Source organism: Triturus cristatus, chromosome 6, assembly GCF_964204655.1.
Source record: "Triturus cristatus chromosome 6, aTriCri1.1, whole genome shotgun sequence".
Lineage (NCBI taxonomy): Eukaryota > Metazoa > Chordata > Amphibia > Caudata > Salamandridae > Triturus > Triturus cristatus.
In genome coordinates this window covers 916,726,081-917,014,438 of record NC_140589.1, presented here as the reverse complement: position 1 = coordinate 917,014,438, position 288,358 = coordinate 916,726,081, and the positions used below count along the sequence as shown (strand labels likewise).

At 43.7% G+C, this 288,358-nt stretch overlaps 1 pseudogene across 1 annotated transcript; it reads left to right on the top strand.

Annotated features, from left to right (window-relative positions):
- Nucleotides 1-24,695: 24,695 nt before the first annotated feature.
- Nucleotides 24,696-26,907, top strand: LOC146820792 (metabotropic glutamate receptor 1 pseudogene; annotated as a pseudogene). The gene is made up of 2 exons (XR_014962859.1): nt 24,696-25,300; nt 25,976-26,907. The product of XR_014962859.1 is annotated as a metabotropic glutamate receptor 1 pseudogene (transcript).
- The last annotated feature ends 261,451 nt before the right edge of the window (nt 26,908-288,358 follow it).

Genomic DNA, 288,358 nt, shown 5'->3' with positions numbered 1-288,358 from the left:
CCCATATAGACACTCATATAGCTATTCACAAAACCATGCAGCCACTTATACAACTACACACAGACACATTCAGACATTCACACAGTTTAGTCACTAGTCTGCAGTAAGATACATTTAATGACTCACTTATAGAGTCAGTTACGCACCTAGAAAATCATCCATTCACACACTTGTACACCCACTCATTCTTCCACAGGCCTTTCACTATAAATATATAAAACATATTTAAACTTTACAGAAACACACAGTCACTGGATGACGTCATCAGTGATGTCATCAGTGATGTCATTTGAGATGTCATCAGTGATGTCATCAGTGATGTCACTGACCATGTCATGAGTGATGTAATATGTGACGTCATTAGCAGTGCATTGCGGGGGCGCAAGTTATAGTTAGCTGAACTAACTATAACAGGGGAATTTCTAGGGTTTTGTATGAGGGAAATGTTCAGCTAACTATAACACCCCTGAAACCTATGTTTTTTTCAGTGAATTTCTAAGGTTTTTTAAATGCCAATTCCTAACTATAACGCCCCTGAAACCTATGGTTTTTTCAGTGAAAAAAAATAATATATATATATATATATATATATATATATATATATATATATATATATATATATATATATATATATATATATATATATATATATATATATATATATATATATTATCTACTGGCGGTCGCCAGTAGATAGTTATAGTTAGGACCGTGTTTCCATAGGAAATCCGCAACATTCTATTTGGAATAACTTTGGTGCAGGTCGACGAATCCTCGCGAAATTTTCAAAACTAATGGGGCGCTACGCTCCGCTCCTACCCTGAAAGTCTCGGGGGGATTCGTCAAGCGGGGGCTGAGAAAAAAGGGGGGTCCCAAAACGCGTTTTCCCCATGCATTTTTCCATAGGACCTTTAGACACAGCCACAGCCCGAACGGCTGAACAGAATTACTTGAAATTTGGCAGAGAGGTAGTCCTCAGGTCAAGGATGTGCCTTTTGTAGGTCTGGTGTAAATCTGTTCAGTAGGTCCTGAGAAAATAGCATTTAAATCAATATATATATCTGTAAGCGCGCTCCGTGCGCTTACCGTAAGCTTACCGTACGTGTACGGTGCCGTGCGCGAGCTCAATTCTGATTGGTGGTTACATGACTATAAACATTCGAATCGGTCGAAATCAGGAAGTGTCGGCCGCCATTTTCTGTCTCTCGCACTGAGAAACAAAGGTGGGGAACGTGAAACGGGGGCAACGAAGAGAGTTGCAGACCCCCTAGTGTTTGTCAGGGGGTCCAAGAAGGACCCAAAAGTACGAAAAATAAATTTAATAATTTTTAAAAAAAATCGCGGGGTACGCGTACGGTAAGATTACCATACGCGCGCGGCAAAAAAAATAAAAAAAATAAAAATAAAGAAATAACAATCACATTTATTAAATAAATTAAAGGACCCACAAGGGAGAAATAAACAAATGTTACTGCATAAAAAAAGGCGAGGCGCGCACGGCATGGACTGCGCAACGTGGGAGCTCGGTGCGCTAAGCGCACCGTGCGCCTCACAGCGCGCGCACGGTGCGCGAAGCGCACCGTGCGCGCAGGGTGTGCGCATAGTGAAAAACCAGAAAAAAATAAAATAAATAAATACATAACTTAGCATTTAAAAAACCGTACAAATTCACTGAAAAAACCATAGGTTTCACACACGTTATAGTTAGGAATTAGCATTTAAAAAACCTTGCAAATTCACTTAAAAAACCATAGGTTTCACACATGTTATAGTTAGCTGTACATTTCACTCGTAAAAAACCAATGAAATTCCACGTTATAGTTAGATCAGGTGACTATAACTTGCGCGACCGCAATCCACAATGTGTAATTTCAGATGTCATCATTGATGTCATGAGTGATGTCACTGACCATGTCATGAGTGATGTACTATGTGACGTCATCAGCAGTTTATTGTGGGCGCGCAAGTTATAGTTACCTGATCTAACTATAACGTGGAATTTCATTGGTTTTTTACGAGTGAAATGTACAGCTAACTATAACATGTGTGAAACCTATGGTTTTTTAAGTGAATATATATATATATATATATTCAGTGAAAAAACCATAGGTTTCACACACGTTATAGTTAGGAATTAGCATTTAAAAAACCTTAGAAATTCAGGGAAAAAACCATAGGTTTCACACATGTTATAGTTAGCTGGACATTTTACTCGTAAAAAACCAATGAAATTGCCCCGTTATAGTTAGTTCAGCTAACTATAACTCGCGCGCCCGCAATGCACTGCTGATGACGTCACATATTACATCACTCATGACATGGTCAGTGACATCACTCATGACATCACTGATGACATCTCAAATGACATCACTGATGACATCACTGATGACATCATCCAGTGAATGTGTGTTATTCTGAAAATTACATATGTTTTATATATGTATATCTCAAGGTCGATGGAAGAATAAATGGGTATATAAGTGTCTAAATGGATGATTTGTTTTTGAAAAATTGATTGTGTAACTGACTGATTAAGTGTATCTCTCACTTTGTGTATAAGTGGCTGCATGGGTTGGTGAGTAGCTACATGGGTGTCTATATAGGTTATTAGTTGTTTTTTTGAGTATCAGTCTGAGTGTCTGTATGGTACGGTGGGGGGTATTACGTAGTGCATAGATGCATGAATGAGTGACTCACTGTTTGTATGTGTTGAAGACAGCATGTGTGCAGGACTGTATGGGTGGATGAGTGTGTGTATGGGTGTGTTAGTGAGTGAATGACTGTCTCAATAGTGTCTTCAGGAGTAACTACATATGTTTTAAACTAGTATATGTGAGTATTGGTGTATATATGTGAGTATATATGAGAGGGAGAGATTGAAAGAGTTCCTGTATGAATAAGTATGTGTTTCTATAAGTGATTGTTTAAAAGACTAAGTATGTGTAAGTTTCCGTAGAAGTAAGTATGGTGGTGTGTGTATTACTGTATATGCAAGTAAATGTATGTTTTATTCTTTATTAGCATGAGTGACTATGTGTGTGAGTAACTCTATGGATGAGTGGCATTGTGTAACAGGATGTATAGATGTATGAGTACATATGATGAGTGAGTACATGTATGAGTGACTGTATAGGACTGTTGGTGAATGAGTGGATGAGTATGTGGATCTTAGAATTACTGAAGAGGTTGTTGTAACTGGTATTGGTATGTCCATTGTTTTGAAATTTTTAGTCTCTATTTTTGAATGTGTGTATCAAAGCTTATATTAAGGTGAGAGGAGGTCTGCCACTCTATCACAAGGATGATGTCATCAGTGATGTCATCAGTGATGTCATTTGAGATGTCATCAGTGATGTCATGAGTGATGTCACTGACCATGTCATGAGTGATGTAATATGTGACGTCATCAGCAGTGCATTGCGGGCGCGCGAGTTATAGTTAGCTGAACTAACTATAACGGGGCAATTTCATTGGTTTTTTACGAGTAAAATGTCCAGCTAACTATAACATGTGTGAAACCTATGGTTTTTTCCCTGAATTTCTAAGGTTTTTTAAATGCTAATTCCTAACTATAACGTGTGTGAAACCTATGGTTTTTTCACTGAATTTCTAAGGTTTTTTAAATGCTAATTCCTAACTATAACGTGTGTGAAACCTATGGTTTTTTCAGTGAATTTCAAAGGTTTTTTAAATGCTAATTCCTAACTATAACGTGTGTGAAACCCATGGTTTTTTCAGTGAATTTGCAAGGTTTTTTAAATGCTATTTTTTTTTTTTTTTCTTCATTTTTTTCAAACATATTTTTAATTTAATTTTTTACCTTTTATAAAGACTATGCTTAATTTTTTAAAATCATTAAATATTTATTTTAAATAAATTTTTTAAAATAAACAAGTAAAATTTATTTCCAGATTTTTTTTTTTTTTTTTTTTTTTTTTTTTTTATAGTACGCGTACCGTAAGCTCACGGTAAGCGTACGGTTTACGCAACGTCCGTAAACTATCTACGCTGCTTGCGTATAGTTACGTACTTTGCGTAGCCGCGCGTACTGCGCGTGGGACGCGTGCGCGCTTACGCAACACGCGCACGTTACGCGGAAGTGCCGGGAAATGACTGTTATGCGCATGCGCGCAAGCGCGTGTCTTTTTTACGCGCACGCGTACTTTTTGCCGTAAGCGCACCGTAAGCGTACCGTAAGCGTACGGTTGGTCATGTGATCATGAAACACAACTTTTGATTGGTTGAAACTACTTTCAGTTCTAGAACTCTCCTACACCACACCCATTCCCCTCATTTCTGCTTGTGATCCCTTGGGAGAAGGAGCTGGTTTGTCTTTGGGATACGATGGCAGAACAGCAGAGCTCTTCTGAGAGTGAGGCTAGCACCAGCAGCACTGTCTTGAGGCAGAGAGCGAGGAAAGTAAAACCTTCTTATGTTTGGGATTATTTTACTTTTCCAGAAGGCCAGCAAAAGGTGAATGCACCTTTAGTTACTTGCAAGCTGTGTAAGCGTGTACTTTCTAGAGGTAAACCTGACAAGAAGTATTCCTTTGGGAATCACACCATGATGAGGCACCTCAAGGATGTACACAAAAGGACACATGCACATCTTTTTGGAGGTAACTCTTCAGAAAGACGAGCCAGTACATCCACAGCAGCTCAGCCTGGACCATCACCTGCAGAGCTTACTCCTTCTTCTGCAGCTCAGGTGAGCCCTTCATCTGTGGGGGGAGAATCTCCTTTTGCTGGCCCTCTGGAAATGAACCCTCGATTTCGGAAGGTTGATATTCATTGCACATTTTGTAAAGCTCTAATTTGTTATAGGGAGACCAGTGTTTCCCTAGTGAATAACAAAATAGATCAGCACATTTGTAGCTTTGAATGATTTTCCCATGGTTCCTTTCCTCTGTCCCTGCATGAACACAACGGTTCTTTTAAGAGCCAACCTTATCTTTCATCTTTTTTTTACATTTTTTTTTAAAAACTTTTTTTTTTTTTTTTTACCGTACGCGTACGGTAAGCGTACCTTTTTTTTTATTTTTAAAAAAAAACACTAAAAATCATTTATCACATTACAAGGTCCTTGAGAGACTACAATTATTACTATTGACTTACCTTACTTACTCAAAAAAATATTTATTCATTTGTTTTTTTAAAAAATAGTTTTTAAAATGGTTGTAGTTTACGAAAATTTTCTATATCGATCTGAAAAAAAAGAAAAAAGTATTAATATTTTTAAACCATTTTATAATACAGTACACATATTTACATTTTAAATTTCTGCCTATAATTCTTCTATGCACACAGAGTCATGTTTTCACATTAGTGCCAAAACGAAATTTCTTTGCCAATTTGAAAGCACACTTACTGCTCTTTTTTTTTCGGGCCAAGTGAAAATCTCTTTTTACACTTTGAAATCACTTTTACAGACTGACACATTCTGAAACCTTTTTTTTAAATTTATTTAAATGCACATGTCCAAGCTGTTTTTTTTTCAGACCACCACCGTGTGTATTCTCTGTGACTGCCTACACTCCAGCAGGGGCAACCAGCCTTAGTGATGCTGAATGTATTTGCATTACAGACTTAAACCTGAAAACCCCACTCGCTTCTAATTACTGTGCATGACTATACATGGCAAGCACATGGGTGTGTGCTAAGCCTCTGCTTCTTCCCCCAAAAATTCGCTCCTCTTTTCCATCTACTGCAACTGTGAAATCACCAGAGCAAGACGCAATAAATTTCTGCCTATAATTCTTCTATGCACACAGAGTCATGTTTTCACTTTATTGCCAAAACGAAATTTCTTTGCCAATTTGAAAGCACACTTACTGCTCTTTTTTTTTTGGGCCAAGTGAAAATCTCTTTTTACACTTTGAAATCACTTTTACAGACTGACACATTCTGAAACCTTTTTTTTAAATTTATTTAAATGCACATGTCCAAGCTGTTTTTTTTTCAGACCACCACCGTGTGTATTCTCTGTGACTGCCTACACTCCAGCAGGGGCAACCAGCCTTAGTGATGCTGAATGTATTTGCATTACAGACTTAAACCTGAAAACCCCACTCGCTTCTAATTACTGTGCATGACTATACATGGCAAGCACATGGGTGTGTGCTAAGCCTCTGCTTCTTCCCCCAAAAAATCGCTCCTCTTTTCCATCTACTGCAACTGTGAAATCACCAGAGCAAGACGCAATAAATTTCTGCCTATAATTCTTCTATGCACACAGAGTCATGTTTTCACATTAGTGCCAAAACGAAATTTCTTTGCCAATTTGAAAGCACACTTACTGCTCTTTTTTTTTTGGGCCAAGTGAAAATCTCTTTTTACACTTTGAAATCACTTTTACAGACTGACACATTCTGAAACCTTTTTTTTAAATTTATTTAAATGCACATGTCCAAGCTGTTTTTTTTTCAGACCACCACCGTGTGTATTCTCTGTGACTGCCTACACTCCAGCAGGGGCAACCAGCCTTAGTGATGCTGAATGTATTTGCATTACAGACTTAAACCTGAAAACCCCACTCGCTTCTAATTACTGTGCATGACTATACATGGCAAGCACATGGGTGTGTGCTAAGCCTCTGCTTCTTCCCCCAAAAATTCGCTCCTCCTTTCCATCTACTGCAACTGTGAAATCACCAGAGCAAGACGCAATAAATTTCTGCCTATAATTCTTCTATGCACACAGAGTCATGTTTTCACATAAGTGCCAAAACGAAATTTCTTTGCCAATTTGAAAGCACACTTACTGCTCTTTTTTTTTTGGGCCAAGTGAAAATCTCTTTTTACACTTTGAAATCACTTTTACAGACTGACACATTCTGAAACCTTTTTTTTAAATTTATTTAAATGCACATGTCCAAGCTGTTTTTTTTTCAGACCACCACCGTGTGTATTCTCTGTGACTGCCTACACTCCAGCAGGAGCAACCAGCCTTAGTGATGCTGAATGTATTTGCATTACAGACTTAAACCTGAAAACCCCACTCGCTTCTAATTACTGTGCATGACTATACATGGCAAGCACATGGGTGTGTGCTAAGCCTCTGCTTCTTCCCCCAAAAATTCGCTCCTCTTTTCCATCTACTGCAACTGTGAAATCACCAGAGCAAGACGCAATAAATTTCTGCCTATAATTCTTCTATGGACACAGAGTCATGTTTTCACATTAGTGCCAAAACGAAATTTCTTTGCCAATTTGAAAGCACACTTACTGCTCTTTTTTTTTTGGGCCAAGTAAAAATCTCTTTTTACACTTTGAAATCACTTTTACAGACTGACACATTCTGAAACCTTTTTTTTAAATTTATTTAAATGCACATGTCCAAGCTGTTTTTTTTTCAGACCACCACCGTGTGTATTCTCTGTGACTGCCTACACTCCAGCAGGGGCAACCAGCCTTAGTGATGCTGAATGTATTTGCATTACAGACTTAAACCTGAAAACCCCACTCGCTTCTAATTACTGTGCATGACTATACATGGCAAGCACGTGGGTGTGTGCTAAGCCTCTGCTTCTTCCCCCAAAAAATCGCTCCTCTTTTCCATCTACTGCAACTGTGAAATCACCAGAGCAAGACGCAATAAATTTCTGCCTATAATTCTTCTATGCACACAGAGTCATGTTTTCACATTAGTGCCAAAACGAAATTTCTTTGCCAATTTGAAAGCACACTTACTGCTCTTTTTTTTTTGGGCCAAGTAAAAATCTCTTTTTACACTTTGAAATCACTTTTACAGACTGACACATTCTGAAACCTTTTTTTTAAATTTATTTAAATGCACATGTCCAAGCTGTTTTTTTTTCAGACCACCACCGTGTGTATTCTCTGTGACTGCCTACACTCCAGCAGGGGCAACCAGCCTTAGTGATGCTGAATGTATTTGCATTACAGACTTAAACCCGAAAACCCCACTCGCTTCTAATTACTGTGCATGACTATACATGGCAAGCACATGGGTGTGTGCTAACCCTCTGCTTCTTCCCCCAAAAATTCGCTCCTCTTTTCCATCTACTGCAACTGTGAAATCACCAGAGCAAGACGCAATAAATTTCTGCCTATAATTCTTCTATGGACACAGAGTCATGTTTTCACATTAGTCCCAAAACGAAATTTCTTTGCCAATTTGAAAGCACACTTACTGCTCTTTTTTTTTCGGGCCAAGTGAAAATCTCTTTTACAGACTGACACATTATGAATCCACCATGTGTAACTACAACAAAAACAATTCCCATTTCTATTATTCATTTCTTAAGTTACCACATACATCCCCTCTCAAACTGTAAACTCACCTTTAAATTTAGTTAGTTGTGAAAGAAATGTGTCACTCAAACAGCAGATTATCAGAGCCAGGATCTCTGTTCTGTACACCTCTCTCCTCTCAGCAGAACCAGATAATGGCAAACTTTCCCTCTATTTTTCCACACATATACATGTAAGTTTCAAATCTCAGTGCTTCCCCCTTTTTTTCAAATGTAATGACACATTTCTATTGGTTGAAAACCAACCCTTTTCCAAAAGTACCCTGCCCCCAACTTGACTTCTGCCTAGTACCCTTCCCCCAACTTGACTTCTGCCTGCTACCATAGCAACAGCTCATGGAACACTGCTGTGTGCAGTTAGGTCAGAAGTTCGACACACAATGTTTCAATTCCACAGAGCAAGAGTGCTTGACTTTTCAATCCTAACTGCAAATCCATAGTACTGTTCTTTGGTTACACATTTTTTTGTACCAATACAAAACATGCTTCTATTAATTTTCACATACAGCCTAGTTTTTTTTCTAGAATGGTATGAAACAGCCAATCAGTTCTTTTTGTTTTGTAAAAAATATGTATGCCTCCATTTCCAAACTGTCTTTATTTTCATATTGCCATTCTACTGAAAGACACCTCCTGAGTGCATCCAGTTCTCCTTTGAAGATGTTCACAGTGTGGATTGTAGGGCACAGCTATGTCTTCTGGAGTGAAAAGTTTGCAGAGAAAACAGATATGGTGAGAGACCTTGCTTTGCCAAATGTAGACATTAAATGGATTGGTCAGAGAGGGTTAAAGTGGCACCAATTGATGCCATTGGTGAAATCCTTCATGCAAATCCAACACCCTGACCTCATAATAGTGCACTGTGGTGGCAATGACCTAGGCACTTTGACTGGGGTAGGTCTGGAAATGCTTATGAAGGACACCTTTGCACAACTGTTTACACTTTTCCCTAAAACTGCCTTTGTGTTTTCCAACATATGCCAAAGGCAAAAATGGAACTGGTCCAATCATTTCTGTCCACAGATTGACAAAGCAAGAAAGCACGTCAACAAATCTGTTTCTGCTTTCCTCCGTGACTATGGTATGGGTGCCATTTACCACAACAACTTGCGTTACGACATGCAAGACATTTATAGAGGAGATGGTGTGCACTTCAATGATGAAGGGAACAGAGTCTTCCTCTTGAACCTTAGACTCTGCATCGGTACTTACTTGTAAGTACCACTAAAAAAATGACTCCATAAACACAACAGCTCTTTTTAGAGCTCCCTAATTTCTAAACTCTTAAATCTGATTTTCATTTATTTATTTTTATTTTTTTTACCGTACGCTTACCGTGAGCTTACCGTACGCGTACCCCGTGATTTTTTTTAAAATCAATAAATGTTTTTTTTGTACTTTTCTGTCCTTCTTTGACCCCCTTACAATTGTTAGGGGGTCTGTAACTCTCCTCATTGCCCCCTTTCTTTGTTTTCACTCTTTTTTTTCAGAGTGAAATACACAAAATGGCGGCCGCCGCTTCCTGGTTTCGGCCGATTCGAATGTTTACTAAGATCTAAGAGCCAATCAGAATCGCGCTCGCGCACGCCACCGTACGCTTACCGTAAGCGTACGGTAAGCGTACCGTAAGCTGGCTCAGATATATATATTGATTTAAAGGCTATTTTCTCAGAATCTACTGAACAGATTTACACCAAACCTACAAAAGGCACTTCCTTGACCTAGGGACTACCTCTCTGCCAAATTTCTAGTAATTCTGTTCAGCCGTTCGGGCTGTAGGTCGTTCTAAAGGTCCTATGGAAAAATGCATGGGAAAAACGCGTTTTGGGACCCCCCTTTTATCTCAGCCCCCGCTTGACGGATCCCCCCGAGACTTTCAGGGTAGGAGCGGAGCGTAGCGCCCCACCTATTTTGAGAAATTCGCGAGGATTCGTCGACCGGCGCCAAAGTTATTCAAAATAGAATGTTGAGGTTTTCCTATGGAAACGTGGTCCTAACTATAACTACCTACTGGCGACCGCCAGTAGGTAATATATATATATATATATATATATATATATATATATATATATATATATATACATATTTCCTGGCTCTGGGATTATGGGCACTTTACCACATCTAGCCAGTGCTAAAGTTCATATACTCTGTACTCTAAACATTGTAAATGTAAATTGGCTTGTTCACAATAGGCATATGTAATTTACTTATACTGCCCTAGTAAAGTGCACTAAATGTGCCCAGGGTCTGTGAATTAAATGCTACTAGTGAGACAGCAGCACTAATTGCGCCACCCACTCATTAGCCCTTAAAATATAGCTCAGGCCTGCCACTGCAGAGCCAGTGTGTGCTGTTTTAAAATGCAATTTCGACCTGGGAAGTTAACATACTGGCCAGGCCTCAACCCTTCCCTTTTATTACATATAAGTCACTCCTAAGGTAGGCCCTAAGCAGCCCTGTGGGCTAGGGTGCAGTGTATTTAAAAGGTAGGACATGTACTTTTGAGTTTTACCTATATCTCGAATAGGTTAAAATTGAGATTGCCTTAAAAAATCTTTTATGTGTAATTTTCACTTGGGAAAAGATAGAGATTCGGAATATGGTGTCTCTGGACGCAAAACTTAAAAACACAACTAATGGTGAATTCGGATTTTAAATTGTAAGTCTGAAAATGACACTTTTAGAAATTTGGCCTTCTCTTGCTTTAAACATTCTGTGCCTCTGCCTGCCTCTGAATACATGTCTGGGTTGGGTTACAGCTGGGCTTTGTGCAGTACCGCTAGACAGTCTAGGAGTTGAAGTGTGCCATGCATATTCTGATGGCCAATCACCAGGCTGATGGTTCTCCCTGAGCTAGAGTGAGAGGGAGGGGCTGACACTTGCAATTGAATAAGGCTGTGCCTGCCCCGCACAAAGAGCTGCATACTCCCCTGTAGTGCGTCTAGAGCCAGGGAAGTAAGGGCAGGGACCTTGTGAGGTTTAAAGGTCTCTTTGATGTCTCCCTCATTTCAAAGGTACATTTGCATATACGTTCCAGACCCCTGACACCCCCAAACTAGTTCACATTTGGGTCCTGAAGAGACTCTATGAAGAAGAGTAGCTGTGTTGCCTGGAGGGACTGCAACTTTGCTAATTGCTTTGCTGTGTTGGCCTGCTGTTTGCAGTGCTTCCAGGAGTGACTGACACTGTGCAACTTGCTCTGATGTGTTGGCCTGCTGCCTCGTGCAGGGAGAAAGGAATAAACCTGCTCTCTACAACCTTTAAACCAAAGTAGTTCCAAGGGCTTGCTGGCCTTCCCCACTGTTTTCGAAGTCACAGGTCCATCAAAGACTTCACTTGCATCTACAAAGCAGTGAATGCCTATTAGGACCAGCAATTTCTATTCTACTGACCAGAGTGTGCCCCCAAGTTGCTGGTGAGCTCTGCGCTCCATGCTTTGCTGCACCAAGGGCATGTACTTCAATTCTGAGCTTCTTTGCAACCTGCATGCACAACTTTTTTCTGTGCTGCCTGAAGGCGGCGACTCTGCTGCTGAAGAGGCACCACAGCACTAAGGAAAGCCCCTTGCAGCACGGTCCACAGCCCTCATGTTGCGTGGTTGACAAGAGCTTTCTCCGGGCCAATGCATCAGCTGAACTAACACTACACAATGACGTTGACAAAACGTCTGTAGTTCTGAGGGAGATTGCTGCAGTTGGTTGCCGTATACCATTAGACTGCTGAGGACGATGCAGCACAGCTGTCATTGCAACTCGTTCCCTCAGGGGAAACTTCTAAGAACATGGGTCCCAAACCCCGAGGCTGTCACCCCCGCAGCTTCAGAGTAAAGGTACTGTGAATGACTGTAGCCGCACTGTGCTCTCGCATGCAGTTGAATTTGCAAATTCACAGTTGCGAGGGATCGAGTGAGGCCTCTCGTGTTAGCAATGAGATTTAACCATTTGTTACAACTGGAACCATCCCAAGGACTTTTGGAGAACTGCTTTTCCCACTCCAATCCTGAGGAAATCCATTTGTTTATCCCCGACTGGGATCGTTGTCATTTCACGAAGATTACCGTAAAGCCACTAATAAACATAAATGCATTTTACCTGCATTTAGCAAAAGGGATGGATTATTACTATTTTGGTCTTGTTTTTTTAAGTAAAGGGAGTACTATTTTTCTAAAATGGAATGGAGTCTTTTTGTGGAGTTTTCACTGTGTTACTGTAATTAAAGCAAATACTGTGCACATGGCCTTTTAAGTTAAGCCTGACAACTCTGTGCCAAGCTACCAAAGCATGAGCACAAGTTAATTTATGTTGTGTATCTGACTTACTAGAATTGTGGCCTCTACTTGGACAGGGTGCAAACCACTGCCAACCTGAGACCCCATTTCTTACACTCTATAAATTACATCCTACGTCCCAAACAATAAAACTAAATATTTAAATTGTATCATAAAATATTCTTAAACATAGAATTGCAACAGGTATTCACCTCAGGAAGTTATACTCTTAGTATATCTAGTTATCTGTTTATTGTTTTGGAATAGCACATCATTAACTGTGGGCTTGTTATGAGTTTAGCAGACAGGGTACTCCACCACAAACGTGGTGGGATTCCCTGTTCATCAAACCGTTAGTCTGCCCGCTCTATTTTGAGTCAGGTGGACAATCAGCTTTTTGATGGCGGAGCACCCACTTGCTCCACTGTTGGAAACCGTACACTGACAGGCTGAGGACTATGTGTCATTGATGTAAGAAGATCAGACCACCCGCTGTATTTAGAGTGGACCACCAGTAAAATCCTAACAATCACACACAGAAAAAAAACTAATTTGCCCTCCCAGGGAGTCCGGGTCATTAGTATTTTGGTTTTCACAAATGAACTCCCGCTTTGGGAGGTTGTTTTTTAAAAATAAAAAATTGGTGAGCAGCCACCTGAAGCATGGTGGGTGGCTGTTATCTAAACTTTCTGTGCTTTCTCATGTGATGGCATGGCTGCAGCTCTTGTGAAGGCCAGAAATTTCTACAGGAGCTGCTGTGGTTGCAAAATATGGGAGGCGGTACTCTGTCAGGGGGAGAGAGGTAGTTTGCCTTTGTCGGGATAGAGGACCAGCCACCCACCCAACTTTAAATCAGGTCCTGTGTGATTACAAGCTTCAGTATAGCTTTCTAAGCCTAAAAGATGTGTGGCTCCAAGTGTGAGAGAAAAGTATTGCATTGCAAAAGGCAGTGTGCTGTTCAGTAGGAAATTCCAAAATAGTAACTACAAACCACAAAATCATAATTGTATGATCTTCCATTATCCATCACACCACCAGATGTAAGATAATTCAGTGTGCTCTAGTGGATGATGCTAAATGCTGCTAATGGCACCCACTCTCCAAAACCTTCTTTCACGAGAAGCACATCCCACAATGCAAATCAACTTTTCAACATTCCTCAGTTTGCGTGCCAGCCTATTTCTCGTTGTCGATCCATCCATTTATCCATACATCCACCCCATCCCCCCTTCCATCTCTTCCATCCAGAGATCATCAAATCAATCCATCAACTCAAATTTCATACGAATGGCAATTCACTAAAACCCATGCATACATCTGTTCATCCATTGGTCCATCCACTCAGATTCCAGCCAGCCAACAATCCACCATATCCCACCCACCCACACCCCATCAGTCCATCTACTATGTAGAAGACTCAATTAAATCCAAACATGTATTACGCATATATCCTACTAAAGGAGATCAGAAAAGGAAACATGGATTCATAGATATCTTCACTTATCTGACGGCATCTAGACTGCCATGTTAGCACATACTACATGCTTCCTTCTTGTTGGGTGACTGACTGGGTAAATAAAGACAACCTACAGCAGCAGAGTAAGCTGTGTAACTGGGGAAATGCACCACTAAATGCACCTCGACCTCCTGCCCCCCTGCGCGCACCACCCACGTGTCCTCCTGGAACCTAGCCCATGTTGCACCTGCTTCTAGATGGTAATCGACCAAAATATAGAATCCAAAATATAGACAGGACAGAAAATCGACTCTAAAATATAGATAGCACAGAATATCGAATTACCAAAATATAGATAGGACAGAATATCGAAATTGGGGTATGAAATATCGATTTCCATAATATCGAATTTAAAAATATAGATTTCCATGATATCGAAAAAAAAATTAGTGTTATGTATGGTAGTATATGTGTTAAAATTATGTATTATTTTTGTAATTTAATTTTTGCGTAATTTAATTCCGTAGCGGGTTGTGGGTTTATAGGGGAATAGAGTGGGAAGTAATTTAATTATTGTAAATTAAATAATATTTTTTATGATAATTAATTGATTGATAATTATTAATTGTTAAATATTTTTTATTCATTGGTAATTAATTTGTATTAATTGATTAATTGATAATTATGTTAATTGTATTTTTTATTATTAGGAGCGGGTTGTGGGTTTATAGGGGAATTGGGTGGGAAGTAATTTAATTGTAATAAAGTAAATATTAATTTTTATTTATGTGTATTGATAATTAATTGATAATTAATGATTAATTGGTAATTAATTTTTATTCATTGCTAAATATTTTTTATTAATTGATAATGTTAATTGTATTTTTTATTATTGGGAGTGGGTTGTGGGTTTATAGGGGAATTGGGTGGGAAGTAAATTAATTGTAATAAAGTCAATATTAATTTTTATGTATATGTATTGACAATTAATTGATAATCAATTATTACTTGGTAATACATTTTTATTAATTGGTAATTATTTTTAATTATTGTTTATTGGTATTGATAATTAATGTAATCTTATTTTAATATTAAATCATTACTTTCCCTACTGTTGCACTCTCAAGAGTGGGAATAGTAATGTTTACCCTCCCGCTATGCAACGCATTCCCTACTGTTGCACTCACTAGAGTGGGAAAAGTAATTTTTACCCTCCTGCTATCCAACGCTCTCCCTACTGTTGCACTCTTTGGAGTGGGAATAGCAATTTTTACCCCTACGCTATCCAACGTTTTCCCTACTGTTGCACTCTTTGGAGTGGGAATAGTAATTTTTACCCCTACGCTATCCAACGCTTTCCCTACTGTTGCACTCACTGGAGTGGGAATAGTAATTTTTACCTTCCCGCTATAAAAACGCTTTCCCTACTGTTGCACTCTCTGGAGTGGAAATAGTAATTTTTACCCAACCGCTATCCAACGCTTTCCCTACTGTTGCACTCTTTGGAGTGGGAATAGTAATTTTTACCCTCCCGCTATCCAATGCTTTCCCTACTGTTGCACTCACTGGAGTGGGAATAGTAATTTTTACCCCTACGCTATCCAACGTTTTCCCTACTGTTGCAGTCACTGGAGTGGGAATAGTAATTTTTACCCCTACGCTATCCAACGCTTTCCCTACTGTTGCACTCACTGGAGTGGGAATAGTAATTTTTACCTTCCCGCTATCCAACACTTTCCCTACTGTTGCACTCTCTGGAGTGGGAATAGTAGTTTTTACGCTCTCACTATCCAACAAAATGCCTTCTTTTTTTTACATTACATTTATTATTTTTACATTTTAAGCTTTTTCATATTATTTTAAGTATGTTTTATTTAATTGTTTTTAATATTTAATTACTTTCATATTATTTTTAATACATTTTAAAAATTTGATATTTTAGATAGGGATTCTATATTCTGTACTTCTATATTTTGGAGTCGATATTTTGGGCATTCTATATTATGTCCCTCGATATTTAGTCACTGAACCCTTCTAGATAACTGCACAGGCCTTTGGAGCCCCTGTGTAGGAGACACTGCAAGCTGGGTTACTGCTGCAGGTGCGTCTCTTGCATAATGCCCCAGATATGGCTTGTCTGCCGGGCTGACCGAGATATCCCACTCCCATGCAGGGAGCACACTGCAGGGCATATGTACAAGCCTCTATCACAACCACAGCGTCACTTTTTATGATGTTGTAGTAGCGATAGGGGCTTTGCCTTATTTACAAGGCAGGGTTAAGCTACTTAGGTGCCGATTCCGATCCGTTAAAAATATTCCCCGTACGAATCGTATCCGGATTTTTTTTACGTACGAATCGTACAAGTCCCGTACAAACTGGCAAGTACGATTCGTATGTAAAAAAATCCATACGAATCGCATTGGGAAAATTCTCCAACACGTCCTCGGGTCGGAAAAAGTGTCCGACACGTCCCCGGACAGTTTTACGTATGAGTCGGGAAACTGAAGTCCGAGCGCGCAAGTACGATCCGTCCCGTCCGTCCAAATGCACAACCGTATGGAAAAAACACCGTATGGTGCGAACTCCCATAGCAACCATGGAGACGTCCAAACATGTGTCCGCATACGCGCCGTACCCCCAGCCCACCCCCGTAGGTACGCGCCGTACCCCCAGCCCACCCCCGTAGGTACGGAGCGTACCCCCAGCCCACCCCCGTAGGTACGGTGCAGACCCCCACGGGGGTGGGGGTCTGCACCATACCTATGGGGGTGGGGGTCCGTACCGTACCTACGGGGGTGGGGGTCCGCACCGTACCTACGGGGGTGGGGGTACACTCCGTACCTATGGGGGTGGGGGTCCGCACCGTACCTACGGGGGTGGGGGTCCGCACCGTACCTACGGGGGTGGGGGTCCGCACCGTACCTATGGGGGTGGGGGTCCGCACCGTACCTACGGGGTTGGGGGTCCGCACCGTACCTACGTGGGTGGGGGTACGCTCTGTACCTACGGGGATGGGGGTCCGCACCATACCTACGGGGGTGGGGGTCCACCCCGTACCTACAGGGGTGGGGGTCCGCACCGTACCTATGGGGGTGGGGGTCCGCATCATACCTACGGGGGTGGGGGTACGCTCCATACCTATGGGGGTGGGGGTCCGCACCGTACCTACGGGGGGTGGGGGTCCGCACCATACCTACGGGGGTGGGGGTCTGCACCGTACCTACGGGGGTGGGGGTATATTCCGTACCTACGGGGGTGGGGGTCCGCACCATACCTATGGGGGTCGGGGTCCGCACCGTACCTACGGGGGTGGGGGTCCGCACCGTACCTACGGGAGTGGGGGTACACTCCGTACCTACGGGGGTGGGGGTCCGCACTGTACCTACGGGGGTGGGCTGGGGGTACGGCGCGTACCTACGGGGGTGGGCTGGGGGTACGCTCCGGACGTACGGGGGGCTGGGGGTACGGTGCGGACATGTAGGGATGGTGCGTACCGGGCCCCCTTTTTGTCGTGCATCGCGGCGTACTTAGCTTTTCCGGCACTTTTTGGGTCCCGTAAAAATTTTGCCGTGCGATGTGCTGTGGGTACGAATCGTACTTCCTGATCCGTAAAACGCTGCCTGACTCCGTGTGAATGTCGCGTACGCGGTGTCCCGGATCCGATTTGTATGTATTTTTTTGCCGGTCGGTGTTTTTTACGATTCGTACGGAAATGGTGTTTCCGTACGAATCGTACTTGCATGTTAGTAAGGTATTTTTCCCGGGTATGAGTTGGACTGAGAAAACGCTCCGTCCGACGATTCGTACCCGGTTTTTCCAGGATCGGAATCGGCCCCTTAATGTGGCTTAACGCTGCCTTGTAAATAAGGCCCTTTTCCCTCTATGCTTAGCGTGAAAGGGGTGGTGAGTGGGTGGTGCGGTGGGCGTTCCACTGCAACACCCATTGATTTTGATGCTGCCCCTTATTTACAAGGGCAGTGTTAGACTTGGTACCATTGGCTTGAGTCTCCTTTCCACTTTTTGCTATTGCCTCATCTGTTTTTGTTGGTATAGATGCTTTGGGGACTTTGCCACTGCTGTTCAGGGCCAAAGTGCAAGTGCTCCCTATTGTAAAGTGATGTAATGGATTAGTGATTCCATGATTGGTTATTTGATTTACTTGTCAGACCCTAGTACAGTGCACCATGTGTGCCCAGGGCCTGTAATTCAAATGCTGCTGGTGGGCTTGCAGCACTGATTGTGCCATTCACAGAAGCAACTTGTAAAATGTGGCTCAGGCCTGCCATTGCAGAGCCTGTGTGCAGTCTGGGACTGCCATGTCGTCTTGACAAGTGCGCACACTTGCCAGTCCCTAAACCTTCCCTTTTCTGCATATTAGTCACCCCTAAGGTAGGCCCAAGTTACCCCTGTGGGCAGGGTGCATTGTTTGTGAGGTAGGACATGCTCTGATGTCTGTAGCATGTCTTGATTGTGAACTACTGCCAATTTCCTGTTTCACTATTGTAAGGCTATCTGTTCCCATAGGCCAGAATGGGCAGTTAGTTTATAACATCTTATAAATATAACTGACCCAGGGAACAAGATAGGAAAATAAAGTTTAGTAAGCCTGAACACAGAATGTTAAAGTGCATCTTTTAATGTGTGTGATTTTAATATTCTGTGTTTGAAAATACCACTTTTAGAGAGTAGGTATTTTCTTGCCTAAATATCCAGTGTGCTTCTGCTAGGTTTATGTATTGCATGTCTGGCTTGTTAGTGACAGGAGCTGGGAGAGGGCTGTGGCTCCAGCAGTCTTATGAGTCAGGCCTGGGCTGAATAGGACCTGCATTGAATAGAGAGTAGGGCGATGAGATTTCCTTTCACTTGCCTGAGCCTTAATAGAATAATGAGTAGGGGAAGGAGATTTCCTTTCAGCTACCTGGGCCAGGTCTGCTTTCAATAATGCTGTCTCCACCTCCTGCCAGGAAGGTGCACCAGAGAGGACAGAACTGGTTTTGGCTGGGTGCAGACACTCTCTGCCTTCAGAGACAAAGGATTTGTGTATAAAAAAGGGGGACCCAGACCCCAGAACTTTAGATCACTTCTGGGAAATCAAGAGGAACCTTTACCAAGGAGAAGAAACTGGAGAAGCTGAAGGAGGATTACTGCCCCTGTGCTGTTTGCTGTCTGGGGTTGGCCTGCTATGGTTGCCATGGAAAGGAGAAAAGGACTTTGTTGTTTGCTTTGCCATCTTGAGGAAGATCTCCAAGTGCTTGAACTGAGCTTGCCTCCTGTCTGAAGTCTCAGGGAAACAAAGACTTCACCATCAGCTCCCCCTGCATTTCCTTGCTGGGAATTCTAACCTACATAGAGGTGCCTGCAGCTGTTTAGGACCTCTAGAGACTGTTTGTCGCTACCAGCTGGAAGCACGATACAATGACGAATAAGCGTGTCGCATCCGCACTGACACCCAACGCATCGCTGAGCCACGGGAAGAAGCATGCCGCATCTACACCGAGTCCCGACACATCACTGTTAGACCTGGCACCTTGGCGTGAGTCTCCCTTCCACTTTTTATCGCTGTGCCTCATGTGTTTTCCTGGTGTTAGCTGCTCAGAGCACTGTGCCACTGCCAACCAGTGCCACAGTGCAAGTGCTCCCTATTGTAAAATGTATATGTTGGTTGGATTCCATGATTGGCTTATTTGGTTTACTGTCAGACCCCAGTAAAGTGCACCAGGAGTGCCCAGGGCTTGTAAATACAAATGCTGCTGGTGGGCTTGCAGCACTGGTTGTGCCACCCACAGAAGTGGCCTAGGAAAATGTGTCTAAGGTCTGCCATTGCAGAACCTGCGTGCAGTCTGGTACTGTCATGCTGACTGGGCAAGTGCACCCACTTCCCAGTCCCTAAACCTTCCCTTAAATTCATATTAGTCACCCCTATGGTAGGCCCAAGGGCAGGGTGCATTGTAAGCATAAGGTAGGACAAGCCCTGATGTGTGTGGCCTGTCGTAATAGTGAATTACAGCCATTTTCCTTTTTCACTATTGCAAGGCTACCTGTTCCCATAGGCCAGAATGGGCTGTTAGAATTGTTACATCCTATGATCCTAACAGACCCAGGGAACATGGTAGAAATTCGAGTTTAGTATGCCTGAACTCAGAATAATAAAATACATATTTTAGTAAAGTTTATTTTAATATTCTGTGTTTGCAAATACCACTTTTAGAAAGTTGGTATTTGCTTGCCTAACCATTTCAGCCCGCCTCTGCTATGATCTGTATCTGCCTGTCTGGTTTGTGTGAGTGACAGGGCTGGGGAAACCCAGAGGGGCAGGGCTCGGTAGCCTGGTGGTGAATAGAGAGATTGACATCCAGATGGGTGGGAGGAGTGCACCTGGACTCTGAATAGGGCTGTGCTCTGCCACCACAATGCTGGCTCCACCTCCTGTAGAGCGGCTGATGTCTCTGCCCTGCACCTTGAATAGAAAGTCAGAGTCCTGTCAACAAAGTGGTCAGGAACTGGTTTGGACTGGGCAAAGGCCCCTCTACGCCAGAGGAACAAAGGAATTAGGGGTATAAGTATTGGGACCCTGCTCCCAAGAAAGTAGATTCTGCTTAACAAGAAGAACCTCTGCCTGAGGAGAAGGAACTGCGAAAGCTGTAAGGAGGAGTACTGTCCCTGACCTGGGGGATTGGCCTGCAGTGGTTGCCTTGCTGCTGAAGGAGAGGAGAAAGACTGCAAAGACTTTATTTCCACTTGTGCTTAAAAAGATCTCCAAGGGCTTGGAATAGAGCTTGCCTCCTGCTGAAGTCTCAGGAACAACAGACTTCACCCCCCAGCTCCCCAAAGTTCTTTGGAAGTGCCTGCTGCTGTTGTTTGGCCTTCTGAGGGACTGCGTGTCGTAAGGAGCTGGAAGCGCGACTCAAGAAGGAGAAGTGTGCCGCCGTCGGAGCTGTTGTCGTTGCATCTCGTAAAGTGTGTCGCCGCTGCAGCATCGCATCGCATCGAGTGGAAGCGCCTCGCATCATCCAAGAAGTGTCACGCAACACCGAAGAAGCGTGTCGCCATCGCAGCCATCGTAGCTGACGCATCGCACCGCATCAAGAGAAGAGTCTCGCATCGAGGAAGAAGCGTGTCGGGTGTCGCCATCGTAGCTGTCGCATTGCACCGCATCAAGAAAAGCGCCTCGCATCCACGGAGAAGCGTGCCGCCGTCGGAGCTGCTGTCATCGCATCGTGTAAAGGGGTGTCGCCGCTGCAGCATCGCATCAAGCGGAAGCGTTTTGCAAACGTCGGAAAAGAGTGCCGCTGCCAAAGCCGCTGTCGTCGCATCGCGTAAAGGGTGACGCCGCTGTAGCTGACGCATCGAGTCGAGTCTTCTCGCAACATCGGAGAAGCGTAACGCATCTGGAAGATCTTCACGTCTTTATTTCTTTGCACCAAAAACTTCATTGCATCAACATCGTTGCAACACTTTCGTTGCCCTGCGTGTCGCATCTAAAAGGTACATTGACTTAAAGTGTCGCATTTAAGAACTTAAGAGAACTAAGCAAACTTCTACCAACTAAAGTAACAGTATTGTGTATTTTGTCGTTTAATGGTCTTGTGGTAACTCTATATAAAGAATCCTTATTTTTAGTATAAAACCTGTGTGGTGTCCATTTGTAGTGTTGTCACTTGGTTACTGTATATGTTCACAAACGCTTAACCTATAACGCTCTGAGATAAGCCTTGTCTGCTCGCGCCAAGCTACCTAGAGGGTGAGCAGGGGTTATTTTAGGAGTGTAACCCCTTACCCTGACTAGAGGAAAGGTTCCCTGCTTGTCACAAGTACCTACCTGTGCCAACCAGAGAACCCGGATTCTAACAATCACCGAGAACATTGTCGCAGCGCCTGCTGTGCGGCTGCAAAAATACACTCATCGGAAGAGATCGTCGCATTGCAAGGAGCCGCATTTTGTTGCATCGCACCGGAGCGCCGCATCGCATCGAGGCGCCATCTTGTTGCATCGCAACCGGAATGCAGTAAGAAACCGACACATCGCCTCCTCTCTGGTAAGGAACAGACACATCACCTCCCCCGCGCTGCAGTAGGAAACCAATGCATCGCCTCCCCCAAAGCAAGGAACTGACGCATCACCTTTCCTGCGACCCTTTTGTTTGTTTTGTGTGATGCATCTAAGGTACTTTTTGTTGGAAATAACCCTGGGTGTAGTTCGCGTAGTAGCACTACACTACGCTACGCGAAGTGCACATCGCTCTATGCAAGCTACGCGTAGCTACACGAGCTGCGTAGTGCGGTAGGGAAAAGGCTGTTCGCACTGATTGCACAGTGCTGGATGCTTGTCCGCACTGTGCAATCATAGCAAACGGCATCTTGCACAGTGCAAGCGGCCGTTTCCTGCTGCTCGAGTAGATTTGTACTCGAGCTGCAGTTTTCTCAATGCGGACTGTTAGTTTCTCATCGCGAGCGGTCGCGAGCATACGCGACCACTCGCAATGAGAAACCTGACCTCTCCGCATTGAGAATCTCACCGGGAGGTTTATTTAACACGCTCGCGATCGGCAACTTGATGTTGCTGATCGCGAACGAGGAAAAAGTCTCGCCAGGATGTCATTTTGCTCGCTCGCAGGTCACCGACTTGACGTTGAGGACAGCGAGCAAGCAAAAAATGCCCGCTACTCTACGTGTTTTTGCACTGTGCTACGTGCAATTCACGTAGCGCATAGTTGCGCAAACTACACAAACAACGCGCGCGTAGCGTAATCCTATGCCCAGGGTTAGTTGCAAAAGTGTCGCATTTACAACTTGCATTGAACTGAACTATTTCTACCATTTTACCTATTTTAGTACTGTATTGTGGATTTTTGTCATTTGGTCTTGTTTAGATAAAGATTACTTATTTTGCTAAACTGGTGTGGTGTCCATTTGTAGTGTTTAACTGTGTTACTGTATGTGTTCACAAATGCTTTACACACTGCCTCTGAGATAAGCCTGTCTGCTCGTGCCATGTTACCAAGGGGTGAGCAGGGGTTATTTTAGGGGTGTATCCCCCTTTCCCTGACTAGAAGCAAGGGTCCCTATTTGCAGTGACGGCCCGTGTAGGGCGTTTTACCGGGGCGGTGACGTGGCGCAGAGGAGGGGCAGGGTGGGGGGTTGCAAAATGCGGCAAACGGCCGATTGCAGGTAAGTTACGAAAAAAATTAATAAAACGAGTTTCGTTGTGCGCGCTGCATCGCCAAATGCAATGCAGCGCACGCAACAAAATTTGTTTTATTAATTTTTTTCGTAACTTACCTGCAATCGGCCGTTTGCCGCATTTTGCAACCCCCCACCCTGCCCCTCCTCTGCGCCACGTCACCGCACCGGTAAAACGCCCTACACGGGCCGTCACTGCCTATTTGGACAAAGGTGCAAACCATTGCCAACTACAAACCCTCAGTTCTAACAGGCAGCGTAAATACAAGGCAGCGCCAAAATTAAGACCAGGGAAAACCTGGTCTAAAGTTGGTGAAACGAGGAGAAATGCTTTATTTCTCCTCGTTTTTGCTTTTTCCATGTGTACTGTCTTGTGCAGCACACACTGAAAAAGCAAAAAAACCTTGGATTATTTATGTTCCTTCCTTCCTACACATAAACAGCTTAAAAGAAAAATGCCATTTTGTGACTTCCATGTTTATTGCATTAAGCAGCACACATAGAAGTGACAAAATGGCTTTTATAGATTGTTTATTGTTACAGACGTGCAGTTGGCCGTAGCACCAGGACAGGGGGAAACGCAAGGCTGCACCATATATTTGTAAATATGGTGCAGCCTTTCATTTCTGAAGTGGCGGAGTGAGGCGTAAAGCCATGGCTCACTCCGCCACTTCCATGTACATATGCCCCTGCGTTTGCTGGTTAGTGTACATGGAAAACGGGTGCATTCTCTGTTGCTCCCCCAAAGCACTTGGCTGTACTCGCTGACCCGCCCTTGCGCCCAATCCTAGAGGCGTCCTATGCCGTGGAACAGACTCTTCGTTTGTGAACAGGCGAAGAGAAACGCGGGGCTGAAAAAGAAGAAACAGAGCTGCCTGTGCGGCAAACCACGGCTGAGTGTGTGGGTAGTGTGTGCGGGTGTTTACTGGCAAGTGGGCGCGAGTTGAAGAAAGAGAGACAGGAAGGAAGAAAACGAGATAGAGCGGGATGGACAACGAGAGAGACAGCGAGCAAGGGATATTGAGTCAGGAGGGCACAGAGAGACAGGGACCGCAACGCTAGAGACTGTGAGATACAGACAAAAAGAAACAAGGAAAGCTTGTAAAATAGATGGAGATGAACTGATTAAAGCAGAGAAAGCCAAACATAAATAGAGCGCTAGGATAGACCGAGGGAAACAGAAAGGCGGGAGCCAAAGAGACACTGAGAGACAGCTCAAAACAAGAGAGTCACAAAGACTGGGCGGTAGAGTCAAACGGGGAAGCGGACGCACGGGGGTTTAAAGAGGGGTGTGGAACAGGTAAACACATGGAATGAGAGTGGAGAGAAGCGCTAAGAAGGAAGAAAGGGGGCGAGCGAGAGATGAAGAGACAAACGGAGACCTAGAGGCAACGAGTGATAGGGGGACGTAGAGCGGCAGAGGAGAGTGAGAGAAGGCCAGCAGGAAGAGCATCGGTTGTGGAGCCAGAGGAAGGCAGAAAGAAAGAGAAAGAGGCGAGGTAGAGCAACAGAGGGCGAGCGAGAGAGGCAGAGGCGAGATGGAAAGAAAGCGAGGAGGGAGAGGGTGAAAGAAGGCGAGTGATAAAGGGACAGAGAGGAAGAGAGAGAGAGCCCTCCGCCCACTGCGTGAGTGTCATTTGAAGTTTAGGAGGTGTGCCCGGTTTTCTTGTCACTGGCTACGTGCCCCTACTGGTCCTGGGGTTGGAGAAAGCGGGAATCCCCCAGTGCGCTCGCCGCGGTGCTGAGAGCCGTTCACGCCGGCGGGTGGTGTTGCTGGTGCTGCTGGGCTGGGAGGTAGGGAGGCTGCTGCGGTGCGGACGGTCGGCGCCTTGGCAGCCTCTGAGCTGTCCATGGTGCTGAGAGCTGTATCTGTAACCAGAGAGGCAGGTGCACGGGGCAGCCGGCGAGGAGACATCTCGAGACGGCGAACACCACGCTTTGGCATCAGTGCGCTATCCAAGGTCGCTGATCACAGATGGAACACTCGATCAACAGCGTGGCACCGGCTTAAAGACCAGCACCAGCACACCCAGCGCCAACACACAACCAGGACATCCCTCTCGAACAGCAGCGTCAGAAACTTCAAATCGTCAGCGCCCAAATCCACTTTGGCGAGCCCAAAAGTATGTATGGAAACGTAGGCATGCCATGAAAGCCGACCAGTACTTTGCTTGGTTTCCTTAGTAACGAATTTATATTTTCTCTGCTTCAATATCTGTCTAGTGTTACATTGCATTTCCGTAAAAACTGGCGTAATCGTGCCAAAAAGTGTGTATGTCTTTAAAGTCTTGTTCGTTCTTTGCCCGCATGGGTACTGTTATGAGCGGGCATATTTTGTGATAGTTTTAATAATGGATGAGGTATAATTGCATGTGTATTACTTGACGCGTTATTTTTATTCGACCATATTTCCACGCCAACCACATTCTTGCGGTTTCTGGGTTTAGGTATGTCAATATAATGTTGTTGGGAAATATTCTTTCAAGGTATACGGCGCACGAAACTTTTTTACGGTCCCGATACATTTTCACTAAATGTAACCGATTTGTTTTGCATGCTACTAAGAATGTGACAGAACTTTTTGTGAACACAAACTGATAAAACAATGACACAGTGTGCATTTGTCACCCAATGTAACTGCCTGTGGCTTTCTTTTGACATCCCTCTGTGATGAAAACAAATGTTGACGCTGACGGGTAGAAAATGGGCTGGGAAATTCTGCCTCTGACAGTGACCTCCGAGTCCTGACACAGTTCCATCTAATCATAGTTATTCATGTCTTCCTCTTTTGTCAATAGGAAACCAACTCCTGGAGTGGAGGCTGTCTGGACGCCAAGGGTCTTCTCCTCCGAAAACAGCTGCTCCGAGGTTTATTCTGGGAAGGACCGCGTGCATTGAAGACATGTGTCGGCAGAGCTCCGCGAGCTGCCCGGCCTGCCTCTGGATGACCATATGCAACAAACTGCTGGGGATCCTGTTGGTCACCGTGCCGGTGATCTTAATCAAAGAGGAGATCCTGCCTCGGCAGGTGGGTCGACGGATCTTCATGTCAATGGGTTCCGCTCCGCGCTCGGTCGCCAGGATGGACGGCGACGTCATTATCGGAGCCCTCTTCTCTGTGCACCATCAGCCCACGGCCGAGAGAGTGCCCGAGCGCAAGTGCGGAGAGGTACGGGAGCAGTACGGCATCCAGCGGGTGGAGGCCATGTTCCACACCCTGGACACGATCAACGCAGACCCGACGCTCCTGCCCAACATCAGCCTGGGCACGGAGATCCGCGACTCTTGCTGGCACTCGTCCGTGGCCCTGGAGCAAAGCATCGAATTCATCCGCGACTCGCTGATTTCCCTGCGGGACGACAAGGACGGGGTCCCGCGCTGTCCGGAGAGCGGGACTTCCCACGGCCCAACCAAGAAGCCTATTGCGGGCGTCATCGGCCCCGGCTCGAGCTCCGTGGCCATCCAGGTGCAGAACCTGCTGCAACTTTTTGACATCCCACAGATCGCCTACTCAGCCACCAGCATTGACCTTAGCGACAAAACACTCTACAAGTACTTCATGCGGGTCGTGCCCTCTGACATCCTGCAGGCCAGGGCCATGTTGGACATCGTCAAGAGGTACAACTGGACCTATGTGTCTGCAGTACACACTGACGGTAAGTTCAAGGCCAAGCAGTCAGCAATGCAAATCTATTACATTCTTATGAGTGCCAGGCAACGAAAGCGCTAATGCATGCAAAGTACACTGCTTCGTTCTGCCTACACCCTTAACAACTGTAGAGCCGCCAATCAACGCTGCCTCAAACACCACCCTTTGAGAAAGGGAAAAGGCTGGCTGTGAATGACAGCGTGCCCACACTATCTCACGTCAGCTGTAAGCAGTTCATCCCTCCTGTTTTTACCTGGCACGCGCAGTTTTGATAGATCTTTTTAAAATTCAAGCACAAAACTGCAGAAACACAAATTCAGGACAGGATGGCGTGCTTGCTTCCTAGGAAGAACAGCCCGAGATCACTGGAATGAGTTCCCTGAGGGGAAATAACTCTTTCCAGCAATTTGTCCCTATTGGTTCCTGTATGAAGGAGATGCCAATTAGTGAAAAACAAACCTGCAGTCCCTGCAGGTTACAGTCTGGTACATGCCCTGATTCTAATATCCATCTGTGCCGACAGTAACCTCAAAATGAAAACAAAACACGCGCATCGGTCTCCTGCTTTCTCATTTTTGTGTATTATATGCCAGCAAGTCAACTGCATCTCTTTACTGGGAACAATGAAACTTTTGACTGTTTGTAAATTACAGTTGGGTGGATTCGTTTTTTGTATTTTAAATACAGTTCAATTCTCCCTTTGAATATTTGTTGATGATAAATATGCTTTATTTGATGTACACTATGGACTCTATTAGCACACACACACTAGCTTCATCTGATGTGCCATAGGAGTGGGCTGGACCAAATTACTCAGCAGGTTTGTCTAAATTATGTGGAAAGAAAAGGCAAATTATGCCACATAATGCGGCTCCCATTGTGATAATATTAATTCACGATTTTGTCATATTTAAACTTCGCAACAGTGCATGTGCCTAGTTTTGACCTCAAAAGTACAGCTTAATGTAAATGTAAATTGATACTTGTATAGCGCACTACTCACCCGCAAGGGTCTCAAGGCGCTTGTACGAATACCGCCGTGGAACCCATCCTGGCTTTCCCTGTGAGGCGTCCACTCCTGGGCACCCCCAAGGTGGAGGCCAGGCATCCTTAGCGTTGTGGGGGCCGTTGTGGAGATTAAGCAAGCTATTGCCCAGAGTTGCAGAGTGGGACTCCATGATTGGAATAGGCACCGAGGCAAGAATTATCAGGTCCGTGGAATTTTTGAGCCGAGGCGGGGAATTGAACCCTGGTCCCGGGCTAGACCTCTGCATCAGGGTCTGCCGCTCTAATCATTGAGCCACACTTCTACACCCATATACTGCAATAAGCAACAGAAAGGTGATGAGTCAACCTTTGGGAACAGCCTTCCACTGCGCAGCAGCACGTGTCACTGCATTTTTAGTAACTTTTGATCTGTTTGAGCTAGAAACATTTTTTGTTGACACCGGCAGACTATAGATCAGATGATGGATAATGTGGCAAACCTATGAATTATGTGGAAAACGCTGCCGTCGCAAAATCACATACTTCTAGGAACCCTACTTGAAACCTAGCATGCAGTAAGGACCACGTGCATTCGAACAACCTTGACATCTACAAATATTTCCGTGTTAAAATTTAAAATCCACCTGTTGATTTTTCCTAGATCATTATCCTGTAAGGAATACTGGGGTACCTGCATGAGGAATCATGTAAAATTATAATAAGTTTGCCCACACAGATTGGTTGGTGCCTGTTCCCCAAATCCCTAGAGTGACAATAAGCTGTATTGAATGGTCTGATTTGTTCAAGACTTTTTTGACGGAGTCATTTTCTATGGCACCAAATCAAATGAACTGCCTCTATTCATATGGCACTTTATACCTTGGCGTAGTTGTCTAAGCGCTCCATTGCAATGCAAAATAGGGGAGTTTTTTAAGGTATGTGTAATCTACAGTTTGTTTCTAGAAATTATGACAGTACAAGCCTGAGCGGTCTTTGCTCCGTGCAAAGATTGTGCTGAACTCTAAGTTTAGCACAGTTTGCAACTTTATCTGCAGTCTTTCACCAGTGGGCACAACATGTGAAATTGAAGTTTTTTTTCTTATTATATAGCCCAGAGCACCAATGAGTTACTCCTGTCCACATGATCTCAGATATGACAGGTATAGGAATGGGGACTCATGGAGGGAATGTGAAATGACCAGGATCCCACACCCTGTTACATGCCTATTTGTTTTGAATGGACAGGGTTGCAAAGGGAATTATTCGGAATAGAGGTTCAGTCACTGATATTACTCATAGACTTGATTGTTTTTTTTAGTTGGCTTGAATCACATAGCCTCCGACTACAGAACTTTAGTCTGATTTTTGGAATTGTATTTATTCATTTATTATAGATATTTACATTTATTGGGTTTAGCCACATTGGCAGCAGGCGACGCTTTGCACTACCGACAGCTGAGCAGCGAACTAGAGTAACACCAGATGAAAGAAAAGTGGAACCTGAATATTAATGAGCAACACAATGAAACGCGTTCTATGCAAATTCACGCCCATGTAAATTCATTTATGCACATTTTAATTTTGCATGTCATTTCTGATTCTCTGAAAAATTGATTGGGTTATAATGTTCCATTGCTCGACCGTCCCAGCCTAAATGTACACTATATGGACCCTAAATGAACAACAACACGCTCCAAAATGCGTACACAGCTATATTACAACTTTAGGTGGTTGGCACATCAAATGGTGATTAAAAACATGACGGGGGGCACGTGCATGACGCTCGTTGTCTAACAGCTCCCTCAGGCACACAAGGTCATCTCTTCTACCAGGCTATATATGATCGTCGCTATGTTACAGAGTTGTGCCAAGCTACAGACTGTGCAACCAAGCAACCTAGTTCAAAATGGTGGATGCACATGACTACAATTATGTGGCCATGAACTAATTGCTTAATCGGTCTGTTCTTCAGTTTCCCTCTGATTGAAAAAAGAGCATTCAGTGTTGAGCTTCATACATAAGATCTGTGCGTGTGGACACACATGACCAAAATTATGTGGCCATGGACTAATTGCTTTATCTGTCTGTTCGTGAGTTTCCCTGTGTTTGAAAAAGGGCATTCAATGTTGAGCTTGATATATAAACTCTATGCATGCATACATTTGCCCAGCCTGCCCATATCCACTTCACATAGCATGCCAAGGAACAAGAGGAGACTGCATGACATTTACCACCATCACCAGATACCGTCAACGAACACAAAGGAGCCTCTTATACATTTGGGCGGTAAATCCAGGCGAGACTCCACCAGTAGAGTTTCCTCAAAATAGTTTCTCTACAGTGGAGGAAATGTCATCATCCAGCTCAGCTCCAAAAATTGGAGGCTTTTTACTCGTCAAACAATTTTAACGAAGGCCTTGCAGACTTATCCCCCTGAATGAAAATGAGGAGCAGGCCAGAATTCACCCATGTTTCCATTGCGTGGCCATTGGAGCGCCCTCTCGGTTTGAGAAGGGGCCGCTCTGTTTTCGGAATACTTTCTGAATGACATATGGCTGCCTCACATCAACCAGTTTAAAAAGAAACACCCTGCAAGTAATTTACACTTTGTCGCCCAGGGGTGCGATGCAAGCCCCTGCAGCCCCTCAAGGCAGGGGACGCCTATCCCTCGTGGAGTCAGCATGGGGCCTATATATGTCTGTGGGGCTTAGGGTCCGCTCACCACGTTATGCGGGGATGGAGGGGCATCCATTTATGTTTCCTCGCTGTCCTCGTCGACGTCTATTGGTCCCAGTCTATCGGGATAAGTTACTGAGGCATTGCAGGCAAGCATCTGATTTGTGCCTCAGTAATAGTTCAGCTCAAGTTATAGCAAGGGCTGGGAAGTTTGTTAATATTATTTTAACTGCACTGCATACAGCTCAGCACTAAGAAATAGACATAGAAAATGAGATGGGTTTAAGGGGGTTAAATCATATCTCCTTGCAGGGTTTAACAACGCACTTTCAGAAATAGCCTATTAAGAGCCGCTGAATCAATCTCAGGTTCTATTTTATATTGCTATTGTACAAATGAACTTTGGTGAAAGTTAGCTATCGGTATCTGTAATAAGCATTGGGACATTATGTCATTGCTTTCTGCACTACACACTTTCCTTTTGACGCTAAACGGCTAATTGTGATATATTGTCATCCACCTGAAATGCTGTTTTGGAATTGTCATTTATCTCGTACTGTTTGATTTTATAATGGTGTATTCAACTTTTAATCTTTAATTTTATTAAGTACCAATATGATGTTTGTATGTTACGGTTTTAATTAACTGTATAATAAAAGAGAGAGCTGTCCTCGCGTCGTTTGCTGTCATCCCAGGAATTAGTGATGGCATGACTGTGATAGGTAACCAAGATAGCGCTGCAAATTTAGCTTTGAGGCCTCTTCAATAGTTGCACAGTAATGATGGGTTGGTGACTACAACCCCGAAATGGAATGTTTCTGTGTGTGTAATCCTCCCATTTTCAGTTAATTAAGAGTTCTTGGCCCAGAACTGGCAGTACCACTAGAGGTGCTAGAGCACACCATTCTGCATATTGTCACGGCACCAGGGCGTTTATCAGGCGTGCCTTTCACCTGCTTTTTGGCAGGTGGCACTTAGATAAGTTATTGCGGTACCTGGTGGTTTTGGGCGCAGTAAAACCTACCAGCTTGTAATTCCAATCCAGCCAAACACTGGAGTTTTCTGCCGGAATGGAATTCCCAGCCAACTCAAACCTTGGCGTTACTGTGGAAATGCATGCCTTAACTGTTTTCTGGGGTAAAGTTGGAAAGTTAGAAGTAGCTGATAGCTAGTCCTAGACGCAATGTATTTGCCTTGAAGTGGAAGTGCTATGACAGTTTGTAATGCTGCCATACCTCTTTACTACAGATAGCAATAGCCTGTTAAATGGTGGAAGGGTGCTTATTGCTAGGAGTCCTAAAACCGCAATTTTGCGGCCACAGTGTTTTCTGTATACTTATTGACTTGCCACATTTGCCACATAATCCATCCTCTTTCGTATAATTTGCAAGTTCTAGGAACAAAAATTGTTTCTAACTCACATTGATCAAAAGTTACTAAAAAACAGCAAAACACTTGTCACCACATGGGGGCAGGCATTTTGTCACACAGAGGAACGTCACTTTGTAGTTACTGATTAATTATTAATTTATTTTTGTTAGTGAGGTAAAACATTTGCGCATGCAGTGTGCTTGTTTAGACGACAAACAGTGAAGCAAAACAGCGTCATAACGTGCTGCATGATACCGCATAATTTACCTTTTGTTGCCGCATGATTTGGTCAACTTTGCCACATAATTTGCCCCTCCCATGTCACATAAATTCAGTGTAGGGGCTTATTGAACATTTGTCATATGTTTGTGCACCACCCCCCTCCTCTAGATGAAGTCCCTCTACCGGTAATGGTTTCTGAATTAAACCCAGCGTCTTCTCAACCTCCATAGTTTAAAAAATATTTTGAACAAGTCAGGGAACGAGTTTTAACTGGAACAGGAACATAACTGGGCACACCTGACTTTTCACATGCCAGATATATCGCATAACTCGCTGTGTTTGACATAACTTTTCCACAGTACAGGCGGCACGTGTAAGACGCTAAGATTAGTAACCTCCAGGGGACCGTGGGGATTTGAAAATATTGCCGCAGCCTGAAGCCTGTACCTCCCAGTCTTGTGAGCACGCAGTACATGTTTGTTTGTGACTTCCGGATTCCTGGTGTGGCTGACTTTGGCAGGCTAAAATGGTCGTGTGCATTGTGAGAACAACTGGACCTCTGCTGACACTGCACAGATGTGCATTGAACTGGGAGTCAACTGTAGCGCTTGCCAAAAGCGCCGACAGTGTCTTGTTCATCGTCCAAGACATGGCTGAAAGAAATGATGGTGGCCTGAGGCCGGTGACATTTAATTTCGACGAGCAGCCAGCCTGGCACCGGTACAGGCAGGCACTTTTCGATTTATTGGGCAGGTGCATGAGGTACAAACTTCCACCGAGCACCGAGGTCAACGCCGCGCAAATTTGACGCCCGAGGCGAAATGATGGCACGTGCTGGCTGCAGTTACCTTCATAATTTTTATTCGAGGTTGTGTGCTGGTGTTTGCATGTATTCCTTGCTCATGTGGTTGTATGCAAACCCCTCTATTGAAATGTTGTCACATTTATGTCTTGTGTCACGCTTACCGGCTTGTTTTGGCTCCCCTTCCCTAAGAAACCAATCGCCTTGTTCTGCTGACTTCCGCGTTGCACTATTGACTACCGCGCTCGCGCTGTCTCTGGAATCTGCCTCACAGCTGCAACCGGAGCTGAGAGGAGTCGGGGTAGTGGAAGGGGGAGGGGGCAAGAACGAGGGAAGCGGAAGGAGGGAGCTCAGAATAAATAGAGAAGAGAGGATGAATGAATAAATAAAGGAAGAGGCTAGAGAGAGAAAAGGAAAGAAGGGTAGTGAAAAGGAAAGCGAGTCGGAGTAAAAATGTAATTCTCTACATATTCACTCTTATGCTCACAGCCACACGGAAAGACGCACACACGCACCCACACGCCATGCATGTTCATATGTGAGCGGCAGCCCAAAAAGCAAACTACCAGCTAAACGCATTGCTTTGCTTAGAGGTTACAGACAACTCCAAACCGACTAACAGTTGTCGGTAGGAGACTCAGGCTGGCAACTAGAGCCAAATTTCGGGGGGGGGGGGGGGGGGGGGAGGGCTGGACAAATATTTCGGGGGGGGGGGGGCTAATTCTTCCAGCCATAGGCAGAGTGGCTCTAAGCAGTGGTGAAAACACAACAAAAGCCTCATTAACAAGTAAATGGTCTTTAAAAGACCTGTGAAGTACTCGGGTGCAGCTGCAATTAGACGGACACCAGCCCGCGAAGCTGTCTCAGCCCGGGCAGACACACGAGGGGGTGGGGGGTGGGGGGGCTGAAGCCCCGTGAGCCCAATGGTTGTTGCGCGCCTGGTAGGAGTGAACCTACCAAGATGGCCTTGTTATTCCAGCTACAAATGATTGAAATCATTTTTCTGTTTTAGTGCGTGGAACCCTCAACCACCATAGGTAACATGCTTCCCTCCCTCCCCATGGGTAGCACCATGTTCGAAGGTGGGCCCAGCTTAAAAAGTCAACATACCCAGTGACTAGTCAATATATTGCACATATTGTTCTTTCCCTCCAAACAGCATGCGACTAGAGGGATGTGTTTTCCATCTTACTGCTTGGGGCTAACTGCTTTATGGAATAGGGTAAGACAGGTGACCACATGTTGACCACAAAATGTTATAATGATGACAATACCTATTTGTGTTAACTGTGTTTTCAATGTTAAGTGTTCCCCAATTGGTATCCTTAATAACAGTGTGTATAGTGTAGTAATTGTTTATTTCTGGCATGGCCCATAAAACACATCAAATCCATGCAGCAAAGATACATTTTAGATACTTTAAGAAGTTGAGAAATATAAAAACATAAGACAACAAGGTGTAAATGCCTTACATAAAAGCAGGTAAAAAACAGTACATCGAATTAAAAAGAAGTATCCATAATCACAGTGTGTATAATTATTTTTGACTAACAATTTATCTCACTCTACATCACAAACTACTTATATATAAATAGAATTTGGCATGTAGAAGGGATGAAGAAGGCCTATGACCCGTGATGGACTTCATCTATAGGCAAAACATGTTGACACATTTTGATTGATATGGGCAGAATTGCGATTCTCAACAAAATAGGTTTTTAACGTTATCAAAGACCTTCATGATATAAATTCAATTGAGTAGTTCATTAGATCACTTTAATTGCTGTCTAGCACAAGGGGTCCCAATGTACAATATCACTTCTCCCCAAGAATGTTCTCCCTTTTCGGTTGAATTCACCCTGAAAAATGATGCTAGCCAGGGTGGAAGAGGAAACCCTATGAGGAAGCATACTACCATCGGTGGGTGTGGGGTTTCGATGTCCTAAAACAGAAAACCTGTTTCAGTAATTTATAGAATAGCTTGTTTTTCGGACCGTCGCACAGGTGTCTGAAAAACACCTGTACCTCCATTAACTTCAAGTTTGCTGACGCTAATCGACTTAGAGAGGCAAGGTTGGGAACATTAGCACACCCTAATTATAATCTCTTACATTGTGTTGTCAATCAATATTTACCTTTTGTTGAAACAGTTATAGCTTAAACCACTCCAGATGAATTTATAAACCAAGGCTTTTGTAAAAGTGCTGGTCTAGGCAACCGACATGAGGAAAAATGCAATTATGCGATGAGAGTTAAGGGTGCCCTTGTTGCTTTTTGGGATTTAGTGGGCATTTGCTTGTTTTGTAGCAATGTCTGTGAGCAGGGCCGGACTGAGAACCGAAACCAACCCTGGCAATCTGCTCGGCCGGCCCCTGCTGGGGAGGAGGGGGGGGTGTAGTGTGCGGCCGAGCTGTTTGTTAGGGATTCGCACGATTTTGTTACAGGGGGCTGATATTGTTGGCCCTCAGTAACAAATACGGCCCCCAGGGGCCCAAAACCGGCCCCCATCCTGGCGGCTCACCGGTAAAATGCAATGCCCAGTACAGACAGTTCGACCCTGGCTGTGAATTCACATTGATGAGAACATTGGTTTGTTGAGGGCTCCAGTGAAGACAGTGGAGTAGCTAATGGCTGGTATAAGCCAGAAGCTCCAACATTCCAATGCTTGTCTAAATTTTCTAATTTAGGGCATTCTACTCTTAGTGAGTGGAATGTTCTAATAGACTTATAGCCCTAAAGCCTCAGGCTATACCAGTTGTTAAATGACTGGAACCCGAGTTATAGGCCCTCGCCTGAGTCTTGGGCCTATAACTCGGTTTCCAGGCATTTAACAACCAGTATAGACCTCAGCAGCAGGCTATAAAGCTATATTAAAACCATCCCAGTGCCTTCACTTGGATGTCTGCTGCCTGTACTTCAGGAATGTAAAAAGCTTCTTCAAAAATCTGTGAATCAAGACAGCAGGAAATAGATGACACGCCTGTACCTGTCAGCCGCTGATTTATTAAAGTGTGCCTCATGTAATATCCCTTCTGCTGGAATTTAATTAAAAAAAAATGCCTGGTTTCCTTAAGGTGGCATGCACGACGCCATGTGACTTTGAGTCCCTAGACACTGGTGACTCTGAGTCTCTGGATGCGTGCCTTCAGTGTTGTAAAACACGTGGGAATACTGTTAGATCAGACACAAAACGCAGCTTTCTCTTGTGCAATAATTTTTGGCTAGACTCTTGAAAGATAAAACTAAGTTTTTTTTGCAACATTAACTAAAATAATCGTCATTAAATATCCACGTGTGGTCTTCAAGAATGCATTATATCGGTGCTTTTGCGAGTTTTAATTTCATTAATTATTTCCAAAATCTCAACACATAAAGGTAAGCATTGTAATAATTCCCAAAATAGGAACAACAATAATAATAGCAACAGTAACAAGATGCTATTAATTTACTACAAAACATAGTAATAACACGAATAGTTATAACCTTAACTACAATCATAATAGTAATCATGTAGCACCCAGAACCACTGTGTTTGCCCTTTCGAAGCGCTGTAATAATACATGAAAATATTACTCTTTTTTTTTTTTACTTGAGTGGCACTGGTTGCCATGCCGATATATGAACTCATGACCTGCTGAGCACACAGATGCCAACGATGAGCATTTAACTGCCTGAATCTTTTTAGCGCGCAGCTTCATGCCGATGGCTTCGCAGTCCTTTTTAAATTTCCGTTCAGACTGGGTTGTTTTGATATCCAGACGATATCGACCAGTAGGAATGCCCATCCTTGGGATGAGCTAAAGCAGCACTGCAGTGGAAGGAGATGGCTTTTAATCAGTGGTGGCTGGAAGTGAACAGAGTGGCGGGGCGAGGGAATGGGGCAGGGGAACAATAAAACCCTACTTACCTTCACACAGCTCACCGTCTTTTCTCAGCTTCAGTCCCACCATCTCTCCTCATCTTTGGTCCCGGAAGCACACAGGCCCCCCAAGCTATCCACAACACTGCATTGCAGTGCTGTGATTGGTCTGAGCGCCATGGTTCGGCACTCAGATGGGGACTGGGAGCCTGTGCGCATGTTCCCCAACCAGGCTGTGTATTACAGCTTGGTGGGGAAAATGCAAAGTGTGCATGACTGTTTGGCCTGCCCAAGACGGTCAGCCAAACAGTCATGCGCACTTAGAGTGGGCCCACCACTCCTCCCCCCGTGAACCCAGCCGTGCCCTAACCTAGCTCCTTAGCGGAGAAAAATAACATGATAATGGATGTTATTATCATTTCATTTTTCCTTATTCCTGCTCTGAGATAAGTGGGGCGATGCTCCCCCGCCTTAGTCCCTGCTTTTAATGTGGCAGATAAGAAGGACACTGCTGTTCCTCTTGGTTTATTGGAAACCTGCTTTCCTTCTGCTTCCTGCTTTTACTAGAAATGTAACCTTGTTTATGGTCTGACTTAATTTTCCAGAAAAGTGTCTCTTGGATTTAATTAACCTATTGAACATTTTATGTGGTTTCTCATTCGTGTAGTCCTACATTTTCCAGCACCATCCACTTTCCCCTACTTGCTCCAATTAAGTTATGTTCTTGGATTCACTAACCACAGTGTTTTAAATATAGTTAAATCTTTCTACTGCTCAGTTGTCCAATATCGACTGTCATTTACAATTCTGTCCCAGACCAGTGGTTTCAGCGGTGATTTCTGGAAACTCACTGGATGGAAATGGAAAGACGGGGTTCTTTGGAGGTCAAGAAAATAACACCGAATTCTGATCATGTGTTATTAGGCTAGCTGTCTATCTAACTTCAGCATCTTGGGAACTCTGTAATATCAAAATATGTCTTCTGGATATCACTGTAAAAAGACTTTTGGATATTCATGTTACCGACTGCTTTGTGGCATAGAAAGAGGGAAAGAAGTGAATTGTTTTCCTATATGGGTCAGGTGGAACAAAGGTCTTTGTTACCTCTCCAATCTGCAGTGTCACTGAGAGATTTTTTCCTTCTGCGTAGAATAGTTTATTAGTCAATTAAAACCATGAACATGATTAAACCTACAGTTCAACAAAGTTAAAAAGATGCATACAAGAAAGACCAAAAAAACTGTCACACACCTACTACAGTCATTGGGCATTGTATTGCCTATCCTTCCCTATTTTAACTTTCCTTTCAAAATATATTTAAAAAAGATGTGAAATACAAATGTTAAGTGGATCAAAACCACTGATCAGGGGCTGATCTTTTCCCTAACGTGGAAAGTGCAAAATTGCCATGAGGGATGCTGGAGTTTACATAAATAGATCGCTATAGATCATTAAAGTGCTTATATCCTGAACTGAGGCGAGTATAGCCGCTATACTAGATGGACCATGGCTTTTCCCCCTGTAAAAGTGCAGGTGTGCAAAACTAAGGCGTCGTTAAAATGCCAAGTTAAACGGATTGTTACCTAAGCATAGCGGGATAGGGAACAACTATTATGGCGGTCCCTAGCAGCCCGTCCTTAGAGATTGCCTAGTCATGTAAAGTTTACCTTAAAAACTTTGCATTTGTCACGTCCTAGAATCTAATTTTTAAACGGATCTGCACCTCCCCCCTTAGCGCCTTGAGACCCTCACGGGTGAATAGTGCGCTTACAACACCCTGATTGATTGATACTTTTAGGAGCCCCTCCACATTACTCAGCGCTCAACCTATATGCTTTTTTAAAATGTTCAAGAACTGAGTTAGTCTAATGTTCAGCATTATGCTACTTGGGTCCATAGACTCCACCAGTGCAGACCTACATGACCTAATTCCCCGGTCAAGGAATTCCCATCTTAATAAAGATCTTCGTTGGTCCATCAATGCAGGACAAATGCAAACAATGTGAAGCAGAGTCTCGTCCCCTGATGGCATAAGCGGCAGGTTCGATCACTTAAACCAACCATCCTCCATTTTGGCAAGAAGTCTAACGTTGGTATTTCTCCAAATCTTAAGGCAAAAAATGACTGTTTGATCTTCCGGTGGAAAGGTGCTGTCAACAGGGGTGATTCTCTTAAAATGGAATATGATTTCAGCACCAGCCTTCCATGACGGCATCTAGACAGGCTTTCCTTATCTGCCATCCAGCTTTGCAGTTGGTTGATTTATTTACAGATTTCTTGAAAGTTTGCCCAGTGATATTAAAGTTCCATAGGTCACCCAGTTCGAGCACCCTAATGCTATTTTCAAGATATTTCATGTGAAGGCCATTTCCCCGTTGTAAGTTGATTTTGGTGCAGACTAAGTTAGCCAAGGTGTTTTCAGCTGCTGTACGCAGGTTATACCAAAGCTTTACAAACGCCACCGGCTTAGCAAGTCTCTGCTTTGTGAGAAGAAATTCTAACCAGAGCTGTGCAGACGAGGCCGGCCTGAGGAGCCTAAAGATTTGTTTATAGACTCTTATCAACAGTTTGTCTATCAGAAGAGCCTTGTCACCCAACATTATCTCTGATCCATATGTGGGAGTTGGCATCAATTTGGCTTTCATAACTATTCCCATTGGCTTCAGATCATGGCCTCGAATGGATCTAGCCAGGGACGAGAAGCCATAATTAATGGCCTGTGCTTTCGCCCTTATCGCCTTCTTCTGGGAAACAAAGGAGCCGTTTGCGTCTATTTTCACTCCTAAGTATATGTAGAGTTTAACCTCATCAATTCTCTTTCCCTTAATAAGCCATTTTTGATCTTTCTTAGGGGCATGATTACATACCATCACACTTGTTTTCGTAAGATTTATTTCCATGCCATTCTTTTCGGAGTAAGTCTCAAGGGAATTGAGCAGACTTTGAAGGCCTATACGAGTGTTTCTAAACAGAACTAGATCGTCAGCATAAATGATATGAGACATTTGCTGTCCTCCAATGCTCTGTGCATGAGAAATTTGCTCATCAAGCTCTGTAGAGAGATCAGCCAAAAATAAATTAAAAAGAAGGGGGGCTAGGACCCAGCCCGGTTTCATGCCAGTTGTTTGCACCTTTTTGGATACGATGAACCATCTCCAATTTTGATCTTGACCCATGTGTTCGAGTATACCAGCCCAATCGCTCGTAAGATGTTGGGAGGGATACCCCATTGCTGAAGTCTGACACATAGTTTGTTCCGAGGGACACAATCAAAAGCCACCTTAAAATCAACAAAGCACATTTAAAGAGGTGTCCCAGTTGCTTTTGCTCTGTTTGTAATTAGGCTCAGGGTCATGAGATTGGTTAGAGTGCCTTGGCCCCTTAGATAGCCAGTTGGATTTAGGGGGAGTCTTCCATTGTCATGTGATCAAGATTCCAAATCATGCAATAACAACGATAAAAAGTATTTTAGCTCAACATCCATCAAGGCTATTAGTCTATAGTTACTGGGTGAGCATGCCAAGCCTTTTTTGAAAATAGAATGGAATATTGAGCCCCTCCAGCTGTCAGGAATAACGTCATTTTCCAGAATGAAGTTAAACATTGACGCTAGGAAGCCGACCCATTGTGGAATGAGATGTTTAAACAATGCTTGAGGTAGCCCATTCGGCCAGGGGCATAGTCTGCCCGGGACTTTTTGATAACCGTCTCTACCTCAATCGCTGTAATTATCTGGTATACCACAGTGGGTTTATTGGGACGGTAGGGGCTAGTTGTAAGAGTGAAACCGCTCTTGTAGTGTGACTTTAAATAACGAACCCATACCACCTCAGTAATAATAGCGATATTTGAAGCTGTGGGGCCTTTCTCGTTCCTGTTTATCATCCACCAGAATCTTTTTGAGTCATGAGTTTTAGAGGCGTGTGGTAACTGGCCCCATAATATTTCTTGTTTGGATTGTTTATACGTCCAGATCTCTTTTTTAGTCGCTGTCTCTCATTGCTGAGTTGTTGTAATAGGTCCGGATCTCCTGGGTAGTGACGTGATTGCCGGAAAAGTTTGCCTGTTTCCTTTCTTTTTTTCCAAATATGGGGGGGCATAATTCATGATTTTTAATAGTCAAGTCAAGATCCATTTTTATGGCTGTTCTCGCTGTGGCTTTTAGTCATATTGTTGGCTAGAATTTCCCATAACACTATTGGATTGGGACCCATTTGGACTAAGACCTGTAGACTTAAGACTGCTTCCTCTGCTATGGAGTTGATAGAACAGGTGGTCGACTTCAGGTGATCTTCTTAGCGAGTTTCCCCCAACAATGTGCGAACTACCTCGAGTTTGGACAGGGATGCGTTAACCATGATGACCTGAAGATTGTGATCGCTCTCCACTCAATGCTATATTCTATATTCGCGAACCTGGTTGTAAAGGGTCAATGAAACGAGCATGCAATCTATAATTGAAACCGCATTGCCCAGGACCCTTGAACAAGCAGGTGGAATGTCAGATAGTTTTCATACATTTAGTGCCAGCAGACCCAATACTTTGCAGGCCTTTATGAGCTCTTCTCCAGATTAATCCCAATGCATTTTTGGTGGCATTGCTTGCTCGGGGAGAGGGCCAACTGCGTCAGTATGTTCCTCCGAGGGACAGTGAAATAGGTTGAGGTTGAAGTCTCCAGAGACTAGCCAATGTGAATTATTATGACTGTCTTTCAGCTGAGATAGATGACCTACCAATCTTTTGGATGATGGCACTTTTTGCTTTGGATTGATGTATAAGTTGATAAAGATAATCGGATCTTTAGAGTTTACTGTGTAGGAATAATCCCAGGTCTTGTACATGGAAGTAGGTTGCACAGTTTGTCCAAAAAAGCAAGAGGTGTGCCATATGTTCTTATGCAGTCACATATTCTGATAAGAATACTTGGGACTTATTATATGAAAAGTTCATAGTGTTGGACCTTTTATTGTTCCACATCGGAATATTCTAAAATTAAAAATAATTGTTTTTTTGTCTTATCTAAATCTTTGTTGTGTATTCCCACTCCAAAATGTAAATTTTCACTGTATGTGAGTGTGTTTTGCTGACAGTTGAGAAGAATTTGCAAAATATCAACGAGTGCATGTATGTACGTAACTTATGTGAAGCTTACCTAGATACAGAGCAATGGAGCATATAGGTGGGCGAACGTAGGCAGGTTCAAGACTGGCGCATGTAAGGCCATCTCCAGCCCAGCTCTGCGAACCACATTTAAAGGTAAGCCACTGACAAGTCAGGTCACTGTCATTTCTGCCCCCCCCCCATATGCAGCTTTGTGACAAAAAAATAAAAAGTAGTGTTGCACAAATTAAAGGAGAGGTCTTAGTTCTCAACCCTTTGATCTATATCTTTTTTTACATGTCACCTATTGAGTGATATATATATATATATATTATCTACTGGCGGTCGCCAGTAGATAGGTATAGTTAGGACCGAATTTCCATAGGAAATCTGAAAATTCTATTTTGAATAACTTTGGCGCCGGTTGACGAATCCTCGCGAAATTTTCAAAACTAATGGGGCGCTCCGCTTAGCTCCTACCCTGAAAGTCTCGGGGTGATTCGTCAAGCGGGGGCTGAGAATAAAGGGGGGTCCCAAAACGCGTTTTCCCCATGCATTTTCCCATAGGACCTTTAGTCGAAGGTACAGCACGAACGGCTGAACAGAATTACTTGAAATTTGTCAAAGAGGTAGTCCTCAGGTCAGGGATGTGCCTTTTGCATATAGGGTGTCAATCTGTTCAGTAGTTCCTCAGAAAATTGCAGTTAAAAGCACATAAATATCTATAAGCGCGCACCGTGCACGCACCGTGCGCGCTCGGTGCGCGCACCATAACGTGCGCGAGCGTAATTCTGATTGGTGGTTACATGTCAGTCAACATTCGAATCGGTCGAAATCAGGAAGTGTCGGCCACCATTTTGTGTGTTTTGTGTGTGACAGTGAAAAAGAAAGGTGGAGAACGTGAAAAGGGGGCAGGGTAGAGAGTTCCTGACCCCCTAGCCTTTGTCAGGGGGTCCCTGAAGGACCCCGAAAGGTGAAAAAAACATTTTTTTTTGTTTCAAAAAATCGCGGGGTGCGCGCACGGTGAAAAACCTTAAAAAAAAAAAAAAACATTTTAAACGAGCCATTCCATATTACAGGATGCAATCAATCTATAACTATATACATAGGTAGCTTATTGTAAAATAAATATATAAAACATATAATAAAACATACATAACTTAGCATTTAAAAAACCTTGCAAATTCACTTAAAAAACCATAGGTTTCACGCATGTTATAGTTAGCTGGACATTTCACTCGTAAAAAACCATTGAAATTCCCCCGTTATAGTTAGTTCAGGTAACTATAACTCGCGCGACCGCCACTCTATCACAAGGATGATGTCATCAGTGATGTCATGAGTGATGCCACTGACCATGTCATGAGTGATGTAATATGTGAAGTCATGAGCAGTGGATTGCGGGCGCGCGAGTTATAGTTATCTGAACTAACTATAACGGGGGAATTTCAATGGTTTTTTACGAGTGAAATGTCCAGCTAACTATAACATGTGTGAAACCTATGGTTTTTTAAGTGAATATATATATATATATATATATATATATATATATATATATATATATGTACGCTCCCGAACTTGCACCAGCAGGCCAGGTCACTCGCAGGCGGGTGCTATAGCGTGGCGGTGCCCCACGTAAATATACAGCTCCCAAAACTCCCTTACTTTTCAGATAGAGTTAAGCACTCACTGGAGGGGTTGCATATCGGATTTTCTTTATTTCAGCAGAAAAGTCGAACAGCAAGACAGACGCGTTTCGAAATAATCTTCATCAGTGTCTCGTCAACAAGACCGCGCGCAAACATTAAATAGAATTGCGTCATGTTTGGCGCGACAGCATAATCAAAACAAATGATGGCAGTAATCCCACGCTATCTCATTTTGAGTGGGGCGGCCATCTTTGAGTGATGTACTCTATGCACAACAATATGTGAATAAAACGTAAATCTAAACCCTCGGGGAGCCATTGCAGGAAAAATTATCGAACACTCAATGATTCATTCGGTATTTCTCTTGTGTACAATCTAGATGTGTCACAATCCTCAAAATTAGGAAATCAATACAGTTCATCACAATATGTATATTGCAACGATGGCCTCCAAATGTGAGGAAATTAATATACACATAACCGTAACTAAATGTATAATTCTATTACTATGTGACACACAACCAACATAACGCCATATATTGGCTATTCCTCTGCATATATATGCAAAACATGTTTCGGACATGGCTCCATATTCCACAAAATCAATATCACAGTGCCATCTATGATATGAGGGAACAGAGGTTAAACAGTCAGTAGGAGAGAGGTAAGAGGAAAAGTGCGAGAGAGACAAGAAACAGAGAAGTGAAAGAAGTGGCCCTGGAAAAGGCTTAAATAAAGTGTATGAGAGGGGAATAGAACACATTGAGAGTTTCACGAATTTTCAAAATTCAACAGTGTCACAGAAACTACGAAATTCAAAGAGTTTCTGATACTTCTACCAACCATGTAATGGCCCAACATCCACACTCACTTGCATATTCCAAATTTAACATAGTTTGTATTGATAGTATGGATGCTACCAAATACATCCATATGACCTTAATAGCATCTCCAAGACGGTCTGCAGCTTATTTATCTACCCAGGTGTACATTCAATTCTTCCCCACTATTGAGACCGTGGGGTGCCTTCGTATGCAAGTCTATAATGTAGCGGGACTCTAATCTTCGCAATCTTTGGACCCTATCACCCCCCCTGATATTGACGGGCACATGGTCCAGACCAAAATACTGTAAAAGCTCCCTATTGCTGTGATGATTAAGATCAAAGTGCCTGGCTACAGGGTGATTGGTGTCTTTCTTATTGATTGCGCGCTGATGTTCTAAAATGCGCATTTTGACGCTGTTGATTGTACTGCCAATGTATTTGAGCCCACATGGGCATGTTAGGCAATATACTACATGGGTGGTAGAGCAGGTGATAAATTTGTCTATGTGTCTTGGTTTACCCACCCCTGGAATGCTGTATGTAAATACTCTTTTACAATTTTTACAGGCCCTGCACTTTCCACAAGGGAAAAATCCTTGCAGTGCTTTAAGCGTGCCTGTGGGTTGCGTCAGTGGTGATAAATGGCTCTGCACCAATTTGTCTCGAAGTGATCTGGATTTCCGAAAAGTGATCATTGGAACTTTAGGGATGTCCTTACCGATAACTGTGTCAGTTTGGAGGATATGCCAACTTTTTCTAAATATCCTCCTTAATCTGTTGGCATCATCCGAGAAAGTAGTTATTAAACGGAATTTGCCTTCTTGATCATCTGAGTATCTGTTGACTGACTTTTTGTATACTAGTAATTCCTTTCTAGGTATTTTTCTGACTTTATTAAGTGTTGAGACCAATTCCTCATAATTGTAGCCCCTAACCTGGAACCTTTTTATGCTCTGAGTTGCTGCTTTTTCAAAGTCGGCTTCTCTAGAACAATTTCGTTTAAGGCGGAGAAGCTCGCCTTACGGGATGCTGTGGATAAGTTTTGGTGGATGATTACTGTGGGCGTGCAAAATAGAGTTGCCCGCAGTGGATTTCCTATACAGCTCAGTCTCAAGGACTCCGTCCCTGACAGACACCTTAAGATCCAGATAGTTAACTGTTACGGGACTCATTTCATATGTGAACCTAAGATTCAATTCGTTGTTATTGAGGTCGCATATGAAATCCTGGGCCTGTTCCGGCGACCCTCTCCATACAAGGAAAAGGTCGTCGATGTACCTGTGCCACGCTACCACAGAGTTGGTCCATTTACGCATCTGATTGCTTAGGGCGACCTGCTCCTCCCACCAGCCTACGAAAAGATTCGCATAGCTGGGGGCGAAGCAGGTCCCCATGGCAGTCCCTGATAGCTGTCTATAAAGTTGTTCTTGAAACAAAAAAATGTTGTTTGACAGGCAAAATTGAATAAATTCAATTAACATTGTGTTATGTTCAGAGAATTTCAGTGGCCTTTTTCCAAGAAAATGGGCTACCGCCTCTAGCCCTTTGCCGTGTTCTATGCATGTGTACAGGCTGGTTATGTCCAGGGCAATTAATTGATAAGTGGGTTCCCACTTGATCTTGTTGATCTGCAAAATAAAATCCGTAGTGTCCTTGACATACGACTTTAGCTGTAATACCAGTGGAAAGAGAAAGGAATCAATGTACACGGACATATTCTCGGTAAGGCTTCCTTTGGAGGAGACAATGGGCCTTCCAGGTGGATCATTTGTGTTTTTATGGATTTTTGGCAGTTGGTAAAATGTTGGTATTGTTGGATCTGGGTTGCGTAAGAAGAGAAATTCGTTTGTTCCCAACATGCCTCTGTTACGCCATCTCTCTAATAAATTGTGATATTGTAAAATGCTTAAGTTGTATTGCTCAATGTTAGTTGCCTCATACAGTCTTTCATCATTCAGTTGACGGTAGGTTTCACGACAATATTGGTCTCTCGTTAATAATACGATGTTGCCTCCTTTGTCGGAGGGTTTGCAGACTATTTGTTCATCCTTAGATAAGTCCTTCAAAATGGACCTTTGTTCCTCAGTGAGGTTGGTGCCTCGATTTCTTCTACTGGCAACCTTAGTTCTAAATTGTAGAAGGTCCTGTAGGACAGCATCCGAGAATGCGTCAATCGCATCATAGGGCATTTGTGGGATGAAGACAGAGGGGAACTTAAAGGTGGTAGCCGGTGTCTCTTGTTCTATGCCCACCCGAATTGCTCTTGCCGCCAGGTCATCAGTTTGAGTGGTGGCAATTTCTTCTTCGTTCCGTAAAGCCTCCAACATCTCAAGCATATCGAGATCATCAGTTGTTAGCAAATCAGTTGCTTTTAGTTGTCCTTGCTGTTTAAGTCGTCTAGCTTCCGTCATTGTTGGTTTTAATTTGAAGAACTTGTGAAGCTTCATTTTGCGTGTGAACTTGAATAGGTCAATACGCGTTTGCGTGTACTCCATATGATTGTTAGGGCAGAATGATAATCCCAATTTCAGAGCGGACTCTTCAGCAGTTGTCAGCACTCTAGGTGTCAAATTGACGATGGTAAGATCATCCGTGTCATTTACCATCTCCTGCCCCTGTTGTTCCGAGACCCTCGTGTCATAGATTTGCCCCTTCCTCTTCCTCTTGCCCTTCCAGCCGCTCCTTCTGGTCGGTCTTCGCTTTCGGGTGGTTTGCTCTTGCCACCTCTGAGCCAAGATTGGCGTATAAGATTGAACTCCTGGTGAAAAGGAGTCTTTGCTGGATCACTGACGGGGGCCAATGTTTCATCTCCAGAGAGTTCACTTTCTGTGATCTCTGATTCGGAGGTCTCGATTCTGGTTGCTGGTTCTGGAGGTTGCTTCCTATTCAATGCTCTATGGGGTTCGTCGAATTTTTTCGCGAAGGTGAGAATCCTCCCCTGTAGGTAGTCTCGTTCATCACGAGCAAACTTCTCTTGTTTGCGTTGTCTGATTACTAGTTCATATTTTTGTAATCGTTTTTTCATTTCCTCCCTTAGGGCTTCTTGCGTACTCACGTCAGCGTCCTTGGAGAAGTCCTTCTCGAGGATGGCTATCTCAGCCAGAGCTTTGTTTCTGTCACTCCACGCGAATTTGACCAAGATGGCCAACATTCCTTTGCATGACGCTGCCGTGTACTCTGCCCATTCCTCCAGAAGTTTGGGGTCCGGGTTCTCATAGGCAGGTACGGTATATATCCGTAACCCTCTTGGTACCCTGTCTACATCCATATAGTTCTGGAGTGAGGTGGCCTCCCACCATTTCCTGATTTCTCTCTCACACAGTCTTTCAAGTTTGTTGTACTGTGTACGTAGGGTAATTCGAGTACTGGACCCACTCGGTGTTTCATCGGATCCGGTAGTGCTTCTATCCGCAGTTTTTTTAAAAATATCACGTGCTGCTTCGTGGCGGTCTGCTTCGTCAAACATGTTCGTTACATCTGCCTTGGGCAAAGCGTTTGCTTCCCCTACCGATACAACCCCTCCAAACGCCTTATCCCGTGTCAATGTTATTCGTAAAGATCTCAAAAGGCTTGCAATGTATGTAGATAAATGTCACGGCTTACCGGGTTCGTTGTTGTCAGAACGATCCTCGGACAATGCGCAGACTTCGATCTCAGTTGAGTCTCCGATGGTATTCAATATATTAGCGTTGCGGGGATGGTGCCCTGGATAATATGTACGCTCCCGAACTTGCACCAGCAGGCCAGGTCACTCGCAGGCGGGTGCTATAGCGTGGCGGTGCCCCACGTAAATATACAGCTCCCAAAACTCCCTTACTTTTCAGATAGAGTTAAGCACTCACTGGAGGGGTTGAATATCGGATTTTCTTTATTTCAGCAGAAAAGTCGAACAGCAAGACAGACGCGTTTCGAAATAATCTTCATCAGTGTCTCGTCAACAAGACCGCGCGCAAACATTAAATAGAATTGCGTCATGTTTGGCGCGACAGCATAATCAAAACAAATGATGGCACGCTATCTCATTTTGAGTGGGGCGGCCATCTTTGAGTGATGTACTCTATGCACAACAATATATATATATATATATCAGCATGTTCTCGCAAATCCAGATGAATCTCTCCAACAAAGGCGAGTGAAGACCCATATATTGTGCAGAATTATTTGTTTATTTGTCACCAGATATGTCCATGACGCGTTTCGGCTGACCAGGCAGCCTTGATCACATCATATATATATATATCAGCCATTTTTAATAGCTTGTTTCAAGCTTGTGTCTTAGAGCTATACCATATGACTTCCCCAACTCTAGCTCAGCTCTCCCTATGAATTTGGTGGCTTGCCCATCTCCAACAAGTTCTTAATGTGAGCCGGTGGGGTGCTTACTTTTGATCCTCAAATTATGACCCAGAGCAAGAGAAATAAGAGGAGGAAAGGAGAAAGGAAGAGGATGTGGAAATAGGAAAACAGCGACAAAGAGAAAGCCGAGAAGACAAAAGAACCTGCAAGAGTAAGATAAGGAGACAGTAAGATAAGTGTGGAAAGTGGAAGAAAGAGACATTAGGGGGAATCAAAACTAGGCAGGTTGGATTTATGCCAACGCTGGCATCTGGCACCACAAGTGGTGCAGTCCTAAGAAAAACTTCAGGTCCCTACACATATTTTTTTTTTACGAATTAAAGCACTGATATCAGAAAACTGTTCACGATAGGTGTTTTGCAATGGATGATATAGATGAACAGGAGGTGAGGGAGTGCACTTTCACGAATAAGGCCATGGATTAGAGCAGATATAGTCAAAGTACGGCCCAGGGACCGCATGCGGCCCTCCTGACCTTTATATGCAGCACCCTGAGGGCAACAGCAGCACTGGGCTGCTGTTTACTGAACTCAGCACTAACATTGAAACAATGTTAAATAAACTGTAAGCATTTATTTAGAGATTCATTTCAGTTAAAGAAAGGAAGTAACTAGAGTGTACTGTACCCCAGGTTGTCTAGTTTTACATTGTGCAATTCAGTTCAGGCCCTAGATGTACATTATTTGCTTCCCCTACACCCACTTTACACTACCACCCCCTTCCACCACACTGTTTGCATTAGTGTGGCCCTCGGTCACACCAAAGACCAAACTTTTTAGCCCCCGGTAAAATGTATGCGTGTACCCATGGGTTTGAGTGTACAAGTGAGTGTGGTATCATTAGTCAAGTACAGATAGATGATGCGCACAAACAACATATCCATAATCGAGGGCATTTCCACACACGTACCCAGTGTTCAAGAGAGAAACTTAAAGTAACACCAAGTGCAACCTATTTCCAGTAAGAGTCAAATTGCTGTGCAGATTCCCCTGGTTGCAATCCTATTCGCTCATTAAATTCCTCCATGCTAGTGACGCCATCTGTCAAGGAGACGAAAAATATTACAACTCATAAAAATTGTGCATTTTCCCTTCTGGATCTACTGCTCTTGCTTTGTTCGCAACTTCTTTTGCAACTGCTATTAGAGAATTTGCGTTAATCAAGATGAGGACAACTCCAATGGCTGTCTTGTTCCCTTTGTCACCTGCAAAGCGCCCTTGAAACATCATGGACAATTGATGGTCATCGATTGCTTGACCAAAATTTGTATCTGAAAGTAGCATATCCCTACTTCCAATGTAATTTCATGGTATCTGACATTGTTTGATAGAGAACAAGTCATGGTCTCCATCAATTTCCTGTTACGCCGGGAAAGGGACACAGAAAGGAGTGAAGAAACCTAACTTACTTTGATGTGGCTGTCCAATCAATGCATATTGGTGCACACAGCACTAGATGCTTGTGCTGAGTAACAGACCTGCACTTTCAGACTCCTGGCTTAAGCTTCAAAACATCATCAATTTGCACCCGTGGGTTTGCTACCTCACATGGGTGCAGATTTATCTTTTCTTTTTTAATTCAGAAAGGTTTCCGAGAGATTGCCTGGAAAACTGCAACAACTGCAGGTTTTGAGAGAACTCTTGGAGGGGCTTTGTGAGTTTCATTATTCTGAGCATGGGAAGACAGTTCTGCATGCATAAGGATTTGAATGTATAAATATGTAGTGTAAAACTGCATGTGGAATAAGTGTAATTTCACTTTTACGTTGTCCATGAGAGAAGACGTTTCATTTTGCAAAATCCGCTCCTCTACATCCTCACCAATTTTGGGGATTTCTTTTCCCATGCCGCCATGGCAAGGATTTTAAACTTATCGCTGACAGCAACTGCCTGTGGATGAGCTGCTGGTTGGATTTTGTATGGAACTGGAAAAGGCTTCCATGAACAAGATGATACAGAAAAATCTGGCATCTGTTATTTCTGCTTGGGATATTGGAAAGGGTGCATAAGCTTGTGATGGTCATGATTGGTGTGATCTTGTTTTACTGGACTCTCGGAGAGTAGTACTGTAGCTTTAGGACGAACTCCCAACTTCTTGTGATAGTGAAAAAATTGGCTTTTGGGAGTTGTATGTGAATTTGAGACTGAGGTTTGAGATGCCTTCTCCTCGGCTGACATTACCCATTGTGCTGATTATATAATGCATGGCCTGGGCTTCAAGGAGCAGGGCTGTCGGACATTGAGGTAGGAGATGGAGGGACAGAGAGACATGGCCCGAGAAAGGCGGAGAGAAGTGAGATTTGAGGGGTGAATTCTGTGCTGTGTGCTAGCCTTCTGGGAGTTTGTTTCAATGTACATTAGAACATTGGAATGTGGAGCACTCCATTGTAGACAATGGAGTGCTCCGTGCTTCTACGGGCCGGTAAAGGCCCGCAGAGCAACATTCCAATGTTTTACAAAAGCCTCTCGAAGCTCGAGGGGATTTAAATCCCCTCGAGCCTAGAGAAGCCTTTGTTTAATTTATTAGAACATTCTGCCCTCTAGTGGCAGAATGTTTTAATAGCCTTATAGCCCTTCGTAGCAGGGCTATACCGCTATTAAAGTCCCGCTGCTTTTGTTAAAGTCCCTCGCCTTCGGCTCGGGCCTTTAACGCTGCAGCGGGCCTTTAATAGCCGGTATAGCCCGCTACGGCGGGCTATAAGGCTATATTGCGGCACTCATAATTCTGTCACACACAGTCTGTAGAAGGGGAAGTGGTGAATAGTGAAACGGGCAGGCACTCACAGGTACTAAGTACCTGCACTTGCTGAATTTTAATGGAAGAGGAGCAGCACTTATCAGTGGGAATTTAATACTTTTGATGGGCACATACCAGCACTTCTTAGTAGAACACAAGTACTCTGGGGCAAAGAGTACCTGCAATTCTTTAATTCCAAGTCAACCACTAGGTGAGATCAGAAATGGACCAGAGAAAAGCGGTTGACCAATCCTGCAGTCTAATGAAGTTATTTTGGTAGTGAACATGTATAGCTCCTTGCATTTGTCAAATCTTTCTTCTGCATAGGGATCCGATCAAATTCACAGACAAAAGTGTGGGAACCATTTTTATTTTAAGGTACTTTCTAACTTAAAGAAGGGATAAACTTAAAGTCAATAAAAAGACTATCCTATGCAGTAGAGACCATACCAGAGAAATACTCGACTTTGTTTTATTTTAAATAGGCCTATTTCCAAAAGCATGAGATCCTAGTGGCGTAGCAAGCAGGGGGGAGGGGGGTGAGGGTGATCCGCACTGGGTTTTGGTGGTGGAGGCCACCCCTGCTCTTCCATGCATTTGCCGTGGGGTGCAATCGCGGAAATATTGCCACGCCAGCACCCTCCCCCTCGCTCTTCCGTGCGGCGGCAAAGTGGCTAGCTACGCCACTGTTAGATCCACGCTTAAGGATGACCTCAATCTGGTAGAACTCTTTACTTTATGTGCCAAGTAGGTAGACGATTTCAAACTGACACCCTGGAGAATTGAATCCAACCTCCAGGGGCCGCCAGTGGACCACTTGTGGGTCGGGAATTTTGAAATGTAATTAATAAAGAAGGACCAAAGAGTAAACTCTTGGGCTCCGTGGGATTTCACAATATGTGAAACTTTGTCATTTCAGTGTTTAATTTTTATTAATTTGTGTTATAATTATTGCAGTTTGTGTTTGCATTTCCTTATCAAATCTCAGTTGGATCCCTAATCCTGCCACTCTTCACAGAAAAGGCAACATAAAGCTTTTCCGTCAGCCTGCGCGTGATTGATGGGTTCCCAGGACATTGTGCAGGAACTCAAAGGTCACATTTGCATAAACTACAGAGAGAACCATATATATTGATTAACCTTTTCCCTATTGTAATGTGTGTTCCTGGTAAGGCCTGGGGGGCACATGCTCTGCCTGCCCCACCCCCATACACTTTTACACATGGTCCCCCAATGAACAGCAGCAGCGGGCTGTTCTTTACATGGCAGGCAAACATTTATTCAGGTATTAACTGAAGTAATGGGAAAGAAGCACTAAAGGTGTCATGCACCACTCATCTCTAGAGTGACTTTAATGTTTAAAGACATCGTGCAACAAACGTAAAAATATGATAATGTATCTCCAAAATTTAAAAAAGTGCATGCATTTAATATATCACTTTATTAGAAGTGGTGGTTTTCAAACGTTGACATAGAAACAGTCATGCTGTTCCTCAATGCCCTTAGTGAACCAAGAGGAAAGTGAGTCTTATGTGCAACCTCTATGTGGTCTAGGTTGGTATTATAGATGGAAAAATATTAAAGTGGATTCTGTGAAACATAAGACCAGATTTTGTGCAGTGTAGAACCCAAACTTGTGTATTTCAAGGCGCTCTTGTGTGATACTGAAGAATAAAGGGGTGAGGTGAAATAAAGCCATTGCCTAGGATCACACAGTTTGATCAAGTGGGGAATCCAGGGCTAGTCCCAGGTTTTAGGGTTTCACATTGTGCAATTAAGCCACTAGTTGGGTACCCCTAGTTGGGTCTCCCTCATGTTGTACATCAAAAGGAAATGGTTTGTCTTTAACTCTTGGCTCATGATGTTAAAGTGTGGGAGCAGACAGGAGCCACATGATGGCTCAACTCATTTTGGGTTTCTGGATCCAAGAGAACCTTGAGCTGAGGCAGAGCCAGGCATGCAGTTTGAACTTGGCTTAAGCCTCTATCACAAAATGGCAAATAAGGGGGCATAGCAAGGACATGATTTGATCATGATCAAATAGTTTGGTGAAACAGAAGTACCAATGCCACAGTGCAGGACTCCTTGTTTCAGGATCTTCAACTTTCCCACTGCACCACATTTTCGTGAGTGGACTATGAGACTGGGTGTTCCCTGACCCATGTGTAAAATCAAATGATTGATGGATTAAAGTCTTTTCTTATAACATGCATACTAGCACACTTTAGTTTTACTTAAGTTCTTCTGACATCTGTAAAAACAAAAAGAGCAGAGAAAAGTGATTGCCAAGAGCACACCGTTTCTCACAATGGCAGGCTGAGATTTATAAAACCCATTGCCCAGATTTACTGACATTGTGCATCATGGTTGTGCCACTTTTTGGGGGAGCCATGGCACAAAATATTAGTCGAGATTTATTCATCCACTTGCGAGGCTTTGTAAAAAAAACGTTACGCTGCATCAGGTAGGCATTACATGGGTGGAGCATGGGTATTCCCATGCATCTACCCATGTATTTTGATGCAAATTTTGATTTACAAAAGGCAGTAACCCTGGGTTTGAGCCAAAATGCATATTACCCGAGCCTGTTTCTAAGGGTTCCTAATCTTAACAGATAAAAGACGAAAGGAATAAGGAGATTGTGAGGACTACTGTTCTATTTTATTCAATTTCAAAAATCATGTGATCGCAAGCATAGAAGGCTTACTCCAGGGGGCAGCAATGTATTATCAAATCTAAGTTCGAGGGCAGAGTGGGATGAAACCTTCAAAATAGCTCAGTGACTCAGCTCACACAATATGAATGCTTTGCTCCCTTTCTGTCCAGCTTCCACCCCCCCACCCCCAGCATATCCTCACCCTGCTAGCATCAATGCGGCCCTTGGTCAAACTTTGTGGCTCCTGGGAAAATGTTTTGAGTACCCTTGCAATAGAGGGAGCACACAGAAGATAAACATATTTGAATGCCAAGCGGAGATAATCAATCAATTATTTAATGTTAAGTACCCCCTGAGTATGAGTATGAATCTTTAGGTGACACTTTCACATGAAGCAGATGACCTGTAGTCTGTTCATGACTGGGCCTGAACTAGGTAGGACTTTTGTCAAGTCTGCTGGAACTGTCAGCATCAGGATTCGCAAAGAGGTTCGGGCTGATTGTCTAGCAGTGGCCCTTAACCTATAGACTGTTGACCCAATTTAAGGGGTCCGCAACTGCTTCAAAATTAAATTATATTAACAGGTGATTAACGAATCTATAAACAAAGAAGAAAAATATAAAATTTAAAAATTTAAAACATTCTGTAAATGTGGAGTAATTTGAAATGGAGGCAAAATCTCACCTTGATATCTTCAAATTAATTCATGAAAGCAGTGCAAGATCGTCAAACAGAATATTATGAATGATAGGTGGCCTCAGTTAAATTATGAAACTTCTTTTATTTTTATAGTTGTGAAATAAATATAATATTTCAACATTTTTGTATTTTTCTATTTAAAAGCATAGAAATGTCACTTTCATCAGGAAAATAATAGTAGAAATCTGAATCCCTGAAGATGCCTTCTGCATTTCAGAACATTGTGAGTAGTCTTGGTCCTCAAGAAAGTCGTTACCCTAGACGTACAGTACAGGGCGTTACCTACATTGGCCTTGCATCTGGAGCTCGTTGGAGAAATGCTTAGGGCTATTTCAGCACACTTTCCCCATGCTTGAGACGCGCTATCAACTAACCACGTTTGCGAGGTTCTGCTCTCGTTAAGTGCTATCTTTAACAATATTTTTACCAAGGCTGCAGCCCAGGGCACGGCCGCATCCAAAGGATTTTTGACCGTAAATCCTACATACTTCAGGCTTTAAAACCTCAAGCGCCTAGAGGTTATTCAGCTTGCTGTGCGTGCGCTCTGAAAAGTCAACACCCACCAACTAATGGTAAGATACTTCCTCCTAAGAGAACTCGCCCCCAAAGACATCTGGATCCGGATGACATTGAAAGTGTTGCTGTGGTCCCACTGGGCTATGGTAGAGCAACCCTGGGATGAATATTGGACAATATTTTACAAAGGGTCCCATGAACACAATTGGGGTTTGTGCCCGCACATTGTGTCCACAGGGCTTTTATTGGTATTACAGAAGGGACCTCAGATGCTTGTGAGACCCTGTCTGTAATATGGATGGCACTAGCGCAAAATGTATATTTTTATTACAGCATTAAATTATTACAAGTTTACTGGCTTGGCTTGTACACTGCACTTGGGAGTACATTCAAACTATTAGCGTGGCCTCAGATCCTCGTTAATTGCCCACCATAAGTTGCCCCCCGTTATATGAGATGAGCGTTTTGCTATTGCCCCAGCCGCGCAGCAATGCGGTTTCCACTCTGCCTCCCCTCGTCCAGTGTTTGTGTACCCCCTAGTTTATGTCATTCTACAAACTGCGCGATCTCTACAGGGTCTGAAAACTTTCAATGGACTAACTGAAAATATGTTTCGGGAGCGCTTTAATAGGGTGTGTGTGTTTTATAAACCACAATAATGAAGCAGAGAGGCATGTGTTTGTGCAAGGTAGAGCAAATGTCATAGATTTCATTAACCCCTTGCATGCGCATGACGGAACCACGCCGTCATGAGCCACGGGCGGCGTGTGCTCATGACGACGTGGTTCCGTCATGCTGTGGCCGCTCCGCCCACGCGTCGCTGATTCCCCGCCTGTGCGGGCGAAATAAAGAGTGGGCGGAGTCGTGATGGAACCACGCCGTCATGAGCACAGCTCGCCCGTGAGTCATGACGGCGTGGTTCCGTCACGAGCATGGCGGCGCCGCGCTCACCCCGCACCCCCCCAGCGCCGCGGCGAATGGGTTTAGAAGTTTCTTAAAATATCTGCATTGGATTGTTGAACCGGTCAATAGTTTATCTTTGTTAGGTCTGTTGGGTTAACAAACCTCAAGATCGAGGTTCGAGGTGCAAGGCTGACTTTGGCCCTGCATATCCCTGACTCCCATGAGCCTTTGCAGAAACAATTCCCTGATTGTTCCTGTCCTGTAACTACACAGATTTTGAATTGGTTGTTGTGGAATGACCTCCTCAGACTGATAGTGCTGCGGCTAGAGCTAAGTTTAGACTTTTTGACCATGTGAACTTTTTATCATGGCTACACCGTATGGAGTAGATTATAACAACGCAGATTCAATTCGCAAAGCTATTTTTGGTCAAAGACACGTGGGGTATCGGCTGCTCAGTCAGTATATCTGCGCACCTCCAGGTGGGATTGTGCGTGAACCACTTTCTGTAGCTGTCGCTTAGTGTTCATGACTTTGTGTGCTTGCGCGCATGGAATACTGTGTGCCTATCACGTTATATGCTGGTCACTCGGTGTATCTTTGACTTCAGTAAGCGTGGGTGTGTATGTGGTTGCAGACACTATTAGCTTTATATGTGCATGCGTGTGTGTTTCCGTGTAAACGCGAGAGGGCCTGCCCGTCAGCCCCCTTGTATGTCTTTTACCGTAAGAGACCAAGTTTATGTCACTTCGTAGATCTGTTTCACTGTGTTTATCTAGCATTGCGTGTGAAACTGTATGTCTGTGCCACCTCATGTCTGTGCCCTGACTGTGTTTGCGAGACTGTTTCCTATCACTCTTTTTGTTTGCCATAACCTCGTTATCTATCACTGTCCATAGTACTGGCTGCTTGTGTGACAGATTGTGAGAAGGCTTGTGTGTGTTTTTATTTATTAGTGGTGGGCGAGCCATTAAATTAACAGGGGGAGCCGAACCAGTGCCAAGCCAAGGCTCTGGCTCCGTTAAAGCCCATGCACGAGCCGAGCCCTGAAAATGTTTGCCATGTAAATCATACAACACACATTAAATAAAATGTGATAATGCCTCTTCAAAATTCAACAAGCATCTGCAATGCAATAGGTCTCGCATTTGCATGAGTTTAAGCTATTGGCATTGTAAATGACAATGCCTTTTATTTATGTGTTTTAAAAACCTGCAAGCGCTGCGTAAACACGCACTTTGTACTTATAGTCGTTACATACGAGAAGCAAGGCTGGCAGTAACTGCACCTCTTTTACTGCCAGCCTTGCTTCTTGAAAGCAAGGACTATAAGTACGCTTGCAGGTTTTAAAACATATAGATAAAAGGCAATGTCTTGTACAATGCCAATAGCACAAAGCAACATATCAAACCAGAACGCGAACTTCCCCATTTAATATACCGGCCCTGGGCACCAGGCTGGGGACGAAATAATATGCTTATCATTCACTTTTATATACGTAAAGGTAGATTAGCAGGTAACGCTTAAGCTGTAAACGTGTTTGCTTAGAGCACACATTTACAGCAAAATACTGGTTCAAGATCAGGGATCTTTTATCTCCTTGTAAATAGCGGCTCACTAAAAGCTATTTCGACACTCTGCACGTTTAATAGCATATGCTATTATTACTACTCTCAACTGTACTGGTTTTATCACCGTGAAGAGGATAGTAATCTGAGTGAGCCCAAAGAGATTAAGTGATTTTCCCACAATCACAGAATATTCAGCATATCCTAGGACTCAACCTGCTTCTCAGTTCCAAAGTCGGCAGCTCTGGGAGTGTGGCATGTATTAATTACTAACTTATCTAACTTATCAGAAGATGAGGGCTTACCTCTATTGTATACAGTATTGGGCTTTCAACCCAGCCATTGCTTGGCACTTTGTTGGAATCTCTGTCATTCTGCTTTACTTCATCCGAAATAGCCACCAGAGCCCATGCGTCACTTCCATTCCTTTGTCTGGCACAGGGACAAGGCACAGATTCATTACATTTAATTGTTCTCCATTCGCTCGTGCCTTTATTAAAGTGCTCTTCAATTGAAGTGCTATTTTTTTTACACGTGTTGCTGCATTCCTCTCCCACCCACCACTTTCCATGGTGCTGACCGCTTCACCCCCACCCCAACGGTCTTGCTTATTTTGTTTTCATTGGGATAGTTGCACCGCACACAATTTCACAACTAACAATTCCAATCCAACCCACAATTCCACTTCATACCACATACATCCACTCCACACCAAACTGCAAAGAAAAGCACATTGCCAGTTACAACGCCAATAGCTCTAACTCTCACAAATGCGAGACCTATTGCATTGCAAATGCTTGTTATTATTGAAATTGCTTAGCCCGATGTCCCTGGATTCCAATAATGACTCAGGTTGGGGGGCCACTGGATTCCAATAATGATTTAATGTTTTCCCTTGATCCCAGTAATGATTAAGTGGGTGTCCTCAGAAGTTAAAAGGTTAAGAACCAATGCTCTGGTGCACAAGGAGTGGCTGACCCCTACTCCTGTTTTTTCCTGTAGGACATTTGTACACTTTCGAGATCAGCCCTGACTATTCTAATTTATTTATAATGCTGTACCAACATGAATAACCGGTGGTGGACACTTGTCTGTAACTGTGTAGACAAAATTGTGATATCATGCATTTTCATTTCTGAGACACAGTTTGAAACCGTAGGAAATGCACCTATCATTGTAAAGTCCAAAAGGCCACCACACCAAGGTTATCACAGAATAACCTTTAACCTTCTTAGCTATTTACCTTTTGAATTGAATCAAAGCTGCTGTGATTAGGCTGACATTTTTTAATCACATTATTTCACTGAATAGTGACTGGTTAGCGAGTGAACTTGTCAGGTGATCTTCCAGGGTTGTTGGTTTAGAAAGTTGGGAGAGCAGTTCTGCATTATAACTAGGGGGCATATGTATCAAAATCTCCATTTGCGAATCTCAAATAGCGATTTTTTGAGAATCGCTATTTGAGAATTGCAAAACGGGATGTATTTAAAAATTCGCACATATTTTGCGAATTCTTAATATTCCTTAATTGCGATTAGCAAATTGGGAAATCGCAATTAAGGAATACCTTCCCATTCATTCCTATGGGCCAGGAGGCCCATAGCAATGAATGGGAAGTCATTCTCAAATTGCGAATCGCAATTTGCTAATCGCAAATTGAGAATAATTTCAAAGGTGCAAGGGTGTCATGATGACACCCTGATGCACCCCTGAAATTAGCATGTGTGCATATGTGCGCCACATGGCACTTTGAAAAATGCCAAAAAGTGCATTTTTCAAAGAAATCGCATATTACCACCAACTTGAAGTTGGTGGTAATTTGCGATTTCTTAAGGAGAAATCGCACAACTTGGGTGCGTGTTACATAGCATTTAAGGAATCGCAATTTGCGATTCCTTAAATGCTTACGGAAAATTAAGAAATCGCAAAATTAGCGATTTCTTAATAATGCGATGCTAAAATGGCTCATACATCTCATTTTGGAATTTTGTATTCACAAACGCTGTTTTTTTGCGAATCGCAGCATTTGCGAATACAAAATCGTTTGATACATATGCCCCCTGGGTCCTTATTATGAGTTTGGCGGGCCAATTGACCCTATCCTGTGGTAGCGGTCCATGGACCACCAGACAGTTGGTCCATCCACCCAACGCAATAGGACTGTGGTGGTTGGACCACGGCAGGACTGCTGCTGCCACCAGGGATCCACGATCCCTCTCGGTGGTCCAGTGATCTGAGGCCCCTAATATGCTGGTGGTGCCGCTGTGATACCGCCAAGCCAAGCCTAATAGGAGTTTCCTCACTGCCACAATTTTTAATAACAGTGTAATTAAAAGTGTGGCAGTGAGAAAACAAAGGGAGCCCTACAGGGACCCAGTTGCCTCTACACCATGAGGTGCATGCAGGGGGGCACATGTTGTACCTCCTGGTGTGCATGCACCCCCTGTTCCTGCCGGGCATGGACATGCCAGTCCATGTCTGGCAGGAACTGCCACTGAAGTTACTTTTGTGGAGCCTTTTTCAGAGGCACTGCATTGGGACTGCCAAAGAACTGCCCGCCAGAGAAATAATAAGTTGTACTCCGGTTGGCGGTCTTTAATGGCTTTGGCGGTCTCGGAGCGAGTCGGCAGCGTGGCAGCCCACCTCTGAGACTGCCAAAGTCATAATAAGGCCCCAGGTCATCTCTGTCTCAGCCTTTACTTCACTGCATAAAGCCCTTATTTATACCCAGCCTATAACTCCTAACAGGGCACCCTCCTTTCACTGCGTCATTGACCTCCCAGGCATCAACTCTGCCAATCAGCTCTCTGCTCGACACTTCTGCATATATATCATTTTCTTCACTTTGAAATCGATTTGGGACCAGAGGTCTTTGTGAGCTGAACTTTTACTTTTACAATGAAATATGCTTTTCTTTTTAAAAATGTTTTTACAAGTTCGCGGTTTTGTATTTGAAGTTGAAGCACACTTCATTTTTTCGTTTTCCCTCTGAAGTGTTTATATCTCATCTCTTACCGCGCTTACCATCTGTTAGAACAGTGCTTGATGTGCTGCTTCCACACGCTCGAGTCTATGTGTGGAGGAAATGAGAGAGAGAGAGAGATGGAGAGGGGTTTCTACCTACTGAGATAATAACCACTTCACTGCAATCTTCCCTGTCTAAAAGACACCTATTTTTAAATTCAATTGAGGAGTGAAATAAATCTCAAGTAAGTGAAGCCGAGACACTAGGGGGCATATTTACAAGGTCTGAATCTCCGCTTTTGTGGCTTAAAAATTCAAAAAAGCAGAGATAAAACTATTTAATTTACAAGAGGGTGCTAACATGCCTAATCGGATGTTAGCACCCTTTTTCCCAACGCCTCCCTTTGCATCTCTAATGAGATGCAAAGTGGGCGTCACTGGGCGTACCCCGGATGGACTACCTTGCAAATATCGCTGATGTTCACATCGCAATATTTACAAGGCAGCCCACAGGATTATAGCATGTTAGTTTTTGGAGAAAACCGCAGTTTTCTCCATAAACTAACGTCTGCTAAAATGCAGACTTACCTATCCCTGACATTGGGGTGGATTATGCTGTAGCGTATCAGCAAGGTTATCGCCATTTTGCAGGGAACATCGCTGGAAAACCAGCCATGGTCCCTGCAAAACGGCGATTTCCCCGCTATCTCTAGAATTGTTATCACCTTGGAGTAACGCGTTGTTAATGTGTTACCTGGGTGAGAAATTCCAGAGATATACGGCGATAAATAACAAGCACGCTTTGCATTTATTTATCGCCGTCCTTGTAGATATGCCCCCAGAATACTTACTTCAGTATTATAAAAAAGCTCATGGACATATTGGGCTCTGTTACGAGATGCCTTGAGTGGTACACTATAGAGAATAACACCCTGGGCATCTACAAGTTTTATGGTGTCTGTGGGCCAATAATTATCCTCAAACTCCAGACCTGAAAATTGGGGGGAGGGGGGGAGAGGTGTCATCGAGACTGGAACTTTCGGTGTAGCTCAGGGTTGGATTGGGATCAAAAATAGACCCAGCACCCGAAAAAAAAGTGGCGCACATTTGCAATTGTGTCTTTTCACAAAACACTGCTTCAGTGTTTTAAGTATTATAAAACGAAGGAGGGGGGTTTCTCTAAAAGAGGCATGTTTTCTTAACTTAACAGAGATAAAAAAAAGACTAATGTTGCCAGGACTCTTTGAGCACGGATTAGTTCACAATGGTGAACCACACCTAAATATAAGTGAGACCACTTCTGGTCAGACCCCATGCTCAATCCGCATATACTAATGGGCCCAGCAAGAGACTGGGAATGGCACCTCCGCCCTGTTGGTAGAAGGGAGGTAATAGAGGCACATTTGCCTCCGGAAAGGCCGCTCAGGCGCCCAATGGGACGCTGGCGCCATCTGAACAGCATAGACACAGCCTGAATCGGCAACCACACTGGCCAAAAAAACGGCCCTCAGCTGTAACTCAGATACCGTCCCAGGGCCCGCCATTCCAATCCGACCATGGTGTAGCTGCCTGCGCTGCTACCAGCTGCTATGTCCGATCCCCGCAGCCTACATATTTCAGCATGTCGAAAGCTGGAGAAGCTCCACCCAACTAAAAGGAAAAGAATACCTTTCCTCCCGCCGTGCACCAGCCCATTCATGCTGCTCACAAGCAAGAGAAAAAGCCCTCGTATTATTTATTACTTGCTCAAAGTTCCCAAATCACTGACAGAAAAAATGTGGGGCCATAATATCAAGGAACGGCGATAACATTATCGCCGCTTTAGCGGCAGGAAACTGCCGCTAAAGCTGCGATAATGGGCTTGATAATATGCCCTTGTGAATTCCCATAGAATTCAGGTTCACACCAGAACCTGGGCTTCTATGGGAGTTCACAAGGGCATATTATCAAGCCCATTATCGCCGCTTTAGCGGCAGTTTCCTGCCACTAAAGCGGCGATAATGTTATCGCTGTTCCTTGATAATATGGCCCACGGAATTGGTCCCGGTATTCCAGATTCCTAAAGTTACTCCACATTCCGAAGGGAACAACGTGTTACCTTATGTAGAGATAACCCTTGGGTTTGGTAAATTCTGGCCCCGGAATGTCCCAGTAATCAGTGCCTGCTAGCCCTGGCGAAAATGTTCGTGGTGATATAATTTGTATTGGTTGAAGCAAAACAATTAGAGAATTGAGCTATTGCTGTTAGTGATCAAATCTTCTCTAAGTGCCTTAATGTCCATGTTTCTATTTGTCTTCATGAAATGGGTGCTCCACTGTGATTTTACTGGACTTTCTTGCATAGCTGATTCCAGAAGTGTAAAACTAGCAAATAAAATTGCTATGTTTAAGTACATTCGCAGCAGAGTTTGCTGTTGAATACGTTATTAAATCAGGAAATCACCCATCGTGAAAAATAGCCTGTTTCTGAATTAAACATCATTTATGCTTCCTGTTTTGTAATATGCTGTTTCTCGCATTCAGCAAATGTCTCTCTTTGGCATGTCCACCGCTGATTTTAAGAAAGGGGATTGGTAAAACACCTGCATTACAAGTAGTGTAGAGTTGTTTTGGGTGGTTTAATCACATGATTTTTAGTAGGCAAATCACTCTGCACAATCAGAAGTAATACTGGATGTAATATTACATGGCCGTATTATATCACATTCGGAATTACCACTTGTTTTTATGCTCACCAACTCCACCTTTTACTAGAGTCAAGGAAAGATAGTAAAATGTTGCCTAATGAACACCCCCCAAGGTTCTCTGTATGGTGATCACCTCTGAGAAAATGTAATACTTGGTTTTCCCTAAATGAAGTTCTACAAAACCCATGTTCGATTGGACGAAAGGCCATTGGAGGTTCTAATCACTTGAATCCCATAAGTCAAATGTAGTCCAGGCAAGTTCTCTGAGAGTAAGGAGACTTTAGAAACCCTCGCTAATTGTCTCCTCTGGAACCAAGTTCCATAGTAACTATCATGCAATGCCACCACACGGTTGGGACTCGATCTGGAATTCATCCTGCTCAATTGCTTTGGATGCAATTTATTCCTGAAAAGAAATCAGTCCGGAGTATTCTATCCAACTAAAATTATTTTTTTCCCTGGAGTTTTATGTAGTGCGAACTCGACCCAAAAGTATCAGAGTGCTGTACATGAGCACCAGTTGCATTACAGACAGACATATTAATTTTGTTAGGCACAGAGAGATTAAGGGGGAAAGGTTTAAAAAATAAATACATTTCCCTTACCTGATAGCCGCGTCTCTCCTCCGTTTCTCCCACATTGTCTCTCCTCCGCTCCTCAACCAGGAAGCACCCAGGCTCCCCAGAGCCAATCAAAATGCTGCAATGCAGCGTTGTGATTGGTCTGAGTGCCGTGATTCTGCGCTCAGGCACGGAATGGGACCCTGGGCATGTACAGCCTGGGTGGAGAACATGCAAAGTCCGCATGACAGTTTGGCCAGGTCAAGGCGGCCGACCAAACTGTGATGTGCACTTCGAGGTGCAGGAGCCACTCCTCCTCCCCCATCACAGGAGCCTCGCCCGCCCCGCCTGAACCTGGCGAATACTAAAAATAAAATTATAATAACTTTTGTTATTATTATTTTATTTTACACTGCTCCGTGAGCAGTGAGGCAACGCTCCTCCGCCTTAGTTGAGAAGCCGCCACTCTTTGAGAGGTTCTTTCCATTGAATCTTTCACGAATTAGCAAAGAGTTACCCTACTACTTAGAATAATTTGAGTCAATGAGCCAATGTTATTCTTGCCTGCCTTCCTCTATTCATGTTTTATTTTTCTTATTACCCGGTCATTATTTTAAAGGGGCTGTCATTTTTAAACCAACACACATGGCGGACATGACATTATTCCACTATTGAGTTATTCCCTGTCTGGATTCCACCGCTTTTTTTTTTTTAACAGTACTGACTTACATTCTTTTATTATCTGTGTCCCTCCCTTCTAAAGTGAATAGTAACGTTAATTCTTCTACCACAAACATAGCAGCTTTGTTACTTTAAAGAATCCACTTTTATTCCCAGTGAGATCCCTTGGAGACCAACCGGGGATTGAATTCTGGCCACAGGAGTCCATCCACTAATAATAATCATCACAGAGATGCTTACGGAGCCCACCATGCCTGTGCATATATGGTTACATAAAAGGTATTATTGAGAAGGATGTGTTTATACCAGTAAAAGCAATGACATGTACTCCACAAGATGATAAGTACAGGGAGGCAGATTTATGTTCCCTGGTGCATCCCTGCAAATCAGCATGGATGCGCCAGGGAAGATGCGTCATGAAAGTTTACCCTTGCGCCACAATAGATGTGCCGCATTTACAATGCAGCGCGTCGTGGCACAAGGATAAACAGATGCGTGACGCATCTGATGGCGAAAGGTTGGCGCATTGCTGGAGTTGCGTCGCAAAAGCGACGCAGCTCCAGCAAGGCTTGGGGATGCCCTATCGTTACAATGCTGCGTCAATCCTTACGCCTGCTTCAAGCAGGCACAGGGTTTTGACGCAGCATGGCCGGAAAAGTGACTGAGTGAAATCTTGTAGATTTCACTCAGCCACTTTTCGGAGGCGTTCCTGCGCCGGAACGCCCCCCCCTGTGCAGGTACGCCCACATGTGGCGCAAGCTTTACAACGTGACGCATATCCCTAGATGCGTCACGTTGTAAATGGGGCGCAACATGGCACAGGGTTTACGCCGCCGCTGGGTCACAAAAGTGGCGCAACGGCGGCGTAAAAGTGGCGCAAGTCCGTTATAAATCTGCCCCAATGTCTCCAATGAACCCAGGTCCTGAATCTACACTTTCGGCTGCATGTCCTTCCAGCAATTTACCTGGAACATTCAATTTCATCTCATCATATTATCTACTTGTATTCAGTCTCTAAAAGAGAACCCACACAAAAAATCTAAAGTCGCAAACGCACACTGAGCAACACAATTAGACAAAAGACTGGGAATTTCAGAGGTACATCCATAAAAAGTACTGAGAAAAACAAAAATGTCTGGCTAAGACAAAGAGCTTCTTCATTGATTGGCAAGTTGTTATGTGTGATGGGGTGGAAAAGTAAACAAGTGGATATGGATTTCAACAGTTGGCTGGATAAGTGAATTGATGAACAAATGACCAACGGAGTGCATTGCTAATTAGTGCGTGCGTTGACGGCTGGATGAATGGGTTGATGAACAAATGGATGAGGCAGACAGGTTCCCTAATCCTTCAGGTGAATGTCCTAGACTGCTGAAGTGGTCATAAAATGGCAAAATGTACCACCATTATGTCAATGCAATCATTACATCAGAACTGATACTGTTTTGAAATGTATTTTTTTTTTTTTTTTTTTTTTTTAAACCTTTATTACAAATTTCAAAAAATATACAGACACGGGCCTACAACCTCCAGGCCGGCCGCCAACAAATTACATAATCATAACCACACTAATACAAGCAACAACAATAAATAACCAAGTTGCAGAGTAGTGTCACTGGCGGCGTTGAGAGGTCGCAACATCACATATAGCGGTTTCATTTTAAGTGATGAAGAACAAACAAACAACGAACAAACCCACAATGCAGCAAAATTCGAAGTGGCAAAAGGTGCTCATCACAGCAGGGAGGGATCCATAGAAGGACAGTAACAGGAGGGGGGAAGGAGGGTAGGTGGCAGAGACAAAATTATCACAGTAGAACAGGATCGCAGGAATGTGCAGACTAAGGGGACAAGGCATCATCCAGGTCCCGCGTGAGGGGTGGGGTGCAAATTCCTCCGCGATAGGAGTTCCAGGGACCCCACACCGTTTTCCATTTCCCAGGCTTGCCTCTCGCCACATACACCGTCTTCTCTCGAAACATGCACCAGTCCATATTTTCCTTCCAGGCCAAGACCGTGGGTGGCCTCTGGGAGCCCCACAACCGTGCAATGTCACGCTTGGCCACCATATATCCCAGTGTCACCCACCACAGTTGCGCCACCGTATAATCATTTGGTTCCCATACATTCAACAGCCACCTCCTCGCCTCTGGGAGCAACGCAACATGCGTGACTGCCTGCAACACAGCATGCACACCACGCCAGAACCGAGTCACCTCCGGACACTCCCACAGAACATGGAGAAAAGTCCCCGCCATACCACACCCACGCTTACACATCTCATCCACCGCATAACCCATACGCATCAGGCCAGGTCCCGTGACATACACTCTATGAAGTATCTTAAGCTGGACGAAGCGAAGTCGGGCCGGTATGGCCACCTCTTTCGGGGAGGCCACCGCCGACACCCAATCCTTGTCATCCAGCTCCAGTCCATCAGCAACCCAAGCATCCCGAAGGGCAGTTAACAGCACCGATCGGTCGTTAATGAGCTTCTTGTAGATCAAGGAGATAGTGCTATCCGGCACGTACCCGTCAAGCACTCTATCTTCCAATGGGGAACACACCGGGATAGACGCAACCTCCGGGAATACGGAACGCAACGCGTGCCGAATCTGTACATATCGGAGTACTCCCTATCGTGCAAGTGGTACTCAGCTTTCAGCGCATCAAACGTTTTAAATCCCTCTTTCGTCCAGAGATCACCCACTCTACTGATGCCGATCATGTCCCACTTCTCGAAGCCTTTCGTCGACCACAAACCACCCAACCGCTCGGAGGCATATAATGGCGTCGCCCGGGTCAGCCGATCCCTCCACCCCATCGCCGCGCTCGCCGCATGCCACACCCGGACCGCAACCCGAGTCGGGCCTGTCAAGCGCGCGTCAATCGACCTGGAATAGAGCGCCCGATTATAGTCGCCGCCCGGCAATAACAGTTTGTCCATCTCAAAGGCCGGGTTGAGGGCCGGCCCGTAAAGCCCGTGATTTATCGCCGCCAACTGGGAGGCCCAATAATACCGTTTGATGTCAGGGAGGGCAACCCCCCCGTCATACCACGGGAGCGTTAGCTTGGCGAGAGCAATTTGCGGCCTCCCATCCCAGAACAATCGGCGCTGGAGACCCTCAACCTCCCGAAAAAAACTAGCAGGCACGACATCCATCGTGTTTTGTAAGGCATATAAAAACCGCGGTAGCGACATCATTTTAAACAGCGCCGCCCGGCCAAGCGGCGAGAGCGGCAACTGCCGCCAACGCGCCACATCCGTCTTCAGACGCCGGAGAGGGGGAAGTAGATTCTGCGTATACCGGGCCACAGGATCCAGAGTGACAAAAATACCCAGATACTTAAAACCCTGCTGGGCAACCTGAATAGGGCAACCCAGCGGAAGGATGGGGGCCTCCCCAGAGAGGACATAGACGCAGGACTTAGACCAGTTGATGACCAACCCGGAGTTACAGCCGAAGGAGCGCAGTACATCCACTAACACAATCAGCGATTCACGGGGGGATGCGAGGTACAAAAGAATATCGTCCGCATAAAGAGAAACATGATCCTCATATTCAGGAGTCCATCGGAGTCCACGAATCGAAGGGTGCCATCGCAACCATTCCGCCAGGGGCTCCATGGAGAGTGCAAAGAGGAGAGGCGATAACGGACAACCCTGACGCGTGCCCCTGCCCAGTTCAAAGGGAGCCGACACCCTACCGTTTACCACTACCTGAGCCAATGGTCTGCAATACAACAATTTCACCCAACCAATGAATCCCGGGCCAAACCCAAACTTTTCCAGCGTTGCCCAAATATACGGCCACTCCAGCGTATCAAACGCCATAGTCGCGTCCAAGGACGCCAAAATGGCCGGCTCACGAATAAAGGGAACCCTCGCTAGCACCCCATGCAAACGCCGCAGATTAAGTGCAGTATTATGATGGGGATGAAGCCGGACTGATCCTGATGTATCAGATCACAGACCACACTAGCCAAGCGGGTAGCCAACACCTTGGCGAGGATTTTGGGTTCCGCATTCAGAAGCGATATGGGCCTATAGGACGTGACCTGGTCCCGCGGCTTCCCCTCTTTATGAATAACCACAATGGTAGCAAGGCGTTGGTCCAGCGGGAGGGAGCCCTCTGCACGGGCCGCGATAAACATATCGCGAAGATGAGGCGCTAGCGTGTCCGGACGCAGCTTATACAGTTCGATGGGGAGGCCATTAGGACCCATGGCCTTGCCGGAGGCAACTGACCGTATGGCCAGGGCGATCTCCTCAGACGTCGGAGGCGCGTCCATCAACAATTTATCATCGTCCGAAAGGGACGGCAACACAATGTCCCTGAGCATAATGCGGGAATCCTCCTCCGGGCGATCGGAGACCGGGGAGTACACCCCGCGGAAATACTCCGCAAAGCAGTCAACAATTTCTACGGGATCTGTAACACACACACCATCCACTCTCTCAACCTGCGGCACCACACGACTCGCTCTCTCCTTTTTATCCAGCCACGCGATCAGCTTCCCAGCCTTGTCACCCATGTCATACAAACGCCCCTGTTGCTCCCTACTCATACTCTTGGCAGCTTCAGTGACCAGAGCCTTGTAATCCGCTTGCTTGAGGCCAAGAACATGCAGTTTGTCTTCCGTAACACAACCATCCAATTCACCCTCCAGCACAGAGATCTCGGACTCAATACGAACCACCTCCTCCCGCTCGCACCTCTTGGAATTGGAGATGAGGGACAGGGCCTCTCCTCGAAGCACCGTTTTAAAAGCCTCCCATAGGGAGACAGCAGATGACACCGATCCCACATTGTCTTTGAAGTATCGCTCAAGAGATTTAATCAGGGCTGCACGAATAGTGGGATTACGCAGGTACCAGGAGTTAATCGGGACCACCCTCCCCTCCGCACCCAGGACAATATCAAAGTGTAACAAAAGGGGGGAGTGATCTGAAATTCCCCGGGCAAGATGGCGCACCTCCCCGATACTCCCCGCCTGGGCCGATGGCATTAGAACATAATCAAGTCTCGAAAGGCTACCATGGGCCCCCAAGTGGAAAGTGTACTGTGTCTGTGCAGGATGTTTTAGCCTCCAGCAATCCACTAAACCCAGGGTGTCCAAAAGGCCAGCTAACCAGGTTTGGGCCCGGGGGAGGTCCCGCGGAGGGTAACGATCCTCGGCCCCTGAAACCACTGCATTAAAGTCCCCTCCCACCACTAGTACCCCCTCCGGCAGCCCGAGGAGAAAGCGCCCCAGGTCCGCAAAAGTAGTCGTCTGCAAACCCGGCGGGACATATACAGATACCAACACAAGCACTTTACCCTCCCATCTGCCCACAAGTGCCGTGTAGCGCCCCCTGTCATCATGGAGCACCTAATCATCCTCCAATGGAAGAGAGGTTCTAACCAGTATGCCTACACCCCTCGAGCCAGAAGTGAATCCCGAGTGAGCCAAGAGGCGAAAGCCCCGCCTATTCATGGCACGGAAGGAATTACCAATGAGGTGTGTTTCCTGCAGGAACACAATGTCTGGAGAGATCCGTTTTAAAAACTGCAGGACCACCCCACGCTTTATCCTGTCCCCCAATCCGTTGACATTCCAAGAAAGAAGTCTCAGTCCCCTACCCCCCATCACAGCCAGCACCAATCAGCCCCCCCCGGAGAGCACATGGATCATAGAACAACAATACTCCTGCCTTGCGATACAAACAAACAAAACCCAACCCCAACCCAACCTACCAAGTAAAACTCCCCCCTCCCTGCACCCCTGCGTGAGCCCAAACAGCCCCCCCAACTTGCAGTGTGCCTGTCGCCCTCGCATAAACTAAACTACAAAAGAGACCCCCGGAGGAGGAAAGAGAACCCCCTTTAGACTCACCACTACCTCCAGGCAGGGGGGGAGAAAAGGAGAATATTCAAGTAGACCCTGAGCCCAATAAAAAGGTGGCGCCATCAAAGGTTAGTATCAAGGTCAATACACTAGGCCCGGTCCGGTGGGCACTCGCCACCCGCGGCCCCTGTCCCCCCTCGATCAAGTGTCCCCGGCAAAGTGTCCAGCCAATCTCCCACCGTCTCCGGACGGTCAAAGAAATGAGAGCGGCCCTCGAACTCCACCCGCAGTTTGTCCGGGAAGAGCATGGCGTACTTTAAGTTCATCTGGCGGAGCCGCCGTTTAACGCCCATGAATCCCAGTCTCTGTTTCTGGACCGCCTGTGTAAAGTCCGGATAGAAATTCACCTCGGTGTTCTCGAGATGAGCGGCCCTTGCACTCTAGAAGCCTGCAGGATCGCATCTCTGTCCCGAAAGTTAAAAATACGGGCAATGAGAGGCCGCGGGGGAGCCCCGACCTTTGGCTTGCCACCAGGAACCCTGTGGGCCCTTTCCACCGCAAAAAAGTTGCTCAATCCCCTAGGCTTCAGTCGGTTGGAGATCAAATCCTCCACATAGAGATCCACAGCCGAATCCTCCAACCCCTCAGGCACTCCGATAAGGCGAACATTATTCCGCCGGGCCCTACTCTCGGAGTCCTCCAGTCGCCGTTCAACGAGAGTACTGGCCTGCTGGAGCCGACGCATCTCCGTTTGGAGAGCAGCCACATCAACCGTCAGACTCGACGCGGTAAGGGCCAAAGAATCAACCCTCTCATTTGTTTTCGAGAGATCGGCCCTTACGAGGTTGACATCAATCAGGACCGCGTCGAGTTTTTGCGACAAGATGTCGAGCTGGTGGCCCACCGCGGCCTTCACCTCCGCTATGGCGCCCATGATATCCTGCAGGGTCAGGTCCGATGGTAAATCCGGGGCATCTGCAGATCGCTCCGGAGACTTATGCGACCCGCCAGGAGACCCCCTCGGCAAGGTATAGCGGTCCATTACGTTAGCCTGGGTAGGGGCCCCGCACCGGGTCGACTTGGCCTTCAGCCTCTCTCCGTCCTGCTTCGTCGCCATCCCACTGCAGGCTGCGCCCCAAGAGTCAGAAGCGGCGGGCAAACCGTCAATCACGAAGGCCCCAGCGGTCGCCTCCGAAAGATAGACCGGGTCCCGGCAGCATAGGCAGTGTCCCCAGCAGGCCAACCACCACACCTCGCGGAAGCGCCTAAGCTGCGAAAGCGAGGAAGGCGAGCAGGCTTGAAAGCGAAAGTGTGGGGTACGCGCCCCTCCAGGTCCGTCGTGCCGTTGTTGTTCACTTTGCCACCGGGTCACCACTCAACTCGAGTCCGGGGTCAGAAGTGAAGCGGGCCGCAAACTTCAAGCGATGCCCACCACCGTTCCCAGGGTCCAATTCAAAGACGGAAAACAGGCACCACCTCGGCTCAGTGTCACCAACAAAGTCCCCTCAACCAAATCAGGAGAAAGACAGGATAGATGTAGGAGGTCGCGGAGGTCCTCGGGAGCCTCGCACCTACGCGGCCATCTTGGTTGCGCGCTAAGCTCCTCCTCTGTTTTGAAATGTATTACATACTGCATGGCACTGTCCTGTACGGTTTTGCATTGCATAGTATTGCATTGCATAATAATATTACATTATAATAATAATAATAATACTGATATTTGTAGAGCGCGAACAGCTACCTCACAAGGAGGTGTCCCGGCGCTATAGACCGCTGGGGAACCCGTCCTGGCTATCCCTGTGAGATGGTCCCTTTCTGGGTATCTCCAAGGTGAAACCAGGCATCCCCAGCGTCTGTGGGGGGCCGTTGTAGAGATGAGGCAAGCTTAATGCCCAGAGTTGCTGAGTGTGTTCCTGGTTAGAGTAGGTACCGAGGCGAGAATTATCGAATCCGTTTTGACCCTGATCCACGACCCTGCCGCATCGGGAATTGAACCCTGGTCCCTGGCCAATTCTCTGCTTACGGGTCTGCCGCCTCTAACCAGTGAGCCACACCTCTCTATGTAATATGTAATATTATAATTATGTAATATTTCTGCATTATACAGAATTTTGCATTTTATAGCCCAGCATTGCATAACGTTGTATTGTACAGTACGTTGCAACGTATAGTATTGCAATTGCTGGGGAATATTACATTATGTAGAATGCCTACATTATATAGAATTTTGAATTGGATAGTCTTAAACAGGGGACATCCACGCCCTATAGGAATTGTCCCATGTGGTGTTTGATTGATCAGATGCGCAATAGGTGCCTTTGGTCACATTCACCTCGAGACCAAAATGTTCCCCCCATCCTCACCCCATGTTTTACTGAGAAGACAGCATTACTAAGTAGAACATGAAACACTGTTGTAAGGACCGAGAAAACTTTCAGGAGGCGAAATCGTGGGCAGATGTAGAGCTCCCAGACAAACTACGTGCTGTGTCAGATGAGAAAGGCAGGCAGAATTGATTGATATCTATAAGAAATTAGGTTATTAGTTGGGGGGGGGAAATCCTATTCAAGCAACAACAACAGTTCTCCTAGCGGGAAACCAAAGAAGTCCCTACATTAACCTGTGCGCAACCCTCTGGTAGCTTGGCACAAAAGCAGTCAAGCTTAATTTAAAATCACTGTGTAGTGTACTTATGTAGTACACAAACAGTGACAAAGTGCAAACAACACAAGAAAAATCTCAAACCAATTTAGCAAAAATATAATTTTTTTATAAATGAAATGACACCAAAATGAATTAAACCCAACCAGCAGGCTGTGCCTGAGGAGGAGTCATCATCACGATGGAGCTGCTGGACAAAGTCTAGGTGAAGCCGTTGACAATGGCGCGAAAAAGCTATGAGCTGGAAAAGCTGGATTTTGTGGTCATTGATGAGAAGCCGGTCGCTTTCGAACCCGGTTAAGATTTTTAGAAGTCAAAAACCTCCAGTGGGATAAAGCTGTAGGTTGTACCTGAACAGGGATGTCACGGGGAGGTCCCACAAAACAGGATTTGCTGCTGCAAAGAAAGTAGCTGGGGCTACTGCAATGTCAGGCTGGCCGGTGATGCCCTTGGAAGAATTGGCTGGCAGGTAGGTTCCGGTCTTCTGTCGGTTCTTCTGGTGAAAAATGTTCTTAGTCCCAAATTTTAGGGTTAGGTAGGAGCTGCACAGTTAACACTACTTCCAGGAGTCTATACCCAGAGAGGGCACCACTTATGGGCTTGGGACTCACCCCAGCAGATGGCAGGTTCGAGGCCTCAGGAGCTTGTTATGTCCCTGTAGCTCACAGAGGAGGCCAGCCAACTAGCTCTTAGAGTCACTTCTGCCAGTCTTAAGTTCAAGGAGATTGTCTATTTCTCCTTCAAGCAGGAGGATCCTTTGGCGGTAGCAGCAGGGTAGTCCTATGGGGGTCAAGGCAGTCCTTCTGAATTCTTCCACAGGTCTGGAAGGCTGCTGAAGAGATGTCCTGAAGTTCCAATATTTATGCCTGGTTCCAGCCTTTGAAGCGGGGAGTGTAGGGATTCCTTATACTACATCCCTATCTGTTCTGGAAAGTTCTTCCCCTGCTAAGGCTCCAAGAAGACTGGGGTGAAAAAAGGCCAGTGTCAGGGTTGTTTGTGTGTGCTGGAGGCAAGCTAGTTGAAGTTCAAGTATAGCTGCCAACAGTTCTGCCCCAGCCACCCTGACAGGATGGTCCATACTGCCCACATCTAATCCTCTATTCTCTCACTGTCTGGGAGGAGTAAGCAAAGCCTAACATCAGGGCCATTCAAAGGAATGTGACCCAGGACACTGGCACAAGGCACAAATGGCTAGGGCAAGAAAAATGGCAACTTCCTAAAAGTAAAAGACACTCAATTGATGGACGTTATGCAGAACAAATCAAAACATTCACCCCCAGTCAAGAGACCTGGGTTAAATCCATCATTCTTTTACTCACCATGCCACACAGTTTAGACCTGGCCATATGCAAATCAGTCTTGACCCTGTGCCTCGTGGGAACAGTCCAGCCTGAACTGCCAAGCCAGGTCCTCCCTGGACCGGAAACAAGCATCCTAGGACCAGTTTCGGGGTTTCACCCCTCATCAGCCAGGATAGCTAGAATCCAGTGGCACAGTAAGCCCGAGACCCATGTCTGGGCATACCCGGCGCACTTTGGGCGAGAAATCAAAAGACACTCAATTGATAAATAAACTGGTATTTTCAGAATTAGGAATTCAAACTTGACTTTACTATTAAAAAGGAATTTAAGTTACATCTCATTTGCATCTAAACATTAAATTTCTATCTGCTCCCAATCAAGAGCTAGTAGTAATTATATGTAATAACGCAACCCAATGTAAGTCTGCGAGAGTGGTAGGGCTTACAGTAGTGAAAAACACATTTAGGAGTTTTCACTAGCAGAACATGTAAAACTTAAACCGAATGTCCTGCTTCTTAAATGCAATGCACTCTACCCCATGGGCCTTTAGGATCTACCTAAGAGGTGACATGCATGTATTAAAAAGGAAGGTTTAGGCCTGACAAAAGATTTGTTTTGCCAGGTCTAAATGGCAGTTTAAAACTGCTCTACAGGGTGGAGTGGCAGGCCTGAGCTATGTTTTACAGTGCTATTTTAGTGGGTGGCACAATGAGTGCAACAGGCCCTCTAGTAGCATTTCATTAACAGGCCCTGGGTACATTTAGTACCATATACTATGGACGTTTAAGTAAATTAAATGTACCAATCCGGTGTATGCCAATTTTGACAGGTTTTAGAGACTGGTTGGCAGTGGTAAAGTACATGGAGTCCTAATGCCAACAAAAACAGGAGGGATGAAGTCAACATTTTCAAGGGAATACCACAAAAAGATGACAGGTGTAACAAAATTCATTACTGAAGCACTGTACAAGAAAAGAGAAATACATCAGTTTATATGACCATCTCAGTAGGTGCTATACATTTTTTTTATAAACCATCCTAGATGCTGTACCAAAGAGAGTGATCAACCTGTATTTTGCAATGCTTTTTCCATCTTCTTTTCAAAGCTGGAGCATAATTTGATAATATAAGAGTATTGAAGGTTTCAGCATCAATGGTTCAGAGGAGTGATGAGCAGTGGCTAATTTGCGAGAAAAAAAGAGCAGCAGCCAAAGTGTTTATTAGGAGGCTGCCACCAGCACTGCAAAATGCTGAGTTTGCGCAATACTAAACCTGCCTTTGCTTGATTCCACCACATACATCTTTCTTTCACCACCCTCTCTTCCTGTCTCTTTATTGCATTCTTGTAGGTTCTTTTTCATCTGTGCCTTCTTGCTTTGTAACTGTTTCATTATTTCCCTTCTTTCTCCATTAGTCACTCTTTTTCTTAATTTCACTTCCTTCTTCTGCCCTTTTCTACCTTTGTCTCACTCTGGGTCAAAGTCTGATGGTAAAAAATAAGCTGGGTACCAAAAATTAGTTTGGTTGCCCACCACATGTAAACACTAGCACAAATTAAGCCCTGGGGAGCAGTTAGTAAAAATGGAAATAGGTTTGGACAGTGGTCATTATGGTCTTCAGCAAGCAAGCAGGATATGGTACTGCCTGAAACCTCAAAGGGATAGGTTTGGGAAATGGTTCTAGCAAGATTATGTAATGGCGGTGCCATACTAAACTTAGAGCATCTGTCAGAAGTGGGGTAACCCAGAAAATAGGTTTACGCTGTGCAAGTCGTTTATCCAGGAAGAAGTTGGTCAAGCTGGGACAAGGTATATTAGAGAGGTGTGTGAAAAAAACACTATACACTATATAGCTTGTGTAACATTTTGAACAGCAAGGATGTTCACTAGTGTTGGCAGCATAACATGTTTTTCTGAGAAGAAAGCATTAATAAGTAGCCAAAGAAACTGTTGGGCCTGGTCCTTTATGCTGGGTCACCACCAAACGTTTCCCCTTCCTCCTCCCCTTTTCTGCTGACCTTGTATTTGTTTGCTCCCTGCTTTAAACATGGTAACATTAATTTATCCATTATTGGCATATTTAATGTACTTATACGTACCTCGTACAGTGGACTACATGTGCCTAGGGCCTATAAATTAATTGCAGAGCCTGTGTGTGCAGTTTTAAACTGCCATGTCGACCTTGCAAGCTAACCCATAGTCAGGCCCAAACATTCCTTTTTAATACATAAGGTAGGTCCTACGCAGCTCCAGGCGCAGGGTGCAGTGTATTTAAAAAGTTGGAAATGTACTTTTAAGTTTTATATATCCAGGTAGTTAAAAACTCTTAAATTCATATTAAAGGCCTATCTCTCCCCTCCCATAAGTTAACATTGGGATTACCTTATTACATTTTATAAGTGTAATTTCCAATTGGGAAAAGATAGTCATTGCGAGTTTGGTGTCTCGGGACTCACATTTTAAAATTACGACTTATGGTAAAGTTGGATTTTAAGTTGCAAGGTTGGAAATGCCACTTTTAGAAAGTTGCCATTCACTTTCTTTAACCAGTCTGTGCCTTCTGCTTGTCTCTGAATACAATTCTGGGATGGGTGACAGCTGGGCCTTCTGTATTACCTCTAGACAGCCACACACAATGGTAACTTAGGTGTGACTTGATGGGCCTTAATGGTTCATTAACTGTCTTGGTGGGAGGCGGAGCTAAGCACATCCCCACTTGCACCTAAATAGGCTGTGCCCTGTCTTCACACAATAGGCCTAATGACCTTGTAAAGTCACGCCAGTCAGCTTGGAGGCAAGTCAGGGAAGGAAAGGAATTCCCTGCACTTCAAAACCACTGTCTAGAAGCTCCTCCCATCATCCAGGACCTGGACACCAAAATATAAATACTGGTCTTCAGTCACCACCACTTCAGTAAACTTCTGGACCTGTGGATACTCTGCCAGGAAGAATGACTGCTGTCCTGCTACAAGGAGTCACACTCTGCTGGACTCCTGCTTTGCTGTGCTGACCTGCTACCTGCTATCCCTTTGCCTGGGAGTGAGAAGGACTGGACCTCCATCTCTACAACTCACAACCCAGAATGACTCAAAGGGCCAGCTGACTGGTCTCCTGTTTTTTGAATTCTAAGGGACTCAAAATACTTCTAACCAACCTTCTCCTGCACCTGGACTCTGCAATCTGTGAGTCTGCCCTGCCAGGTGGTACCATCTCAGTCCTGGACCACTGGAAGTGGGCCTACGGTGCTCTGCCCTCTGTGGTTTTCATCATAACCACCATGAAGCCTCGCAAAGCAACACTGCGCAGACCACACTCCAGGATTTAAAGTACTGTGTTCAGCGGGCCCAAGTGGGTCTCTGTAGCTGGGTCACTCTGCATCGCAGCCTGCCTGACATTGTAACTTTGCCCCGGTCCAGCATAACCTGATGACTGCAGTTGGAGCTTTGCGCTTTTTTATGCGCTATCTTTACCTTACTCTTTAAAATTGCATATCTCAGGATCTACTTTTTTTTGTTTTTTTGTTTTGCGGGGTTTTATATAGCGCAAACTTGACCCAAAGATATTGCGTATCAGAGCACCAGTTGCATTACATGAGGACACATTCATTTTTTGTTAGGCACGGGGAGATTAAGTGATTTGCCCAGAATCACAGGATGTTCAGCGTCATTGCCGAAACCCGAACCCAGTTCCCCAGATTCAAGGACGACCACCCTAGTCGTTGGGCTAACTCCTCTCCCCAACTACTTATTGGATTTTTGTTGTTTTGGTCTTGTTTTATTTATTAAACAACGTTCTATTTTTATATCCATGTGTGGTATCTTTCTGTGTGGTGTTTACACTGTTTTACTGTTTGAAGTGCTGCACAAATACTTAACACACTATCTCCTAGGTTAAGCCTGCTTGCTCTGTACTAAGCAACAAAGGGTGAGCATGGGTTAATTTATGGTGTGTATCTGACTTATCCTGACTAGGATTGCGTTTCCTGATTGGACAGGATGCATACCTCTGCCAACCAGAAAGCCAATTTCTAATCGAAACTCTTTGGTAATTACTAAGGTAGCTTTCAGGAGGTGAAATCTTGGAAAGAATTAGAGTGCTTTCAGTGAGATTCAAGAACATGGAATTTTTGTTTTATGACTAATTATTCCTTTATGTACAAGTCTAGGTAAGATATTTGTGTTTGTTAAGTGCATAGAAGAGCAAAAATTTCTAAAGGTTGCATTAATCTCAGCCACTGGCGATCACATGGAGCTAAGTTTGAGTCCATCATTTTTCACCTAGTATACCTCTCCAGACAAACATGCCATGTGCAAATTAATCTTAGCCTTCTACAAAAGGAATAGTCCAGGCTGAATTGCCAGTCCAGGTGCCCTCCAGATGCAAGATCAAGCAAGCCCAAACCATTTAGACCTACTTATATCTTGTCAGTAATGTATAGCTTGAGTCCTATGGCACAGTGACCACTGGGCATACCGGTTGCACTACAGCAAACAACAAGATAATGGATCTAATGCTTGAATTGATATTGTCCCCAGAGATCACTAGAGCCGCAATCCAGTTTATCAGTTTTCTCCAACTTTGCCACTCTAGATAGGGTCCAGCCATAATCTCCATTAGGAACAGTACAGCTTGAACTGTCAGGTCAGTCTCACTCCAGGAGAGAACGCATGCAACTCCAGGCCATTAGTGTTGCCTGAAAATTAATGTAGACTTCTTTCACAAAGATGAATCATTGAAGTTGGCCATGGTAACGCCAGTCTACAGACAACATGTCTTTGCACGACAAATGAATTAGGCCATAATACAGAGGGCCACTGGAATTATGCTTTTTAGCAGCTGCATCACTTTATGCATGATTATGGATTTGGTGAACTTGCCACAAAATCCATCACCTGCCTCATAATAATTTATTTTTTAGCTCAAATGGATCAAAAGTTACTGAAAATGTGGTGACACGTGCCGTTGCACTATGGAGGCCCCTTTGTCAGGGGTAGCTCCTCTACATTGGTGGAGGAGCATCACCCCACTGGCTCGGAGCCAGCACCTGAAAAATAAAACGATATGCTTCATAATTTTATTTTTCAGTTGCTGGCTGAGCAAGCATGCAGGTGGGAGAGGCAGGGCCATGGGTGGGGCCAGAGGGAGTGCTATATTCATTCTCTAAGTGTGCATGTGTGTTTGGCTGGCTCTCTCAGGCTGGCCGAACACACATGCGCCCTTTGGTTTCTCCAACCCGGCTGCATTGAACTGCTGAGCTGTAGAAACTGCACATTCTCCCTGTTCTGAGCGGAGCGTCTTTTCAGGTGGCTGAGGCTAATCCCTGTGCTGCTCTCAGAGTATGACAGCAGCAAGAGGATTGCACAGGGAGTCTGTGATGTAGTTCAGTGTCTGCTGGGACCCGGAAGACCGATGCGCGAAGCAGGAGGCTTCCGTCAGCTGGAGGTAAGTTTTGCTTTCTTTTTTCAATTACTATTAAGCTCCCTCCCCACAGCACTCCCCCTCCTGTGCTCCCATCCCCTGTACTCCTTCCCCATGCCCATCACGTTTAGTTTATACAGCCACCACTGCCCTTTGTAAAAGTTAACTGGTCCCTGCTCTGCTGCTTATTGCTCTCTCTAATGACATGACAACTTTGCCCAGACAGTGTTAAACTGTGTAAAATTGACAAAATATGTATACTACCTCAAAATGTGCCACATTAAGCTGCATAGTTTGCCTCACCGCCAAATCCAACCTCCACCAGGGAATGAAGGCCGTCGTAGACTGGATGGAGGACAGCCACCTCAAACTGAATACAGACAAAACGGAAATCCTCATCCTCGGGTCCAACCCCTCCGCATGGGACGACTCCTGCTGGCCCACGTCACTGGGGTCCCCCCCGGCCCCCACCGACCCCGCACGCAACCTGGGAGTCATCCTCGACTCGAAACTCTCCATGACCAAACAAGTCAACGCAGTCTCCTCCACCTGTTCAACACCCTCCGCATGCTCCGCAAGATCTACAGATGGATCCCGACAAACACGAGGAAAACAGTCACCCAGGCCCTAGTCAGCAGCAGACTCGGCTATGGAAACGCGCTCTACGCTGGAGGCTCGTCCAAGCTAATCAAAAGACTACAGAGAATCCAGAACACCTCAGCACGCCTGATCCTTGACGTCCCACGCCGTGACCACATCACCCCCCACCTGAGGAACCTGCACTGGCTCTCCGTTGACAAAATAATCTCCTTCAAGCTCCTGATCCACACACACAAGGCACTCCACAAAACCGGCCCAGCCTATCTCAACAGTCGACTATCCTTCTACATACCCAACAGGAAACTCTGCTCCGCTGACCACGCCCACGCCACGGTCCCACGCATCCGGAGAACTACTTCCGGAGGCAGAGCCTTCTCCCATCGAGCCGCCAGGACCTGGAACACCCTCCCCCTCTACCTGCGACAAACCGAAGACCTGCTGACCTTCAGGAGACAACTCAAGACCTGGCTCTTCGACCAATAGTAGCAGCATCCCCCCCCCAGCGCCTTGAAACCCTCACGGGTATGTGGTGTGCTTTACAAATCATTGATTGATTGATTTTTGTACTGTATAATATAGTCAATCATGCCACATAATTTGTTCCTCCCCTGGCGCATAACTCCAGGGGTCTTGACTATACAGTGCCATTGGTTTGGAAAATAAACTATCCAAAGCATATTTCAAATAAATTTGTCCTTGTTTAACGTAACTGTTGCCTATGTAAAGCTCTCCAAATCCTTCCGTTCAAGTTTGCGCTAAGTTCGCGCTATATAAAATCTGCACAAAAAAAAAAAAGGATTGAACTTGGCTAACAGAAACAATGTTTTTGTCACTCACCACATCTATATCCGGGTGGTAGCATTCACCACAAATAAAATATTGGAAATGACGCATTAAAAAAGAATACCCTTTTGTTATATTGCCACACGTTTTTTAAGTAATTGCGTGGGCTGCGCCATACACTTCACACCTGCACCCAGTGACCTATTGATGCATAGTTAAAATTTCCAATGCCGTCAAAGCTTTAGTTATGAAAAATCGGTCCACTAAAATTGCGTCCTATACATCGATAAGCCAATGAAAAATAAGCAGATTTTCTAAAAAAAACACATCTAAGTTGCTGTTGAATCTGCAGAATTTCAACTCTTGTTTTCCAGTACTTTTATTAACCCACATTCTTCATTATTTTTCTACCTACACAAATGCAACTAGTTTATCCTTTTCTCACCACCTCGGCCTGTTTGAGGCTCTCTCTGTTGCGATGCAATTAAAAGCTTAATGTATCAATGTGTTAGTGAGCGAACAGTGCGCAAAGCAAGGTTGTCAGAGGTCAGTGGTGTGAGTCCCTTGAAAAATATTGGCGCTAAAACCCATAAAATATGTGAGCAATGCCACGGTACTGCTGGAAAAGGGCCAGTCAGCTCCCCAGTGCCATTAACACTCATTGCTCCAATGAAGATTTGTGTGTGCTCATGTGCTGAGTCATGAGTTTCCTGAATAATTGTGCGGCACCGTGACGAGCCATTCTGTGAGGGAGAATCGTTATTTTTCTAGCAATCAGATCTCAGGATTAGCAGTGATAAACTGACAGAAGGCTGCTGACCTAATTATATATTTTACCAGGCTGTCTTTTTTAGTTAAATCGTATTTTGTCCTTATTTTCTAATGGTTTGATCGATCATTGCAGGGGTCCACCTCCTGATGGACCTGGCTTAGGTCCTCGGTATGAGTTGGCCAAGAAATTGCCTGAATGTTTCACACCTTCCCAATACAGGTGGTATTAGTAAACCCACGCGAGTGGAAAACCTGGGCCATAACAAATGGAACCCGTCATGTCCTCTGAGGAAGGAAGAATTACAAGGAAATCAGTCCTTCTCAGTCCAAGTCCCTGGTAATTCCCCATGTTCCCTTGGGTTTCCACATGGAGATTTCACCTGCTTTCTTTCTGCATGACAATAAACAGACCTGCAGAAGCACTGCGGGCATCATCATTCCTATAGGGCTGGCTACTGCTGTTCCCATCCTCATTGGATTGACGAGATCACTCGTAATGAGGGCTTAAGTGTCATTGCAGATTGGATGTCTCACCCCTTCCTATAATGAAACCCCATTAAGGCCGATTTATTTTGTTTATTTCCTCGCCTACCATGGGTTTCCTACCTTTCAATGTTAAGGACATCATTATATTTATGGTAATGTCTTAATTTTGATTACGTGTTACTTTTTCACGTGTTTTTTTCCTTTTATTGGCCCAATGTTGGCACCGACTGCTTCCTGCTGCAAAAATGTGGCATTACTTAATTTTTGATGCAGTTATTTCATTGTTTATATATATAAGTTATAGCAAAAACTCACAAAACAACCTGCCACACATTTAAGAATGATTTTTTTACATTGTCCACCCTATTCTGAATCTGTGTTTTAGTATTCTTTCCATCCATTCTGCTGTTTCCATTGACACATTTTTAGGCTCGATCCCTCTCTTAACTTTTAAACTCATAGGGGCATATTATCAAGAACGGCATTAAAATTATCGCCGCTTTAGCGGCAGGAAAGTCCAGCTAAAGTGGCGATAATGGGCTTGATAATATGCCCTTGAGAATTCCAATAGAAGTCCATGTTCACACCAGAATTCACAAGGGCATATTACCAAGCCCATTATCGCCGCTTTAGCGGCAGTTTCCTGCCGCTTAAGCGACAATAATTTTAACGCCGTTCTTGATAATATGCCCCATGATACCACATTGGTTCAATCCACCCATATCATACCAGCAAAGGTAAACTAATTACTTCTTCCTGCTAACTAGCTCTTTGTCATCCGTATCTTGAGCAGGCCACAAGAACCGGATGGTGCAAATGCTGTAGATACTGGCATTTCCCTTTCAAACGTAGCTTCTCTCAATGCAATTCAAGGCCTTACAATACTTGTGTTGTGAAAGCAAATACATTTGTTACCATTGCTCCAGGGCATTAAGTGGGCCGGGTCTTGCCAGTGCTGAGCACCGGCAGTACTAAAAAGCAGGTGTTGAGACGGGCCCTATCGGGCTCTCCATTTTTGCCCTCATCCTCAGGTTGAAAAAAATTATCTTATCTCTGCAGCAGCACCACCCTTCAGTGCCTTTGATGAGCCTTCAAAGAGGCTCGTTATAGTTCCTTCACAGTCTCATCATTTCCGAATTCAAGCATTTTCAATATTCTACACAAGGAAGCCATAGTAATTGATTATTTATTTTATGCAACTAACAACCACTGGCAAAGGCTATAGTCGTGGCTTGTTGTAGGTGGAATGTTACTTGATGTATTATATATCTGGATGCAATGACAGAAGCACCAAATTGCCAGTCAGGTGGCACACTATGCTAAGCATAGATTTTTAGTTGTGTTTTAAGCCACGCCCAAATTACATCGATCATGTCACTTTAAGAGACACCCAAGTTTTGTCATCCCATTTAAAGTCCTGCATACCTCCAATCTTTTATCCTGACTGTGTATCTTTAAAAACAATGGTCCTTGTTTAAAATGTGACCCAGGTAGAGTTGTTCCTGGTTGCAGGACCATACAAAGCTCCTAGTAAGAAACAGTTTAGCACACTTGGATATTTCCTGTATTTGGTGCTTTAACCACGTGGCCGCTAAGCCTTTCACCGGGTGCTAAGCTCTTTTTTGGGTTTAAAGGGTAATTTTTTTACAGCAAGTATCCATGGCAAATTTGTGTCCTTTTTCCAACATCCTGGTGATTATTCGAGTGGCCAACATTTGTACATCCCCATTTTTTACATGGGAAAAAGTGCTGTGCAAAAAGAATATTATTTCTTAAAAGGCCGTCAAAAATGTTTCCTGTGCTAGGATCATCATCTTTCAAGCTTTCAAAACCAAGCACATTTGTATAAAAACAGTTTTTGCATTTTTCTAAGAGGTGTTCATTTTCCTAATTTTTGTGGTTTTAACCAACTTGCAGTTTGCATTGGAAACAGATATGTAACCTATGAGTGTTACCGGGAAGCTATACCATTTTGAAAAGTAGACACAATTCTGAATTAAGCAAAGTTTCATCTGTGTATATCCTTCAAGATTTTCCCAACAAAGAAAATTATTGAAATAAAACAATAATGAAAATAAGTAGGAAAAAATACTTATTTGTTACAACATTTTCATCAGTAATTTATTGTCATGATGGCCAATTGAAAAAGTGATATACCATTATGTCCTTCTAGTCCTGGGGTTTATATAAGGCTTGTAGATTCTCAAAATCCAGGAAACCCTGAGCCAACAACTGAGCTGCAGCTTACAAAGATTTTTCATCGTGTGTTGACCATGAAGCAATTCATATGATAAAATAAAATGTAGGAAGATTCAGTATGAAGGAAACCGATGAATTTCTGAAATGTACACAAGATACTGAGTTTAGAAACTGTTGTTATATATACACATCTCAGTTTGGAGTTGCCTGTACTATCAGAGGGAATTTTACAAAATGCATTTTCTTGCACACTTGCTTTCAGTTGGCAGCCAAAATTCAGAAATACCCAATTGGTAATACCAAATGATGTGATTTTCTATCATTCCACATGTCCCCCAATAAAAACGGTGCCCCATGTGGTGGCAGAGCCTAGTAGCCACATTACAAACTGCTTCAAACCGCAACCTGGAGAAATTACAATAAATGCTTATTTTACAATGTGGATTGCGGTTGAATTTGGTCCATTGCTCAGCCACACCTGAAAGCTACTAGCCCCAGATATTTCTGAAAACTAGACACTCAGGGAAATCCTGGGTGGTGTGACTTGTGTGGATCCCTTGACATTTTTGTTTCCCAAATTCCATGCAAATGTCAAACTCTGGCCAAAACAAACATTTTCCTCACATTTCTGTGAGGGAACATTCCGGAAGCTGCAGGGATCCACAAAATTCCTATCATACAGTGTTGCCACAGATCTCCCTAAAAAAACGGTACCCCACTTATGTGGCTTGGTCTAGCTCCTGTGACACAACACTTCCCAAACGAGATGTGTGTTCGTCCGATTTCACAAATTGAAAATAACCCTTTTTGGCAATGTGAGTAGCTGTGGATTTTGAGCCCTAAGTGGACCTCCATCCAGGTAAATCTACCAAATCCACACATTTCTAAAAACTAGAGGGGAGACCTTGCATGGATCTCATGATACTTTTTCACCTAGAAGCCCTTGTAGAATTCAACCTTTGGCAAAAACACTAATTTTCCTCTCATTTTTGTCAGACAAAGTTCCAGAGTGTGCGAGGATCCCACACATTTTCTGCCATTCAGAGTTCCCAGAATTGGTCTGATAAACATGGTACCCCACACATATGGGTGCGTTTAACACCACAACAAGGTTAGATTAAACCAGAGACCATAGGAAGACCATATAGACTTAACAAGGTCCCTGATTTGATCTGATCTTGTTACAGGCACTAGGCCCAGACACAAAAGTAGGTTAGCATTTTGATATGGGGGCATGGCCCTATGCAAGGGTGGGCAGCCCCCTACCCTTTTTATTGTTTCAATTTAAATTTTCATCCAGGTGACTGGTGGACTACATCTGCCCCGGGGGTGGCAGATTGTGACCAAACACCCTCAACCACCCACCAAGGGGACAGAAAGACCTATTGAACCCATGGTGAGTAGAGCAAAACCCAGGGGGGTGCTCTCTCCCCCAAAATAATCCCAGTTGTCTATGGGTTTGAATTGCTGCTTGAGGATTGCCCTCTAAAAGTGAGCTCTAAGCAGAGATCCACAAGAAAGCTATATTAGAAAGGGGAGGGGTTTCCCTTTCCAACGATACCACCCTGACAGAAATCAGTGCTTGTGGAGTTGGGATATGCTCCAGAGCACCAATTTCAGCTTCACTTCCTTTGCGATTACATTAGCATGCTATGTGCACTGATAGTCGTTGCAGAGAAAAACAAAACAGATTGTGTTTTCTAAATTGGTGGGTTTTTAGTAACTCAGGAAGTGTGGCGCTCTATAAACGTAAGTGTTAGTGAGCTCTATTGTGTATGGTGCAACCAGGTAAGGGGATAATCCCCTATAATCCCTAGAATACATGTAGGGGAACCCTACACAGTTAAATATACAAACAAGTCCTGGGCACACATGAAAATAATTATACAGTGATAATGTATCAACACAGTTCAAGTGGATTCACAAGCAAAGATCAGTAGTCCTGGTGGGTAGAAAGTTTCTTTGTCTTTATTCCATATGTCATTCGAGCAAAAAGAAACCAGCCAACACGTGTGTCATCGCAAATGGAAATTAATTCCACGACTTCTTCAGGGCTGGGAAGGGTACTAAAGGTATTGTCAACAGCTAGTGGTGTGTGTCAATGCATATAGAAGAAGGAACGTTTGGAAACCTGTGGGCTATTTGGATGTCTATCTACCATCATATCTGAAAATGTCTATTAGTACTTTGACTGGATTTAAATGTGAGGATCTTAACAGTCCCAACTAAATCTCCACAAATCTTACTGCCACAGCACTAGATGGAATGTGTTAGACCCCACAGATTCTGGCTGGCTGTGATGCACCGAAGTCAGACAGAATCCACCATCCTAGATAGGATGAGTATGATACACTTGTTCGATAACCTGTGCTCACCAGTGCGTAGCTTGGCACAGAGCAGTCAGGCTTATCCTCAGGGTCAAAGTGTAAAGTATTGGCACAACACCACCCTCACAACACACTGAGTACACTACAAAAAGACTCCACGCTGTATGTATAAAACACTGGTCTCGTATTGCACCCACATCGGAATCAAAGCGACATACACATTGAATATATTCTTTACAGTTATATGCAATTGTCAAATTCTGCCATTAGCAGCAAAATGGCATGAACATGTATGTACTAGTTCTAGGTATTCTCATGCCCCATTATCCCCGCCGCCTCATAAGCAACATAAACACATGTGCATACGTCCCCATAGTGTTCACGATCAAAGCAATCCCTCCCACATCAAAAGTGACAGAAACATATGCAAGCTGTTCAGAGATATTAAAATTTCCAGCCATCACATTAGCAATAAATACAAAATTCCCAATATTGTATACCACTTACAGTTATAATGGTCAAGAAACCACAGGTTTTGACTACGGCTTGTGACCCAACCCCTCAGCCACTCAAAGTACATCAGCCAATGATACACGTTGCACCAGCTGGCGACACTTTGATTAGATTGTCGGGACCACCTATAGTGGAAGGAAACAGTTACTTGATTTTGTCCCTCCAGATCAGTCATTCAGGCACCCAGTGGCACCTTTACGAGTGCGGGATCACTACCCCCTCGTAGGTAAAAGACTTGCCGGGAGCTGTAGCGCTTCCAAACTGGAGAAATGTTTCCCCTCAGGCAGAGGTGTGAGCTTCAGTTGATTTAGTCAGACAGCCGTGGGTACACACAAGGAACAATGAGACCCCCTTGGGTCCAGTCACGATATTCTTCACAACTGAGTACCTTGTGATATGGGTCCAGGGAGATGGAGCCCGCAACCCTGGCTGGAGGTGCGATGTCAGACACTGTCGTCCTTCCAATCTAGAGGTAGGGGACCGTCTAGGCTTCCATCTGGGGTCCTGCAGACTTGGCAAACACCCCCAACACCCCTTGGACACCACATGCCTAGGAGTGCAAACTAGCACAGGCTTCCGGCCGCAAGCACGGGACCCTCAGACTCAGCAGACATCCCCAGCACACCTTGAACTCATTATGTTCCGACACTCAGGTGGGCCACTGATCTTTACGAGCACACTTCTCTGCACAGTGTGATCATGGCGTACATCAGGATGATCTTTCTTCCCACTGACGATCACCTCAACCAGTTTGTGCTGCAACCTGTGCGGTCCTTGTGATCTCAGGGAATGGGGAGATCCTTTCTGTCCCTGGGATCTCATGGACAGGAGGCCAGCCAACTGGCCCTTGGAGAGTGCTTAGTTGACCTGGACCACAGCAGCTGGCAATTAGCTGCAGGCCAGCAACATTCAGGCAAAATCCACCAAGTGATAGTCCCTTTCCTGGAGCATGACAAGCCCCAGGCCACCACAAGTCTGTGGATAATCCAGTTTCCGTCCCTCCTGCCCCACTGGTTCCTCTTGTCAATGTCCCAGCATCGAACCAGTGTAGAATTGTACCAATCCCAAAAACATCTTTAACTCCTAAGGGTAGAGCCCCAGTAGTTATATCCACAATAGGCTTTGAAGATGAGATCATTTCAAAAAGCCACCTTTGAAATGCATGGGCCCTCTCTAAATTTTGGCCCAGCTGCCATCCTACAATGGAAGGCTTGATCAATATCTTTAGTGGGGCCAGGGCCCTGCCCCTTAGAATGCAGGTTCAAATTCCACCCCCTCATACCTGTCCAAGGAAGGCCCCTCAGAGTAAGAGTTTTTGCAATTTCCTTTGAACCCCTAGTTTAAGGCCATCTATCAGGAATGCACAGATGTAGCTGTCCCCACAGCCCCCAGATGTGGATTGGAGACTGGCTGAAAGGCACACAGAGCCACAAGCACAGAGATGCCTACTTTCCCAAAGTGGCATTTCCACATTAGCAATGTCGAATCCATTCACACTACTGGAGAGGAATTGCCATTACTAACTCATCGATATCAAACACTATATTGCTCCTCTTCTGCACATAGGAAATGGCCTTTCTACTGATTCCTCATGTTAATCAATGCAAGAAGCAGGCCCCACCGTACCAAGCACTCCATCCGGTGTCATTCACTACTAGTGCATGTAGCACCCGCGCCCATGCTCTGCCTCTTCCCGACACCGCACCCTGCCCCCAGGGAGTACTCCAATGTAGCGAAAGACATGCAGAAGCTTGGGAAGAAACTTTTTTTAAATGCTAAGCCAAGTAACAGTAACCTGCACACACAGGTCGCACCAGGGCACACCTGTGGCACGTTTGAAGAGCAACCTCAATGGGTGGCACAACCAGTGCTGCAGGCCCACGGAGGAGCATTTGAGATACATGCCCAATTTATATGTGGTACCCTTAGACTAGGGACATACAGCTAACTCAAATCAGCCAATCATGTATACACCAATCACCAGTATGTACAAGCACAGCACTTTGGCACTGAATGGCAGTGTCAAAAGCGTTCAAAGTCCTAAGGCTAGCACATAAATCAGTGGAAAACCAAGAGGGAGAGAAGCAGAAAGTCGGGGGAAAGCACCCTAAAAAGGCCCATTTCCAACAGACTGAATCCAAGTTACATCTTAATCTGTCTTCTTGGCTGTGGCCCCAGTTTATTGAATTCCTGTGCTTCAAGTTATAGGCTGGATCTCTTTTTTGGACAATAGTGTCTCTTTTATAACACTTCTTGCTGTTGAAGTTTCTTCACCCTATTACAACATTGGAGACACATATACTTTAATTTTTCTTTTCACTTAATTCATCTACACCACTTAATTTGTCTACATTTTAACCGCTTGCATGCTCATGACGAGCCCAGCTCATCATGAGGCACAGTGGAGCTGTGCTCATGATGAGCTGGACTCGTCATAACGGCCCGCCCACGCGCAATTGATTCCCCGCCTGTGCGGGAGAATCAATCAGTGGGCGGGGTCATGAGGAGCTCAGCTCGTCATGAGCACAGCTCCACTGTGCCTCATGACGAGCTGGGCTCGTCACGAGCTCCGCGGCGCCGCGCATGGCCCCCCGCACCGTGGGGGAGTTACCCCCACAGCGAAGGGGTTAATTACTTCTATACATTTAGATTCCACTGTTGGTAATTTAAGAATGGGCTGTTCAAAGTTGGTAAGCTTTGATTATGCACGGGCATCTGGCTAGGTTTGTGCTATTCAGCTATTATTCATATTTTAATTTTGGAATTTGTAAAGCGCTAACAATCATTCCCAAAGGGATATCATGGCGCTAAGAGCTACCAAGTACTGCATCAGCAGGACAGAGCTATGGAAAGATGCAGAGAGCATTAGTCTGAAAAAAGCCACGTTTAAAAAGTTTTCCTGAACACCAGATAGTCCTCGGTGCAATGGATATCAAGAGGGAAAGAATTCCAGTGAGTGGCAGCCAAAAAAGTGAAACAGCAACGGCCTGCTCTAGCCTTCTTAATGCTTTTTACTTTGGCTAGGGCCAAGTTAGGTAAACTTAGATTTCTTGAGGATAGATAAAATGTGATTCATGCAGCGCCCTGTGTGCATGACAAAGAAGCTTGAACTGAGCCCTCTTACATGTCAGTAACCAATGCAATGTTTCTAAGCATGCAGGTGCGGAGCCAAATCTGCCTATGGTGCAGATCAGTTTTGCCGCAATATTTTGAATCGTCTAGAGATGTGCAAACCAATAGTCTGCCATACCCATATGTAGGGCGTTTCCATAATCCAAGTGGCTGTCAATCGGTGTCTGGACAACCTTCCAGCGCCAATCGATTGAAATCCAACTAGACACTTTCCTGAGAAGTTTTAGCAGACCAAAGCATTTGCCACAACTACAAAGCCCCTGATCTTGCATCAAAAGAGATTGGTCAATGATAACTCCTACGTTTTTTGCTTTTTTTTCAGGTATCAGAGCTGTGCCAAGCGTGGAGGGCCACCAAGAATTGTCCCAAATACGTTCTGCGCCACCAAACAAAATGATCTTGAATTTTTCTGTATTAAAGTTTAAACAATGCACCATCATTAAGCTGGCCACATCCAGAAGATACCCCTCCAGGTTATTCTGTGTATCTGTCTGCTTGTCACCCAAAGAGATGATCAGCTGGGTGTCAGCAGGATAGGGGCATATATATTGAATACCCACTCTTTAACCAAGGTGGCAAGGGGTGCGACATATACATTAAAAAGCCTACTGATATGCACATGTTTATCTGTAATCCTCAATGCGTTTTGAGCCTTTTGGGATCTTCTTTAGGAAGTGTTGTAGTCTCCCTAATTGTACATTTTCCATTAAATGAAACTACAAAGAAATTAAAAACCTTAAAAAACGTTTCAGAGACCATAGAATATGAGAGGTTGGTTATTTTCAACCTTTCCCTTAATCATAGCTCTTTGTATAAATGTTGCATTTTTGACATAGGTTGCAATCTCACAATTATGCAACATTGTGATTGTAGCACAACTTCACCAGGTCATCTGAAAATCTATTAAAATTCACTCTTTCTTTGAAACAATCTGAATTATTCTTAATTTTGAATGCTCTATTGGACTTACTGTACAGAGGGAGAAGCAAACTTTTTTCTTAGTTTCATGTCCCAGTAGTTTGACATCTTGGCCTTCTTGTATGCAGGGAAGATTTTCTTGTTTTTAACACATCAAAAATGGCACCTGCTTCTGTCAATCTATTTTGAGGAGTCTCCTCTTTCTTATATATTAATTAGAATATTCCCAAAAATGCATCTGTTGCAGTGGCAGCCGGTAAGTTTTGGAGGGAGGGGGCCGGACGGGACACGCACACGCACACATAACACTCACAGCCATGCATTCACACGCACCCACACACACACAAATAGATCCATTCTCAACACTCTTTACCAAACATTCATACATACACGCACGCACCAAACATTAATTTAAAAGAAAAAAACGCTTACCTGCAGCCAGCTCTGCCTCGGAGGTTCGAGGAGGCTTGGGGCTGCTGCCTTCCCTCGGTCAGCCAATGAGGTAAGGCAGCAGTCCCAACATCATCACAGAGTGGGATGGGGTCAGTGAGACTGTTGGCCCCACCCCACTTAGTGATGAAGTGTCACTGATTGACACTCGACCCTGGGCCCTTCAGGGCTTAAAACTGAAGCGCCCAGGTGCGCTGCAATCAGTGACGCTACCCCTCATAACTGAGGGGAGGGCCTTAGGGACCTTTGCTGAGCTGAGGATGTCACGCCCACAGGAGCTGTGACTTCCTCAGCCCAGCAAAGTTCAGCTCAGGCCACCAGGAGCCTGCGCCTTTTGCCCATGTCTGGCTCCTGGCTGCCTGACCTGAAATGAACAGTGTCTGTCAGGCTGACCTTTGTTCAGCATGACAGACACTGTTTGTGAGGGGCAAAAGGTGGAAGGGCGTGGCCCCTCAGCCCCAATGGACTGTACGCGGCTGATTTGTTGTGCAGAGAATTTGAAGGATCAATAGTAAATTTATTAACAATAGCCTGAGTATTCAAAAGCACTGGGAAAAAACACATTGTCGTGCCAGACAAAATCAGCAAATACCCTCATAGTGACCCCAACTGTACAGAATAATAAAATAAACATGGCAACCAGAAATTTAAATGACAATAGAAATTATAGTTAGAACAGTTTGCAGTTCCTTACAGGTGTCGTCTGGTGAATGATGTCAGAGTAGATCTCAAAAATCACAACAAACAAAGCAGCATTCAAGAAGGGCTATTGTTTGTGGTTGTTAGAGATGCAGGACTGGGAGAAGAGCATTGCTTCCCTTCCCTTCACAGGATGGCTCCTTTGAAACGTGCTGTGGGACTGTCAATGAACAGATACCTCAGGATCTCTATTTGAATGGTAGAGTGACTGGAGGTTGTGAGATTATGTGTACTGGATATTTAGTGATTCATTATTTGTGTTTATTCCATTATGTATGAAGGAAGACTTTAAAGGAAGATTTTATTGTACGGAAGTACAGATATTTTGACACCGCAGAATGCACTATATGCATAATTATTATAATTATTTAGCAAGATAAACTATCAAAGATGCTTTTGGATCCAACAGAAAAACATTGAACTTTCCAGTATGCTTATAGTATTTGAAGACAACCAAAAATTAGGTCTAAAAAATGTTTGTGATTCATCAGTTCTGATTATTTCATGCTGATATCAATGTTCATTTAATTTACTGGTTGCATGCTAGAAAACAAAGCATTGGCATTCGGGTTTTGTTCAGAAGTTATAAAATGCATTTCATTTGAATTTTAGCTAATCATATTTTTGCCCAATAAAGCTCTGGGTAAAAAGCATTGTACTATATATAAACATTCAATAAGTGATTTCGTTCCTTTTATCTGTCCTAGAAGCCTAGAAATACTATCATATCTTAAGAAACCTCCTAAAGAACCCCTTAAAAAGTTTGCACATGCTCACATGAGGTATTGATCTGCTCAATGTTGTCAGTTTTACTTGTATGATTTAATGATTATAAGTCACACATGTGAACTACTTGAACATTATGAAAATGTGTGCTTGTGACTGGGTAGGTTTTAAGTCTACTGGTGATTTATTTTGTGTACATTTTGGCCTGAGTAAGGGATGCATAGGTACTCGGATTCCATTTTTATTGGGAGGGTTATGATTTTTGGAACTAACTAAGGCTTTGGAGTAACGCAATGGATAGGCTGGTGAATTTGTTGAAAAAATAACATCTTCCACTGAGCATGAATAATCAGCAGGGACATAACCATTTTCTTTGCTTAACCTCTGGGTTTTAGATTTTTCCCTACCTCCCTGACATTATGTTGGTCTCTGCTTTTTCCTAGTATTTGAAACACTCCTCCTGCATACAGAAAGTACTTTAAAGTGCACTCACTATTTTACTACTACTTGTCTTTAGCTGTAAGCTGTGAGTTTTAGCTTGATTCCATTCAATTTTTCTTTTCCTATTTTCTTTTTTCTTTTATATCACACTCACATTAACATTGAATGCTATAAAGTGCCGGATATACATGGGTAGGAGGAACAGAACTACAGGTTTGCTAAAAAGTGCTTTGATACCAAACATTTGGGAGAATGATGTCTCTTAAGTTATTAACAACATTATCTAATGTTAATTTCTTGGACAAATTACAGTGGAAGAGAATCAATGGAGAAGTTGTGATGGTACAGAGACCTGCGTGTGTACCATTTAAATCTCAGTAGTACATTTGTACACAGTGTTTGTGATGCTGACCTTGTGCATCTGGTCAGGTGGCAAAGGTTAGAAACATATTGTCAGATTTAGTGTTTGGTGGCTAATACTCAGTCTATCAGTGTGGCGGAGGGTATTACGTCTGCCACCACGACAGACTAATATAAGCCACATGTAGAGAACACTGCTGGCCTAGCTGTGATCTCTGTATCTTGAGAGAGACTGCTCTTATGATAGTCCCTGTCAATGTACAAACAGTTGGTGGACTGCTGCCATCGGTTTTGATGCCTGTCCACCAAACTTTAGCAGTTTGTATTGTTTCTCAATAACGAACCCCGAAACTGGGAGCTTGTAATTGAAAAACAAAAAAACTAACGACCCATACAACTAGAAAGTGTTCTCTCTTGTTGTGGGGGCCAATATTAGTTTATTTTGTTTCCTTTCTGACAGTTTTTTTTTCTGAGTGGTGATAGACAGAAAAGAGGAACATCACACAGTCCATACTTTTTAGGGCAGGGAATGTATGCTCTTCCTCCAACAGTCCCTCCTCCACCAAGCCATCAGAGTAAGCTTTCCATCAACAGAACCAATGGGGGCTCCTTTGACAGAAATCTGGTGGTTCTCCCAACCCTTGCTGATAGTCTTCTTCAGGAGGCCTCCAAAAATCCAGTTGCTAAAATCAATGGGTGATAGGGCCACTGCTTAGAAAAGGTTGATTATACCTTGGAAGGAAAGAGAGTATACTACAGGTGGGGTGGAGGTGGACAAACATGTTCTTAGTCACAGCGTTTAGTACAGTGAATGTTATTTCTTTGTTGACGATGCCACCATGGTTTCTCAGTTTGAGGGTCTCGAACTAGAGCTGAGAGAGTCCAAATCATGGTACATGATTCACATTATTTAGAACAAATGTGTAGTGTCTTACTTGTATTACCTCTTAGCAAGTCCAGTTGTCAACCATCCATTGTTATAAGGTGGAGAAAGATATGCATTTCTTCTGTATTGCAAGTCCAGCAGATTTAATGGAAAAAGACACACACTCCTAACACTAAAATGGCCAATTTTCCCTTGCTCAACAACCTTTATAGTCTTTAATCCATATTCTTAACACAGCGAGGCCATTGTGCGAGTTAAATGTATCATTTTCTGTGAGCTCAGATATTTTTGGACTGCATCTCAGAAAAGACTGCCATTTGGATTCCCACATTAGGTGTGAACATTCCACCCACGAGGGAACTTTCTTTTATTATATTTTTCGACACAAAAACACTAAACATCTAGACAGATACAATAGGGAGAGCCAATCAGAAAGCCTGAAAAGACGGATATGCAGGTCAGCGAGGCTTAAAGATCAAACATCACTGCTCCATCCTAGCTTGATGAATGATACTGAATCAGCAGTGTGTACAGAGTGATGCTTTGTATCATCAAAACCCATATCAGAATGATTACCAGTCCTGCTGGTATCACTCTCTGACTGTTAATCACAACGCTGATCATAACTTACACTAGCAGGATTCTCATTGCCATTTTTGGCCAATTTTGACCAATATATTACTTTGTTTTTTTTCCCCAAATGCACAACTTGCCTGTGCTTTTCTATTGTGGCTCTGTTCCAAAACGCAAACAGCATAACAAGATGTCAATCCTTTTTCCTCAGTGCAACCACATCTTGTGACATATGCTTTCCTCTAAGACACTTCTCTGTGCATCACTGCTGCCCTCATCATTCCAGTCCTCTAGTTACCCCACATCCTCAGGACAAGCATCAACTTACTCTAGAATAAACAACGTCTGCATATGGAGAGTTCAATGTTCTTTGATAATGTATTCATAGGCAAACCAAAAACTCATTGGACAGCACATATAATACAGCCAATAGAATTAGGGTGGCTCTTTTATGTCGAGCAGAATTAATACCATTCGTTATTGCTCATGCTTATACTTAAATAGGGTAACATAAAAACATCTCTCTCATGTCTACTATTAAATGGAATATTATATCTAAGCAATAGCTCTCTAGCCATAAACCGGCTTTAATATTTGCAATGAATATTTATGTTAACAAAGCAAATGCCACGCAGCTGCTATAAAATCTCTCCGTTGTCTAAAGTGTCGCTCACACCACAAGATACCTAAGTGGTCAAATTCTGAACACTACACACTTTTTTGTATGCAAGATGGGGCTCATTTATGAGCTCCTGCGTCACTTCTGCACCACCGCTGCGTCACTTTTTGTGACGCACCAGTGGCGTAAAACATGCGCCATGTTGCGCCATATTTACGAAGTGACGCATCTAGGTAGATGCGTCACTTTGTAAACCCCTGCACTACATTATACCTGCGCCAGGTATAATGTATGCAGGGGGGGCGTACCCCCGCAAGAAAGGGTCGTAGGAGTGGCGCTGCTGTATCCATGAGATTTCGCTGCGCCACTTCTAGGACACCAGGACACCTGTTTGGTAATCGTGCGCTATATAAATTACGATAACATAACATAACATAACATAACACCAATGCGTCAAAACCTTACACCTGCCTAATGGCAGGCGTAAGGGTGACGCAGGCCCTTTCACATGGGGCTTGCCCCATGTGAAAGGAACATTGCTGGAGTTGCATCAGGCTTCCGACACAACTCCAGCAATGCGACACTTTTTGCGCCGACAGATACGTCAGTTATACTGACGTATCTGTCCTTTCTTGCGACATGATGCGTCATATTATAAATATGACGCATCATTGGTGTCGCAAGGAGGGCGCACTGAGAAGTGACGCATCGCTGCTTTCACGCAGCGATGCGTCACTTCTCATAAATGAGGCCCGATGTGTATTTGCTTTCCCAGTCTGTGGTAAAAGGGGCATAGTGTCAGAAAATGATGTTCTATCCAGAGCCTCCTTCTTCGAAGAGTTACTGAAATTCACAGGTATATTGTTGTAACAAAAAGTGAAAGGAGGTTGCTGAGCTCAGCCCAGTTTTCCTTGGGCGTGTTGGGCTTGTTTGGGCTCTAGCATCTCCCTTTCTTCCTAAGGACAACATTTGGTTCACCAATTTGTAAAAAATGTAAAAGTGATTGACAGAATGCTCAGTTGAGCATACCTGGAATATTCAGAAAGTCAACACTATTATTCTCTGCTACTCTTGGAAGAGAATCCATCTTTTCTATTGATCTCTAGAATGTATAAGGAATGGCGAGAAATGTGGGGTTAGGTGGTAAATATTGGATACAAAATCCTACATACATCTTCAAGAGTTGAATGGAAATCTAACTGTGGGGCATATTTTCAACGGCCAGCGATAATTATCGCTGGTCGTGCTTAGAGATAATTTTGTTATCGCAGGCTATCTCTGGAATTTATCGCCCTGGTAGCGCATTATTAACAACGCGTTTCTCCAGGGTGATAAAAATTCCAGAGATAGCGAGGTTATCGCCGTTTTGCAGGGAACATCGCTGGTTTTCCAGCAATGTTTCCTGCAAAACGGCGATAACCTTGCTGATATGACCCACAGGTATCAGTGGAATCCACCCCAATGTTAGGGATAGGTAAGTCTGCATTTTAGCAGACATTAGTTTTTGGAGAAAACTGTGGTTTTCTCCAAAAACTAACGTGTGCTAAAATGCTGGGGCAGCCTTGTAAATATCGCGATGTGAACATCAGCGATGTTTGCAAGGTAGTCCATTTGGGGTACGCCCAGTGATGCCCACTTTGCATCTCATTAGAGATGCAAAGGGAGGCGTTGGGAAAAAGGGTGCTAACATGCGATTATGCATGTTAGCACCCTCTTGTAAATAGGGTGATAGTTTTATCTCCGCTTTTTGGGCTTTTTAAGCCAAAAAAGCAGAGATAAAACCCTTGTAAATATGCCCCTGTGTGTGGTCAGCATCGATAAGAAAGGTGTTTTTTTCCAAAACATGCTTGTCGTTCAGGAACACCATAATGCACGCAAGATCCAGCAAATATTGCCTCATCCCACTACAATTTGGCACCAGAATCTGCAAAAGCCAATAATTTGAGTCTCTATATTTGAAACACGATAAAATGTCAGAGGTTAAAAGTGTGTGATTATCATATTAGTAACTTTGGACTCCATTCGCAAAGCCATGAGTGAAAATGTTGCAAATCTTCTTCCCTCAAGAATTCTCTGCCGGTTGGTTTAGAGTCTCAATCAATTAAAGACATACTTTGTAAAATCTACATTTGTGAATTCCCAAGACGCGTTTAATGCACCAAATGTATGCATATTCAATTCCCTCCTGCTGGAAAATTCTGCATGAGTAAATGAGCCGGAAATGTGAACTCGAATGAGAAATGTTTATACATTTTTTATCCTTCCTGTTAAATAAACTCCTTCTCTACATCCACAGAAAATTTGAAGGATTTACTTCTGGTCTTCCACCAAGGAGAGGGACTACTTTGACAGGACTAAATTTGGGTATAGCGCTTACTACCGATATGTGGGGAACTGAAGCACTTGCCTACATGGGTATCACGGTATACCGTGTAGCGTGTGCGGTTGGAAGGATGTTGTCTTTGTTTCTACCCTAAGTGGGAAGTGTTTCCATATCGTGTATGATAAGCATCAACGTGCAGATATTGTGTTATGGGACGCAGCACATAGCAGTGTGGTGGATGATGAAGGGTGAGAGAAAGACGCTTAGTTTTATAGTTTTCAGTATGTTGGTGGCTTTGAGCAGTGCAGGTTCTTTTGTGGTATTTCTTTTTATCATAATATGCCTAGCTGGTTACTGCACTGGGTTGTCCAATCTGAGATTTTGGTTGTAGTTGCGGCCCTCAGGTGGCATGGTTGGCGGGAGAGAGAAGTGTTGTTATGGGCATTGCTAGTTTCATGCCATATCTGACTGTCATTGTGAGATATAAAGAAGAGGTCAGTTTATAGATATTTTTGACCTGCAGTGGTAAACTATATTAAAGTCTTCTGAGTTGTCAAACAGTGTGTGACAGATCTGTTCATTTATTCCATGCATGTTCATTTGGTGATGTCTGTGTTTTTGGCTGTATAGTGCTGATGATGGACGACTCTCATAGCAGACATGTTTTATGTGAACGTGAGCGGTATAAGTTACAATTTACTGCTGACTGTTGCGTATTATAGATTTAGTATTATTTTGGGACACAGCTGTTATATATGCAAGTTCAGAACTATGTATTGCCACAGCGAACCATAGGTCAGCCCTTCTTAACTTGTATACATATTAAAAGCAGGTGGCTGGTTGGGTTGTTTACAATCTGTGGTTTGAAAGCTGAGGATTGTACTTGATGGTGCAACTGTTTTCTGGGCTTTGTTGCCGTGATGTGGGATAGGGCAGTTATCTAGGATATAGCCCTATTTTCAACTTAAGTGAATATGTTCCTTTGTGGTTCTAATGCTGGCAGGTACTGAGTTGTAGAGCTTGGCAGCTTGTACTGAGAAAGCAATGCTTCCTATGGCTTTCCCTTTGTAAGATAGCATGATGATAAGTGGTTCACGCCTTGATTACAGTGTTCTAGTTGGTTTGTATTGCTTGAATTTAAGTTGTAGGTATAGCAGGTCTTTCCCTTTGGAGGATCTGTGGACAATGCAGAGTGCCTTAAGCATTTCCCTTCTACCTGTATGTAGCCAGTGGAGTGGTTGCAGGACTGGAGTCATGCGTTCTCTAGGTTGAAGGCAGGAAAGAAGCTTTGTGGCACCATTTTGGATGAGTTGTGTTTTACGTATGATGAATGGGGGTGCACCAAGGTATAGAAGGTTGACATACTTAAGCTTGGCGATTACAAGTGTGAGAATGGATTACAGTTTATGTTGGAATGCAAGGTTTGTGAATATGGAACTTAGTGTTTTTTATGGAGCACTGCAGTCTCATAGTTTACCACAGCAAGAGTTTACTGTGGAGTAATTAGTTATTGGCATGCTTAAAATGGACGCTGATGATTCTACAGCCTCAATTACGAGTTTTTGTGTAATTGTATCTACTATTTGTGGCACCTGATAAACAATGATACCTTGGTGTTTGTTATTTATTGGATGTAATAAATAATGTCATTTGAGTGTTTTGTGGTGAAAATGAGGCATAACCCATGGATTTTGGTTCTTACTGCACCACAATCTACATGTCCTCTTATCCAGAAGGTATTTTTCACTTGCTAAAGTATGGCAGGTTTCCAACCTGCTCATAATTGTGACATCCCTGCACAGGTGTCAGAATTTTACAAGGCATTCACTGTTGAGGCCTATGTTCATAATGTTCATAATCCCTATCTAATTCTAGAGGGTACCAGGGGTGAAAAGGAAGTTACTTTTATAATGTACATGGCCATGGCATTATTTAATGTGCAATCCACTCTTAAGAATGCTTACTCATACCAAGGACCTCTTTGAAGCTGGCGGCATTGAATACTGATCCATCACTTAAATTTGTTATCCTTCAATATGTCTAGCAACCCTGAACATGTTATTGCCTCAGTGCTTTGAGACCATTTACCACAATAACATAGATAAGGTGACAGAGGAGTTTCTTGTTTTGTTGCAGTCTTTTTACATGCACAGAAATTCCCACAACTGTTTTCACCAGTTGTGTACATATGACTGTAAAATGTGCAACCATTGCCGGATTGGTCTACATTATTTATCATTCTCCTGGCCGCAGTGAGAGTCTGTTTCTGTCTCAATTTCAATTTTTTGGTGAGGAGCGCCATTGATTTGTCAGTGAATGACTGCCTAGTAATGACGATCAATGTTTCATATCGCTATATAGAGCAACAGTTATCCTGACCTCCTATAGCATGCTACCACCCTACCTTTTTAAAAAACAGTCACTGAGGGGCATATTATCAAGGACGGCGTTAAAATTATTTCCGGTTTAGCGGCGGCAGAAAACTGCCGCTAAAGCTGCGATAATGGGCTTGATAATATGCCCTTGTGAACTCCCATAGAAGCCCATGATGACACCAGAACATGGGCTTCTATTGGAATTCTCTGTGGCATATTATCAAGCTCATTATCGCCGCTTTAGCAGCAGTTTTCTGCCCCTAAACCGGCAATAATTTTTAACGCCGTCCTTGATAATATGCCCCTAAATTCCCTCTTTTTGAACGATTTCCACCCTGACTGTCATTGATAAAATCATGGAGCCATGTGTTACATACATCACTATTGCAGGTTTATATGGAAACCAACCAATTGTTCTTAAACTTCTGGTCAAGACTCAATCTGCATTTAGGTACCAAGACCATTATCCTAGATATTGGGTTTGGAGACGGGGACGGGTGACGGAGATTGTTGGATGGGCACAACATGGTAGAACTGCTGACTTTGCCCTGAAGGATAGTAAGTGGCATTTAACACTGTGTACCACAGAATCATGTTTAATTGGCTGGCGTGGCATTTATAGATATTTTGGGCAGGGCGTAATCATTACCTGTCCCTTTGTTTTGTGGAGTACAACAAGTGTTGGCCTCAGCTGCCTGGATTGTTTTCCTTTATTGGGCCCTGCTGATGGGCAGCTATGGTTTTTGATGCTGGCTGTAATTTGATGACATTTCACTCATATGGAAACTGCCTGGAGGTAGGTACTGAGGAGACTGCAAAAGTGCTTTGTATCATGCAACACTAGATACAGGACAACCAGTTGTGTACGAATGGGGACCAAGCTTCTGCTAATCATCTGTGTTGTCCCTCTCACACTCCCATTGCAGTACTCTTTGCAGATTTGTAAAGTTGTTGCTCTTGTGCAGGTAATACGAAATTTGGGTGGTTATTGACACATCCCACAGTATAGGCTTGAATGCTAACAGAGAACCAGCAGTTGGGAGAGAGGATGCTTGGTCAGATATGTCTCTGCAATTGTAAGTATTAGATAACATTAGAGATCAGAAAATGGTCACAATATATTTAGGGATTTACGGATTGCAAAGGTCTTCTCCAAAACTGTGCTTGTGTAATTACATTCAGCAACGGTCATGGGAAGAAACTTTGGGGTGCAAAACTAGGTTTTCTGGAAACCTCCACAGTGCTGCAAAATCTACTTTTAGCACATGAATGATTTTTATTGCTAAAACAATTTTTTTGCAAGAACATTCTTCTGCAAAACCTTTAGCCAGGGAGTTTTTTTTAACCACATATGAAGTTTGGAAAAGGGACATTAATAAATTTACCACCTTGAGAAAGTTGTCACCTTTAATCTCACACACACAATCTCATGACAGATATTACGTTTGGGTTATGGTTTATTCAGAGAAGTAGTATACATTTTTACTTTTTCAATTTTATTTTGTTTTACGATCTACATGGTGCATAGTGGGGTTCGTAGCTCATAGCCGGAAATACACATTACAATCATACATATAACTTACCGTGGTGAGATTATTGAACCAATTAAAAGCATCGAGATTGCATAGCCAACAAAGTTCAGAAGAGCTGCATGGCATTCATTCCTTCTCAAAGCCTAGTGTGATAGATAACACAAAGGCTACTAATGGTCCCCAAGGGGTTGTTGCAGCACTGAACGAGATGTGAAGGAAATATGAACCAATATATTGTGCTTCTGAAATATAATATAAAGAATTGGTTTGGAACGCTGCTTTGCATGCAGCGCGTGCACTCTTTTTCGTGCTTGTTTGCACGCTAGGGGCACAGGGTCCTGAAACTTTTGTGGGACATATAAGTACGTGTAGGTCGTGGGCAAGAAGAATTTTATTTATTTTGTTGAGTTACCTTACAAATGTTCATATTTGAATAAAATATGTAACTGTTCACCAACCTCTGAAAGCTGAAGGCATAAGGCACATTTTATCTTATTGTTTGGTGACCAATTAAAATAAAGCATTTCACACGGAGGCGAGACTGCGCAAAAGGTTTAACAGAAGCATATGGCTCTGTTCCGTTATCACTTTATGTCGCTTCCTCCTGTTAGCCCTTGGTTAACTGAAGCCCTTCCCATGGCGAAGACTGGCCCCCTCTGAAATACAGCACTATTTTCCATGTAAAAGAATAAGGGCCAGATGTACGACCGTTTTTTGCGGCCGCAAACGGGAAATCGGCCTGTTCACGACTGCAAAAAAGGGCCCTGGCATGTACAAACGCTATTTTGCTAATCGGTGACTCGCAAAATAGCGATTGCGACTAAGGGTGGGCGTAGTTCGCGAAGTAGCACTTCGCGAAGCTACGCAAAGTGAAGTTCGCACTACGCGAGCTACGCGTAGCACTTCGCGAACTGCGAAGTAACATGTTCGCACTGTGCAAGATGTTGTTTTCAATGATTGCACAGTGCGGACAAGCAACCGGCACTGTGCAATCATTGAAAATGGCATCTTGCACAGTGCGAGCTGTAGTTTTCTGCTGCTCGAGTAGATTTTTACTCGAGCTGCAGCTTTCTCAACGCGAACTGGTAGTTTCTCATCGCGAGCGGTCGCGAGCATACGCGACCCCTCGCAATGAGAAACCTGACCTTCTCACGTTGGGAATCTCGCCGGGAGGTTTATTTTCCATGCTCGCGATCGCGAACAAGGAAAAAGTCTCGCCAGGATGTCATTTTGCTTGCTCGCGGTCGCCAACTTGACGTTGAGGACCGCGAGCAAGCAAAAAATGACCGCAGCACTACGCAACACTACGCTACGCGTGTTCGCACTGTGCTACGTGCAGTTCGCGTAGCGCGAAGTAGCGCGAACTTCGCAAACTACGCGAGCGTAGCGTAGTGCTTCGCCCAGGCCTAATTGCGACTCTCGCTATAAGGAAGGAGCGTCCCTTCCTAATAGCGAGTCACTATGCAATACAACATTGTTTTGTGACCTCATTTGCAGTTGCAAAACCCTCGCAGTTTAACCAGGACCCTTTCCCCTTTGTGAGTGTGTGTGAGAGTATTTTTAAGAGCAGGCAGTTGTCCCAGCAACAGTGAAAGTAAAACAACATTGTAATGTTGCTCTCTGGGCTTCAACCACCAAGTAGAAGCCCCAATCACTCCATTGTCTACAATGGAGTGCTCAGCATTCCAATGTTCTAATTGTTTTTAGACTACTTTGTCAAAGTATACATTATATGACTGAATTCCTTGACCGTTCTGATTAGGCCAACCTGCTGCTTTAGGAAAGTGCAGTTACACATGTGTACAAGGCAACATGATCAACACAAAAGGACCTGAAAGCTGACTGAGGGACTGGGTTTGAGCCCAATTGCTGATACACATATTGAGGGCTGTCTTACTAAGCATATCGGAGCAGTTAGTTAATTGGCTCCCATGAGAAACGTGGTTTAAAGAAGGAAGTAATTTACTATCAACAGAATCCCAGCCCTTCAGTCACATTGACCATGTGAGTAGGCCTTACATATAGGCTTTAAAGGTAACACACAAATCAATACACTGAATGATATACATAATGACATTGCTTGCTCCACTGCTAATGCATTGAACGAGCAGTACTTTGTGTCCGTATTGCTGGTCATGGACATTTTTGTCTCCATAAGCTGTGTGCATTCCCCAGCACCAGATCTAAACCTAGCAGAATTAGTACAGTGGAACTGATGGTGTCGGCATCACACTTGTCGCTGCACACCTCTGCAAATAAGGGATGCGTAGAGATATGTGCGCACCCTACCCCTGGCTCTGCCCTTGAGTGTACATTTTGCATCATGGCAGCTGTGAACTGAAAAAAATAGCTTGCATCGCATTTTGCCTGTGCATACTGGGTTTGTGAACTGGCTCATTTGCATGAAGCACTTCTCACCCACCCCACCCTGGAGAATGATGACAGATGTTTATGGAGGTATGGGCGATTCTAATATTCCTCTGTGTTATATCCTTCAAAGCTTAAATTGGTCGATTTTCATAAATTCATGGAAACTTGACTAAAGGACCAAGCCAGCAAATCAGTACCTTAATATGAAAGAAAGAAAAGCCTACCAACTTCAAGCAAATTTGTGAAATTGATTTAGCATAAAAAAGCAACTCTGAATATGGGTGCAAAAACTCCTAAAGGCACAGTTACTCAAATGTTGTTTGGTTTGAAAATTCTGGAAAGTGATATTTGAAAGGTTAAACATAGTCACAAATCAACAAATCAAAGGCTTCTCGCTAATGATAGCCCTAGGACAAGACAACCACATGTTCGACATCAGTAAAGGCATAAGGGAGTTCATGTATCAAATCTTGCTAGAGCTAACAGTATTTCAAGGGTATTGAAATGAAAGTACTCCCCAGAGGAAGTCAACTGTTTGCAAAAGCTGAACATCTCTCAGCAGTTTCTTTGGAAAAAATATCTGCATGGGAACTGGCTACTCTGCAGCAATGCAAATTTTTATGGAAATGTTTGATATGAATGAGTAAATTTTATTTGAAACGCTTCGCAGTAATGGCTCATCCTATATGAAATGAGGGTTGCAAGTTATGTGTTCTTTGTGAAAATTAGGATGCAGAGACAGTGGAATATGAATGGCCTTGGATTACAACTAATTAAAAACTATAATTATCTTGGTATTCATATTAACCTTACCTTGAATTGGCAAGAATGTTGACTTAATCAAGAGAAAGCTTACTTCAACGACCGGATGGAGTGCTACTCGTCACTAAAGGCAGGAGAGTGTCCCTGTTATTTAGCGAAGACCTGGCTATAGAGTACAGAAAAATACAAATAACAACCCCCACATTCGAGAAAAAAACACCTCAGGTGTGTTGGACTTTAGTTATTTGGTTGTAGGGTGGAGGAGGGAGGATTAGCACTACCGGACTTGTTGTTTTACTCATGGGCTTTTTTATTGAAGAATGGCAAGATGCTGCTGAATACACCCACATCATCTGAGATAGGGAGGCTACTGGGAGTAATGGCGGGGCAGGAGTCAGGGAGCAATTTTGGCTTCATGTTCAAATATGCTGACCCCAAGTACTTTAAAAAAAAGTCAAGTTAAAGATCTTGAGGGGCTTGGCTGAGACTTGGTATAAGGTTAAAGTTTTGAAAATTCCGTTCAATACTCTAATGGCTCCTATCTGGGACTCTCCTGGTTCACTGGGGTGGACAAAAGACTTTTTGGTTGTGCCTTTGATAGAGGCAGGTTTAACAAGATGGGACCACATAATTCGATATGTTCATCTGATAACTTGGGAAACAAGTAAACTACTATCTGATAGCAAATTGTCCACGTTTAAATATCTGCAAATGCAGAGTTGGTTCCAAGATCCAGGTACGATAATAGGAAAGTCAAACGAGCTTGAAGACAGGCTATTGCATGAGGCAGTACTCAAGAAGGAACTTGCAACAATCTACTGGCTATTGGTGGAGCTGGAAGACGGAGCCTTCATATTGCCAACGGAATTATGGGGAAGACGCTTGCCGGAGCCACCGCTGGAACATCAATGGCAAGTATCTATGTCCATGTTGTTTAAAATAGTTAAACCTGCACACTTGAGAAGAAATCACCTTTTCTCCATTCACAGAGCCTACTGGTCCCCCCAGAGGTTGTCAAAATTTGGGATAGGAGACGAAGTGGCCTGCCCTAAGTGCGGCAGTATGAGAGAAGATGACGTTCACAGGTTTGTGGACTGTCCAGAGATCCAGCCATACTGGAAGGATGTGAGTAGGGCCTTGTCCGGTATGTTGAAGACCGATATTAAGGTAAGCGTCCTGCTTGTTATCTTTGGGTGTGTAGACTCTCTGGCAAAGATTACAAAAAAACAGGCAAGGTTGGTCTTTTACTCTATACTGTTGGCATGAAGGGAAATATGTAGACAGAGTGTAGCTACGGCCCCCCCCACCCAAGTTCGATGACTGGGTACGCTCTGTTAAATATGTTGTCAGGTTGCATACGATGAGGTCCAGAAAGCATGAATTTTGTCTTCCTTTCTTGAATTGGTGTGAGCATCAGACACATGAAGTTCAATGATTAAGCCTTTCTGCCTCGACTGGTGATCTGTCCTCTTGTTTTTCCCCCCTCACTTTATCATGGTGGGGAAATGGAGTGATAGAAAGGGAATCTTGTAGAGGACAGAGTGCCAAATGAAAGATGGCAGTAAAGGGTGAAGATCCCCATCCTCTCTTCTTTCTCTTGACTTCCAGCACATAAGGGCACGGTACTCCATTCAATGGTGCAAGTGGAATGGTGTGATTTAAAGGCAAATGAGGACAAAATAAAAAAAGACAAGCTTTAAAGGAGGTATTACTTAATGGTGTGGGGAACCAGACCATTGCAACAAAATCTAGTGACTGAGTACACTCTCTGACAAACTCTGGGCCCACCTGCCCTAATTAGACATGAATGGGCCCTCGGCTTTCTATTGGTGATGCCCAGTTGACTTAATCAAGAGAAAGCCTACTTCAACGACCGGATGGATTGCTACTCGTCACTTAAGGGAGGAGACTGTGTTATTTAGCGAAGATCTGGCAATAAAGTACACAAAAATACAAATAGCAATCCCCACATTCAGGGAAAAAACACCTCAGGTGTGTTGGACTTTAGTTATTTGGTGGTCAAAAACGAACTCCCTCGTTGGGAGCGGTTTTTGTATATAAAAAAGTTTGGTAGATAGCTGTCAAAACCGATGGTGGACATCCACCAAACATTTGGTAACTTAAGAAGAACCGCCATGATGGTGATTCCTCCTAAGGTACTAACATTACTGCTTGGCCGGCAATGATTTCTAGATTTGATGGGTGGTAGTCTGTCAGGCAGACATAATGCTCTCTGCGAGACTGACTGAAGGACCACCATCCGCCAAACTTTAATTAAGACTCATAGTGTCTATACACAAAAATATCACTGCATTGGAGTTAATAGAATATGATATTTATGTCCCTGGGGTGCAACTAGCTCACCAGGTACCTCCATTAAGCGCCACAGAGCTGCGTTGCTGAGAGGTGTAAAAAGGGGCGTGTCCTCTGAACACCTCTCTGCAACGCAGCTCCCTGGAGCATACTGGAGGTTCCTGGTGGGCTAGTTGGCCAGGGACCCCCAGTATTCAAGGGGAATTAGTTCCCCATCTGCAAACGCACCAGTGGGGGCGTTTGCAGAGTGCTGCAGGGAGGGGGCGGGGCCTCAGGCGCGATGGCGGTCTTTTTTTTATTTTTTATTTTAAGAAGGGGGGCTGTGTGGCCCCCCTTCTTTTCCTATTTTATTGGCCCTGGGGACCACATTCCCCAGGGCCTGACCCCTATTTTTTTTTTTAAATTGGAAGGGGCCGCATGCCCCCCCTCCCGAAGCCATAATTGCCCCGAGGACCCCATCCCCCGGGAAATGGCCAGTTTTTATTTTTAAATTTATTTGGAGGGGTGCTGCGATGTCCCCCTCCTCAGGCCATTTATGGCCCCAGGGACCCCATCCCCCGGGGCCGGCCTTTGTTTTTTTTAAATTTTCTTTTTTTAATTATTGAGGAGGGGGGCACGTGGCCCCCCTCCTGGGCCACTTATGGCCCCAGGGACCCCATCGCCTGGGGCCGGCCCTATCCGTTGGGGACCGTGGGGGGGTCCCCAATCCCCCCATGATCACGCCGGCTCCCCGCGCCCTGTGGGAGCCAGCATTGCTTTTCCACACGGGAAGCTGCTAAGATGCAGCTCCGCGTGTGGAAAAGCAATCGGCTTTGGTTTTTGGAAGAGAGAGCAGATTTCCTGCTCCCTCTTCCAAAAACCAAGGCAGTTTGCTATGGCAGGGTGGGAGCCGCGAGGCTCCCGCCCTGCCATAGCAAACAGCAGTGTCCCAGGGGTAGGCACCTCAGGACACTGCAGGAGCTGGCCCTGGGGGGTGGCAGTCCCCAGAGCCATCACAGGGCTCCAGGAGGGGGGCCGTGCGGCCCACCTTCCTACATGTGCAAAGCCCCGAGGAGGTGGTGGTCCCCGGGGCTTGGGGGTCCGTCACGGACCCCCAAATTTTAATAATTAGAGGCCTGGGGAGGTGGCGGTCCCCGGGGCAAGTGGGGGGGGTTCGAGCCTCCCCCAGACAGGTAGTTAATGTTTTTTTAAAAACAAGCCAGGGGGGTGGCGGTCCCCGGGGCTGCGGGGGCCATGTGCCCCTGCCAATATTTTATAAAAGCCTTTGAGCCCCCCCACCCATTTACTGTTGAAGTCCCCGGTGCAATGTGGGGGATTGGGGCCCCCCCACACTTTTTTTTTCTGCCCCCGGGACCTGGCCCACCAGGGGGCTTTATTTAAACGAATTGCGGGAGCACGCACTTCGTTTTTTTTATTTTCGTGGCTGGATCCGCGGATCCAGCGTGCATCCCGCGATTTCTTTGGGCCCTGGGGGTCCTTGTGAGACCCCCTAAGCAGGCCTAGGGGGTCAGGGTGTTTCTACCCTGCCCCCTTTTCGTGTTTTGCGTGTTTGTTTTTCTCTTTTCTTGTGCCTCGTTTCTACCGAGGCACAAGATGGCTGCCAACACTTCCTGGTTTGGAGTGTTGACAGCCAATTATCATGAAGCTCGTGATCGGGAGGTTGCGCGGATCCTCCGTGCCTATAGATATCAATATTTTTTTAATTTTGACTTTCTTAGCAACTCCTGAACGGATTTACACCATTTAACAAAAAGGGCTCTTTCTGAACCAAGGCCTCCCATTTGCCAAATTTGGTGTCATTCCGTTCAGCAGTTCGGGCTGTAGCCGTGTCTAAAGTTTCCTATGAAAAATTGCATGGAGAAAACATGTTTTGGGACCCCCCTTTTTTCTCAGCCCCCGCTTGCCGAATCGCCCCGAAACTTTCAGGATAGGAGCGGACTAGAGCGGGCCATATGTTTTGAAAATTTTGCGAAGATTCGTCAATCGGCGCCAAAGTTATTGGGAATAGAATGTTGCAATTTTCCTACGGTAACTAGGTCCTAACTATAACTACCTACTGGCGCCCGCCAGTAGGTAACATACATACATACATATATATATATATATATATATATATATATATATATATATATATATATATATATATATATATATATATATATTATCTACTGGCGGTCGCCAGTAGATAGTTATAGTTAGGACCGAGTTTCCATAGGAAATCTCAAAATTCTATTTTGAATAACTTTGGCGCCGATTGACGAATCCTCGCGAAATTTTCAAAACTAATGGGGCGCTCCGCTCCGCTCCTACCCTGAAAGTCTCGGGGTGATTCGTCAAGCGGGGGCCGAGAAAAAGGGGGGGTCCCAGAACGCGTTTTCCCCATGGATTTTTCCATAGGGACTTTAGTCGCAGCTACAGCCCGAACGGCTGAACAGAATTACGTGAAGTTTGGCAGAGAGGTAGCCATAAGGTCCATGAAGTGCCTTTTGCAGGTTTGGTGTAAATCTGTTCAGTATTTCCAGAGAAAATAGCATTTAAATCAATATATATATCTGTACGCGCGCAGCGTGCGCGCTGGGTGCGCGCACCCTGCCTTGCGCGAGCGCAATTCTGATTGGTTGTTAGATCTTAGTAAACATTCGAATCGGTTGAAACCAGGAAGTGTCGGCCGCCATTTTGTCTCTCGCACTCTGAGGGGGTGAAAAACAAATGTGGAGAACGTGAAAAGGGGGCAGGGTGGACAGTTCCTGACCCCCTAGCCGTGGTGAGGGGGTCCCAGAAGGACCCCCAAGGGCCCAAAAAATTTTATTTATTTTTTTCAAAAAATCGCCGAGTGCGCGCACCTGGCGCGCACCACCCAAACGGTAAAAATCCTGCGAAGTTCGCGCAGCGTGCGCGCACTCCGCGATTTTTAGAAAAAAAAAAAAATTTTTTTGGCCCTTGGGGGCGAAGCGCTCCTTGCGCGCACGGCACGAACTGCGTAAAGTGGGCGCGCGGTGCGCGAAGCGCACCGTGCGCGCGCCGTGAAAAAGTTTTGTTTAAAAAAATATATTAATAAATACATAACTTAGCATTTAAAAAACCGTACAAATTCACTGAAAAAACCATAGGTTTCACACACGTTATAGTTAGGAATTAGCAATTAAAAAACCTTGCAAATTCACTTAAAAAACCATAGGTTTCACACATGTTATAGTTAGCTGGGCATTTCCCTCGTAAAAAACCAATTAAATTCCCCCGTTATAGTTAGTGCAGGCAACTATAACTCACGCGACCGCAATCCGCTGCTGATGACGTCAGATATTACATCACTGATGACATATGTGTCTTTCTGAAAAAAAAAAAATGTAATATATGTATAGCTAAAGATGAATGGAAGAAGACATGGGTAAATAAGTGTCTAAATACAGTGATGTAATATCTGACGTCATCAGCAGCGGATTGCGGTCGCGTGAGTTATAGTTGCCTGCACTAACTATAACGGGGGAATTTCATTGGTTTTTTACGAGGGAAATGCCCAGCTAACTATAACATGTGTGAAACCTATGGTTTTTTAAGTGAATTTGCAAGGTTTTTTTTTTGTTGTTTTTTTGTGTTTTTTTTTTAAACCGTTTATTACAGAATCCAAAAGATATACAAAGATGGGCCTACAACCTTCAGGCCGGCCGCTAGCAGACAGAAAGAGCACATAATACAAACAGTAGAACACACGCTGCGGCAGAAGAGAGATCACAGGAGTTGAAAGAAGCGGTGGCAGCCACACCATCCGGACCCCACACAACGGTTTCATTTTTATATAAATAACGAAGAAACAAGTCCACAAGGCAACCCACAATCAAAAACAATAGCATGTGCTCCCCTGGGGGGGACCCTACCGATCCACAGGAATATCAAAGGGGGGGGGATAGGTCGGGACGGAGACAAAGTGAACTCAATGCCCAGAACCAGGAAGACAAGGAGGCTAAGGAGACGGGGCCGGTGACGGATCAGGCATCAGCGGCGGGGTACAGATTCCCCCACGGTAGGCGTTCCAGGGGCCCCACACTTTCACCCATTTCCCAGGCTTACCTCTCGCAACATACACCACCTTTTCCCGAAACATACACCAATCCATGTTGTCCTTCCACGCCGAGACAGTCGGTGACCTCTGGGAACCCCACAATTGCGCAATATCACGCTTAGCCACCATATATCCCAGAGTCACCCACCACGTCTGCGGCACTGAGTAATCGGTTGGCCCCCACACATTCAGGAGACATCTCCTCGCCTCGGGCAGCAGCGGCACATGCGTAACTGCCTGCAAGACCTCGTGCATACCACGCCAGAATCGCGCCACCTCCGGGCATTCCCACAATATATGGAGAAAGGTCCCCAAAGAACCACACCCACGCTTACACAACCCGTCCACAGCATAGCCCATACGCATCAGACTCGGCCCCGTAACATAGACCCTATGGAGTATCTTGAGCTGGACGAAGCGAAGGCGAGCCGGTATGGCCACCTCTTTCGGGGAGGCCAGCGCAGACACCCAGTCCTCGTCATCCAGCTCCAATCCGTCAGCCCCCCACGCCTCACGAAGGCCAGTCAGCAGTCCCGAGCGATCATTGATGAGTTTTTTGTAAATTAATGAAATCGTGGCGTCCGGTACATGCCCATCTAGCACTCTATCCTCCAGAGGGGAGTACTCCGGGATGGAGGCAACGTCCGGAAATATGGAGCACAACGCATGACGGATCTGCATATATCGAAAGTACTCCCTATCCTGCAACTGGAATTCCGTCTGCAGCACATCGAACGTTTTGAATCCCCCCCTCGTCCAGAGATCACCCACCCTGCTGATGCCTATCATGTCCCACTTCTCAAAGCCCTTCGAGGTCCACAGGGAGCCCAGCCGCTCAGATGCGTATAGTGGCGTCGCCCGGGTCAAACGATCCTTCCACCCCATCGCCAAGTTAGCCGCGTGCCACACTCGCACCATGACCCGCGTGGGGCCCGTCAGACGTGCGTCGAGCGAGCTAGAATAAAGCGCCCGATTATAGTCACCACCCGGCAGTAACATTTTATCCATCTCAAAGGCCGGGTTTAGAGCGGGCCCGTAAAGGCCGTGATTTATCGCAGCCAGCTGGGAGGCCCAGTAATATCGCTTGATGTCTGGGAGGGCAACCCCCCCGTCGTACCACGGGAGCGTCAGCTTTGCCAGGGCGATACGCGGTCTACCCTCCCAGAACAGGCGGCGCTGCAAACTCTCCACCTCACGAAAGTAGCGCGCCGGGACAACGTCCATTGTGTTCTGTAAGGCGTACAGGAAACGTGGCAACGACATCATCTTAAACAATGCCGCCCGGCCGAGCGGCGAGAGCGGCAAGCGCCTCCAATGCGCGACATCATCCTTCAGGCGCTGGAGGGGGGGAAGCAAGTTCTGTTTATACCGGGCCTCCGCGTCCAGGGTAATGAAGATACCCAGGTACCTAAATCCCCGCGGGGCAATCTGGATAGGACAACCCCGCGGAAGGATAGGAGCCTCCCCAGAGAGGACATACACACAAGATTTAGCCCAATTGATGACTAGGCCGGAGTTGAGGCCAAATGAGTGCAATACATCAACCAGCACTATCAGCGATTTACGCGGGGAAGCCAGGTACAAAAGAATATCATCAGCGTAAAGAGATACGCGGTCCTCATACTCGGGGGTCCATCGGAGACCACGGATAGAAGGGTGCCACCGCAGCCACTCCGTCAAGGGCTCCAAGGCAAGCGCGAAGAGGAGCGGCGATAACGGGCAGCCCTGCCGCGTGCCCCTGCCCAGCTCAAACGGAGCTGACACTCTACCGTTTAAGGCCACCTGCGCCAGCGGTCCGGAATACAACAATTTCACCCAACCGATGAATCCTGGGCCAAACCCAAACTTCGCCAGCGTCGCCCAAATATATGGCCACTCAAGTGTGTCAAACGCCATAGTGGCGTCCAGGGACGCCAAAATGGCCGGCTCCCGTATGAACGGGACACGCGCGAGCACCCCATGCAAGCGCCGCAGGTTGAGCGCAGTGTTGCGATGAGGGATAAAACCGGACTGATCCTGGTGAATCAGATCGCACACCACGCCAACCAGCCGATTGGCCAACACCTTGGCGAGAATTTTGGGTTCCGCATTCAGCAGTGAAATGGGCCTGTAGGACGTGACCCGGTCCCGCGGCCTCCCCTCCTTGTGAATAACCACGATAGTAGCCAGACGCTGATCTAGCGGGAGGGAACCCGCCGAACGGGCCGCGAGGAACATAGCACGGAGATGCGGCGCCAGCGTATCCGGTCGCAGCTTGTACAATTCGATAGGAAGACCATTAGGACCCATGGCCTTGCCGGAAGCGACCGAACGTATGGCGAGGGCAATTTCCTCAGATGTTGGGGCGGCGTCCAACGACACTCTGTCCTCCTCCGAAAGTGAAGGCAGCGCGATATCCCTGAGCAGGGTATGGGAATCCTCTTCCGAGCGGGAGGACACCGGGGAATACACCCCACGGAAATATTCAGCGAAGCAATCAACAATTTCTCCCGGTTCAGTGACACACACACCATCCAGTTTCTCAATCGACGGGACAACTCGACTCGCTCTCTCCTTTTTATCCAGCCACGCAATCAATTTCCCAGCCTTGTCACCCACATCATACAGTCTCCCCTGTTGCTCTCTACTGAGGCCCCTGGCCGCCTCCGTGACGAGGGCCTTATAGGCCGCCTGCTTGAGTCGGAGAACATGTAACTTGTCATCCGTCACCCCCCATTCTAGATCACCCTCCAACTCGGTTATCTCAGTTTCCACACGGGTCACCTCCTCCCGCTCGCGCTTCCGGGAATGGGAAATAAGGGACAGGGCCTCCCCCCGGAGTACCGTCTTGAACGCCTCCCACAGAGAGACCGCCGATGACACAGACCCCACATTATCGTCAAAATATCGCGTAAGGGATTTAACCAACTCTGCGCGAATGGTGGGGTCACACAGGTACCAGGGATTAATTGGGACCACCCTACCCTCCCCCCTCGGGAGAATGTCGAAGTGCAACAGGAGCAGGGAGTGGTCCGAAATACCCCGCGCCAAATGGCGCACCTCCCCGATCCTCCCCGCATGCGCCGCCGGCACCAGGACATAATCTAGCCTTGAGAGACTGCCATGGGCCCCTGAATGAAAGGTGTACTGTTTCTGTGTAGGGTGTTTCAAACGCCAACAATCCACCAGCCCCAAGGTATCCAAGAGGCCAGACAACCACGCTTGGGCATGGGGGAGATCCCTAGGGGGGTGACGGTCCTCAATTCCGGAAACCACAGCGTTAAAATCCCCCCCAACCACTAGAATCCCCTCCGGAAGGCCAAGGAGGAGGCGCCCCAGATCCGCAAAAGTAGTCGTCTGCAGCCCTGGCGGGACATAGACCGAAACAAAAACAATCACTCTGCCCTCCATTCTACCCACCAGAACCATGTAACGTCCCCTGTCATCATGGAGCACCTCATCAACCTCCAACGGGAGCGAGGTTTTAGCCATAATGCCCACACCCCTTGAACCAGACGTGAAGCCCGAATGGGCCAGAAGGCGGTAGCCCCGTCGATTCATAGCACGAAAGGAGTTGCCAATGAGGTGTGTCTCCTGCAGAAAAACTATATCGGGTGAAATTCGTTTCAGGAACTGCAGGACCACACCCCGTTTTATCCTGTCCCCCAGTCCATTAACATTCCAGGACAATAGACTCAGTCCCCTACCCCCCATCATAGCCGAAAACGATCAATCGTCCCCCCGAGAGCACTTTAGGAATAGCACAACAATACTTTTGCCTTGTGGTACAAATGAACAAAACCCCACCCCACCCCAACCGCCCCAACAAAACTCCCCCCTCCCTGCACCCCTGCATGAGCCCAGACAGCCCCCCCAACTTGCAGTGTGCCTGTCGCCCCTATATAGTTGGAACTAGTTAGACCCCCTAGAGGAGGAAAGAGTACCCCCTCAAGACCCCGCACCGCCTCCAAAGGAGGGAAGACGAGTGCCACAAACAAAAGACCCTAAGCTTGGCCGAAAGTGGCAGCAGCATCCGGAGTGAGCCCCGGCGTCAGTACCTCAGACCCGGTCCGGTGGGCCGTCTCCTCCCGCAGCCCCCCCCCCGCCCTCCCGATCATGACCCCCAGACAAAGTGTCCAGCCAGTCCCCGGCCGTTTCAGGACGGTCAAAAAAGTGAGTGCGACCATCCACCTCCACCCGCAGCCTGGCCGGGAAGAGCATGGCGTATTTTAAGTTCATGCCTCGAAGCCGCCGCTTGACGCCCAGGAAACTCAGTCTCTGCTTCTGGACCGCTTGGGTGAAGTCAGGATAAAAGTTCACCTCCATGTTCTCCAGCTTAATCGGCCCTTGCAGTCTGGAAGCTTGCAGAATCGCATCCCTGTCCCGAAAGTTAAAGATACGGGCAATAAGAGGCCGCGGAGGGGCTCCAACCTTCGGTCTGCCCCCGGGAACTCTATGGGCCCTCTCCACAGCAAAGAATTTACTCAGTCCTCGAGGCTGGAGATGGGTAGTGATCAGGTCCTCCACAAAGAGATCCGCCGCCGACGACTCCTGTCCCTCGGGCACTCCGATGATGCGGATATTATTCCTCCGGGCCCGGCTCTCGGAGTCCTCCAGGCGCCGATCCATGAGCGCACTCGCCTGACGGAGCCGGTGCACCTCCGTTTGAAGGGCCGCCACCTCAGTCGTGAGGCCCGACGCGGTGTGGGCCAGAGAATCGACCCGGTCGTTAGTCTTGGAGAGATCAGCTCTCACAAGGTTGACATCAATGAGGACCGCGTCGATTTTGTGGGCTAAAGTGTCGAACTGCTGGCCCACCGAGGCCTTCATTTCAGCAATGGCGCTCATGACGTCTTGCAGAGACAGATCCGCGGGCAAATCCGGGGCATCCGGGGGGCACTCAGAGGACTTGTGCGATCCGCCGGGAGACCCCTTCGGGAGGGTATAGCGGTCCATGATGTTGGCCTGATGTGCGGCGCCACGTCGGGTTGACTTGGCCTTTAACCGATCCCCATCCTGCTTCGTGGCCATTGTCGCGGGTCTCACACCCGCACCAGCCACGCAGTAAAGAGCAAGCAATCAAGGCCACGAGCTCCGGGGGGCCACCCCAGGACGGCAGAGCGGGCCGCAGCAGGCAGGCAGGCAGGGTCTCCCAGCGAGGCCACCCCAACACAAAGAGCGCCGTGATCCCACTTGCGAAAACGGCAAGGGGGCGCGAAAGTGAAAGTGAAAGTGTGGGGTACGCGACCCGCCAGGCCCAGCCCGCCGTTGTTGTTCACTTTGTCACTGGGTCGCCCCCAAACGCGAATCCGGGGTCAGGAGAGAAGTAGGCCGCAAACTTCAATCAGTGCTCACTCCGGCACCCGAGGTCCGATTCGAAAACGGGTACCACCTCGGCTCAGGCTCACCGACACAGTCCCCTCAACCGATGCAGGATGAAGACAGGATAAACGTAGGAGGTTGCGGAGGTCCTCGGGAGCCTCGCACCTACGCGGCCATCTTGGTTGCGCACTAGGCTCCTCCTCCTTCTGCAAGGTTTTTTAAATGCTAATTCCTAACTATAACGTGTGTGAAACCTATGGTTTTTTCAGTGAATATATATATATATAGACATACATATATATATGTATATATCACTATTCAAGTTTATATTGCAATAGTAATTGTAACTGTTTTATATGGCGCTTACTACGCCTGATGAGGTGCCAAAGCACTCTTCAGCGAGTAGCACGCTACTCTAGAATCATCTAGATAAATTGAGAGAGGTTTAGGGTGAACTGTAAGGTAGTATACAGGAGTCCATTTTTTTTTACAGTAGGAATAAAGTTATAAATATATAGATACATATGTACATAAAGTGTATACATGTGTAAGAAAGATAATTTATCAAGACTTAAGGTGTATTTAATAAACTCAGACTTTTAAGTGATGCTGTACTTTAAGCTAATTTATTTGTGTATGTTTTAAATCCATATACATTTTAAAACTATTTCTCAGTATTTCAGTAGTGAAGCAAACTGTAGATAAAATACTTATGATAATATTTACATATTGTAATAGATAAATAAGACAGAGAACAATAAGCGTCTAATCAAATAACTTATATGAAGACCATGCAGTGACCTATATATTATATCTTAAGCATAGAATAATATATATTTAATCATACGTAATGTGTACATTTGTTAAGCAGACCTGAAGAATATCTGTATATTTACAAAACATAATTATACATATTTATATAAAAAATACAGATATATAGATAGATACATATGATCTAATTAAATGTTTATAAACAAAGGAATATGCTGTACATTTGCGTTTGAGTATGGTGGTTATGTCGGAAAGAGCCAACTTTTGAGTAGTCTTCTGAAGATAAGATAGTTATCTGTGGATCTTATGTTTGGAGGCATTGAATCCCACAGATTGACAGCTTGAACAGAGAAAGATGTGCCACCTATGGCTTATTTCTTGTATGGTTGGATTCTGAGGCAAGGTGCCAATCTGGAGCAGAGGTTCCTTTGCTGAATGTATTTGGTGATTTTATTCCAGATGAAATGCTGTTCTGTTCTATGTATTGCTTTGTGGGTGGGTGGGTTTGTGGATGTGGATTGGTTAAGGTGTGTGCTAGTAAACTGAAAAAAGGGCACCATTTCTGACCCTAGGGCCAACAAGGCCCAAACAGGCTCAAACAGGCAACTGCTCTTGTCTTCTCCGCCATTAGACTTGACACCTGAGCTGCGATTCCCTGAGCCATACGCCTAAATAGCTGTACTGATCAGGTGACACCTTCAGCTAATGGGAACCATAGCCCTAGCCCTAACCAGTCACAATATTAGCCCTAAGCCCTAGGACCAATCGGAGACCAGGCCCTTACACCAAATCACAGCCTGAGCCCTAGCAGCCAATCAGAAATCAAACCCTAAACCCTAAGTCCGATAGAAACCCTAGCTTCAAGAACCAATCAGAACCCCAGACCTATTAGCCAACCAGAACCCTTAGCTCAATAGGAATTCTAGATTTAGGAAACAATCAGAACACAGATGTAATGACCAATAAGGAAACTTATATAAAGGGCATGTGACCTTATGCACAGGGTGATGGCCCGGGGGACAGGGAAGCTGCTCCTGAAGACCTGAATCTTCTTGGAGATAGACAGGCTCAATCCACATTTTTCAGGCCCGGGTTTTAACTCGGCAGGTAAGCCCCAAATCTGAGCCACTTAATATATTACTTTTCACGTACTTAAACATATCACTTTTTTCTAGCCAAAACGAGTGCTACATACCCTTTCCAAATACAGTTTAAACCATAAAGCAGATGAAACAGTCTTTTAAACATACTATGTTTGGCCTCTAAGACTGTACTTTGCCTTTTTTTACCTTAAAAAATCAAAAAGAGGGGTAGCTGGGGGCTTGCTCTGCAGGCCTATCCATCTTACAACGGACACTTGGACACAAATTTAAACAGTCATGGGTGGAAAGAAAGAACAGTTTTCACAACACTGTTTAAACCATTGAGGAGATGAAGCCGTCTTTTAAACACATTCTGCTTTGCCTCTGAGGCTGTACTTTGCCTTTTTTAAATTTAAAATAGAAAAATAGGGTAAGGGAGTGGTGGGCTCGGGACTTACCCCTGCAGGTCTTGGCACAGTACAGGGGAAACTAGAACACAAAATCAAACAAACACTGTTGGGAACAAACAGCAGTTTTCACAGTATAAATTGCACAGAAATCAAGAGTTCTTTTTAAACAGTCATAAGTAGAAAAACAAAAATTTTAAAGTTAAAAAAATTCACAGAACAAGTCTGTGTTCTTATCACATTCTTTGTTGTTTGAACACTGGACTGTTTAGGGCACAGAGAGGCTTGGGCTACAACATGGAGGTGCCTGTATTGGGTTTCCCTGCAAAGACCTTAAAGGGCTTCTGAATGTGTGAGACAATAAGGGCTCAGGGTTGCTTGGGAGCTACAGTGCCAATCAGGAAGGCACAGGCTGATGGCCAGAGGGCAGAGAAGATGCTCCTGAAGACCTGAATCTCCTTGGAGACAGAAAGGCTCAATCCAAACTTTGCAGGTTTAGGTTTTAACCTGCAGGTAAGGCCGAAATCTAAGCCACTTAATATACTGCAGTTGGCACAGTTGAACAAATCACTTTTTACCAGCCAAAACAAAGTGCTGCAAGCCCTTTCCAAAGACAGTTTAAACCATAAAGCAGATGAAGCAGTCTTTGAAACACACTCTGCTTAGCCTCTGAGACTGTACTTTTCCTTTTCAACTTTAAAAATAAAAAAGAAGAATAGGGGGGAGGGGTGGGGGAATGGAAGCTTGCCTCTGCGGCCCGCAGCACAGTACAGGGGAAACTAGGACACAAATTCAAATAGTGACAGGTGGAAATAAACAGCAGTTTTCACAGCACAAATTGAACTGAAACCAAAAGTTCTATTTAAAAAGTCATGATCGGAAAATAGCAATATTCAAGGGTCAAAAATTAAGAGCACAGGTCTGTGTTCTTACCACCTTCTTTGTTGTTTGTTCACTTGGCTGTTTAGGGCACAGAGAGGCTGGGGCTACTAAACGGAGATGCCTGTCTTGGGCTTCTGCAGGTGTGAGAGGAGGAGGGCTCAGGGTTGCTTAGGAACTAGAGGGTTAATCAGGAAGGCACAGACTGGTGGCCTGGGACATGAAAGCTGCTCTTGAATACCTAAATCTACTTTGAGATTCAGACAGGCTCAATCAACACTTTGCAGGTCCAGGTTTTAACCCTGCAGGTAAGGTCCAAATCTAAGCCACTTAATATACTGCTTTTCGTGCACTTAAACAAATCAATTATTTTCTAGTCAAAAACGAGTGCTACATACCCTTTCCAAACACATTTCAAACCCCGAAGCAGATAAAGCAGTCTTTTAAACACACTCTGATTAGCCTCCGAGACTGTACTTTGCCTTTTTTAACTTTAAAAAACAAAAAAGGGGAGGAGCTTGCCCCTGCAGGCCTAAACACAGTACAGGAGAAACTAGGACATACATTCGAACAGTCACAGGTGCAAAAAAAATCTGCAGTTTTCACAACACAGTTTAAACCATTGGAAGCCTGATTGTTGAAGAGCCTGCTCTATCTGCAGATATCTAGGCAAATAGAAGGAATCAATAAAAACTTGGACCTGAAGCCCACTTGGTGTGTTTTCATGGCCCACATCTGATGCAGTCTTTTCAGTGCTGATAGTGAACCAAAAAAGAACCTACCACTGGTAAATAATGAGGGTTTATATAAGTTTGAATAATTGTGACAGGGAAAGTGCATTTTTTATTGCATGAATTGCTCGGAGTAATTCCAGAAATTAACCACATCATGTTAAAAAAAACATGTTTGCCTCGGCAGATGATTCATATAAGCACACCTCCAGCCTGCCTATTTAACCAGCTTTGCGGGAAGATGTGTGCCTTGGATGCGTTTGTGTGTGTGTGTTCTCAGAATGTGAACATAAGACGCTAATAATGTATTGATTTTGTATCACTTTTCCACTATGATTGTTACACAGAAAATAATTATGCATTATGGTTTGATATCAAGAAAAGGATTATTATGTTTAGATCTTGCTACATATTTGTGATATCTGTGTCTTTTTTATTATTTTACAAATAACGAATATAACATTAAGGTAAAGGGTACCTAGTTTTTGTGGAAAATGGTGGGCCATGTTGGTATGCATAATGTGTTGAGGCATGGTAAGGGAACACAGGTTGAGCTACTCTTCTCCTAAAGAAACTATTGAGAGCAAAGTAATTCATTCCAATTGCAAGATATTGGGATATTAGTCGAGGGGGAGGGTACCCACCTCAAATAATAACCATGATCCCTGTCAGGATTAACTACTTTGTTAACCTGAGCTCAAGCCCCTAATAGCTATGGCACAGAGCAAGGCAGACTTAACTCAGAGGCAATGTGTAAAGTATTAATGCAGTACTCAAACAGCAGTAAAGGCAAAACACAACACAAGAAAAATTCCAAACCCGAGAAAAATAGAGTACATTTTTTCATGAATAAAATGACACCAGAAAAAGCAATTGAACCAGTAGCACCGGAGTTATGAATGCAGGTCGCATGCAAGAGCCATGTTTCTCCTGGCTGAAAATGACCTTCAGACGTCGACAGTCCTCGGTTAGAACAAGCAGTGGGCTGATGTCAATGAGAGGGGGCTCGACGCTGAGGTCTGGTGTCGGGTTGGAGCCTCAGCAGAACCATTGATTTTTGTCAAGAAAAGCTCTGGTGGGAGAAGTTTAAGTTTGTGCTCCAGAGGTCTCCAGAGTCAATCAGGTCCTTGTCAACAGCGGCATTGAGGAAAGCGGGCTCTGCACAACGGATTCTCAACGTCAAGCTGAGAATGTAGCAGGAGCTGCGGTGAAGTCCAGACCACTGGTCTGGACTTCACCGCATCCTTCTATGTACCAGGTTTCCAGGAGGAGTACACTATGACAGTAATCAAGGGTCCAGGTCCTTGGGGACAGCACTTGGGGATCAGGACTCACTCCGGCAGAGGCCATTAGCAGGGTCCAGAGCTGGTCCAGTTGCAACTTTGTAGTTGGAAATGCAGAGAAAAGCCATCAAGAAACTTGTTAAGCCCTTGTAGCTCAAACAAGGGAGCAGACTTTTGACAGTCACTTCTGGGGTCCTGTGTACAAGTGGAGCAAGTCCAGTCTTCTCAGGTCTTCAGACAGCAGGACTTTCCTTTTCTGAACCTTCCTCAGGTCCAGCTGTGTTCTGAGGAGGGTACTGGTGATGCAACATTTATGCACAGTGCAGGCCTATGGGCAGGGGAAACTCCTGGCCACTCCACAGCCAATGGTGTTGGAGTTTCCAGGGGTGATTTTACTTGGTTGTGCAGCAATTCTTGTGTGTCTTACTGTAAACAATCCCACAGTGCCCATAACCAACACGAAAGATCCTTTTCTCCCTTGTGCTGAGCTCCTATGCCCTTCCTCAGAGGTGTGGCCAGGGAAATGAACAAATCGTCCTCTGTGGTCACTCTAAACCATTTCTGTGGGCAGCATCTCTCCCACTTAGGCTTGTACCTGACTGGCTATGGGGAAAAAAGAAGGAAGCAGGCCCAAGTGTTATTTATATCTGCCAGCGGTAGGGATTGGCTCCATTGATGTTAATTAAGTTCCTGGACCGAGCCCAGATGGACAGTTTGCCAGATAAACAGAACTCCACTTACACACAAGGCCTTTGTCTCAACTCCAGCAACAAGTTCACACCTCATCAGGGAAGGTATTCAGTTAGTTAGTGAGAGATAGTAATGGGCTCTAGAGGGTTTTAGGCAGGGAAGAGGTAACTTTCGTAAAAGTACCTGTTCTAAAATATTTATTACAAATACGGGTGTATCAATGATTTGGGCTTATAATAAATATTTAAAATTTTCAAAAGATGCCCTGTGTAACTGTTTCCTAAGGGGAGATATCAATATCAAATGTAATATTGAATCCCAATACTCTCATAAGGAACAACCAACCCTGATACAGTGAAAATGGCTTTGAGTGCTTTTTCACTGTAAGCACATGTTTAATAGTAAACCTTTACATGTTCTATTTTCAAATAATATGTGCCATGCCTTTTGCACATGTAAGACAAACTTAGAGGTGACTTGTTCATATTTAACAGGAGATTTAGGCCTGTCAAAAAGGATTAGTTGACAGTTCTAATTTTTTGTTGAAACCGGCACAACAAGGCTACTGGTAGAAGGCTGGCGGTCATGTTAACATTGTCACTACTGTAGATAGTACAATGAGTGCTGCAGTGCAGTCGTGATCTATTACTGCCAGGCCCATGGTATGCTGTGGTCCTATATAATAGGGATTTCTAGATAAGTTAAAGATGGCAATGGGGGATATCCGGCGTTTTACTTTACCACTGGTTAGGAAGTCTATAGCGAACAAAATCAGCCAAAGCAGAAATCTGGAGTGGTAGCATGTAAAAGATGGTCAGAACCTATATTCTACACATTTTACAGATATTCATACATAATTTGTTACCAAACATTAATGGGGGTGCTTGATATTATGGGAATTAGTTATTTATTTGTTGTGCTTTGTTTGAATATGTAACTCTAATGTTGCTTTGTTTATAAACTAGTTATAAAATAATAAGAAATAAAAGTAAGGTTGAACTGAGCTCACTGTATATATGCTTGATGTTTAAACAAGTATAATTCAGCTTCCTCAAAAAAAATGCTTCAAGCCGACAAATTGTTAGAGAAAGAGTATGAATATATTTGCATAATTGTTAAGAACTAATTTATAGGCAGTGTTAGCAAGACAACTGGGGGCATATGTACAAGGCCCTATCACCACCAGAACGTCACTTATATTGACGATGTGGTGGGGATAGGGGCTGCGCCTTAGTTACAAGGCAGCGTTAAGTCACTTAACATGGCTTAACGCTGCCTTGTAAATAAGACCCCCTTTCACGCTATGGTTAGCGTGAAAGGGGTGGGCAGTGGGTGCTTTTGACGTTGCCCCCTATGTACAAGGGTGGCGTACATAGGGGGAAGGGCTAAAATTAAGACCAGTTAAAACCTGGGGGGATATGTACAAGGAAGTGGCGTAGAGAGATGTTAGCCTTCCTGGCTTGATGCCTTTCTCTGCCACTTCTGAAACGCAAGGCTGCAACATATTTACAAGAATGTGGTGCAGCCTTGCGTTTCCCTCTGCGATGGCACTAAGTTTAGCAACTTAGCGCCAACGCAGGCACCCTTGCACCATAGTGCAAGGGTGTCTGCGTGCAGGAGATGATTATTCATGTGTAGGAAGGTGTCCCTTCCTGCACATACACAATCCTAAAATGCCATTCTGTCACTGCCATGTGTGCTGCTTAATGCAGCACACATAAAAGTCCCAAAATGGCATTTTTTTAAAAGGGCTGTTTATGCACAGGAAGGGACACCTTCCTACACATAAACAAACCATGGCATTTTGTGTGCCTCATGTTAAATATTATAAAAAAGAAAATATCACATACCACTAAGAAAATTACATATTGCACTTTATATTTATATCCCAATGCAAAGACAAATAGAACTATGCTATTGCACTATCCCTGGGAATGCAATGAGTGATTTCCCGCGAGTGGCACACTACTCCGAAACCCAAGGTTAGAGTTTTTTAGTTAGATTAGTTGATAGGTTTATTTTTCCCTTCGTGGAGGCTAGTGATGGAAATTGTGTTAATTAATTGCTCATCAAGATAGTTTGAAGCCATAGATTCGTTTTCGGGATTAGTAGAAGGAGCTGTAAATTGGTATTGGAAATGGTGGATATGTGTGCCTATTGGTTGGATGCATAGGATAAAAGAGGGATAAAGAGGTTGAATGGTTTGGAAAGGCATATTTTGGAGTCTATAGTAGTAAGAGAGATTTTGTATGAGTGAGAGACTGAGGATAGAGGCATAGTTTGAAAGAGGTTTAGGATGAGCCAGAGAGTAGAGGTATAGGCAGAGTTGTAAAAGGTTTTCTTTCTGGTGCTGGAAAATATATAAATTACATATCCACAAATAAAAGGTATTTATTCTTAGACATGCTAACATAATACGTGTGGAAAATAATATAGAAGTATAAAATTGTACCATATAAATACCCATATCTACATACATGTATACATATTTACAAACTCAGCATTCATGACCTTAGTACATTTCAGGGACCATATCGCGAAGAGCTGTACTGTCTCAACTCAGAGCTGAGTGCCCCTTTTTATGCTCTTGTAGTGTCTAAAGGTAATACATATAGTGCTGAATGTCTGCGAATTAATTTGAGAAATGAAGGCAGCACAATCAGAAATGGTGAGCAGGTATTGCCTCTGTTTTGACTTGTGCAGTCTAAAGTTCATGCATTAACTCAGAGAATGATGAGATATATGTACGTACTTTCGTTAATTCAAATGCAAAAGAATGATACACAGTTCTGGCCGAGCCAGAGCAGCTCCTCATGATACAACTCCATGGGGCATATTAGCAAGGGCTTGATCACCGCTTTAGCGGCACTTTTTGCCGCTAAAGCGGTGATATTTCTATCGCCCTATCAGCAAGCTGTCGCTAACAGCAGTTAGCGACAGCTTTCAGGCGATAGTGACCAGTTTGGGGCCCGCTTTGCATGTCAGCGATATTTATATGATATGATATTATGAAATAGGCACATATCCTATCCAAGGCACAGTCATTTTATTATTTCAAGGAGCTTTTAGCTGACGTACGTCAGGGCAGGATCATAAACAAGTGTAACAGTGTGGAATAGAGTGGTGCACCCATTTTTAAGTTTAAGACCATGCACTCTGTAAAGTACATACCCCTAACTAGGAAATTCTTCAAATTAGTGGAAATTCTGCATACCGAGAGCTTAGTCACAGGGCAGGGCAACCAGTGTTTCCTCTTTGCAAACCATGCTGTCTGCAGCCCATGTATTAACTCAAATTAAGATTTTTCTAGTTCATTGCATGCCCTGGGGACACTGTATATTATTTAAATGCCCCAGGTTGTTAATAATATGCAAGAAATACGGTTACTGATAAGATCAATGTATAAATAAATTATCTTATTTATTTTAGATTGGATTTTGTTCTGTACTTCCAGAAAAAGTAATAAGGGTTTTGTCATTATGACTCCTGAATACTATGTTGGAACATTTTAGACAAATATAGCAGCAAAACACACCCTGCAGTGCACTCTTGGGGGTGCAGTATTGTTGCAGGTCTGAGTATACAGCAGAACATAAGAAAGCCAGACTCAACTTTCTCCAAACTGTGTGGTATATTTACAAGGGCCTTGTGCCATCAGAACGTCACTTTTTCCAGTGTGGTGTTTAGTCACTTTGCATGGCTTAACGCCGCCTTGTAAATATAGTTCCCTTTCATGCAGGTATCTGAGTGAAAAGGGCATGAATTGCTTTTTGATGCTGCCCCAGATGTACAAGGATCTGTAAATCTGAAGAAGTACCAAAAACTAACGACGAATAGTAGGAGTTATATTGGTGCAACAAGGAGAAATACTTTAATTTCTCCTGCTTTTTGCTCATTCTATGTGTGCTGCATTGTACAGTACACATAGAAAGAGCAAAAGACCTTTAAAGATTGTCTATGTGGAGGAAGGTGTCCCTTCCGGTACATAAACAATCATCCCTGCAACACCGACACCCTTGCCCCATGGTGTCAGGGTGCCTGCATAGCAGAAAATCATCCCTGCAATGAAGGCACCCTTGCAGTATGGTGCAAGGGTGTGTTTATTGGCGCTAGGCAGCTTTTTTTTAGCACCAGCGCAAGGGAAAACACAGAGGTGCAATGCATTCTTGTAAATACGGCACATGCCTGCATTTTTTAAATGATGCAGCGATGCACTACTAAAGTGTGTGCTGTCACGCGCTGCACCATTCCCTTGCAAATATTCACTTGTGTTGCAGTATTCAGCCTCAAAGTACACATATCTTCAACTGTATGTGTGGAGAAGTGTGGCTCACTGGTTAGAGGAGGCAGACCTGGAAGCAGAGGTCAGCCTGGGACCAGGGTTCAATTCCCGGCTCGGCTGGGTCTTGAGTCCATAAATGTCCATGGACTCGATAATTCTCACTCCAGTGCATACTCGACTCATGGGCTCACACTCTGCGACTCTGGGCAATAGCTTGCTTAATCTCCACATGGGCCCCTCGTGGCGGGATGCCTGGCTTTCACCTTGTGGATGCCCTGCTGGGTTATCTCACAGGGGAATACCAGGACGGGTTCCCTAAGCAAGCGCTTAGAGACCGCTTGGTGATTTGCGCTATATAAATTCCTGCACATTTACATTTACATTTATCATGAAAAATAATGTGAAAACACAAACATTTTTTGTGAATAAAGTCTTCTCAATTATGGATGATTGGCTCATAATCATAAACTTTTCCCATAGAATTCACGGTTATTTTGGAAGTAATGTTTCCCCGTCGTATAAAGTTCAATGTTTAATTGTCAATAATCATAAACTTTAATCATTTATTTTCACTCTGAAATATTAGGATTTGTGCTAAGGTCCAGATTTAGAGTTAGGAGTTGGTATAAAATCCTTCTCTGCTCAATCCTTTGGGAATTCCATACTCTTACTGCGGTGAATGAAATTCAGTCTGTGGATTCGACTCGAATTTTAAATATTTTCCATTACCATCTGACTTTTGAAATTATTTTCTTCTATAAATTTAGAGTGACTAGTTTAGACTTCCCAGAATGTCATTAAATTAGGAAAACCTCAGACACCAGACAAAGTATTAATTCCAAAATGAAGATTCAATTAGTTTGAAAAGGAAGAAGCGTATTTACTTAGAGGAGCAAGATGGCTGTCCAGAAAGCCTTGTGTGGCTTTGACTTCCTACCCGAGAGCATGTCATTGTTGGATGAAACCTACTTTATTTTAGTTGTTGGAGAGAAATCACATTGAAAATGTTTTTCTTCACTTAATACTTTTAGGTGGACTTGTCTTGCTCCCTGGAACCAAAGCATGGTCAATATGACATGTATACAAAGAGAATCAGGGGATTGAAAACACCGGCCAGTGACTGTGTAATTTATGACTGCATGCCTTTTCAATTTGTTGATTGGAGAGAAGATTGATACATCTATTTGAAATGAGTCAAGATAAATACTTTTTGACCGAGAATGCTTTTAAGGGTGAATAAGAGTAGAACCCAGACAATTCAGGCATCAGAGTTATGGTCCGAAATAAAGATGTGAATGTTGTATTCTGTATGGGTTGTGTTTCTTTGTAACTGTGATGCTGTTTCATAACAAATGTGATGCTTCATTTAGGAGAATCTGGTTCGTGGATTCTGAGAAGCTGGTAAGGATCAGTGACTTCCCAGAGGCTGTTGTAAGGAGACTAAACAAACCGCTTAATGAGCTCATCTGCTGTGTCCTGTCATCTCAAAAGTAGCAACGAGGATGGGATCCGAACCCATACATGCAAATCACAATGGGTTAGCACAGAGCACACTGATCTTGGCAGGCAGGCAGGCTGGTGCTCCAAGCTCAGGGCATGTGTGTTAGAAAGTTCATAGTATTAATTTCTGGTGAACATTTTAGTCACAGTTTTCTGGCCCAGTCATGATGACACAATCTATACCTGCATCTCCAGCGTTTTACAAGATCCAGGGCTACCATGCATGGGATGGTAGACTGGAAGGCAACATTTGAGACGTATCTTGAGACTATAAGGGGTGAACTATTCTCAAATACAGCTTGGGGGTGGAAGGAAGGAAGGTCCTCAAAACCCTGCCTTAGCCTGTAATGGAGGGAAGAAATGTGGATGCTGAGTCTGATAACGAGAAGGACGATGAATATGAATGTGACCTTAAAATCCTTGGAAGAGAATCATGGCAAGATTATAAGTATTGTTATTGAGAGGCACAAATATTTACCCAAACCCAAATGCAAGAGGAGACAATAGTACAGATGTTGCGGCCCTTAGAAGGCTAGCTATTACATGTAAGTTCAGTGATCTCAGGAACAAAATCAGAAGATATCAATTGAACGAACAACATGAAGATCCAGGAGAAATTTGTTTGGGCTAAAACCCCCCACATTTGATAAAATCAATTTTGTGGCAAGGCATATGGAGAATACCCCTTGATAAGTTATGGAGTTAGGTGGTACAACGACCAAAGGTGATGGGGAAACAGAAAGTGTGTGTGAAGTGAATCCAGTAAAGAAGGTCAGATGAAGAATCAATGATAAGCATTAGAATGGAGTGAACGCTCAAGAGGTTGAAAAAAAGAAAATGTGTTATAGTTGTTGGAGTATAAAGCACACAGCTGAAGCAAGTAAATGCCCCACCAGCAAAGGTAAATGCTTTAAATGGAAAAAGGTGGTACATTTCTCGAGGGTGTGTATGATGTTGGACAACTCAGGTTCCAAGGAAACGGTCAACTGGGTGAATGAACAAGAAACATCTAGGTGCAAGGAAGATGCGAGTTTGAGTGAGGAGAATGAAGTTGAGGTGTTAGTGGTTTGCAGAATGGAGCCACATTCGGCTGATCAGTCAAAGGAGAGGGGTGATGCTTATCACCCCCAAAAATGTGCAGTTATAATGGATGGCAAGGAGGTACATGTTTGGGCAGATTCGGTTTTGCCATTTACCCTCGGAGACAAATCGGTATGGAAAGATTTTAATGCATGAGAGTTATGTCCCACAAATGCAGAGCCTGAGGGGTATTGTGGCAACAGATTGCCAGTGATTGGATATTTTACAGCAGATTTAGAGTTTGATGGGTAAAATCAATGCAGTAGACAAGGGGAGGTCTTTGTTGGGATGGAAGGAGCAACGCGCATTTTAGATGATTTTGAACCCAAACCATCGAAAGCAGGTATTGCTAATGGACTCCCAGGGCAGGAATGAATGGGTGACGATGTTTCCAAATTTGTCTGGAAATGAATTGGGGTGTTTAAGGAAATTTGAATGCCAGATAGTATCAAAGAAAGGAGTGGTGTCAAAAGTACACATGGTGTGGTACATTCCACTTGTCCTGAGAGGATTGTTAAAGGAGGAACTGGAAAGGCTGTGTAAGAAAGGAGTGATCAAGCCTATAGAAGCTTCTCAATGGTCGAATCTAATTGTTGTCGCTAAGAAGCCCAGATGAAACATTCACATGTGTGTTGACCTCAGGGATTTGTATGATTGTATATGGTTGACCACCATTCCCTTACCCGAATAAACGAAATGCTGGCAATTGTGATGGGGAGATGTTTCATTACCCTGGACTTGTCCAGTGCTTACCATCAGGTACAGTTGCATGTAGAATCCAGGCATTTGACGCCCTTCATTACACCCGAGGGGGTGTATCTGTTAATTCACATGCCTTCGGGACTGGCCTAGGCATCAGCAGTGTTCCAAAGGCTAATGCAGGGTGTTTTAAAGGGCTTGTGAAATGTACTGGTGTTCGAGGATGATGTGCTAGTTTGGGGAGAAAACAGAGAACAACATGCTGAGACGTTAAAGAAGGTCTTGCAAAGGTTAGAGAAGGTGGGATTTACCATTGGTCTCGAAAAGTGCAATTTTGGTATGAAGGAGGTGGAGTACTTGGTGGTACTTTGACTCATGAAGGGTTAGACCCAAATTCAGCTTGGTGGAAGTGATTGAAAGGTTCCTCCTCCGCGATATAAGGAACAGTTAAGGTAACTGCTCGGCCATGGGGAATATTAAGCTAAATTTGTGCACCGTTTCACAGAGAGGATTGATGAAACAAGTGTTAATGACGAAAGGTGTGGTCCGTAAAGTGTCAACAGGTATTTGAAGTGGTGACGGATTCTATAGTGATAGCATATGTTTACTTTATCAGAATCCCCTTTCTTTGAAAACCAAAAATTCATTTACTTAAACATTCAACACTGCAAATTCAGGAAATAAATAAATACACTGGTAATTGAATAAATTTTTCCAAAATCATAAGCTTTGGTTTGAGAGGTACATATGACTACTTCATTAAACTAACAAGCTACATTTTGGGGAGAAACAAATCAATACATTGCATTTTCAAACATATATTTAAAGCTGATATTCGAGTTGAAATCATTACTATTGTCTGAGACCCCACACTATAAGATTTGTATACCAGATCGCTGTCTGGACTTACCAGCTCTCTGTGCTCTGAGAGATAGCACTATTAAATGGTGCTTTGTATTCTATTTAGCTCTGCTGTCCAAGGTCCAACATCATGAGGGTTTTGTATTTTTTATTTTTCTATTATATCTTTTACTAAGAGGTTTTCTGTTCTATCATAATGTAGAATCTCTTTGTAAGGAGAAGTATGAAAACATGAAAGAAAGTGAAAAGGTGGAGTGAAAAAAATGAGATGGAAATTAAAGGCCAATGAAACTGCGTTTTCTGAAAGAGTATTATGTATGGGGTTTTTGGCTTTTTAAAAGCAAATTTAGCAAGAAAACATACTATTTGCCCTATTTTTATAAAACCCTCATGGATCTGGTGACCCTATTGGAATTGGGCTTGTAGATAAGGTTTGCTTGGCACACCATGAATGTACTGTTGTATCCCACAAGGTCACTATTAGAACTGTTGACTTTTTGGCAAATTTAGTGAAAAAATATGGCTTGTAATGAACTATTTACTTCATTTTTCAAAGTTTTCTAGATTTTAGAACCACTCTGAATGGGGCTTGTTTTAATGCAGCCACACACCTTTTTAAATGTCACTAGCCTCTACTGGATTTCAAACAACCCAGCGACATTAGTCACTCATGAAACTACTACATCATGATTAAAGCCTTTAAGGACTAGTCACTCATAACTACTGTGAACGCTACAGAAGTCCACATAGGTTGGCCCTCGTGCTGAGTGCATCCTAGCCATCTCTACCAGACCCTGTAGGATAGACATGGCAGCCAGAAGACAGAAGATTTGGTGCTGGAACTTTTCCTTTGTCAGTTGAAAACGTCCATTCCACATTGTGTCTGCAACAGGTTCCATTTTCCTACTACCCTTTCATGTAAAACTAGGTTCTCCTTCTTAGTATGCAATTTCCAACTGGCTCTGATTCTTGTGTCCCATGCCTGTCCCGGTGACCAAGGATATTCATTTAGGAGGGGCCTTTGATGTCTTTCTCCTTTGTACTTCACTATCCACTAAACTGCGTCACATTGTTTTGCCCTGCTTATTTTACTAGGAAGAACCAGAAGGGTAATGGCTGGTGGTCTAAACCACCATATCCTCCTGCCTGGCCTGCACCAATGCCATATTACTGGGCTTACTAGAAAAACCTCAAAACATCAAAATGTGACCACAACTTTTTAAATACATTTTCCAGTGTACACTTCAACAGCTCACCGTGCAAAAGCTCAAAATCGTTAGCTCTATATATATGATGCATAGAGCTGGTTTCAGAGCCAGTTATCAATACCTTCAATCTTGTTTTCACCCGTACAAGCTAACAAATGTCTTAAAGTTGACAATTCTTTTTCTGATACAGGTCACATAAATGTAGACATTTGAGGCTTAGTTTATAAACAAAAGGATCCATCCAAGGGTGTCTCCTTACTGGGTTACTATCAATAATCTATCAAGATCGACGAGGTGTGAATAGCCAAAACGTTGTGGGTATACTTGCATACACCAGAGCACTTCCCCCACAGGGTGTTGTGCCTTCCCCCTCCCCCCTCCCCCCTCCCTTTCCCCCTTTTCCCCTCCCCCCCCCCACCCTCCCCCTCCCCCCTTTTTTTGATTACTGGCGCGACTCCTGCATTAGGCACACCGTGTCAATTACGAATCCTTACTTATTTATGTAGGAGTCTACCACAGCTTAAAATCTTTTTAAACATCAATCTTAAGCTTAGCATTGTTTTCGCCAGCCCCGTAATTCATTGTTGGCACTTCACATCTCCTTAGACCGATTTTTTTCCCCAGACATTGGTGCACATAACGGACTTTACGTATTTATGTAGGAATCAACCACAGCGTAAAATCCTGTTTAAACATCTATCATTAGTTTAGCATTGTTTTTTCGCCAGCCCCGTAATCCATTTTTGTCACTTCACACCGGCATAGACGGAATGTTCCCCAGACATTGGTGCACTATAAAACCCCTTTTTTGTTCAACATCTCTTCAACCTAGAGATTTTTATCCACTTCCGTATCCCAGTGTGCAAGGGTTGCGGTCTAGTCTCTGTAAAAGCCCCAACCCGGAAGCGCTTCTAGGTGCTCCGCCGTCATCAGCTGACTCCCATTTCCAAGCCAATTACGGGAGCTTTAAGAGCGTTCTACCCGCCCTGGTTCCATTACACAGCGGAACCGCGGGAGGGACAGACTCGTAGCTGAGATTGTCAGCCAGGGCACGTAAGTACGGAGCCACGGCTCCGGTTTGAAGACTTCGTCCATCACTCAAATCCTTCGCTGGAGGTAACAACCTGATCCTTTTTTTCCCCTTTTTTTCCCCACTAGAACTAAAGCTCCATTACGATCCTACCCGTTCTAGGTTCATGAGGCATTTTTCTCATATACATATAAGTATGCACCTTTGTTTTTTAACCACGTTTCCCACCTGAAATGCCAATGATTTTTCACGGTTAGTTATAGAGTGTGTGTTTTCTGTTGTGTAGTGTCTTGTACTGTCCTTTCTTTTACAGGTCACTGCACACTTCCTGATAACGCTAATATTACAGTTGAAGCACGCTATTTAAAGTCACATTGTGGCGTTTGTTTACATTTACAGGTACTACGCTTTCCTTCTAGGGAAATTGATAAAGTCTCTGTTTCCCTTTGCAGATCTTCATACATACTATTAGGTATTGTATATACGTGCATTATTTATTGCATTTTTTCACTTTTACGTATTTACTAAGCACATGCTTCTAAGTTGGGAGGGATCTTTTCTCTGTCCTGATGAAGATGCCCAGCATCGAAACATGTTGACCCACAAGGAGTAACCACACATTACGTAGGCAAACTCCGCACTTTTGTTTTTACTAGCACCAGCCCTCTCGGGACAAATTAAAGTTTTTTCTGTCTCCCTGGGCCAGTTGCTTTTTAACATACACATTCTCACAACTACAATAGACCCTCCCTTTACATCACACATAGTACTTCATCAAAAGTGCTCCCACGTAGTCGTAGGTCGTAGCACGCCCCGTCCCGCAGCGGGGCGGGAAGACCCCAATGATGAAGCATGACACCATGGGCCATTCTTGGTGTGTGAGGGGTATTTAAACAACACTGGGTGTGCCCAACCACGTTTTGGGACACTCATTCACCATTACCCCTGTTATCTGGTCTTTTGAGTACCTCCTTTTATAAGGTGGATCCTTTTGTTTATAAACTGATACCTAAGTGGAGGATGTATCCACCTTAGCGCTTACCTCTACACTCCCTAATCTTGTTATACTTGACATTTGAGGCTTAGCCAAATCTTTTCTGTATTGGCCATCTCCTACTGGGACAGCATCTATTCTAACCTTCAGGTAATTTCTGATGATTTAGCTTTTTGCAAAAACCTGAATTACCTCTGCTTCTTCTTGTACTGCAAGAGGCTTGGGCTCAGAATGAGGTGACCTGTGAGTAGCAGCACACTTTACACCTCTTAACTGATTAACAGGCAGCTGCTTGGTTAGGATGTATTTAACTGACAACACCGGTGATAGAGCACAGATTTTGCTCTGTCATTTGTAGGGATGCATTATACTCATGGGTAGTTTGCACCCCCATAAAATCTTTTGTGGATTAACATTGGGTCAATAGAACGTGTACTGTAATAACATGAAGAGTGAAGTGTTCGGGATATTTCTATGTAAACGTGAAGAAACTAACGTAGCATTGTACATGGTTAGATGAAATCATTAACGTGTAGAATTCATACATGTAGCTAACGAGCCTTTATACAATTGATGTGCTTATGTGATGTGTTAACTTGGGAGTGCTCAGTAATAATGTTCATTTTATATGTGTGATTTCATGAAGTTGTGTGCCATTTCTTATGTTGGCCGAATTTGGTAGTCCTGAATTGTATTTTTCCCCTGGAATCTCTCGCATTAGAAATGTTTGTGTATTTTATGTGCATGTGGAAATTGTTCTTTCGCATGTTTCTGTTGTAGTTGGAGAAATTCATCCTTGTTAGCTAGAATAATGTCTTTGTTTTAGGAGTCAGTCTTAGGGAGGAGAGGATACATTGAATGGTGATGCTGATAATAAAGGACCGCTGCACTTTCTCATCGGAGAGAGCCTAGGAATCAAGTTCATCTAGCCAAGGCCTGGAGGCATCGCTGCTGCTTGGAAAGTTACCTGCAAGGAGGTGGCTTGCTTGGATGGGGTGATGCCAAAATGCAGTTCTATTACTTCATTTCCTCTAAGTGAGGGGCTTGGCAGAGATCACACTGCTGGCTTTAGTAGGGATGTGAGAGTGAAGCATGCTCAGGCCCTTAAACAGGATGCCTGAGACCACCCACTCATGCTCATACATGGCCTTTACCTCTTCAGCAGTATAACAGTTCTTCCCTACAATGTATTTCACCTTTTTCTAGGCTTTCTTTTCTAATTTCAATCTCTTGGTTTTAGACCAGGAATATGATTACTCTTCTCATACACATCACAATAGCTTAGATTTTGAATACAGGTAGAAGTAAATTCAGTTTACAAGAACATTAAAAAGTTACTGAATCAGTATTGACAGGTTCTTTATTGTTACACTACTTGGTCCAATTTATACAAATCCTCCTCCTTGTCGAAAAAGAAAAGAAATTCATCTAGCACACACGAGAGTAAGAGCAGGCAAAAGAGTTACTTTTACTATGGGAAACGCCATCAACATCCTTATCACTGGGCATCTATAGAGACAACCTGCTCTGCATAGGGTGTGCCCTGCTTCACTTAATTTTAACTTGACTAAGGACCAAGGTTGGTATCCCTGACATCCTTGGCATAATATTCCCCCAAACCTTTTGCCTTCACTCCATATCTTTGCTGAACTTGTTTCTGTTCGCTTTAGTACTTTGTACACTTTACCCTTGCTAACCAACACTAAACTACTTGTGCTCTCCCCCTTAAACATGAAAATAATAGACTACACCTAATTTAATTTCCTAATACGACCCTAGTAATTGGTAAAATCTGTACCCAGGGCCTGTTAAGTAAATGCTACCAGTGAGCTTCAGCACTCATTGTGCCACCCACTAACTTAGCATTTTTAAACACACATCTCAGATCTACTACAGCAGCCTGTAGTGCAGTTTTAAACTGCTATTTTGACCTGACAAAATAAGCCTTTGGCCAGGCCAAAATCTTACTTTTTAATACTTATAGGCCACCCCTAAGGTAGGTCCTGAAATCTCATAGGTGTGGTATTTAAAAAGTAGGTCATGCATGTTAACGTTTTACATGCCCTGTCAGTGAAGACCTCCTAAAGTTGTTTTTCACTGATATAAAGCCTATCATTCCCATAGGCTAACACTGAATTACAATTACTGGATTTCAATTATTAAGGGCTAAATTTAGTTTGGGAGAAGATAGAGATACGCTGTTTATATTGAAAAGAAAGAGTATGCAGTTCCTCAGTGAGACGGGGGGTGTGGATGCAAAGAAGAGATCGTAAGGAAGAGGAATACCTCTATTCGGAACTAGGGTCCTCACACACCCAGCAAGCTAGGTGTCATGCTTCATCATATGGACCTGCTCCTCGTCGGGCCGGCGCTGCAATGCCCGACGGGCACCCTAAAAGGGGCTCTTTGGCGGAGATCTTTAGTTCCTGGCCGTATGATGCAGTGTGTGTGAGAGGAACCTAGTGGTGTAGATGTGAGTGCAGGTAAGTGAGTTAAAACAAGTTGGAGAGTCCAAAAATCTAATTTTATTAAGGGTGGCTCTCCACCTGACTAAAAAGGAAAACAGAGTGGCAGCTAGCTGATGTTATGATTCAGTTTGGCTAAGCTCATCTGTACTGGTCGACATGTTTCTTGCCCGGTGGTCCTAGTGATCTGTGGCAATTCCTCAGGACCTATTTGAGCTGTCAATAATCTACACACTGTGGTAAGCACAACTGTTACCTACCACCTGTTATATGGGAAACGATCTCGCCATATGCCTAGGGGAACCTAAAAGGAAAGGAGAGTTTTGAGTAGGGCATCCCAAGCAAAGACAATGTTTAAAGTGAGTACTGTATAGGTCTATATCACATAGTGGTGATAACCCCCTTTGACTAGATGGTCCAAATTAACGTCCTTTGTCACCAAGTGTCAACAACCCCTATACAGTGAGTAGGAATTCTCCTACAACTAGTGAAATTAAAACCAATATAAAAACAATTTAAAAACAGAAGACTGGAAGTGTCGTGTTATCCTAAATGGAACTAGAATGAGGTGACTACAAGTATTCTAAAAGTAAAGTCATGGGACACTCACCTATTCTGGTGTAATACCCTGCTCCTATGCGTGGCCGTGGCGCCACCTGGACACCAAGATTCTGGTGTCCTAGTGAGAAACAAAGTAATACATGGAATGACAACAACAAGCCCGACAAGTATCGTCAGCACGTATAAACTATAATGCCCTTGTGTGATCCTGTCACTTGAGCTGCTGTGATGCGAATCTTAAACCACAGGAAGTAATCGGATGATAAAATAGCACCACGGAACGAACTTAAAAAGAAAGAGGAAGTCACAGAGATTGTAAATGCCAAGCCGTTCAAGGTATCAGCCAGTCAGAACTGCGTGACCATCAACTAAAGGTACCACCTCATACTCGCTCGCTCCACGTGTTGAGTCTAGGGCAAGCCCGGATTTGCCGTAAAAGGTGATCGGCAAAAACCAAGGAAAGCCGCCAGCTCCCCCCGAGTACCGAGCGAAATGCGCGGGTGGGCCGATAGATGTGCATCTCGTATGGCATACTGACAACATGTGGTAACAGCACCTAAAATTAAGCAAGCACTGACAACACCGCGTCTTAGTCATATTTTGTCAGTTCGGCAGCGGGAATATGACCACCAATAAGCATCCCATCAGTTGCGGAGAACGCACAAAGACCACTCACCTGACCCTTCACTCACATCAGGGCGCGTAGTAGTATCGCTGATATACTTACTTGAAGGTTGTTGCCGGAGTGGGCTGTCAACCTACCCTCGCGCCACTCGACCCGGGAATACTAATGGCCGGCATGTTGCCATAACAGATATATCAGTAGGTTTGTTCTGCAGGGGGCGGGCCGAATACCCGGAAGTGTGTCTCGTGAGAGTGTGTGGCCAGAGCCTTGGATTAGAATGTCAAATACAGCGGCCATCTTTGAACGGTATCTGTGCTTACTGGAATCATAATATCCCTATGAATAGGGGTGTAGTAATTGCATGGTAACAACGCGGACAGAGTTATACCGCAATGGAGGGTGAGAGATAATGTAGCCCTGAAGTGGGTCAGCTAACCAAGGGGGGGGCCCCATCTAGGAAAATGATGGAAGCGGTGGCAGCCATCTTGGAGTAGGTGACCCTCACAAATATCCAAAATGTGTATCGGAAAAGATGAGCATAACCATACTAGAAGTGCGGCCCAGTGTAGCAAGTCTATGGTACATCTACTCCTTAGTGGACACGCTAATAACATGGGAGTCTGCATTATCTGTCCATGAGTGCTGCCCACGGAATCTGATCATTCAAGCCTTCTAGGTCTGTCCTGAGACGGTGCACCCATCGCTGTTCAATCTTAAATAGGGCTCTTTGTGTAATCCTAGGGTGTGCCTCGAGGATTAACCATCTAAGGGAGTCTGGTGTGTGGTTGTTCTCTTTGCAGTGGGTATATAGTTTCGTAGTAATTCTCTGACATCTCACATTACTTTTGTGCTCTGTTATGCGTGTCTTTACTGGTCGCATAGTCATGCCTACATATCTCTGTTCACAGGGGCAGGTAATTAAGTAAATACACTGTGTGGTGTTACAATTGGTATGACGCTGTAGCCTCCATGTGAATGAGTCTGAAAAAACCACTTCTTTGATCACCGCAGTTTGATGGCACACAGCACAGGAACCACAAGGATAGTGGAAGACCCGACCTTTAAGAAAGAATGGAGTCTAGTCTCTTGGAAGTGCACCAGAGATCTCTTGGTTCTCATTATTAATACGGCCCAAAGATTAGCAGACGCCCTATTAGTGAGGATTCAGGCAGCAGAGAGTGCACTCAAATCCACAACCCAGAATACCGCGTTTAAAGCGAAACTGGCGGAAATAAACAATGAGATCGCTGAAAACAAAGAGTATCTGCTCAAACTCAAGATCAACAAACTTCAGAAGGACATTCAGAAGTTTGATAAAGAGAAGATCTATCCCTACTTGAGAGCAGACTTCCAGGCAACCAAGAATAGCTACTCATCTGATGAAAGTCCAGACAATTCGAGAAGGGGGTCAACGAGTAGTGATTCGAGTTCCAATAGCTGGGGAGGGAACCAACAGAAAAGGAACTTTCAATCTCCTTACCCTGTTTACAGCAACGCCCCGGTCTATACTGGTCCACCACAACCCCCCTTCTGGCAGTTTCCTATGTTTCCGCATGGTCAGCCCCAATTCTATCCCCCGGGCAACCCTCCTTTTTTAGACAGAGGTTGGGGCAGAGGAAGAGGTCGAAAAAGAGGGCCAACCAAAGGAGTACAATGGCAGGACCAGGAACAATTCCCGTCAGCACCCAGGGGCAGAAACAGAGGGAAAAAGAATCAGTGGTAAACCTGTCAGACAGACCCTTGAGTCCCTTGGAGGAGGCAGTCCTCGAGAAAGGACTCGGCTATGTCCCTACACCGAGAACTGACAATTTCAGAGATAATTGTGAGATCCATGAATTCCTTAGAAAGATACGTCTTAAGGCATTCTTCCAAGACCAACCAGCTATTGAGTCTATGGATACGGGTTTACGCAATCCATCTAGATTTACCCCCACTAACAACATGGTCCCCCCGGAAGTACTCACATTTGAGAAAGCTGTTCTTCGTGACTTGGGTACAATTCCTGCCAGGGGAGTTTACCACAACATGTCCAATGCGGAGTTGTCAGCAGCAAAAACCTTAGCCAATGATAATAGTATTATTATCAAACAGGCTGACAAGGGAGGGGCGACGGTGATACAAAATACCACTGACTATGACCGAGAGTGTAGACGACAACTTGACAACACTAAGTACTACACCCCGATCTCCGTTGACCCCACACCGAGACTCACCACCAAGATCGCGACCATCACTTTTGAAGCTGAGAGCAATGGTTGGATCAGCAAAAAGGAAGCTGAAATCCTTAATACCAAGGAACCTAAGACCCCATATTTTTACACTCTACCCAAAATACATAAGGGCACTACACCAGTCCCGGGGCGCCCCATCGTATCGGGTATAGGTTCACTCCTGGAACCCCTTTCGAGGTTTGTTGATCATTTTTTACAACCCTTGGTCAAAAAAACTCCCTCCTATATCCGTGATACTACGGATATCTTGCAAATCATAGAGGAGGCACATGACACAAGCAATATCGACCTTCTGGTTACGTTGGATGTGGAGGTATTATACACAAATATCCCCCAACGTGCCACCTTGGTGGCAATCGAGAATACCCTCATGAAAGAGGAATGGACATCACCTACTCCCATTTCCTTTGTGATGGAGTGCGCCACATTGCCTTTAACTGAAAATTACTTCGAGTATAATAAACAGTTATTCCACCAATCGCAGGGCACATCGATGGGTAGTACCTTTGCCCCTAGTGTGGCCTGTATCTACATGGCCACCTTTGAGGAGGAAGTCATCAGGCACCCCAGTAATCCTTACATCAACAATCTAATCTTGTGGAGGCGCTTCATTGATGACATTTTAATCTTCTGGAAAGGAGACCAACAGACATGCCTAGCATTCTGCGATTGGATTAATGCCCAGAATCCATTCCTGAAATTTACGCACACTATCTCTGACTCTAATGTACCTTTTTTGGACCTTATGGTCACACTAGGGGACACAGGCCTGAGCACCACACTTTACAAAAAGCCTACTGACAGGAATAGTTTACTCTTATACAGTAGCCATCACCCAAAGGCCCTTAAGGACAATTTACCCTTTGGGCAATTCCTCCGCCTCAGGAGGAACTGTTCTACCACCAATGATTACCTAATTGAAGCTGACCAGTTGAGCTCTAACCTAAGGCAAAGAGGCTACCCTGAGCGCCAGGTAAAAAACTCACTGAAGAGGGCTCGTAATAATCCACGAGAAATCTTACTACAACCTAACAATAAGGAAAGGCCAGAGACTTTGACCTGTGTCACATCATTTACTCCTAATTCTACTGCCATCAAGGGTATAATTAAGAAGCATTGGGGTATTCTTACTGCGGGTGACCTCACTATCCCGCCCCCTCGCTTTGCCTTCAAACGTACCCAAAATCTGAAGGACATCCTTATTAATACGAGACCAAGACATACCAACCACCATGATCAAAGCACCCTCTGGGGTCTTCCCCCAGTGAGAGGACACTATCCTTGTGGTTCCTGTGCTGTGTGCCATCAAACTGCGGTGATCAAAGAAGTGGTTTTTTCAGACTCATTCACATGGAGGCTACAGCGTCATACCAATTGTAACACCATACAGTGTATTTACTTAATTACCTGCCCCGGTGAACAGAGATATGTAGGCATGACTATGCGACCAGTAAAGACACGCATAACAGAGCACAAAAGTAATGTGAGATGTCAGAGAATTACTACGAAACTATATACCCACTGCAAAGAGAACAACCACACACCAGACTCCCTTAGATGGTTAATCCTCGAGGCACACCCTAGGATTACACAAAGAGCCCTATTTAAGATTGAACAGCGATGGGTGCACCATCTCAGGACAGACCTAGAAGGCTTGAATGATCAGATTCCGTGGGCAGCACTCATGGACAGATAATGCAGACTCCCATGTTATTAGCGTGTCCACTAAGGAGTAGATGTACCATAGACTTGCTACACTGGGCCGCACTTCTAGTATGGTTATGCTCATCTTTTCCGATACACATTTTGGATATTTGTGAGGGTCACCTACTCCAAGATGGCTGCCACCGCTTCCATCATTTTCCTAGATGGGGCCCTCCCCTTGGTTAGCTGACCCACTTCAGGGCTACATTATCTCTCACCCTCCATTGCGGTATAACTCTGTCCGCGTTGTTACCATGCAATTACTACACCCCTATTCATAGGGATATTATGATTCCAGTAAGCACAGATACCGTTCAAAGATGGCCGCTGTATTTGACATTCTAATCCAAGGCTCTGGCCACACACTCTCACGAGACACACTTCCGGGTATTCGGGCCGCCCCCTGCAGAACAAACCTACTGATATATCTGTTATGGCAACATGCCGGCCATTAGTATTCCCGGGTCGAGTGGCGCGAGGGTAGGTTGACAGCCCATTCCGGCAACAACCTTCAAGTAAGTATATCAGCGATACTACTACGCGCCCTGATGTGAGTGAAGGGTCAGGTGAGTGGTCTTTGTGCGTTCTCCGCAACTGATGGGATGCTTATTGGTGGTCATATTCCCGCTGCCGAACTGACAAAATATGACTAAGACGCGGTGTTGTCAGTGCTTGCTTAATTTTAGGTGCTGTTACCACATGTTGTCAGTATGCCATACGAGATGCACATCTATCGGCCCACCCGCGCATTTCGCTCGGTACTCGGGGGGAGGTGGCGGCTTTCCTTGGTTTTTGCCGATCACCTTTTACGGCAAATCCGGGCTTGCCCTAGACTCAACACGTGGAGCGAGCGAGTATGAGGTGGTACCTTTAGTTGATGGTCACGCAGTTCTGACTGGCTGATACCTTGAACGGCTTGGCATTTACAATCTCTGTGACTTCCTCTTTCTTTTTACGTTCGTTCCGTGGTGCTATTTTGTCATCCGATTACTTCCTGTGGTTTAAGATTCGCATCACAGCAGCTCAAGTGACAGGATCACACAAGGGCATTATAGTTTATACGTGCTGACGATACTTGTCGGGCTTGTTGTTGTCATTCCATGTATTACTTTGTTTCTCACTAGGACACCAGAATCTTGGTGTCCAGGTGGCGCCACGGATAGGAGCAGGGTATTACACCAGAATAGGTGAGTGTCCCATGACTTTACTTTTAGAATACTTGTAGTCACCTCATTCTAGTTCCATTTAGGATAACACGACACTTCCAGTCTTCTGTTTTTAAATTGTTTTTATATTGGTTTTAATTTCACTAGTTGTAGGAGAATTCCTACTCACTGTATAGGGGTTGTTGACACTTGGTGACAAAGGACGTTAATTTGGACCATCTAGTCAAAGGGGGTTATCACCACTATGTGATATAGACCTATGCAGTACTCACTTTAAACATTGCCTTTGCTTGGGATGCCCTACTCAAAACTCTCCTTTCCTTTTAGGTTCCCCTAGGCATATGGCGAGATCGTTTCCCATATAACAGGTGGTAGGTAACAGTTGTGCTTACCACAGTGTGTAGATTATTGACAGCTCAAATAGGTCCTGAGGAATTGCCACGGATCACTAGGACCACCGGGCAAGAAACATGTCGACCAGTACAGATGAGCTTAGCCAAACTGAATCATAACATCAGCTAGCTGCCACTCTGTTTTCCTTTTTAGTCAGGTGGAGAGCCACCCTTAATAAAATTAGATTTTTGGACTCTCCAACTTGTTTTAACTCACTTACCTGCACTCACATCTACACCACTAGGTTCCTCTCACACACACTGCATCATACGGCCAGGAACTAAAGATCTCCGCCAAAGAGCCCCTTTTAGGGTGCCCGTCGGGCATTGCAGCGCCGGCCCGACGAGGAGCAGGTCCATATGATGAAGCATGACACCTAGCTTGCTGGGTGTGTGAGGACCCTAGTTCCGAATAGAGGTATTCCTCTTCCTTACGATCTCTTCTTTGCATCCACACCCCCCCGTCTCACTGAGGAACTGCATACTCTTTCTTTTCAATATGATTAACTGGGCATATATGCTGGACCTTCTTAAATAAAAGCCCATCAGTCCCTCCTTTGTTTACAGAGATACGCTGTTTACAATCACATGAATTGTAATTTAAAATCCTCTTTAATGGTAGAGTCGAATTTTTTATTATAATTTTGAAGATGCCTCTTGAAAAAGTTGGCATTTTCCTTCCCAAAGTTTCTGAGGCCTTTCAATGAGTTCCCCCATCAAGAAGGTTTATTGGCCCAGATAGTGAAAAATGGGACCTAGCTGTATCTGGGAGAGGGTCTTCCTAGTAGAATGGCTGATGTGGAGCTGTGCCCTGCCCTGATAAAATTTCAAGTGACCTTGCCCACGCACACACAAACCAACCTCACACCATGCCTCCCGTTGTCTTTGTCGCCCTAGACATTTTGGAGCCAGGACCAGAACCAGTTATGGAGGTAAGTCAGAGAATTCCTCCGCACAAAAGCTATCACCTGGTATAAAAAGCAGGCCTTCAGAACTGCTTATCAGAACACTCCTAGACCTGTGGAGAATTCAGAAGAAAGACTGCCATGCTTCCAGGAAGGCCCTGCTGCCGGAAGGAGTGTCTTGGTGTCCGAAGAAGGAAGGTTGGACCTGCTTGCCTTGACCCCGGCCACCCAGAGTGGCTCGAAGGGTCAGTTGACTGACATCCCATGTGAGCTACAGGGTACAGAACAGGCTTCCAAATCAACAGGTTTCTGAAAAATACTTTGAGGGCAAGGAATATGGCCTGGCTACTTTCTCGGACACACCTACATCATCACAGTCATATTAATAAAAAATACATATTAGGAGGGACAGAAAATGAGCAGTTGATTGAAGGTTATTTTTAAATCGCAGTCATGTACAATATTTCAACTAGCAGCTTACATGAAATGAGCAATAAAGTACATAAAGGCACTAGAATATATTAGTCTATACCATATGCTATTATAAACCATTCAGTAAAATGCAAAAAAAATCTGAATTTATATATTTAAAACTAGCTTGACAGACCAGCTCTCGCCAGATATTTTGTGACTAACCTAAAAAAGGGCTTTAAGAAGCACTACCGGGAGAGGTGCTTTAGTTGTACCACATGTTTGTTGCCGGGAGTACATTATGATGCTAATACATTGTCTTGGATAACTAGATAATTTACAGTGTCTGTTTTTCTCTGGCAGCAGCAGAGATAGGAAGAGGTCAGTCATTAACTTTAAACTTTTAAGTGCAGTTTTGTGTTTGAGAGCTGGGGCTATGCTAATTTATATTGATTTTTAGGTCCTGATTGACAGTGCTGCTGTCCTCTGACCTTCTGTGATCAACAGAAAAGATCTCTCAGAGTCCTTCCGAGAGAGTGGCTTAGGCTCCAGCCACATGTTCGCCCCTCTGAGCACAGGATTTGATTAGGCTGCATTTGTGTGCTTCCACTAAAAATGGCTGATTGTATTGCATTTTATGGCTTGTAGCAAAGTTTCAACTCTATACTTCAGGACTGTGTTGATTATGGTAGCATTGTGAACAGCATATGTTTAAGTCGATATCCATTTAAGTGTGAATTATTATTACTCTATATCAAAGCCTACAGATAGGTATCTTTTTACATGGAATCTCACAGATTAGTGTAGTTCTAGTGTTGCTCACCCAGTGTGACAAACCATGGATGTAGGTTTGCTCTGTGAGAATCCTTGAGGATCGAAGTTAGGCAGTTTTAGGAGAGATAGCATTTTGCTTAGCCAACTGTAATTGTATGTTCCTTTCTAATATTAGGATTGTGTGTTTGATGTTTTCCATGTGGCAAAGTCTACAGTCAAAACTGCATGCCCGAGCTGGTTATGGTGACACACTGTATTCTGTTTGGTGCACTGGAAACATTATGCCCAATGACATAGGTCTGGTCTGCTTTTTATGAAACATTATGACTAAGGAAGTTTGTCTAGCTTATTGATTGTGAAAAGCATATGTTAAGGCTAGTATATCTTTAACATTTGGTTGTTATCACATTATGTTACAGGTTATAGACCGGGTTTTGTTTTTATTTACATATAATCTCACAGATTACCATAGTAGGCCAGGGTTTTGCCATTGAACACTCACTCTGACAAACCCTTGGGGTTTTCACCGTGATGATTCTCGCTAGGCCCTGTTGAGAGGGGTTGTTTTGGAAGCTGCATTTTTCTACATATTTGTAATTTTATATATGCATGCATGATAGTTGCCAGTGTAAGTTCACTTGAAAAAGCAGGTGTTGGGTAAAGTGTGTTAGCATCATCAGTTCAGTTGGGAAAAGTCATGACAGGTTTCACAGGTTTGATCTGTTTATTATGAAACGTTATGACAAAGTTGGCTTACATGACCTACTTATTGTGAAAAGTATGCATTAAAGGCAATATGCTTTTAAGGATGGATTCTTAATACACTGTGCTAAAGCCTGTAGGCAGGCATTTTGTTACCTGGCATTTATTACCATAGTAGGCAAGGGTTTTGGTGTTGGTTATCCACCTGAACACCCTGCGGGAAAAAAGGCATGCAGTACAATAGTCCTTGCTAGGCTCTCTTAGGAGCGATAGTATCTTGCTGTCAAGTGTAATTATGTATAAATTTGCAATTTTATGACTGTATGCCAGGGGATTTCCTTGTGGGGAAGTTTACCTAGAGTAGGCCTGAGTTGGTTATGGTGGCAAGCAGTAATAACATCTTTTGGTCCGTTTGGTGTGCAGGGAAATATTTTGTCCAATATCTCAGGGTTGGCCTGCTTGTTATGAAAAGTTATTACAAAGACACTAGGGCTGGCCTTTGTTTTGTTAAAAGCATATGGTAAAGATAATCTTCATCAGTGGATTGGCATTACATTATGTTGCGGGCCACATAACGGTATTTGGTTTACATGTAATCTCACAGATGCATGAGTTGCTATGCAAGAATTTTGATGTTGGTCACCCACCCTGACAAACCCTTGGAAGTAGTATTTCACTGTGATAATTCTCATGAAGCCCTATTGATAGGGGTTGTAAGTTGTTTTGCCAATTGTAAGTTTGTACATGTTTGCAATTTTATGAATGTATGTCTGATGGATGGCAGTTTATGCGCACTTCAGCTGGCCTCGGTTGTATACAGGGGTATTGCTGTGCCTGATTGCTGGCCTGTGTTGGGGGAATCCTAGCCCCAGGTCACACCACTGCCAGAGGAGGAGCCAGGATTGCCTCTGTAATGCTGCAGCACTTCAAAGGGCTTGAAGGCATCCCGCAGCGCGGGTCTTGCTGTGCCTGAATGCTTGCCTGTGCTGGGGGACTCCAAGCCCCAGGTCACACCACTGCCAGAGGAGGAGCCAGGATTGCCTCTGTAATGCTGCAGCACTTCAAAGGGCTTGAAGGCATCCCGCAGCATGGGTCTCGCTGTGCCTGATTGCTTGCCTGTGCTGGGGGACTCCAAGCCCCAGGTCACACCACTGTCAGAGGAGGAACCAGGATTGCTGCAGTCACGCTGCAGTGCTACAAAGCACTTGAAGGCATCCCTCAGTGCAGGACATGCACAGGCTGCGCCGGTGCAAAGCCCAGGCCAAGGAAGGGCCCATTCACACCTGTCGGAGCCCGGAGAAGGCTGGTCTGGGCCTTGTCTCTTGACTCTATGTTTGTGTATTAAGTCTTCTGACTTGTCAACCGGATGGGGAGGCCTGTAGAATTTTTCATCTACCCCTCTCGGATCCTGTTTTGTGTTCCACTCACTGGTAGGTGGCTCAACTTACTCCTTTTTCTACATACAGGTCCTGTTATGAATGCCCAGGTGTGAGTAGCCTTCTAGCTAACTGACTTGCAGGTGTTTTCCTTCCTGTTTATTCCTTTGCCACTAAGGCCACCAAATTACCCCTCGAATGATTAGTCTTCATTCGCCTGTCAGCATGGGGTGTGCAGGAGTACGACGGTGTGGATTTAGTTAATCTTGACCTACCGGCCCAGTGATGTTGAGTGGGCACAAGGGGGTAGAATGTTTGCCTACTTGAACTCACAGACTCATAGTGCCCTCTTTTTGGCTTCTTCCCTTTATAAGGAAAGCTTGAGCAAAGAGGAACAGAAAGCTACTGGCCGGTGTTCCTTCATCCCATACCAATACCACTATGGATGCATTACTGCTGTGGGTGTCATCAACAAACAAATTAAGTTGGTTGAACATTTTGTTTCCCTCTCCTCTTCCATCTCTCCATCTTTGGAGATTTTTGCCACTCAGGCTCAGAACTCTGGGGATGTGTAATCTCCCTTAATGGCTGGGGACATGGTGGGTCCTTCACTGACCTTACAAATTGCTTCTATGTTCAAACCTTCCTTGTTGCCCAGGCCCTAAAAGTGCTCATCACTTTTAGTGGGGGTTGTAATCGGCCACACGTTACCATGAAAGGTTTATCTGAAGTGGTCCAAACTAATAGCCCTACTAGACAGGTGACGAGTCCCCGCCCGTCAAGCACTATTATGCCTAACTTGCCACTGAAAGCCACCCCATATGTTATCGTGCTGGGAAATCTCCCTCCTCTCAAGGCCGGTTTTACTGAAAGTTTTATCCAAGTAAAGAACAAGGCTACGCACTCGTTAGATTCCAATTCCTCACATGGGGCCTCATGTAGGTAAATAAATTTTACCGGTTCTTAAATACCGAGCCGTACCGAATCGGTAAATTAGAATCGGTAAGTTATATGTAGGTTAAAATTCGGTAACAGTTACCGATTCGGTAACATTCGGTAATCACGAATCGGAATTCACCGAATCGGTAAATACCGAGGTGGTATTTACCGAATCGGAAAATACCGAGGTGGTATTTACCGAATCGGAAAATACCGAGGTGGTATTTACCGAATCGGAAAATACCGATTCGGTATGTACGGATTCGGTAAATAAAATCACATGACTTGACGAAACAGCTAATCCTGTGCAACGACAGCCCACCCAACCAGGAAGTGCCCACACCCAGGCAGGTGTACAAAATTAGCCGAAGTGGCCACACCCAGGCAGGTGTACATAATTAGCCGACCCTGGAGAGGCTTGGAGTGCAGAGGAGAGGCAGGGAGCCGTTGCATGTGCGAGCGGGTAAACGAACAGCATGTCCAGCCAGAGAACACAGAAAGACGGAGGGGAAAGGAGGAGGAAGCTGAAATTTAGCCCCAAGGAACTCCAGGTGCTGGTGGAGGAGGTGGTGAAGCAGCACCAGAAGCTGTTTGGAAGGCAATCCCTGCAAGTGCCTGAGGCTGAAAAGCGCAACATATGGCTGGCCATCCAGGCGCAGGTCAATGCTGTGGGAGTGACCCACAGGGACATTGAGGTCCTCAAAAAGCGCTGGTATGACCTGAGGATTGTAACCAAGAGGAAGATGGGCGACATCCAGAAGGAGGCCAGCCAGACCGGAGGTGGAACCAACAGGGCACCTGCCCTCACCGAACTGGAGGAGCTGGTGGCGGCCACAATCGAGCAAGAGAGCGTCGTGGGTCTTGGGGACGCCGACAGCTCTGCCAGAGCCGCAACACACCAAGGTAAGACGAAAGCACAGCAATGTAGCCCCCCCTACCCCTATCCCACATCCCCCATTGTGAAACGAGAATCACACTGCAGTCCACACGTGTCAGTGCAGACAGGCAATGCATTCCGGGAGATGTAGTCAGGGCAACACTAACCATGACGTAAATGTTACAGGGCAACAAGGCATGTCACGCACTCGAGGCACAAGGAGACAGAGGACATATTGGAATGTGAAATGATTTATTGTGACGCTTGCAATGCAGCCCTTCGGGGACACTGAGCCAATGTTGCATTTCTGTCCACAGATGTGACATCATGCAGGACAGGGCATGCTGCAGGAGAGACGGCACACCGGCCACAAATATCACCTCTAGCCAGCACAAGTTCAGACCAGGGAGCAGGCCCACTGGCAGCCGCACCACCAACACAGCCAGCCTCGCCGCACACAGAGCCAGCATCACCTCACCGAGAGCCAGCATCACCACAACCAGAGCCAGCATCGCCACTCATGTTCGATTCACCGGCCACATCTCCGCTTGCAGGTGTGAGAATGAGGAGGCGTCCAGCAGCCAGGCTACGAGCCTTAGACACCTCGTCAGACGACAGCATGGGCCCAGAAGACCGCACCGGGCCCCAGGAAGGGAGCCATGCCACTGTGCCCCACACCTCACAGGCAGCACAGACGGGAGCAAGAGGGCGCCGCAGGTCGCGTGTCCAGAGTCCACCAGCACCCACTGACGGCCATGGTGTCTTCTTGGGGCTCGAGGGCCAAATGTTGAAACAACAGCGCCTGCAATCAAAGGCAGTCATGTCAGTCCAGAGGCACATGCGGGTGATGAAGACAACATTAGTCAACATGGACAATAACATTAGCGGCATGGCTGCGGGCATTCGGGACATGTCCCAGTCAATCCAGCAGTTGTGCAGCAAATTAGATGCTGACATCGAAGCACGGCGCCGGGAACGCCAGAGAAGGGACACTACCAGCAGGGCACTCAACCGTCTGGCAACTGCCACTTCTCTACTCTGCCGGCGCTCTGTGACGATGCAGGAGGGCCTAACACAGTGCTGCAGCGACCTGTCTCGGGGGATGGTGCAGGTGACAAGTGCACTAGGGGTGCTATTGACTAGTCAGGCGTCGACAACTGCTGCAGGGGATGCTGCGGAGAGCATCGACACCAGCAGCAGCATCACACCCCCCGTCCCAGAAGCACGCAGGAGCAGCAGGCGGCTTGGGGTTGGCTCTAGTGAGGATGCACAGGCCGTGCAATCCACCACTGCAGCGCGTATGCGCAAACATTGATGTAGCCCTGCTTAGCCACTTCCCATTGGGTGACGTAACCCTGGACATACTCCTTGTATAGATGGTATATTGCCAGATTGGCCTGTTCATGTGTTCATGGCGTGGTGCCACATTAAAACTACGTCAGGACTTCTCACATCTCGCTGTGTCCCCTCACTTACTCAGAAATAGTTGCATGTGATCTCTGCCCGTCTCTCTCTCCCATCGATTGCAGTTGGCACTCTAGCTGCGTTGCCCTCTGGCTGGCCTGACTCATCCTCGTTGTCCTCAAAATATGTTAGTTCCACATCTGTACCTTTTTTCGTGGCAAGGTTGTGCAGCATTGCACAAGTGGCAATAATCTTGCAGCAGGTGATGGGTTTGTACTGGCGTGCGCCTCCGCTCTTGTGGAGGCAGCGGAACCTGCTCTTCAGTAGTCCAAACGTGCGCTCCACCACATTGCGTGTTGTTTTGTGTGCCACGTTGTATCGTCTCTCACTCTGGGTTGCTGGGTGTAGGTAGGGAGTGAGGATGAATGACCGGCATGCATATGCACTGTCGCCTGGATGAGTAAAAGGGAACCATCAGTAACATGCCTCTATACACTATGATTTGCAGGTTTCAAGGGGCGTCACTGTTACTTACCTAGCAGGTATCCCTCTCCGAATTCTCCGGCACTCAGTCGTGTGTAGATCCCACTATTCTGGAAGATGTAAGAGTCGTGGGTGCTCCCAGGAAACTTTGCAACAATATATGTGATGATGTTCCCTGCATCACAGATCACCTGCACATTGATGGAGTGGGTGGACTTCCTGTTCCTGTAGATGTGCTCTGTATCAGCTGGTGGACAGATTGGGATGTGTGTACCATCAATACAGCCGATGACATGGGGGAACTGTGCCATGTGATAAAAGTCAGTTTTTGTTTTCTGCAGTGCAGCCTGTGTGTTTGGGAAGCTTATGTAGTGGTGCATTCTCTGCATCATGGCATCCAGGAACTTCCTGAAGAAACGGGACAGGCAACTCTGGGATACCCCACCCACCGCAGCTATCACCACCTGATAACTGCCGGATGCCAACAGATGTAGGCTGCAGAGCACCTGCACATGTGGGGGTATGGCGTGCGCCCTTCTTATTGGATGGTCCAGGAGTGGGTGTAGGTCCCTGATTAAGTCCATGATGGTTTCGGGGTGTAGCCTGTACCTCTCATGTATCTCTGCATCAGTCAGCTGGAATAGTGTGATGCGCTGTCTGTAGATTTGTTCCTCCCGTCGCCACACCCTCAGTCCTGCTGCCTGTAGACGTAGGCGCCTTGCAATGACGTACATAGCGGCCATGTTGTCCACGCTGTTGCATTTTGGGATTGCTTATATGCATTGTTGATGGTTACCACCTGCTTTCAATCCGTGTTAATTACCGACTCTTATTTACCGATTTTCCTGGATTTCTTAATTACCGAGTGCTCCTACATGTCATTTTAATTTTTACCGCTTCATATTTACCACTTCATGTTTACCGAATCGTTAATTATGTATTCGGTAAATCTGATTCGGTATTTTGGAATTCGGTATATATGAATCGGTATTTACCGCCTCATATTTACCGAAAAGTGGTTTTTGGACTCCTACATCTCACTTGTCTGAATACCGGTCGGTAACGGCATATTTACCGAAAATCGGCCGTTACCGACCGGTATTTAGCTACCTACATGAGGCCCATGGTGTCCATGCTGGAGGATGGCTCAACATGGTCCAAAGAGCAAACTGGATAGGCATAGAAGAGAAATCCCTGGACGGAGACCGAGTATTATAAATTTCAATAGGCCATCTATGGCAGGGAGAATTCTTGCTTCTCTTAGGTTCCCTGACACTAGCAGCTCTCCTCATCTCTTTAGAGCTCTTCACTTGGGTTTTTCTATAGATCTCTGAGAATGGTTCAGGCCACTCAACTAAATCAATGGCAGTTACCCAGACACCCAGTCCCAGCTGGTGGTGGTCTACACCCAGTCTCAAGGGAATTGGACATTTTTAATAGATTTGCCCCTCTGATTTTCCACAATGATTGTGATTGACTGGATAGTCACACCAACCCAGGAGGGGACAGGGTGGCTCCAAAAGTTCAGTACCAGGAGGGTTCCTATGGCTACACGTGGAAGGAGCTTAATCCCCCTAAGTGCCAAGAGGGTCCACCTGACCATTTTGGAAAGGAGCTCAACTTTATTAACTGGAACACTGCTGAGCAAGCTATAACCAGTAGAAGTATACCTGACCCCTCCTTTGTGGCTTGCCCAGGATCCCTAACCTGTATAGTATGGGCTCCAAAGTAGAAATTTGGTCAAGGAACATTGCAGGTTTTAAACTAATATGGGAACAAGGACTACGCAAATTTAATTAAGTTATCTAAACTGATCTGCCTACAGGAAACCTGGTAGACAGGGTACTTCCATCTAGGCAGGTATAAGACCTTTACTAGGCCAGCTGTCCCCGCCAGCTATGAATGAGCTACGGCGGGTGGGGGGGATGGGGTCTAACTTTATTAACATCTACCACCTCTCCACTAATGTGAAAAATGCCTTTTCCTGTTCAACGTATTTCCAGATATTTCACCTCTAAGTTCATTGAGAAATTAAACCTTCTTCTTTTCAGTTTTTACAGTAGCATCTTTGATAACACAAGAAATAGGTTTACTCATGACCTAGGGAGAGAAATGCAATCTTTTGAGACCCCTGTTACAGACAACTGGACCTATAAAGGGGCCGGGGAGTTTAACATGAACACCTTTGATAAGCCCAATAGAAAGATGTGTGTCTATATAAGCATCTATGGGGGTAGCCAAACACACTTCCCACACAACCTATATGGTGAGCCTCTCAATAGACTCATATTTAGATACACCCTGCAGTTCATGGAACACATCCCGGATAGTAAAGGAAAACTAATTCCCTCCTTCCAGGGGAGCCGTTATGGTTCCATTATTGATCGTATTTTGTTCTCTAAAGCTGTATTGGGATGAGTGGATTCCTTTAAAGCTGAGCCAAGTCATTATAGCAGCCATCACCCCCTATTGATGATACTTAACATTAAAACCCAGTGGACTAATGGACCACAACTTGCTGAATATATAACCCAGGGCAGAAATAGTACAAGCCTTAGGTGGGCCAATGTCAATAGAATTGCCGTGTTAGAAAAAGCTATTCTGGAGAACCCCACTGAATTTCCAATCTCGACTGACTTAAACTCCTTGCTATAGACGCCTTAAGCAAAATATTAACAGCTATTGCTGGTAACCTGAGATCAACTAGGAAAAGGCCTGATAATAAATCTATTAGGTGGTTTGATCAGGATTGCTCAAGGGTAAACCGTAACCTAAAGGAGGCCCTCCAGACTCTATCCAGAAATAGAGAGCAGATTTCAACTTTAAGACTCTCTCATAAGCAAGCATTAAGAAGACGAAGGGCAGAATTGCAGGAGGAAGAGTGGGCTAATTTATAACAGGCAGCTGAAATGATGGATGTTACTCTCTTTTGGAAAACTACCAGTCAGCCATTCTCAAAAGATTCATCAGCCCCCAGGGCTTGTCCAATCGGCCAACTGGTTAAGCCACTATGAAGGAATTTTTAACCTAGAAAATCAAGTTCTGGACGTTACCTTTGGTGTAATATACCATGTAAGACCATCACATCTAAAACCCATTAGTCTAGAAGAGGTTGCCACCTCCCTGGAAAAGTGTGTTGTTGCGAAGGCTCCAGGCACTGATAGGGTCCCAATTCACACATTTAAGTCATGTATTTTAACCTATGGGCCCTCATACTGACACAGGTGTAAAACACAGCAGCCAGAAGATATCTACCTTTATCTTGGACAGAAAACTTTATAGTCCTGATTTTCAGAAAAGGGGAAGGATTGATGCAAGGTGTTATCCCCAAATTCCCTCCTGGACTCCCCAGCAAAATTAATGGACTAGAGAGGCTGGAATCCTGGGTGATGGATAACCAGATCTTAACAGACACCCAATATGATTTTAGAAGGGATTTGGGCACCATGTAACAATGTATCAATCTCCATCTCCTCATCAGCAAATATACCTCGGCTAAAGAGGGCCACATCTATTTATGATTTGCAATTTGAGCAGTAAGTTTGATTTAGTTAATCATGCTAAGCCGTGGCAGTCACAGGCTAAGCCGGGTGCCCACACTGAGATTGTGACTTTTCTGTCACAGTTATATGCACAGTTAACATCAGGGGTATTAAATGGGCCAAGGGGAGAAGTTACACTACGTTTTAAAATTATTAGAGGAATCCGCTAAGGCTGTGTTCTTGCCTCCCTTTTATTCTCGCTATATATTAATGGGGTGGACAAGTTTTTGCAGAAGATTAAAGCAGATGCCCCAACTCTAACTCCTGTCCTCCTGTACGCAGATGATGCTTTCTTGATATCTGGAACTGCCAACGGCCTCCAGCTCCTGATCGGTGGTTTCACTTTGTAAATGGAGGACAGGGATATGAAAATCAATTGAAAGAAAATATTTACTATGATATGCGGGAAAGGGAGGCACAAAAAGAAAACTCACCATATTAAGGGAGAATCACTTACTGAAACAGAAAGCTTTACTTACTTAGGTGCATATTCTTCTAATAACAGCCAATGGGGACACACCTGAAAGCAACAAAATTGAAATTCATTAGATCTTCAGAAGCCCTTTTAGGGTTTGCAACTAAAATTGGAAACAAGCCCATTAGACAGCTTTTGACCATATATAAAAGTAAATGTACACCTAGTTTCAACTATGGGGCCCCTTTGTGGAGCCTGAAAAACTGCAAACTGTTGCAGGCCCAGAAAAATCTTTTCCTATGTAGACTACTAGCAGTGTATTATAAACCAAGAAATCCTAGGGTCTAATCACAAGTCAATGGTACATGTGAGCCAAAACTTCATAATAGAAAAGAATGTGTGGAAGCAAAATAATAAATATACTAGAGGGGTTAACTAAGGGCAGATCCCTTTTAAGGACGTAATCCCTCACTCACCAATGGTGACATGCTTCATCATAGGGACTGTCCTCCCAAAGGAAAAACCTAGTTCCTTTGAGGGGTACAACCTCCGGCAGCAGGCTCACTCTGCCAAGAAGTACCGACGGACAGAGCGGTGCTCCCTTCCTGAGCGGTTGCCAGGCGTAGGTGAGGTCTCATACCCAGCAATAGCGGGTATGAAGAAATCTATTCACTAAGAGACCAAAGTTTGGTTCTTGATATCCTTTGAAGTTACAATCACTTATTTACTTTCTCACTTTTTCTTGAGCAGCAGCAATTTTTGCGTAGGTCCTGATGAAAGCCTGATACGGCTGAAACATGTCGACCATTTGTCATTACACCTGAGCGGCTAATATCCATGCCGCTTGTGTACTGCTTTTTTAATCCTGACACTAGGCAGATATAGATTAAAATTGTTTTTCTGCTCAGTAGTCAGTTTTAACATTTCACATACACTTTATTATTTGCGCTGCGTCCTCACTCACACATTATACTCATCATAGGTGGGCTTAGGACACCCAATACACTCCATCAAAACATCCCTGAGCTCCTCCCTCACAGTGAGGGAGTTGTAGCCCTCAAAGGAACTAGGTTTTTCCTTTGGGAGGAGAGTCCCTATGATGAAGCATGTCACCATTGGTGAGTGAGGGATTACGTCCTTAAAAGGGATCTGCCCTTAGTTAACCCCTCTAGTATATTTATTATTTTGCTTCCACACATTCTTTTCTATTATGAAGTTTTGGCTCACATGTACCATTGACTTGTGATTAGACCCTAGGATTTCTTGGTTTATAATATGCTCTATAGGGGATTCAATCCTTAGTGGTCTTTAAATTTGTCCCTTGAACCCTCCCCCTTGAACTGTTGTGTTTTCTGACTACTAGCAGTGCCCTTTTCAACCTCTTCTTACATAGTCCAAAATGAACTGGGCTTTGCTCTTTATCTAGAGGATGGTTTGCAGATGGGAATTTTAGCATTGAGGATCTTGTTGGAGTGTTACAATTTAGCAAGAAAGAATTAAAAACGATTGTCATTGGGAAAAGGATATCTGACAAGGAAACCAGAAAGTGTCTTAAACCCTGTGCAATAAAGTGTCTAGAATTACCTTTTTTTTTAGTATCATATATTAAACACAGATTTTATCTTACCAGACTGCGAATACATACAATACACTTTATGGTTACTTACCCTAAAATGGGTTTTCACGCCCAAAAGCTACCCAAATGCCCATAGAATGGCAAGTCCAGGCAGTCAACACTGCATTTTATTCTTTTTTGTAACTTTTATAGGGTCCTGAAGAAACAAATATTGCGGCCAGTGATTTTAAAATAATTTTTATTACGAATATGCTTTTACCTTTATGTGTAACCTAGACAATGCGATTTCATGCCATAGAGTGTCTGTTTACATATCTTATGCTATCCGTAGAATTAAACAGCTTTCACATCTGAATGTTTTTAAATATGAAAATGAGTAGTTGAAGATATCAAACTCTTAACAAATTCATTGACACCTATCATGATCTTAGTTTTTTTTAATGATAATATATGTCAAATAACTCTTCCCTTTATTGACAGCGAGTCCCCTTTGTTGGCCATTGATCCTTACCACTAGTCCTGCATTTTGTTTATTTCATTTACTGAGATTAATTTGTATGACATTTACTTTTTCAGTTCTAATATGTGAATGCTTCATATTGTATTTGTATGCATTTTATCTGTGTAAATATTTTATGGATATTTTTTATCCGAATAAAGAGTTGTTGATGATATATATATGTGTCAAGCTATTGTTAAAGACTAGAGATCTTATCAGCTCACTTGGAAAAGTTTTGTCAAATTCCTTAGGTGCAATATGTTTATAATGAAAAGATATGAAAAAGCAAGTAGGCCTTACTTATTGGAAAAAAGTGTTAAAGGCAATTGACTTTAAGGGTGAATTGTTATTACAATGAGCTAAAGCCCATAGGCAGGTATTTTGGCACACTGAACAACGCATATTACTGTAGTAGGCACTGGTTTGGATGTTGGTGACCCACCTGAACATATCAGGGGTATAGACAATTTCCACAATGATAATCCCGATCAGGCTCTATTATAAGGGATTTTATATTGTATTGACAAGTTTATTTTGTACATATGTTTTCCATATTTCTCTGTCTCCTTGCTTTCGCAGAATGGCCTGGTTCTTCCTGCAAGTATGTGTGCAAGCCTTATAGGTGAGACATGAACTCCCTCCTTTTCTCATCCCTGCTAAATTATGTCAGAATGAGGGACCCGTTTCTTCCCATCTGTGCTGCATATCTTGGTGACTTGCTGAGAAATGCTGCACATATAAAATAAATATGCCAATTTTTTCTTCATGAGCAGTTTACGGACTAGGGAGCAGTGGTGAAAGTACATAAAAGATATGGCAACTGATACTTAGAACAATGGGAGAAGTGTCAGTCAGTGTGTGAGCAGGATCACAAACGCAGCTAGAAATTACAAAATATTCTAGAATTCATTTGTTGGCCTTTCACGTGCAAGTAACTGTATAACAAAAAATGCACACAAAAAATGCATGTGAAACTTATCTGTGGAAAGGTTTTGTTCTGCTCGGAAGCTCTGTCTGTCACTGCAGACCTCTGGCTCAGTGTGCCTAGCAAGAAAGTCAGTCATTTGAAATGCACTTGGGGATAGTGACGTCTGTTTATAGTGTTACGAGGACGTAGCCTGTGACAGAAAGCTCTGTCAGAATTTTGTTATGAGTTTAAACAGTGTACTACAATCAGTATAAGATAACATACCGCAATGCATGTCTTTACAATGCATGCCATTACCACGGCACGCCCTTAGCACGCAACCTTTACCACACATGCTAAGTATAGGGAAAAAGGGGCGGTCCAAAAACATGTTTTCCCATTCATTTTTTCATAGGAAAATTAGACACAGCTGCAGCCAAAAAGGCTGAACAGATATACACCAAATATGGCAAAAAGATAGATCTTGGAACAAAAATATGCAATAGTTTTTTAAAAAAAAATAAAGGTACAAAAACGTTGTATATTTTATGCTGCGGAGGTTCTGCGGAGCCGACAGATCTTCGGATTAGATCTGATTTGCTGCCACCATATGAACAAAGATGTGGGGGAAGACATTTTATGACTGAATTGCCAGCCCTGGAAAAAAGGTTGAAAAAATGTCACCACAAATTCTGGGAGGATCTGTGAATACGCAGTAAAAAATCAAAAAAATGTGTGCTCTTTTTAAAATAAAAAAAACCTCCTAGTTTGGGCCCGGGGGGGGGGGGGGGGGGGGGCTGGGGTCAGGGGCAGGAGTTGCACATTTAATTATTCACTGCTCCTGCATGGTGCACCCTGTAACTCCCTGCAAAAGCTTTTTACTGATGTTTTGAATCCGGGTGGTCCCCCTCAAAGTGGCAAGAGAGCCACAAAGCTTTTTTTAAATGTTGTGGTGGGGGCTGCTGGGATTGCAGCTGCCTCCCAGCAACATTAAAAAAAGTAAGTATCTTGGGTCACTAAATCCATGACACCAGGAGAGCTTACTGTTTTTTTTTAAGCGCCCTAGCTGGAGCTTTACGCTCTTCATCTAGAGGGGCGGCTCCTCTTATGGTTGTTTTAATGGCAGGGCTGAAAAAGGTTGGAAGAAAGGCTGAAAGATGTGGATTTTTTAAAATAAAATAATAATCTTGTTTATGATAATCACTTTTATTAAACATTTCAATGTGTGAAATGTTGAAATATATATGATTACAATTCTGTGCAATTTTTTGACAAAAACAATACATCTGCTTTATATATGTTGATAAGCTGACCCCTTTATAAAACCGATAGACCCGCTTTTATATTTTGGTGTTCTGACTCTTTGACCAAGTTAGTAAGTCTGCCTTACTTAAAATAACACCCTTTACATTGTAACTTCATATAGTCAGTTTCTTGGGGTCCGTGCCCTGCCCCAAACTCTTCACTGCACACTGCCAAAGGCCATGTGTAGCAGGGGATGAGTGCCAGCAAAGGGTTGAATCCTGGCTTTGCCCCCCTGAACCACAAACGCACACAGCTGAAGACCTTGACTGTGGGGGCAGGGCACTCGTGGAGAGTTTGACGTAAGACCTGGCCACACCTTCACACTCACCATGCACTGCTAATTACCCCACATATTACATCACTCATGCCATGTTCCATGACACCATTGGTAACATCAATGCAATACCTGAAATGGCATCATTGATGACAACACTGCTCATGGTAGGGGTGTGAATTATAGTTACTGTAGGGCATGAGTCATACTTACTTGAGATAACTATAACAGGTGAATTTCAGTGGTTTTGTTTAAAATGGTATATTTTAACTGACAATTTCACCTAACTATTACATCCTATTAACCTGTGTTTCTTTAGTAAATATATACATAGGTATAAAATACAAAGTTCCAGTCATAGAAAAAATCAGTTAGAGAGTGAAAGGATTAGAAATTATGTTGTTCCCATTGGCTTACATCAGACCTGATTCTGAAAACCTCAGTTTTTTTAAGTTTGCCATTTCTGAACACTAGATTACACCTATGTGTTTTGTAAATTTGAGCAAATGATTTTAGGTCTCCAAAGAATTTACGACTCCCACAAAATCCCAAAGAAAACTCCAATATATAGCAGTTATTGCACTCCACTCAGAGATGTGCACACGTACACTCGTAAATTTAGGATTGGAACCCTAGGGCACATTATTTTGTGTTCATTTTCTATTAGGAAATAATTTTCATCATGCAGGAATCCTTTTTTGCTAAAACTCGATGAATTTGTGGTTGGGGGTGTTTCCTCCTTATTTCAACCTTAAAATTGATTTACTCTTGCCCTTGATAGGAGTAGATTCCAAAACATATCCAAGCCATCTTCAAATGGTTTTTCATTACCTACCAACGTACATCAGTAGATTCTCATCAAAAACTTTTATAGTATGATCCAACTTAAAATGCCCACCAACCTGGCTCAGGTGCAATTCTGCTCACACACAATTCTGATTTTGCCAGTGTCAATGTCCTTATGTATGTTTACGTTTTGTGGACTGGATCCAGTCGAGCATGGAATGAATATATTTGATAAATTATTCAAATACAAGTACATCAGGGAAAGGTAGAACAAGGGTTGTGCTGGCCGGTGGTTGACTCAACATATACAAGTTCCACAGAACTAACATATAAATATGAAATACAAATGAGGACAGAAAACAATGAGGCAGAAAAGTATTTGGCTAACTGCTCTGACAATATTGTGGAGAAAAAAATATTGAACTAGGTGGTAGGGGGGCAGTTCAATTAAAAATACAGCCATTATTCAGCTTAGTAGATGCAAGGATTGCAGTTAAAAGGACTAAATTAGTAGAGCTGGTGATGAGAGAGGCACAAGACAGGGTGCTGATCTCTACCAGGTTAATTTGTGTGAAATGAAAACTGTTTAGTAAATCAGGGGACCATGAGGATTTACATGACTATATACAATATCAAAGTAGGATTATTCCTCGATTGCATCTTGTATTTCACAAACAGTAAATAGTAAGGAAGATAAAGAAGAGATAATTATAATGTTTTTTGGGAACAGAATTTAAAATGAATAAACGGAAGCTCAGGTAATGTTGCGACACTGAAAATGACAAGAAATTGGCAAACCGATAAACACGGCTCCTGCACACAAACACCTGTCTGCACATGGTCCTTAATTGTACGTTTATCGAGTGCAATAAAGTCCAATCTCTGGAGAGACAACATCATTTTGTTCGGAAATGTTTTATTCCACAGCTGACAACATTTTATTTCCTGTATTTTTATTCCCTGAGACCACAGAACCCTTGAATATGTGACACGCACTTTCTCTTCATTTCATAGATTCCCTTAGCAAAATTTTGTAATTCCAAATATTGTCATGCTTTTTTCTGTACTTATGAGTACTTATGTACTTATGAATGTTAATGATTAGGCATTCAGAGTCGGTGCGTGATTTTATTCAGTTGTAAAAATGTTTCCACATGGGTGAATTGTGGGACTGTTAACCACTAACACATGCTCCATGTTAGATAGGGAAACGGAAAAGAGAGAAGCTGAAATAGAGTGAGAAAGAGAGCGCACTAGAGAAATGGGCAGAGAGACCAGCCGCAACCCGTACAGGCAAGAGTGGTGTTTATTCGACAGTTGAGCAAGAGGGAAAAATAAATAAATCATTCATTTTCTCTCATCATCGTCTGTCGAAATCCCCCCCACCTGGCCCCACCACTCTTATTTGCACGGGCTGTGGCTGAGAGAGACATGGTGGCATATTTACAAGCCTCTAGCGCCACCGGAGCACCACTTTTATTGAAGCTCCGCTGCCACTGTGTGCTGGCCGATATAAACAAGTCCACGCAAAGCCACTTTGTATAGCTTTACACCGCCTTGTAAATATGGCCCTCTTTCACTCAGCAGGCAGTACTCTGTGTTAAAGGGACGTGCCTTTTGGTGTGCGGTGGGTATTTGCAAGCAACACCCATTGCTTTTTGACACTGCCCCAGATTTACAAGGATTGTTAAATCTGAGGCAGAGCCAAAAACTAACGCCTTCCCAAGGGAGATGTTAAAGTGGAGCAATGAGGAGAAGTACATTTTCTGCACACATAGGAGTAAAATGATGATTGTTTTTGTGCAGGAAGGTGTCCATTCCTGCACAAATACAATCATCTCTGCAACGCAGGCACTCTCGCACAATGGTGCAAGGGTGCCTGCGTTGGCGCAGGGCTGCTGTTTTAGCTCCGGCACAAGGGTGTGCCATATGCCTTTAAATACAGCACATCCCTGCATTTTTTAAATAATGCAGCTCGTAGCAGCAAAATTGTTTGCGGGCCGCGCTGCACCATTTCATTGTCAAGATGCCTATACTGAGAGAGTGGAAGATCAATAAGGAGACTTTGAATGATTTTGAAAATGTTCCGACATTGTCTACACATTTAGGTTGCCTTCTATTGTCCTATTGTGAAATGGTAATTTTTTTTTTTGTTAAAGCCCCATCTGCAACCAAGCAATCTATTCATATAAAAAACAGTGTTCATTCTAATTATTTCTTCAGTATTATTTTATCAATTATTATTGGAATTGCAGTTATGCTATTTCCTTGGTATTTTATGGCATAGGCTTGCAACTAGTAATGCCTTCAAATGCTGTGACATGTATCAAATGTGCATTTATGCACAGTTTAGGGATTTTGTATAGACCAAGGGCCTGATTTATATTTAGGCAGGCGGCCAACAATTCCACCATGGGGACAGAGTAAATGACTCCATCCCCATTGCCGAGAGGCTACCCACCTAATTTTTTAGTGAGCACCAAGCAGGTGGTCATTTATAAAGGCATGGCAGGAACCGCCATCACAGCGGTTCCAGTCAATGCAATTTACTGTTTGCTGCAGGGCTTTGCCGGAAGGACGCAGTTCTGCAGAAAACGTATTCTTTTTTTCTTTTCAAAAAGAAAATTTGGAAATGGGATTTTCTTTTTGAATAGAAAAACAGTAATGCTCCCCTCGCCATGAGAGGCTATTCCCGTGGTAAGGGGAGCATTAGAATAGTTTAACTGTTCCTTACCAGTAGGCTGTGAGGAACAGTACAAAATGACTACATGTCTGCCTATCTAAATTGGTTGGGTGGACATTTAGCCATTTCTCCGGTGGCTCTGGGGAGTAAGGGCCCTCAGAGAAGTTTAGTCATGGTGGATACAGAGTAGTCTCCACTGTGGCCCAACTTAAGGTCCTTTCACAATAAAATTTGATGACCACTATATTGCCAGGGAGGGAACTCCATCACCACTGTGACTTCGTACCCTCTCTGCCAATATATAAATCAGGCCCCAACTCCGGTTTCTGTAGATTTGTTGTATGCTATGTGTACCCGTTTGCTGGTTGATGCACTACGGTGTCTAGGCAGTTGTTGTCAGGTTAAGCTCCAATGCACTTTTTGGTACAGGTTTACATTAGGAATCGTGTACGGAATGTTGACATTGGCTTGTGCAGACAGCGTAGTTAGAATATTGGTATTAACTGCTATTGCTGGCTTGAAATTGACGTTCAGTGAGAATGTGCAGCAAGAACATAACTAAGATAGGCACAGCCTGCCTGTACATCTACATTTGCTGGGAAAGATGAGTGGGACTGATGTATTTATTTTATTGCCCACATGCTGTTTGGAATAAACAGCTCTTAATGTGTTGATCTTTTACTGGTAATCCATTACTCTGATTCTACTTCCTCATCCCAATCATTATGTAATGAATTGTGTCCAGCATCTCACTGTCAAGCACACGGCTAATGTGTACTCTTGTTGTCCCCGTAACCACTGGGGCAGCTTTGTTCTTTACAATTGGAGTTGATGGAGAAGCTTTTCTGGTGGGTTGTATGACAGAACCACACATGCCTAACCCATGTGTGTCTTGTCAACGCAATCTAAACAAAGACTGTGTTATTACCACGTGTTCCTTTAGCACACAAGTCGTTACAACAACTTGCTTTAGGGAAGCACTGAACTTTGAAATAGTGTAAATTACTATTTCATCTCCATTCTGTGTATCAGTAGAGAAGATGTTGGACTTAAAATCCAACACCACTCCAATACCGCATTCTCTAAAGCAAGTCATTGTAGCGACTTGCATGCTGTAGGAACGCATGGTAATGTTGCAGTTGCGCTAGTGACTGCCTTTTAAAAGCAATGTGTGGTATTGACTGCCTGGTAAAGGATGTTTCCCTTCCTGGTGAGGCCAGAAAAAAAGAACTGGCATAATCCAGTCTAGATTGGAGTGAGCTGTACGGCAAAGCTCAGTGGAGCTTTATGTGTCTCTGCATCACTTCCAATGAAACTGGCAGCTGTGATTCAGGCTTTGCTGGGTTTTTATGTCACTTGGCATCGAATCCAATGAAGCATGGCAGCAGTGCGGCGCGGCTTATCAGGGCTTTGCTTTGGGTTGCCTTGTAGAGCTACGCCAGTTCCGATGGGGACACCAGCTGGGCAGGAAGAGTACCTTCAGGCCCACTTCCAAGGGTCTAGGACTGGCATGGCACTGCTTAGGGGTTAGGACTCACAATAGGCAGAGTCCATTTGCAGGGTTGTAGATGGCTGGAGCCTTTTCTGGCCCTGAGGCTCTAATCAGGAGGCCAGCCAACCAGCCCTTGGAGTTGCTCTGGTGGTCCTGGGTTCAAGAGGCAGGTCCAGTCCTTCTCACTCTTTCAGCAGGGCAGCAGGGTAACAGGGCAGCAAAGTAGCAGGGCATCAGAGTAGCAGGACAGCAGAGTAGCAGTCCGTATTGCAGCAGAGCAGCACAGCAGTCCTTCAGACCCTTCCAGAGGTCCACAAATGTACTGAAGAGTTGGATTTGAGTGTCCACTATTTATCTTTGGTGCCAGCTCTGAAGTAGAAGTTCCTGGAAGTTTCAACCCCCAAAGTTGGCTGGAATTTTCTTCCTCCCAGCACTGTCCCTAGCCTCTCTAAGGGCACAAAAGACTAGTGTGAAACTCTTTGTGAATGTGCTGAGGGGGAGTTTTTGTGCTTGTGTGTTAGGTGAAAACTCCACCCCCTGGCCATCCTGCCAACAACTGTCCCCCCTTTGTCTCGCTTTCGGGGATTAACACACAAAGACCAGCTGCCAGCTATACCAACAATGTGACCTAGGATACAGGCACCAAATGGTTAGGACAAGAAAATGCCAACTTTCTAAAAGTGGCAACTTCAGAATTGTGAATTAAAATCCAACTTTACTATTAAGGAGGGTTTAAAATTGCAAGTCTTTAAAAACCAAACTTGACATTCCTACTTGCTCAGAATTGAAAGTTATCACTTATTTCATGTAATATGGTAACCTAATGTTATTCTATGTGAGAGGTAGGCCTTTCAGTAGTGAAAAATTAATGTACTTTTTTCACTAATGGACATGTAAAAGTAAAAAATACATGTCCATCATTTTAAATACACTGCACCTATGGGCTGTGTAGGGCGTACCCTAGGGTTGACTTATATGTATTAAAAATAAAGGTTTAGGCCTGGCAAAAGATTTGTTTTGCCAGGTAAATAGCAGTTTAAAACTGCGCACACAGGCTAAAATGGCAAGCCCAAGACAAGTTCAAGGACCTACTTAAGAGCGTGGCACAATGAGTGCTGCAGGCCCACTAGTAACATTTAATTTACAGGACCTTGGTACATGTAGTACCACTTTAATAGGGAGTTACACATAAATTAAATGTGCCAATTGGGTGTAAGCCATTTTACCATGTTTAAGGGAGAGCGCACAAGCACTTTAGCACTGGCAAACTATGTTAAAGTGTGCAGAGGGTAAACAACGTTTACCACGAAACTTTTTCCCCGCAGGGAATCACAACGCGGTCAATACAACGACCGCGTTGTGATTCCGCATACCATTACTCCGCAAGTCGGTACAACGACTTGCGGAGGGGGGGGGGAGGTGTTGGATTTAAAATCCAACACCTTCCCTAGTGTTTGCACAGACTGGAGTTGGAATAGTAAATTATACTATTCCAACATCCAGCGCCCCCTCCGTAAGTCGTTGTTCCGACTTGCGGAGTAATGGTATGCGGAATCACAACGTGGTCGTTGTAACGGCCACGTTGTGATTCCCTGCGGGGAAAAAGACTGCGGGATGATGACATACATTTGTGCAGAGTCCTAGGGTCAGCAAAAACAAAGTCAGCAAAGCGTGAGGTTTGAAGGTAAATAGAAGGGTGAATACCACACCAAGTATGTCAGGTCCAATATGTGTTACCCCAGCTGAAAGCGTGGGGTCCAGAGGCCCCAATATTGTTGATACCGATCCTGTCAAAGGGGTGCCAATGACTGGAAGGGGCACCCTTGGAGCCTTGTGCTTTCCTCCTGACTTTCCACTGGCCTGGCAGGTAGGACATGACCTGCAGAATGCATCGGAGGTCATCTTCATCCCGGGCCAGTAAAGTAGGTGACAGGCTGCCAAAGGTCTTGTGTTGCCCCAGATGACCTGCCAGGACAACATCATGAGCCAGTTCCAGAGGGAAGAACCTGTATCACTGAGGGACCACTAACACACAAGTTGCATTAGGCTCAGGATCTTTAGGCTGGCTGTACAAGAGACCATTCTCTCAGTAAATCGGGTGACCACCAGAGGTGTCGAAACCTGCATGGGCCATGGCCTGCTGCCTTAGGCCCTCTAGAGTAGGGAACTCATCCTTGGTAGGTCCTCCTTCCATATGCAAATTGGTCAGATCAGGTAGGATGTCAAGGGTGCCAATGTCCTTCCATATAGGTCCCAGGGATTTGCCCTCAGCCTTCCCCCAGACTGTGGGCATTTCCAGAGGAGTTTCATGCACCCATTGCCCTTCTTCTTTTTTGCAGGTACCTGGGACATTTTTTACATGCTCCAGATCCTCCTGCCTCTCCTTTCAGATGGCCATGGATGGTTTGGTCAGGCATACCCACACAGGTAACCCCAACATTTCCAGGTCAGACTGGCTCTCCACCTCTTTCCAGATGGAGTGCCCTATGTCATTACCAAGCAGACAATCCACAGGCATGGATGGACATACAGCTACCCTTAAGGAACCTGAGATCCCCCCATTCAAAGGGAATTAGAGCCACAGGGCAGTGAGTCTTATGGTTGTCAGATATCATAACCTGGTGGAATACATTAGGGACCACCTGTTCCAAGGGCACCAGATGACACCTGACTGTAGGCATACTGGCTCATTTGTCTCTTAGATCCTCCACCCACTGCCCAATGATGGTGACCCACTGCCTGTAATTTTTAGTGTTGTTCAGCATGTGGGCGCATGGCACCATCTCTCCATCACCAGGGACACTAGGGTAACCTCTTGACTTTCCCACATACTAATTGGGGCAACCTCCCCAAGCTCTACACTAACCAGCCCTGGTGTCTGCTCACCAGTGGGGGCTATGCTCTCTTGGGTCACTTTGCATCACCCTTGAAGTGCCTGACCTGAATGCACAACTAGCACTTGGGGCTTATGATCAGGGAAATCATTCTTCCTTCGCTCAGGTGAGGATTTGTAATCCTACCCCATAAGCTATTTTGGAGGCCTTTTGAGAGAACTTCTTGCTTTTATTTTTATCTCCTCCCTCTTTCTTCGGGTGGGGACCCTGTCCTCCTTTTTGGTGATCCCCTCCAGATACCTTCTTGGACAGTCTGGTGTTGACCCAGTGATCCACCTCCTTTGTAAGCTCTATGGGTCAGTGAGCTTCTATCAACCAGGGGTGCTGGGACAGCTTAACAAAACCACCCATAAGATCCTAGTCCCCCAGGGCCCCATGAAATCTGTCCAGTTTGCTATCCCTGTATCTACCTTCATGGCTCCTGTGCTCAGCCAACCGTAAACTGGCGACTGCTCCTCATATTAAGAAAGTAAGCACAGGAGGCCGCTTGTTTCATGCAAAAGCCCCAGTTCTCTGAAAAGTGCTTCCTCCCTCTATCAGGAACATTCTGAACCACTTGTTCTTCAGGAAACTTCTGAAGACCTGGCTTTTATACACTTTAGATTTTCCTTTGAACATTCGGACTCCCTGACTGTTGTTGGCACAGGTTCAGACTCAGCACTAGCGCTTGGAAGCCCCATTGCTGGGGCAGTTACGTGCTTTATCAAATTTATAACACACCATGTTCTGAGCATGTGCTCACTCAAACAAGATTGTACAGCCCAGTAAAATTATTTGACTTTGCTGCCCCGCACCCAACCACTCAGTGCCTTACTGGAATAATCAAGGAAATTCACCCAAGACTGTTTTGACAGTTTGTGACTGTCCCTAAACCTCATGCGGTACTTCTCTGAAGTGAGTCCAAACTTGGTGACAAGAATGTTTTTCATCGGGGCATACTTCATCTGGTCTCCTATCTCTAATGTGAGCAGGGTTTCCCTCCCCACTGTAGGCATTTGTTTCCAGAGATTCCCCCCCCAATACTCCACTGAGACCCTCTGCAACCTTAGGGCTACATCATAGGCTGAGAACCATTTGTCAATATCATCCCCAGCATGTAGCTAAGTACCAGGTCTTTATTAATGTGGGCCTTTTTATCTTCATTGGGCTCTGGGATATTGCTGCCACCATTATTGCTGGACTCTGCCTGCTTAGCTCTAATGTCCAGCTCTCTGAGATTTAGCTTATGTGTCTATCTTTTTCCCTCCAAGTTTTTGTTAGCCTCAGCCTCCTTTTGCTCAGCCTACTAGTCCAGTTTATTTTCCTCCATCTTAGGTTTGGCCAATTGCAGCCTAAACTCCCTTTCACTCTTCTTGTCTGTTAGTTCCTCTGGATAGACAGGCCTTGGGAGGACACACTGCTTTCTGCTCTGGGAGGGAGTTCCAATTCAGGAGACAAGTTATTCCCCCTCCCCTGTGTGCTGCACTTCAAGACCTGTACCCAGGTCTTCCACTTGTTCTTCTACATCCTCCTCCCTCTCGTGGTCATCTTCTGCCACTGCCAGTGATTGATGAACTTCCACCCAGGCCTTTAGTGCCGTCTAGAGCTCCAGCTTTCTGGTGTTCCTATTGGCTTGAAGGCCTCTCTCCTTGCAGAACACCTTGAGCTCAACGATAGTGTAGTTATCCAGGTTAGAAAGCTCAAACTCTATCCTTGCAGGTGCAGCCACAGAAACAGACAGTCAGGTAGAATGAGGGTGAATTTGGGAAAGCAAAAGTGCCAATCAAGGAGAAATTAAAAGAAACTTGATATGGTATCGTTAGACTTGGCATTATTTGCGTGTTTCTCCTGAGTTTTTGCTTTCTGACCTCCCAGTTTTGACTGTTTTTGCTGGTGTAATGATTCTGTGCACTTTTCTCACTGCTGATCAGTGGTAAAGTGCAAGTGCTCCTGTGGTAAAATGTGTTATGGATTGGTGTTTCCATGATTGGCCTATTTCATTTATGTGTCAGTCCCTAGTAAAGTGCACTGCGAGTGCCAGGGCCCATAAATCAAATGCTGTTGGTGGACTGCAGCACTGGATTGTGCCACCCACGCAAACAGCCCATAAAGTGTAACTCTGGCCTGCCATTGCAGAGCCTGTGTGCAGTCTGGGACTGCCATGTCGACTTGGCAAGTGCACAAACTTGCCAGTCCCTAAACCTTACCATTTGTACATGTTAGTCACCCCTAAGGTAGGCCCAAAGTACCCCCATGGGCAGGGTGCATTTTATGTGAAAGGTAGGACATGCCCTGGTGTGTGTGGCATGACCTGATAGTGAATTACAGCCTATTTCGTTTTTCACTATTGCAAGGCAACCTGTCCCCATAGGCCAGAATGGGTAGTTTGATTATAACATCTTATAATCCTAACTGATCCAGGGAACATGGTAGAAAATCGAGTTTAGTATGCCTGAACTCAGAATGATAACATACATCTTTTATTGAAGTTTGTTTTAACATTCTGTGTTTGAAAATACCACTTTTAGAAAGTAGGTATTTTCTTACCTAACCATCCAGCTTGCCTCTGCTAGCTTGTGTATTGTCTGTCTGATTTGCGAGTGACAGGGGCTGGGGAGACTCCAGGGGACAGGGTGAGTCAGCACAGGGCTGAATAGACCGTTCTGCATGTAGAGTGGTGGGAGGAGTAGCACCTGGGTCTGAATAGGGCTGTGCCTGCCTTCCACAATGCTGGCTCCACCTCCTGTGGTGTGTCTGATAACCCTGGCCCACACTGAAAAAGGAAGAAGGTGCACACTGGCAGAATGCACCCAGAACTGGTTTGAGCTAGGTACAGGACCCTCTACCTTCAGAGGACAAAGGATTTGCTAGTATAAATATTGGGGCCCAGACCCCAAGACTTTAGAACTCTTTTGGGAGCCAAGAAGAAGAGCTGGAGAAGCTATGAGGAGGAACTACCACTTTGCTGTGCACTTTGCTGTGTTGGCCTGCAGTGGCTGCTTCTGTCTTGGACAGTGAAAGGACTGGACTGAACATTCTGCAATCTACTTTTGTGAGTATCTCCAAGGGCTTAAGGTAGAGCTTGCCCCCTGTTCACAAAGTCTCAGGAACAGCAAAGACTTCAAGCTCTTCTGCCCTCAGCACTGGAAACTGTGTGTTTTGTGCTGCAACAGAAGAAAAGCAACCCAACGACGTTGACGACAACGCTGCCGACTCCGTGTCCTGACAGCACCGCAGAGGGCACCGCCGCAATGCCGCACCGCAACCCTGGTCTCACTGACACCATCTGCTGATGCCGCCACCAAGCCGCTGCTTGCACTGTAACCTGTGGGCACCGCACTCCGCACTGCCCGCTTCACGACGATGCCTTAGTATCCCCGATTACGACGCTCCACACCGGAATCGACGCTGCTACTTGCACCGTGGTTCGAGGGCACCATTTGTAAAGTTACATGACGCATCGCCCTCATCCTGCACCGCAGCCTTGGCCTACCGGTGCCGGTGCCATCGACTGCAGTTTGTCAGCTGATGACAGCGCTTCAGCAACGACGACAACGTTGCTTGTACCGTGACCTGCCAGCACCTTGACGAGCACCGCCTTAATCTCACACCGCTACCCGGGTCTCACCAACGACGGTACCTGATGCCGCCACTGCGTCGCTGCTCACACCGTGACCTGAGGGCACCACACGCCGCATGACTGCACTTCGCACCGTAGCACCCAACGTGTGCCGCTGCCAGCGCTCCTGACTTCAACAAAGAGGAGTTCGATCTGCAACGCGTGTGACTTCGAGGGCCCCGACGACTCCTGCACCGACCTCAGTAACCGACGCCTGCTGACGCCATGTTTTTAGAAGCTCAACGAGAGGTCATCGACGCCCTGCATTTCCGAAAGGTACTGTTTGCGGGTCTTCCCAACACCGTAGCTGGTCAGCCAGAACTGTTTGGATTTGTTTTCTCACGATGCCGTGATAACCCCGGACGGAGCTATTGACATCAAGGAACTGTTTTGCAAGGTTATTTTGATAACTGAAGATTTTTTAAGTCCTGTATCGTGGGTTTTTACCGTTTTTGATCTTGTCTTAAGTATATAAAAATATTGGATTTCCAAATAAATTAAATATGGCAACTGGGTGTTAGCTAATTTTTCCTTGTTTAAGGGAGAGAGCACAATCACTTTAGCGCAGACTCCTATGGCCAGTAAAAATGAACTCAGCAAAAACAGGAGTATTAAAGGCACAAAGTTGGGGGAAACCCACAGCAAAGATGTCAAGTCCAACAATGCTGGATTTCCAGAGTTACAGGTTAAAGCCAGAGGTATTTTCTTTTGCCTTAATTTCTTCCAGGAGGTCAGGCAGGGATTTCACAGGGTCTCACAGAGTTGTTAGGCCTGTGAGACCCTGGCATTCCACGCTCGGGCCGCAAGAACGGCCAGGGAAGCACCCCCTAATCGGTGTCGATTGAAGCAAGGAACCTTAGCCTGCCTAAGGGCCGAAGAGCGCAATATTCTCCCTGGGACATAAAAGGAGAACCGTTTCTGCAGATAAAATGGCCCTAAACCATGCAGTGCACGATGGGCAATAGTGAGTGATTTAAACATCACTCGCGCCCTCACCGGGAGCCAGTGAAGGGAGCGAAGATAACCTCGCACACTATTCCTAGGCGGGATCTCACCCAGAAGGCGGGCCGCCACATTTTGCACCACTTGGAGTTTGTTAAGGGAGTAGGTCGAAATCCCCACATACAGCACATTAGCGGGAGAGAATGAGCGCACGTACCACTGATTCTCTCGCTGCCTGAGGGAGCAGTGGGAAGAATCTTCTCAGGACTCTAAGGAGGCCAAAACAGCATCCCGCGAGTCTCTTAACTTGACTAGAGAAGGAAAGATTATCTTCAAACCACACTCCAAGATTCTTTGCAACACGGCTATTGGACAATGGAGGTGGACACTCAGCTGGCCAGATCGTGTCTCTAAACCCAGGAGGGAAGTTACCAAACAAAAGAACCTCAGACTTATCTTTGTTGCATTTTAATTGGGCCTTCGCCAGCCACTTAAAAACTGAAGATAAACAGGACTGGACAGGGGCAACGGTATCCTCATTCTTATCCCAAGTAAACAATAGCTGGGTATCGTCAGAATAGGCGATCACCTTAGCCCCCAAGCCCTCCGCTAATGTGATGAGAGGAGTTGATGTTAAACAAAAGGGGCTAAGGGATGATCCCTGAGGAACCCCTGTGGAGACCCGCTGAGGTGAGGAAGCAGCCAGAGGCAGCCATACTCTTGATGAACCCGGCCCTCCAAAAAGGACTTAAGCTAAACCCCAGGCTGAACCAACAACACCAATCTCAGCCAATCTGTCTAGCAGTAAAGGATGGGGGACCGTATCAAAAGCAGCCGACAGGTCGAGTAGCACGGCATCAAGACACTCCCGAATTGCTTCTGTCACTTCCACCAAAGCTCCTTCCGTACTATAGGAGGAGCGGAAGCCGGACTGAGCTGGATGCAGGAGCCCCTCCCTCTCCACAAACTCAGACAGTTGTCTGTTCACTATCTTCTCACACACCTTAGCAAGGCTGGGAAGAAGGGAGATGGGCCTATAGTTCCCCAGAATCAAGGGATTAAGGGTGGGTTTCTTCAGTAGGGGTAGGATTTTGGCCTGCTTCCAAACACTTGGGAGCCTAACATCTAGCAAGGAACGGTTAATGATATTGTTGACCTCAGAATTCACCACATCTGCCACTGAAGCCAATAATCTTGCAGAGCAGGGGTCCGCAGGTGAGCCAGACTTCAGTCCCTTCAGAATCCTCATCGTACAGGATAGGTCAACCGGAAAAAAGTTAGCCAGGAAGTGATTGGGAGAAATAACCTCAGAAATGGGAGAACGAATAGACTCTATTGAAGGACACGATTGAGAACAAGGCTGTATAAAACTGTCTTGTATCCCTCGGATTTTATCCAGAAACAAATTAGATAACGTATCGCACCAGGCATCCGTCGCAGGCCGGGCGCTAATCTGTGCTGTAGGAGACATAAAGCTCTGCACAATAGCAAAGATCTCTTTTGAGTTGTTGTGGGCCTGGTCAATATGAGCGGCATAATAATCCCTTTTAGCTAGAGAGATAGCCTTATAATAGATTTTCTGGCTCTGCCTGAGCAGACCCTTTGCCACCAGACAGTATTTACTGAGGTGCCATGAGCACTCCAATTTCTTGCAATCCTGCTTCAGAAGTTTCAGCTCAGCTGTAAACCATGGTTTGGAGGGAGACTCCCTAGAGCGCCTTCTAGAGGTGGGAATGGCGATAGAAGACATGGTGCCCAGAATCCAATTAGAAAAGGCTACAAGGCTCCCATCCAAGTCCTGAGGCAGGGGCGGCCTACTGTCCACTAATGCCATGGCAAATTTGGCGGGATCAATTCTCTTAAAAGGAGGTTTATGACAGACTACAGATCTAGAGCTTGGTAAGGCTACTTCCCATGAAAAGAAAGTCACAAAATGATCCGACCAGGAGACAGGAAGGGGGTCTTTAGCTTTGATAGAGAAGTTAGCAAAAATGAGATCAAGAGTATGACCCCCTTGATGGGTCGCCTGAGTGACCCATTGGGAAAACTGCGCTAATTGAAAAATATCAAGGAACTCTCTCGTGTCCCTAGAATCTCTTTGATCCAAATGGATATTAAAATCTCCAAGAATCAAATAGTGAGAGAAACATAGAGCCCGTGCTGACACAGCCTCGTCACAGGCCTGAAGAAAAGATTTTGACGGACCTGGTGGACGATAAATCAGAGAGCCCTCAACGTAAAATGAGCTGAAAAACGAATACTAAAATCAAGAGCTTCACATCCACCCCAAATACTAAGGTCACACTTACAGAGCTCCCACTTCTCTTTAGAGACAACAGCCACCCCGCCCCCTCTCCCCTTGGGCCGATCCATTCTACAAATTTTATACCTCCCAGGAATAGCCAGTGGGACTATTGGATCAGAGGAGCTGTCCAACCAGGTCTCCGTAATAAACAGAAGATCCAGAGAATTATCATCCAGTAACTCAAACACATCCGAATGATGTTTCTTCAGGGAACGCACGTTTATCAGCGCCGCTGAAATAGTAGGCACCCTCGAGGACCTACTCAAGGAATTTGAATCAAAACATAGCCGAAACCCACAGACCAAACACACAAAATCTTGCTTCCCCAATAAATTAGGATAGACCTGGTGGTCACAGCTCATTCCCCTTAAACGTTTTAGCGACTCACTCGAAAAGCACCGTCAAAGAGGCCCACCAATGACCTGAGGGACAGCATAACTGGCCCCGGCCACCGACGGGACGCTGACGGGCGCAGACGGGCTTGCCTTAGGCACGCCTTCGGCGCGCCAGCGGCGCGAACGCGCAGCGTGCACTTTTGTAGCTCCGGTGGCCAGTAAGCTAGAAAGCTCCCAAGCAAAACAAAATGGCGCCTCTCGCTGGCACACCGGAAAAAAGACGGAAGTGAGAAACCCCCGAACAGCGGAGTATCGTGGGAAGGTCTGTCTGTCCAAAGGACTTCTAACTACATACAGTGAATGTTCAAACAGGCGGCAAGATTTAAAATGATTAAAATACAATACCACAGAGTAAATAAAAGCTTAGCAGCAAAATTATAGCAGCGTTACAGGTAAAGTGTAAGTTCAATTTTGTCAGCCCCTAAGCACCTGCGAACACGCAGCGTGCATTTTTGTAGCTCCGGTGGCCAGTAAGCTAGAGAGCGCCCAAGCAAAACAAAATGGCGCCTCTCGCTGGCACACCGGAAAAAAGCATACATATGTTTGTATTTCTGTTTTACAGTAACTATTCAACATTGATGGGCTAATGCACCTGGTAAGATGGGTAAGAAGGTCAAGGGAAGAGACTCTTTAACAGTGGTGGATGAGATTCTCTTTGAGGAGTTAGCAGTCTGATCTATGTTTTACATCTAGCCATCTGGTTATGACAGTTTTCCTTCGCTTTGCGTTCTGAAAGCTGTATATTTAATAGAGTTCGCAATATTTTGTAGCGCTATGGTTTTAGAGATGAAATAAAATACCTAAAAGGGCAATCAAGAGATGACATAAAATACCTAAAAGGACAGCCAAGTCTAAATTTATGATTCGAGCAGTTGTTTTTTTCCCTTAGCTGTTCTCCTGCAAAGTACACATTTTTATTCTGAATGTAAATCGTGAGCCGGAATACATTGAAAGGGCTAAATATTCAGTTGCCTCTGGAGTTTAAAAACCTAAAGAATAAACTGCCATGAAATGTATTTCCTCGTTTAGACCACTTTATGAGGTTTTTTTCCCAAGTCATACATGAAGAGGCATAAATGTCAATCCTTTATTTTGATTAATCTGCTTATTTTTTACTTGGGAGTCAGACTCAGCAGGTAATTAATTCAAGTCCATTTTGTTGAAATGTGGATTTTTTCAGGAAATATGAACCTAAGTGACCCTCCTTTTTCACCCAAAAACAAAATACCTGTTTCATTCTATATTTGATGCTTTACAAGATAGCTTTTGCACATCAGAGTAAGGATTCTAAAATCTGCATGGAATACGAGACAGCACAATGCAGATAGGATTGCATTAAATACGAGATAGCTAATGGCATTGGACATTGTAAAGGTGGTCAGACTATATTTATATATATATTTGAGTGCCGCGTCCTTTGTATTAAAAAAAAATAAAAAATTATATATATTTCCTCCTACCAAAACCCCAAACCTGGGATTTACAAACAGCAAAAACTGTTCTGAGAACCGAAAGGGGACTGGACCTACATGCAAGTCAATGCGATGAGGTGCATCAGAGGAGAACTCGTCCTCGTATACAGCCTGTGCCTTGCCCTGTGAAGACTCTACCTTCTGAAGAACTTTTCTGAATTTTTTTTATATGTCCAAAGGTAAGCCGAGACCAGGCCTAGTCAATCCCTTGTTCCCCATCCCGCTCCATCACAGTTACCCATGGTTGGAGCTTTGTTATTTTGGCACAAGATTTTATAAAAGCATAAAAAATTCATAACTCTAGTTCTACTGATTGAATTCAATTTGTTTTGCACGTTTTATTTATACAAATTTACTCTAGTCTATTTTGGGGTTTCTCCTGTGTTGTGTTTTCACTTTATTGCTTTATTGCTGTTGTGTCCTGCATAAATGCTTCACACAATGGCTCTAAGTTAATCCTGACTGCTTTTGTGCTAAGCTACCAGGGGTTTAAGCACAGGTTAGTTTAGTGATTTGATGTGGTTCACCCTGTGAAGGATTGTGTTTTTTACACTGAGTGGTGAAACCATCCCTAGCAAATAATAACCCACATTCATTCTATCTATCTATCTATCTATCTATCTATCTATCTATCTATCTATCTATCTATCTATCTATCTATCTATCTATCTATCTATCTATCTATCTATCTATCTATCTATCTATCTATCTATCTATCTATCTATCTATCTATCTATCTATCTATCTATCTATCTATCTATCTATCTATCTATCTATCTATCTATCTATCTATCTATCTATCTATCTATCTATCTATCTGTTTAAATAATATGATATATGTTTAATTGAGTTTGGCCAGCGAATGAGATTCCTGTGGCCAATTAAGGTTAGGGGTGGGGAATGCATGCCCCACTCCCCTAGATACAAGTGTTTTAGCTCCATGATATGCGGTCCCCGGGCCAACTCTATGATGGGCATGCCAAAATCTGTGCACGGTGTACGGTTAGCAGCCTGCGGAGGGTTTTGAGCCCTGGGACCAACCCCCGCTGGACACTGCCAAAGGCTCTGTGAAGCATGTGATTGGCTGCCTCAGGTAAGATGGAAGCAGGACCTGGCTGCAGCACAGGCCCTGCAGCTAACCCCACGACCAGATGCTGTGCATGGTGTGGGTTAGGCTGCCTCTGGGTGGCTGCCAGCATGAAAGCCCTGTGGCCAACCCCATGCTGTGCATGCCAAAAAAATGCTGTGCGCAGTGTGGTGGTAGGCTACCTGTGTGAGGTTTGGCACAGGGCCTGACCGCAGGCCTACTTGTGGTAATAAAATGTAGGTGGGCATATTTGGCTGAGTTTGATTCCACAGAATTATATTGAAATTCAGCATGATTCCACAGAATTTTGTAGCAATGTGGGCATTTGGGATTATTTTCTTAGATCAAAATGCCCCATCACATCCAAAAATAGATGCAACGATGCATTTGCCCTAAGAAAAAAGCGCAGATAAACGCCACTCGGTGCCCTTACATGATCTGCAGTGATTTTGCAGAGCATGTAAGGGCGCCGCCACCGAGTGGTATGCAGTGACTTCTAAGCTTTAGAAACCACAGCAAAGCATTCTACAGTGCATACCCCTCGATGCACTCACATATTTTACAGTATGTAAGGGAGCCGAAGATAATGCACTACAATGATTTTTAAACTGGGCAGGAAGAGGGAAAAGTTCATCTATGTTTAAAAACACTGTAGTTGTTTTTAAACATAGAGGGACTGCTACCTCTTCCCAACTTGATTAAAAATCACTACAGTGCATACCCCTCAGCACCCTTGCATACTCTACAGTAATTACCGAAGCATATGTAAGGGCGCCGAGGGGTGTGCACTACAGTGGTTGTTCTACACAGGGACACAAGAGGGAGCAGACCCTCTGTGTTCAAAGTTTATTCTGCTGTGGATTTTAAACCTAGAGGGTCTACTCCCTCTCGCGACCCTGTTTACAAGCAACCACTGCAGTGCGCACTCCTCGGCGTCCACATGGTCCCCCCCCCTTTGAAAATACTTAAGGCCCTGAGGGAAGGAGTCCCTGGGGCCAAATGGGGCTCAGGGAGGGGGCCCTGTGCCACCTCTTCTTTGAAACACATGGGGCCGTGGAGGATGGGGTCCCCACGGCCTAATGAGACTAGCAGAGGGGTGCCACGTGGCCCCCCTTCACTTAAAAATACAACCCTGGGGATGGGGTCCCCAGGGCCTGATGAGGCTCAAGAAAGGGGGGTCATGTAACCCACTTCCTTTTAAAATACATAAGGCCATGGGGGATAGAGCCCCCAGGGCCTAATGAGGCTTAGGAAGAGGGTCCAAATGGCCCCATCCCCTTTTTAATTGGTTTGGCACTGGGAGATGGCATCACCTGGGCCTAGCAAAGCTCGGGGAGTGGGGCAACACAACCCTCTCTCCTTTTTATTATATTTGCCCCTGGGGGATGGAGTCCCCAGGGCTTAATAAGGCTCAGGGAAGGAAGGCTGCATGTCCCCCTTTCCTCATATGTTGGCCAAAGGGATGGGTCCCCAGGTGTCAAGAATTCTTGGGGAGGGTGGCCATGCGGTTCCTTCCAATTTCTTATTGTATTTGACCCTGGGGAAGTTGTCCCCGGGGCCTATTAAGGCTCTGGAGGAGGCCAGCACACCCTCCTCCCATGTTTGATTGTATTTGGCCACAGGAGATGGGGTCTCCGGGACCAATCAAGGGTCAGGAGGGAACTTCTGGCCCCCTCCTTTTAATGTATCTATTTTGGCCCCAGGAGATGGGGTCCCCAGAGCCCAGATGCCAACCCTATGCTGTGCACTGTAAAGGCTGTGAGGGGTGTGGGGTTGGCAGCCTACTTGGGGTTTGGCCTCCGGGACTGGTGGCAGGCCAAACCCTGTGATCACCTCCCCACCACTGTGCATAGCCAAAGGGCCAACCCCCTCCACAGCCAGCCAACCCCAAACAGCACACAGCATTCGGCTGTGCACAGCAGGGCCTGACACTGGGGACCCCATTCCTGAGGGGGGCTACTTGGTTCCCATCCCGAGCCTAATATGACCCTGGTGAATTCATCCCCCAGGACCATATATATTTTAAAGAGGAGAAGGTGGACTAGTTTGCGCATGAAAAGTTGCAAGGTGATATATCAAGTGGGGGATAGTAGAAAAGGGGGGTCCCTGAACACATTTTCCTCATGTATTTTTCCTTAGCAGCTTTAGACACAGCTACAGCCCAAACCACTGTACGGTTTTACCCCTATTTGTCAGAAAGCTAGATCGGGGTCCAGAAAGAGTGCTTTTTGTGTTTTGGTGCTTATGGAGAAATTAAGGTTAAAATATTTGTGTATCTCACACCGCGGAGGTTCCGCAGACCCAAAAGATCTCCTGCTGAGATCTGATTGGTTGCCACCACATCAACCAGGAAAAGATGGGAACAATCATAGGACTCAAGACTCTCTCCAGAGTCTTAACAAAATGCAAAACAAAAGGCACAGGGGGCAGTGTAGGGATACCATCACTCCACAGCCTGGTGGTGAGGTTCCAGAGGGACTCTGCCTGAGTCCCTAAAAGTTCTTTTAAAATCATGGAAGATCTGCGAATCTGCTGTAAAAATGTTTTTTTTAAAATGCAGACTCCTGACCATTTCTATAAAAAAATACTCAGGACTGGCCAGGGCCCGAAGGATGGCAGGTGTATATCTTAGGGGAGAGGGTGTGTGGCCCCCTTTCCCAAGCCTCCGGCCATGTTTTCAATAACCTCTTGAGTGCCCATGACGAGATGGTCTCGTCATGGGCCGCGGTTGCGCTGTGCCCATGACGAGACTATCTCGTCATGAACCCCGCCCGCTAATGAAAGGGCCGGCACAGGGCGGGGTAAGGGCGGGGCACTCAAGGGGATAAAGGGAAGGGGGCGTGCTTGGTACTGGCAACCACTTGAACAGTGGACACCAGTGCAACGGAAACTGAAAGCACCTGCATGACAGAGTCAACTGCTGAGCAACATGGAGGGAGCCGGAGAAAGTCCAGAGGACACACAACATGCAAACAGAAGTGTCCGTGAGTTGCAGTGCATTGAGGTGGGGCAATACAGCTGAGCGCACTCATGTGAAAAAAAAGTCTTGGATTGTGTCCCTTCGATACATTCCTGATGCAGATTTAGTGGGGTGTGTTAGACCTGCATCATCTTCCTCATCAACGTCCCAGGTCTCTCACACTGCTTGAGGTGACTGCACAACCTCTCAACAACAAAAAACAGTAACGGACGATAGCTTGCGGTGGTGGCGTGTGCCTCCTGCGGTGATGCGACTTCTGGGACGGTCAGGACTCGATTTGATGTGTGAGCCCTGGTGGACCATAGTTGAGGCCGGAGGCAGCAGACAGCGCAGGGCCACAGACACATGGTGTAGATGACCCTAAGGCCATTGTCTCCGAGGCCATCCAATATCTCAGAAGAAGGGGTCCCGGACATGACCAGCACAGAGTTAGTGGCCCCGGATGAACTGCGGCCGGCACAGGCACCCAGCCATGGGACGGTGACTTGCGGTGCAGTCAGATAGGCCATGCGACCTGAGCGGGTCCTCATCAATGTCTGAGGTGTGTGTTGCAGAGGGTTGCCGGGAACAGTGGAAGGTGTCCTCCAGGGCATGATGCAGAGGTTGGAAGCTGTCCGGAAGCAGCAAATGGAGGGGTGGAATGCCACGGCCTAGTTTTCGCCACAAAGTCAGTGTCACCGCCATGATGGCGACGACAACACTAAGTCCATGGACTCAGTCGCCACCAAAGTCCAAACAGAAAGTGTCCATGGGTCTTGGGGAATAGACATAGTGGCACCGGGGATGAAAGGGGATGCAGTCTGCAATGAAGCCTGTACAATGACATCAAGTCTGCCATAAATAAACCAAGGCTGAATTCAAAGGTGAGTGGGACCTATTCAGCTGCAGTGTAGGCCAGGGGCAGCGGTCAGAAAGGACCCACAGCCACGTGTCGTTGGGATGCTATGCACATGGTTTCTGCCACCTGACCAAAGGGAACACAGTGAAGTTGAATCTTCCTTTTTGTGCATACAAGGAAAATGTATGATCAAATATCAGTTCCAAATGTGTGACCTACTGGACCGTAGTGTTGGCCGAAGGCAGTAGTCAGCAGGGGACCACACCCACCTGTCGTTGGCTCGTGATGCACAGAGTTAGTGACACCAGGACAGTTGTCGATAGTGTTCGATCACCTCCGTAACGATGATACTATTCCCTCCGGAGTGCAACGCTCAATCCTCTTACGCCTCTCCTTGCGTGCGATGATATTTATTCTGCCTTTGAATAATGTTCACTGCCATGGTATAATCAAGACTCAGTTCCAACTGTGTGACCTACTTGACCGTGGTGTAGGCCGGAGGCGGCAGTAGAGTACGTCAACGAGAAAGGACTAAAGCTGGCCTGTGTCTTGGAGGCCATGATGGTCTGAGGAGGCTGCCAAGGTCACGGGCCTGGTGCTTAGAGATTGCTCAGGCACGTGGTGGGCCCTCCTCAACAATTGCCGGTGTCGGAAGGTGATCAGTGTGGCCTGGCTGTGCAGGGGCAAGTCTGACGGGTTCGGGGTCCAGCAGGCTGGTGTACGGCAGGCGCACAGGATCACAGGCAACTCCACTCACGAGGACGGCGTTGGCCTCGTGGCGTGGTGAGAGGCGTTGCCCTGGCACAGACGTTGATCTTTCCGGAAGAGGACCACGCCCTGGGCTATATGCTTTTTATTCACACCCCTACGCTGGCCTGGCATACGCCGAGCCGTCCCACTCTGCTCACTCTTACGGGGGACGTAACAGGCAACATTTCTGCGAACACCCCCACTGACTTGGGTGACATGGTTGCGTTCGCTGCCTCTACACTCCATTTGCCAGAGGTGTATGTCGCCATGGATATGGGTGTGTTCTGCATACTGCGGTCTGTCCAGCATATCTGCGCCACTCTTGGCATTGTGTACTTTCCCAATCATGGTTCTCCTGCATCCTTCACACATGCCTGGTTGCCACCTCTCCCCACATTGGGTTAGTGTGTGGCTGAGGTGCCATGCTTTTGATAGCTCATGTTCACGGCTTGCCCAGGTCACCATTGTGAGTTGTTCTGTCATGTCTGGTGGGTGGGCATGTTGTTTTGCATGTTGGTTGCGATTTTGTGACGTGTGCATTGCCAGAGTTTTGAGTTGCATGGTTGTGGAGTTGAGGTGAGTGGGGTGTTCATTTGGAACTTGCCAAGGGGCTGTGCATTTCCCTTGCTGTCATCCTGCGAACGCTGGTTGCTGATGGACTGTTGGAGGATGAAGGAATCATGCACACTGCCTGGGTATTTGGAGGCGACATTGGTGGTGGTTCCACGGTGTTCGGATGTTGCCTGCACATTGATGTGAGATGTGTGCTTTCTGTTGTGGTGATTGTGTGCTGTATCACAAGGGGGCACAGGTAGGACATGTGTGCTGTGAATTGCCCCCGACATGTGCGTGCATCCAATTGTGGCATATGGCTCTTGCTTGGTCTCCAGCGGATCCTGCGCATTTTGTTGGACGTATAGGGACTGGGGTACCAGGCTGATGGTGATGTCCAGGACAGGTGTGAGGCACTTGGATGTGGATGGCTGTGAGACTCCTCCGACTCTGGCGGGTGTTGGTTGGGGGGTACCAGGTGCCAACAGGTGCAGCACAGCCAGTAGCTTTGTGTGGGGTGGGATGTTGGTTGTCTGCTGTGTTGGTGCCGTCGGCCTGTTGGGCGATGTTGGTCAGGATGCGTGTGATGGTTGTCCTTTTGAGCCTGTAGTGGGCAGTGACATTGTCAGATGTTGGGTCTGTGAGGCTTGTGCATTTCCTGGGGGTTCGCTGTCTTTGTCAGCGCTGCCTCTGTGGGGGTCCGGGGGGGGTTCCAGGTGGGTGTTGTGGCCCTCTTGGGTGTCTGGGCCACAAGACCAGTGGCTCCATGGCATCTGTTGCCCTTCCGATGTGGCTGTGGGCTGGGCTTCCTTTTGTGGGGCAGGCTGTCATCCAACTTTGCACCAGGTCAGAGCAGGTGTTAGTTTCAGGGTGCTAACATGCCTTATCGCCTGTTTTGTGTTCTTATCGCCGATCGGGCTGGTCGTTGAGAATGTTGAGGTGTGGTGTTGTCACGGCTTTTGGCACGGGAACACCTACTCTGCATCTCATTAGCGATAGTTGCAGGGGTCATCTGTGGCGATGTTTTCTGCGGCTGCTATCGTGGGTATACTGGTGCCGTGGGCTGTTAACACCAGCTTGTGATTGGGGCGATAAGTTTATCGCAACTTTGGCTGCGATAAAGTGCTGTTAACTCGGCGATAGATCCTTGTGAATATCCCCCTTTGAGTATTTTCTGAGTAATCACTAATATTAAACATTGCATTCTGTGCATAATTGAATTACACATTTGATTACAATTATTGACAAAGAAGATAGATCTGCTTTAAATATAGGGAGTTGGAGGGGGCTTTTGCTGCCTGCAAGGGGCGATGGCCACAGGGTCTGGTCAGAGGCAAGAGCCTGCAGCCACCCCCCACTAAGCACAGCCGAAGGCTTTGAGCAGTGTGGGGTTGGCTGCCTTTGGAGAATTGTGTGTAGGACCTGGCCGCCTGCCCCATGCTGTGCATGTTTGTGTGCGACTGGGATTGCTTTTAAATATGGTAATAAAATATTACTTTATGTTAAAAGAACTAGAAATTCATTGAAAAAAACAAAGGTTCAAATAATGTTATAGTTAGGTGAAATGTTCAGTAACAAAGTAATGTTTTAAACTGTAAAAACCATTGGAATTCACTAGTTATATTTTTCTCAAGTAACTATAACTTGCGCCTTAAGGTAACTAGAACTCACTCCCTCGCCATTCACTGCTAGTTACCCCACATATTACATCAGTCATGACATCTTCTTTGACATCATCAATATTACTGCAACATTTGCAATGATATAATTGATGGGGAAACTGTGAAATCTATCTATCTATCTATCTATCTATCTATCTATCTATCTATCTATCTATCTATCTATCTATCTATCTATCTATCTATCTATCTATCTATCTATCTATCTATCTATCTATCTATCTATCTATCTATCTATCTATCTATCTATCTATCTATCTATCTATCTATCTATCTATCTATCTATCTATCTGTCTGTCTGTCTATCTATCTATTTATCTATCTATATATATATATATATATATATATACACACACACACACACACACACACACACACCTGTGCTTATGACTGCATATATTACAACACTGATGAGATCTGAAGTCTATGGCTATCTTCTGTACTAACAAGATTAGTTTTAGAGTTTCACATTTTAGTATGGTCACATTCTGGGGGCCTGGCTGTATAGTGCTTGCTTGAAGGCTATCAGTAAGCTTGTTGGGAGTCTGGGTTAAAATGCTCAACAGTGTGAGGTTTTTATGGAGTAGGGGCAGTTAAATGTTGACCACAACATTAATTTGGTGTGCAAATATAAGATCTGCATCACGTATGATAATTTTGTTTGTTGCTTTCTGTATTGTGGTAAGGTGTTCCCAAATGTCTGGATCTATCAAAATGGAGTGTCTTGTAACTACCCATCCATGTAATAGCATCTTAGTTTGGGATTCTTTAAGGCAGAGGTTAAACTTTTAAATTAAATTGTAATTATGGTTAGATGGGTGCAATTGTCATATATTTAGAATTCAATTTGATTCCCCTGTAAACCTGGGCCACTGGGTGTGAGTTAACATTGAACAACAGAGGTGAGTTGTTGGCTTGGCAAAGAAAGGAGTCTGTAGCTCCATGTAAATCTACAAATCTTGTTCAGTTTTTTCGAGTGTGGAGTGAGCCACGGTTTTGTAACCTGTTGCAGGTTCAAGGAGCATCAGAATTGTTAGTTTACCTTCATGAATGATATTGAGGAGTGCTTTTATATTAACTACCAGTTGCTTTCAGTCAGCCTGATGGACCTAAAGCTCAAACTTAGTTTTAATATGTTCTTACAGCTTCCTTGTTATCAAATTTTTCTATGCTTTGGAAGGTTTAAATCGTCAACTTTTGTCCCCAAACTCGAGCCGGGTTCTACAGCATAAGTGCAACAATAGTACATTTTAGTAGACCAGTCAATCGTATTATCGATGTGCTTCACAAATAGTCTACGGTACTATTGGAAAATTGTTTGAGTTTTTAATGCTAGACTAAAGACCTCTTCCTCACTGTTGAAGATGGTGAATATTGCATGTTTAGGGAAAGATTGAGTGGGTTGGAAACATTGGGTATGAGGTACAACAATGGTTTAGTGTTATTATGGATTGCCAGATTCAGATATTTTGAGACATCAAGAAGTCTTCACAGTGTTTATGGGTCAACATGGAGTGGTTTTCAGGACTTTTCTAAATATTCGGAAGACATCCTCTAGTTTTGCTCCATTCCTTGCTCATGGACTTAGTGAGGTTGGCATGTTCAGCTTTCTTATTTTTAGTTTAAAAATACATTTTAATAAACAAATTGCATAAATGAATAAGGACAATAAAAGAACATTATAATTAACATGGTAAAACAAATAATCATAATATGATGCTAAGTATATAAGTGTGAAATTAAAGAAAAGGTAAAAGAAAAACCAATAAAAAATGAAGAAGATTTATTGAAGAAAAGACTAAGATAAATGTAAAGAGATGTATAAAATATGAATTCAATATATAAAACACCATTAATTAATTTTGCAAATATATAGGAAAAACAGATAGGTAGAACTTCATGGGGACTAGGAAATTTTTTCGATTAAAGGTCAGTGAAAAGTATAATTTCATGAAGATGTGTACAAAAAGATGGTAACGGGTGACCAAATCATAGGTTAGAATCAAACAACAAGAGAGAGAGGGTCAAAAAACACACTCTTGGTCCCCCTAGGATAATACTAATAAACAACAAAAGAGTATGGGAAAAATACTACAAAAAGAGGAAGGGAAAAAAAGCCAAAGCTACAAAATCAATCAAATTTGTAAAAAGAGCCCTCATTCACCAACCTATTTGGTGACATGCTTCATCATTGGACTGCCACCAGGGGGGTCTAATACCTCCCCGGTGTGCTACAACGCCTGTTTACAGCAGAGCTGGGGATTGAGTATAATGTGTCAGGTGCAAGGTGGTGTGCAAAGTGATAGGTTAGACATTTACTATATCGAGTCTATTGTTATAGAATGCCCCATACCGCTAGGATTGCAAAGAGCTATTTGAGAACTTATTCCAATTTTTTGTTATTTGTTGAAAAGCTACAACAATTAATAAATAAACTATAGTAACATTAAATGAACAACTGTTTCAATCAACTTGATGGCTTAGAAAAATATCTGTTCATAAGAAAAGGGACATTAGTCTGAAAAATAAAATTTATTTGACACCAAACTCTCAGCAAACATTTATGTATGTAGGGACAAGAAAACATGATTAGGTGAAGATCAAAGTGAGTACTGTCACATGACCAACAGGTTGGTAAAGTAGTGTTCATTTTGAATAAGGGGACTGGAGTAATCATAAACCTGCTATAAATCAGGATAGGTTTTGATTTTTATTTGCCAACCACAAGGTTTTGTGAAATTTTAATCAGATATTATTCTAAAGTGCTGAAGTCCAGGAGATTTGGAAATCCCGTTCCCATTGTAAATTGACTTCTAATTTATCCCTGATGTCTAGGGATGCAGTAAGGAGTTTGTAGATATTAGCGGCAGTAGGGGATGATAAAAGCAAATTATTATCTGATTTTTTTAAACTTCAATAGGAGTATGTGAAGATAGTATTGACATGGTCTGTTAAATAGCGTGAATTAAATAATTACATTTATTGTTATATGAGTTAGAAAAGTTAAAAGGCAATTGCGCATGGTGAAATGTAATATGAGACTCATTTGGAATAAGTTGCTGTTCCCAAATTAAACCTTTTTCTCACCAGAATTTCCAAAAACTAGGTTTGTAATTAAGTTTCATAATTGTGTTATACCAAATATATGAATGAAGAAATTGGTCTTTATATAAAAGGTGGCAAAGAAGTGCTGTTCGTTACAATCTGAAAATATTTTTTTGAATAGCAGGAGACATAGAGGTAGGTTTTTGGGTGCAAGGTAGGAATTTCCTAAAGAAGAAAGGAGATATAAAGGGGGTCGAAGTGTAAAGTAGTTTCTAATAAACATTGAGATGTTTGTTTAAGAAAAAAAGCATGATAAGGTTGAAAATCTGGAAAGTTTACACTTCCTTGCTGTCTATACCATTTGAGTTTAAGAAGAGACACACAAGGTTTTTTGTTATTCCATAGAAATGAAGATAGAATGGAATACATTTTTTTTAAAGTGAACTGGAATATTATGATGAAATGCAGTAAGAGAAAAAAAGAACAATAGGAACAAGCATCATTTTAATGGAGTCCAATCCAATCCAAACAACCTTTATTCGACAAATAGTCATAAAAGCACATACAATTATATATAATATTTACAATAAAAATGTGATACACAGTTAAACACAATAAGCTTGTTCGGCCAATGGACAAATACACGTATTTTATGAGCCAACAGTGATTCATGGTTTCCGGAAGCATTCTCTACTTTAACAGTGAATCAGGCCTAACACGGACATCTCATTTCCTGAAATAGCGTATAACAAATTAATAAAAAACACTATAAATAGGAATTCATACTACTAGGAAACACTGTGTTATGGGGATGGATATGGTTATCTGAAAACATTAAACCAGAGAAATGTTTTAACACAATTTTACAGCACATTTTAAGTACAGTTAAATTTCAACCTGATTATCCACATCCACCCTAGGTATTTGGCAACTGAAAAAAATATGGGAGATGAGGTGTTCGTACACAGGATTCTTTCAGCTGCCAAACTACTTCTTGTCCCCATGAGTTTACATATGGGCCTCAACCATATCCTGCGAGGGGTTTCATAAGCTGGGCAGGCGAATAACATGTGCGCTTCAAAATAAGGATAGAAAATTGTTTGAGAATTAGTCTTTGTTCTATTAATTAAATAAAAGCATATACCTTCTGGGGAAAAACTCTGTTTGAAATATCTAAAGCTTTGACATCGGAGACTCTTCTAAAAGAGACTAGACAGAGGAGAGTTGTCAGTTTGAAGGAAAGCAGTTTAAGGGAAAGAGAATCATTTAAGCCCAGACTGTCTAAAAGTTTTAAAACTTTTGAAACATCCCAGAGGGAGTTATATTTAGAAATGGGAGGTTTTGAAATCCTGATACTTCTTAAAAGTCTTTTAATAAGAACATGTTGTCCTATTGAGTAGTCATTAACTAGAACATGACCAGCAGCAATAGCAGAGCGATGAACATTGATAGTTCTGTAAGCTAGGCCTTTTCCAAACAATTCTGATAGATAGTTAGCTACTTCCACTACATCCACTGAAATGGGATCAAAGTTCCTTTCAATACACCAGCCAACCCATTTCTGCCAAGCCAATCGATAGATTTTACGCGTTCCTGGTGCCCAAGACTCTTTAATGAGGTATGATGCTTCCTCAGAAAGTCCTTGCACTTTCCATAAATTCCTGAAATATTCCAGGCCATCATTCTGAGTTCCCCACCTAGAACTAGATCGTGGAGTTCTCCTGAAGGGCCTAGAAGAATTTCCGGGAATATCGGAAGAAAAATCGGGTAATCCACTAAAATTTCTAACAACATAGGGTACCACACTTGAGACTTCCAAAGGGAAGTTACGAGGACCAGAGACACCTTGCTTTTGAGGACCATTGCAGCTACACGTGTAATCATTGAAAAGGGAGGAAAGGCATATCCTTTCAGAAACCTCGAATCTTGTCTGAAAGCATCAACACCTGAGGATTCTGGATCCGGGTGCCAACTGAAGTAAGTCTTTAGTTGGGTATTTAATCTGTCTGAAAAATATCTACCTGGCAAGGACCCAATATGTCCATCAGAGCTAGAAAGACTTCTCTGTTCAGGCGCCAATTGCTTGAATCCCTGTGGTTCCTTGAAAACCAGTCAGCTTCCATATTGTTCAAGCCAGGAATGTATTCTGCTTGAACTACAATTTTCTGTCTCAGACAATAGTCACAAAAAACTTTGGCCAGGTCTGCTAACTCTTTTGATTTCGGACCCCCAAGCTTGTTGACATATCTGATCGGTGAGACATTGTCCATTCTTAAAAGCATGGAGCATTTTGCAGAATTCTTGGTAAAGCTTTTTATAGCAAAGGATCCTGCTAGGAGTTCCAAACAGTTTATATGTAAAGTCCTTTCTTCCTCCTTCCAGAGTCCACCAGTAGAAACTGAGCTATAGTTGGCTACCCATCCTGACAAACTCGCATCCGATTCTATCACCATGTCTGGGAGAGAGCCAAAAATTGCTCTCCCATTCCAGGATTCCATATTTTTTAACCACCAGACTATTTCTTCCCTGGCTTCCTGGGTAAGAGATATTTCTTGAGAATAGATCAAGCCATCTCTTAGGTGTTTGCTCTTCAGACGTTGGAGCGCCCGATAGTTCAAAGGACCAGGAAAAATGGCTTGAATCATAGAGGAAAGTAGGCTTATGATCCTTGCTAGCATTCGAAGTGAGATCTTGTCCAAGGATAGTATATTTCTTAATTCCTTTTTTATACGTTATAGTTTTTCTCTTGGAAGTTTGAGTAGACCTTGGATAGTGTCTATCATGAAACCTAGAAACTGAGTAGTTTGGTTTGGAATTAAGCTTTTGTCTGTTTACCACAAAACCTAGATCCTCTAAAAGGTTTATTGCCAAACTAGTGTGTTCTATCAGTCTCGATTTGACTGGATCCATTATGATAATGTCGTCTAAATAGATAATTAGACGTATCCCTCGTTCCCTCAAATAAGCTGCCACTGGCCTGAGGACTTTGGTGAAACACCAGGGGGCCGAAGAGAGACCGAAGGGAAGGCAAACAAACTCCCAAATTTTTCCAGCCCATCTGAAACTGAGTAATTTTGGTGATCTTTGCAAATAGGAATTGTTAAATAAGCATCTTTTAAATCTAATCTTGTTAGCCAGTCTCCGGGTTGTAGGATATCTCTTATTAGGTGAAGACCTTCCATTTTGAAGTGGTGGTATAGCACCCAATCGTTGAGATTCCTTAAATTTATAACTGGTCTCATCACTTTCTCTTTTTTCTGTACCAGAAAAACAGTGCCTATAAAACCTCTGGTGGACTTTAGGCATTCCCTGATGGCCCCTTTCTCTAGAAGGTCTTTTACCTCTTGATCTACTAGTTTTGTTAGATCCTTGTCGAACCTTATGATTTCTGGGATATGATCTTGGAAAGGTTCCCCCATAAAGTCTATTTGATATCCGGAAACTGTCTGCAACACCCAAGGGTCTTTTGTTATTGATAACCAATTTTCTGCGAATTGGGCTAGTCTCCCACTTATCTTTATATGGGTAGAAGAAAGGTCTAGACTTACCTGTGCCTCTTGAGCGACGGTCTCCTCGAGAGCCTCTTCCTCTAAACCCTTGTCTCTGAGGGTAGAAGCTTGAGTAGGAATATTGGGACTGGTAGAGGTTTGGTCTAAAACCTCTCTGAAACGAGGTCCTTGAAATAGTTTGTCCTCGGCCGGGAAATCGACCTCTTGATCGCCCGGCCCATCCAAAAACATGCCTGTCGAAAACCTTTTTAATGTCTCTTTGGGATTTTTGAATTGAGCTAAAAGCACCAACGTATCTAGACATTTTTAAGGAGGATACTTTTTCTTCTTTCGACATTTAGTGCGGTGTTAGCATTACCTAGGAGGCAAACCGCTCTTTGAATCCATTGTCTTAATTCTTCGACATTAAGGGGTGAGTTGTTAACAAAGGCATCTTCAGTTAAATCAAAGATTTTTGTGAGGGGACCGGAGAGATCGAGGAGTCTGTCCTGACACATCCGAAGACCTTTGTCGAGCCCTTTTCTCGGGTCTCTTCCACCTTTAGAGATAAATGCGATTATCTTTGGGTCAAGATCTGGCGTTTGAGTAATCTTATTAGGGAGGGAGGGTCTAGGACATTCGGATCTAAGGCGAAGTCTGACCTCCTTAGGTATTTGTTTCCTGAGCCAAAACTGCATATAGTTACCCACATGTGCAGCTGGGGTCCATTCAGGGGAAAAGGGGTGTTTAAGTAAGGAAGGATCGAACATCAGTTCTCCAAAAGGGTCAGTAAGATCGCCTAAGTTAACATCCTGCAAAATAATTACTTTTTCATTGACCTTTGGAGGTAGTGGATCAGAGGCATCGGAATCAAAATCAGAGGAGCAGCTCAGTTCCACCTCAGCGCTCCCTGAGGAGTCGTCACATTGCACAACCTTATGTTTGCGGGCGTTTGTTTGCATCTCTGATTCATTAGATGGACCCATCCCATGGTCCCCTTGTGTGTCCTTCATTGCAGGCCAAGAAACTAAGACACTTTCTTTCACGTGCTTTATTCCACCTCGATGTGAAAGACCTTAAGGGCAGCGTGCCCGCTCTCAGCTGAAAATAGAGCTTCCTGTCTAGTGGTTTGGTGACAGTGTCCCAGTATGGTTCATAACTCGGAGTGAGTTTGAATTCCAAAAATGATCCTGTTAGTGATGATGCATCACTGACAATAAGGGCATTGAGTGTAACCATCTTCCAGTACTTTTCTTTTAAAACCTTCTTTGTTGGAAAACAAGATTTAGTGGGTTCATCCCAAAGCATTGACATTCCAATTTTAGCTAAGATATCTTTAACGCCACGCAGCCAACTGATTTTGTGGAATATGTCAGTTTTTATGATGTCCATGAAACCCTCGCCATACGGTGCCAGTTCTGGCGTTGTCCACAATCTAGGCCAATACAACACAGTGCGTAGCTTAGCAGTGTCAAGAAGTGGTTTCCTCCCAAGGTCATAAAACAGCGGACACAATGGTGTACTTTGTGGAAGATTGGTAATGCCCTGAAGGAACTTGTTTTCAGACACGCTAAGTTTAGACAAGTTCTCTAGCCCCCATAGTTCTACACCATATAGTGCAGAGCTAACCACCTTTGCGTCATATACCGGAAGCACTGGTCTAATAGGTTTCATAAGAACCCTATTATGCTCAAGACGTAGGGCCCCCGACAATTGCTGATGTTTCGGTGTGGCCATGTCAATCTGTCGGTTCCACTTTAGGTCGCTCTGTATATTCACCCCTAAATATGTGAACTCCCTAACTTGCTCCAGGGGACGATTATTTAAAAACTCTATGTTGATTAAAAGTCCTAAGTTTCATTTTCGACACATTGACTTCAAGACCACGAGCAGAGCAAAATTCCTCAAATACTGTCAGAGCTCGTTTGAGCCCACTCGGAGGTCCGCGAACATTAAGATCGGGATTTTAATCCATGCTAAAATTTGGAGTATCTGTGTTCGCGCGTGTCATACAATGAACTATCCTATTAATAAACACAGTGAACAAGGTCGGGCAATGACGGATCCCTAGCGCACCCCTCGCTCCACGGGAAAAGAATCAGTCACCTGGCCCTGAGAGCCCCAGCGTATTTTTGCGTAGTTACCCTCATGCAATCTCTTTAAAAGCATTAGAAGTTCAATGGGGAGCCCTAAATCATGATGGGTCACCCATAGCCTAGAACGGGGGAGAAGATCGAAAGCTGTTTCTAGGTCCACAAAGGCAGTGTACATGCTGCCTTTGCCCAGAACCACCACCTTCCAGTATAGTAGAACAAAACAAAACACCTGATCGATGGTGCTTGTGTATGCACGTAAGCCGGCTTGCAAAGGTGACAATATGCTATGCTCCTCAGCCCAGTCTTGGATTTTATTAAGGATTAGTCTCCCCAGTATTTTTTGTAATGACTCGATCAGGCTATTAGGACGGTAGTTCCCCGACAATCATTTATCACCTTTTTTATACACGGGGACAATTTTGGCTCCTTTCCAGGAGTCTCCTCGCGCAATGGCATTAATCAATAGCGTAATATACTTTCCCCATCTGGTTTTGTTGTGGAGGAACACTTCAGCAGGGATGCCGTCTAGGCCGGGTGCTCTCCCTCCAACAATAACACCAAGGGCTGTCTCAACATCTTTGGTATTAAAAGCCTCATCTACATAAAATACATAGCTTGCCCCACAACCAGTTAACTCTAATGGGCTACATGAATATTGCGATTCAAAGTGTTTAACCCACTCTTCCTGCGAAACATGATTAATTGGAGATTCCGGAGTACTATCTCTGTCCCACTTAATAAAGTTCCAAAAATGTTTGCTGTCTTTCTTATTACTGGCCTCTTTAAGATTCTGCCACCTTTTTTCATCCCAAGAACATTTTGCTGTGGCCATGGAATTTTTATATGCCTGTCTGGCTACACGTACTGTGGCTGGTTCGCCGCCTTTAATGGCATTCCCAAGAAGAGCTCTTGTCCGCCGGCAATCTTTATTATACCAGCAGCAGGATTTCTGGTGTAGTACTTTCTTTGGCTTGTGAGGTTTTATAAAATGCGTTCTCATATTTAAAAAAAGACTGTCATGGGACTTGGTGACACTCTCCAAACCTATACTATTTAAACATATGCTATTCAACGGTATTAGGGCATGATCAACTTCCTTTGCAATTTTATCCAAAGACCTGCGGCTGTCAACTATGCTCGACCACTTGAGTCGTCTCATATCATTTGTGGGGATAACATTGTGGGAATAGAATTCAGCCTCTCTACAGGACGCTTGTTCAGGCAACCACCATTGTAAAACTACACACAGAGGATTATGATCACTTTCAAGCCGATCCCTCACCTCCATATCATCGATGGTATGCCAGAGTTTCAGACTCACAAGTATATAGGGGAATATTAACAAGCCAGGCGATAAAATTATCGCCGCTTTAGCAGCAGAAAACTGCCGCTAAAACGGCGATAAGGGGCTTGATAATATGCTCTATGAAATTCCAATTGAAGCCCATGTTAAATGTGAAGGACTTCTAACATGGGTTTCAATTGGAATTCCATAGAGCATATTATCAACCCATTATCGCCGTTTTAGCGGCCGTTTTCTGCCGCAAAAGCGACGATAATTTTATCGCCTGGCTTGTTAATATGCCCCATAGTCTATCCTGCTCTTATTGGATCCATTATTTAATGTATTGGACCCTAGCTTATCTTGGGGAGTCCTGCCATTTAGTGCCCTGAGCCCCTTCTCTAGGCAGACGGAATTTATCTGTATTACCTGCTCTGTCCATTTCTTTATGGGAACAAGCTCCGGCTTCGGGATTCCCCATTTATTTATTTTATTTATTTGTTGGTTTATATAGCGCTAGAATCGACTCCAACTGGAGTATCTCTGCGCTTTTGGAGCCGGTAAAACAGAGGAATAAGAGGAGCTAGATCTAATTTCTGAACAACACAGTTTTCAGAAGTTTCCTAAAAGTGAGATGTTCTTTACACTGTCTCAGATAGAGGGGAAGTCTGTTCCACAGAGTAGGGCCTAAGATTGATAATGCTTTACTACCGTGTCTAGACTTTTTTGCACGGGGAGTCACCAAAAGAAGATAGTTACTGGACCTAAGTGAACGAATTGGAACATAAGGAACAAATTTGTTCTGAAGATAAGTAGGCCCTTGTCCATTTAAGCATTTATGGATCAAGCAGCATATCTTGAATTTTGATCTCTGGCGAATAGAAAGCCAGTGTAATTGCTCCAAAAGAGGTTTGGACGCAGTTCTCGGAGGGGCATTTAGGACAAGACGAGCCGCAGTGTTTTGAATGACCTGAAGCTTAGCCAGCACGCCTTCGTTGGCAGAAAGCAACAGGCCATTACAATAGTCAATACGACTCAAAACCAATGTTTGGACCAGAGTTCTCGTAAAAGAGTCCGGTAGTAAAGGAAAAACTCTGCGTAGCAGGCTAATAGTGTGGAAGCAGATTCCAGCAGTGTGGTTGACATGTTGTCCAAACAACAGGTCTTGATCCAAACGAATCCCTAAACTCTTCACAACCTGTTTGGGTTCCGGAGCTACTCCCAATTCGGGAGGCCACCAATCAGGGGTCCATAATAATTTGGCTTCTCCAAACAACATTAGTTCTGTTTTACTGACATTGCACTGAAGGAAGTTGCAAGACATCCACTGAGCCACCGCCTTCATGCCCGCAGAAAAGGAGCTTTTAATTTCAGCGGTCATGGTCTTGAAAGGGAAGAGGAGCTGAGTATCATCAGCATATGATACTGGGATGAATCCATAACTGCGCATCACTCTTGCCAGGGGTGCCACATAGACGTTAAATAATGTTGGGCTTAAGCAAGAGCCCTGTGGCACCCCTTTAGATATTTCCACCTCCGCTGATCGGTACGTGTCCATGATGACTCTCTGGGAACGACCAGATAAAAAGCTCTTTAGCCAATCAATGGCTTTATCCTCAATGCCAGCGTTCGACAACCGGTCAATAAGAATGGTATGTGACACGGTGTCGAACACTGCTGAAAGATCTAAAAGGACTAAGATTACTGAAAAGCCCTTGTCCTGGTACATATGTAGGTCATCCACAACAGACAGCAGGGTAGACTCCGTGCTGTGTTTCGGCCTGAACCCTGACTGCGAGTAGTCCAGGCCGCCAACAAGTTCAATGTGATTGGACAGATGACAGTTAACATGTTTTTCGATCAGTTTCCCTAAGAATGGTAATAGGGATATGGGCCTGAGATTTGTTAAATCGGACCACGGGATAGCAGTATTCTTCCTAATAGGCCTGATAAGAGCACGTTTCCACTCTCTTGGGACAGTGCCTGAGCCCAAAGAGAGATTCACCAACCTTTGGATCATGGGGCAGAGCTGTTCAGTCAGGACAGGCATAATCCTGGCTGGGATGATATCATCAGGACTGCCACTTTTAATCCGTGATATTAGTGCAGATGTCTCTTGTAGAGAGATGGGTGGAAAAGAGTTTAACATATATTTATGCAGTTTGGGATCAGGATCTGTCTCCAGAGGTGCCATATCAGTGGTCAGTTTATTATTAGTACAAACAATTTTATCATAGATTATATCTATTTTATTCGTAAAAAAGCATGAGATGTCGTCACACAGCTGTTGGGAGGCAGGTTCCGAGGATTCACATGCTGCCGGTTTAACAAAGGATTGTAAAACTTGATACAAAACCCTTGGAGAATTCCCTGCAGCTGTAATTTGCGATGCAATATAGGTTTTACGGGCAACGCGAATAGCTTTATGGTATGTAGATAGTGAGTCCCAGTATTTATTTTTATCCTCGACCAAATGAGAGATTCTCCATTTCTTTTCTAGTTTCCTGACATGTAGTTTTAACGTCCTAAGTTGATCAGTAAACCAAATTTTTTGTTTCTTTGCTGGTCTGGGTTTAAATTGTTTAAGGGGGGCAATCTTGTCAATAGTTTCCATAATGTCTTTTCCAAAATTTTTAACGGCCATATCAATATTTTCGTGAGGAACGAAAGGTGGACAATAAAAATTATTTTTAAAAATAGTGTCGGTAATTTTGTGCCACTGTCTACGTATCCTCGGTAATTGCTTAGGTCGTGAGGAAATACGTTTAGAGTAGGGAGTAAGGAATTCCACAACATAGTGGTCTGTCCAATTAACCTGCCTTGCGGGCGGATAGGAGACCAGCGTAAAATTAGAAAATATCAGGTCAAGGGTGTGACCTGCCTGATGTGTGGGCCCAGAGTTACGTTTCATAAGGCCTAATGAGGACAGGTCAAGTAATAAGGATTGAGCCTCGCAACAATCCGACTTTTCACTGTGCACATTAAAATCTCCGACTAAAATAAAGTCGCTGTCATTATTGACATATGGGGCAAGTAGCTCAATCAGTAAGCTAGAGAAGTTATTGCACGGTCCAGGGGGTCGATATACTAATGCACCCTTTTGGTTATCATTAGAGGGCAGTATTATTTTTAAAATTAACAATTCAATTTCTGGGGAACTTATTTCTTCTAAAACAGATATACTAATTTCCTGTTTATGTACAATGGCGATCCCACCACCAGTCTTAGTGGGGCGATCCAGTCTAACTATTTTGTAGTCACTAGGGACTCCCAAGGTTATAGCAGGAGTGGAATGTGGTTTTAACCATGTTTCCGTGAGGTAACACAGATCGGGTTGTTTAGAAGAGATTAAGTCCCAAACTTCAGCACTGTGTTTAGAGAGCGACCTAATGTTACACAGGATGTTCTTCCTCCCTAATAGGGTATGGTTACTTCCCGAAGCCAAACTGATATCTGTGTCGACTGTCATGGAACGATCACTATCAGTCGCATCTCGGGAAAATATGGAGCTCTCAGTGCGTCCTTGTTGGCATGAAGGAGGCCCTTCTACCTCAGGGTGTTTGATTTCCCTGCCACCCTTTAACGATTGTACATTATATCCCTTCAATACCTGAGAGCTATAAGTAAGCCTCACCGGTGGATGCCTTTGTGTGTAGGTCTTGACAGTCCCCATGGCCCCTGGCCCCGTCCTGTCGCGGACGGGCGCAGACGGGCAGGTCTTTGGCTTGTCTTCGGCGCTGTCAATGGCGCCCTTCTGCGCGCAACCGCTGCGCGCTTCGGCCGACGAGGGGCTAAATAGCCTGTGTGTAGTGCTGTTAGAGCGCTAACCGCTCAACTGTTCCGGGGTTAGTGGGCGTGTCTTGCTCTTGTCCACCAGCCCTCCGCTCAATGGTATTGGCTACCGAGTCGGACCAGGGCGGGTAGGCTGGAACACTGAGCAGAGACAGAATCTGGCCCCTAAAACCCCTACAGTAGAGGTAAGATCGTCAGTGTGCTAACAATTAAAAAGTAACAGATAGGCAGTTGATTGTCAATGCGATACAGCACACAGTGAGGAGGATTATGCTTCAATGTGCAATTTTTAAAATTTCGCCGCAAGTGATTTTAAAACCTCCAATTACAATCCACAGTGACACACTTCATATGCTAGTTGCTCGAAATGCTCCGCTCTGGAAGTTTCCTGACACCAAGCGGGGTCGGGAGACACTGCCACTGTCCTCCCCTTACCGCTATCGGCAAGGCCTCCTCGCCGCCTAAATAGCCATTGAGCATCTTCTTCTTCAGTGTAGAGCCATTCCTCACTGGCGAGTGGCTCGAACGTTGTATTAAAATCACCTGCTATAACTATGTTACTTCCTTGAGAGTGGGAATTGAGGAGATCATCTAAAGCCGCTAATACTTGAGACCTACCCCCTCTTGTTCCCCTCACATAGATGTTGTAAATATCAACTTTACCTAGCGATCCCAAGTTTAATCTTAGTGCTTGGATATCGTTGCTATTAGAAGGAAGTTCCTTAATACTAATACCTAATGATTGCCTAACCCATACGGTCAAGCCACCAGAGGGACGACCTTTTGCCCCTTTTACTGCCGGCACACGGTAATTTTAAAAACCTACCCGATGTTGTGCAGTTAATAGCCACGTTTCTTGAAAGCAACAAATATCAAAAAGGTCAATGAAAGCTAACCAGTCGGGAGATACTAGTTTGGAGCCAATTCCTGCAATGTTCCACAATAGCAGGGTATCTCTTAATCTGAGATGCTGGGTATTAGATCTATGTGTTTCTCTATGAGGGGATTGCTAGACCCTATTGGACCCGTAGGTTCAGGTGACTGTAAGGTTACATTTTGGACGGACTTTATGAGCCTGTGATAAGCTCTACAAGACCGAATCATCATTGGATCGTTTTCCCTAGATGATGACAGTTCTTCACCACTACCAGTACGGGATATGGGCACAGAAGTCAGTCAGTCATTACATTCGAGAGTGGAACTACCTATTTTAGTTGCCAGTCGCTCGTGTTAGTTTGTAATCTTGCTGGCTGGCGGAGACTGCCTAAACTGGATAGAATAGTGGTCAGGGAAACAAGTTCTATATTCAAGTGCCAGTAAGTTTTCAACTAAAACTTCACTCTGGAAGGTTAATTCAATGCAATCCAAGGGGCTGGTGGGAGAGGTGAGCCTACCTGCTTTCACAAGGTCATCCCTTATTACCGATCGACATCCCCTTACGTGCCGAATCCAGTATATGGTCAGTGAATCTGCACTTTCTCTTGTGTTTTGCCCCAGTTTCGGCACATTCACCATAAAGATTCTGTGAGTTTTAAGTGATTTGGTGATTTCACAGTCCCCCCTCTCATCATGATTAGCACGCTGCCTGGTTAAGGGTGGGCCAGTGCATATGCTCCTACCCGGCTGGGGCTGTTATTAAGCAGAGAGCCCGTAATGGATCTGATGTTGGGCGGAGCATTACTTCCAGTAGGGATCTCTGTAGAGGGAATGTTCTGCTTGGCCACTTCACTACATAAGGGGGTCACTTTATTCAGTCCCTCCTTGGCTCGGGGTGGGTAGTTTTGCCTGGACTAGTGGCGGGTTGCATGAAATGTTAGCACTACAGGTTGGACATTGAGTACTAAAAGACTTTCCTTGTGTCAAGTGCTTAAACATAGTTGTTAAATTCTCCATCATGGCCTTCAGGGACCCTAATTCAGTCTGGAGCAAGAGGACTACCCGGATAACCTCTTGTGTGTCTGGAATGTTGTTCCCTACCGGATTAGCAGCCTGCTCTGCACTTTTATCCAATGACGTGTCGATACCCTGTGCACTTCCCTCCACTTGGAGGACAATATGGCGTATCTATTGATATAGGTAACTAAAGGATCAATCGCTAAAGACTGGGTACTGCAAGTTTCCGGGGGGTTTGGGGCAATGACAATGGGAACTGACTCCCTGCCAGAACTTATTTGGCTTTCATCCTTGCTCTCTTTGGGAACCTTTTGGGCTTCAGAAGAATGTTGAGGATCACGGGGCAATTGTTAGGGCTATTCCTGGTGGAGTGCACTATGCTAATCGGGGACTTATCCATTGCATGGAAATTTGGCTCGCTCACTAATAGATCCTCACATTCCTCTATGAGTGTGTCTATACGATCTAAGACACAGTTACTTGCTGGGTGATTAGGTGCCTTCCTAGCTTTTTTCCCTTTGCGAATTTTGCCACCCCCCCTTCCATGATCTTTCTTTTCCCCATCACTTGCTAGATAGTAATAGGTCTTAGTAAAATCTATACAGTTAAACTCTAATAGGCAGTGGACAATTGTCAGGTGTTACCACATTATGGGGAAGGTAATGGCAAATGTCACAAAAACAGTACCTTGTTTGGATTGCAATCTCCCGGGTAGGCCTACACTGCACTGGACAACAAGCAAAAGGGGGGGGGGGGGCTGCCCTGCCTCTTCCTGGCAATGACGGGCAAGGACGGGCCGGCCCTTGGCCTGGGCTTCACCCAGGCGTGCCCGCGCCCGTCCCACAAAGCGGGAGTTGTGAGGAACCTTTAGCACCTACTGGCGCGCGATGATGACAGCGGCGGCACAGGGGGTTAGTCTGGGGGCTGTAGTCCTCCTCCCGTAGGCCAGGCAAGCTACTGGTGGTGCCAGTGCCGGTGTTGTGCGGGTCCCGTGAAGTGGGAGCTGCGAGTAACCTTTAGCGCCTCCTGGCACGCGATGATGACAACGGCGGCACAGGGAGCTGTCTGGGGGCTGTAGTCCTCCCCATGTAGGCCAGGCGAGTTACTGGTGGTGCCGGTGCCAGTGTTATGCGGGTCCCGCAAAGCGGGAGCCGCGAGGAATCTTTAGTGCCTCCTGGTACGCGATGATGACAGCGGCGGCACTGTGAGCAGTCTGGGGGCTGTAGTTCTCCCTAACCCTGGGCAAAGCACTACGCTACGCTCGTGTAGTTTGCGAAGTTTGTGCTACTTTGCACTACGCGAACTGCACGTAGCACAGTGCAAACACGCGTAGCATAGTGCAGAGGTCATTTTTTGCTTGCTCGCGGTCCTCAACGTCAAGTTGGCGACCGCGAGCAAGCAAAATGAAATCCTGGCGAGACTTTTTCCTCGTTCGCGATCAGCAACATCAAGTTGCCGATCGCGAGCGTGGAAAATAAACCTCCCAGCGAGATTCTCAACGCGGGGAGGTCAGGTTTCTCATTGCGAGTGGTCGCGTATGCTCGCGACCGCTCGTGATGAGAAACTACCAGTCCGCATTGAGAAAGCTGCCGCTCGAGTAAAAATCTACTCGAGCGGCAGAAAACTACAGCTCGCACTGTGCAAGATGCCGTTTTCAATGACTGCACAGTGCTGAAGCTTGTCCGCACTGTGCAATAATTGAAAACGGCATCTTGCACAGTGTGAACAGGGTACTACGCAGTTCGCGAAGTGCTACGCGTAGCTCGCGTAGTGCGAAGTGCACTCTGCGTAGCTACGTGTAGCGCTACTTTGCGAACTACGCCCCCGTAGGCCAGGCGAGTTACTGGTGGTGCCGGTGTTGTGCAGGTCCCGCGAAGCTGGAGCCGTGAGGAACCTTTAGCACCTCCTGGTGCGCGATGATGACAGCGGCGGCACAGGGAGCAGTCTGGGGGCTGTAGTCCTCCCCCAATAGGCCAGGTGAGTTACTGGTGGTGCTGGTGCCGGTGTTGTGCGGGTCCCGCGAAGCGGGAGCCTCGAGGAACTTTAGCGCCTCCTGGCACGCGATGATGACAGCGGTGGCACAGGGAGCAGTCTGGGGGCTGTAGTCCTCCCCCTGTAGGCCAGGCGAGTTACTGGTGGTGCCGGTACCAGTGTTATGCGGGTCCCGCAAAGCGGGAGCCGCGAGCAATCTTTAGTGCCTCCTGGCACGCGATGATGACAGCGGCGGCACTGGGAGCAGTCTGGGGGCTGTAGTCCTCCCTAACCCTGGGCAAAGCACTACACTACGCTCGTGTAGTTTACGAAGTTTTTGCTACTTCGCACTACGCGAACTGCACGTAGCACAGTGCAAACACGCGTAGCATAGTGCAGAGGTCATTTTTTGCTTGCTCGCGGCCCTCAACGTCAAGTTGGCGACCGCGAGCAAGCAAGCAAAATGAAATCCTGGCGAGACTTTTTCCTCGTTCGCGATCAGCAACATCAAGTTGCCGATCGCGAGCGTGGGAAATAAACCTCCCGGCGAGATTCTTAACGCGGGGAGGTCAGGTTTCTCATTGCGAGTGGTCGCGTATGCTCGAGTAAAAATCTACTCGAGCGGCAGAAAACTACAGCTCGCACTGTGCAAGATGCCATTTCCAATGACTGCACAGTGCTGATGCTTGTCCGCACTGTGCAATAATTGAAAACGGCATCTTGCACAGTGGGAACAGGGTACTACACAGTTCGCGAAGTGCTATGCGTAGCTCGTGTAGTGCGAAGTGCACTCTGCGTAGCTACGCATAGCGCTACTTTACGAACTACGCCCCCGTAGGCCAGGCGAGTTACTGGTGGTGCCGGTGCCGGTGTTGTGTGGGTCCCGCGAAGCGGGAGCCGTGAGGAACCTTTAGCGCCTCCTGGTGCGTGATGATGACAGCGGCGGCACAGGGAGCAGTCTGGGGGCTGTAGTCCTCCCCCAATAGGCCAGGCGAGTTACTGGTGGTGCTGGTGCCGGTGTTGTGCGGGTCCCGCGAAGCGGGAGCCACGAGGAAGTTTAGCGCCTCCTGGCGCGCCATGATGACAGCGGTGGCACAGGGAGCAGTCTAGGGGCTGTAATCCTCCCCCTGTAGGCCAGGCGAGTTACTGGTGGTGCCGGTGCCAGTGTTGTGTGGAGTCATTTATGCCCCTCCAGGACAATAATTAAGAATGTCACTTAGCAAGTAAGAATGTTAATTTAGTTAGAATTGCATTTTAAATTTAAAGACAGGGTTTCTTTATTAGAAGTTGTAAACCAGAGGCCCAAATATTTAAGTTTGGAGGAGCTGCAGACACAGTGAGACTAAGTAAATAATGTATAAAGCATAAAGTATTAAAAGGGAGAATTTCAAGTTTTTTTCTAAATAACATTTATAACTAGAGAGGCCAGCAAAAGTAGTAACTTCTATTAGGGATGCTGGAAGAGAAGCGTCTTTATTGGATAAAAATGATTGAATATCATCAGCATAAACACAAACTTTGACTTGTACTTCTCCGTAATTAAAAACACATATTTTAGAATTTTGTTGTTTTTTGCAAGAAAAGATTCTACTGCAAGAATAAAGAGTAAAGGGGCAAAAGATCAACCTTGTCTCGCACCCCTATGCAATAAGAAGGGCGGAGGTATTCAGCCACTAACAGAAATGGAGGCCATAGGAGCGGTATAGAGAATAGAAACCAGATCAATAAAAATGGGACCAAAACCAAAGCAGGAAAAGGTATGAATAACGAAGTTTCAATCCATATGATCAAATGCTTTTTCAGCTTCTAGTGAGATAGCACTTAACGAGTGCTTAGAGACTCTGGATTTACTTAAAACGTTGAAGAATACTCGGGCATAGTGGGACATATGTCTAACGTTGAAAAACTTATGAGAAGAGGTAAAAATAAAAAAGTTACAGATGAAGTATAAGTCTCTTAGCAAAAATCTTGTAATCAGAGTGGATTAGGAAAATCTTTCTATAATTTTTACATAATTTTGTGTTTAGCCATCTTTGGGAATGAGGCAAATTAACGCCTCTTGAAAGGTACCACCAGCTGTTTTACTTGTAATAAAATGAGAGAATAGTTCATGAATGTTAGGGGCTAAAGACTTTGAAAAATTAAGGAACTTTCTATTGCAAAACTGTCAGGCCCAGGACCTTTCCCTGTATTAATCAATTTAGTTGTTGTGACAATATTTTTTGAAGAGAGGCCTCTTTCTAAAGAGGTGAAATTAGTACGAGTGTCAATTTCCTTATGAATGTATGATTAATAATGATGTATATTATCTTGATGATGAATTGACTTAGGAGAGTAAAGGTAGTTCATAAATTCAGCTAAAATTTCAGCATCTTGGAAAACAGGAGAGAAGTTCACTTGTAAAATGGAATCTATTTTAATGTGATTTTTTTTATTTTAAGATAATTGACTAATAACTTACCCACTTTATTTTGATTACCATCATATTTAGCACTTGTTTTAGGAAGATAAGAGGTAGCATTTTATGTGTAGAGTTTATTATTTGACATTTTTCTTTGATTACATTTTTTAAATGAGTTTTGGATTTGGTGTTAAAATAAAAAAATGCATAGGGTTTGATGCATTTCATAATTTCTAGGGACTTTTGTGAGAATATTTTTTTCTGTTTGAACACATGAGAAATAACGCAGTCTCTGACTGTAGCCTTAAAAGAAAACCAGATAATGTGAGGAGTTAAGGGGAGGATTTGGTTCAAAATAATTCAGTAATAAATTATTCAAAATTAGTAGTGAAAGAGGTGTCTAACAGCAAGGAAGTATTAAAAGGGCATCTTCTATCACCATTGGTGACAGAGAGTAAGTCCAAATCTAAAATAGCAGGGGTATGTTCTGAGATCAGTATTGCACCAATTTCGATGTGTAGAATATGTTGTGATAGAGATTTAGAAACAAACACATAGCTGATTCTATACTGGGAGAAGTGAAGAGAAAAAAATGTATATTCTCTTAATACCAGATTACATTGTCTCCAGGTATGTACAAAAGATCATTGTGCTGTAGCTGTAATAAATTGTTTGTGAATGGTGAAAGTGACTGTCTCTAAAGGGGTTCATAACTAAATTACACTCATATCCAAAAATGATCTACTCATGTGAAATTGACATTAAATCACCAGAGATAACGGGCCATAAATTGTTATCTGGTTGAGTGAGAATATAGATATTGGATAAAGACATTTTATTAACATGTAATTTTACCTCAACCCACCGCCCTTCTGTTTCAGAAGTTTGAGAAACTAAACAGTTAATGTTTTATGACAAAGAAGAATAACACCATTTTCTTACCCTGAACCTGGGTAGGAAAAGTCATTGCACACCCATTGTTTAAGCTTTTGAAATTCTGAAGCAATATGAGTTTCTTGTCGAAATACAGTATCTAACTTTAACTTGGTCAAATGAGTGTGAACCCTGTGTCTTTTAATAGGTGAACCCAAACCTTTAACTTTCCCAAAAATAACTTGGTGTCATTTCGAAATAACTAGCAATGGAAAAAGACACAGAAAGAATATGAGATGTAAGTACAAAAATGAAAACTCATGAAGTACGCCAACAAGTTACAACTGTAAAGAAGAGATAGAATAAATAATGAAAAGGAGCAGATAGAGAAAAAGAGAAAGATGGAAATAGAAATAGAAAAAAACACATAGATGCATTAGGTATGACATACCTAAAGAATGAAGAAATGAGGGTGCTGAAGCTACATGACGAAGATGACATTTCTGGATTCCAGGCTATGTTGGAGAAGGAGACCGACCCACCTAGACAGAAGTTGAAAAATATAAGCAGGATGCGGTATAGCACATAACAAGGGGAGAAAGAGACAAAACACAAATTTCGAAAGTACTGATGAATTGCAATATAACAAACTAGTGACAAATGAAAACCTCCTATCAAGGACATAAAAAACTATCAAAGTGGTACTTCAAATCCATGTTGAAGTAGCAGAAAAACACCAAAATATTGACAGAAATCTCTCTGGGACCAAAGATTGACAGAATAGTCTTTAGCACTAAAAACCAAACTAGCAGCATTGACTTCTGTCAGTTAGCACTCCCATTCACATAACCACAAGTGAGCCCCATGATGCGTGGAGAAGGGAACAAGAGGCGCGGGGTTCTAGGAGCTAGCAACCTCCAACAATAAATGTTAACCACAACAAGAGCTGCTCCTAGTATAGTGACCACTATGGGATTATGATTGACTTGTGAGTGTAGGCATCTCACAAAATGTGATGGACTAGTCTCACAAACCATGTGGTGTCATGCTTCATCATTGACCAGTCCTCGCCCTCTAAAACCTCGGTTTGATAGAGGGCAGGCATACATCTGACGACAGGGATGCACTTCTAAACTAAGTGGGGGCCCGTGAAAAAGTGAGTGAAAATAAAAATCATTATAGTTATCAAATTGTGTTTTTAATGTGAATAGTAACTATATGATATTAAAATCAATGGACGGTTAATGGGGAGATAATTGTCCCCTAACAGTGGTGTAAGCGGTCGACATGTTTCTGTCAAAATGGCCCTAATGGGTCCAGGGCATTCATCAGGACCTAAGTACAAAAGAAGGGGGGCTCCGTTCTTACCAACTGGTGGTAGGAAGACACTCACTCACTTTTTCACGGGCCCCCACTTAGTTTAGAAGTGCATCCCTGTCATCAGGTGTATGCCCGCCCTCTATCAAACCTAGGTTTTAGAGGGCGAGGACTGGTCAATGATGAAGCATGACACCAGGTGGTGTGTGAGACCAGTCTGTCACGTTTTGTGAGATGACTACACTCACAAGTCAACCATAATCTCATAGTGGTCACTGTACTAGGAGCAGCTCTTGTTGTGGTTAGCACTCCCATCATCCCATAGTAAATAAGAGGGCTATCGCTGTTCAAAGTCAGGAAAAGTGTGTTGCTGGAAGCAGGGGAGATTCCCTTGCATTTGCTCCCCCTGAAAGGTGCTAGTGATCAAATTGAGCTGCAGGGAGGTCGACAACCTCCTGTGACTGCTGAAGAACCACATCATACGCTGGCACCGAGCCTAGTCCCCATGTTCAGCAATCTTGACAGCTTTGCGGTATCTCTGAGAGTTTGTCTAGTCATCTCTGACAGTAAGCTGTACTATTTACTTTCCAGGAAATGATAAACTCTTATTAGCTTGACCAACTGTCCATCATACCAGCTGTTGGTAGAGTCATACTGTCTTTGATTACTCAATCAGAATTGGGATAGCTTGGCATGTATATTAGGTATGCTGCAGAAAGGTGTTATAAAACAGACTCTATTTCTGAGGCCTTCAGTGGGTTCATTCTGAATGCTTTGTAAATCCTGCTGAACTCTTTGTTGCTTATTTATTGAGCTGTCAAAAATGGATTGATTCAGCAGCTGCTTTATTAATGCGGATGAGAGATGGTGCACAATTTAATGACGTCAGTCATTCAAACACATCTATGGTTGCACTGCTAAGCTTCCATGGCCATCTGTGTGGTTTAGCCGCTCACTAATTGATGCAAACCATGTACATGCATCTTTTCTACTACATCTGATGCTAGCTGTATAAATCAATTTGCTCACCCATAGTTGGAAAACTATTATCAGGAATTTGTGAAAAAAGCAACAAAATAGCTTTTAGGTACACTATGCATCAAGCAACCTTACACTTGAAGAATGAGCATACAATGTTGGGAATGTTTACATAGTTTTTCTCCTTAATATGCTAGTACTACCTAGCTGCCTCTCCTGGTTCTATGTATTTATGAATATTTATTTACCCAAGAGGATATTGATATTGTTAAAGTCAAAGTTAATTCTATTAGACCAACTGAGTGGCTTACATTTCAAAAGTTGAATTGTTTGTACTGCTTGTGTAGAATGTATTTTTTGGTTGTGAAAGATGATGGCAGTTTGGGGAAGTGGTGCTAGAACTAGTGGTGCAAGAGGTGCGGTAGCACCCCATAAAACTTGAAAGAGTCTAGATGGAGAGTGAACAATAAAGGTGTCTTAAATTGTTTTTCTTCTGCTAAGCATTTGTTCTGTTTTCAAAGGCAGACAGTCACATTTCTCCTATGTCTTTAGTGAAATTATGGTATTGGCCAGCAACTCCACTCTAAAAATAGTTTGAACACCACTGATTTGGGGGAAGTGTTTAGGGGGCATTCTATGACTCCTTAAGGCAGACCTGGCTGCCACAATTGCAAATTAAGTGAAGTGAAGGACTCATGTTACTGATATATCAACAAATAGTGCGCTCACCACCACGAAGGGGCCTCCGGTAAGAACTACCTTGATGTGAATGCTCTGTTACCCCTGTGCCCTGTATTATGAGATATTTTGTTACTGTGTTGTAGCAGATCTGGAACCCAAAGCTTAGTGGGAGGCTCGGGTTTTGCCCCTGACATTGTTACGATTTTCTCTTTTTTGTGTTTTTGAGGATGTAGATCATCTCTTTCAAGGCTCTTAGATTGCTACTGTTAGTCTGAGTTATGGTTTGGTAAATATTTGTATGCCTGTTTTATGGGTGTGGTATTTCTGCCTGAATCATATTTCCAACTCCATCAAATCTGAAAAACTTTTTTATAGCAAGGTAAGTTAAAACTGTTTCCTGATGTGCTTCAGAAATGTGTGTGAAGACTAAAATTACTATTGAGGATCTCAGGAGCATTGTATTTGTGACCTACATGGCCATCATCTAGACTGGTCCCTCCACTCAGAAACATGTTGACGTTTCTTCACTGAAAAATACTTTTGTGGAAAGCCCACCCGTATAGCCATGCATAAACTGGTGAAGGGATGGTATAATGGCGGAATTGCCCTTCCAAATTTAAAAGTGTACTATTGGGCTTCACAGCTCACTGTAATAAATCAATGGCTCCGTGCCTCCCAGGAGGAACCAGCGTTCCGCATGGATAGGCATGTTCTTGACGCCGAGGGCGTTATGGGGGCACTGTACAATAAAGCAAGGAGAAATACTCTCACAGGTCCAACGGCACATACTGTCCGACTCTGGTTTACCGTACTCCGAGCACTAGGATGGGAAGGGGTTTTGACACAGGCCACGCCACTATGGGAAACCCGACGCCTGGGTAAACTGCGCAACATAAAGGGATTTAGACAGTGGGACCTAATAGGTATTTCCAAGATAGGAGATCTGTAGAAAAAGGGTGAGGTCGTTGCCTTCTCGCAGCACCAAGTAACATATGGACTGGCACCAACAGAAACTTTCCGGTACATGCAGATCAGTCACGCACTCATGGGGACTATCTCACCAGCGACACAACTGCCAGAGGCCTCACCATTACTACCCGAATAAAAAAGCCATTTCCCAAACTTACCGAAAAATAATAAACAATCAACCAGATCCAACGACAACCCTTAGGGAACACTGGCAGACTGACACAGGAGAACTGGATGAGACGGATTGTCAGGAAGCAGTTGCGTCCCCACGAAAGATTGCGATCTCCTCTAAATTAAAATTAGTACAACTAAAAATCCTCCACCGAATCTACTACACATGAATAACTATGCATAGACTAGGTCGGACAGACACACCGGTCTGCCTGTAGCAGTGTGGATTACCAGGCACATTCTATCACATACAATGGGAATGCACAGGAATTACACCTTACTGGGAGGTGGTCATGTGCACGAGGTTAGTGGGGCTACTGTCTTACCGGAACCGAGGAGATGTCTCCTCAATATCTGAGAGCCTACATATCTGAACCATAGGGCTCAAGACTGGGCGACGCTAGGTATGGTGATAGCAAAATGAAATATAGCTCAACACTGCGGAACGAGACTGACTCCCACATATCGCCAATGGTGCTGTGACATGGATAGTTCAATGATAGCGGAAAAGTTGGTGTATGCACACAGAGGGTGCCCCAAGAAATGGACACGGGTGTGGGTAAAATTGAATACTTTTCGGGGCAACATATTTGAACCCCCCCCCCCCCACCCCCCCCCCAAGGAGTCATTGTTGAATGTCAGTGAATAAATGAACGGATCCACATATAAAGTTATGTTTGTGACAATGCACTGTAGCTATGTTGCCAATGGCTGGGTGGGGGAAAAAAAACAATGAACAGTAAGGAAGTTCTCAGTACGTAATGTATGACTTGTTGTATACCGTGACTGTATTAGTTACCTTGAATGCTATGTAATGAGTACTAACAGTACAAAATGCCAATACATTTTTTTAAAAACATGTATATATATATATATATACTTTTGTACACAATGTTCTCTCTTACATAAAACAAAGTAGAAATGAAATCCCTTACTCATTGGAAAAGTGTCTTGTGAAATGACACAACAGTACAGAGTGAAAGAATTTCCTTATCCATGCCCTTTTCAGGCCACAGTAGTGCAAATACTGTAAATAACACAGAATGCGGTGGCGTAGCTAGGCCTTAGGCTGCCGGGGGTTGCCCCTACGTTTGCAACCCTTGGCGGCCAAATCTAAGAGTGGGGGTGGTGCTGGCAATTCCTCTGCGGCTGCCACAGGTAGGAGTGGGGGGAGGGGTGGGTGTGTCGGATGCCGCCCTCACTCCACCTGCAACGTCACTTCCACATGTGATGTACCAAACTTTTGCAATGACCCAAATCTATAGAAGTAATGGTTTCATTGAGTAGGGATATTAATACCTGCCTCATCAGCTTGTCGACATACTTGGAAATGGTGGACAGACTTTGAAGAATTATACATAGGATACTAATGGTGATAAGGTTATTTATTTATTTTATAAATTGATGAAAGAATTCATTCTATGCACACACAGCAAGTACCACCAGTCACCAACAAATGAACCCAGTCACACCCCTGTTGTCAATGATGATAATGCTTGCATGACATTAAATCAGTGTCAATTATATCAACCTAAGAATATATTTAATCTATTCTGCCACCATATCATCATAAGAGGTTGATCATTACAATTAGAATATTTGAACGGTGAGAGCTACATTGAGGACAATGAAGTGGCTCATGGCTTGTATAGGCCTTCTGCTCCAACATTCCAATGTTTGTCTTTCTGTTTCTCCATTTTCAAGTCTTACCATGATACCCCCAGTGGCTGGAGTATTCTAATATACTCAGAGCCCCTTTATCTCAGGCTGTAACAGTTTTAAAGGCCTTCTCCCCTGTTATAGGCTCTCACCAGCGGGTTGCACCCGTAACTCGGGATTAGGGTCTTTAAAAAAGTGTATTGCCCACAGCAGTGGGATGTAACTCGTGTTTATTATTTTATTATTTAATATCATTGCATTCACATCATCTATCTAGCTCTATCAACTGTTGTAGTGACCTGTTATCCCTACTTTGAGATCCAGTGGTTAGGCCAAGGTAGTGGCTACAGAATGATTGTCATGCAATGTAATGCATGCACTTTATTTGGCAGCAATGGTATAACTGTGCTGTTGTTGTTCAGGCACAAGATGTGCAGAGATAACGAGGGGCAAACTGGGAAGTTAGGAAACAGAATAATCTTTTGTGTGCTAATGGCGGACGAAAGCGACCAAATTCACATCAAATTGAAATTGAAAATGAGTGAGCAAGACTCCATTAAAAAGCAAGAAAATTATGCAATGAAGTGCTTGTATATAGTTGACAAAAGATGAAACTGAAGGTCAACAAAAACGAAACACAAATTGATGTGACTAGGGAGAGTTTGAAAACACATCTGTAGATTTAAATGAGAAATACAGTCAGCAGTGAAATAGCCACCCAAAAAACTTTATGGTTGGTATATCTTTCTCTAGTTGCAAAGTGCTCACTGAGCTGTAACCGGTTTGCAGTTTTAGAATATTTTTGTGCGGTAATAGTGATTCTTTGCATCACAAAAATGACAGCAGAATCGAGATCCATTGATATTAATGAGACAGATTTCTGTCTGTGATTACCTTGTAAAGGATTGAAAATGAATTGATGCAAGTAATGGCAAGTCTCCAACCCTGCACTCACATTCGAAATTGTTGCTTTGGATTGCAGGCCCTGTCCCTTAAAAGATAGAGGCCTTATTTACAGGATTTTGCCATAGGCCTTCCTGCTGCGCTGCCCTATGAAAAAAGAAAAGGGCCGGTATGCGCTGTATCTATCAAATATGGCACATTCCTGTCCTTTTCCCCTGCGCTGGAACACAATGGGCTGTCATGCTCCAATGCAGGCCACTTTGTGCTATGGTGCAAGGGTGCCTGGGTTGCGGGGATGATTGTTTTTGTGCAGGAAGGAAAAACTTCCTGCACAAAAGCAATCACAACAGGCTTTTTCCTCTTTCTATGTGTGCTGCAAAATGAAGGACACATAGAAAAAGGAAAAAACTAGAAGAAAAGAAGGTACTTCTCCTCGTTGCACCTACCTTACTCCTCCCCTGTGAAGGCGTACGTTTTTGGCACTGCCTCATAAATCGTAAATCTGAGGCGGTGTCTAAAAACCATGGGTGTTGCTGGGAACGCGCAGAGCAACACCCGTTGAAAAAAACTGCATTAAAGGGAAGGATATTTACAAGGCCGCGTTAAGCCACGCAAAGTGCCTTAGTGCTGCCTGGTAAATATGGAGAAGAACCCTGCGCCACCGGAGCATCACAAAAAGTGATGCTCCGATGGCACAGCCAAATGGGAGCCAGAGGCTGCAATAGAAAGGCATGATGTGATGATGTGAAGGGCATTAGGGTGAGGGGGGCACATTCAGCGGTCCCTAGACTGCTGTATGATCCACCCACTGTCTGAGCCCACTCCCAGGCAGTCATCATTGGTTAGCAACCGCTGTAACAACAACAATGCACGGATACATTTTATTGCAATTCATAAGGAGGGGGGTCGCGCCTTGTACTCCCCCTCCTTCTTCCGACACACACATAAGGAATCGCAATGTGAACATTGCAAAATTGTGAATACAGTTTAATCTAGTATTATATCTTGTGTAGATTGCGATTTAAGATATCGCAGTTATAAACCTCTGAATTTGCATACTGCAGGCTTTGCAACCACAAATCTTTTTAATATATTCAGCTCCTCGTGTTTCTTGTAATCTGATGCCTTCTCTTGTTTTAAATCAGTGGGATGCAACTTAGGGGCATATTATCAAGACAGGCGATAAAATTATCGCCGCTTTAGCGGCAGAAAACTGCCGCTAAAACGGCGATAATGGCCTTGATGATATGCTCTATGGAATTCCAATTGAAGCCCATGTTAGATGTGAAGGACGTCTAACATGGGCTTCAATTGGAATTCCATAGAGCATATTATCAAGCCCATTATCGCCGTTTTAGCGGCAGTTTTCTGCTGCTAAAGCGGCAATAATTTTATCGCCAGTCTTGATAATATGCCCCTTAATTTTAAAAATGGTTTCATTAGATGTCCCAGGTCAAACATGCTCCACTGTGTGTCACATTTCAACAGGAAAAATGAAGACAACTCTTCATGTTATTCATTCCAGACAAACCGTCTTAGTGTTTTTTTTTTATATCAAAACGTCATTCTATCGCCCTTTATCTTCAAAAAGCTTCTTCACCCTGTTACAGCACCAGATATCTATTTTTCAAAATTTAAATAGCTATAATTTTTACATTAAACCACTATTCAGGTTTGGTTTCAAATTTCAATGCAATTATCTTTGTTTAGAATTCTATACTTTATGGATGGAAATAGGTTGCAGATACTATTATGAATAAACTGTACTCCTGCAAATCACTCGTATAGACACCCAACAAGCATGTCTATAACTCTTTGGTTTTGTATTTTGCATACATAATCAAATTAACGCCTCTGCCTCTTGCACGTACCGTGCTAATTTTAGAGACACTGAACAACTGTAATCTGCTGTTTTGAAGAATGTTACTATTGCATGTTTCATTTATTTTTAGAAGCATTTCTCTAAATATGTCACTAACGTCTTTTCCAGGAATGGGAAGTGTCCCCATGTTAATTCTGCCTTCTCAAGCACTTGGGGGCATATCTACAAGGACGGCGATAAATAAACGCAAAGCGCGCTTAGCGCTTTGTTATTTATCGCCGTCTATCTCTGGAATTTCTCGCCCCGGTAATGCGTTATTAACAACGCGTTACTCCAGGGCCATAAAAATTCCAGAGATAGCGAGGTTATCGCCCTTTTGCAGGGAACATCTCTGGTTTTCCAGCGATGTTCCCTGCAAAACGGCGATAACCTTGCTGATACAACCCACAGGGTCCTACCAGCATAATATGTTAGGGATGGCTAAGTCAGGACTTTAGCAGATGTTAGATTTTGGCGAAAACGGCCGTTTTCTCCAAAATCTAACATGTGCTAAAATCATGTGGGCTGCCTTGTAAATATCGCAATGTAAACATCAGCGATATTTGCAAGGTAGTCCATCGTGGCTACACCCAGTAACGGCCACTTTGCATCTCATTGGAGATGCAAAGGGAGGTGTTGGGGAAAAGGGTGCTAACATGCGATTATGCATGTTAGCACCCTCTTGTAAATAGGGCGCTGATTTTATCTCCGCTTTTTTGGCTTTGTAAGCCAAAAATGTGGAGATAAAGCCCTTGTAAATATGCCCCTTCGTTTGTAATAAAAACTAAGTACCAAACAGTCTGAAATCGCTATATCAAAAATGTCTAATTAAATTATTACAGTCCAGCTTTGATATCTTTTGCTCACCTGTGGCAAGAATGTGCATATATATTACTCTAGTGTAATGATTCATTGCAGTTTAGTTGTGAGGGTAGACAATGTTAAAAGCAACTTCCTGGATAGACACCAACAGCTTTTCTGCTATCTTTCATTTAAGGCTCCGATTAGGAGATTGGAGGATACAACTAGGGATATTTTGGGTGACTGAAATTGCTATTACTACCCGGTATTTCTGCACTTATACCTACCTATGAGTTAAAACCTAGAAACAGTGGAATAATGCGTGGACCCTCATTTACTGGGCGGGATTTCGCACAGAATTCCCAATTCCATAGGATTTAATACAGACATTTACAACCCACTCTTTGCATAAGGTAATTGCGAGCCATCGTGCGCACAGCAGGCGGTGTAAGGAAGGTGGCTGGGCTGGGAGTGAAGGGGAGGGGAGGATGAGCACTAAACTACATTAAAATATTAAATTGTGAGAAAATAAACAGTACATATTAGTTTTCTCATGTGCTCACTACGAACGCCATATGTATTCTACATTATTTGTAAACCTCCGACCTCAAGAGCGAATGAGCAAGGCTTTAAAGATTTTCTGGAGAGAAGGGCGAAACTGTGACTATGTAGTAAAATGATTAAAATACACTCTACAGTACATAAAAAGGATAATGCCACCTACTTCTGAGTTTTGTGACTTTATGAAGGAGCTTTATTTATAGCTTAATTCTTCTACATGCACATGAAACTCCTGGGTGATTTGCGAAATCTTTATTATGTATGATAGAGGGCACTTTATCGCATGTGAATTCATTCATTTAAGAACATGGGTCTCTGGAAGGATCCTGCCCCCTTTTAGTGAGAAACAAAGTTAAGACATGCTTGAAACTAAGGATTCTGGTTTAAGATTGAAGTTACAATTTCAGCTCTTAAAAGCCAAATTGTCAGGAAGACTGTATGTGCTGTACTGTACCACATGAGCCGAGATTTAAATGCCATTCCCAGAAATGATGAGAATGAGGAACAACATTTAACGACACTCGATGCCGATGCAAAGTCATCCTAAGTGACGCATACCGATGCAAAGTGTTGATTTGTGTTTTACTTTCCAATTTTCTGGAAAGTAGCTGTTTTGGATTACTTTGCATCAAGGGGGCATCCCATGGGTAATACATGGGCATTCTCATTGTGGGTACTCTATAACTTAGATAATCTGCATGACAGTGGTGAATCCGATTTGCGGATGTCAACAATGGTGTTCAACCCAAAGTCTATGTGGTGATGTGTTCTTGGAGACTGAGGGGCTCATTTATGAGCCCCTGCGTCACTTTTGCGCCACCGGTGCGTCACTTTTTGTGACGCACCAGTGGCGTAAAACATGCGCCATGATGCGCCATATTTACAAAGTGACGCATCTACCTAGATGCGTCACTTTGTAAACCCCTGCGCTACATTATACCTGCGTCAGGTATAATGTATGCAGGGTGGGCGTTCCCACGTAAGTAAGCATCGTAGAAGTGATGCAGTGAAATCTACGAGATTTCACTGCGCCACTTCTAGGGTGCAAATGCGTCATTATCTTGCGCCTGCCTCACAGCAGGCGTAAGACTGACGCAGGCCCTTTCACATGGGGCTTGCCCCATGTGAAAGGAAACAGTGCTGGAGTTGCGTCACTTTTGTGACACACTCCAGCAATGCGTCACTTTTGCGCCTACAGATACGTCAGAAATACTGACGTATCTGTGACTCCTTGCGACATGATGCGTCATACTGTAAATATGACGCATCATTGGAGTCGCAGGGAGGGCGCAGTGAAAAGTGACGCATCACTGTTTTCACGCAGTGATGCGTCACTTTTCATAAATGAGGCCCTAAGTTTAGATGCTGAACAGCTCCTTTATATGAAGCACTAAACAATACCACCAATATTAAATATGCACATCTATATGTATGTGTATACTACCTGAATGCGCACAATGTTCAGGCCCAAGCAGTTTTATATGTGGCCCCTTGTGCACGCACTCCTAAAAATCACTTTTAGAGAGGCCACCAAAGCTCCCATTCCATCTGCGGGGAATTCTCAATGGCAGATCCTCCTGTGCAATTGCATATTTTTTTCTCTGTGGCGGAAGAAAAATTCCCCATGGAAAACGCCCATCCACTAAATCTGCGTTTAATCTGGTCTCCTTCCCATTTCAGAAGGAGAGTTACCTCTGTCCGGGGCTAGAGTAAATCTCCAAACATTACTAGTGTGTAAAGTATCAAGAAACAGCGTTAAAATTATCGACGAATTAGCGGCAGAAAACTGCCGCTAAATCGGCGATAATGGGCTTGATAATATGCCCTTGAGAATTCCCATAGAAGCCCATGTTCTGGTGTCAACATGGGCTTCTATGGGAATTGTCTGCGGCATATTATCAAGCCCATTCTCGCCGCTTTAGCGGCAGTTTTCTACCGCTAAAGCGGCGATAATTTTAACACCGTTCTTGATAATATGCCCCTTGGAATGGAGTTGGGGGTCGCCCGCCACAGCCCGTTTGTTGGCGTTCCCCAACTTCAAAGGCAAACAATACCTTAAAATGCCAATTTGCCACCTGTGCGTGCAATCTATATGTATGAATTTCTCCGGACTCTACTAGTAAATGTATGTACAAAATGTCTTTGAGAGTTCCTGGTAGGCATAAAACATGTAAACTCAGTTGTAGGCAAAAACCTTACTTTCTTTGCGACCACATTTTTCTTTATAGATAGGATCCAAAATTTGTAGACACTTTAAACTTGTCTTTGCTTTATATCACAAGACACGTGCTCCACTAAGTGAATTAATATAAGAGAGCTTGTGCTGACAGCACTTCTGAGATCTCTGCTGCTAATAAATGTCGATCAAAGGGTTTGCATATCCAAAGAGAGCAGGGCTATTGAGGGAGAAGACAATTTGCTTTTACTTAATACTACCCTGGGCCGCTTCCAGAACTAAAATGCATGTTAGTGCAAGTCAACCAGCATTGTAATCACTGAAGGTCGCAAATTGAAATGGAAATTTCTGAATGCTTTTGCACGGACTGAATAGCAGACTTCCGGGATGGGAGATGGAAGTCATTCTAAAAGGTTTTTCTCCTGCAAATCGAAATCATCATTTTTTCGTGGAAGGGTGATGGCGGGGTGGTCTCAGTGCAGTCCCCATGGGCTGTTGTTAAACGCCATCGAATGCACAGGTCCTTTAATACCCGTTGTGAGATCTGTTTGATCTTACTGCAACCTGTCTTGCTGTCTGCCTGGCGAACTCTGGTACTTTGGGGGTCTCGCAAGATACCAACGCTCCAGACAAAAACAGCAGGACGGCCTTCCAGTCATTCTCTTCTGATAGAGGTAGTTCGAGCAAAGCCAGAATTAACAAAAAATGCAATGACATTAATTCACTGTCAAGGTATTGTCACAGGTTCTGTATACAAACATGGAATCATCATGTTGGCCGAAGTGACCAGAAGGCAACAATTGCACAGTATTTGCCAACTCCAACCACAGTCCAAGGCCAGCAAACATACCAGTGCTATGTAAACAAGCACTGGCATAGCCAATAGGTCTCGCCGTTTGGACCTTATAAGTGTTTAGCCATGCAGCACATTATCCTGGGTGTTGTGCCCTCAGGGATTGAAGAGTTGCCACCAGCAAAGCTCCATGTTTTATCATTTCATTATTTATTTTTATAAACCTAGAAATGCCTTTAAACTTTTAAAGACAATTACAATTATTCCCATTTAAGGGTCTGCTGTTCAAATGCCACAAACGCTTGCACACACAAGTCTCCTTTTGAAGTCAGAGAATGAAAGTAGACAGGCCTTTCAGATAAGAACATGGGGGCATATTATCAAGGACGGCGTTAGAATTATCTCCGCTTTAGCGGCAGGAATGGGCTTGATATTATGCCGCAGAGAATTCCAATAGAAGCCCATGTTCTGGTGTGAACATGGGCTTCTATTGGAATTCTCTGCGGCATATTATCAAGCCCATTATCGCCGCTTTAGCGGCAGTTCCCTGCCGCTAAAGTGGCGATAATTCTAACGCCGTCCTTGATAATATGCCCCTAAGTTTACAAACCTGTTACAGAGGAGCATGGAGCAGGAATCGTAATATTGGTATTTTTTCACTTCTTGGTGTAAAGAAGGGGTTGCTGTTGTTTTTTAGAAAGACTGCTATATGCGCTTTACTATAAAGAAAATCTGTGTTTAGATATATATGGAAAAGTGCTGGAAATAACGTAAAAATACATACACGCCACAGAGGTGGATGAAAGCAAAGTTTATATTGCCCCGTAGTGTGTCCACCAGGCCTAGGTTCCGGCGGAAGTGGAATCAGCTGCTTCAGGTGAGAACTCTTTCCTGCTGGGAGGTGGCATGACGTCAGTAGTATCGCCTGACTTAGCCTGGGCTAAACATGTTGCTTTCCATATTGGGAAGGGTACTCTGCACAGAGGAATGCACCGACACCCAAACAGACAGACAGAGGACACAGAGACACACGAACACACCAAACACCATAACCCAGACATGGGAGAGGGTGCAAGCGGTGATGCATGTGCACACCACAACCAGATTATCATATATCATAGGTGCTTTGTTATGTCAACAGGGATTTATATAATGCTGTGTGCCGTTATTATGCCTCGCATCGCTGTGATGTTTGGCTAGCTTTACATGGAAAAACTGCCATCTGTCCACCAACACACCACAACTAAGAAACACAGATACACCTACATGCTACATCTCAAACATACACACACACATGACAGCCCTGAAAGACCGACACAGGGATAGACAAACTCATACACATATGCACAAAGACACTCGCTAATAAACACACGTTTAGGAGTTTATCACAATCCAAACATAGAGATTAGGTAAACTGACATACACACACAAAGTAAAACAATATAACCAAAAAAGAGACATGGGGATACACACAAAAAGACAGTCATGTGTACGTACACACAAACTTGCGAACCTTAGGTCAGACAGAAAAATGGGGATGCGCATACTGACACATTTGCAGCAACACACTACACGCCACCGACTGACACTGGACTACAACTCTAACATGCCACCAACACACCACAACACAGACAGATAGACACTACAATAGACACATTGAAGTACACTTGCATACTCACAAATTAACGTACAAAGGCTAAGACCAGGGCCACTGGAATTATACGGCAGGGCTATGTAGCAAGAGAAGGCAAAATTACATCAACTCACCACAACTCAAACAGACTAGGCATGGATTAAGGTTGATAAGTACAAGACCTCAAACACACATACAATTACATATCACAGCCTAAACAAAATACGAACACTCACACATCTACGGAGGTCAACCGACCAAAACACAGATACCTGAAAACAAACACTCTCGAAGATAGACAATTATACATAAACGCGCACCCAAAAAGTTAGACATGGAGACATACTTATAGGCACATAGTTGAACACAGACATATATATACACAGAGATAAGCACCCACATGGGTGCCACTACAAAGACAGTTGGGCACACAGCTATCATATTATAATTGCTATTATTCCAATGTAAAAATACACACACACATGTGCCACACATACATCTATTGTCAATTTGTGTGCAGTTTTATATGCAACAAACTTTGCCCAAAGGCACCAGAGCACTTTACATGAGGACCACATTACACAATATCAGATTACTTACTTAAGCACCGGAAGTTTCAGTGATGTGCCCAGAACGCCAGGGTGACGAACCGATGCAAGACTCTAACCTGGTTCTCCAGATAGCAGCTCAGGCCTATAGGCCACACTTTATTACAATCAAGCGAGCTGTGCGAATTCTCAAAAAGTGGTACGCCACATCGTAGGTAGAATCCTATGGACATTCTGTGTGGTTTTTGTTTTACATCTGTGTTCTTCGAATGCGTGTAAATAAAAAAAGGTGGGGGGAGGGGCCGGTCCAAAGCCTCTCGCAGCACGAGCACCCCAACCCTTTGAAGATGCATGTACAAAGAACACCTGGAGGGGTGGCGTCATGGAGGGGGACATTTGAAGCTGTATTTTCCCCTCTTGGCCCTGCGCTTTGAAGAGTAGGACGCAAAATGATAATGAGGGCGAGGGGCATTGACCAGGGCTGGCGAGGACTTCATGGTGTAGGGTGATTGGAATATCTAAACCCATAGCTCAGCTAATTAATTAGCTTTGCCGGTCTCTTTCAGTTGCCAGCTGGAGCTTTGTGCACCCACGTTTTTTGTTGCTCATTTGCATATTAACTCCACACAATGCAATACGCTGAGTCGGCTTTGTAATGGCAAAACCAAGCGCACAGATATAAGCTTTGAGGCTTCATCGATGCAATGACGTTGATGCTTCCAATAAGTGCTCCTGAGTATATGGCCGCCGCTGCTCGAAAAAGCACGAGCACAAAAGTGAAAGCTAATTAGAAATAAACAGATGGCCCCTGCGCGTACCGCTGCTCGAAAAAGCACAAAAGTGAAAGCTAATTAGTCAAGGGAGAGCGAGGGTGAGACAGGCAGTGGAAGAAAAAGTGCACGCAGCCACGCTAATTACGAACAGATGGCCCCTGCGTGCCGCTGCTCGCTCCCGCAAGGTGGATGCCACCACAAGCACGAGTGTATGGAAAAGTGCAGACTGATTTCTAAAGGTCATCTCCTAGAGCAGCGCATGCGCGCTGTGCTAGGCTCGACCTAAAAAATAAGTGCTTGGGCCCTCATCTGGTGGCCACCATAGTTTGCACCACCCATTGCCACTGCCAGAGCTGCCAATGACAGTACCTACACAACTACTAACCATCATACTGCTACAAGTGTGACATTTCAGACTGTTTGAGGCCCCCAAAGCTAAAATAATGGCTTGGGCGGCAGGAATTAGTTGTTCTTAATGTTTAATGAACTAATTAACAATTGTTCTTCTGCTCATCTTTTAGTTGGACAAACTGCGCCACCATGTGGCAGCTGTCATAAGTGCCAGTGTTGATAAAGTGCGGATACCGAGCACTGGAAACTACCGACTTAAATTAAGCACTGAAACATACACATATTTGCTACCCTTGACTACTAAGGAATGCAAAATCAGAACTAAGCACACAGAAACCACAATGAGAAAAACAATGTGAACATTGGAAAAACTTGAGAACTGTAATTAAGGGAGCAGTAAGCATCCAAGTGAAAACCCCTGTAACCACACAACTATCACTAGCAAATTAATAGACTCACTCACGACTAAATGTGACACAACAAACACTCTAAAAGAACAGACTCCAACATATCCAACACAAATAGCCATCAAAAAAGGTGGACATAAGCGAATACACAATATGACACCCTCAGTAGAGCTCAACCTCATCATGTACCTCCAACCAAAACAGACGTGGAAGACAGACATGAAAAGAAGGAGTGTGAAACTTCGAAGCGTGGCTGGGTTAACCTTGCGCACAATCAATAATTGTATGGAAAGAACAAGGAAGTTGCTCAAGGGAACAGAAAGGGAAACGACCACCCTCGTCCCAGTATTCCTCCGGCACCACAGGCACACAGAGGATGAACACAAAGCAAGATATCGTTCCCGAGCAATAACAAATAGACATAGGACGGATAGTCTTAGTATTTCAAACCACAATCAGTCCATATATTCAGAAAACATTTTTCTTCTTTTATTCTCTTATCCATTCCTTAGGATCTCTCCTTGTGGTCATAACACAATAATACGTGATAGCAGGAAAACATAGATGTTGTAGCCAACACGTTTTTCGTCTTGGGTAAATGGCCCAACGACTTCCTCAGGGTTACAAAGATAATAACATAATTTTCTATTCAACACAATGTATCATTTGAATTATGACAATTATCATCAAATTGATACTTAGTATACAGATAGCCAACATCCTATATATCTTAACTTCAGAACCAAACTCCAAAAAAAGCCCAAAAAGGCAGTGACATCAATTAGACGGTGCAATCAGAAAGTGAATAAGAAAGAAAAAGAAAAACCAGACAAAGGTGAAACAGAAGACCACACCCAAGTGAAAAGGATATATTATTTTAGAATTGAATAAAATCAAATTCCGATTCTTAGTATTGAATAGTCAATCCAAACACGCCCAATACATTTAAGATTACCGTGTAAGAAGTGTATAGAAACATCACCGAACGAACCAATATTATTCAATTAGGAGCAGACATGCGACAAGATATCAAAGGTTATCAGGCAATCAAATCATGCCAGATACGGACAACAAAAATAAAATCATGATATGATTGTTATTACTCACCAAAATCGATCTTTAAAGAAAAAAGGCAAGACGCCACACGTTAGGTAAAACCTAAATGTGGTCCCATATAGTCTGGGTTTAGATATAGAGTGTATCCATCATAAGCCAATATGCAAGTATCTATAACAGAGGTATGGAATGGAATTAATATATATATTAAACTATTTATTTATATCCATATACTAGAAACCACAGTTTATTGAATAAATATCAGTTATCACAAGTAAATATCGACACATCTAATGAAGTGTACCCCTTATTCACCACTTATAAGTGTACACCCACACTAAAATAATTTCCAACAACAAACGAATTAAAACAGAGTATGACATCAGCCTTCATTTTAATGCATTACTCCAAAAGGCGTCAACTCTTAAACCATATTGGGATAATATCCTAAAAATGAATATATAAAGAGGTTACCTTAAGCAACATTTAGTCCTATAAGCGCATCTCATGAGAGGAAAAAATATGTATCTAAAATCAAGAAGGATAAATAGAGAGAATTCACCCCACTATTCATAAAAGCTACAAATCTCCTAAGTGAAGAACGCCAAACAACAATTTATATACCACAAACTAGGAAAATATATATAGTCATTAAACAAATCCTACTCCGAAGTGACATTACATATACATAGACACAATACAATCCTTCTGTGTATTTTACAAAGCATCCTCTGCATGAAATATTATGAATCAAGTTGCCTGACAAAGCAAAAACACTATGAAGTGACAGTTACAGACTTTATAACTACAGCTTAACATAACATTCATTGCCCTTCAGGAGCATCTCTGGAGTGAAGGGGGTACTTGTAAGCCTGTGGACTCTCATGGATTTTGTCGCTAGATGCACAATGAATGTTCCTTCTTACACTGGCCTTGGACTCAAAAGCCACATCGCTTAACCAACTCACACCCAGTTTAGCTTGTGCTGAGGTCGATGGTAGTCTAGGTACAGGTGCAGCAGATGATAGAGAGGTCAGAACAACAGCATCTGATGTTCTACTAGGTGTTGCGCGATGGGTGCTGCTAGGAGGTTATGTGCCTGTGCTTGCTGTTGAGGCACAGCAATCTTCCCCTTTCCACTTTAACACCGTTGTTTTTATTATGTCTCCCCTCTCCTCACCTGCATTCACCAACTTTGTGCTACATAACAGTGCTCCAGTGTTTTGTAGCAAGGTTTGCACTATGTAAACAACAAACATGCCCAGGTCTGGTGGCTTGGTGGACTAATGCTTCCACTATAGGGTCTTGGGTTGACCTCATGGTTCAAATCCTGGTGGGTCCACTTAGCCTTTCGTTCTTCTGAGGTCGATAAAATGAGTATCATTGAGATGGGTAGCAATTAACATCTGTTATTCAGCACCAAGATGCCCACGGGAGACCGTGCATTTTACAAATATACAAGTTATGTTATGTTATGTTAACCAAAAAAATCTATTTCATACACAATCTACGCATGCCATGACAGGCAGGTGCCACCAGGGGAGTACCGACCAGTGTGTCATTGGAGTCTGTTGTGGCTAGTACACTCTGTTTGGTTGGCGTTCTAAGTGATATGACAAGGAAGAAATGTTGGCCTGGCCTGAAAATTACACACATTTTTCTCCTCTATCTCAATGGTGATTGGATGCGCAAGCCCTAGTAGGCTGTCCATATCACTCAAGAGTTTTCCCCTAATTAGATGAGGAAAATGTGAAGCCATGGTGGACAGTTCCCTCTTTCATAACAATTACATCATCCAGGTCTGGTACTGAGCATGACCTGTCTGACCTTCTGTGGAAACACTTAATGACATTCAGGAGTTATAGATCACTGTGTTGATTTACAAGTGGGTGGGCACTATTCCATCCATATTGTCTTCTTACTACTGGGTAATACACCTGTAACAAGCTTTGCTGTGCAGTGCCGACATTCTCCAATCCTGTAGCAATTCAGTATAAGGAGAAATGTGCCAGGAGATGGCATCTCCCCTACTAGAAATGAGTAAGTGCCTTCTGTGAATACCAAAATGGTAGTAAGTTTAGGATTTTGTCTTAAGTTAGTTCTGTGAATCGGGCCGTATGTGCAGACTGAGCCGCTAGGGTTATTATGTGACCGGTACTGGGACCACTGTGGATCTGACTCCCAGTCCCTCGGCTTTTTTGTCATCATGCCTCTTACCTCAAATATGTTAATGAGGCAGTGTAGGCAAAGTGTGCCTTTACTTTCCTCGATGGTCTGTCTTAGGCCTTCTAAATCATACACATTGTTCCCATAACTTCTTCCCATTCCATCAGGCATCTGGGGGTTTGCAATGTAGTCCCAGAAGCCCCCATTCAAGCCTGATTGGGTTACTATTGTGACACCTGATGGAAGTTTCCTTTGTCAGTATGTGATTGATGGTGGTGCCATTCTATGACACTATTGCGCTGTGTTACGCTGGATGGTGTTTTAAGTTAAGTAAATGTGTTGCACAGAGAAGGGTAAAGATGCAGTCCCATCACGTTTTCTGGAGGGGAATCTACTTCATAGATATTTTTTTAAATCTTTAAATGAGAGCTAGCCTCTGTGAAACGGTAAATATGCCTTCATCTTTGATTAAGTTGAATGTTTTTCCAGCTGATAAATATCTGACTCCTGTGGTGTTCCAGACTATTACCTTGTGATCACTGCTTTTGCCATCTGTAGAGATCTGTGATGTCTGTATGGGTGGAGTGGTTGGTAGTAGTTGCATTGTGCTGTCTAGACAGTATGCACCCACGTTTTATTGGTATTTTCGAGTGGGTCTGCAAATGGAATCTCCCTGGGTAATGGAGGTGTGTAGATCCTGGGTGTTTTATTTTTTTATTTTCTGCTTGCTTCTGTCAGCTATATATGGCACTGGAGATGCTTTACCGCCTTGCTTCTTTTATGAACAGTGCTGCAGGTTTCCTTCACTATCTTTTTTTTGGGGGTTACATATGTAACGTATTGGCGCAGCCTGAATGGCCCAATATAGGGACTTATTTACAAGCCCCTTGCGCTGCCAGTGCGCCACTTTTTCCCATATTAAAAATGACGGTCCGGCGGCGCAAGGGACTTGTAAATAAGCCCCATAGTGTGAAACTGGTTGTCCTAGGAAGGCTGCACGTGTGCTCAGCATTGGTGTGGAGCGCCCGTATAACTGGTTAATGGTTTGGAGGTGTGCATGTGTCCTGACATTTCAGTGAGTTTGGATAATTCTGAGATCAAGCTTACATGTTACTTCCATATGTGAAATGTACAACAGACCATGGTAGTCATGGATAGGTTTTGTCTACTGTGTATAGATAGCAGTGCTTAATTTGAGCCGGTGGTTGCCAGTGAGGGACATTTATTTTTGGGACCTGCCACATATTTTTACACATCAGATATTCACCAATAGCAAGGGATAAAAAAACACACAAAGCGGAAGACTGAGGAAGACAAAGACGGAAAGTATCACCACAGAGGGAGAAATGAGGAACCCACAAGAGTGAGATATAGAAGCAGGGAGTGTCTGGTAGTGAATAAAAGACAAATCTCACCCAAAGTGTCCAACTACTATAGACTCTTCCCAGCAGAGGGTTTAATATTTTTGTAAAGTAGAACTCTGTCCTCAGTCAGGATATCACTGAGGACCCGATTACGACTTTTGGCGGTGCTAGGGTGGGCCACCTGCCACCATCGACGCCCCTGCACTGCCAAGAGTTGCTGCTGCCCGCCAGATTACAAGTAATTTTGTGTTCTGGCGGGAAGCATGGTGGTTCCCGCAATGGTGCCTCTTTCAAAGGTGGCAGTGCCTTTGAAAAAAGCACCGCAATTAGAACGCCACACAGCTTTCCGCAAGGCATGGAGAATAAAGTCAATGCTGTGAAGGAACTGGGGTGCATGCACACAGTAGAGCCCCCCTGCAGGCATCCCCAGGCTGAGGGTAGACAGGGGGTCCTGTAGGGCTCTTTATGTTTCAGCACCACCAGACTTTCCACGGAGGAAAGACCTCCATGAAAACGCTGGAGGTCCTGAAAATTGTAATATGCATGGCGGTGCCCCAGCAGCACCACCTGCATCTTACAATGGATCTGACCGCCGCAGTCCTTGGACTTCCAGACTTGTAATTAGATCCTTAGTGCCATAGTGTTGTTTAAAAGACTCTCACACAACCTATTGGCATCATGCTTCATCATCCTGTCTCACCCTGGTCCCTAAAAACCAGAATGGGCTCAACCATATTCAAGGGAGCACTTAGGATAATTTCTGCTGATTGAGTCATATACTTAAAACCCCCAGAAAGCACATAAGGTATCCCTTTTTAGTGGTCGTGTTTCTAATATGTTTAATAAGAAATTATTAGTCTGTGGACTGGATTCAAGCTAGTCTGGCTAATGAGGGCTAATACCCTGAAACCGGTCCCAGAATGCTTATTTCCAGTCCAGGGAAGACCTGGCTTGGCAGATCAGGATGGACTGTTCCCATGAGGAACAGGGTCAAGACTGATTTGCAAATGGCTGGGTCCAAACTGGGGTGGTGTGGTGAGCAAAGAAATGGATTAAACCCAGATCTGTGACTGGGGATGAATATTTGCATTGTTCAGCATTCCAGCCATCATCTGCTCTTTTTGCTTTTGCATCCCTAAACCCACTCCAGGACCGCCAGACTCATAATCAGGCCCTTAATCAGTAAGGTACAACTGGGTTGATGGAGCCTCAAAACTTTCAAGTGGTTTGTAGGTCTCTAAGGCTACAGAGGCCGTAAACAATCACCCCTTTGCAAGCTAAATTTAAGGCAGTTAAAGCTGATTACATGGTGTCTGGTGCATAATTTTGGAAGAGGAGAGAAGGTATCATGCTCAGAGATCAGGTGTCACACTGGCTGCCGATGCAGTTCAATTCATCAACTTTTTTGGTAGAGTGGCAAATGCGGGGCATCTTCTGAGCTGACAAAGATATGCTATCTGTGGGTGTGCATTCAGCACCCAAGGGCAGAGTCGGTGGACGCAAAAACCACTCTCTGCCCCTTTGATCTCATCCTATTCCCAGCTTCTTCCAGACCTGGGCAGTGAAACCAACACCTGTAGAGCTCAGGGCTTTGTAGAGTTAAGAGTGTTACTGGACCAGCAAAGGTTGACCACTGACTGTGTCATAGAATGACTGTGTAGAAATCTGCAGTAGTTAATACCTCTGAAGGGTAGGAAATTGACGCTCAAAGAAGTGCTTTGCCCTGGTAGTTTGGGAATGTCCACAAACAGGAAGCGTTTGTGGGAATTTCGAATCTCAATACAACCCCTTTACACCCTGGAAAAGGTTCAGGCATAAGCTAGGATCAGTAGTAGCAGTAATAAATGTTTATTTTGGAGTAGAAACCCCTTATCAAACATACACATCCAAATACAAATATTAAAATAAGTACATCATAAAAAATACACTTATGAATTCATTTCCATTAAAATCAGAAATCAACTGGTCAAATCAAAGTACATCAAACTTGTCTTATAATTGCCTCCATAATCAATGCCTTAATTGCCAAGCAGAGTATAAAAACTTAGACAGAGCAAAGACAATCATTTCATTATTTTCCGCTTTTTGAAAACCCAAGTGCAATGTCATACTGTTTTATAGCCAAATACCAACAGATTAGAATCATCCATTTCCTCCTGATAAAATGATACGATTTACAGAATTAAAGCAAATGAGCCTCTGTTTCAGTCTGAGTGCAGGTTGAGCACATGACCCTTTACATAGATGGGTGTCTCCGGTTGCTTTCAAAGATGTTTATTGGTAAAATCCCTATCTTAAATTTTGAATATACAGTTCTAGGCTCAGGAGGCTCAATTCTATCAAGACATGCACTTAGGAAACGAATTTATGTAATCAAGAAAGGTATACAACAAAAAATATGTTTTGCAACTTCCCCATCAAACCAATCTTTAGTGACCCTCATACCATTCATCATACTCAAACTACCACTATCTTGATTTTACCAAGAATAGCGATTCTTTGGAAATAGTGTCAGATGCGTCCCAGATCTCCTTCAAATTCAGTTGGTAAACCAAAGATTTTACACATCTGAACCAAAATCATTCACACTCAAAATCCAATGCATTCAATTCTATGAATGACTTCCGGTTGGCCTCCAGTTGGTTATTAAGCCATAGTCTCACCCAATACAATAAAGGTTGCAGATTAGCAACACGGGCTATATTCTCTAGCCCTTGGTCCAGACATAAAGGACTCCTAGAGGTACTTTGTGGCATATTAAGTACTGTTCTTTTAACTTATTTTCAGCTTTCACTAAACTGAATAAAATAGTTAACCCACAACTCCGCGCCACACAATGCAGCGCCCAGGCCTTCAGCTCGAGATATTTCTACTACTGGTGATATCATATATGGAAGTGTCATTTGACTCTTTCTAATCTGCTGAGACCAAGAAAGTGCACAAGCCAACCTGACTCTCAAATAATGAAAATCACTCTCGCCAGCGTGATTTACTACAATCTCAATTTCCCCCAAAATGTCCTGTGTAGATTAAATTCCATACATTTGGACTTATTGGGGTTAATTTCTAGACCGAGATCGGTATAGGAAGCGGCAAATCTAATAAGCAGAATTGGTAAGGCCATTGGGGTCCGCAATAGTAATAGTGTGTCTCCTGCTAAAAGGAGTGCAGTCATTTTTTGGTCAAGCAGCTTTGGAGAGTCGAAGAGAAAATCGGAGCGGTGCACCACCAGATTGCTATTTATATATCACACCCAGTGGTCAATTGTTTGAATAGAAAAAGTCTTTATTTTAATTGTCCAACCATAGTATAGTCTCAGCCAACGCGTTTCGTTCAAATTGAACTTCGTAAGGGCTGGAAAAGTATAGAAAAACACAACACAAATATAAGGACAATAGAAAAAACATTGAAAAAAGCACATACTAACAGAGAAAGCACAGGACCAAAATTACAAACAATCAATAAACTATTACAACCATACAAAAACTGCACAATTACATACATAAATAAATATACAACTTAATAGCAAATAATCAACCTGACACTGAACATTACATACACACACATAAATATTAAAATTCCACGTGTACATGTTCTTGTATTTCATCATTTTCATGAGGCATAAGTATGCCCACATTGGCAAAATGATGTACATCCAGAAGGCCCTCTTGGGCCCATGTATAAAATATAGGACCCAAATGTACCAGTAGGAAGAATAGAAGATAGGGCCAACATATCAGGAAGTGATATTTGTGTCTTTTGTATTTTAGTAATCGAAACCACTCCATATGGACAGGGTCAAATGTGTGTATGCCTTCCTACATGATAGCCCGCTTGCCACAGCTAACTGAGGTCATATACATGGATACAGTAGCTAAGATACAATTGTATTGCATTATTGGGTGAAAAAAACCCCAAACCAAAGAACAATTCTAATATATAATATAAACAAGTCATAATGATATGTCTTAATGCCCTATTAAGACATGTATAAGTCAACTAATTTACCAAAGGGCAAAAGCAGATTATAAGTAACATCCCCCCTGTGGAAACACATACCATGTGTAAAGGTGAGAATATATTCAAAAGTTTTAGCAATCGTCTGTGTTAATAAATATCCGTCTCAAGAGGAGGAGTATTACTAGCGTCGTATTTCCAGAGTAATCCTTATTGCAATCTCAGTGCCTCCTTGATGAGAGCACTGTACACGATTCAGTCAAGCAAAGGGTAGGGAAAGAAACAGAAAACGACGAGTCACTTCATGTAATATATCATGAAATTTAAAAAGACAACAGAGCCAATCTTACTTAAAACGAAACGAGGGTATGCAACCAAGTAGCGTGGGGGCAAACAGGAAGCGGTAATAATCGAATAATAGACATATGCAGCTCAAAAGCGTATGAAAGTTAAATACAATGAAAGTCCAAAACGTACTAATCACAAGCATTGGGAGGAAAGTGCATTCCAAAGTTCAAAAACAGAATATGACCTGCTGCATAATGATACGCACGGTGATATAATTCCCAATGCCATTATCGTAATTGCAGGGTGTCAATTGGGGGCGAACCACATAAAATCTGAGTGTAATACTACTACACATAAGGAAATTGAGCAAAGCATCAGCCATGCTTTCAAATATGTTGAGAGTAACTGACCCGAGATGCAAGATAGGGACATTTAAAAAAACCCTGTACCACGTCCCTGGGCGCCTGGGCTCCTGATACACCCCTTGTTGCCAACAGTGAATCCAAATGGCGTCATTAAAACTGTTAAATAAACACAGAACAAGGCAGCGATATAACTAGGCAAACGTGTCCATACTCCGCCTCACTATCCAATTATGTACAGACGGCATACGATCTACCGTAATTCACACCGCATACCTGAGTATCGTCAGAGGTCCATGCTCTCCCCTCAAAGTGTCCCGTACGCCATATACGAAAGCGCGACAATGTTTAAAGGAAATGCTCGTACACAGTCAATAATTGACGCAGGCAGAAAACCTGGAAGTTGTGGGCGGGCGTGTTCTGAGTGGCCTATGTGATCCCTGCATCATACGTCTCCTGGGCAACATGAACGTCTACACAAAAATAGAACGGAGACTTGCGCTTGCGTGAAAACGAAGTATGAATACGAAAAAGTAAAACTTTATTGTTCAAAAATGTAGCATATAATGGTTATTAGTTTAAGTTACACACAATGTTAAAAAGCAAAAGTCAGTGCTCATCAGCGAGCAAAAAGACAAGGAGTCCCTTCGGAAAAAGAACCGGATCTGGGGCATCGAAGACTCCCTCATCCCCGATAAGAAACGCGAGGAACAAGGGAGTCCCTCATGTGAAACAAAGAACCGAGCAGCAACCAAGTCATATGATAAATGTGTACACTGCACAAGCGCAACAACCCCTCGTGTGTCATGTGTGGACCAGACGATCGGCAAGAAAACCCTAGACGTCAAACTGAGAACAACGATGGTACTGAGTTTGTAAACCATCCAAGAGCACTCCCATTGTGACCCGCACACACATGGAACAAAAAACCCAGACTGTCCAAAGGGTGCACTTTGCACTATATAAAATAGTTTAAATGTGCCCTATTATTTCAAAGATCCGTACCTAATTCAAATGGTACAGCATAAATGAAAAGTCGTCCTATAACTCGAGAAATTAACCTATTATACAGGAGAAATACACAGGCAAGAGAATAGCCCATACCTGATAAAGATGGTATGAATGTTACAAACCATCCAAGAGCACTCCCCCTGTGATATATACACATATGTGACAAGAAAGCTAGACTATCCAAAAAAATGTTTTTTCACTGCATAGAATAGGTTAAAAGTGCCCTAGTGGTTCAAAATTCCGGACCTAATTAAAATGGTAAGAGTAACCAAAGAGACGTTCTATGGCAAAGAAAATAACCCTATTTTGCTAGAGAAGTACACAGGCAAAGGCGTAGCCCATAATTGTTTAAAGATAGATCCAGGGCATCATATGGCGACATAGGGACATAAAGTAGGTACAAAACAGGCAGATATAAAGCCTACGGCCCCCAATAAAATCCATGTTGTTAATTAATCCAAACCTAAGCGCAAACATCACACAGGCAAAAAGCTCATGTGAGGAAGTAATGGAATTCGTGGTCAGAATTGTGCCCCTTAGAAACCGACGGTAATCTACATATCCATTTGGATTCTGTTTGTCTTAGTGTAAGGTCTCGATTCCCTCCTCGTTTGTTCACGGGAATATGATCTATGCCACAGAAGAGGAAGGACTTATCACCCAAATGTACTCTATTATAGTGCTCAGTCATGGGGTATCATATGTCATTGTTAATAAGAGCACGTCGATGTTCTTGAATACGTGTCTCCCCACATAAACTCTCCCACATGGGCACTCAAGTGTGTATATTACATATTTAGTATTGCAGTTGATGAAATGCCTGATCTGGTGTACCTTATCAGTATTATGACTGAATTCTTTGCATTTGTTACGTCCAAATACACATACATTGCAAGTAGTACATGTGTAAAAGCCAACTGGTGGTGTGGGTAACCAAGTTTTAGGTGTCTTCTGTGTGGTCACATAACTCGGACATAAAGAGCTTCTAAGCATACATCCCCTCCTATACACCAAAGAGGGTTTTCCACTAATAATGGGACATAGTCTAGGAATGTCCAAGAGTAGATGCCAATGCTTCCTAAAAGCTTTAAAGATTTTATCACTATGTGCAGTGTAATCTGTTAAAAAGCATATTTTTTCTCTGGTTCTAGAGCTTGTATGTGAGTTCCTGGGGGGCCCTCTATCAGTGTGCACAAGGGTCTATATTCTAGGAAGCTTCAAAACTCTACGTTCAGCTCTATTCAGAGTAATGGCATCATACTCCCTATGCATAAAACGCTGTTTGATGTCCTTAATGTTCTCCCTGAATCCGATTTCTTCACTACATAACCGTCTGGTCCTAACCATCTCCCCATATGGAATGTTGGCAATGACTGAACTGGCATGTGCGCTTGAAGCATGTAAAATGCTATTACAAGCTGTTTGTTTTCTGAACATCGTGCTGTGTATTTGGCCCTCTTTGATATAAAAGTGAATATCTAAGAAATCAATGCTTTCTTTGCAATGCAGCATTGTCAGTTGTACATTAAAGGAATTGTTATTGAGGTATGCTAGATATTCCATAAGCTGGATTTCTGAGCTTGACCATAGACACATAATATCATCTATATACCTCCCCCAAAACACAATGTGATTGGTCCAGGGGGAGGCATTCCTGTTCCAGGCATGCTCCCTCTCATACCATCCCATGAAAAGGCCGGCATAAGAGGGAGCAAAGCTGGAACCCATAGCCGTACCTTGAAGCTGATGGTACCACCTCTCATCATGTTTGAAAAAATTATTCGTGAGAATGAGATCAATCATCTCCATGATCATAAGGTTGTAGGAGTAGTGGTCAGCCCCTTCCTTGTCCAGGTAATGGCGAACAGCCAACATGCCCAATTCTCTACGAATACAAGTGTATAGTCCTACCACATCAAATGTAACGAACATCAGGTCATCAGACCATACAAAATCATAAAATTTGACCAAAATATCTTTACTATCTTTAAGGTAGGAGGGAAGATTGACGACATGATTTTGCAATGTAAGATCAACAAATTCAGATATTCTTTCTGTGGGGATCCAACACCAGAGATGATAGGTCGGCCCGGGGGGAATTTTCCTCCCTTGTGTACCTTAGGTAGGATGTATATACAAGGGATGCGTGCCTGATGAATATAAAGATATTTAAATTAATTGTCAGTGAGCAGGCATTCATTCTTCCATTCCGTTAAACGACCATTGATGGTGGTCTGTAAGCCATTAATGGGATTATAATCAATGGGCTCATAACACTGCTGGTCTCTTAGTTGTCGAACAATCTCCCCCATGTAATCATTGATGTCCATTACCACCACATTTCCCCCCTTACCAGCCTCCCTGATAACAATCTTGTCATCCTTTTGTAATCGTTTCAAAGCCTCCCTCTCTGATTTATTCAAATTATGATGGTGTTGTGTATATGAGCCAGTGACATCCAGCTTGTGCAGCTCCCTAGTGATCATTTCTCCAAATTTGTCTATGTTGGGATGATACCCCCCTTGTGGTACAAACTTAGATCTACATCTCAAACCTGTATCACGATTACAGTCCTCAGTAATTTCCAGATCATTCAAAATAGTTTGTATATCAAGCATTTCATTATTCTCTATGGACAATAAAGTTTGTACCTGTCTGATATCCTCAATAGTCCTGTCAACGTTAGAAACATTCGAGACATATGGGACAGCATGTGCTGTTTGCTGCGAAAAAAACTCTTTTAATTTTAACATGCGGAGAAATTTATATAGATCAACATGCACATCCACTATATCACCGTATTGTGTTGGACAAAAGCCCAATCCTTTCTTTAGTACATTACATTCACTCGTATCTAGTTCTCTGTGAGATAGATTGATTATTTGAAGATCCGTTTGTACATTCTGGGCAACATTCAAACTAGTGTTAACCCCCGTGGTGGAAAGTCTAGTTTGATTCAACAGGACCAAAGTCCTATCTGTTCCTAATCCTTCTTGGAGCGTAGTCGCATATTGTGACTGTCCGCTCTTCCTACTACGCCTCCCACCTCTCCTTGTTTTCTGGGGCCCTTTCTTTGTTGTCTGTCACCCTCTCTGAATCTTTCCAATTCCCTCTGGAAGTTGGTTGCTCCTTCCCCTAAAGGGACCTCTATGTTCGATGGGATTGAACTGTTACTTTCATTAGAGGTAAGTGAGGTGACACTGGTAGATCTATTGTCCAAACTCTCTTCTCTGACTCTTTTTCTATCTTCTACGATGTTGATGTTATCATACTTTTTCGCAAAAGTATATATCCTGCCAGCCCTATAGTCCCTGTCGTCTCTTTTGATTTTACGCATTTTCTTATCTCTCAAGTATTGCCGGTGTTCTTCTATTACTTTGGAGAGAATAACATAATTCTTCTCTAATAACTCTTTACATTCCATGGCTTCAATTGTTTTTTCTAACTCATCAATTTCTTCCTGTAATTTCTGCCCCTTTTCACTCGCATGTTTAATTAGTATTCTCATCATAGTCTGTGAGGATTTTTCCAGGTTTTGTTCCTATTCTCCCAATAGGACCCCACTTAGATCCTCAAAAGTGGGAAAAATAAGGATTCCTAGTCCCCTGGGGATTTTATTGTTGTCGATGTATTGTTGGAGAGTCACACCGTCCCACCAGCGGGCAAGTTCTTGTTTCTTAATCCTTTCAAGTTTGACAAAACATGAGCGCAATCCTGTACTTTGATGTTCCATTATGGGTGCAGAAGTAACTGCACTAAATCCTTTCCCAAACAGGTCCTGTGCAAGCTCTTCTCTTCTGTCGATGGGTTTGGGCATATTTAAAAAAATGAAGGGATGCGTAACGGAGTGCAGGCCAGTCCAAAACAAGCTTTAGAGAGAAGAGGATTAACGGCGGACTCCAACGGCTGCACCTCCTTACTTTGTTCCCATAAAATGTAATTTGAAAATGTAGTTAATGATGGTGTGCACATGAACGCTCCTGCATCCGCCGCTAAAAGATGCAAACTGCCAAGCAGGTCAATGAAATTTAAAGAGAAAATCGGAGCGGTGCACCACCAGATTGCTATTTATATATCACACCCAGTGGTCAATTGTTTGAATAGAAAAAGTCTTTATTTTAATTGTCCAACCATAGTATAGTCTCAGCCAACGCGTTTCGTTCAAATTGAACTTCGTCAGGGCTGGAAAAGTATAGAAAAACACAACATAAATATAAGGACAATAGAAAAAACACTGAAAAAAGCACATACTAAGGGGCAGATTTATGTTGCACTTGCGCCACTTTTGCGCCGCCGTTGCGTCACTTTTGTGACGCAGCAGCGGCGCAAATCCTGCGCCATGGTGCGGGGTATTTACAACGTGACGCATCTGGGAGATGCGTCACGTTGTAAAGCCCTGCGCCACATGTAGGCGTTCCAGGGCAGGTGGGGGCGTTCCGGCGCAGGAACGCCTCCTAAAAGTGGCTGAGTGAAATCTACAAGATTTCACTCAGTCACTTTTAGGCCCATACTGCGTCAAAACCCTGCGCCTGCTTGAAGCAGGCGTAAGGATTGATGCAGCATTTTAAAGATAGGGCCCCCCAGATCATTGCTGGAGCTGCGTCGCGCTTGCGACGCAACTCCAGCAATGCGCCACTTTTCGGCACAGATGCGTCACGCATCTGTGCCGTTTTTGCCCCATGGTGCGCCGCATTATAAATGCGGCGCATCCATGGTGGCGCAGCTGTGGCGCATAATAACTGGGGCATCCCTGCTGATATGCAGGGATGCGCCAGTCGTCATAAATCTGCCCCTAAGAGAGAAAGCACAGGACCAAAATTACAAACAATCAATAAACAATTACAACCATACAAAAACTGCACAATTACATACATAAATAAATATACAACTTAATAACAAATAATCAACCTGACACTGAACATTACATACACACACATAAATTTTCAAATTCCACGTGTACGTGTTCTTGTATTTCATCATTTTCATGAGGCATAAGTATGCCCACATTGGCAAAATGATGTACATCCAGAATCGTGTACAGTGCTCTTATCAAGGAGGCACTGAGATTGCAATAAGGATTACTCTGGAAATACGACGCACAGACGATTGCTAAAACTTTGGAATATATTCTCACCTTTACACATGGTATGTGTTTCCACAGGGGGGGCTGTTACTTATTATCTGCTTTTGCCCTTTGGTACATGTCTTAATAGGGCATTAAGACATATCATTATGACTTGTTTATATTATATATTAGAATTGTTCTTTGGTTTGGGTTTTTTTTCACCCAATAATGCAATACAATTGTATCTTATCTACTGTATCAATGTATATGACCTCAGTTAGCTGTGCCAAGCGGGCTGTCATGTAGGAAGGCATACACACATTTGACCCTGTCCATATGGAGTGGTTTTGATTACTAAAATACAAAAGACACAAATATCACTTCCTGATATGTTGGCCCTATCTTCTATTCTCCCTACTGGTACATTTGGGTCCTATATTTTATACATGGGCCCAAGAGGGCCTTCTGGATGTACTGGTGTACCGCTCCGATTTTCTCTTCAAATTTCATTGATCTGCTTGGCAGTTTGCATCTTTTAGCGGCGGATGCAGGAGCGTTCATTTGCACACCATCATTAACTACATTTTCAAATTACATCTTATGGGAACAAAGTAAGGAGGTGCAGCCGTTGGAGTCCGCCGTTAATCCTCTTCTCTCTACAGCTTTGGAGAGTCATTGTTTCAATTATATAAGGAGTTAAATACCCCATTACCATATAGGGTGAACACGGTAGGGGCTAGCACGTATCCTTAATGGATCCATCTTTTTATCTTTACCCAGTCTGTCAGCTCTCACTTTCTTCCCCATCTACCTTGGGCATAGTTGCCACCACAATGGTGTGTTATCATATGAAGTAGATTAGTTGGCATATTCATGCTACTTAAAACCTTTCACAAGTTGGCTTGGGGGACCAAATCAAATGCTACCTTTTGATCTATGAACACAACATAGAGGTGATGGCGGTTGAAAACGATGGTCTTCCATAACAGTAGTACAAATCAAAAGACCTAGGGGCATATTATGTTGCGTTTAGGTGAGGGGAAAAAGATCCACATCCCTTACTCATCATATAATAAGCGTGTGTCGTTCTTGTGCTGTTTCTGGCCCAGAAACAGGGGGAGAAGCCCCTATCCCCCTAACATGAAGTAGGATGAGTTCAGTGTGTCCGGGCAAGAGTATGGATTTTTTGGTTGATTAGGATAAAATATCCAATTGATGCAAGTATATCAAATGGTAATGGTGAGAAGTTTGTGCTTTTATTTGTCTGTCAGAAAAGAACAAGGATGGCACAGCCAACACGTGTTTCGCCCTCTAAATGGCCATCAGGCCTAGGGCTTCTTCAGGGCTGAACAAGGGTAGTATTACCACAAGAGTTCATAGCACCGAGTCAAGTGGATCATGTAATTAGTATATGAGGGTGTGGTAGGTGGGAATAAAGGAGGAAGGGTGAGGAAGTGAAGAGTTATTGAAGGAGACCAGGGAAAAGAAAGGGGGAAGAGAACAGAGTTACAATTTGAAAGATGGCCAAGGGTTGTTACCGGAAATTAAGGTGTAGTTGCAAGGAAAAGTATATGTGTGGGGCGATAGAGGATAGATATTAGGTGGGGGTCAACCATAGTAATTGGGGTGGACATGCAAGGAGTGGTTAAGTGGTATGGAAAGAAAGGGGGATGTGACAAGGGTATTAGGATCATTTTAGACGGTGAGGGAGAGAAATAGAAAGTTGTAGGCGGGCAGGTTGGCATTTGCAGAGGAACATTACATACAATTAAGATATTTACATGATTGTTTAAGTTCAGTCAAATACAAACATAATGACAAATATGATAGAAGAAAGTGAATTGTTATAAAATGTTGAGAAACCACAAGTCAGGATGGCGTGCGTATGCAAAAAGACATTCAGAGCAGTTAGCGGTTAATGATGTACATGTTTGTTAAGGCATCATATTTGCAAAAATCGGGACAGCGTGTGTGTCCAGGACAGGAGCGGGACAAAAACCCGTTCGCAACATACATATTTGTGACACCATCATGATGACGAAAATATATTTTCAATTTAAAAATTCAAGCGATCATTTTAGGATGGAAAGCGAGGGAAGGGCATGTCATGCAAAAGGCGGGGTAGTCGAGAGAATCAATAGTTTAGATACAATTTGTGTAGTGTTCCAAAAAATTAAAGTAGTGACACGGTCATGAAACGTTAGAAACAGAATATGTAAACATAGGTGAACAAGATGCAGTTAATCACAAGGAATCAACGATAAGATAAGGGTTAAATCAGATACAAGATGGTAGAAAAAGAGCATATATTTACAGAATTAATTGGAGTTCAGCGTCAAGGCGGTCCGGTCAGGTATGAAATGAAGGAAGAGAAGTTTTCTTTAGTCACATTTTCTACAGGTGGTTAAGTGGTGATGGTGTCACAAATATGTATGTTGCGAACGGGTTTTTGTCCCGCTCCTGTCCTGGACACACACGCTGTCCCGATTTTTGCAAATATGATGCCTTAACAAACATGTACATCGTTAACCGCTAACTGCTCTGAATGTCTTTTTGCATACGCGCGCCATCCTGACTTGTGGTTTCTCAACATTTTATAACAATTCACTTTCTTCTATCATATTTGTCATTATGTTTGTATTTGACTGAACTTAAACAATCATGTAAATATCTTAATTGTATGTAATGTTCCTCTGCAAATGCCAACCTGCCCGCCTACAACTTTCTATTTCTCTCCCTCACCGTCTAAAATGATCCTAATACCCTTGTCACATCCCCCTTTCTTTCCATACCACTTAACCACTCCTTGCATGTCCACCCCAATTACTATGGTTGACCCCCACCTAATATCTATCCTCTATCGCCCCACACATATACTTTTCCTTGCAACTACACCTTAATTTCCGGTAACAACCCTTGCCTATCTTTCAAATTGTAACTCTGTTCTCTTCCCCCTTTCTTTTCCCTGGTCTCCTTCAATAACTCTTCACTTCCTCACCCTTCCTCCTTTATTCCCACCTACCACACCCTCATATACTAATTACATGATCCACTTGACTCGGTGCTATGAACTCTTGTGGTAATACTACCCTTGTTCAGCCCTGAAGAAGCCCTAGGCCTGATGGCCATTTAGAGGGCGAAACACGTGTTGGCTGTGCCATCCTTGTTCTTTTCTGACAGACAAATAAAAGCACAAACTTCTCACCATTACCATTTGATATACTTGCATCAATTGGATATTTTATCCTAATCAACCAAAAAATCCATACTCTTGCCCGGACACACTGAACTCATCCTAGGGGCATATTATCAAGCACGGCGTTAAAATTATCGCCGCTTCAGCGGCAGAAAGCGGCTGCTAAAGCGGCGATAATGGGCTTGATAATATGCCCTTGAGAATTCCAATAGAAGCCCATGTTGACACCAGAACCTGGGCTTCTATGGGAATTCTGAAGGGCATGTTATCAAGCCCATTATCGCCGCTTTAGCAACAGTTTTCTGCCGCGAAAGCGGCGATAATTTTAACGCCGTTTATTGATAATATGCCCATTGGGCTTTTGCCCTTATCTTTTCCTTAAACCCAGCCTGAAGGTGGGATAAAATCTGAAATTCATGCATCCAATCCTCAACACTCTCCAATATTCGTCTGCAATATACCATCTATAAATTGACAAACAGGCTGATTGCCCTGTAAATCCCGGGACTATTAATTTCCCCCTTTTTATATATTGGGATTGTTTCTGCCCTTTTCCAAGAATCGAGAATATTTACATCAGCAGCAATGGCGTTAAACAATAAATTCACATGCACACCCCAAACAATAGGTGCCGAGCTATAGAGATCCTCTGCAATGTTAACAAGTCCTTGGCAGGTGCGTCCTGTGCAGGTAAGAGCAGTGGGGCCAGGTTTGGTGGGATTCAACAGATGACCACAAGGAAAAATAAATAAATAATTAATTTCCCCTCGTCGTCATCTGTCGAAATCACCCCCACCTTGCCCCACCACTCTTACCTGCACGGGCCACTGCTGGTCCTTACTCAGTTTTAAACACTCATGGGCTTATTTGCAAGCCCCTTGCGCCACCGTTGTGCCACTTTTAAAATGGGAAAAAGTGGCGTACTTGTAAAGCAAGGGGCTAGTAAATAAGCCCCTCGGTGTCTTTTAATGTTTTTTCCAACGTGAAGTGGGTCGGCGAGCCAGGATTACAGCTGGTGATGGAACTGCCATTATCATATTCCTCTATTATTTTGTTGCTCCCCACCATATACTAAATACAGCTCAGAAAAGTGTTGGAACCACTCCTGTGGTTGTAAATAGTGCTCTTCATTCCTGGCTAACCTTAAGGTACTGTTTGTTAAAATATGCAAAAATGATCGGCTACTATTATTACACTACTTATTGGATATTTTATTGCACTGTTTTATGTGATATCTCCACTACATAGTGCATGGTTTGACTTAAGTTTGCAACAACACCAGACCCTATGTTTGCAGGGTTTATGAGTTTCCAGTGTATCAACCGATTACTACATGCGTGTGCCTCAGTTTTTGACATTATATTGGCATGCAGTGCGCCGTTGTAGTAACCATCTGCATGTTGTACCACTAGTGACTTCTGTGGTGTCCTAGCCTCTTACCATATTGCAGCATGCCACGTGATTTGTTGTCACATGCTTCTAGATAGCAGGTGGATCGCCTCGCTGTTTGGCTTACGTAATCAGTATTTTGATGCACCTTGTATATTGAGTACAGTGGTCATCTCCAATTAGTTAAGGAATGGGACGAGGACAGGAGGACCTGGGGGTAATGAGTACAGTGGGGTTTTTTCAGTTACAGATTTCTAAAACAGATGTAGTGTGCTGGTAGGATCTAGATTTGTCTGGCTAGGTAAGACTATTTGTGTCTTTAGTCTTCACAATGATATGGTTTATGGAATAGGGTATGACTGACCATCAATGTTTTCTATTATGTAGGTCACTACAAGTCTATTGTCTTGAAAAAGACCCCATGTAATTCATCGTGTTGTGTCGGGTTCAAAACTTCGACTTTATGTAGGTCCACCCATAACTTTAATTGTTTGATTTTCAAACCGAAACGCCAATATCATTGAGGTTGTTATTGATTTATGTGTCCTATGGGCGTGGGCCAAAAGTACATACTCTACATGCTTATTTCATGTTTGTTTTGTTATATGATTCATTGTACTGCACTTGCACTGTGCCGTCACTTGGATCACCTACTTCTGATTATGTTGGATGATCAGTCTACTACCCCTTCTATTTTGGATGAAATTTAATTAGCTTATCATCATTTATGTTGGGGGCTGTTTTTCATTATTTGTTTGGATTGACCCATTGATTAAAAACGTTTGTTTTGAATGATTCCTAGGAGAACACTTACTAATACATACTTTATAAGCTTTGTTGCCAGAATGTTTCTTTCAATCTTAATGACTGGTTCTTCACTCCCTTATAGAAACATTCCCTCAGGGATTAGAACAAGGGGTAATGGATATCTATTATCGGTGTCTCAAAGTCTAAACAATCTTCATATGGCTCAAGTGCTTTCAAACCCATATTATATATTTTTGCAAGAGCATCCTGTCTATCCATAATGGAATGGCATTTAACGAACCTTTTGTTGTTGGTATAAAATATAGGAAAATCTGAAATAATATGGAGGGCAGCCTGATCTGTCAGGGGAGTACCTCTCCTGGAGAGAACTTGGGCGTTATGATCATTATCTCATCAGTTAATAACAGCCATATCTCACATGCTAGACTACAATTGTAAATCCAAAATTATATTATGGATTTTACCAGTATTTCTACCTCTCTTGAAGGTGTGTGCAGTACTCCAATTTGAAGGGGTGTGACCATTGAAAGCATGACGTCCATGTGATAATGTAAAAACTGCTGTACTGCTCTGCTTGAGTAGGTTTTTAAGAAGGGGGTAAGATAAAGGATACCACATTCCGCATTCTCCATATTTGAAATGGTGCTTGTTAAGCTAAACGGCTCAATGGTTACATCGAAGTCTCCAGTAAGTAGGAGTAGGCAGCTTCCATTTAGCTATTTATAAGCTTCTAAAGCTTGACAAATAGGTGACTCTATTCCATTGAGAACTATAAATGTGAATATTAACTAATCTCAAAAAATGGACCAGAGGTAGAAGGAAAATTTGAATTGCACAGTAGTAATCGGAGTAACTGCAGTAACTCAGCGTTATTCTTTGACGCAGAATTACTGATAATAAAGCAGCTACGCCTGCTCTGGTAAGTAAGAGTAATTTTGGATGCAAGGATGCATTTTGTGCTAAAAAGCCAGCCATAAACGCCAGAAGTCAGTTGAGGGAAAATCCTACCCAAATTGCACACTTGGTGGGCGCTAGAGGCTGCTTGCACTGCTCTTCATGTTCTGTGCATTTAGCGCTATTTCTTAGCACAAAATCCATAGTCGAGTCCGTTCTAGACGTGATGGGGAAATTTGCTCCAAGGAAATAGCACTAAATGCAGAACTACTCTTTTATCCAATTCTTGATCTGTTTCTCACGATTACGCTACACTGAATTATGCGAGTTACGCACACTCCTAGAAATAAGTAGCCCTAAACTTTTAGGAGCCTAACATCAAAAAGCTTTATTTTATAATCCAGTGAGTTTCTGATCCATATAAGAATACCTCCAGATGGGTGTCCAGCTCATGAAGGTCTTCCTTCAATACTATAATTGACATAACCTAATCTATAAACAGGTGAAGTTCCCCAGGTCTCTTCTAAAAATGCTTATCTATGAAATCGACCATCAATGGATCACCCAGCTTTGCCTTAAGGCATGCCAAGTTCCATGATAGCAAAATCTCTAAATCTCTAAAACAAATGATTGCAGTTATAAATCACGTTGGCCCCAAGCCTTACAAGACTGTGTACCGTCTCAAGGGACCAGGGTAAAGCTGTGTTAATGTTAAATGCTGCATCTTGAACAAACTCCATGGTTGGCCTCTGAGCGTCCTTGTTAACCATAGAGAGGCAACATGGTTTGGGGTGGCCCTGCCCTGCCTTTTATTGTGTCTGTTTGCACAGACAGTCCCTTCCTCGGCTGGGCTTTGCCTGAGCGCAGCGTGCACGCCAGAGGAACACATGCACTTAAATAGCGCTTTCAACGGGTGGACTCTTCTTCCACCCATTGGCTTATTGGGCATGAGGTCCTCATGCTCCCCTCCATTGGTAGCAGCACCCAAAAGTGAAATCCCCACAAGCTAGGATTACTACAAGAGCAAGTCCCCATAAAATCCTTATTAACTGAGCCCACCTTATAATATGAAATGCGGGCCCGATTCACAAAGATTTTGCAATAACGTACTTATGGCTTATTCCTGAAATCCAGGACTAAGCCAACAGTAAGACCAGAGAACTCTAGGCTTACTCGTGAAATTCACGAGTAAGCCAAGAGTACAACAAAATTAAGTCACAGCAATATCTTTGTGAATTGGGCGCACACAATTTTTGTTTCTCTTGAAATCCTTAATTGGTACACGTGTGGTTCTTCCAAAAACATATAATAGGACAGAACACTGCTATGATACATCATTGATTTCATTGCATAGATCTGACTTTCAACAGTCAACAGCGGGCCAAAGCAATGGCGAGGAACCCTCCCTCTTCATTGTATGACTTTATTTCCACTGAGAGAATATGCATCTTTGTAAAGAACATCCGAATCCGATGCAGATGTTTTCATTCTTACTATGCCTACATCACATCCTGCTTCATTTCGTCAAATTAGTGTAAAATAAAGGTCTCAGCTGTGTTGAATTTTTCCCTTTTCGTTCCTTCCCGAAAAGATTGTCTATTTTATCATAACAAAAAGAACATTCGAAAATCTGTCCAGGAACCAGTCCATCCAGATTTATTTTTTGTGATGATTGCTTTTTGCACTCGATCAGCAAAAAGGCTTGGAGGTTTTTTTGTAATCTTCTGCTCAACACCCCCACCCAATTCAGTTTGGAAGCAAAATGTCATACATAAGACATTGAAAATATGTATTTACTCAAAAGAATAAAAATATAGAGCATATATTATCAACCAGGATTAACATAACTTCGACGGGTTAGAGCTCATTTAAATACTTGATAGGATGTTGAAATAAATATAAAAGTGAGATTCTAATTTAAAAGTGGGGTGCCACGATTGAGAACTTTTCAAACGTTGATCGATACAAATGTCTGGGGTCAAGCCATCTGAGCATTTGGTAGATAACCAAAGTAAACTACCTACACTCAGATATAGGACCTATGTTAGGATTCAGTGGAGGATATTTGGTTACCACAGAGCTCTAACTGTCCAGCTAGTAAACTGGAGCAAGGTCGTTGAAGAACCAAATGCTCAGTCCCTATGTTGGCCACCTCTTCACAATGAAGAGCCCCATTTGGCAACTTTGGTGGAAGATTTGCTTTGAATAGACTATACTTAGACCTAATCTTTAAAGCACTGCCTACCAAAAATAGGTACCCCAGCCTCTCCTGAATGCAACTTCACAAATAAAATGATGGACGGAGTGTTGAAACTTTTCTAACACTCAACCTCAGTCACAGATCTGGGTTTAATCCATCGTTATTTTGCTTGCCACGTCACCCCAATTGGACCCAGCCATATGAAAAACAGTCCAGCCCAAACTGCCAGGCCAGGCCCTCGCTGGACCAGAAACAAGCATCCTGTAACCAGTTTAGGGGTATCACCCCTCATCAGCCAGGATAGCTTGAATCTAGTAGCACAGCAAGCAAGGGACCCACATCTGGGCCTACCCTTAGCCACTTAGGGTGCACATAGCAACATCACAAAATAAAATGATGGACGGAGTGTTGACACTTTTCAAACATTCACCCCCAGTCACACATCTGGGTTTAATCCATCGTTATTGCCATTAGAACAATGGATCAAACTCAGATCTCTTTACTGAGAGTGACTGGTTGAAAAGTTTCAGCACTCCATCCATCATGATGTTGTGTTCGCCCTAAGTGGCCAAGGGTATGCCCAGACGTGGGTCCTTTGCTCGCTGTGCCACTGGATTCAAGGTAGCCTGGCTGATGATGAGTAGTTGAAAAGTTTTAGCACTCCATCCATCATCTTGTGGTTGCTAAGTGTGAGGGTTCCCCTCCTGCAACACGAGAACAGCCCGACCTTTCCAACATGGCGGCCGCCATGTGGCACTCAGGAAGTAGGGTCGACTGTCTAGCGGGACGACCGGACGTTTCCAGCATTACACCAACCAGGGAGCAGCTGGGCGGGACCTTGGGAAACAAGAAGGTGGCGCTCGAGTCACCCGAGAGTTTGGAGGAAGGAGCTGAGGCGAATGAGGAAAAAGCGGAGGCGAATGAGGAAGGAGCTGAAACTGATGAGAAGGAGGCATAGTAGAGGAGAAAGTGCCCGAGATTGTGTTTCCCACTGGTGAGGGGGAGCAGCATACCGACGACCGCTCTGGGAGCAACGCGACCGAGTCCAGCACTCCAACCTTGGGAGGAGAGGCTGCGACTTCCACCCCCATGGCCCAGGAGGGTCGTGGGTCCAGGCAAGTGCCCAAGACCGGGTTCATTTCTCTGAGGGGTTGGTGGGCGAGGGTTAAGGGCCACTCCTCCCTGAATCACTGAATGTTCCCTGACACCTAGGCACCACAGGATAGGGACACGCAGGTGACGGGAGCACTCTTCCCTTCTTCACTTATAGTGACCCAAAAACGGAGGTCTGACTTTGTTTTTTGTTTGTTTGTTCCTTCAGTTGGTTCCCGTGACATCCATTGCTGGCATCGCTAACCCTCTCTAACCCGAGGTCTCTTGGCAAGGCAGAGACAAGACCAGCGAGGAAGGGGAGGAAACAACCTCCAGTGGATGTGGACTATATTATGCCATCTTATTGTCCCCAAACTCCCTGACTTTCTTTTCATTTCCCCATTGACAATCCCCAAAAGGGGGATATCAGACAGTCACCCAAGACGTATTGGGACATATGTACCTGACCTTTCTGTTAATAAATATACCTTATAGCCATCCCATTAAGAAAACCTCTAGTGCACTCTTCCTTTACACAGAAAAAGGTGGACGGCCCGGCCAGTTATCTGCTCACACTATGTTCTCCCTAAGTGGCCAAGGGTATGCCCAGACGTAGGTCCCTTGCTCGGTCAACCACTAAATTCAAGATAGTCTGGCTGATGAGGGGTGATACCCTGAAACTGGTCGCAGAATGTTTGTTACCGGTCCAAGGAGGACCTGTCCTTTCAGTTCAGGTTGGACTGCTCCCATGAGGAGCAAAGTCAAGACTGATTTGCATATGGTTGGGTCCAAACTGAGGTGGCATAGTGAGCAAAAGTCCCTCATCTTGTTTTGTTTACTATGTTCGCCCTACGTGGTCATGGGTATATCCAGACGTGTGTTCCTTGCTCCCTGTGCCACTGGATTCAAGCTAGTCTGGCTGATGAGGTGTGATAATGTGAAACCAGTCCCAAGATACTTGTTTCTGCTCCAGGGAGGACCTGGCCTGGTAGTTCAGGCTGGACTGTTCCCATGAGGATCAGGGTCATGACAGACTTGCATATAACTTGGCCAAAGTGAGGTGGCAGAGCAAGCAACAGAATGATGGATTAAACCCAGATCTCTTGATTGGAGGTGAGTGGTTGAAACCTTTCAGCACTCCATCCATCATCTTGTGTTTACTGAATGCGAAGCACAGAAGCTTTTCACATGGAAGTGGGTACACCGGAAGTAGCACTCTTTCTTTAGACTCATTCTAAGAAGCACATTGGCGGTGTGTCAGATGGTACATCTGCTGGCTGCACAGAGACTGTGTAAACGTTTTTAACTATTAAATTATGCCAATAAAGAACAGCTTCACCGGACACAATTCAAGGTCAATACCATAAAGGATTACTCACATTTAGGAATCATTACAGAAGGCATAAATTGGTCAAATTCAAATCATTGCCATTAACACATCATATAATGTAACCTGTGAGATGTAACAACATAGGGTCAACTCCAAAGCAAGTAAATAACTAGAACCATAGTTGAGCGAAATACTAGCATAAATCTGCTCAGTTAAAATGTCAAGGAAAGTCTAAGTATAAATCATGAGACACAACAGTGAAGAGTCTGCTCTGTTAAAAAGGCTAAAAAGTCTAATTAGAAATCAGATACACAGACAAACGTAGAGTCTGCACATTTGCAAAAAGAAAAACAAAGTCTAAGTGTAAATCAGTGAGGAGGATGAAATAAAAACTGTTTGGTTTAAAACACAAGTAAGGGACTCGCACACAATCCAAAACAAAATATTTTATAGGTTTCAGATAGTGAAAGCTGATCTCTTGACATGGTGAGATAGACCTCGTAGGGCTGTCCTAATACAGTAACTTTCATTTAAACTAATAGTAAAACAAGAAAATATGGTATATCAATTAAGAAACTTTTAGGAACACCTACTTTCATGCATAATTAGGAAATTAAGGAAATAAGGGCATATTTGCAAGTCCCTATCGCCACCGCAACATTACTTTTCTCAACGTTGTGGTGGCGATAGGGGCTTCACCTTATTCACATGGTAGCATTAAGCCACTTAGTGTGGCTTAACCACGCCTTTTGGATAAGGCACCCTTTCACGCTATACTTGGCATTAAAGGGGCAGGCGATGGGTGTTGTGGTGTGCGTTCCGCCGCAACATCCATTGATTGTTACGCTGACCCATATTTATAAGGGTGGCATAAATATGGGGGAGCGCCAAAATTAAGACAAGGGAAAACCTGGTATTACCCTGCACATAAACAATCATTCCCTTCAATGCAGGCACCCTTGCACTATGGTGCAAGGGTGTCTGCATTGGGGCTAGGCAGCTAAATTAGCACCAGCACAGGGGAAAACGCAAGGCTACACTGTGTTCTTGTAAATACGTTGCAGCCCAGCGTTTCAGAAGTGGTGGAGCACGGCGTTAAGATAAGGATGCTTATGCCGCACTCTGCCACTTCCTTGTAAATATCTCCCATAGTGTGGTAATTGTGCAACAAGTTAAAACAATACACAGTGCAACTGCTTGGAGCAGATCCCAACAAAGAGCCGCAAACATGTTACAAATACAAAAACACTCTGTACATGGCTTTCTTTTTGAGGAGGACAAATGAATACAGCCCAGCTTTGCAAAATAAACATCACAATGAAATGAATTCTATTTCGCTTATTTTCTGAAAAGGAAAACCACAGAAGAGACACATGCACCTAGGAAACTTATTTGTGCAATATTAAAAGCCACATTTTCCTGTCACTGCAAAATGAGTGCCAGTGCAAGCTGATTTCAGGCTCGTCATGTCAACTGAAGCCTGATTACACTGACTAAAACACATTTAAACTATTCATTATTTCTATTAAACATTTTCTGACAACAGTTATGCATCAACACCAGATGCTGATCTGTGGCCACACCCACTAATACATAGGTAGAAACTAAGGCCCAGATTTACAAAGGTCTTGCGTCGAGGTTGTACCAATTTTTTGGTGCAGCCTGAGGCAAAATCTGTTTTGCAATTTACATAGTGATGCATAGCCCGATTTTCTTGACTGTATTCAAAAAATGTAACGCAAGGCAGTGCTTCCTGGCATTACCTTGCGTTGTGGAGGGGTAACATGAGTGGAACATGAGCATTCATATGCATTCACCCATATAATTTAACACAAATCCTTGGTTACTAAAGCCAGTAAATATGGTCTTGCGCTAACAATGTGCGCCTACTCATGGTTGACATACTGAGGAGAAATATCTTAACTTTTTCTTTTTACTTCCACACATACAAAGAGGAATACACATCTAAGAAACATTTTTGTTCAGGAAGGGATTTGCACAAAAACTATCCTGACCACAATGCAGGGGTTATGGTGCAAGGGTGCCTTTGTTGGTGCTAGGCAGTCACAAGCAGCTGGCACTGGGAGAGAGCAGAACTGTGTCACATCTCTGTAGATTTCACACAGTTCTGCTTACTCCTTTTCAAACAATGCAGCACAGCAACGTTCCTTGATGCAGTGCGTTGCATGAAATCTTTGTAAATCTGCCCCTAGAGTTTGCCACAAAACTTTTAATTAGTTGTGCACTTTTTACCTCCTTTGAAATACATCAGACACTGGGTGTGACTTGCACTCTGATTCAAGTATGTCAACTCCAGGAGTTGTCTTGATTTGAGTAAACACTTGAAGGAGTTTTTGGTGTTCTTTGATGCTTCTTCCTTATTGCATGGTCTAACTCACACTGGACCATGGCTAATGAAGGAACGCAGAGCTGTATGTACTCTTGGGAAAGTAATAGAGGGCTGTTAGCCACTACACTACTCAGCACTACCGCAGTAAAGTCATTTGTTCCAGGAAAGGTATGTGATTCTTTATGGTGCATCAAAATATTAAGCTCAGTGAAGAAACAGAGAGAACAATATACAGGCATACATTTTATGCCCTCTCTAAATTTTGCTAAAAGCCTTTGTTAATATTATATATTTTTGCAAGAGCATCCTGTCTATCCATAATGGAAGGGCATTTAACGAACCTTTTGTTGTTGGTATAAAATATAGGAAAATCTGAAATAATATGGAGGGCAGCCTGATCTGTCAGGGGAGTACCTCTCCTGGAGAGAACTTGTGCGTTATGATCATTATCTGATCAGTTAATAACAGCCATATCTCACATGCTAGACTACAATTGTAAATCCAAAATTATATTATGGATTTTACCAGTATTTCTACCTCTCTTGAAGGTGTGTGCAGTACTCCAATTTGAAGGGGTGTGACCATTGGAAGCATGACGTCCATGTGATAATGTAAAAACTGCTGTACTGCTGTGCTTGAGTAGGTTTTTAAGAAGGGGGTAAGATAAAGGATACCACATTCCGCATTCTCCATATTTGAAATGGTGCTTGTTAAGCTAAACGACTCAATGGTTACATCGAAGTCTCCAGTAAGTAGGAGTAGGCAGCTTCCATTTAGCTATTTATAAGCTTCTAAAGCTTGAAAAATAGGTGACTCTATTCCATTGAGAACTATAAATGTGAATATTAACTAATCTCAAAAAATGGACCAGAGGTAGAAGGAAAATTTGAATTGCACAGTAGTAATCGGAGTAACTGCAGTAACTCAGCGTTATTCTTTGACGCAGAATTACTGATAATAAAGCAGCTACGCCTGCTCTGGTAAGTAAGAGTAATTTTGGATGCAAGGATGCATTTTGTGCTAAAAATACAGCCATAAACGCCAGAAGTCAGTTGAGGGAAAATCCTACCCAAATTGCACACTTGGTGGGCGCTAGAGGCTGCTTGCACTGCTCTTCATGTTCTGTGCATTTAGCGCTATTTCTTAGCACAAAATCCCTAGTCGACTCCGTTCTAGACGTGATGGGGAAATTTGCTCCAAGGAAATAGCACTAAATGCAGAACTACTCTTTTATCCAATTCTTGATCTGTTTCTCACGATTACGCTACACTGAATTATGCGAGTTACGCACACTCCTAGAAATAAGTAGCCCTAAACTTTTAGGAGCCTAACATCAAAAAGCTTTATTTTATAATCCAGTGAGTTTCTGATCCATATAACAATACCTCCAGATGGGTGCCCAGCTCATGAAGGTCTTCCTTCAATACTATAATTGACATAACCTAATCTATAAACAGGTGAAGTTCCCCAGGTCTCTTCCAAAAATGCTTATCTATGAATTCGACCATCAATGGATCACCCAGCTTTGCCTTCAGGCATGCCAAGTTCCATGATAGCAAAATCTCTAAATCTCTAAAACAAATGATTGCAGTTATAAATCACGCTGGCCCCTAGCTTTACAAGACTGTATACCGTCTCAAGGGACCAGTGTAAAGCTGTGTTAATGTTAAATGCTGCATCTTGAACAAACTCCATGGTTGGCCTCTGAGCGTCCTTGTTAACCATAGAGAGGCAACATGGTTTGGGGTGGCCCTGCCCTGCCTTTTATTGTGTCTGTTTGCACAGACGGTCCCTTCCTCGGCTGGGCTTTGCCTGTGCGCAGCGTGTGCGCCAGAGGAACACATGCACTTAAATAGCGCTTTCAACGGGTGGACTCTTCTTCCACCCATTTGCTTATTGGGCATGAGGTCCTCATGCTCCCCTCCATTGGTAGCAGCACCCAAAAGTGAAATCCCCACAAGCTAGGATTACTACAAGAGCAAGTCCCCATAAAATCCTTATTAACTGAGCCCTCCTTATAATATGAAATGCGGGCCTGATTCACAAAGATTTTGCAATAACGTACTTATGGCTTATTCCTGAAATCCAGGACTAAGCCAACAGTAAGACCAGAGAACTCTAGGCTTACTCGTGAAATTCACGAGTAAGCCAAGAGTACAACAAAATTAAGTCACAGCAATATCTTTGTGAATTGGGCGCACACAATTTTTGTTTCTCTTGAAATCCTTAATTGGCACACGTGTGGTTCTTCCAAAAACATATAATAGGGCAGAACACTGCGATGATACATCATTGATTTCATAGCATAGATCTGACTTTCAACAGTCAACAGCGGGCCAAAGCAATGGCGAGGAACCCTCCCTCTTTATTGTATGACTTTATTTCCACTGAGAGAATATGCATCTTTGTAAAGAACATCCAAATCCGATGCAGATGTTTTCATTCTTACTATGCCTACATCACATCCTGCTTCATTTCGTCAAATTAGTGTAAAATAAAGGTCTCAGCTGTGTTGAATTTTTCCCTTTTCGTTCCTTCCCGAAATGATTGTCTATTTTATCATAACAAAAAGAACATTCGAAAATCTGTCCAGGAACCAGTCCATCCAGATTTATTTTTTGTGATGATTGCTTTTTGCACTCGATCAGCAAAAAGGCTTGGTTTTTTTTTTGTAATCTTCTGCTCAACACCCCCACCCAATTCAGTTTGGAAGCAAAATGCCAAAATGTCATACATAAGACATTGAAAATATGTATTCACTCAAAAGAATAAAAATATAGAGCATATATTATCAACCAGGATTAACATAACTTCGACGGGTTAGAGCTCATTTAAATACTTGATAGGATGTTGAAATAAATATAATAGTGAGATTCTAATTTAGAAGTGGGGTGCCACGATTGAGAACTTTTCAAACGTTGATCGATACAAATGTCTGGGGTCAAGCCATCTGAGCATTTGGTAGATAACCAAAGTAAACTACCTACACTCAGATATATGACCTATGTTAGGATTCGGTGGAGGATATTTGGTTACCACAGAGCTCTAACTGTCCAGCTAGTAAACTGGAGCAAGGTCGTTGAAGAACCAAATGCTCAGTCCCTATGTTGGCCACCTCTTCACAATGAAGAGCCCCATTTGGCAACTTTGGTGGAAGATTTGCTTTGAATAGACTATATTTAGTCCTAATCTTTAAAGCACTACCTACCAAAAATAGGTACTCCAGCCTCTCCTGAATGCAACTCCACAAATAAAATGATGGACGGAGTGTTGAAACTTTTCTAACACTCAACCTCAGTCACAGATACGGGTTTAATCCATCGTTATTTTGCTTGCCACGTCACCCCAATTGGACCCAGCCGTATGAAAATCAGTCTTGACCCTGCTCCCCTAGGAAACAGTCCAGCCCAAACTGCCAGGCCAGGCCCTCGCTGGACCAGAAACAAGCATCCTGTAACCTGTTTAGGGGTATCACCCCTCATCAGCCAGGATAGCTTGAATCTAGTAGCGCAGCGAGCAAGGGACCCACATCTGGGCATACCCCTAGCCACTTAGGGTGCACATAGCAACATCACAAAATAAAATAATGGACGGAGTGTTGACACTTTTCAAACACTCACCCCCAGTCACACATCTGGGTTTAATCCATCGTTATTGCCATTAGAACAATGGATCAAACTCAGATCTCTTGACTGAGAGTGAGTGGTTGAAAAGTTTCAGCACTCCATCCATCATGATGTTGTGTTTACTATGTTCGCCCTAAGTGGCCATGGGTATGCCCAGACATGGGTCCTTTGCTCGCTGTGCCACTGGATTCAAGGTAGTCTGGCTGATGATGAGTGGTTGAAAAGTTTTAGCACTCCATCCATCATCTTGTGGTTGCTAAGTGCTCCCCTAGGAAACAGTCCAGCCCAAACTGCCAGGCCAGGCCCTCGCTGGACCAGAAACAAGCATCCTGTAACCGGTTTAGGGGTATCACCCCTCATCAGCCAGGATAGCTTGAATCTAGTAGCGCAGCGAGCAAGGGACCCACATCTGGGCATACCCCTAGCCACTTAGGGTGCACATAGCAACATCACAAAATAAAATAATGGACGGAGTGTTGACACTTTTCAAACACTCACCCCCAGTCACACATCTGGGTTTAATCCATCGTTATTGCCATTAGAACAATGGATCAAACTCAGATCTCTTGACTGAGAGTGAGTGGTTGAAAAGTTTCAGCACTCCATCCATCATGATGTTGTGTTTACTATGTTCGCCCTAAGTGGCCAAGGGTATGCCCAGACATGGGTCCTTTTCTCGCTGTGCCACTGGATTCAAGGTAGCCTGGCTGATGATGAGTGGTTGAAAAGTTTTAGCACTCCATCCATCATCTTGTGGTTGCTAAGTGTGAGGGTTCCCCTCCTGCAACACGAGAACGGCCTGACCTTTCCAACATGGCGGCCGCCATGTGGCACTCAGGAAGTAGGGTCGACTGTCTAGCGGGACGACCGGACGTTGTCAGCATTACACCAACCAGGGAGCAGCTGGGCGGGACCTTGGGAAACAAGAAGGTGGCACTCGAGTCACCCGAGAGTTCGGAGGAAGGAGCTGAGGCGAATGAGGAAGAAGCAGAGGCGAATGAGGAAGGAGCTGAAACTGATGAGGAAGGAGGCGTAGTAGAGGAGAAAGTGCCCGAGGATGTGTTTCCCACTAGTGAGGGGGAGCAGCATACCGACGACTGCTCTGGGAGCAACGCGACCGAGTCCAGCACTCCAACCTTGGGAGGAGAGGCTGCGACTTCCACCCCCATGGCCCAGGAGGGTCGTGGGTCCAGGCAAGTGCCCAAGACCGGGTTCATTTCTCTGAGGGGTTGGTGGGCGAGGGTTAAGGGCTACTCCTCCCTGAATCACTGAATGTTCCATGACACCTAGGCACCGCACGATAGGGACACGCAGGTGACGGGAGCACTCTTCCCTTCTTCACTTATAGTGACCCAAAAACGGAGGTCTGACTTTGTTTTTTGTTTGTTTGTTCCTTCATTTTGTTCCCGTGACATCCATTGCCGGCATCTCTCTCCCTCTCCAACCCGAGGTCTCTTGGCAAGGCAGAGACAAGACCAGCGAGGAAGGGGAGGAAACAACCTCCAGTGGATGTGGACTATATTCTGCCATCTTATTTTCCCCAAACTCCCTGACTTTCTTTTTATTTCCCTATTGACAATCCCCAAAAGGGGATATCAGACAGTCACCCAAGACGTATTGGAACATATGTACCTGACATTTCTGTTAATGAATATACCTTATAGCCATCCCATTAAGAAAACCTCTAGTGCACTCTTCTTTTACACAGAAAAAGGTGGACCGCCCGACCAGTTATCTGCTCACACTATGTTCTCCCTAAGAGGCCAAGGGTATGCCCAGACGTAGGTCCCTTGCTCGGTCAACCACTAAATTCAAGATAGTCTGGCTGATGAGGGGTGATACCCTAAAACTGGTCACAGGATGTTTGTTACCGGTCCAAGGAGGACATGGCCTTTCAGTTCAGGTTGGACTGCTCCCATGAGGAGCAAAGTCAAGACTGATTTGCATATGGTTGGGTCCAAACTGAGGTGGCATAGTGAGCAAAAGTCCATCATCTTGTTTTGTTTACTATGTTCGCCCGAAGTGGTCATGGGTATATCCAGACGTGTGTTCCTTGCTCCCTGTGCCACTGGATTCAAGCTAGTCTGGCTGATGAGGCGTGATAATGTGAAACCAGTCCCAAGATACTTGTTTCTGCTCCAGGGAGGACCTGGCCTGGTAGTTCAGGCTGGACTGTTCCCATGAGGATCAGGGTCAAGACAGACTTGCATATAAATTGGCCAAACTGAGATGTCAGAGCAAGCAACAGAATGATGGATTAAATCCAGATCTCTTGATTGGAGGTGAGTGGTTGAAACCTTTCAGCACTCCATCCATCATCTTGTGTTTACTGAATGCGAAGCACAGAAGCTTTTCACATGGAAGTGGCTACACCGGAAGTAGCACTCTTTCTTTAGACTCATTCTAAGAAGCATATTGGCGGTGTGTCAGGTGGTACATCTGCTGGCTGCACAGAGACTGTGTAAATGTTTTTAACTATTAAATTGAAAGGATTGCAATGCAGGATCGGGCCATGTGAGCCTCAAACGAAGGCAACCCTATGCCAATAAAGAACAGCTTCACCGGACACAATTCAAGGTCAATACCATAAAGGATTATTCACATTTAGGAGTCATTACAGAAGGCATAAATTGGTCAAATTCAAATCATTGCCATTAACACATCATATAATGTAACCTGTGAGATGTAACAACATAGGGTCAACTCCAAAGCAAGTAAATAACTAGAACCATAGTTGAGCGAAATACTAGCATAAATCTGCTCAGTTCAAATGTCAAGGAAAGTCTAAGTATAAATCATGAGACACAACAGTGAAGAGTCTGCTCAGTTAAAAAGGCTAAAAAGTCTAATTAGAAATCAGAAACATAGACAAACGTAGAGTCTGCACATTTGCAAAAAGAAAAACACAGTCTAAGTGTAAATCAGTGAGGAGGATGAAATAAAAACTGTTTGGTTTAAAACACAAGTAAGGGACTCGCACACAATCCCCAAAAAAATATTTTATAGGTTTCAGATAGTGAAAGCTGATCTCTCGACATGGTGAGATAGACCTCATAGGGCTGTCCTAATAAAGTAACTTTCATTTAAACTAATAGTAAAACAAGAAAATATGATACATCAACTAAGAAACTTTTAGGAACACCTACTTTCATGCATAATTAGGAAATTAAGGAAATAAGGGCATATTTGCAAGTCCCTATCGCCACCGCAACATTACTTTTCTCAACGTTGTGGTGGCGATAGGGGCTTCACCTTATTCACATGGTAGCATTAAGCCACTTAGTGTGGCTTAACCTCGCCTTTTGGATAAGGCACCCTTTCACGCTATACTTGGCATTAAAGGGGCAGGCGATGGGTGTTGTGGTGTGCGTTCCGCCGCAACATCCATTGATTGTTACCCTGACCCATATTTATAAGGGTGGCATAAATATGGGGGCGCGCCAAAATTAAGACAAGGGAAAACCTGGTATTACCCTGCACATAAACAATCATTTCCTTCAATGCAGGCACCATTGCACTATGGTGCAAGGGTGTCTGCATTGGGGCTAGGCAGCTAAATTAGCACCAGCACAGGGGAAAACGCAAGGCTACACTGTGTTCTTGTAAGTACGTTGCAGCCCAGCGTTTCAGAAGTGGTGGAGCACGGCGTTAAGATAAGGAGGCTTACGCCGCACTCTGCCACTTCCTTGTAAATATCTCCCATAGTGTGGTAATTGTGCAACAAGTTAAAACAATACACAGTGCAACTGCTTGGAGCAGATCCCAACAAAGAGCCGCAAACATGTTACAAATACAAAAACACTCTGTACATGGCTTTCTTTTTGAGGAGGACAAATGAATACATCCCAGCTTTGCAAAATAAACATCACAATGAAATGAATTCTATTTCGCTTATTTTCTGAAAAGGAAAACCAGTGAAGAGACACATGCACCTAGGAAACTTATTTGTGCAATATTAAAAGCCACATTTTCCTGTCACTGCAAAATGAGTGCCAGTGCAAGCTGATTACAGGCTCGTCATGTCAACTGAAGCCTGATTACACTGACTAAAACACATTTAAACTATTCATTATTTCTATTAAACATTTTCTGACAACAGTGATGCATCAGCACCAGATGCTGATCTGTGGCCACACCCACTAATACATAGGTAGAAACTAAGGCCCAGATTTACAAAGGTCTTGCGTCGAGGTTGTACCACTTTTTTGGTGCAGCCTGAAGCAAAATCTATTTTGCAATTTACATAGTGATGCATAGCCCGATTTTCTTGACTGTATTCAAAAAATGTAACGCAAGGCAGTGCTTCCTGGCATTACCTTGCGTTGTGGAGGGGTAACATGAGTGGAACATGAGCATTCATATGCATTCACCCATATAATTTAACACAAATCCTTGGTTACTAAAGCCAGTAAATATGGTCTTGCGCTAACAATGTGCGCCTACTCATGGTTGACATACTGAGGAGAAATATCTTAACTTTTTCTTTTTACTTCCACACATACAAAGAGGAATACACATCTAAGAAACATTTTTTTTCAGGAAGGGATTTGCACAAAAACTATCCTGACCACAATGCAGGGGTTATGGTGCAAGGGTGCCTTTGTTGGTGCTAGGCAGTCACAAGCAGCTGGCACTGGGAGAGAGCAGAACTGTGTCACATCTCTGTAGATTTCACACAGTTCTGCTTACTCCTTTTCAAACAATTCAGCACAGCAACGTTCCTTGATGCAGTGCGTTGCATGAAATCTTTGTAAATCTGCCCCTAGAGTTTGCCACAAAACTTTTAATTAGTTGTGCACTTTTTACCTCCTTTGAAATACATCAGACACTGGGTGTGACTTGCACTCTGATTCAAGTATGTCAACTCCAGGAGTTGTCTTGATTTGAGTAAACACTTGAAGGAGTTTTTGGTGTTCTTTGATGCTTCTTCCTTATTGCATGGTCCAACTCACACTGGACCATGGCTAATGAAGGAACGCGGAGCTGTATGTACTCTTGGGAAAGTAATAGAGGGCTGTTAGCCACTACACTACTCAGCACTACCGCAGTAAAGTCATTTGTTCCAGGAAAGGTATGTGATTCTTTATGGTGCATCAAAATATTAAGCTCAGTGAAGAAACAGAGAGAACAATATACAGGCACACATTTTATGCCCTCTCTAAATTTTGCTAAAAGCCTTTGTTAATAATAGTTACTACAAAACCAAGCATAAAACATGTAGGCTAATATCAAATCATGCTACATGAAAATATATATTTTAAGCCATTGAGTTAATTGTGCATCAAAAATGGAAGCTCTTATCTTAACAGCAGCATCATATAGAAAGATAGTGAAGTGATTTAATAATTCTGCAAGGCCACTTCAATGCAGTTAAGTGCCCCAGATTGGTCACTTGGTATCGGATGTGTAGCTACACAGGCGCATATTCACAAACTGTCTTTTGAAGTATACATTTAGTAGTACTACAGTAGCACTACTAAAGTACTAAAAAATGCTATTAAAAACCTATAAGTGTAAATCTTCACTTAACCTGTTCCTATCTTTTCTCTGTGGCGATCGTCACACGTACGTTTACTACTTAGAAATTAATGTGGGAGGGAATGGGGTGTGGCTGGAAAAAGAGCTTTACTAACCACTAAATGGGAGGGGTTAAGGGAGGAGTAAGGAGTGGTTTTGGGAGGGGTTTATGCAGGATCGTTCACCACAAAAGAGTAAGCTCATTGCTATTCACAAAGTGCACTTTTAAAGTTATTAAAGCCAAAAAGAGACCCAAAACAGCAACAGTAGTAAATTGTTCTAGCTCTAAAATGGAGTAAGTCCAACACCACAGATGGCCAACCACTGATACTACAACACCCTCCCATAGAAAATAATAGAGGTTGGAACTTAAATCCCATAAGAAATAATGCTAAAGTAAACAAAATTATTTTTATGATTTAAAAATATAAATAAATATACTTTAATGTTTACAAATATTTAAGGATAAAGCCAATTATATTTATTATTTAATTATTAAGGACCTGATTTTGACATCGGTCAGAGGTTTTCCGACCGACATCTAAGGTTTAAACTCCATCCACCGTATTACAAAGATTGCAGTCGGAGTTTAAACCAGCTGGTTAATGCGACTGGGTTCCAACTAGCTCCTAATCCCTAATGGACGGCGGTTCCCCCGTCAGGATTATGATGGCCCTTTCCAACAGCAGTTCCATGTTGGCCTTTATGACATGGCCCTTCGGTTGTGGCCCTGGGGGACACCAATGATGCCCACCCTTCACATCCCTGCACCATGTGTGCCTGCCACATGGTGCAGGGATGTGCGAAAACTTCAATTTTTCAATGGAAGCTTGTGCTACTGGCACTTTCGGCCCACTGGACAAGCTCTCATTGAAAAGTGAAAGTTTGTGATCCGCACCATGTTCGGTCGCATCCTAATTAGGTTTTCAGAACCGCCAACCTATGGTCGGCGCAGTTCCCTCACCTAAATGGTGTCCTGCCCGATATCATAATAGGGGGCTTAATGTTTTAACATTTTTACATCATTTTTTAAATTGATTAATTAACATAACAATTGTTTTAAATATATATATTACTTTCAATAATTCTATACATCAGTTTTAATATATGTTATTGTGTAATAAGTTGTTTTCTCTTGAGAATGTATCATTTATAATTGTATTACTTTGATTTAAGTTTCAGAAAAATATCTGTCATTAATATGATATATTTAAATTAAACGAACATTTACAAAATGAAGTTAGTAGTGTGTCCTGTAAAGCATTTTTTATTTTTTTTCTACATTTAATATAAATATATACAATTATTTTAAATTAACATTAAGCACAAAAATATTTTTACTATTTTTTAGCTAAATAAACTTTCTTACCGTTCACTATACTTTGTTAGAGGGAGACTCTAGAGTCAGGGTGGAGATCTTCCTAGTATAGAGACGGATAAAAAACGTTTATTAAACTTCACAATAAGTAAGAAAAAAAATGTTGTGCTAAATATTGATGTCAAATAATTGTAGATATTTTAAATGTACTGCAAAATTAAAAAATGCTACCATGCTGCTAACTTAAGTATACATCTTCAATTAAATCTTTAATTATCTAAATATATAAATTTAAATAAAAGAGAGTTTTCTGAAGTTGAAATTGAAAAATAAATTCCCACCTAAAGCAAAAATATCATTTTTTTTATGCTACAGTAATTATTAAAAGTGTGGTATAAGATCATTTTAAATTAGTTTAATTGTATTTTAATAACCAAAGCTACAATAATTTATAACTTCAGAAAGGTTGCCAAAATATTTTATAATTGCATATTTGTGGCATTAAATTATATTTTAAATAATGTTAACGTTAATTGATATGTATTTATTTTTTAACTGTATGAAATCCAATACCTCCATTATTTTCTAAGGGAGGATGTTTCAGTACCTATGGTAGGCCATGGGTGGTGCTTAACTTACTACTGTTTGTTTTGGTAGTAGTAACCAACACTCATAAACTTGGGTCCACAACAGTGTAAGAAATCGGGCTATTAGTTCAGACTGGTGAGAGGTCCTTGTCATGGTGAGCCACAAAAATCATTAAATAATCTTGTGCTTAAACCCTCTGGTAGCTTAGCACAAAAGCAGTCAGACTTAACTTAGATCCAATGTGTAAAGTATTTATGTAGCACTCAAACAATAATAAAGTGAAAACACAGAGTAAAATGTAATGAACAAAATTACACCAATGCAACAACAATCCAATCAGTAAAACAAGAGTTATGAATTTTGAAATGTTGAGGTGAAAATAGCATGAAAAATCACAAGGAGCCAATCACAGGTATCAGGTCACGCTTGGCCGAGCCAAAGTCACAACTGGATTGATCTCAGAGAGCTGAGATCTGCCAGGGCTTCATGCCAATCCATATTTGTTTTGCCACTGAGCCACTTTAGACAGCAATCAGCCATATGGCATTGGAAATCAGCTGTGGTCTGGCTCCAAAAAGCACATTTAATCCAAACAGGTAGTTCAGGTCCTCTCTAGAAAGAAACACAAGTAATCCCAGACCATTTTTAACCTACTTAGGCATCAGTGTGGTATCGCTGAAAACACAAGCCTCTGTATTTGTTCATAGGTGGATCTAACATAATAGTGTTGAAGAGAAGAGCAGTGTTAAAATGAAATCCAAGCTCAACTTACAGTAATATCTTGGTGGAGGAGTAAATACATTTTGCAGCAAACCCAAACAAACATATTATATAGGTGTAAAAATAGCCACATTGACAGAAACCCACACTTGCACACTGCAGTATCCAATGGGCATGAATATGGCTCCATAAACCTTTTGAGGGGGCTGAAATTGACAACAAATTAAAAAAAAATTATAGGAAGATTACTAAACTTGCTTGAGCTAAAGATCATTTGTACCTGTTGGCCCAGCCCAACATTTGTACCTGGAAGCCCTAGCACGCTGTGCTAGAAAATTCAGAAAATAAATTAAATAACTTCTTTCTACAATTGATTAATATTGATGAAAAAAATACATCTAGGCACTGTTCTTGGACTCAAAGGACATGACCTTAAATTTAGATATACTTTCAGGAGTTCCTTCAAACAATCAAAATTAATGGCTTTCAAAATGGTGTGAAAGGATTTTTCAGTGCACAGTATGAAAAAGAGTCACCTGCTTAGAGTAAAAGTGGGCCCAGTTTAGCCTAGGAACTCTAGTTTCTAGTGAGGCTAGAACAAGGTGGAGAGTCTGACCATATAAATGTTGGAAATTGTTGGTACCTCAGCACAACCCTGTCAAACATTTTGGACCATGCAAATCCTGTTTACCTGTTCACCTCTCTCACTGTATCAAACCCAAAATGAGTTTTTAGTATGCCCTCATTTTATCATTTCCACCAGACCCAAGTTTATTCTAGAGGACACTGATAATCTGAATGTTGGGTATTATCAAATATGGATTTCAGATCCAGAAAGCCACGAGCCCTTTTTTGATTGTGTTTTATTAATAACTATGCAGTATAATCTTCAGATTATTCAAAAGTGCCACAATCTGATCCAATTTCTGATTGTGCATCATTGTTGTGCCTTCTAGCGAAGATTCTTCTAATATGTGGAAACATTTTCTACATTCCTGAGGAGGGAAGAAACTGAATGAAAGTTGCATGGATACAACTTAGTTTCATTTTCACAAATTGGATAGATCATGTTGCATTCTGGGTACGTGGAAGCAGTTCCATTCTAGAACTGCCATGTTTTGAGTTAAGAGAATGTTCTACTTGGCAGTTGCTAACTGGATCTTGCCCTGGCTGAACGCTGCTTTCCCACTGGATAATTAAAATAACTTTCTCCATAATCTTTGTGTATGGATCCTCATTTCAGCAGTGAGACAAGTGCAAATGGTGGACCTGCGAAGGGAGAGCAGAGGACTAGCAGGTCAGCTGCATTCGAAATTGTGAGTCCCAGAATACAATTGTTTTCCTAGCTTAATGTGAATTGTTTATGTGGCATTGTGCTATAAGTAGTGAGTGTTTTTAGGCAGTGTGATACCGGTGACTGTTACTGATTTAGAAATTATCATTATTCTATGGGAGTTGCTCGCCCGATGAGTACATCGAGCCAATGCACTGGCATTCAACTGAAGCATGCAATGCGCAAGGCTCACACACGCTAATGAATTACAGCTAGACAACGGCGTTCAGCGCTGAGTAAAGTGCAAAGCTTACTAGCGCTGGTGATCTGCCGTATCTAATTCGGGTTCATGTTATTTCTGAGGAGAGTGGAATGGATTTTGAAACGCTGTGTTTAAAGTGCGAGAAATAAATAACCCAACCTTATTTGTTCATGATCTGCCAGTGCTGGAACAATGGATTTTCCTCAAGGACTAGGAAGTATTTGTGAATTGTAACAATTCTGCTCATTGGTTTCTCAGTGAGGAGCTGGATTGGACTGTGGTAGCTTAAAGTCGATTGACTGGAATTCTATTGACACATGGAATAAGTGTATTATTTTTGGTGCAGACCCTTGCGGCACAATTGGACCAAGATATCTTCAAGATGTTTGTCAGCATCGTTCAAACTACAAGTAGACACTTGTGACTACTTTTCTTATGCAAGTTTTTTTTTCCCCAGACAATGGTGACTACTTTTGTTTTGTTATCATTTTGCATTAATTCTTCTCAAATTGTAACCTGTGTTGGTTGCTTATGTAAATTATTAGAGTGGTGTTTCTTTACGTGCATAGGGTATATAGTATGGTATAAAGACATTATCATGCAGTCTATTTCACCTCCCCCCACATTTTAGGCCACTCCAGGTGATCCCATCATGCCTTGGGAAGACGGGTGAGAAGCATTTGAGACATATTTAGAAGCTATTGGTGGAGATGCTTATGTGGACAAAAGAAAGTTGACTCTACTTAGACCCCATTTGGGGGTGGAAAGTAAAGAAGTGCTTAAAACATTACCGCTGTGTAACAATCAGACCAAGAATGGTAATGACGACTCAACTGTGGACGAAGAAATTAATGATGGTTATGTAGTAGCGAGAAAAGCATTAGAAGAAAACTTTGGAAGGAAGGTGAGTGTGGTGGCAGAAAGACATACATTTTTCTCTAGTGTGCGATTGGCTGGCAAATCTGTAGATCAATATGTTGCTGTATTGAGAACTTTAGCGGAAACATGCACATTTAGAGAACTGCAAGGATAGATCATTAGGTATCAGCTAATTATCTGAACTGCGAATCTGAAGATTAAGGAGAAACTGTTGAGTATAAAGAAGTCAATATTAGAGAAGTCCACAATCATTGCAAATCATATTGAAAACACATCACATTATGTTGAAGAATTGAAAAGTAAAGAAGGGGTGTACAAAGTTAATAGTACTTTAAAAAAAGGGTGTAGACCAATCTGGATTGAGGGACAAATCTAACGTTTGAGTTTCGTCTTATCAAGACTAAAAACATGATATATATGATGTAGTATCAAGCACCTGGCTACTTCCAACAGCTGTCCAGCTGTTAAAGTGAAGTACTGTTAATGTGAAGTTTTTCAAATGCAAGAACGTTGGGCACTTCTCTAATGCGTGCAAAGCTGATACTCAGAAGAGTGTGAATATGGTGTGGGAACAATGCTCGTCATGTGAGAAGAAGGTGTGGGGAGCGGATTCCAGTGATGAAGCGGAGGTGTCAGTTGTGAGTTAGATGGATGAAGCATATAATGTTCATGAGAATGTGGAGAATGCACTCGGTACTGATGTAGTGGTGGAACCATACTGCCCACCTAAATGTTAAGAGAAGATTTGCGGAAAAGCTGTTGCAATGTGGGCTGGTTCCTGTTCACCTTATACACTGATAGATAGAGACACAAGGGAGAAGTTGGGGAAGGAGGATTTGGAAAAAACTAAGTAGCACCAGAGAGATACTTTGTTGCAGAAATACCTGTTATAGTATGTTTTCCAGCAGAACTGTCCTTCAAAGGAAGACAGCAGCAGGACGTATCTATGTTGTAGAGAGGGGCAGGACATTATTGGGCTGGAGGGAACAAAGGTCACTGGGAATAAAAAAAAGTTTCCTAACCTATTTGAGAAGATGTTAGGATGTTTAAAAAAGTTTTGTCACTGGATTATCCTGGAGGACTGTTGTGCATAAGGTACGGAGTGTGCCATTTGCTTTGAGAGGTATGTGAAAGGAAGAAAAGGATAGATTGCAGGAAATTAAGGTGATAGAGCCAATCAAGTCATCGGTATGGTTGAGCCCCATAGTGATAGCCCATACATTTAATAGGAAGATCAGGATGTGCAGAGACCGTAGAGATTTAAATGAGAACATTTGGGTAGATCAGCACCCCTTGCCAAATATAAATGAAATGTTGACAAGCTTGACAGGCGGACAATATTATTGCACCATAGACGTGTCCAATGCCTATCACCAAATAATGTTATATCCTCACTCCAAACACCTGAATTTATTTATGACCCCCGTGGGAGCTTTCAGGTTTGTACGAATACTATTTGGATTAGCTTCAGCATCAGCTATTTTCCATGGCATAATGCAATGGCTGCTAGGAGGTCTAGGTAATGTAATGTACTTTCAGGATGATGTACTGGTGAGGGGAGTAAACAGAGATCATGATGGATGTTTGTGTGAGGTTTTGGAATTTTGGGAAAATGCTGGGCTCAATGTAGAAAGGAAGAAGTGCAGATTTGCTGTGAGGGAAGTGAAGTATCAAGGCCACACAATTTCAGGTAAGGGTATTAAACCAAAGATGAAGTTGTTGAAGGCAATTGAGAAGGCAGTGTCACAAGACAAGGATCAACTTAGGTTGTTATTTGGCTTAGCAGAGTGGAGTTTGTGGATCACTTTGCCAACAGGGTAATTGTACTACACAAGCTGTGGAGTTGAAACCTTTTCACTCTAAAAATCATAGCATTGTATGCACCAATGCTTATATCTACTGGCTTAGGTGCTGTCCGGATGCAAGTGGAGAAGGGGTTGTCGCATTTGCTTTCTGTACGCTTAGATATGGGGAAAATAATTAATCCACCATAGAAAAGGAAGTGCTAGCTTGTTGGTAGGGTGTTCAGCACTTTCTGAACTATTTGTGGGGAACAGCAGTTGTGATCAGGAATGATAATAAACCATTGGTGGATTTGTTTATCACAAGGGGTGCTGGCAGGGCTACGCACTGAATTGCTAAATGGTTACACAGATTGCAGGAGTTTGTATTCAATGTTTGCTATGTTCCTGGGGTGAAAAATGTTAATGCCAACGGCCTGTCCAGGTTGCCACTAGCTGCTGAGGAAGTTGATGAGGAAAGTGATTGGGTGGTAGCAGTTGTGGAGAGTTCTAGTCAAAAAGCCATCACTGGGCAAGAATGGAAGCAAGCCATAGAAGTAGATGATGAGATGCAGAAAATAGTGGTGCTTTTACTGCAATATAGGACTTGGAACCTGCATCCTGGACTGTTAAATTATAAGCTAGTTGGGTCTGAGTTATTTTTGCTGTATGGTATTGTCAGGCAGTGTGGCATGTTGTTGGTGCTGAGAGCTTTGAGAGAGAAATTAATGGTGATATTACATGAGGGGCAAGGTGGCATGTCTGCCATGAAAAGAAAAGTGAGACACAATTTTTGGTGGCCGGGTGTGGCTGGAGATGCTGACAGATTTGTGAGGGGTTGTTTAACATGTGCCTGCAGTGACAAAAGTCATTTGTGTAGGGAAACTACTTTAATTCCTATAGAATTTCTGGAGAGGGCATGTCAAAAGATGGCGATGGACATGTGTGTTCCATTTGAATTGAGAGGAAGCGGAAAGAAAGATGCCATTGTGCTCACTGAGTATTTTTCAAAAAAGTCAGAAGTAGCCGATAACGGCCCTCAGTTCTTATCTGGTGAGTTTGAAGAATACCTTATAATGAATAGTGAGACATTGGAAAATGGATAGGACACCCCAGGGAAAATGGTGTAGTGGAGAGATTCAGCAGGGTGTTGGAGGAGAATGTACAGTTGGTGGTTCAAAATGGTCTCGATTGCAGGGGGGAGATAAAAAATATGCTTTGGAGTTATAGAATGATACCACCTTCCAACACGGAGGTGTCACCCTTTCATTTGCTAAGGGGTAGTGTGCCATGCTTCAGAATAGTACCCACTTGGATGTGTACAGAAAAAGCATTGGGTGGATGTAGCTAAGATACAACATACTGTACGAAAAAAACAGAAGACGTATGGATATGCCCAAGTTAATAGAAAAACATTGAAATTGAAGGCTGTGGAGTGTTGAGTGGTGTGAAGATGACTACATCAAAATGGTCTGTGCCATTTAACTCCTTGGGTTATGAAAGTATTAACACTTTGTATTTGTATTTTCAACTGTTAGTCCAAAAACCTATTTCATGACAGAATCTATCGAAGGCACTTAATCACTTGTCGATGCGCTTTCCAGTCCTGCACAATGTAAGGAGAAGAAATAAAGCCCCAGCAGAGTTCAAAGCATCAGCATGCAGATATTTCAAATGTTATCTATTTATGAAAAATCAAAAAGGTTCCTTGCCAAAACACCGTCATGTAAAATACCTTATATGTAGCAGGAATAACCCTATTAAATGTACTGTTAGGGCTACATCTACCTGCTTCACGTTTATTGCAATGCATGTATTTTTCTTATTACCAACTTCCATTTAGCCAACGTTAGATTATATAACATCTTAGAAAAAGAAGACTTTAAACCAAGAAATGCCAAAATCAAGAGCCTTTGTTCAATGCAGTATAATATGTCATGCAAAATGTACAACCCGAAGCTATGACTAAATTTGGCAGAAATCCTGTGGAATCGAGCATTTACCTATTTCCTGTGTGCAAGATATCACAATAATCATAAAGACCATTGCATCTTGAAATTTCCATGGTCTATTTTCCATTTATAATCAGTGTAACGTTTGGCCTGCCGAATCAATGTAATTCTGTTCCTATTTATGGAACGTTAATCAAGACGGTAAGAAAATAGGGCCACTTAACTGGTTCATAGACAACTAAATTACCTGCTATCGGTTCTGAGTGCAAAGATGTGAAGCTACTCTGCACCAACTTGAGAAATTTCAAAACATGGATTTCACAGAAAAGGTTTCTGTTGGAAACAAATTCTGGGTTTGTGGCGAAGGGATCAATAGGATGCAATTTAGGGAAATTATATGTCTATATCCAGAGCTAATAATAATCAACGGATCATCAAAGTCGTGTCTTCCCTTGTCACGATTTGCCTAAATTTGTGTTATTATCATTTCATGTAGTCTCATATTTTGAAGTCACACTTTTTTGTCACTTAATTTAACATTTTAGGGCACAGTCATGATTTAGCATTTCCTTTACATTTTTCAAGCAATCCTTTTTTACCTGCACTCCAGACACTAACAAACCACACATTAGTTGAAGCTTCAGCCCTATGCAACGTCCTAAAATTACTTTGTGTGTCAACCCAGAAGAGGAAGTTGGGCTCCAGGGCCCCCATTAAGAAGACCAAGGGACTCAATCTCCCACCCAGATACGTGCCAGGAAGTGCACCTGCTGAGCTGAGTGGAGGGCCAAGGAGGTGGGCCTATCATGTGCTCATAGCGCACCTGGCAATCCCGGGCATGCACCCGGGTGAAGACCAGGCCAAGACTGGCCTATCTGCGCCCGTCAGAGCCTGATAGAAGCTGGGCTGGGCCACCCCTCTTAGCCCTAGTTTTGTGACAGCGGCCCTGTATCCAAAATAGTCCATTTAAGGTCAAGGTACTGTGATTTTGCTATCTCTTTGCACACACATATTTACTCAATGGGGAAAAGAAAAGCGGAAGCCAAAAACACTATGGATAAACGTCGTATAACTGGAACCTCGATTTTATAATTTTTTAATAATTCCTTACTGAAGAGATTTCATGTATTGAAGAAAAAATTATAAACTAAAGACAGGGCCTGGATATGTTTACCTGCAATCGTCAGAGTCTGGGGCAGATTTACAAGCCCTGTACGCCATATTTGCGCCGCCGTTGCATCACTTTTGTCACCCAGCGGCGCAGCAAAGCCAGCACCATGCTGCGGGGTATTTACAACGTGATGCATCTAGGGAGATGCATCACGTTGTAAAGCTGTGCACCACATGTGGGCGTTCCGGCGCAGTGGGGGGGGGGGGGCGATCCGCTGCTGGAACGCCTCCTAAAAGTGGCTGAGTGAAATCTACAAGATTTCGATCAGTCACTTTTACAGCCATGCTGCGTCAAAACCCTACAGGCATAAGGATTGACACAGCATGTTAGGCATAGGGGCACCCCGAGCCTTGCTGGAGCTGCGTCGCGCTTGCAACGCGACTCCAGAAATGCGTCACCTTTACGGCAGCAGATGCGTCACGCATCTGTCTATTCTTGCCCCATGGTGCGCCGCATTGTAAATGTGGCGCATCCATGGTGGCGCAAGTGGTGTCTGCCGTGATGCAAAATAACTGGTGCATCCCTGCTGATATGCAGGGATGGTGCATCCCTGCTGATATGCAGGGATGCACCAGTTATTGTAAATCTGCCCCTCTGTACCTACAGTAACAGGAAATTTCCCGCAATGCACCAGTCAGGAAATCCCTAGGAGAGGGAGTGAGGGGGCGTGGTTGACACAGCAGACCCGGTAGACCTGCCAGATGTACAAGACCAGGTGGCTTCCCAGAGAGCACGGGAGGAGAGGACTGCTGCTGGGGTGACCAAATTAAAAAGGGGGTGTCCCAGCTCTCCCCTCAACATGGGTCAAGCCTCTTAAGGAAATCAAAAAGGGGGCATGTGGCCTCTCCTAATGAGTGTGTAACCCAGAATGTTCCTTGCCCTATTGAATTGAAAATATTGTCGGCACTTGAAACCTTCTCATTGGAAGGAGGATTGGATATGAGGTCAACGTGGGCACCCTGGCAAACTCTGTTGAATCCATTAGGGAACAGTTAGGAATCTTTTTAAACAGAGCGCCTGTTAATCTGAAACACTCGAATAACTTTGCCCAGGTTAATGTGCCCCCCACTGAGAAAGGCCAACGTTCGAAACTGGTTCCCCCACCCTGATAGGATCTGCTTCAGGGGTTAACAAAGGGAGTGACTTCCCAGGCACAGACATTACTTGTAATCGTCCAGGAACTTCCACCAGAACTCAAGGTCATTTCATGGGCAGAGTAGCCAGAGCAGGTGTGGGGGGAGGGGACCAGTGAATCATCATATGCATCACACATATTACAGGGGGGTAATTTACTCTTTAAGGGAAAAACTGCTGCAGAGGTTAAAAAGACTTGTCCTGCCCCCACTATTACCTTGCATCTCTCACCTGCGTGTACCCTTTATGTTCTGGACCTTGCTAATGTCCTGTCTGTTAAGAATCCCACCCATGAAGACTACCAGCAACTCAAGAAAAAAACAGTTCATTGACTTGCTGGAAGGGCTTTCACTTATGTAAGACTGATGTTATTTGACAAAATAATTATGGTGCAGGGTAGGCTGGTTAGGCAGCGTCCCCAAGTCTCTTGGGGGTGACTGCATTGAAGTCAATTTGTGTAATACCCACAGAACTGGATTTCTGCTAACAAACTCTATAGCTAATCCAAGATCTTTAATTGTATAACAATCTTTCCCTTGGGGTACTTTTATAAACCTGTGCTCAGGGGACCCTCCCACCAGGAGGCAACTTATGTTGACATCCCTAAGGCCCCTGTCAGAGTTCATGATTGGGACCCTGGGATAAATCTTGCTTTGTCGAATTATTATGGACTGACTGGGGTGGGATATTGACGACAGAGTCTCCACATTTCCGTCAATGCCTCCCAGTACCCTCCAGGTCATGTGCTGGAACATAGCGGGTTTGCGGGATAAACTCAATTAACCCGATTGATCAAAGATGTTATCTCCTTTTGAAATTATCTGTCTCCAGGAAACCTAGGATACAAAGGGTGGGATTCACCTAGATGGATATGTTTCCTTCGCAATGAATGCCTTACCCTCGGCCAGCGGGACGACAAGTGGTGGCCTTGTGACCATTCTCAAGCTTGACCTGGACTATAAAATGGAAAATATTGTTGGGCCTTCTCCCCACATTCAATCACAAAGGAGCTAGAGAGGGAAAACGTGCCAGAACGCCCTCCAATCAACAATAGTCTCAACACAAAAAGTCCTGGCACACTGTAGCATAACTTTATTGTTATTCTGGACTAGGTAGAGGAAGTGTGCTTTATCACGAACCTCCAACACTCATTTGTATTATATGGAGACAACCCATCCAGAATGCTACAAAATTAAAAAGTTAAGTGGGTAGGAAAAGTCAGAATGAAAAAGAATGTGCAGCCAGTCCACAAGAAGATACACTCTACAGAAACCCTCAATGTTAAAGAGGTGAAAAAATGTGTAGAGAGAGAGAGAGTACCTCACGTGCGCACCACCAGAGGAGCTACTGGTTGGTTCTCACCAGCTTGCCCACGTTTATTTCATCATCGGCAACTCTCTCTCAAGAAAAAAAGTGTGCATTGTCCAGTGGAAAAACACATAACACAAGACGGTGTCGTGTAAAACAGAAAAACACATAAACTGTGCAGACAAAGACAGTAAAAAATGGTGTGGGTATATAGACTCTCAAATGATTGTTTTATTCTGGTTAGGAGTCTATCCCACAGGTTAAAAACACAGCATGTTGCATACCTTAGTAATGACGGCCAACATGTTTCATTGCCAATAAAATTTGTGGCAAATTCATCAGGGCAAGAAGGGGTCAAGGGTCACCTTCTCTGGACACACACCTTTAAAAAGGACTGACATACACAAATAGACAAACATACAGCTTAATAAGTTCGGCGAGGGATGTATTCACTGCCCATTCAAAAAATGGTCATGATAATCAGCTTAAATTCATTACCTAGTTGGGGCTATGGGCCCACATACCAGCCACCAACCAGTCGCAGGGGCGTTCTAAACTCTTTAATATCGCCTTCCTGCTCTGCAAAGCACGACCGTCGTTGGTGCCTGCACCTGTAGGAAAAATGTATAGACCGTATATACCTAGTCTAATCTGGCACAGTCTCTGTATGTTTTTGCTGTTCCAGGATCTCTCATAGATCATACACCTTGCAGGTTGATAGTTCTACTCACTCATGTGCCCTTTCAGCGTATAACCCGTTCATTTCTGATGTATCACGTCAGCACAACTCGTTATCAAATGTTTTTACACACAACTAATCTGGCTTCAAAAATGACACCCCTCTTATTCTTGCCACGTTTAAAAGTAACCTCGGTCTTTACATACCGCAACATCCACGCAACATCCGAGGGTGCAGACAGCTGTTTTTCTCTAGCTCATATACCCCCAGCTTACCCTGTCACTGTACAACCAGGCGGTACCTCAGCACCCACATGCCAGGGGTTCTCCTGATCCTTTGAGAAAAACATAAGGATCTTGTGTATTCTATTACGCAATACACAAGAAGGAATTTGAGGATGTGTTGACCCACTTAGCACCCTTCTCTATTTCTTTTGCACTTCTCCTTCTAGAAAATACACAGCTCTACTGATCCTGAGTAATCTTAATCTTCACCCTTGTAGAGATTGTTATCTTAATGAGGAAGGTCTGATGGATGAGGGTGGGTCTCAATATCAGATTCGTCTTCAGCATCATATTCAATGGGATATGATGAATGAGTTGTCCGGTGAATACAATTTGGTGAACCTTATGAGTACAGAGAGTTTTCTGTTAGGTAATATTGTTCTTACTTTTAAGATCCTGAGTGTGCATTCTTTATTGATCATATTTATGTTTCTGTGTGTTCATTTTCTCCTTATGTCCTTTACAGTTAAATAGAACATCCCCAGTGACAATAATCCTCTGCTTGCTAGTTTTCATTGGGATACAGTGCAGGCAGACTCTTACCTGCTTTAAATATCAAGTTAAAACAACTGATCAAGGGCGTAGATTGAAGTGGGATAAAAGTATCCCTTAGACCTTTTTTCACTCATTTAGTAAGGTATTGTTTTTTTAGAAATTCAGACATGTTTGAATGTTGAGGCCTCTTACGACACAATTCTTGTGGCGTACGATGCGATATGTGCCTATATTAACACTGACCTCTTGAAGCCCAGGAGTTCTGGACCTCAGGTCTTTGCCATTGGTTCAATAATAATTGCACTAATGCACATAAGGCTCTGATAGCTTTGCTAAAAAACAATCCTTGTGACGGGGCGGTAAGAGATAGCAGGGTTAACTATAGAGCGAGCAATAAGAAAGAGGAAGTTGGAATTAAAGAATGAGCTCTGGGAAGACCTTTTCTTTGCCAGCACTCAGAAAGATATCACCTTGTTTTGGAAAATTATTAACCATCTATTTTTCAAGGGAGATCCAGTGGAAGATTTAGCTGCTCTAGTCTCTGCCCAGGCCTGGGAGGATCACTTTTCAGCTTTATACCAGGGGGAAGTCCTAGATTCTCCACCCTTGTCTCTGGCTCCAAATTGACATTATAGTGGGAGGAGATTAGAGATGCTATTGTGTCCTTGCCAATAGGAAAGGTCCCTGGGGCAAATGGGGTACCCGGGGACCTGTTTAAGTCTTTTGTGAATCTCTGGTCCCCTTTTCTTATGGTACACATTAATGCTGCTATTAGTAGTTCCCTTCTGGAGGCATGGCCCCATTCCATTACTGTACCTGTGTATAAAAAGGGGGACAGGAACGACCCCTTCTGTTATAGGCCCAGTTCTCTAATCAATGTGGATATCAAGGTTATAGGTAGGGCCATATTGAAGAGAGTAACCGATCGGTCAGAGGGACATAGCATCCTGTCTGATATTCAATATAGAGTCCGACCAGGGAGGAGCACTGTAGAGCAGAATCTTAACCTCCACCTTGTTGTTCACAATTACACTAGAGCCAAAAGGGGTTCATTCCATCTTGCTTTCATGGACCTCAGCTCTGCTTTTGACATGGTCAAATGGGATAAGCTTTGGGCGGTGCTGGGGTCCATGGGCATAGAACAATGTTTGGTGGTTTTTCTTATGGAATTGCATTGGGGTTGACGGCCTCTGTCCGTTATGATAGCAATGGGGAATGCACAAAGCACTTTGCACTTAGGACGGGCATTCGGCTGGGTCGTATTTTGCTGCCCTTCCTTTTTATCATGTATGTTAACCACTTAGAGAGGGTTCTTTACATGCAGGGTTTAGTTGTCCCAAGAGTCTGGGGTCAACTGCTCAGGCTCTTTTATATGCGAACAATGCTGTTTTAATTTCCCGCACTGCCAGAAGTCTGCAGGGCCTTTTAGACCTCTTTGTTGATTTTATGGGTAGCTTGGACTTACTTATTTTAAAAAATCGCATGTGATGGTACTGGGACCAAAAAACACGAAAAGGCCACTTTTCCTGTGCAGGGCCAGATTTTAAGTACATTTTATAATTTTATTTACTTAGGAATTTTAATAGATTCCAGGCTTAATTGGCAACCCCTAATAAAAAAAACATTGGAAGTCTAAAGAGAGTGTGAGCCAAGGTAAATGACTTCTCCTTGTGTTTAGACAGGAAGTCTTTTAAAACTTTGTTGGAAATTTACAAAGCCAAGTGCATCCCAATTTCAACTTATGGGTTGAGATCTAGGGTTGCACAAAACTAGGCTCAATAATGGTGGTGAACACATTTGTTTGCGGTTTTCTGGGGGTTGGGAAGAATATTAACAGTTCCAGCTGCTGCGTTGGTACGGGCCAGTTAAAGCGTTGAGAGACTCATGAACAGTACCTTTCTCATTGCGACCGACACATTGGTGCGAATCGGTCGGGGCAACCGTCGCGGTTGCGGTGCAGGGTGAGGTGACCTCACGATGCGGTGCAGGCAACGGCTCAGTGACGATCATCCAGACAGCGTTGTGAGGCCACACGATACGGTGCTGGTTGAGGCGGTGCTCTATGCGGTGCTGGCAGGTTGCGGTGCAGGTGATGGAACCGGTCGATGTTTGGGTCGGGCAGCAACGGTGTCGGTGACGTCCAGGCAGGGAGAGATGCGGCGGTGCGGAGTGCGGTGCCCACAGGACGCGGTGACAATCGCCAAGATGGAGTTGGTAAGACCAAGGAAGCGGTGGGAAGTGCATCGGTGCCTTCTGCGGGCCCATCAGGACACGGAATCCTGCGACAGACTCGGTGACAGAGTCAGTTGCCCTTTTCTTCTGCGGTGATTGAAACCAGAGATGGTGCCCTGAGGGATGGTGAGGTCTTTGCTGTTCCTGAGACCTCCTGACCAGGGGCCAAGCTTCACTTCAAGCCCTTGGCGACAGTTTTCAAGCAGGATACACACACAGTTTCTGTCCTTGGCAGAAACTGCCACTGAAGGCTAAACCTAGACAGCACACAGCAAAGGGGTAGTACTTCTCCTTCAGTTTTTTTCCAGCTCTTCTCCTTGGCAGAGATTCCTCTTGAATTCCAGAAGTAGTCTAAAAGTCTGGGGTCTGGGCCCCACTTTTTATAGTACAAAACCCTTTGTTCTCTGGTGGCTGAGTAGCTCTTTGTCGAGCCAAAACCAGTTCTGTCCTCTCTGGTGCACCTTCCTGGCAGTAGGTGGAGACAGCATTGTCCAAAGCAGACCAGGCCCATTCAGGTGTGAAAGAAATCTCCTCCTGCTACTCTGAATGCTGCCCAGGTCTATTCAGCCATGCCCTGATTCACCCAGGAAAGGCAGGACACACCTCACCCCCTCAGGTAGCTGTCTGAACAGAATGCACATCCCCAGCCCCTGTCACTCCAAAGCCAGACAGTCAATACACAAACCTAGCAGAGGCACACAGGATGGCTAAGCATGAAAATACCTACTTTCTAAAACTGGTATTTTCAAACACAGATTGTAAATATCATCCTTACTAAAAGATGATCTTTATATTCTAAGTTCAGGCATAATAAAATGTATCTTCCTGTCTTGTCTCAATGGGAAGTTATATTTATAAGATGTTATAAATAAACTCCTATTCTATCCTATGGGGTAGATAGCCATTCAATAGAGAAAAACAAAATTGGCAGCATTTCACTATCAGGACATGCCACACACATCAGGGCATGTCCTATCTTTCACCTACACTGCACCCTTCAGGGGTACCTTGGTCCTACCTTAGGGGTGACTCACATGTAAGAAAAGGGAAGGTTAGGACCTGGCAAGTGGGTGCACTTGCTAGGTACACATGACAGTACCAAACTGCGCACAGACACTGCAGTGGCAGGTCTGAGTTACCTTTGAAAGGCTGCTTGTGTGGGTGGCACAATACGTGCTGCAGGCCAACTAGCAGCATTTGATTTACAGGCCCTGGGCACACACAGTGCACTGTACTAGGGACTTGAGGCCCGATTACGATGCATGCTGAAACGGCTCCAACCATTGGTCGGAGCCCTCCAGCCCGCATCGTAAATGGCTGTTCGGATTCCTTTCCGACCGATCCATTTTGATAGGATCGGTTGGAAGGGAATCCAAATCGGATTTCCGAATGACCTTCTAGTGGCTTGGAGAGTCCGTCCGCCATTCGGAAAGCCTTTAGTAATGCCTCGACCGGCTGTTTCCAGCAGAGGGATTACAATGGCAGATTTCCAAAGCTTTTCTGTGCCAGCGTTTCTGACATAGAAAGGCTTTGGGAATCAGTCTTTGCCTGCCCCCAGCAGGGCCCCCATGGTAGCAAGGCTGCCGAATGGCAGCTTATGGGTCACCTATGGTGTCCCCTCTTGATCCCTGTAGTTGGTGGCAGGAACCTTGAGGTACCTACCATGGGTGCAGGGATGAACTTCACCCCTGCTCTTTACAATGAGAGCATACATTCAATTCAGAATGCATGCTTCCACTGCAAAGTATAGAATTGCGACCAAACAGAGTTGGGTCGCATCCTACTTGCTGGGCAGGAACCTACGACAGGAGGTCTTTCGGTTCCAGTTCCCAACCAAGGTCGGACGGATTCAGGTCCGTCCAACATCAGAATTGGCCACCTACAAGTAAATCAAATACCCAATCATGTAATCACCAATCCATCATAACAATTTACTGAGGGACCACTTGCACTTTGGCATTGAACAGCAGTGGCAAAGTGCCCAAAGCATCTAGACCAGTAAAAATGAAGTCCAACACACAGCAAAATAACAGGAGGCAAAGGCAAAAATGCAGGGGAAACCCACGCCAATGATGCCAGGTCCAAAGGTGGTCTTAGAAGCAATGCACTGTTAAACTTTTTTTTTAAATAGGCCAATGATTACTTATAAAGTAAATCAAGTAGAGGAAGTTGATCCAGTGGGTGTTCCTGTTTATAGTACACATTCTAGTATAGGTAAAGATTCAGCCATGATGCTGACCAATATTTCAATGCATTGATTGAATTCCCACTTTGCCAATTAGACAAAATGATACATAAATTATCCCAACCTCAACACACTATGTTGTATCCAATTTTGTAATTGTTCCTATCGTAAAACCAGAGACTCATACATGCTTTCTACTATGCATACATCTATGTCAAAGCAGTTATTAAGAGACACTAAGAGCATTAATTGCACTTTTGTGCTGGTGAGTTCCACACTGGCCGACATCCGTTGCAACACAATAGTTTTATTTGGGCACTGAAACAAATATAATTGTCTTCAGGGTGTAAGTGTGTTAACAAGCATTTGTGTGCCAATTCTTCTTGACAGCTAGGTTTTACCAGTGGCATACACTGATCACCATAATCCACTTGAGGTGTAAGTTTCTCTGCTATCTCTTGTGTTGCAAAGGTCTGAAATGCATTAAGAACTCAAAAATGTATATGATTTTAAATATTTGCACACATATTCAATTCCTATTTTTATTATTTTATCAAATCATACGCCTTTATTCCATTTGAATATTTTTTCTTTCATCACATGATTGTTAATTAGAGAGATTAATCACCCCCAATAACGTATTATTAATTCAATTTATTTTGAAATGCCAAGCTTCTACTTTAGGGAAAGTCCCTGTAATCATTCATCAGCATCTTGCATTCATGATGAAGAAATATTTTCCCAATCAACCTGATGCTTTCTCTAAAATATGGCCCTCATCACAAACTGACAAATTGTCCAACCCACCATATTTCTTTTTGTTGTAGCAGTTTTGTTTTAACAATTTTCTCTTCATTTGATTGTATTGATATATTAATTATTTGAAAGGGTATTTGTTCCATAGCATGAAGCTGGATGTTAAAATGTTGTGCCAGTTAATAACTGTTATTATTGGAATCAGGGGACACTGATTAAAAAGCAGCAAACTTAGAATAATTTTTACACCATGAACATGCTATAAGCCCAATCTTATATCTGGCCCCCAACATACATGAAAATGTTTCAAATCCTCCTGGAACAACGGTTATAGCGGTAGCAGACTTCCTTTCTTCAAAAATCCTCAGTATAAATCTATACAATTAAAAGGTCCAACAAGCCAGAAATGTTGCATTTAGAAATATGACACAAATAAGCATGTGTATATTTACCTTTTTTGGATTGGTTCTCCATTGGCGAAATATTTTCAACTGTGGAGAAATCCTTCTCACTATATCCAAATTAAATATGGTGATGTTATCTCTCCATTATCACCCTGGGGACACCACACTTATTCCAAGCCTTGAAGAGGGCACATCTGGGAGTATTTTCAAGGTGAGAAAATTGCTGGGTACGCAAATACCTATCGCCTATGAGTTTGTGGTGCTTCGCATACCTTTGCAGATCAAGCCACCTAGGAACAACTGCAAACCCACCCCAACCATACATTTTTCAATTGCAAAAATTGTCATATTGACAGACTTTCATGTTTATTTGTGTCTCAATATTTTTGTTGATACATAAAATATAAACTTTTGCACCATAACAGCATTACAAATCGGTATGATGTATACATTTTGCCTCAGAACATAGCAGGATAACCTTTGCAATACATAGTTACTATAAACTACTAATCACTGAATATGAGAAAAGTACATTCAAGTCTGTTGAATGATTCAGATAATTACTCGCCTAAAATTCTGAATGATATGCCATTTCTCGATGATACATCCTATTGTGAAAAATCATATTAATTATGATAAAGAAACTGTAAGAAGTGTTATATGGCATTGAAGCAAGTCATATTAATGGAATAAGAAGTAGGATTCAGATTGGGGCTCCACTGTTACCACCAGAAGGTCAATGTATTGCTCTTATAAAATAAAAAAGGGGAATTTACTTACAGTTAAAGGAAAAGTATTCTGAGAGGATATAGGTTACATGTATACATCTTCACACGTCAATTGGAAAATGCCACCTCAGTGTCAACATGTTCAAGAGGACACTATCTGACACTTCCTGCTGGTAGAAAAGGACCTATACGTTCAGGAAAAGTTCCAATCGATCATTCAGTCTGTAAATCAGGTCATACATTTATTGCAGCTGAAGTTTGGAACACTGATCAAAATACTCATAACCCAAAGACAAATGCGGTCGATGTCCAACAAAACCTGGATGCTTGGGATCCAAACAGCAGATAATCTCAATGATGGTGGAAAACAAATATGAAAATGCTCTGTGTGGGAATAAGCACTACCAAAGGCTGATCAAGCCCTTGAAACCAATTGTTGAACATGCAGAACTCTTCTGTTTCTTCTTTTCTAGATGCCAGAGCTTTTAGGGCAGATAATTTTGCACAGATTTTTATAGCACATTTGAGTTGCTGCTGGCTCGGTTGATGAGGTTGTCTCACTTCAGGCACTGATGATGAAGAGTATGAGCTGGTACTGCTGGTGGCTGATGGTAAATATATGTTACTTGGATTGAGACCGCATTTTCTGTCCAGCAGTTTTTTGGAAGTGTTGATGACCGTTGCAGAAGATATATATGCAAGAATTGTCTGACAAATTCTCTAAATTGTGTTCAGCAAGTTGCTCTCAGTGAGCCCTCAAAAAAGATGCTATTTCGGGCTAATTATTTTTTCATTAGGTAGCATTCTTTAAGACACTTAGGAGGTTAAAGCGTACTTGATGATTATAAACAAGTGACAGACACTCTTGTAAATGAATCTAGTTTTAGAATAGAAAAAGATTTTCTTTAATATGCTGTCTCATACATTCAAGGGTCTCACCAATAGAATTGTAAAACCACATTCCTAAATATCTTACCTTTATTTTATATGAGGTTAAATTAAATAATTGAAGCATATCTTTCCAGCAGTATTTACTTAAAAGAAGCTTTCAAAATATTTAATTTATATCCAGATTCAAAAAAAGTGCTGTTAACTTCCTCAAAAAATAGATGCCTTATCATTTCAGGATTATTGATTCACATGGGCATGTTCTCAGCATATGGAGAATACGTTACCAAAGTATCTCCACTGTTAAAAGAGTTTTTCAACTTTCAACTATAAGCATTCTATGTAGTGAACAACATTGCTTAAATCCTCTTTTGGTGATAAAATAAAGTGTTTAAATTTTACTTACACAAAATTGCCACCTTAGATGTATATATAATAGTGTGCTGAATTTCAAGACTGTAGGGCCAAAATAATTTTTTTCATGAAATTCCAACCCACCCTGCTGAATGCATTTGCAGCATTCCATGAAATGGCAGCAGTACAGGATCTAGGTAAAGAAACTTGATTATTTTTTTACAAAAAGGATCATCCATTTTCAGAATATAGCCTTCATTTAACAAAACAAGATTATTAATTTGCAATTTATTTTGGTATAGAAGCTTCAACATGTAATGCAAGGATTTTAACCAAATTTCTTATGCCAATAATTGATATAGGGAATAGGCTGATAGCTTTTGAAAACAAGTTAAATCTTTACCCAATTCTGAGAAGAAAACAAATCCTTACTTCACAAAAGGTTTCAGAAGCAGAAATACTCTATAAACAAATTCTCATAACCTGGGATTCAGTTGATTGTTTAAAGATTAATATAATTTAGAAGAAAATTAATCAGAACCTGGAACTTTCCCTTTTTATACTCAGAAATATATAATAAATAACTTCAAAAGTCATTTCTTTATCCGAAGGAGACACAAAAATGTATGTACATTTCTAGCAATTTCAGAATGTGCCACCTTACTACCACCATCATTATTAAGTACCGATTTAATAAATTACTTTAAATTTTTATGTTTGCATCGTTGGATAAGAGCATCCATACCTTATTTCTGCCTCATAATAGGTTGCCTTAAACTACAAGCTTTTTCAGTTGTTTACTTATTAAAGTCTATTTTGGGTTGCAGCAGTTAACCCAAGAAGTCTTGAGAACTGGAAGAGTAGTGATGGTGTTACAAATGACTAAAAGAAAATGTATCATTCTTTAGACGAAACATGCCTTCTACTGGCTATAAAGTTTAATATATATCCAATATAAAATGAATAGACATATCAGACGAGTCCCTAAATGTAAAAATCTTTGGCATAAAAGGCTTAAATTTAGTTACATTTATCATCCATCAAGAGGGAGGAAATAAATCTATATCTGTTACTCAATTTTTGGGTGAACCAAGATCAACGTCAGTATTCATTGGTGCATGATCAGATACTTCTTCTTTCAAGCCTATTTTGGAATGCAATAAATTATCTGTCATATTTTTTTACCGGAGAATATAACCTAGTGTAAACTGTATTATATGTGCCTGTGACTAAAAGATAATCTTGCGCATCAAGATTAGAAATTCACTGGGTGCCAGTTTTGACATCTGTGTGCACTTATTTTAAGCAGTTTTTGAGGTTTCTTAGGATACATGTAAAACTAGATTTCAATTCTGAGAATGGATTCAGGATGTGTTCATAGTCTCTTGCAAATCGTAAGTGATCATTCGAACAATGTATTATTACTTCAATAATAACATTCCAAAGATCTAAATCAATATTTTTGAAATATGTACATTAAAAGTAGATAAAGGGATGTCATAAGGCACTACGTCTTGAAATCACAACTGAATAATGTAAATATTTTCCTGAAAACGATAATAATATGTAAAGATGTATGTATTATTGCAACAGTGTCTTTCTATTTCTCCAATGCTTGGAAACATTTCTCCAAACTGCAGTCTTTTCCATTTATTATCTTTACCTTTAGAACAATAATTCTCCTGAAATAGTGTTTTATTAACTTTCATGCTACTCAAGTGAGAAAAACAATCTATCCCTTACTACTATTCACAGAGTCCTAGACATTCCAGATTATCTGTCATTTTCTTTTAAAAAACTGAACAAAACATGTGTCCACCCTAGTGCTTAAAGCCTTCACAATAAGTTAGAAATTAAATATGCAAAGGGAGAAATGGTAGAATTTTAAGACAGGAAAAGAATCAATAGAGGATAGAATTAATTAAGAAAAGAGGAAATGTAGAATAGGGAATGGAGACCTACATAGAGATGAAATGATTGATCACCTACCAATTCCGAAAGGAACAGCAATCACAATATTGGTACAAACCGAGTGATGCATCACGGACAATATACTTATGAAACAGAAAAAAGAGAAGAAATAGTATGAAAGTAATACTGAGTACAGTAATTATAGAAGATAGAGTAAACCAACATTGTGACATGACGTAAAATATAAAAAGTAAAAGGGAGAGTCACATTTAACACAAAGCATTGTCATGATGAGCTATGCTTCGAAGTATCCAGATTATCTTCTTTCTAAATCTAAATGTGTGAAATTGGGTTGTTAGTTGGAAAGAGGGGTATGAGCCCTTCTCATGCAACAAAAACAATCTTTGTCAGGGTGAATCACAAAAAGTCACTAAATTAAGTTGTGTTTAACCCTTTGACAGCTTAGGACAAAAGCAATGAGGCTCAACTTAGAGTCAATATGTAAAGTATTTATGCAGCACACCAACAGCAAGAAAAGTGAAAACGGAACAAAAGAAAAATCCCACACCAATTTAGAAAGATCGAGCACATTTTAATAAATTGTTTGGCAGCAAAACAACAATAATCCAATCAGTGGAACCCAAGATATGCAATTTTAAAGATTTAAAGTAAATATAGCAACCAAAAGTACAAAGTTCCTCTCTCAGTCTTCTTGTTGTGCAAAACCTTGTAAAAGTCACAAGTTCAGGCTGACAGCAGTGGAGCACAGTTGGATACACGGACACAGTTAAACTTCAAAAGTTCAGCAAGAAGAGTTCAGTTTGAGGTGGAGGAGGCCACGAGGAGCAGGGAGAGCATTGTTGATGGTCATCGCTATAGCCCAGAGAGCGGACCGGACGTCGCAGATGATCATCGCTGTAGCACGAAGATCCTGCCGGGCCGCATGGACGATTGTTGTGGAGCTTCGCATTGGCCGTCACTGGTGGCTGTCGATTCTGTAGTGCAAGATGCAGATCTCACGTTGCCGCAAACGCTGTGGTCACAGTGGTGTGGAGAGTTGGGTTCCCAGGAGCTTCGCGTTGGCAGTCAGTGTGGGCAGCAAAGTCATAGCACAAAAGGGCCTGTCCGCAGTTTCGAAGATCCCACAACATCAGGATTTCTCCTATTTTTTTAGGAGGAGCTCAATTAATGCCACACCAAGGGCCTGATTTTGATGTTGGTTGGAAATCCTCTGACTGCAGGTTGGAGGCTTTCCGATTGACATCAACTGTTTCATTTCTGACAGCCTAGTTTCAATCTAGGTGATCAGAATTTAAACCAGCCGGTCATTGCGGCTGGATTTCAATGGGCTCAAGGAGCCTCTCAGCCAGTCGGAACCGGCACGGAATCTCTATGTGACAGTGTTTCAGGATTACAATGTCGGTTTCTAACAACCTTTCCATGTCAGGCTTTACGAAGTGGAAAGCAACTTTGGGGGGCCCTAGTAGGGCCTGCTTCTCCCTGCGGCCTCTATTTGGGGAATGAGGGTTTAATCCCTGCACCTCTTGGCAGGCACTTGTGAAGCTCTTTGTGTGTGAGCTGCAACAGTGTCTTTGAAGTGCCACATGTGACAGTTGACAGATTTGCCCCCCCTTATCAACTTAAGATGGCCCATCCTGCCAACACTCAGACCCTCTATTATTAGGCTGTCAGGGAGGAATACACTAAGACCAACTGCTAGCTTAACCTAGCCATGTGTCCCAAGAACAGGCTGCAGGCAACAAATGGTTAGGGCAAGAAAATGCCAGCCTTCTAAAAGTGCGGCGACAAAAATGATGGACAGAATGCTGAATAAATCAAACATTCAACTCCATTTGAGAGATCTGGGTTAGATCCATTGTTCTTTTGCTAACTGCGTCACCCCAGTTTGAACTCAGCCATATGCAAATCAGTGTTGACCCTGCTCCTCATGGGAACAGTCTAGCCCGAACTGCCAAGCCAGGCCATCCCTGGACTTGAAACAAGCATTCTGGGATCAGTTTTGGGGTATCACCCCTAATCAGCCAGGGAATCTAGTGGCACACCGAGCAAGGGACCCATGTCTAGGCATACCCATCATCAGCCAGTGCCAATCTAGTGGCACAGTGAGCAAGGTACCCACGTCTGGGCATACCCATTCCACTTAGGGTGAAAAAAGCTGCAACAAAAATAATAGACAGAACGCTGAATAAATCAAAAATTGTGCTCCATTTGAGAGATCTGGGTTAAATACATTGTTCTTTTGCTCACTACGTCACCCCGGTTTGGATCCACCCATATGCAAATCAGTCTTGACCCTGATCCTCATTGGAACAGTCCAGCCCGAACTGCCAAGCTGGGTCCTCCCTGTACCGGAACTATGCATCCTGGGACCGGTTTCAGGGTATCACGCCTCATCATCCATGGAATCCAGTGTCACAGTGAGCAAGGGACCCATATCTAGGCATCATATTAGTGTATTCTAAAAATAGTTTGGGCATTTATCTCTTTTGACTAATTAATTTTGCTCAATCAACATGAACCTCGAACATTGTTTTTTGAAAGATTTATTAGGTCTAAAACTCTGTGCTAGCGCCTCCTGTTAAACACTCCATAGAACAATATGCACTCTCAGATTACTCCTACAGGTTCTGTTTTCTAGGTCTTCTGTAGGTAATTTTATTCAGAAATTCTCAATTCAACTTTGAAAACCTTAGTTGTAACATCTTCTGCATCATTCATTCTTTGCTCCCCATTAGAAACCCATATTGTCAAGAAAAGACTACCTGTCATGTTCAGCAATGTTTTGTTGGCTTCTTCCATGAAACATACAAAGGCCATCCTCCCTATGTGTGGTCAGAAGAGGATTTGACTGGATATGCTGCATCCTTTTTTAACTTCTTTTGTTAGCAGACAGAACATTATTAGAGAGTTATTTTCTGGAGGCCAACGTGGAACATCATGTTTGAAGCACCAGAAGCAGCTGAAGCTTTAGGATTGGAGGATTCAGTATCAAGCAAAGAAATAGGGAAGCTGAGCATTGAAGAGTTAATTGCTTTGTTTCTATTGTAAGACTTTTTGTCAGACTAGTTAAGTTGCTTATTAGTTTGTACATAAATACATTACTACAATAAAGGCAAATCTATTTAACAGTACCTGCAGGCAGAATGTTGGTATTATAAATTGGAAGCTTAGAATTGCTCTATTGAGTGATGAGCAAGTCTCTTTTATGATATCATTATGTATTTTCTTCACAGTAAAATGGTGAATTCCGTCGTTAGATTATTTCAATAATGCCAATAACATCTAACATTACATTTGTTTCTCACTTTATACTAAAAATGAAATGCTCCAGCTGTGTAAGAAACCATCAATTTTAGGAAGTAATATAGATTTTTCAATATAGTTCCCAAATGTAGAATTAGAACAATTATATCTTTATTGGAACTATAGTTTCAGGGTGCTTACATGTTTTATGCTTTATTTAACCATTGGGCTACATAAAAGGTAAGCTATTGGGTGGAAGGAAAATCTAATTATAAAATGCAGATGCAATCCTGTGTGAATCATCTACCTTCCTGCTCACAATATGGACGTGGTTATTAAATACAGACATCCTTTATCAACTTTAAAGATATGGCAAGGAGATCCTCACTCTTCTGGTAACATTTTGCTTTGTGTTTCTGAAACCCAGCTGGCCAGACAAGAGTGTTTTCGGTTTCTTTTCTGTTTGTATTCCAGATAATGAGCTTGTCCAACAATGTATAAACAAAACACTGAAAGGAATGTTTGGCTGCCTAGAAGAACTCCCTAGAAGAAAGTAGAAAACCATCCTCCTCTGTATTTTGTTTGCCTACAAGTAGGTGTCACTGAAGTGAGTGGCCTTACACCCATTTGAACTTCTATTTGGGCCCCTTGTATGGGGACATTCATTTATTCTAAGAGAATGTTAAAATGTAATCCCAGGTAACCAACAACTAAGAGGTAAACTATGCTGCACACCTTCAAATTAAGCAGCCAAATAAAACATGACAATACACCCACAGGTAAATGCTGCTAGCGTTATACTACATATGTTGTTATTTAAGGAACTTTCATCCTGTTTTTTAACTCCCCATGCCATCTACCTGCTCAGCTGTTGGCCTGGAAATGATAAAAGACATTATGGAAAGGCTTTCAAAAGATGCCTACTTTTCTGTATTTTTCCATGTTTTTCAACACAATTCAGACAGGGAGCATGCTGTTTTCTGTATGTATTTATCTGTAAAAATCAGTAAAAACTGAAAAACTGGGAGCCTTAATTATACAACACCAGTGCTTCTTGCATTGTTCACATTACTATCTGTAGGTCCAGTCAGGTGAACTGCACAATTTGTCTCCAGGTAGTAGTTCAGGTTCTGCAGACAACCAATCTGTTATTATCTGACGGATTGCTTGGGGAACAATCTATGGCAGTGGTCCTCAAACCTCTTAATGCTGCGCCCCTCCCCAGTGGGGAAAATAAATCACCGCCCCCCCACTCAATTTTGCTCAATTATTCCATTAAACGGACAATGTTTAAATATTTATAGACTTATTTAAACATTGCAGTTAAATTCTGTTACCGTTTTACAAATGCATTCAAATACATGATTGCCAAACATACCATTCTGGTCAGGCAGGCCTTTCTAATGTGTAAAAGTATCCACAGTGTGATTATTAGAAATAGGAGTCAGGGTATTGAAGAATATTTGGAGTTCCTTTCCTTTTGACACCTTCTCCCAGACAGAATATATATAACAAAAGTTGGTAGTGATGGCCCATTACAGAGGGCTTATTGACGCTCATTTATTAGGCTTAAAATAAAGGACTGTTATCAGCATAATGCTTCTTTTGGCCAGAGCCTGGCGCCCCCAGGATCACTTGAAGACCCCCTAGGGGTTCCTGCTCCCCAGTTTGAAGACCCCTGATCTATGGTCTTTAAAATGCCTCCAAGTTGAGATAGTGCATCCAGGCAAGGATTAAAACCATTTTAGATTAGGAGTGCTCCACAGTCCAGACATTGATGAGTCATCCCCTAGTACTCACTGGCAGCTACAGATGGTTTATAGAAAGGAATGGGAGCACTGTAGCACTTTTGGCTAAATTAACCTTCAAAACACAGCCCAAGATG